The sequence below is a fragment of the Astatotilapia calliptera genome, chromosome 23 (assembly GCF_964374335.1).
Source record: "Astatotilapia calliptera chromosome 23, fAstCal68.1, whole genome shotgun sequence".
Lineage (NCBI taxonomy): Eukaryota > Metazoa > Chordata > Actinopteri > Cichliformes > Cichlidae > Astatotilapia > Astatotilapia calliptera.
Window position 1 is genome coordinate 12367274 of NC_137443.1, and position 288358 is coordinate 12655631.

General features: G+C 41.5%; 12 protein-coding genes, 1 long non-coding RNA gene and 1 other non-coding gene across 33 annotated transcripts; 7 read left to right on the top strand and 7 right to left on the bottom strand.

Annotated features, from left to right (window-relative positions):
• Positions 1–17911: 17911 nt before the first annotated feature.
• Positions 17912–20143, bottom strand: foxq2 (forkhead box Q2). Its single transcript, XM_026159636.2, has 2 exons — positions 19209–20143; positions 17912–18586 (listed from the first exon to the last, which is right to left on the bottom strand). The coding sequence occupies exons 1-2, from the start codon at positions 19716–19718 to the stop codon at positions 18212–18214; spliced, it is 885 nt and encodes a 294-aa protein (XP_026015421.1). The 5' UTR covers positions 19719–20143; the 3' UTR covers positions 17912–18211.
• A 3714-nt stretch (positions 20144–23857) lies between these two features.
• pias4a (protein inhibitor of activated STAT, 4a) lies at positions 23858–33871 on the top strand. The gene is made up of 11 exons (XM_026159107.2): positions 23858–23998; positions 25856–26237; positions 26357–26441; positions 26550–26591; positions 26782–26872; positions 28683–28811; positions 30102–30207; positions 30723–30796; positions 31892–32052; positions 32816–32967; positions 33108–33871. The coding sequence occupies exons 1-11, from the start codon at positions 23972–23974 to the stop codon at positions 33380–33382; spliced, it is 1524 nt and encodes a 507-aa protein (XP_026014892.1). The 5' UTR covers positions 23858–23971; the 3' UTR covers positions 33383–33871.
• Positions 33872–39825: 5954 nt separating this feature from the next.
• map2k2a (mitogen-activated protein kinase kinase 2a) lies at positions 39826–51636 on the top strand. The gene is made up of 11 exons (XM_026158892.2): positions 39826–40588; positions 40780–40990; positions 42705–42851; positions 43009–43086; positions 44079–44130; positions 46797–46921; positions 47504–47717; positions 48982–49046; positions 49140–49201; positions 49754–49799; positions 49915–51636. Exons 1-11 carry the CDS (start codon positions 40500–40502, stop codon positions 50023–50025), a joined length of 1200 nt encoding a protein of 399 aa, XP_026014677.1. The 5' UTR covers positions 39826–40499; the 3' UTR covers positions 50026–51636.
• Positions 51637–52820: 1184 nt separating this feature from the next.
• zbtb7a (zinc finger and BTB domain containing 7a) lies at positions 52821–78234 on the top strand. Of its 4 annotated transcripts, none has more exons than XM_026158321.2 (4): positions 52821–53071; positions 65840–66403; positions 67242–68125; positions 70167–78234. In XM_026158321.2, the coding sequence occupies exons 2-4, from the start codon at positions 65918–65920 to the stop codon at positions 70600–70602; spliced, it is 1806 nt and encodes a 601-aa protein (XP_026014106.1). In that variant the 5' UTR covers positions 52821–53071; positions 65840–65917; the 3' UTR covers positions 70603–78234. The 4 variants fall into 4 exon arrangements, with proteins under 4 accessions (XP_026014106.1, XP_026014103.1, XP_080153291.1 ...); XM_026158318.2 differs by lacking the exon at positions 52821–53071 and adding an exon at positions 54749–54870; XM_080297165.1 differs by lacking the exon at positions 52821–53071 and adding an exon at positions 56526–56647.
• Positions 78235–85734: 7500 nt separating this feature from the next.
• Positions 85735–110835, top strand: tcf3b (transcription factor 3b). 6 transcript variants are annotated; one of them, XM_026158822.2, is made up of 21 exons: positions 85735–86307; positions 89071–89167; positions 91029–91101; positions 95799–95872; positions 96495–96567; positions 97091–97131; positions 97331–97463; positions 97948–97994; positions 101801–101897; positions 101981–102081; positions 102341–102434; positions 102561–102619; positions 103196–103271; positions 103723–103784; positions 103945–104142; positions 104861–104972; positions 105118–105265; positions 105533–105589; positions 106660–106889; positions 106984–107135; positions 107267–110835. In XM_026158822.2, the coding sequence occupies exons 2-20, from the start codon at positions 89093–89095 to the stop codon at positions 107127–107129; spliced, it is 1896 nt and encodes a 631-aa protein (XP_026014607.1). In that variant the 5' UTR covers positions 85735–86307; positions 89071–89092; the 3' UTR covers positions 107130–107135; positions 107267–110835. The 6 variants fall into 6 exon arrangements, with proteins under 6 accessions (XP_026014607.1, XP_026014608.1, XP_026014609.1 ...); XM_026158823.2 differs by having other exon boundaries at positions 104864–104972; XM_026158824.2 differs by lacking the exon at positions 105533–105589.
• A 1181-nt stretch (positions 110836–112016) lies between these two features.
• On the top strand, positions 112017–113189 carry LOC113016910 (uncharacterized). The gene is made up of 2 exons (XR_013905125.1): positions 112017–112118; positions 113088–113189. It is a non-coding gene; the product is annotated as an uncharacterized LOC113016910 (long non-coding RNA).
• Positions 113190–114051: 862 nt separating this feature from the next.
• On the top strand, positions 114052–124060 carry mbd3b (methyl-CpG binding domain protein 3b). 10 transcript variants are annotated; one of them, XM_026160092.2, is made up of 8 exons: positions 114078–114236; positions 117865–117933; positions 118501–118660; positions 119675–119812; positions 120046–120136; positions 120315–120492; positions 121529–121681; positions 122936–124060. In XM_026160092.2, exons 1-7 carry the CDS (start codon positions 114223–114225, stop codon positions 121674–121676), a joined length of 798 nt encoding a protein of 265 aa, XP_026015877.1. In that variant the 5' UTR covers positions 114078–114222; the 3' UTR covers positions 121677–121681; positions 122936–124060. The 10 variants fall into 10 exon arrangements, with proteins under 10 accessions (XP_026015881.1, XP_026015877.1, XP_026015878.1 ...); XM_026160093.2 differs by having other exon boundaries at positions 114150–114236; positions 117868–117933; XM_026160095.2 differs by having other exon boundaries at positions 114170–114236; positions 117865–117894.
• A 279-nt stretch (positions 124061–124339) lies between these two features.
• Positions 124340–138416, top strand: LOC113015847 (unconventional myosin-Va). The gene is made up of 34 exons (XM_080297123.1): positions 124340–124366; positions 124983–125093; positions 125227–125395; positions 126864–127008; positions 127118–127274; positions 127515–127658; positions 127773–127854; positions 127953–128060; positions 128150–128262; positions 128341–128609; positions 128700–128781; positions 128999–129139; positions 129284–129415; positions 129539–129622; positions 129709–130031; positions 130119–130205; positions 130490–130810; positions 131647–131803; positions 132007–132246; positions 132373–132582; positions 132674–132767; positions 132858–133006; positions 133108–133314; positions 133432–133532; positions 133672–133786; positions 134652–134757; positions 135095–135217; positions 135543–135694; positions 135983–136072; positions 136174–136306; positions 136384–136681; positions 137170–137344; positions 137434–137514; positions 137602–138416. Exons 1-34 carry the CDS (start codon positions 124340–124342, stop codon positions 137761–137763), a joined length of 5088 nt encoding a protein of 1695 aa, XP_080153249.1. The 3' UTR covers positions 137764–138416.
• On the bottom strand, positions 138092–197317 carry unc13a (unc-13 homolog A (C. elegans)). Its single transcript, XM_026160077.2, has 44 exons — positions 196964–197317; positions 191066–191095; positions 190874–190973; positions 189031–189148; positions 188675–188798; positions 188254–188324; positions 188094–188148; positions 187327–187356; positions 185572–185767; positions 184273–184392; positions 182045–182860; positions 181438–181531; positions 180491–180537; positions 180244–180322; positions 176832–176837; positions 176579–176653; positions 176260–176479; positions 175001–175228; positions 174345–174486; positions 173699–173868; positions 173452–173567; positions 159134–159297; positions 158854–159007; positions 158594–158662; positions 158194–158283; positions 157664–157798; positions 155514–155647; positions 155235–155320; positions 154278–154404; positions 154066–154162; positions 153215–153358; positions 152929–153006; positions 152718–152795; positions 152459–152547; positions 152228–152374; positions 151378–151501; positions 148513–148542; positions 147381–147437; positions 147152–147232; positions 146518–146665; positions 145698–145754; positions 142232–142324; positions 141666–141825; positions 138092–141584 (listed from the first exon to the last, which is right to left on the bottom strand). Exons 1-44 carry the CDS (start codon positions 196983–196985, stop codon positions 141296–141298), a joined length of 5490 nt encoding a protein of 1829 aa, XP_026015862.1. The 5' UTR covers positions 196986–197317; the 3' UTR covers positions 138092–141295.
• A 2703-nt stretch (positions 197318–200020) lies between these two features.
• hmg20b (high mobility group 20B) lies at positions 200021–204980 on the bottom strand. Of its 2 annotated transcripts, none has more exons than XM_026159956.2 (9): positions 204874–204980; positions 204381–204536; positions 203451–203651; positions 203200–203320; positions 203065–203117; positions 202912–202978; positions 202561–202776; positions 202219–202351; positions 200021–200603 (listed from the first exon to the last, which is right to left on the bottom strand). In XM_026159956.2, the coding sequence occupies exons 2-9, from the start codon at positions 204459–204461 to the stop codon at positions 200591–200593; spliced, it is 885 nt and encodes a 294-aa protein (XP_026015741.1). In that variant the 5' UTR covers positions 204462–204536; positions 204874–204980; the 3' UTR covers positions 200021–200590. The 2 variants fall into 2 exon arrangements, with proteins under 2 accessions (XP_026015741.1, XP_026015742.1); XM_026159957.2 differs by lacking the exon at positions 204874–204980 and adding an exon at positions 204637–204754.
• Positions 204981–207425: 2445 nt separating this feature from the next.
• Positions 207426–215064, bottom strand: LOC113016085 (elongation factor 2b-like). The gene is made up of 13 exons (XM_026158616.2): positions 214928–215064; positions 213545–213759; positions 213133–213314; positions 212540–212751; positions 212264–212442; positions 211878–211983; positions 211358–211610; positions 211019–211214; positions 210560–210926; positions 210081–210434; positions 209791–209973; positions 209104–209236; positions 207426–207809 (listed from the first exon to the last, which is right to left on the bottom strand). Exons 1-13 carry the CDS (start codon positions 214928–214930, stop codon positions 207616–207618), a joined length of 2577 nt encoding a protein of 858 aa, XP_026014401.1. The 5' UTR covers positions 214931–215064; the 3' UTR covers positions 207426–207615.
• LOC113017066 (small nucleolar RNA SNORD37) lies at positions 211680–211747 on the bottom strand. Its single transcript, XR_003271395.1, has one exon. It is a non-coding gene; the product is annotated as a small nucleolar RNA SNORD37 (small nucleolar RNA).
• Positions 215065–246565: 31501 nt separating the features above from the next.
• On the bottom strand, positions 246566–249523 carry rxfp3.2b (relaxin family peptide receptor 3.2b). The gene has a single exon (XM_080297167.1). It carries the CDS (start codon positions 248232–248234, stop codon positions 247032–247034), a length of 1203 nt encoding a protein of 400 aa, XP_080153293.1. The 5' UTR covers positions 248235–249523; the 3' UTR covers positions 246566–247031.
• A 14155-nt stretch (positions 249524–263678) lies between these two features.
• creb3l3a (cAMP responsive element binding protein 3-like 3a) lies at positions 263679–269494 on the bottom strand. Of its 2 annotated transcripts, none has more exons than XM_026160129.2 (10): positions 269174–269494; positions 268773–268877; positions 268416–268659; positions 267636–267766; positions 266648–266758; positions 266444–266550; positions 265890–265958; positions 265603–265687; positions 265163–265256; positions 263679–264524 (listed from the first exon to the last, which is right to left on the bottom strand). In XM_026160129.2, the coding sequence occupies exons 1-10, from the start codon at positions 269192–269194 to the stop codon at positions 264208–264210; spliced, it is 1284 nt and encodes a 427-aa protein (XP_026015914.2). In that variant the 5' UTR covers positions 269195–269494; the 3' UTR covers positions 263679–264207. The 2 variants fall into 2 exon arrangements, with proteins under 2 accessions (XP_026015914.2, XP_026015913.2); XM_026160128.2 differs by having other exon boundaries at positions 268416–268662; positions 269174–269365.
• Between the last annotated feature and the right edge of the window lie 18864 nt (positions 269495–288358).

Sequence of the window (288358 nt, forward strand, 5' to 3'; positions counted from 1 at the left end):
ATTATTCAGCGTTTGTGTCGCTCAGCTGTGCACGCGGTGCTTTTTCAGTGCTGGATTTTCGTCCTAATTTTATAAACCTGATCTTTTTTCTACAGACCTTTAACTTTTACAGCCTCGCCTTCAAACATTTTCTGTAAAGTTTCAATAAGCTACAGGCCAAATCAATGTCACCCTGCATTTTGAATGTTCCATGTTTGTCCTGTTAAATCTTTAAACGGCAGCCCACTGTTTAACAGTTTGTTTCACAGTCAGAGCTCTGCAGCCAAGTTTAAAAGACCTAAATGCTGAAAAAAAGAATGGCTTGCACATTGAATAGCTGTGTTTGTAAAGCGTTTGCCTGCAGTTTGTTAAGGAATTAGTGTGTTGCCATAGATTATTATTTAGGTACATTTGCATTTGAAAGCGTCCAGCAATAGAGGACCATAGTGATCAATAGCCCTGGTGCCATATTGATCTATCCGCAGTCTGATCGATTGGCAGAAAGAATTGGACGCACGTTTCTTCTCTGCTCTCGGTTTCAATAGACATGAAAACAAACTTGTATAGAAACGGAGCGTACAGCAGGCCGCTTCGCCTCTAAAAATATTTAGGACAACAGATGCCAAAAACAGGCCTGATATGCCCCCCAAAGACTAATCAATAACCAGCACGGTAGCTGCGTCTTCATATGGTTTTATCATAAATTATACTGAGACATATAAAGCAGACTCTGAGATGAAATGCTTAAAAATGCATTTGATTTTTTAAGAAAAAAAAAGATTATTTGTATTAGAGCTGTTTTTAGTTTAGCTTTTGATAGTCCACGCTTTCCTGAAATTTCCTTGTGTGTCTCTTGTCATTCAGAAAGTTCGGTTACGTTACATGGCGTGCAACAAAACAGGAAAAGCGCGTTCAAAGGTTTCCGCCCGTCTTTGTCACGTGATTTAATTAAAACAAACGCAATTTGAAATAACGGCACCCGGAAAAAAAATTCCAGAATTTATACTAAAGTTTAAAAAAATCCTAAAGGTCATTTAACTCCTGCAGATATATTCTAATTCCAACTAGCCTGGCGAAATAACCATCACTCAGGTATGTTCACGTGATGTCACTGCAATCAATAGAGCTACTAATCACAAACACATTCAATACACTATCGATCTGATCGGGCTAAATGTTATACGGATTAACTCGCTTTTTCTCTCGGATTCATCCAACTTCTGCTGGCAACACCACGATGCTGCGTGTGATGACGGCACGACACGCAAACACGAAACAAGAGAGAATTCAACCTGTTAAACAGCTTCGTTTGTTTCATTTGCTGTGCATATAATATTAGTCTGTGCACTTCCGGTCTTATCAAAAATATCGAAACCGAGTAAAAGAGACAAGCTATTGAATTTCTTTCATGTTTCACCGTGAAATTATTTCCCAGCGTTTCTGAGAGGATGTCATTTATATAAAGTGGGGAAATATATATTTTGCAGTATTAAATGAAACTTACTGCACAACTCTACTGTTTTTCAAAAAACTTTTATTTATTTATATATATATATATATATATATATATATATATATATATATATATATATATATATATATATATATATATATATATATATATATATATACATATACATATAAAATACATTAAGGAAAAGGCACAACGCTTAAATTACACTTCTTACTCATTCACATTAATCTGCAAACTGAGAGAACATTTGGGGAACTTCACAGCGCCTGGGGGGGCTGCGTGGGTGTGCGCATCTGTAACTGACTGCTATGGGACTAAGATTGTAAGTGATACTACTATCTCTGTGTGTGTGTGTGTGTGTGTGTGTGTGTCCATTGCAACCCATAGTCCTTAATTTAAATTTAAACTTGCTGCCTTTATATTTGTGTTTATGAAGCAGTATAATTTTAGTATGTATTTCTATGATAGATAGATAGATAGATAGATAGATAGATAGATAGATAGATAGATAGATAGATAGATAGATAGATAGATAGATAGATAGATAGATAGATAGATAGATAGATAGATAGATAGATAGATAGACGGAACAACAAGTAAAGTGACTCGGTTTGAACCAAACTCAAGTGCCTTTGGATTTATTTATTTTATTTAGTGTTTGCAGTCCTTTGCTGTGTGTATCTGATTGACGATATAAGTGGTGGAATAATTGTTGTGAGCAATACACACGTCAGTGTGTGTCTGCAGAACTGTGTGTATAAATGTGCATATGTTAACTGTAGGCTACCTGTTTAATAGATGTAAGGTATATAGTACATAGTACGGTGTGTTTATAATTTTTCTATACATATAGGTTTGGATTTCCCTAATCTACAGACATTTTTATTTTTGTGGTTTAACTCCAGGATTAGAGGCAAAACAGACAACAATGCCGATGTGTATTATCCTACATCACCTATAGGCCTTAGCTAATACGTCCATACATTTATTCAGCTTTTTAGATTGTAGATTAAAATGATTATAGATTGTAATGTGTATGTATTATCTCACAAGCTAGTTAAGAGCATTATACATTGTTCTTCTCCCACTGCCCTTGTGGTTTTAAACTACACAGCTTTTCCCCCTCTTAAGTACTGCGCACGCTGGATTTATTAGGCTTAAAGAATAGTCTACACATCTTCCTCAAAGGGGATCAGACATTAAGTGTAGATCAAAAGGATAAGGTCTTAAAAACAGAACAATGCTTTTCGCACAACACTTTTTCTAATTCCCACATGCATGTTAATTCGGGGATTGTACATAGACCTTTTAGCCTTTTGTTTCAATTTATACTCACGCGCACATTAACTCTCATGGACAGAGGGGTTTTACACTCCCCGTGTTTTTATAAAAACTGTGCCCAAGATAGTGGAAATATTTTGATTTGCATGAAAATCTTGTCATAGGAATCCTGGTTATGATACAAAGTGAGGGAACTGGACACAGCACAACCATGTGACCTAAAAAGTAATATAAATGCTGTATTTAGAGCCTGAACACTGCAAGTGTTTTGTTTTTTTCTTCCGTTCTCATTTTGTGGAGACACGGAAGAGGAGGCGTTGATAAATTTAAAGTGCAGGCTCAGTCCGCTGTGCTTTTGTATTTTCTCAGAGACGGCTCACTGTATGAAACAGTGACACAGCTTCAGGGAAAGTGATGGACTGCTCGGTCGGATTTGTAACATTCACAAACACAAAACAGAGCCAGTGACCTACTAGTCATTCTGGCTCCGAGATCAAACATTTTTTGGTTTACTGCGAGTGCAGCTCATGTCTGCTTTTATGAGACGGTGTAAATGGTGAAATATTTCTCTGCCAGTATCATTTTGTTTTCTTGTAAACTGTAAGTTGTAAAACCTCAGAAGCAAAGTGTGAAAGGGAAATGTGAACCACTGGCTTTTGGTTTAACCCCCCCCCCAACTACCCATATACACAACTATACGTGCCCCCCCACACCTCTTTTCCACCTAACCACCCACCCCTCCCTCAGTGAAACTCCCACCCTACACACCCGATCGAGCAACCGTTGCTAAGCGACAGAGGGAGAGATGGATTGAGGAGACATAGTCAATCAATTCTACAGAGAGAGGGTGAGAGAGGAAGGGAGGCAAGGGGGAGAGAGAGAAGGGAGGGAGTGAGAAGGTAAAAGAAAGAGAGAGAAGAAGAAGAAGAAGAAGAAGAAGAAGAAGAAGAAGAAGAAGAAGAAAGCTAGAGGAGAGGAGGGGAGGACAGGATGCAGAGTGATTGCAGTCGTATTGAGGCTCCAGTTCGGTCTGAAGACACTCTTTTGAAACATCTATCTTTGTTAACTGTACCATGCCTCCGAAAATAAATCCATCTCTGCAGCTGTCCACCCTTCCATCTTTGTCCAAGTGCTTTACTTTAATACTTTTATCACTACAAATTACAGTCTGCACAAGCAGCCTGTGTTTAATATTCCCTCACTCAAAAGAGAGTTAATTGTATATTGCATGCACTCTTTCTCTCCGGGCTCCCTCTCTTTCTCCATTAGTCACTGCTGCACGCACACACATGGACACACAAACACGCAGACGCCCGGCAACACCACATGCCCCTCTGTGTGTCTGTGTGTGTGCAGAACTGGGTGTTGAGCGCATCGACTGAGTATCGATCCCACCACTCACCTCCCTGCAGTCAGCTCTTGTCCTACATAGCATGCCCTGTCTGATTTCTCCCTTAATGGCTTTTATCCAGCTCCAATCTTTATTTAAACTGAAAAGTAGGAATTAGCACCCACTTCTATCCTGGTCTCTCTTACCTTTTCTTTTCATTGTCATCGTGGAGTGAGTATCGGCAACTATCGGTCCATTGACCCTTCTCTCTTCCTCTTCTGGCTATGACTGCCTTCCCACTTAGAGGTGTGCAAAACAGTAGTTTGTTTCCTGGCTTCTTACTGTTCTTTACATGTGCTATATACAGATATGCCCCATGTAGTAGCGCAACTAATTTCTGCTATTGATTAAGCTGCCGAACCCTGTGTCGATTCATTGATCAAGAGTTTGGTCCACAAAATGTCAGAAAATCGTCAAACATGTCCATCACAAGCTGGGGCCAACATCTGCCTGTGACTTGTTTTAATTAAGGAATAGTTAATAATGCGATCATTACGAAAAATCAAGTAGAAAAGTTATTGATTGATCATCAAAACTGTATTTATTACATTTGTGCTAGCTGAACACTAAGTTAAGGGTAGGTCAGCTGCTTGCACGTGTATGCACAGATGTCAAGATTGACCCTCATAAAGATGCTACAGTATGAGCGAGCAGAGATAATGCACGGTCCTTCTGCTGTCAGTGAGGCTGAAGAAACTACAGAGACTGCTTTTGGAGACAACCTTTTTTATCTGATAAATGTGCCTTATAAGCACGTGGTCTTTAACTAACTAATAATTGCAGGACTAGCTGTATGCAACTTGTTACCGCTGTGTTATTTGAATTAAATGCCATTAATCAATCATAACTGGGGTCACGAGGCAAGTCAAGTTATTTAAAATGTTTTTATCCCCCCCTTGCATTGTCATAGCAACAGGGCAGACATCTCAGATGAGCAGCATTTATTCTGCACAGACTACTTTTCATATCGATAGCCCTTCCTTATTGTGATCAGCCAGCCACAGCCTAGGGAGGAACCCTCTCCGTGCCGTCATCCCTTTCGATTTGATTTGATTTGTTGCTCATAGAGGGAAGTGATGGGAGAGACTCTTATCTTGGCTGAGCAGAAACAAGCCATACCAAATAAGACACATCGGACTATCTGTGCTGGCACACACAATGGGGATTAATTGATCTCCTAATACCACAGATAAATCAATCCCTTCCTTCCCCCCTGAGCTCTTCGGCCAATTGGACAGCCCGCCATTTGATCAACAGAGCATCTCTAGCCAATGAGAGGAGAGCCAGATCTTGACTGACAGCGAGCCCGGAAAAAGGTTAGGGAGAGGGGAGTCCATCAGAAAGCTACTGGCAGCAGGAGTGAAAGTGGGGGCTGTGGTGTAGTCTGTGTTGAGTATAAAGCAATCCACAGAGAGCACAAACATGCTCAGAGGTGGAGTCAGGCTGCATAAGAAGATGTTCTAAGTAATAAAGGTTATCTTTGCTTCTAAATGTAATAAAGACGGAGAGGAACCATTTATTTTCAGAGGTGAGGAGCAGAGAAAGACAGAGAAAACAGCATATGACTATGAATGAAATGCAAGACAACAAAATAAAAGAATAAGAGAACAGATTGCTCTGATTTTACACATTAAAAATCCTTAAGAAAAATCTCGCCGTCACATCTTTTTGCAGCCGCTCGGCTGCCGACCACGCTGCTACATCGCCAGTCAAGACATCAGCCATTTTCTCACAGTTACCCCATCTTATCTCCACCTTCGTTTGATCCATCTCCATTAGACTCTCCCCTATAAGGCCCACCACCACCATCATTCTCACTCTTTCACTTCTTTTGTATCTCCCCCACCCAATCCTCTTCTTATCAGCACCTTGGCATTTCTGTCATTCCCACAAACACTATTTTCCTCATACAGCTCATATAATAACAAGCTAAAAATATGCCTTCTGTTTTTTCTTTCCAGTATTGATTTTGCCCGTAGCATTGTCTATGGAGAGAGAGAGCGAGAAAGGGAAAGAGAGAGAGGAGAAAGACAGAGGGCGGGGGAGAGAAATGAAGTAGAAACAACTGGGAAAAGAATTACTTTCTACGTATGTGGTAATGCTCTCACCTTTCCTATTTTACTTAAGTGGAAAACCATACTCTGCTTTACCACAGTGAAATATCTTTCAATTAAAAGGTAAACGCATTTACGGAGGTCCTTTCTCTGGCATTTTCACCACTCAACATCTCAGAGCACCAAAGCACTCATACGCTGTATGCATTTAATAATAAACCGCTGGAATTAGAGAAACCTTACCATTGCAAATGTGGCCCAGTTCAGCTTTTCAGGGAAAATGGTTGGCTCTTTTGGCACTGGTGTGTAATGGGAATGGAGAGAGTTGATCAATAGGCTATTGATCGTAGCTGGCCAGAGTCTGGGGAATTGAGAGTGAGAATAGAGGGGAGTTAGGGTGGGGGTTGGCTCCAGGTTGAATTTTTAAAATGCTCTATTTCAGAGATGACAAATAGTCTATTTGAAAAGGGAGAGACAAAGGCATAGAGAGAGAGATAGCGTCATAAAGAGCCGGAGAAAGAGTTTCTGCTTGTGTAGCTCTCTGTGCAGAGAACTGAGACCTCCCTGTTTCCCAGAAGTTACAGTATTTTGGACGGGAGATGCTGAACTACAAAGACAAAGGGAGCAAGGACTTCTCAGGCTACAGCAGCTTGTGTGTATTCTGGCGGCTAGAAGAAGAGGAGGAGGGGGCTTATTATAAAAAAAAATCCTTCAGATCTAGAGACGGCGCTTTAAAAAGAGCATGCAGACAAATATTTCACACCAGAATCCTGCATCTGAAATCACGCTTAATCTCATGTTTCATTTACACAACTATGTACTTTGATTGCAGGAATTTTATTTGCCAGTATCTCGTTTGTAGGTCATCGCATAAATTTAGCTTTTAAAGCAAGTCACTTACGTAAAGCTCAGAATGCAATTGTTCATGTTTGCCTCCGTAATGACACAGTATACTACACTTGGTTTGTGCTACATGATTTCAAACATTGAGCATCAGGTCACCAGGTCATCAGCCCCCCCCAAAAAAAAAGTTTAACATAGTCCAAAACTATACAACGATTCATCCTGAACCCCTCAACAGTCAGCCACCTGGATATATATATTTCCAAAACATTTTAAAAACATTTCACTTTCAGAAGCTCGATTAACACATTAATCTTAACTAAATGAGAAACTAAATCTACACTTTGATAGTAAACCCAAAGAATTATTATTCTAAAGGGGCTAGTTTTTGTTTAAATTTGCCTTTTGCTTGTTCGAGGCTTATTAATTTATATCTGGCACCAAAAAAAGTTGAGATTTTATCCCTCTCTTCCAAATTTTCTTCAGCTCGGGATCTACATTGGAATCACGTATGCATGTTACAAATACACACGCAGGCTTGTAAACACGGAGATACAAGCATTACTCGTAAACGTTACCCAACTCAACTGCAGGCAATGGAGAGCAGTTAGAGCACCGGTCAGTAAACACCCTTGAGAGGAACCTATACCTCCGTAAAAATTCAGCTGTAAATAATGTATTGAATGCAAACTTAAGGTCCATGGGGAGATATGGATAGGCTCATTACTCTTTTAGTTTGCTGGCCTTTTACATGGTCCGCACAGCTCTCAACAATCGACTCCAGATGCTCCCTCTCTCTGTTTTGATTTAAAGATGCTTTTACCTGCGGATATTGTTGTGGATATAGGTATTGTTTTTTATTTCCTACACATCGCCCTGAGGTTTGAAGGCTGTTAACTCGTGGACCCACCCACAAGCTCTGTGCCCTGTTAAGGTGTGTGTGTGTTATCTGTAGTAGTTGAGGTGAATATGCGTCCTATGTCTGTGTGCCCTGTCCGGGATGCATTGATCTCGAAGCAGGATGTCAAACATTTTAACGCCGATCTTGTCCTTGTTATTGCCTCGCACATCACGGTTGTTAATGCATTAAAAATCGTTTGTCCCTATCTTTCCAAACTTATCTCACCCTACTGCCCTGAGCAACACAAGAATACCCCTCCGGTGTAACATGCTCACCACTCTCACCCCCCTCCCTCCACCCTTTGTTTCCAACCATGTCCCTCCATCCTTTGTCTCAATCAATCTTTACGACACCCGGTTGCATCTCTCTAATGTTTCCGGACTTGACCGTATCCCCGTTCAAAAATTCTTAATTAAGCCCGTTCTGTATGTTTACCGTCGGGTAAATTACAATCTGACAGGGCTAATAAAACAACATTGGCGAGAGAAGGCCAAGAGGAGCATGTGCTATGACCCTTACCTCTTTCACCTGTCTCTATCTCCGCCTCAGCTTATCTCCCTCCATCCCCACCTCTTCATATCTCCATATTTTCTACCTCACAGGGTTTGAGGCAGGAAGGGAGGGGATGGGAAGAGACACAGGGTTTTGTCAGCAGTTGGTCCATCGCTGTCAGCGTGACTATTCGTTTTAAATACAACATGTCATTACGCTGACATATCTTGGTAATGCCATTCAAGCTGCTTGATTCTCGTCTTTGATTATTAAGATTCATGAACCTGCCTGCATGTCAACTCTTACAGATATGAGTCATATATCTGCATTCACATCAGCATCTTTCTTCATTTAGGTATTGACGCATGCAGTGTTCTCACATTCTGCGATCTATAGCATTCACAAGTGTGTGTGTTATATCTCTATTTCTGTGCAGTTTTCTCTGATCACTCGAGAACTGCCATTTGCTTTCATGTTTAAGAGTGATGGAGCGAGGGCACGTCACGAGAACTGCTTGAACACTAAGGAGGACAAAAACAGCAGGGCTGAGCCCAGCAGCACCGAATACGCTGACCTTGTAACGTACACACAAATAATATGTACGACAACTCGCCTGATGAATGAAAATCAAATGGGACTTTTTATAGATTTGTTTAAAGCGTCTATGTCCTAAATAACTGCTACGCTTTATTTGCATGCAGGTTTTCAGTATGTGGTGTGACTGAAACAAGTGCTGTATACTCAGTAAAATAGGTGTCATTGTTATTATTGCTATCTTTTAATAATTTTTTAGTCATCATTTTTGTAATAATCATTTAATAATATTTTTTATCACTACATTGTTATTCTGGTCATCATTCTGGGTGACACACAATGTCTTTTAAATGTGCTATGCAAATAAATTTGACTTGACTATTTTTCTGTTGGTAGAAAAAAGGTTACGAGTGAGACTGAGCCTGTTTCTCAGAATGCAAAAACAAAAAACTGACTTCATGAACAGCAGAGAACGCTAACAGTGAGTAATTAATCTGTAGTAAATGCAATGCATGTACTAAAATAAATATTCTTACTCATCTTCAGAAGCACCAGCTGTGCATCGTGACGCACATTGTTTCACTGTGCAACGTGCATGGGTTATTTTATTTGTGTTATCACATTATGTTAGGTCTTGTGTAAAATTATGAATCCAAATCCAACCAATGTAAGCTGCTCTTTATAGAGAAATCTAGATATCTGATGGCGGCCTGGACCGGCATTTTTTCAGAATACATGTCAATGCTCACAAAGATCTGGTGGAAGAATTTAAATCTGGTGACTTCAAAAGCCATTGCAATATGATTCATATAATTATCATACTCATCAGCCGTGCAGCGACCCCTTGTGCCCTTTGAAATGTTTAATCATAGAAAAAAGCAATGACTCTGTATAGATTATCAGTGACCTCTGCCTCTAACTCAGGCAAACAAAATGCCCATCAGATCCTTTTACTTTAGGAGAGTTTAATCTTTGTATAAAAAGGTCTAATTTCTTTCGACTCGTCTCCCTTCACTGAGGCACTACACACTTGGATTTGATCTGCTCGTCAGAGAGATGTTCAAATACCAAGCTGCAGCAGTAGCCTAATTGTTTATAATGCATGCCTAAAGTTTCCAGCATAGCATTGTTTAACAAGGGCGTCATGATTGTGGAAAACATCAGAAGAAAGTTTCAGTCCTGTTATTCTCTGCAGTGGCAGTCCTTTTCAGCTTCCAGTGGTGACTCTCAAACTCCTTCTAGCATTCCTCAAGAAAGTCACTCTCCAGTCATTAGCAATAATAAAGAAATCAAGCTAAAATTTATTGGATCAAAGATGAGTATAAGAGCATCAACAAACTGTTGTTTATTTATTATCCTTTAAAAAAAATCATATTAATTAGATCAGATTTCAGTTTAAAGTTGTCCACACCGAGCATGCTGAAAATCGCTGCCTCGGTACCATAAAATAAATATATCAAGCACCGTCCACGAAGAAATCAAAAATAACTTAATCAAATTTACAGAATTTGCTAAATAAACAGATTTTGTGGTGGTCACTGAATAACTTCTCAGGAGGAGAAACAAAGCCAAAAAGATCTGGGTTTGCTAAAATATGATATGAGATAAGCAGAAGTGAGAATGACTTAAACAAAGACTAAAAAATGGTGGTGGGAATATTCAAGTCGGGGAATTCTTTTTTACCACAGAGTTGGACATGTTTTATTGGAAAATTGACTGCACTCAGTTCTTCCGAGACATGCTCCATCTTCAAAATATATGCGTCTCAGTGGAAAAGGATTAATACTGTAAAAAATGTCTCTCCTTTTCTGGGATTCAACTTTTCACTCAAATTGTTAAGCAGATATTATCAATTGCAATAAGATGCCGCCCCTCTCCGAGCCTGTTTCTGCCGGAGGTTTCTTCCTGTTAAAAGGGAGTTTTGCCTTCCCACTGTCGCCAAAGCACTTTTCTCATAGGGGGTCATATGATTGTTGGGTATTTCTCTGTATGTATTATTGCAAGGTCTACCTTACAATATAAAGCGTCTTGAGGCAACTGTTGTTGTGATTTGAATTGATCTGAATAGAACTGAATTGAATTGAATTGAATTGAATAAAGCTTTTTTTCATACAATTTAAAACAAAAACTGACGTGTCTTCGTTAGCGCTCTCAGACTTTTGAACTCCACTGTGTGCATATTAAACAACTGGGTTATTCTGGAGAAGCAGCCCTGCAATGCTCCCAAACCAAACCCTCCTTTTAAACTCAGAACAACTAGCAGGACAGAGCTATAGTTTACTTTACTTCATCAAAATCTACATGAACACCAAACTGTATTCTTATAATATGGAGCCAAGTTCAGGAGATGAACCGATTTAAAATCTTCTAATAAAGTTCCCAAGAAACGGGTACTTAACAAAATGAAGATTATGTATTTTGTGCTTTCCGTTTTCTCGAGATGAGATGAGTGTAGCGCTTTTAAGGACAACACACTTGATCACGGGAGCTTTGTGACAATGTCACACAAACAGTCCGACTGAAGTGGGTGGTTCAGTGGACTCATATGTGATGGCAATGTATGCAGGAGAGTTCTTGCAGTTTGTATATCGCACTAGACCACCTGACAGCTACCAAGCCCTGTGGGATGGCACTGTTGTGTCTTACACTTGGCTGAACATATACAGCACATCAGAGGTGTAACAAATCCATTCCTGGCTGCCAGAACCTTTCAGAGTTTCTGTGCCTGTGAACAACACATCTTCAGGTTTCCACACCTCAGAGCTGATGTGTGTCTGACACAGAGACACGGATGAGATTTAGCCTCACAGAGAAGTGTGTGACTTTGAGGAAAGACATTGGGGCTTGGAAAGTGTGTTTTCAAGAACTAGCACGATGTGTGTGTGTGTGTGTGTGTGTGTGTGTGTGTGTGTGTGTGTGTGTGTGTGTGTGTGTGTGTGTGTGTGTGTGTGTGTGTGTGTGTGTGTCTAAATGCTGTCTTTAGAGTGGGTTAATCAGAGTGGAGGTTGAGGAGAGTGTCAGTGTCTCCGGTGAAGAGTCCTTGAGCCCTCTCTCTTTCTGTGTTGACACCTCTTAACCTCAGTCTATCATCTCTCGCATTCGCACACTTCACTTCTATTGACACTTGCTACTGCAGCTCTCCAAAGAGCCGAGGAGAATCCACTACAGTGACTGTCCGTGTGAGGGACGCCTCGGAGAGAAGGAAGGATTATACGCTACATACGGAACCAGAACCGATGGGATTTGCTGCTTGTTTGGTTTCTTTACAAAGGAAAAAAAAATGACTGGGTTAGCCGTAGATCAGGAATTAGAAGCTGTCTCTCAGCCTCGGTCTAAAAGTGCTGAATCCTCATATGCATCCATGCATCCATTTGTGGATTAATCGCCCCCTCTTTGTTTTCCTAATGTTGGGTAGTGTATGTGTTCTTTGGTGTCACTGGCTAGTGTAAGTGGGGTCAGGAGCTCGAGGTCAACTAAGAAGAGGTCAAATGTCATAGAGCAGAGGGTCTTGTTAAAATACCTTTTAGCCTCCTTCAGGGATATTATGTAGTGGCTCTGGGAATAGGTTAGGTTGCAGGTTTTGACGCTTTTGTTGTGGATGATATACAGTATGTGTTTACGCCAGATGTAAATTCAGGACCCTTTTTAAAAAATCAAAATGCAAAGGAAGTGCTGTGAGGTCAGCAGGCGTTATAAGAGGTCAAGTTTCTGTGTTTTTGTGCAGTATTTTGGCCTGGAGGTTGCATCTTAGGGGGAAACAATCACTCTGTGTAACACCTTCGAGGGTTGTCAGCTAGCTTACTGATGCAAAATGATTTTCTTCATGTTAAAAATTAAAATCTTCAAAAGCTCTTCTTGCAAAATCTTTTTTTTCTTCTATGACAGAAACACTGGCTCTTCCAAAGAGGTTAGAGTAAAACTGGGTTGTTCTGATCAATATATTGGAGGCATTTGAATATCAATACAATAAACTCGCTGTCTTCAATCTTAATTTTTAATATGGTGATAATAAGTGTATTAATTTTCATAACTTTAGCTCAATAACTTTGGAATATGAGTGATGGTGGCCCATTTTTGCACAGCAAATATGCACGGCTCCGCTCTGTGCTGCCATTGATCACTCCTGTGCCTTTTTCTCTGCCTCTTGCTTTGTCCTCCAGTCTCTCCCTCTTTCCTTCCCCTCACACCATTGCACTGTAAAATTCATCCTTATTCTCCGCTTCAGCAAGCTAACTGTGCGCACTACCTTTTATCAGTCCAGAACTGTTAAATTAATAAATTGATATTGACGAGCTATCAGCCGGAGGGATAAATTATTTGGGAGCAGAAGGCTAGGGTCACATGACTTTTAGTACACACGATTCTGTAATTATTCCCCACGAGAAGAACCGTGGTGTGGTGCATTGCCCTTCACCCCCCAGAAATGAAGCACCATGCACACACACACGTGAGGACCTATAAATATCCTGACACACAGCGGATTGTGGAGGCTGTGGGAATACTGATGATCATTACTGCTATCATAACCATCATGATACAGGATGCCAGCCTACTGCAGATTATATGTTATCATTAAAATTTACACAAAATTGAGGTGTAAAATTAGAATGTGGGGCTCACACATGAATGCAAGATATACTATACCGTACCTTACATTGCTGGCGGCTGAAGTGCAATGTAAAACAAGGAATGAAGCACCTGCAGCTGACCGTCTTCATTCGGTAAGAAATGCAAATGAGAGGTGCAAACTGCGAGGGAGGTGAGCGCTGCAGATGAAGCCAGCAGCGCACATGTCAAGGGTGCCAATCATGGTAGTGCTCTTGTTGCCCTCCGGCCATCGCTGACCTTTTGACCCTGGCCGTGGCCTAAATGTCAGGGGTCACGCATCAGGGTCAAAGGGGACCACTGCAAGACCCTGGCCAGGGATGGATCACTATGGCAACGGTACTCACTATAGGAGGAGAGATGGGGGTGGCATGCATTCTGTTTGCTATGATCATGCAAAGGGAAACACACACAAGGATAAGCATCACATCTGTGCTTTCTTTTCCTAAAAGTCAAGTTAACCCCAAAAAGTTTCCAGTGTGCACCCACCCACCTACCTACCCCCACACACACACACATTCACAGCTGGACAAAACTCATGAAATCCTATGTGAACAAGAGGAAATCATGCTACTTAGCCACACCTACATTATGGTTTTGGCCAGCACACCAGGGCCTGGTTTTACTTTGTTTTTGTGTTTTTATGACTCATTGGGGATGCATGGCTAAATAATCGCATTGGAAATTAATTTCCATAATAAAAAATGAAAAAATGGCAATAAAAAGCAAACCTTTAGCCCAGTTAAATGTGCCTAAATATTATCTGCTACAAACATATCATGTTCTTAACAGGAAAATCCGAAAAGGTTGGCGGGTTGAATAAATTCAAACTTTGCAACATCGACTTACATTAAATGGTCGAAAAGCTGCGGGAAATATTCGCTTGCACCTTGCGTCATCTAGTGGTCGGATCCGACCTCTCCCTCTGTCCTGCTGCTCGGCACCTCAGCACGGGGGAAAGAAGGGGGAAAACCCCACTAGTCTGCTTTTGTCTCCGGGGAGCTCCGGTCGATGCCTCGTCCCACCATATGTCTGATCGCAGCTGCCAATCAACAGGTCAACGCGACCCCGGGGAGACAGACACTGGTGGGGAGAGATCAAACAGTGGACCTCGGGGATGGCAGATGCAGATGAAAAAAAAAAGGCAATAAAACATTGCTTCAAAGATGGCAACGGTGCACTGGGAGGCAAATTATTGTTAACAGTAATCTGCAGAATAGCGCCTCGCATTTTGATCGATTGACTATTATGGAGTCTTTGAAGCCGAAGTAACGCCGGGCTATTGTTCATAGTGGGACACAACCAGAGAAAAGTAGCTGGTTTTGGTTCAACTATAGCGCTTCCCAAGACTTAAATACTACTTACTTCTATGCAATCATGCTTTCTAATAGAGCTGCAATTTAGGCTCTCCAGCCTTTAGAGCCTATTGAGAGCTATTCAGCTGCAGTCCCACAGCCACAACTTACAGAGACAAATAATTAAGTGAATGAAGACAAAAAGCGAATACTAAATAAGCTGTTCTTAATATTGCAAGTTTGACATTTAATTGCATTTACTTGCATTTTTTTTAAATATACATTCATTTTCAGCCTTCACTGGATGAAACAGTATCATTATTTCTTGATTTACAACCTGCTGAACACCAGCTTTTATATATATATATATATATATATATATATATATATATATATATATATATATATATATATATATATATATATGTGTGTGTGTGTGTGTGTGTGTGTGTGTGTGTGTGTGTGTGTGTGTGTGTGTGTGTGTGTGTGTCAGAGCTGTACGTGAGCCAAGGACCCCTGCTTAAATAAAAATACATAATCTTTAGGATTTAAAGTGTTAAGAAAGGGAACTTTTTATATCAACACATATTGAAATTTATAGATTTTTAATACACTGAATTAAGGCTGTTAAATCTATTTATGACTATTTATGATTATCAGTGTCCATCTGAATTTCTTTTGACATTTCGCTGAGCATTATCATTTCAAATAAGAGAAAGGCAGGGAGGACATGTCCTAGAGTGACACATTCCCTTAAATCAGTCACAATCGGTGGGTTGAATAACTGAGCTACAAATGTAGTCAGAGAAATGTGTTCACAGGACAGACAACAACAGCTATAAGGTGAAAACTATAAAATCCTGCACATGAAAAATCATTTTTTTCTAGCTGGCTGTATAGCTTCAGCCTCCCTCCTGTGTTGTGTGAACAATGATACACTCTGCCTATAGTCAAATCAGCGCGATACATACAAACTAAAGGGAAGCAGCTTTGGAATGCTGCTGTAAATGTAGTGTATTAAAACACGGCCATAATGTTTCATCGCCATCTCAGCAGGACTGATCTTCTTACCTCACTCTCTGCTAATCAGCAACAAATCTTTGGGCCTTAATCTACGGCCCCCTGCACCCTTCCGCCCATCTCATTAGATTAACAAACACGACATACGCATATGAACACACACACACACTCACACACACAGAGCTCATGACCTCAATCTGATTCTCCTTAAAACGTTAATTATAATCTGGTATGATTATGTTGAACTAAGGTGACGTTACGCACAATATTTTATCTGGAAGAAAATGCAAAAGACCGCTCTGGTTGGCTCTTACGTCTTTAATATGTCAAATAGCTACAAAAAAGAACAAAAACACTGTCAATGAACTTCTCTTCATGTGACGTTTGAATGATTTTAAAACTGATTGTGTCTGTTTATTTAAACAGTTTGGGAATTCTATGTGTGTGCATCGTACACTAATGCATGTTTGTATGCCTCTGTTTGTGCGCGCGAGTGTGTGTGTGTGCGCACGCGAGTGTGTGTGTGTACAGCAAACATATGCAACCAAATTAAAGCCTTAAAGCTGTTGAATTGAAGAGGATTTTAAGCAGAGACCAAATCATGGGAATTAAGCAAATTAGGTCTCTAATTAGCCGCTGACATTGAATAGGAAGATTTGGCGAACAAAAAATAATTAGATGGTTTTGTCATTGTTCTAATGAACATCATCAGAAAATAACTGCTCTGCATAGCTCCTGCTCCCTCTCTTGCTCTCTGAATTTATCCCTGTTTGTCCATTCAGATTCTAATCTAATGTCAAATACTGCTTTATTCAAATATTCAATAATTTGCAAATAAGAAGCCCCGTGAGCCGAGACAAACAAACTTCAGAAAAGTCAATGTATGATCTAATCCTCTTAGGCTGAGGCACTGTGGATGTAAATGCCAACCTTTGCAAGTCAGAGAGGAATTTCACTATTGATGTAAAGCCAGACAGGCAAAGACTGACTTGATTCTTAGTGTGGCAACATTTTGATGTCACAAAATAACAACACTGGATGAACTGTCCAGCTTTAAAGTTTCAATCATATGTGCCGTGTTGCACAAAAAGACACATCCACAGATGTTTACATCACCATTACGGCTTCTACACTCCCCTTATTTTGACAGGGACTCTGGCTTAGTGTGTTCAAAAAATGTTTGATACATAAGATAAATTTCAGTGTTTGAATAGCTTTAATATTCTACTTTATGACATTCATCCTCATGTAGGGTTCTTCTCCTGCAGCCTGAAGGTCAGTGGCAGCCCTTACACAGCCTGCCAGCTCAATAAAGAAAGCGCACTACTTTAAATTTATCAGTTATTTTTGTCATATAGCAGCACATAAAGAGAACCAGGGAGCTTTTATTGTTCAGTTTACTTGTCTGTTATAGATTTCACAAAAAGCGCTAATGTCAAGGAATGCTACGGCCACCACACTAGTAGTTTAAAAAGCTGTAACCAGCACCAAATGCCAAAAAACAGCATATAACACAATCCACTGAACAGATGCATTACAAACACTAACAGTGTTTGATGAGTGCAGTTTTCCTGTGCAGTCCTCAATCACACACTGCCTCTCTAAACTGGCATTCAGTTGTCAAACCCCTAAGACCCCCTGATCTGCATACACTCCCTTAAATACCCTCCCACTTCTCCCCAGTTAATCAGTGCCCCCTCCTCTCAATCTCTCACTGCCTCCTTCCCTTTCCTCCGCTTCCTTCATCCCTGACCTCCCGTGGTTCCCCTCTTTCTGCAGCCGAGGTTACGGATTACACTGTGTGATAAGCTTCCTATTTCTTGAAACTATTTAGGATTGCTGAGATTATCTGGCCTCATTTCCTTGGGAGTTGGCTTTGGAAAGCCTGATTTTAGTCTCTTAATGCAAAAGATTTTGCATCGCGACAGCTTTGACTAATTAGCATCTAACACCGGGTGGTATTTTAGCAAGGGCTCACTTTTAGCAACATCCACACACACACACCCTCTGCACACACACATGCACGCAGAGCTGACAACACACTTTTTAATGAGCTGATTCCAAACACTTTATTTTTGTTATTCTAAAACATTCTGAATATAAACTCAAGAAGGGCCACAGCTTTAAGACATTCATTTTATTGAATCATCAAATGCCCTAAAATCACTTTGTTCTTACTCATTAACAAGCATATAAACATAATGTAATATTGCCAGAGGGCATTTCAGTTTTAACATCACCTAATGATATAATCATTAGATTAAAAAATTTCTCTTTTAAGTAATAGTGTTTCAGGGCCAAACTGTTAGTATAGTATACCTCAACAGTACAAACAATTCAATCTCAGGGTACAGAGGCATTTAGGCCCAGGTGGAGCCCAATTTGTGGCTGCATGCTGGACCAAGGCCAGTAGAGTCTGGGTGCCAAGCATTGAAGAGGAAGTGCAGAGGCCTGAGGACAGCACCAGCAGGTTGTTCTGTGGGGACGGACAATGGCGGGGTGGTAGGGCGAGCTCAGGGAGGAAAGTGGGAGCTGTCCTGGCACCCTGCGTACCCTCCGTCTTGCCCTTCGGCAGTGGTAGTCTCCATTGGAAAAGTCCTGATAGTTCGATGGGTGGATCGCCCAGAAGTGGCCTTTACCGTTGTCGCTCCGGCCCGCTTTGATGAAACAGTCGTTTAGGGACAAATTGTGACGCACGCTGTTCCTCCAGTTTTTGTCCTGCGAACAAGAAAACAAATATGTCAGGTCAAAATTAAAGCAGGGGTCAAACAATGTGTCCCCATTGGAAAATTAACATAAGGGGCTGCTAAGTATCACTGATCCGCTTCAGGATGTCACCTTGTCCTGTTGTTGGCAGCATGAGCTGTGGCGTGTCAAGACCGTATATGATCTGAGTAAGTCACAACACCCTGAGTTACCTTTTTAGCACGTCAAACCAGTGATCAACTTTAATCCACTAGGCTTCACCCAATCTGTTGTAGCACCTGGTAAAGGCAGAGGCAGTTTGCAACCTAGCAACAGGATTACTTTATTTGTGATTTCGCCAACAACAAGATCATCTAGTGTCCCTGTGAGCACCTAATTGCCTAACCACTCAGACAGATTACCAGCGCCAAGTAGGTCGCTTTATTTGCGAAAATGGCAGCCACTTTAGTTTTCAGAGACTGAATTAAACACATTTGGGGAACGATGTTTTTCTGTTTTCCTGTTTTAACAACATCAGCAAACATCTGCTTGGAAATTCTGCTTCGAATTATCGCCCAGTTTCACTTTGAGTTCCTGTACGGTATATCTATCGCTATGTGCTACATACATAGAAAACCACTAGACATGAACATACCTTACTCTTGAAGTATGGGTAATGGTCCATGATCCACTGGTAGATGTCACACAGAAGCAGTTTCTTCTGCTCAGACGCCAGGATCGCTTTGGAGATGAGTGCAATGTATGACTGGTTGGGTTTGTCCGCAGACTTCTCTGTACCGCAGCTCGCAGACGTGGTGGTAGTGGTGGTGGTCACTTCCTCCTCCCCCTCCTCTTTTTGGTCTTCATCCCCCTCATCTTCTTTGGCTTTCCTTTTTTCAGCATCTACCTCTGACCTCTGTAGACCCTTGTCTTGGATCTCACAGCGAATCCCCACCTCTTCGAGTTTAGGATTCTGACGACCTGGCATGTCGTTCGTTATCTGCTCTGCAGCACGACTTGCTGTTGCATCGTCTTTAGAAGCTTTGGCTCCTTTATTAAAGAGCAGGTAGTCAATTGTGAAGCTCAGTCCCAGTCTGTCTCTGCTTCCGTTGCGGCTGCTTCTTTCCTCCATTGTCATTTCTGAATTAAAATATCTCAAGCTCATGGCAGAGGTTTTATTGATTTCAAGCTGACTATTGAACAGGTGTCAGGTCATGAATAAAAAATATCGCTCCCAAACGTCTTCTCAAAACTGTGTATCTAAGTTGCACAGCATGTCTATTGTTCTTTAAAATTAGGAGCCTTCATAAAGCCAGCGTCTCGCTGCCACTAAATTCTTTCACCGAAGACTTACTGTTGACAAGATCACAGATAAAGATGAGCCTCTCAACTGTTGTTAACCTTGATGCGCTCACGAGTGACCCAGTCTCAACCTGTGGAAATGACGTCAGTCGCCAAGACTAAATGCGGACGCTTCGTTTGCCAAGAAATATTCGGTAAATCTTTTCGATTCTTTGATAACCCTGTCAATCCAAACCTATCACTTGGTATCCGTCAGCCTTTTGCTCCCGAATCAAAGAGTTGTGCTTCAAAGATGTGAAGGTGACTCTATTTATATGACTGTGATTTTATCCCTCACAGAAAGGGGCAAAGGAGGCACAGGGGAGGTCCAAGTGGGGGGTCTCAATTGAGGCGGATTATTTTTATTAACCTAAGCAAATCTTTGTAATTACGGGAGATTAAACACTCAAGATTTAGTAAGACATGGTGTGCAAAGGATGGATGTTAGGTGGATGTAGAATCAAAGGCCTTTTAGATGCCAGAGTTATCCTGTTAAAGTCGTTTTGTCCAGGATACTGTCCAAAGAATTACTTCAATTACCATCGAGGAGTAATTAATGGGTCAACTTCAGCACGTTGGAGATAAGTCACGTCTTTATTTGCAAAGACCATTAATGTCTCTTGCAGCCATCGACGGCGACGAGGTTACAGAAAAGTGAGCGTATGAATGACAAATTAGAAAGGTTCACTTCCCGTTCTTGATATAAACTCTTTTAATATTGGATCGTTCAACATCTTTATTTAATTTGTTACCAAATACCTTTTATTACTTCAATTATTAGATAGTGGAAAAATTATTTTTTAACATGTAACAATAAATTACTGCATATATACATGATTATTTTTAGTTCAGCTAACATAATTATATATTTTGTTTAAAATCTGTCTTAAAGATAAAAACTGTCTGTGGTTACTATTAAACCGTATTATATTGTGTTCTGTAACTGTGCAGGATATTTTACTGGCTAATATAGTTTATTTTTTCTGTATGCAAATAATTATTTCCTTTGACTTGAAAATTTGTTATTTCATTAAGTCGTTCATTTCTACATTTGATTAAGATTTATCTTTTAATGAAGGTTTTGTTTCAGATCCTTATGGAATAAAAATCTCCTTTAAATCAATTTTGACATGTTGTTTGAACATTTCTAAACCTTTCTCTGTAAGTATGTTGTAATGTCAACAAAAAGGAGATTTGGCTGAATCAGATTCAGCCAAATAAATATCAGATTTATTTATGTTACAATGTACATCATGCTTCAAACTGCTGAAATTAACATTTTTGGCAATGTTAATTGATTTCATAGTTACAGAAAGGTATTGTTTGTGTGTTTTTGATCAGTGGAAAATTTCTTCAAGCAACACCACATTATGTGCATACTCTCTGCCTGCTTCTTCTAGTGCTTAACTGAAACTGTATCAGACTTACAGTCTATGGTAGGCTATACAGTCACCAGCCACTCTGTTAGGCACACCAGTAATGTGACATGATTGCATGACACAGTGCTACAGATTTGCCAGTAAAACTTTATGGGTGTATTTCCCCTCTAATAAACATATATTTCAACATAGTTTATTTTAAATTACAATATAATTATATTTACATACAAATACTTAAAGGTAGGTGCACTAGAATAAGGGGGTTTGGATGGAGAAACATTTTTCGTTTTTCCACAAAATTAACATGAAATTCCACCCTACTTAAAATGCAGTACCCCTAATTCTTTTACTTGTTGATAAATTTAAATAAAATGTTGTCATTTTAAATAAAACACATTGAAATTCCTTTTAATTACAGGGGAGTTACACCTTTAGTTGCAGATAGTATTATAAAGTGTTACCGATTTTCAGCTGCACATCCATTATGTGAATCTTCATTTTACCATATCCCAAAAATGCTCTGCTGGACTGAGATCTGGTGACTGTGGGCGCTGTTTGAATACTCCCGTGTTCAACAAAGTCATCTGAGATCATTTGAACTTTGTGATGTCATGCATTGTCCTGCTGGAAGACATTGCAGTACACTGTGGTCATAAAAAGGATGGACGTGGTCAGCAAGAAACACTCATAAAACCTGTGGTGTTTAAACAATACTCAGTTGCTACTAAGGACCCCAAAATGTGCCAAGTAAATAGCCCCCATACCATGACACCAATAACAGCAGTCTGAACCAATGATACAAAGCAGGGTGGATCCATGCTTTCATTGTTCACCCCAGTTCTGACACTTGCATCCAAACGTAGCAGAAATTGAGACTGTCATTTTGTCCAGTTTTTCTGAGATCACTCAAACTTTAGTCTCATTTTCTTAGCTGACAGAAGGGTCAACATGTGTGTTCAGAGATGCTCTTCTGCCTCGGTTGTAACGAGTGGTTAACTGAGTTTCTTTAGCTTGCTTGTAAGTTCCAAACAGTCTGGCCAGAACCCCTTCTCACTGGATATTTTCTCCTTTTCAAGGAAAATAACAGTAGATCAACAGTTTCTGAAATACTCAATCCAACACATCAGATACTGAAACCCATATCGTGGAGATAGTCATCTAAATTACCTTTCTACACCATTCTGGTGCTCAGAATTTCAACAGCTCATCTTTACCACGTCTATGTGATATTTGCATTAACAGGCATTTGAACAAGAGTACCTAAAAAAGTTTATTTGAATCAGTGTGTGACAGTTATTCAACCTAAATGTTTTTTTATTCTGAATATCTCTGGGATCTTACACAAATAAAAGTGTATTTTCAGCAGAGAATGGATAACGATGTAACTGTTTTAACATTAAGTATAATTAACCCACCCTGTTCTCGTAGCATTTACAGCTTTAGCCTGTAGGCATCAGCAGTATGGTGATCTGCTTTGTTCTTTCAGTTTAACAGAGGGGATGCACTTAATCACAGTCAGGTCAAATCATGGACCATATTGCCCTCTTCTGTTTAAGTAATGGAACAAGACACGCATGCACAACATTAAAACACCACTCTATGCAACCTTTCAAGCTATCATTGTAATTAGTTTTATTAAATTATTTTCAGCCTCATACTACGTTTTTGTAGTCACTGCAGTGACTACAAAAACGTGAAGAGTTAGAATTCTAAAAATAACAGCCTTTACTGTGTAAAACATGAAGCTGAGATTATGGGTTTTGTTTTGAGGGGGAGGTGCACTAAACAGAGAATGAATGCATGAATGACTGAAGTAAGGGAATCTCAGATTTCCCATTTAGGTTTTATTTGTAATTTAAATTAATATAATCTTTTTTTTGTAAGTCAGCACAGAAGCAGAGCAATCTGTTCTTTTTGAAATACAGCACTGCCTTATTGACGTTTCCCATCCAAAACGGAGCCACAACAAAACACGCCATGTTATTACATGATACTGCAATTCCCTCAATTGATTTTGGTTTTTCCATGAGGCTATTCTTTGCCCACATGTGAAGAGTTTTGGAAAAGCAGGGCTGGATCATCAATCGGAGCAGATATTTCCCTCAGCAAACATATTTCCATTTTGCTGATGTCTCAACACAACCTGGCATTTGTGATTCAGAGTAGGTATTGCAGGACTATACCTACAGTCTAAGTGTGTTTTTATTAATAAGTCGTTTTAATTTAATTATGAACATGCCTCAGACAAAGCATTAACGCCACATCTCACGGCTGGTCGACTAACCTGAAATGGAATTTTTTGCTCGGACGGGAATTGAAGGGACCATGCGACCCAATCCGTTTGACAGCCCATGCTTTCCCGTCACGCTGAATTTAAACTATCTTTAAGACACGAGTTCAGAATATCGCAAAACTATAAAATTGAAACAGCCTCAATATTAAAATACTTTGACACGTGGTGTTATTAATCGACACAGAGGCCTATTTTGGAAGGGAGACCTGCCTCTTAGTGTTTTTTAAAAGTTGTGCTGTAACTTTAAAACAACGTGGTCCCGCCTATTTTCAGTGAATCGCTTCGGATGCTGGCAAAAGTCGCGCTGTGATTGGCTGGAGATGACTGTCTATCGAAGCAGGGTCATTGTTCCATTGGTGCAAGACTGGCCGTCGTCTCTGACTCTCGCGGTACTGCTGCACGAAGATGGCGGCCGAACTGGTGGAAGCGATGGCAAGTAGAGCTTGGTTGGCTTTGATTTGATAGGAGACGTGCGCGGGATTGTGGGCTGAAAGTCACCCCAGTTGTGGGGAAACTGTGGGTTTTGTGCGAATATTATTAAAGGGTATTTACTCTTACAAATGTGGTGTATTTCAAGCACGACGAAACGAACTAGCCTATGGTGCTAAGGTAGCTAGCCTGCCTGGAAATGTTAACCAGGCAAGTGCGTTGGTTCACCTAGCATCACGCTGGCTCTGGAGGAAGACACCGAAAATGAATGATGAGACCATATAAGCGTGTGGTTGTTTTTGGTCTAGCCTGCTTTCTGGCATGTTACCGTTTGACGTTATTTGGCTTACAGGAATATCTGTTTGTAGTTCACCGGTTAGTTTATTGAACTGTGCACCTGTCAAAATATCTAGCAGTCGTGATCGAATGCCGAGTGTGAGAAGCTAGCCCGGCGATAGCGCAGGCTACACTAGCAACGTTCAAGTGAGGTTGAGCAGTCTGTAACGCAGCTGTATTTGAAGCTCAGCGGTTCAGTCGGATCCATCCATAAAGTCCTGTTTTGTTTTGTTTTTAAATATAGACATGAATTAGTTCTCCACTTATGTCTATTTCGGCCATGTCAGACAAAGCTGAGGCTTGTCTGGCGGCTAAACAACAACATCCCGTGTTTTGCCCCTAGAGCCCAGTTCGTGTGCTCTCTGCTTCATCATAAGTAAATAATAATTTTCTTTAAAAAAAAAAACGACCTCACATAGGATGATACGACCACATACGGTATTCATATAATCGATTCCATATGCTATGCAAGTATTGTATATAGGCTGCAGAAAATTGGCGCATATTATGTCGAGAATGAGAGATTTTGCGTTTACTTTGCAGTTCAATGTGCGTCTGCACCTCTTATGTTTTTACTAAATAAACATCCTCGCCTGCTACGGTGTGTCTTCAGCTTACATTTTTCGGATTGGTGTACAAATGAGGTTGTTAAGCCATAAACAACAAATTAAAATTATATTAAACAGTTAATGGAGCCATAAACATGCAGAATTTGCAAAGCTGTATTTGTCTTACATTTGTTGTGGACTGTAAACAGATTGTATGTATATGTTTCATGTAGGTACGAACTATTGCACTATTTTCACATTTCTAGGCCACTAACAAGAAATAGTGGTTTTTAGGCACCTATTTCATTGTAACTGAACCTGCCAGACTATTCCTTTAGCTTTCTGTGTGTTAAATGACAGATAGTGTGGATGGAATTAGTGCGTTTCCAAGTTCTATTCATACTTTTAAGCCACCTTTGGAAGTTTATGGTTCTAAAGCCTAATTAACACTACCACAATTAGTGTGATCACTTGAATCATGGCCAAGCCATTGTTCTTAGAGTTGGAAGTGAACTTCTTAATATAGCCAGCTAATTACAACACACTTTAAATCCTCTATAGGATTAAAGTGACCAAGGACAGATGCTAATTTTAGCAAGTACCAAGCAGTTTGGTGAACAACTCTGTTCTGCATATAAGTTACCTGTAATTAACTCTGTGCATCTTCCAAGTGTTAAAAAGAAGTGTGTAGGTGTGTTTACGCAGGACTTTGGACACGATATTAAATTATTTCATTCATTTACTTAATAGATTTACTTGAGTAAAATGAAAGAATATAAACAACATGTATCTTCCTCTCTTGGACAAATGTGAAAATGGTAATTGGCATTGTATAAACTCCTTCATTTGAGATGTGGCTCTTGAAAAAAAGTCTGAACTTGGAAATTAACTTTGTCACTTCAGCCTTTCCAGAAATCTAATTGTTTTTGTGATCCTGTTATATTTTTTTATTTTTTTGGTCTTGTTTTCTCACTAGAATATGGTCAAAAGTTTCCGGGTCTCAGACCTGCAGACGCTGCTGGCCTCAATGGGTCGCAGTAAAAGTGGGCTGAAGCAAGACCTGGTGGGGCGTGCGTTGAGGCTAGTGCAGACCGAATACAGCCCAGAGCTGCTGAAGAACGTCCGGCAGCTCTACGAGTCACGTTTCCCTAAAACATCTGGATGGCTGGCTGCACGACGTCCGGAAAGTGTCCCAGTTAACTATTCATCCCTCAGCTCTTCCCCTACTGCCACCTCTCAGGGCGCAGACTACCTCAACGGCATTTCCAAACCGATCTCCACACCTGCAGCAGAGGTGAAGCTAGTGCCACTGCCCTTCTACCAAACTTTAGAGACACTGCTACTACCAACAGAGCTAAGTGAGTGTGGACTATTTGTTAGGCTTTTTGTGTTTTTGGAAATTGTTGCATTTTTACTCGACGTTGAGAATTTGCACTGTTCTCTTTTTACAATGGATTTTGTCTCCATCTGCTTACAGTTGCCCAGAACAGTGAGAAACTCCAGGATAGTCAGTGCATCTTTGAGTTAACACCCAGCCAAGCAGACCAGATTCGAAATGCAAGGTAAAAAAGTCACACTGTCTGTTAAAACTGCACTTTAGGTTAACCCCAGGTTAATATAAAAATATCTCTGTGAAGCTCATTTTAATTCGTGACCTATTATTTTCTTAGTGAACTTCGTCCAGGAATCCGATCAATCCAAGTGGTTCTTAGGTAAGTTCCCAGTAAAAACATTCGGGGGGGGGGGGGGGGGTTGATTTTTTGGTAGTGACTGTGTCATAAAAATATCATAATTCAAACCAACGAGGACAAATTGCTTCTTTGTATATACAGTGTTTGTGTTTAGTCTCTTACAATAGAAGACCTCACTCATTTATTCCTCTGTTACTGCTCTCTGTTGCAGAATCTGTTACACAGACTCCATTGGTGTTCAGGAGGACCAGTATCCTCCCAACATAGCTGTCAAAGTTAATCAGTCCTACTGTCATGTGCCGGTGAGTTGATTAACTCTGAAATGTCCCACACCTTCATAATACAGACATGACTAAAGCTGGGCTTGTTTTCCTGTTTTGAAGTGTGTTCTCAATTATAGCTCATAGCATCGTTTTCAGATACACTCAGGGTGTCAGTCACAGATGTTTTACCAGGTCAGTGATAAAATGTCATAATATGACAATGATGGATAATATAACCTAATGTAAGTGTGTCTTGAACAACATAAAGGGGAAAAATAAGATTTGGGTAAAGATGATGTTGGCTTATCTGAAGACCTCAGGAAACAAAACTTTAGGAGGAAGCTCTCCAGCTGGCCGATACTATGTGGCTTAAGGTGTGCCACAAGAAATCAAACTGGCAGGGTAGCACCTAGATGACAGGTTAGGAGGGTGTGACTATGACCTCCCGAGGATTCAAATTTGGCCATAAATGTCTAAATTTGGGCTCCTGGCCTAATCCTGCCATTCTGTCTAGTACACAGATATTTTAATCTCTGACTGTTTGTACATACTGTGAATTGTTGAAAAGCTCCATTGTGCTTTAGATAACGTGAGTTCTAGATGTCTCAAGAAATTTTAAGACGTTTAAATTCCCTTGCCTCGTAATCACACTTTTAACCTTTAATTTGAACCTTCTTTTTTTTTTCTTTTTTTAAGCTGCTAGCCTGATAATTCTGATAATTAAGTCATTTTCAAGCGGAATTGACATCTGTTACAAATTTCAGTCTCTTAAATATCAGATTTCATTTTTGATATTGTAAATTAGCGTTGGGTTAAAGTCTGAAAAATTTAACACAGTATTTCATTGCCATTTCCAAGAATGATATTTATGATCGATGTAGAAAACTATAGTGAATGATGTTTTATGATCGTACCTTGCAAGCAGCAGCATTTATTTAAATGGGCTTTTCTACTCTACTGGAGCACTCAAAGTGCTTTATATAACATGCCTCTTTCAACCATCCACACACATGTCTATACGTACATGCATAATTTATAATATATATATTACCCTATTATAGGCCTGAATGAAAAGCACTTTGTATTCATACATGCTCACATTTGGGTGGATGCATTTGAGCACTTTGGGGTTCGGTATCTTGCCCAACAATACTTTGGCATTTGCAGAGATCAAACCACCAACCTTCCACTTAGTAGATGACCTGCTCTACCTCCTGAGCCACAGACACCCAGTGCAAACAAAATAAAGGGAAAATTCCATCCTTTTCCAAAGATCTGCGGTCATTCATGAAAGCACCTAATACATGATTGATTGCTACAAGATGCCAGCATCATTGTAGTGCAATAATAATGTTGGATGTACAGTAATAATAATATAATAATAATAATAATGAAAGTAAGTACAGAAGAGAAAAAGTATGCCTAAAGATTGTTTAAGTTACTCCCTTTTTATTGAATTGTAATCACAGGCTGTCATGTGGCTCTCACTCAAGGCATGTCGGGGCTTGTCTTGTTGTGCTAGCAGTAGAAGTGAACACGTGGCTTTGATATCATGATTTAACTTGTTTGTTTTGTTTTTTATTTGTACTGGTATTATCTCAAATGATATATGTCACAGCCCTATTGTAAACTGAATATTTTGATTGAAGGTAAATCAACAATTAAAAATATGACCTTCAGCTCATATTTGCAGGTTGGCTGTGCATGGTAAAGGAAACAATCCTCATTTGTGCTAAAAGTAGCGAGAACAAGGTGTCTGTTTTGAAATTATGAAAAGATATTTGAGATGAAGTATTACATAATTAACTGTTGCAGTCTTATTTATTTTCAAATTGTGTGTGTTTTACAGGGATATTATCCTTCCAATAAGCCTGGTGTTGAACCTCGTCGTCCTTGTCGTCCTATAAACATCACTCCGTGGTTGCACCTCTCCAATGTCACCAACAGAGTCACCATCACCTGGGGAAACTTTGGAAAGGTCAGTTGAATCCTGTCTTTTGCAGCCGTAGCTCTCAGGGTTGTCATTAGCACAGATATTTTTTATTTATGTTTTTTTTTATTCTGATAATCTGTCCAGCTCCTCTTGGAAGGTTCTGTAATTCATCGAGGCATGCTGATACTTGTAGATCTTTGAGTGTTTGGCCTCACTCGACTGCATGTGTAATACACCTTTGTAATCACGGTTGCCACCACACTGAGTATTTTGAGAGAGTATGTGTGTAGACAGAAGGACTTTTGGTTAGGTTTGTTATCACATTTTGTACAAACAAGAAGGTTTGTGCAAATCTTGAGCAACTTCATTTTAGTCACAGCTTGATCACACGTGATGAAACGGCTCAATTTAAAAGTGTCGTGTACTTGAGGTAATGCACATTCCACACATTTTGTCTGCAGTTGCCATGTATAAATAATAAATTCACTGCTCAGCATGTAGAGTCTGTAAAAGTCTAAAATTTGCTTGGCCTAACAAGTTTCAGAAGAGGTCTGTGTGATATAATCCATAACTGGTAGGCGATATAGCCTCAAAATATCACTGTATTTAAAGAAAACTAATAATGATATTAGTGGCATTACACACACACACACACACACACACACACACACACACACACACACACACAGTTTTATTGGCCGGAACATTTCTAAGTGTAAGTACAAAAATGGCATTTCCCATCCTGCTTTTGTAGTGAACTTTTGTCACTGATGACACTTCTTCTAATTAAAGTTTGATACAGTGATATAACATTAGTCAAATGTAAGCGCAAGAATAGCGTAGGGACTGTTTTCTCTAATCCCCTATTTAAAAATGTAAACACTATATTTGAAAAAAGCTTCACACTTTAATTTAACAATAACTGTAATAATTAACTATATAACTCGTCAGTGCTGCCCAGTATTGTCACATAATAAAACCGAAAATAATAATGGATTGTTATTATTTTCTCTCTCTAGCGAGTCTCATATATATATTTTTACGTGGATTAAATGGTGAATATTTCATCACTCGCCTGTGAATTGTAACCACAATCAAACATGGGGAACATTCTTTATACAAAATAATTTTATGTGCTGCTTGTCCAAGTTGCAGATTCACTGATGTCTCATAATCGTTAGAGGGGTTACCTTGTACTAGTTTGATGGTTCTGTTTCAAAATTTTGAGTGAATTCTTACAATAACATCGTGTTTAAATTCCACTGTCAGTTCCCGATTCTCTGTGGATAAATTCTTGTTACATTTTATTAAAAATCTGTTGATCTGTGTTTGCAGCGTTACTCTGTGGCGGTGTATTTAGTGAGGGTCTTCACCGCAGCAGACCTCTTCAGCCAGCTTAAACTCTGCTCAGTTGAGAGTGCAGAACGCTGCCGTGAGCGCAGTAAGTGATGCTTTTACACTCACCAAAATATTTTTGCTTGCAGCTTTCACATTCAGAGTAAGATGAAAGGTACACGAAGTCACTTCAGTGCAGAATGTAGGAGTCAATAACTGAACATTTTGTTTCTGGTATGACTGGATTTTGCACAGATGTGTGTCAAGGATCAGTTCGAGGTTGTTCTTCCAGTGTACACATTTTCTTTTTTAGTCCTGCCACATGTCTTTGATATTTGCACATTGTAAAGTAATGACATCAGACTAATAATAGCAAGCACTTGGAGTTTCAACACTAAATTTTGAGTTTTAACATAATAAAATAATTGTTGATGGCTAAAACCTGTGTAGGTCTAAGTTTTTGGAACATTGATTAGGATTCAGTAGAAACTGTAATCTTTAAGTGGAATCGTTATCAGTAAAAACGGTTTATATCCATTCTCGCTGTGTAGTTAATTTTAAATAATGTAGAATGATGTCTGGTACAGAATGTAATAACCGTGTACTTACATTTATCTACAGTACAAGACAAACTACGCTTCGACCCAGAGAGCGAGATTGCGACCACAGGACTCAGAGTGTCTCTCATCTGTCCAGTGAGTACATCCTGAACACAAATGGGGGGGCTTTAAAACACAAAGCAACTCAAATATGCATTATGATTTCTGCTCAGTCAGAGCAGAAAAGCAGGACAATCTACAGCGTGGAGGGAATATCTTCACTACATTAATCAAATATTCCGTTTAAACAGTTTACCTCCATTACATCCATTCAACCTTGGAGTGAAATCAAAGCTATGTTTATACTGCTGTTCTACAGTGAATATTTGTTTGTAGAAAGCTCATTGTGTCCATGCACATTTATTTAATACATTATTCAATAATAAGGTTTTGGGGTGTAAATGGCTTTGTGACAAATAATTGAGCAGTGTAATAGGCTGACTCTCTAGCGAGTCTCATCCTGTGGCCATACTCTGACTCCACCATCTTGGATTGCAGCTCTCAACGGCAGCCTTTGTGCTGCTCAGCAGCTTCTGTGAGCTTGACAGAGCAGCACATGAACCAGTTTTCCAGTTGTTATAGTGTCTGTTCGCAGTCCAGAAACTTGCAGCACACCTCCAGGATAGGATTGCCATTACCAGCTGCAGTCCAGCACAGTGTAGTGGGAATCCTGTCTGTGAGACAAGATCCTCTCTGAGGAAGCAGCTGACTCATAATAAGTAATGTCACACTGATGACCTGGCCAGCCTGAAAACACTACAGGAAGAACAAGGCCAAGCTGGATATCAGCGACAAACTTTGACTATAAGAGCAAGGTCTTTGTCAAATAGTAAAGTGATTTCAGATTGCTCCTTAAACTCATAAAACACTGCCAAAGTTATTCACCACATATATCTGTGGGAGTGTGTAATAGATGGGGCCAGCTCGCCCACTAATGTCTGTGGGTGGGGAAACTCTGCGACCATTTGGAAGGAAACTTGTTTCCAGGACATCGATTGGCAAATACAGAGAGAAATGTTGTTTTAGTGCAGTGCGTGCTGTCGGAAAATATTGTTTCACAGTCCCGTGGCTCTGTTGTCATGCTGTGTCTAAAAGCCCCTCAATTTATTTAGCTATTAGAAAACTCCCAAAATGTTTTAAAAAGCATGATATCAACCGATATCACATCTGTTCCTTTTTTCTCGCTTCCAGCTGGTGAAGATGCGGCTTGGGGTACCATGTCGAGTGTTAACTTGTGCCCACCTTCAGTGTTTCGATGCAGTCTTTTTCCTTCAGATGAATGAAAAGAAGCCCACATGGACTTGCCCAGTCTGTGACAAGCCCGCTCCATTTGAGCTCCTCACTATTGATGGGTAAGGAGATGAGAGCATGCTTTGACTTGTCCCGCCCCTGCAGCTTTGTCAGTAAATTCTTAAAGTTTGTATTGTGTAATTTTGAGTACCTGTATGTGATGCCAGTTTGAGGAACATCATTGAAGCTGCAGAGATGTTTTAGGGATTCTTGATACAAGCTCAACCATGCACCAACATGTACTGCTTTCTTTTTTTTCTTTTTATTTGGTCTGGTATGAAAACTCATTGTGTTTCAAAATTTGTCATTCTCCACCTGCTGTTCATTTATGTTACAGAAGCGACACTTGTGCGTTTCATTTACCAGCACAACAGATAATTCTTAATACGAAAAGTATGTTAAAAAAAAAAGCAATTTACAGTTTTGTTTTTGGAAGTTGTCAGCAGCTCTCACAAACACATCTTATTGTAGCAAAGACTGAAAGCTTTGTGCAACATATATTTACATTCCTTAAACTAAGTTTGCTTGAAAGACCCTTTTTTACCTGACCCAGGTTTGATATTTGAAAGTGTAATCATGAAGTATTGTTTTCCTAAATGGCCTTTCATTCATGAAAGAGATTAAAGTATATGTTGTGTTTTTCTTCATCGGAACTTCAGTATCTTGACATATATATGTTGTAATGGCATTAATGGTATAATATAATAATGGTATTATTATTTCATTTCTAATTGTGCGTTTGAGTGAGAACTGAGCTATTAGTTTGATTTTCCCGTGTATAAACTTATTTTGTGACGTCTCTCTAATGGCCGGTGTGCATTTCAGGCTGTTATCTGAGATTCTAAAAGAAACGAGTGAGGACATTGAGGAGATAGAGTACTTAACAGACGGCTCCTGGCGACCCATCAGAGATGAGAAGGAGAGGGAGCGGGAAAGAGAACGCAGTAACACACCTGACTACCCAGTTGTTGATATATGTAAGTTTTCAGCCCTGTCACATCCCCTTGTCTGTAGTTGTTTTGGGGGGGTTTTGCACTGTGTGTGTGTGTTTGTGTGTGCTGAAGGTAATGAGAGTAAAATCTTCTTCCTTACCTTAAAATTGTATTCCTCTCTGTAGGCATTCCCGAAGCAAATGGCCATTCACCAGCCCACAGCAGCACTAGTCTGACGGCCAAGTCTGGAAGCAGTTCTGTGGGGATGCCAGGAGTCACGGGAGCACCTGCTGTGGCACCGGGTGGAGGTGCGGTGGTAGATCTGACTCTTGACTCTTCCTCTGAGGAGGAGGGGGGTGGGGCTGGAGGAGACAGCGAGGACACTGAGGACAGCGCCGACAGTCCTGCCCCAAAGAGGGGCCGATACAACTATGACAAGGACCTGGTCACTGCCTACTGACCCCACCACTCTGTCCCCTCTTAGACTGACACACAGAGACAGAGAGGCAGGGGCCTTAAAACGTGAGGACAGGAACACAGTAATCCACTAGATGCAACAACCCGCCCTTTTGCCCCAGCGTCAGAGCCTTTTAGCAGCTCTGGTTTATATCCAGGCAGGCAGACAAACACGTACTCAAACATGCACTGTCCATGGTTCTTCAGTCTACAGTGATAAGGATTCCTCTTTGTACTGTACACCACTGGAAGCTACTCTTACACTTCTTGATCAATTGTCACCCTACAGTGAACATCTGTACTGTCCTGCCTCTGCTGAAGAGACTGAATGGATTGAGCACCCCACCACAGTCACAACCCTTGCTTCTCTCTTTCCAGACTATTCCCACTCCGACCTCGTCTCTCTTTGTATATGACTTGGAATTCCTGGCTCTTTTAGCCATGGGCGTTCAATGTTTGCGTCTCTGATTTTTGTCACAGTTGTGATGCACAGGCAAGTTGAAAATGGAAGCTCCTCAGTAGTTTTTGGTAGAAGGTGGAAAACAAGTGAAAACATTTGTGGGAGGACACAGCAGAGATATCTGAAGTGTGATGCAAATTTAAACCTTTCCTATTTTGTTCTTTGTTGACAGAATGAATTCAAAGCTTGAAAGGGTTTTTTCAGGAATTTATCATTTTTATTATGAAATGGCAGGACACAATACTGGCTTCAGTGTGTGATTTCCATTTTTATTTTGTCCTTAGATAAAAAGAACCTACCTCAGTCATAAAAACTTGGCAGACTGACCAGAGAGTAGCTTTGAAAGAAGACGGAAGAATTGACGAGTTTTTCTGAATCCAATTTTACACTGGATATAGTGTTTTCCTGCATTTTGTTGTTGTTTGTTTTGGGTTTTTTTTTTTTTTTATTCCATTGTTTCATTCAGCTCTGATCCCTCTGTAACAAAAAAAAAATCTTGGTTGAAGGAGAGTTCGAGTATGAATAACCAGGCTAACTGTAGGAGTGAGAGACATTCAAAAACTGGTCAGCAACTGTTTCACTCTGTAAAACATTTCTGCAGTTGTGTCTGTAACAGGATTTCTTAGGATTGGTATCTCAGAATTCCACATGGATCTAGCTCATCAAAATTACTGCGTGGCAGCTATGCCAAAGCAGACATCTTTTAAGAGTTCACTGAGGGGAAATGGTTATGAGGTGCCTTTTTTGTTGAAGTAGTAAAGAGTGAAGCCTATGGTTTTAAGCGCAGCTGAGCTAGCCATTAGATGAGAAGACCAGTCCACGACCGCTTGTTTAAATCAATATTTTCCAGTCAAGTGGACAGAACAGGATTTCAGAGTCATCATTTTATCCCACAGTTGTGACCTGCTTTGAAACTATCATATTTATTTAAGACCATGACATTCTCTTAATAGTTTGTGGTAAATCTACATAATACTTGGCATAGTTCTGTATAGACTGGAGCTCTTCATTGCTGGTATTTGGTGTGGAGATGTACATTGATCTGTGCTCACGACTCTGCTGTTGAACGCTGCTTTCTTTGCCACTGAATGAATCCGACCTGGGTCAAAGTGCCATTCGGAGTATTTTGCTGCAGTGGGTTCAACATGTCTGACACAACAAAACTTAATGAAGTGTCATCGAGTGCAACCCCAACAAGTTGAAAGTCATTGATTAGGTTACAGATGGTCGTGTCTGGAACAAGTAGCGCGCTTCGACCAGCAGCCCTTCTCTGCCTACTTTCAATGTAGATAAGGTCATATCTATTTGATGCAATAGAATTGGACTTTAATTGCTACATGCTGTAGGCTTACAACTTCCTCTGCACCTGCACTAATATTGTCTATATGTGATGGCTGCTCCTCACACAGGGATCAGTGTTTTCTCTGCATTTACTGCTTGGGATTGGTGGCAGTGTTAACCACAGCTACAACTTCGATTTTTTTTTTTCCCCCGTTTTCTTATTCTAGATTTTGATTGTAGATTTTTACCCAATTCTGTGTTGTTAAGCATTTTTATTGAAGCTTGTAGCTAATCTTGCAGATTACCCGTCTTGTAGGCCCAGAGGAACACTGGCTCGGATCCTATCCTCCTGTTCTTGGTCAGTGCTGTAACATTATCGGCAGAAGGAGTGGCTTCTTGGAGTAACATTAGAGTTGTTGTATTTACTTCACCTGTCTGCTCCGCTCTGTGCCACCCCCACTGGGGAAGCAGTAAGAGAGACTCTGGGCATGCATTTGGGTTTATCTGCAGGGGGATCATCAGTGTTGGTTTCAGAAGAAGAAGAAAAAAACTTGCTAGAGCTGTTTGCACTTTCATGTGATGCATTCATCGACTTAATAATGCTTTATTTATTTTAAAAGCTCCCATGTAGTGCGTATTAAGGGACCCCCGCCCATTGTGAACATTTGTCATCATTCGTCTTGTCCATACGAATCAGAAAATGTGAAAGTGGACGCGGTCCTATTCCACCGTGACAGGGTTGGAAAGGCGTTCTGCATGTTTTGCTTCCCTTTACTGTCAGCACAGGATTTCTTTTGACTTGCTCAAGTGCACAGAAATGACATATACACATCAATCTGAGGCCTCACTGTTCCAAGTGCATCCTCTGACGTCGTTGATGATTGAAAAAGTAGATGGAGTCAAATGTGGTCTTCCATTTTTCTTCTTTTGACGGCTCACAAAATCAATATACAGAGAAAAATATTTTGGGAATCCGCACAAGACTGATTGATGGCATTTGGCCTCTATCGCATCAGTGTGTCCCTGAAAAGATATTTAAGGTGCTTTGAAGCAAAATATTGTAAAGAACTCTAATAGCCGCCTTTAAGGCATTCTGCATTTGTAATTAACTGCTATACATATGAAAATCACGTTTTTCATTTGTTGCTATGTTAGAGAAGGTCATTATTTGTTTGGCTCTCCTAAACTTCTCATTGCCTTGTGGTTAAAGATGAGAGATGGTGCAGGTAGTTGCTGTGGAACTGAGCCAGGTAATTTTGCAGATTGGGAGCTAGAGAGCGAGCTGAGGGTCTGGTGTTTTTGTAGTGGCATCTCTTCTTGTAATAATGCATAAGGTAGCATGGGCAGAGGCTTACAATCCATGATGTAAATGTTTTGTTTTTGTTTTGTTTTTTGTTTTTTTTATATATGTTCATATTAAAGACAATAAAATTTAAATAATATTTTATTAAGCCTTGAATTGCCTCCAGTTCCTATAGGCAAGTGGAAAATAAGAAGTTGTAGAGGGCAGCAGCACTGGAAGCTGATGCCACTCACTACTGGGAGGACTGGTTAACATGTGGATTGTCATGTTCTGTACCAAAAGCTCAGATCTGGGGACTCATTTGATGCCTGTTGAGGATAAAACTGTAAAATTTAAAAAAGGAAAAAAAATGATCGTATTCTAACAGCTGTTATTGACGTGTGGAATTAATTAAAAATCAGTTCTTAAAAACAGCAGTCTGCATTTTTTTTTTTTATCTTAGATTTTCTGAATTTATTGAGCTGGGCAGCCTTGTGATGGATTGCAAACTTTGAACTGTTCGGCGTGCCTCATTTTCTTAAAAAAGGTACGCTTCAACTCCAGAAGAAGAAAATGTGTTTTGAATAAAATCCATCCCGCCTGAGTATCAGGGAGGATTGTGGGGGTTTTACTGTTTTAAAAATAAAAGATTACCACTGGTAACATCACTGGGATGTCATAGTTACATGAAATATTTTGTAAACTATTTTTGCCATTATTAGGCCGTTGAGTGCTGACAGGAAATGAGAACGATAGCGATCAGTAGCGTACTGGAACAATGTCACACTGCAGTCTAAGTGGGGATTCAGGTTTAGCACAACTGAAACCTTTATATTCATCACAGACAAAAGCAACACGTATTTATCTGTAGTTGTTTCCCATTCTGTCACAAAAACAGTTCCCGGAGTTGTCAGAGTTTTTTTTTTGTTTGTTTGTTTTTTTTAATGTAGAAAAAAACAACATTCATTTTTCACATCTGAAGAAAAGACTACACAAATACTTGGTCCTCTTTCTGTATGGCGTCCACAGATTAGAGACAGAAACTTCAACATGAAAACAGCCTCATTTAGTCATTTCTGCTACAAAGGCTTTGATATAATATATGGGGTTTTTTAAGTGAGCGCACCTTTATTCTTAGAAACTTGCACCCCCTTTAGCAGAAATTATGCCAGCATTGCATTTGTCCCCATTCTGACTAAAGCTTTGACGCCTCTTTCAGTTGCAGGATTATTGAAGGTTTTATTGCTTTTCCTTCCCATTTCAAATCCCTCCATTATATCACCGTGATCTTCAAAACTGCATAGCAGGCCATTCTTTTTTTTCCCCCCCCTTCCATTTGAGCCATTCCCTGGATTTGTCTGTACGCAGGGGATCATTACTCTGAAAGCTCCACTTCCAATCCAACTTCAGTTTTGGGTCTACTGGCCTCACATGTACTTGAACCATATTTTGAAATGTTGAGGAAATCACAGCTGAAAGAATTCATGAAAGGAATTCATTCCCTAAGGCAGCAACAATGCTCTAAACCAACCCAGCACTGTGCTTTATAACAGCTGCAAGCTTCTTCTCCTGAGGTCACGTGTCTGCCCTCATGTTTCCGTTGCCAACCAGTGCGCTGATTCCTCTGTGGGGAGAACATTACCCCAAAAGACCTGGGCTCGCCTCATGTTTTTAATGTCGAACACTAGTTTAATAATCTAAAAATCTCTTTATTATAGTGGGTTTTAAGGCAAACTGCTGGAAGAGTTATTTAAAGATGCTGTGATGAAATTCTGGTGCTCTGGGCCTCTACTCTGATGGACCAGCCAGTTCTGGACACATTATTGGTCAACTGAAAAAACTTTTAAAAACCTGAATCAAACACAGTCATCCACACCTTTAGACATCTTTAGAGTTTGGCAGGTTTGGTGATTCATGTGGAACTCTGAAATCTATTTGTTAATTGCTGGGCAGCACTTATTTAGTGTAATGGATGTGTCTGTTTTTTCAGGTTGCTTAACAAACCATCTGTTTTATGTTTTATTTATCTGATCAAGTGACCTTTAATAATACGAACATGTCTGCTTGTTCACACTGGAAGGAAGATCCATCCAACTACAACAATATTTTGTAAATATTTTAATATTACAAATTTCATTGATGAGTTTCTTTTTATCATAGTGATGTTGAACTTGACTAAGATATATTAAAGAGTCACAGCAGATCACAAGACTGTCAGGATTTTTTCCCCACAAAAGAAGCACAAGATAAGTGCGCCTCTTCTTTCTTCTGCTGTCTTTAGAGGTCACTACAGTAGATCATCTCTATTCCTACCCTAACCCAGCATCCTCCTCTGTCACCCCAGTCCTCTGTGTGTCCTCCTTCACTTCATCCATGAACCTCCTCCTCTTCTTCTACTGACTCCATATTTAGCACCTTTTGTCCAGTGTATCATTATCTCTGTACATGTCCAGATCATCTCTCTAACTTTATCTGCAAAGCGATCGACCTGAGCTGTACCTCTAATGTACTCATTTCCTGTCCATAACCAGATGATAGTGTGATACTTATTATATACAGTGTTCTGTCTCACAGTTCAGGATGTTACTGAAAACTGAGCCATCTAAAAATGGTATCTGCTTGGTTGTTATACCATATATTTTATTAATGAGTACGAGTACATGAATACATCTCACTGGCATCGAAAACCTTTTTTGCACAGGAAATCTGGGGAAACTTGTGGTATTTACTGTTTGTAAAAGACAATAACAGAGAATGATTCATTAATTTGATATATTAACATTAGGCCATAGATGACCGTGGTTTGTTTTTCCACACAGGTACATGTTATATGAAACATAATTATTTTAATAGAAAGCTCATGCCAAAACAGAAATCTTTTTGATTTTTTGACAAGATGACTCTAAAGCCACTCAATCGAATTTTACCGGTAGAGCATGGACAAAAAAGACCCCATAAAATATTAGTGTATATATGGACATTTTTCTAAAAAGAAATCATTTTTTTAAACTGTACAACACTCCGCCCCCCCTAAAAAATACAGTTTTTTACGATGTACAATTAAGAAGAAGAAAATCGCTCCCAGGTGGGGTCTTTTATATTTTTAGTTTCATATCACGATCGTTTCTGATTTAAGATTAAGTGAAACTATCTTCACTTGAGCCTGTTATTGCCAACCACCGCCAGCAGATGGCAGCAAACACTGCCCCCCTCTTCTGTTCTTGTGTGTTTACTTATTACTAATAAATACAAAAAGCTGCACAGGGCAGATGACATATGGTTAAAATGAGCTTGTTCCTCGTTAAAAACAATGTACTGGAGGTGTTACCACAAACTGCATATGTCATCCACCCACCCATGAGATTTTTTTTTTCTTTTTGCATATCTCGTATCAACTTGCCAAAGCCAATCTCGCGCTATTTATCACGGGCTCTCCCTGTTGGTGTCAGGTCTGATGCTGCAGGCAGCTGCTTGCTTCCTGTATTAGCCACAGTCCTTTTCGCTGCTTGATAACCCCACACCCCGGACTGTATCGCGGACGGATTTACTTTTCGTACCCCGCCCTCTCGCTTAGGGAAACAAGCCGAGTCGGTGTCCCGGTGTAGCTGCCGGTAAAAGCGTGGCAGGCGGCCCCGTGTGCTGTGAGAGGCGGCTGCAGGTTCGGACTGAGAGGCGCAAGGCACGAGTTTGCAGGAGGTAGCGCTAGTTAGCAGGAGCAGCTAGGTGGCTAATGGCTAGCAGCAGCAGGTAGAAAACCAAGAAGAAGCTGAGTGACAGAAATGTCTAAACCTCGAATTCTATAAGTCAGTTAAACCGAAGAAGCTGTCTGACTTTTAAAGAGCACATCGTGGTGATAGGTTTTACCAGATTAACTAAGTGACATGCTTCCGAAAGTGCACTAACTTAGCCTAACGTTAGCTAGCCAAGTTATACTAGAGCTGATCCTGTTGCTTTTTAATACTGACTTTCACACGAGGGAAAGGTTAGGCTAGCAGCAGCCCACTTCACTGCAGTTTTGTGCTTCTTTTTTAATTTTTTGCCTTTTTCGTTAATTTTATTTTTAAATTTTGGACAAAGTCGATTCGGGTTGTTATTGAAATGGGCCCCAAAAGAAAACCCGGTCCCCTTAATATTACGCCCATTGGAGAGGGACAGGCCACCTCCAACACCATTGATGCTGCATCTGAGTAAGTGCTGTGCCTTATGATTAATTGTGTTAAACCACTGAATCGTGAATTGCTTTGTCCTTATACCGAGGTAATTGGCTGTTACTGGAGTTGCACAAGATTTCGTTCTGCACCACCGTACAAGGAGGTGCATATGTTAATTCTCACTCCTTTTAAGGAACTCTGCTAAACCAAATGCCACCTCCTTACAGAGCCAACCTCGAGGCCTTACAGAAGAAGCTGGGGGAGCTGGACCTGGATGAACAGCAGAGGAAACGGCTGGAAGCCTTTCTCACCCAGAAAGCCCAGGTTGGGGAGCTGAAGGATGAAGATTTCGAACCCATATGTGAGCTGGGTGCAGGAAACGGAGGGGTGGTCAACAAAGTCCGCCACAAACCCTCGGGCTTGGTCATGGCTCGGAAGGTGAAGAATGATTGTTTAACAGCTGTTCTCCAAGTGAAAGTAAAAAAAACTGCATTCCACTTCAAGTCTAAGATGTTATCAGTGCACCATGTCTGGAAACGCCTCTTTCTGGAGAAAGACAAGGGAACTGAAAATAATAAAACGGTTACAACAAAACGGTTAGTTTTGAAGTTCAGAAACAAAAATGTTTCAGGTAAATGTCAAAGATATGCCTGAGGTATTTTATTGGCAGCGCCTGAGCTGCATAGCTCAGCTTATCAAAGAGCGCCAACACATTTTTTTCCATTGTGAAATGTTTTGTTTATATTACCTTCACTTTTTTTTTTTAACGACAAACCCTAATGGCATCCTTATCACAAGTATTATCTTATCTTGTGTGCTTTTACGAAAGATATTTGCCATTATGTTACACTTTTTTAAATTTCCTTTCACACTATCAAAGTGTAGTTTCATACACTAAATACTTATCTCTTAGTATCTATCTCTTTGTGGGTATATAAGAATGAATGTAGTAAGTTATCTAGACTTTATACAGATGTGGCAGCAGCAGTCTAAGCGAGCTCAGGCTTGAGGCCTGTGGATGTCAGTTGAACCTTTGTTGAAAGTTCTTCTAAACTGGAGACATTTCTCAGAGATTATGGTCCATGCGGACATAATGGTATTATGAAGCTGCTGCAGATCCATGATGTGAATCTCTGGTTTCACAACATTTCAAAGGTTCTTGACATCTGGTGGCTGTGGAGGCCATTTGACTGCAGTGAACTTACTGTTGTGTTCAAAAAAATAGTTTGATGTGATCGTTGTGACATTGCATTATCCTGCTAGAAGCAGCCATCAGAGGATGGTACACTGTGGCCATAGGATAGACAAGGTCAGCAGTTATAGTCATGTAGGCTGTGGTGTTTGAACAATGTTTATTTGGTACCAAGGGACTCAAAGTGTGTGAGGAAACTGTCCCCCACACCAGCAGCCTGGACCATTGATACAAGGCAGGATGGATCCGTGCTTTCATGTTGTTTACACCAAATGCAGAAATCAAGACTTATCAGATCAAGCCTTCTACTGTTCACATTTAGTGAGATGTGCAAGTTGTAGCCTCAGTTTCCTGTTCTTTGCTGACAGGAATGGTACCCGCTGTGGGTTTTTGTTGCTGTAGCCAATCTGCTTGAAGGTTCAAAGCAATGTGCAGTCAGAGATGTTCTTCTGCATACCTTGGTTGCAATGAGTGACTATTTGAGTTACTGTTGCCTTCCCATTGACTCAAAGCTCTACGGCCATTGCATCAGCAAGTATTTTTGCTCAGAACTGCTGCTGCTCACTGGATATTTTCTCTTTTTTTGGACCCTGGAGATGGTTGTGTGGGAGAATCCCATTAGATCAGCAGTTTCTAAAATACTCAGACCAGCCTGCCTGGCACCAACAACCATGTTCAGTCACTTTAATCACCTTTCATCCCCATTCTTATCGTCTGAACTTCAGCAGCTCGTTTTGACCACAAGTACATGCCTAAATGCACAGAGTTGCTGCCGTTTGTTGCTGATTAGCTATTTGTGTTTTAATGAGCAGTCGAGCAGGTGTGCCTAACAAAGTGCCACAAGTGTAAAAAGGGGACTTCAGGCGGTGTAACTGCATCGTCTGCATGCAACTTAAATTAAAACAGTATTTCGTTTCTGTGTTTTGTTTTTGTTTTGTTTTTTGTTTTTTTTCTCGTCAGTTGATCCACCTGGAAATCAAACCTGCCATCAGAAACCAGATTATCAGAGAACTGCAGGTCCTGCATGAATGCAACTCGCCCTATATTGTGGGCTTCTATGGCGCCTTCTACAGCGATGGAGAGATCAGCATCTGTATGGAGCACATGGTGAGAGACAAAGATTGTTAGCTGCAATTTCTTTGTGAGACTGGAATCGATTTTGCGAATCGCATCACCTGAGAATTCTTATGTTGTGCAACACACACGTTCCCACAGCTACAGGCAGTTTTGTCTGTCTTAACATGGGCTGTTTTGGTCTCTGCAGGATGGCGGATCCTTGGACCAGGTTCTTAAAGAAGCCAGAAGAATCCCAGAAGAAATCCTTGGAAAAGTTAGCATAGCTGTGCGTACACCGTTGATGTTTTACTTTGTTTGTTTGTTTTTGTTTTGTGGCTTTAGGTGTTTATTTACAGGCTGTAAAATATGATTCGCTTCACAAGTCTTCTCACATGAACTGTGGACGATGTCAGGAAAGTCGGGCCTGATAAGTTTCTGAAATTGATAACGTGACACAGCAGGTCAACATCAGACACATTTTCACTCTGGTTTAGACGAGTTCGCTTCCTGATGTTTTGAGGCAGGAGGCTCTGCAGAATAATTTCTGCTTTCTTTTCTTAATCTCCAAAAATCAGAGCAGTCAGACTCTTTGGCAGCTGGTGGTTAAAGTGTACTTAATGTCGACTTTGTCGGTCATTCACGTTCTCACATCCCATCAGGTAATGTTTAGAAAGGTTTACGGCTGGAGGTGATGTGTGAAAATAATTCTGGACTCGAGGATTTTAAGGCGTTTCTGACCACAAAGCAGATTTTCTGAGAAGGTCATATCCTATTTATTACACAATTTTAAACATGTCCACTAGGGTAAAATGAAGAAATTCAAATATTTTATATCCAGAAGATCAAAGGAAAACTTTTACAGTTAACACTGAACTGTGATGTGAGATGCTCTGCACAGCACTTAAGGTTAAGAGATATTGACCGTAGTCACATATTGAGCTAAATGAATCCTGTGTCCACCTGTAATTGTGGACAGCATATGGATGTATGCTGGATGCTTAAATTTTGACCACAGAGCGACTTAATCCAACACCTTTTTCTTTTGAAATATAGTTGCTGTTCGAATTTGGCAGCAATATAAACAAAAGGGTTGTGCCTATTTTTGCATGTGTGCTGTTCTTTGTGGTTTTGCTTGTGGTTGTGATGTTGCTCAACTAGCTGTGTGTTGTCCAATAATGCATAAGTTGCATGCACAGTACAGTCCCGTGTGTGTGGACTCCTAGATTGTATGTCTGTAAACTGAATGTTTTGGGGGGGGGGGGGGTTTCTCCTTTACAGGTGTTGAGGGGATTGGCATATCTGCGAGAGAAGCACCAGATCATGCACAGAGGTAATGCTGTTCTTGAGTCCCGATAAATTACAGTTGTGCTCAAAATCTCATTTGGAACACTTTCAAATCTCTGCAGTATATTAAAGCCCAAATATGGAGTTTGTTTGTAACACAGTGATTTCATAGAGTTATTTGGGTTTGGATAAAATATAAAATATGTGGCACGTCAGCCTCATTTGATAATAGGTTATCAGTGTTTTTGTAGACACTTCTTAGAGACATCCGGTTGAGATTCAGATCATGGATTATAGTTTCTTAAACTATAAGATAAAGCTTTTTGGACATTAGGTCTGATCAGTATTTCCAGACGTCTGAACTTCGGTTAGTGTAACCACTTGAAATGCACCACATCCAGTCAACGGGCGCCAGTAGTATCTGTACTTCTTCATTTGAATTTGTATTAATTGTCTTCATTGCTCTCCCTTCACATGCATCAGCATCTTAAGAGCTTTAGCACACGTATGCACATACGGGACCAGCTATTTTTTGGGGGGGGAAATAACAAGTTTCTCATCAAGGGAATTTGTAGAATAAACATTGTCCTCATGAAAACATTATTTGTATTCATTGAAATGACAGGTCACAGCATCTCAGGCAGGTTTTTCTCTGCACACAAGTGAGGACACATGGGTGTGCTGTTGTGAAAATTACTGAGAAAGGGAGCAGCAAGAAGTGCATCGTGCAGTGAAGTTTCAGTGCTACAGGGTCGGTGGTACTCCAGGACAGAGTTGTCTGTGAGCTCAGGCGGTAATTACAGCCTCTCAGATGTGATTATAGAGCAACCGCACCCTGTTGACCCCTCCCTCCACGTCTCCCTCCATCTTTCTCCCGCTCTTTCATGCCATTTCTTTCTCAGCTTCTCCTCACGTGTCCTTGGTCCGTGGGAGGGGGTCATACACCGCAGAGGACAGATTGCAGGGCTCAGTCCTACACCATTATTTTGCAGGATGTTTTTCAGCTATGAATTGGATATGTGGAGGACTGGGCTTGTTTACAACAGGGACTCAGCAAGAGCTGGGAGCTCTGTACATGCCACCCGTGGCCTGCACGGAAGACTGTAGTCCTGTTTTCAATATTTCTATGAAGCATGAACGATCTGTATTTGTGAGAAAGCGTTTTCTATCCATCGTGGAAAGCATAGGTTCATGGTATTGTCTCACATAAAAACTGGGATACAAACAATAGATGAACGTAAATGTTTTCCCTACATATATCACAGTATTCTTGTAGGAGGGACTCGCCAGAGAATCGCTTTAGTTGTTTTTATTGCTGCAAAGTGAAATTGTGAAGCGGACAGGCTGATCGGACAGCCTAGGTCAACTTGTATGGACGAGCATGTATGGACTACAGTGCTATTGCACACATTTTGAATGAGAGACCTGAGTCACCAGTCTTCTGTGAGATAACGAGCTGTTATAGACTCATATGAATCTGAAAATCAGAATCCAGGAAAGGTTGTGATGGGGTAAAATGTGATGCCGTCATGCTTCTGAGTTCCAGAAGCTCGAGCATGTAAGAGAAATCCACAAGATTGTGGTCGCAAGTAGGGGGATGGATTGTGTTGCTTTCTTGGCTCATTCTGAATTGGAAGATACCAGGATGCCAACCTAAGTATGTCAAGTGTTGGTTGGCTTCTTTGGTTGAACCGATTTAACTTTGCCGTGGTCAGCTAACGTTATCTCAGGATGGCCGAACGTGAGATGAGCATTTGTGTTTGTAGTTTTCTCAGATTATTTTTAACGTTCGTAGGAAACTTTTTTTTTTCTTCTTTGTCCCATTCTACCACTAAAAGATTAAATTTCTATTTAGAGGTTACATCATAAACTATTGATATTTGGTGTCCCTCTTTTAATTATCACGCAAAATATCGAAATGCTGTGCTCTCACTTCACACATGTATAAGCACATAATGCTAGTTTCAGCGACATTAAAAGTCATGTCATTTTGTCAGTCAAACTTGGGTCAGATTTATGTTCCTTACAGCTTCAATTCTCCCCATGATGGAGAGAAAGAAACAGGCAAAACAAAATAAAAGCAGACATGATAGATGTGCCTTTTTGGGCATGTGCAGTTTTCACGAGAGCAAAGCAGAGAAAGGTGACCTGGGGCCCATTCAGACATCAAGCAAGGGGGGTTTACAAACACGTTCGCAAAGCTCTATAGAGTTCAGTGCAAAAAGTTTTAGGAAATTAAGATGTTTAAATGTGCAGCAGCTGCTGTAGCCGCCACATCTTAGAGACACAGAAATGCACAGGAAAAACATGTTATCACCATGTCTGCAACAGCCTGCAACAAACACACTGAAAAACTGTGCGTGTGTGTCAAGGAGTAATTATTCTATTTTTAAAGGTACAAGGTGGTCACACCAAGTATTCATTTGTTTTCCTTGTTCTCTGTACTTTGTATTTGAAGAAAAAAATGTTAATGGTATTATTTCTGAAAATGACAATTCCTAAATGTTTCGCACAGAAGCGTGCAAATCAGAACACCAGTATAGCAGTGTCTGCTGTTTCTTTAGGTATAATTTAGTAATAAATCTGTGCTTTCTCTTGCATACAGAAACTTGTAAGCCAAAGGAATGACAGATGAAACACAGTATGAAGAAGAGCCTCTTCTTTTAAATGTAATGCGCATTTGTTTTTGTCCATGTCCCCTCTGCCATGTAGACGTCAAGCCCTCCAACATACTGGTCAACTCTCGTGGGGAGATCAAGCTGTGCGACTTCGGTGTTAGCGGCCAGCTCATAGATTCCATGGCCAACTCCTTTGTTGGAACGCGCTCCTACATGTCGGTGAGTCAGCTCTGCGCGCCTGCGCCCCCACCCCTTTTCCTCTGGCCCTATCCCCACTTTCCTTCTCCACTCTTCTCACATGGCTCTTGTTCTCTGGTTCCACCCTCTGCCTTCCTTTCCTCTGGCCCTCCCTCACTCCCCTGCCAAGAACCACGGGCTGTACCCAGGAAGGGCTCTTTGGCAATGAGGGAGGCAACTGTGCTTGAGCTTTCTCGTCCTTTCCCCTCACTCTTAGATACCTGGTGGGTGCAGTGCCAAAAGCTGCTTGTGTGTCTAATCCTACTCCCAAAAAAGCACCTCTGGTGCAGAGAAGCTTGCCCTTTGATTGCAATTCCTAAAACACGCACACACCTGTCCTTGCTCACCCCTAAAACAGTCCAAAGTTGCTGTCCACTTCCTGCCAAACCCTCTTCTCTGTCCTCTTGCCCTAACCACACCCCACCTCTGCTTGCCATAACACCCCCCTCCTCTTCTCTTCCCACTTCTCTCCTCCACTTCCTGTGCCTTCGCCGCCCAGCCCTCTCTCCTGCTTGGCGTCTTGGCTTCACCGGCTCTGTGACGTAGTTATGTGTTTCTCAACAGCCGGAGAGACTGCAGGGCACTCATTACTCGGTTCAGTCTGACGTGTGGAGCATGGGTCTGTCTCTGGTAGAGCTGGCGATTGGCCGCTACCCCATCCCCCCACCAGACGCCAGAGAACTGGAGGCCATCTTTGGACGGGCCGTTGTGGATGGGGCTGAGGGAGAGCCTCACGTCAACATGCAGAGGCCTAGACCACCCGGAAGGCCTATAAGTGGTATGAAGGGCAATAGCACACACACGTGCCTATAAACTTATGCAGATTACTTGACATTAGATTAGATTTGTGCTCATATTATGCTTTGTGGGTTTTCTCCTCCCTTTAGTGTCTTGTTTACGGTTTTGTGTATGCAAAAGATTTGTGAAGTCTGCAATGAAGGGAGTTATACTCTCCCAAAAGCAAACATTGCTCCTAACCTTACCGAGGCCAGTGTGTAACACTTTTCCATAATGCTTGACTAGCAGCTACTCTGGCGTGGCCTCGTGCAGTGTATGAGTGGATGCCTCACAGCGAACTCTGAAATATCTCAACCAAATTTTCTGTTGTTGGCTTTAAGAACAAACATTAGTCTTTATGCACTCCTAGCATCTGAGGAACTGGAAGCCTAGCGGGTAAGGGTTTGTTTGTTTTTTGTTGTTGTTGTTTGACAATCCTGTCCTCACAGCAGTGGAAAAGTTGGCATGTTAATTGGCAGTTTTGGCTGCCAATTAACATGCCAACTTTGACTCTACTTTGACTGTATGCTCAGAGCTGACTCACAGGTCACAGCTATGTCAAAATCATAATGCAATGGACAATCAGAAAATGTGGAAATTTGAAGATGGTGACTTTTGACAGGGTGAGGGTTAGCCTTTTGTGCAACTGGGCTGTCTATGTTCACACTTCCAATGGTATACATGTTTTTAACAAAACCCCCACGGTACATTCATAATTCAGCAACAGTAATGCATGAAATCGTTTTCATGCATTAACCTGTCTGGCATCCACAGGAGAATAGAGCAATCACATTCTGGTTGTGTGGTCCAACTTTGTAATTTTGAATAAAGCCAAAAAAATCTTTATTGATCCTCATGGGGAAACATAATCTCTGCACTTAACTAGTCTCTAGCCTTGCTGAAGAGCTTTACATGACAGTTGAGTCGTCCAGTAGAGATGACTGGGCTCACAGTACCTAAATTTAATTTTTAAAAAAATAAAAGAGAAATGGTTATGTGCAAACTTGAACTTTACATCACAATTCCCCAAATACACATGCAGACTTCAGGAATGATTACTCAGCCCTGGTGTCAGCTGTTGGTGTCTGCAACAGACTATAATGGCTGCCTTAAAGAGACAAGAGCTCATACAGAGCTTTTGGCAGCACGAGAGCTGCTGTGTTGTTGTACAGTTTGAGAAAATGCACAGTAAAATTAAAACTAAAGCATTTAAATGTATTCTAAAGAAGACTAACCAGAGATTGTGTCTGTTTCTTTTCCCACAGGATCTGGGATGGACAGCAGACCTGCCATGGCCATCTTTGAACTTTTGGACTACATTGTCAATGAGGTCTGAGCAATGTCTGTTTTTTCCACAGTATGAACAAACACTCACATCTTTCCTCAGTCAGTGTATAATCTTTAACTCTTGCTTCCTCCTCAGCCACCCCCCAAACTGCCGCTTGGTGTCTTCACCAGTGACTTCCAGGACTTTGTGACAAAATGGTGAGCACCGAATGTGACGTTTGTCTTTCTTTTCTCAGCTCATGAAGAATTATGAAAGGAAGCTATTCAGAAAACTTTGACATTTCCAAATTGCTTCACACACCTGTTGCAAGAGTTGTTTGTAATTAAATGCATGCATGTAGTTTTTGTGCTTGTGCAGGTTTGAGGTGGTTAGGAAACAAGTCAGCACCACACTCTGATAAAGATCCCGTCTGGACTAGTGATAAAAATAAAGTTTTTGCCATAATAGTTCAGAATAGTATCTACTGTTCTTTACCTTTTTAAAAAGTCTATGAATACAGAGATATTGTTTCAGATAATTGTTGCACATGTTTCTACATCAGTCTTGTCTAAAGTCTATACTGCACTGCGGCTGATGTCAAAACTACTAAAGAACATGCGTGCATACATGGTAAACTCGTGTTTTAAGGTGAACTCTGAAACAGAACAAGGCCTTCTAGCATCTAACCCTCTGCATATACATGGTGAACGACGTGCATGCAAAGGATATTTTACTTATGTTTAACATATTTATCTCATTTTTGTCTGCAGTTTGATTAAAAACCCAGCCGAGAGAGCGGATCTGAAGATGCTCATGGTGGGCACCCTAATATTTATTATAATTTTATTATTTTTAATTTGATACTTAACCCATCTGTTTTTTGTTTAGTTTTTCTGATAACAATAAAAACTGAAGTTTCATTTTTCCTTAGAGTCACACATTCATCAAGCGATCAGAAGTGGAGGAAGTGGACTTTGCCGGCTGGTTGTGCAAAACCATGGGCCTCAACCAGCCCAGCACTCCCACCCGCGGCGCCGAGTGACCGGGCTCCCACGCTGCCCTGCCACGTCTCGGGACCTCTGTGCGTACACGTGCATATCCTGTACGTGTACACACAGAAGCTCTCACAAATATTGGCACTTTTTTCTTGTTGCTATAGCTTCAAACAGTTTTTGTTCCCCCTCCCCAGTTATTTCTTCACCAGCAGCAGGGCCCATTGAGTCATTGTACTGTAAGACCACAGCTTCACCTTGACAGTGTCGAGAGCAGCCACAGCTCATTTTTCCACACTGCTACAGAGGATGTAAAGCACTGAAGGGCTGCCAGTGTGTCAGCTAAATTTGCTTTGACAAACTTATTTTGTATTGTCAGATATTCTGTATTAACCTTTTCTATGGCAATGGGTGATGGCACATGGGACTGTATTTTATTAAATAACCTGCTGTAGAGATTTGGTGGAAATCGTAGGGAAATCAAAGCATATTATCTACTTGCAAACTCGCGATTGCTTTTATTGAAGGTAAATGCAGCTACTTTAATTAGAATCATAAATGCTAAAAGGTTCTGTTGCAATTACCTGCAATATAATAATCGAGTTTGAGAGTAGAATCCAGGGCAAATGAGCGTGTAAGGAGTCATTTTCACTTTTTTGGCAAATGAACAATGTCACAAACCAAAGAGGGTACTCACAACTACTACTTTTTTTTTCCTGATGGCTGATCTTTTTCTTGTGTGCAGATTCATGAACAGTATGAAACTGTAATTTGAATGTTCTCATTTTCTTAGTCAGTGATCTAAGTGTTGATTGACATCATTTCTTCAGCATTTATTTCAATTTGCATCCCACACTCGGTCTCACATGGGAGGACACACATGCCGTTATATGCCAAAATGTGTTTGACATTGAGGAAACAAAAATGTATTCATGGGACAATATAGCATGGTTTATTATCTTCTAATACTGTTTGTGTATTTGGTTTCCCAACTCATGATGGGGATGATTAGGTGGTGTTTTTATCAGAATCCTGAATCTGCAATGTTTAAGAGATTTCAATCATGTTGGCTTTATTTGACATTTTCTTTCTATGTTGTCTGTCTGTACTTTCCCCCTGAGGTGTATATATTTTCACCGTACCGCTACATGTGGCGCTCTGAGCTTTCTCCTTGGATGCAGCCAACCCGGAGGCTCGCTCTTGAAAAGATTTCGGTTGAATTATTGCTAAAATGCTTTTCCTTGTGATTAAACCCAGTTAATTTTGTTAAAAGTACAACCTGACTTCAAGTGGGACATCAGACTTCTCAAGTCGTACAAAGGGTCTGACCGAGCATTGTAACCCAGGTCAGTATTGGTGGTGGTTTTACTTACTATCCTGCTGTCTTGCTAGAGCTCTTGTATCCTCTGCTTATGGCTGCCCTTTCTTATCCCCTCCCCCACCCCCCAAAAAATGTGCATTTGTAAAGAGCAAAATGGATGCATTGTCACCTGTATGTGTACAAAGCTATATACAAAAATTACAGTACTATTTTGCAGTCTTAATACACAAATCCTTGATTTATGTAAATGACAAGAGTCATTTTATTATAATATAAAATGTGTTGGGTATGGATATAATGTATTAAAAAAAGTTTAAAATAAAACCTATTTGTGAATGTACTGCAACATTTCCTTGTCATTTATAGCAGACATTAAAGTCCGCATTATGCATCCACACTAGCTGGCCACTTTTTTAGGTACACATTGCTAATCCTGAGTTGGACCTTTTTTAAATTTCACACATGCCTTAAATAAAGAAATGACAAATTCTCATCATGGGTTAGATTATGGGATATATTTACATGATGGTGTCATTCAGTTCCTGTAGTCGTGTTCTACTGATTCCCAAAAGTGCTTTAATGACTTGGTACCTTGTGACCCAACTGTGTTGGGATTTTTAACATGGTGTGTTATCCTGCTGGAAGCAGCCAAGATGAATTTACTGAACATGGATGGCAACAACAGTCAGTCAGGCTGTAGCGTTTCAGCGTGGCTCAAAGTGTGCCAGGTCATGACCCCCGCCTCCCCCACACACACATTTACACCAGCAGCAGCAGCCTAAACTGTAAACGGCAGGATTCTGACTTTACCATCCAAATGTTGCAGCAGAAATCCACACTTATCACAACAGGCAATATTTTCCACTCTTTTGTTGCCTAATTTTTGTCAGTTGTATCCTCAGTTTCCTGTTCTCAGCTGACAAGAGTGGCACCCCCTGTGTTCTTCTGCTGCTCTAGCACTGCTAAGTTTTGTGTTCACAGATTGCTCTTCTGCACACCTTGGAAATTAGTTACTTTTATTTTCTTATAAGCTTAAGTAGTCAGGCCTATCTCCTCTGACGTCAAAAAAGGTGTTTTCACCCAGATAACCACTGCTCACTGGATATTTTCTCTTTTTCAGACAGTTCTCTGCAAATGGTGGTTGTGTGGGAAAACGCAGTAAATCAACAATTTCTACAGAACTCAGACCAGGCTGTCTGGAAAAATCACCTTGCCACATTCAGTCAGTTAAATCGTCTTTCTTCTCCAACCTGGTGCTCGGTTTGAGCTTCAGCAGGTTGTCCTAACTATGACTTCTTTTCTAAATGCACTGAGCTGCTGCCATGTGATTGGCTGTTTAGATAAAGAGGAAATTAACAGGTGTGTCTAATAAAACTGCCTGAGAGTGTAGCCCCTTTAATTTGAATAGTTAAGATATGCAAACTGCAGCTAGCTTTTTCTTCAGCTTTTAATCATTAATTTTAAAGAAATTAGTAACTAAGGATTAAAAAAAGATGAAATAAAAATACAATTTGGCTACATGTTTACAAAATCTTACTTTTAGTGCATAGTCTGAATTTTGAGTGGCAGGTAGTAAGTGAGATTGGCTTGATGGCTTTAGTATTTCTTAATTATTGCCTGTGGAGCTGTTCTGATTGGCTGACAGAATTCCGTACATCAGTGCTGGTAACCCTAGCAACAGTGCCCTGAGTAGGGATAGCCTAGTTAGCTAACTTTGATGGTTAACACCTAAATGGCGACTGGAATCCAGGCTGCTGAATGCTGACTTCAGCGCGGTAAGTTTTATTCTTTATATTTTTTAATGTAATTTTTAAAAACTTTTGGGGCAGTGTTACTTTAGCATTGAGAGGCAGATCGAAGCTACGCTAAAAAAATAAATAAAACAAACGGAGGCAGAAGTAACTTAGAGGCCGAGCACCGCCGCTTGGCTGCTCTAGTTCTGTTCAGTTCAGTTTCTATTTATATAACCATTATATAACCATTAGACGACCCCCTGTGAGCAAGCACTTGGCGTCAGTGGGAAGGAAAAACACTCTTTTAACAGGAAGAATCTCCGGCAGATCCAGGCTCCAGACTCTATTACTTCTGTTCCACTGTATTTGGTATGCAAATAATGTGCATTTTATTCTATATTATTGAATTTAAAGCTTTATTTACTTATTTTAGAGATTTTAATGTATTATGCGTTTTTTATTAGATAAACATACTCAGTATTACATGAGTAATAAAATTTTTTTAAAAAGGTGTCCACATTGTTAATGAACATGCATAATTTTGAAAAGGCCCATTCCCCGTAATGAGTAAATTTACTTTAGATATTTTACTATAGATATTTACTACATGTGTATGATTAAACAGTTATTTTATATGAAGCACTTTTCTGGCTCTGCCAATTTTCACGTTATAGGCACATAGCCGCACATGAGCCTAAAAAAACACAAACAATGATTTCTGTCCTGGTTTTCTGTACTGTGTTTGTTTCTGATCTAATATTCTGATTTCCTCTGGGTCACCCACATTGGAAAAAATTTTGGTAACACCCGCTGCGTGTTTCTAATGCAGTGTGGCCGTACTGGGCTGGAACAGAATAAACGAGTTAGAGACCTTATTAAATTTTACCAAAGATCATGAACACATGCCCGGTGAATGTTGGTAGAGAAGTGTTTGGTCCGTAACTAAGTAACCATTCTTTTAAAGACAGAAGTGAATGCTATTAACTGGACAGATCCCCTGACATTAATCCAGTTGTATATTCTTTGCTATATTTGCGATGGAGCACTCTCTGCTTTACCTCTCTTGTGTTGGCTGACCCCAGGTATTTAAACTCATCTGCTCCTTGCAGCTTGACTGTTACATCTGTCTCCCTGTCATTCAGGTATTCTGTCTTCCTTTTCCTGACTGTCATTCCTCTTCTCTAAGAGCATACCTCCACCTCTGAAGGCTCTCGTCCACATGCTACCTACTCTCACTACAGATCACAGTCTCATTTGAAGAGTCCTGTCTGACCTCATCTCTCAACCTGTCCACACTGCAAACAAGAAGAGGCTCAGAGCAGATCCCAATGTAATCCCACCCCCACCTTAACGCCATCTGTCACTCTTACCTCACGCCTCACCGCTGCCTCTGTCCTCATACATGTCCTGCACTACCCTCACATACTGCTCTGCCATTCCTGACTTCCTCGTGCAGTGCCACAGTTCCTCTCTCAGCAGCCAATTATCTGCTTTTTCTGATCCGCAAAGACACAGTGTAGCTCCATCTGACTTTCTCTGTACTTCTCCATTGACACTCTCAAAATAAAGATCACATCTGTAGGGCTCTTTCTCAGCATGAAGCCATACTGCTGATCACTGATCGTCACCTCTCATCTTAACCTAGATTCAACAAATCTTTCCTACAGCTTTACGGTGTGTCTCATCAGCTTTATCCCTGTGTATTTACTACAGCTCTGCACATCAGTCTTGTTCTTGAAAATCAGTCCAGTGCACTTCTTCTCCAGTCCTCAGGCTCAAACTCTCTAAGATTGAGTTAAACAGTGTCAAAAGGTCCACTGCCCTCTTCTAGACATCCACAGGTATGTCATCTGAACCAAGTGCCTTTCCACTCTTCATGCCTTAGCTGCCCTCACTTCCTTACTAATCCTCTGCACTTCCTGATTCACTAACTTTCCTCCATCTGTTGTCCACCCTCTCTCATTTTCTTTATTCATGCACTCCTCAAAGTGCTCCTTCCATCCTCTCAACACACTCTCTCCACTCATTAGTACATTAGAAATCCTTTTGAAGGATAGCTATAATAACATGCAACTCACAGTTACAAGTTACACTGATAGTGTACTTTGGGGCCTGCATATACAGGAAGAAAAAATGTTTACAGACACAATAGCCTGTGCCAGTTTCATTAAACTAAGCATTATTACCTGCATGTGAAATGTGCTAAAGACTAAACTGGAGATTATACAAAAAAGTCTATGCCTGTGGTCACAGAAATCTTTTACCAAATATATATCGACCTTTTGTAAGAAGGTCATGGCAGTCTGTGGACAGGAATTCTTGTTAACTGCCTTCTTTTTTTGCTGAGATATAATCAAAACCATCATTCAGACAGTAATGACAAATCCAGATCTGATGTGGGGTGTCTGGCACTGGGGAGGACCAGTTTATATTGGACCGAAAAGCGACATTGCTATAAAAATGTCTGACATCATCTCAGACTGCTGGACTGAGAACAACTCATTTTCATTGTGGGTAATTAGGGCAAAACTGAATAGAAGGCATCTTGTGAAAATTTTATGTATTTATGTGAATGTGTATATCCTGGTTTGGTTTTTGTTTGTTTGTTTGTTTGTTTGTTTGTTTTTTCATTTCGCTTTGGCCACAGCCGGTCAACCTGCATTCTCTTGTCTTAGCTTTGGAAATTATAGCAAGTGGTAACATCAAAGGTTCACATACTGCAATTCACATGTTTTTCTGAACTTTGTGAGCTATAACTCCCACGTGCTAATGTGGAGATTGGCTGAACAGTGCCCTCTAGACAGACAGTGTGTCACTGCCTCACCCTGCCAAATAGCCCTTAATTCCCCTGCATGTGTGCAGTGCCAAGTCAGTGTCAGGCTCTGCTACACTGTGGGACTCCTGTGTGGCTCAAAGACTGTTCACAAACAGCAACATTGTGTAAAGTGTGTCTTGTATGTGCGTGCTTAAAACATCTTGCTTAAAAGTGCATTCAGAGGTGTGCTGGGTTGGTTCATGGTGCAACACGATTATCAAATACATCTTATGCTCCATCCCACTCAGTGGTACAATGGCTGGCTTGCTCTCACTGAGGGGGTGTGCCAGTGGGTGGTTGGAAGTGGCGCAACATCAGATACACGGACTGTAAATTTACACACGGGAACTCGCTGTTCTCCACAGTGGGTAAGACACGTTTTCACTTAGAAATGTCTTCTCTAATACCTCACCTGTTGGAGCCTGGCAGGTATTATGCACAAACACTGTGCAGAGCCAGAGTGTATGTGTATAGAGGGGGGTTGCTGGCAGCCCCCAGTGTATGTGCTGGAATGTGCCAAGACTTGCTTTTGGGGTGGGACACCATGACCTCAGGCAATAGGATGGGTGGGTGCGACTCAACTGACAGAGAAAAGGAAAGGAGCAGCAAGAGATGAGGCGGGTGAGAACAGACACGGACTACAACCCTGTTTAGCATTCCCCCCCCCCCCCCCCCCCCCCCAAAAAAAAAAGAAAGAAAGAAAGAAAGAAAGAAAACACGATTGTCTGTGGAGGGGAACACTGGAAGACATTCACTGTGAAACTGCTGAGTGGGAAGCTGTGGGTTAATGATTGGTGTTACATGTGAGTGACTTTATTACTTTGATAACTGTCAACTGTTTTAGTGCAAAATGATTTTCACTTTACTTTTATTCCACGGAGGGAGGAGGGAGAAGAGAGCGAGGGGGGGGATGCTGTTTCTTTAAGAGAGAGAGAGAGGGAGAGAGAGAAAGGGAGGGACCTCTTTGCCCTCCAGAAACCAGGAAGGGAATTGAGTTGATCTGCTGCTGCTTGGTTAGCGCATACGGGGCTTTAAGCTGCACAACAGTGAGAGGGAGAGAGAGCTCCGGAGAGGAGGAGAGGAGAGGGCTGAGCTAACCCACAACAAGCACCACCACGGCCATCGCAGGTGAGCTAAAGACACCCTGTCATCCCCCCCTTCTGTCTGCCCTGGGCCTGTCGAACAGAGGAGAGCAGGGCAGAAGAGGAGAGGAATGAGGGAGGGGGCCAGAGAGGAGAGCAGGGTGGGGGGGTTGGCCAGAGAGGAGAGGAGAGGTGGGTCGCAGCAGTAGTCTCCAGTTAAGGTTCCTCTTTTTGTTTTAATCCTTCTAAAGTACTTCCTCTGTGCTGCTCTTTACCTCTGGGGAATCTTGAGATAAAGTTTATAGGATGTGTTCAAGGCATTAACTTTTCAGGCAGGTGGAAGCACTTAGAGGAGGTGGAGGTGGTGGAGGAGGGAGAGTAGGGGAGGGGGGGTTCTCGAGATAGAGAGCGAGAGAAAGAGATGGGGGGGGGGGGGGGCAGGAGGAGGAACCAAAAATAATTCAATCGGACATGATAAAAGCAATGGCAACAACTTTTGGGGATGGCAGCGATTGAAAGGCTCCGTGTGGTGTGAGTTGTGTGTGGAGGGCATGTTGGAGTGGCACTGGTACACTGCTCACCATATGAATAAGTCACAAATTAGGGCAGGAGTTTCAGGGGTCTGCCATGTCACTGTAGCGTGAGCTGATGAAAGACTTCAGTACTGCTCTGACAGTTGAGGCTGAAATGTTGTTGCTTTTTTTTTCCCCCTGCGAAGCTCTGCCCTGCTACATGGCTGCTCTGTACTTTAATACCTGGCAGCCTGCTAGCAACATACTGTAGTGTATAATTCAGCTCCGAGTGCTTACGTTAGAGGAGGCTTGGAGATAGTGGGGGTGGTGAGGGCAGAGGGAGCTGGGACTCGTAGTGTACAGCAGGGACCGTAAACCAGGTCAGATGGAGTTGCAGAACTCTATATCCCAGAGTGCCTTGCCCTCGGCCATCCAGGAAAGGGAACAGCCGCCAGCCTATCCCAACAAGGAGGTGTGGTGAGTGAGCTGCTGTCAAGCCAATGAGGGTGGGGGATGCAAAGCTGAGTTGTGGGCTGAAAATAGAGGGGGGGTGGTGTTGGTGGTTGGGGGGTGGGGGGTAGGTGTCTGTTTGTGTGGGATCAGGCAAGGGCTTGCCTGTATGACTAGGGCCACTCGTAAGTTTCCTGTCTGGTGGAGTTCTAGCCCTGCCCAGAGACGGAGGCAGCAGTGCTGGCCGGCAGGCAGGGGAGGCAGATAGGGCTCGGGAAACATTTTCAGCCTATTTGGTAAGCACCACAAAGGCATCCACACACACACACACACACACACACACCCGCGCGCGTACACAAACTGGGTCTTTAGGCTGTCACTGAAAGGAGACGAGAGGCAAGCAGAGGAAATAAATGCCATAGCATGTTGTGGGTGAGAGCAAAGGGGCTTGACAGAGTTCAGAGTTCTTGACCCACTTGCAGATAAAGGAGAGAATGGCAAATAGGTCACTGTTGAGTGCAAGTTTGTGCACAGAGAAATAGCTGCTTGTTTAAACAAAGTTTTTCCTTTCCACCACGCTAACTTTTTAAACTCTGGCCATTTAAGCTCATTGTGCACGGGGGTTATTTTTATGCTGTTAAGATGCACTTTTCTTTGAATGTTTTTTTACCTACTGCTGTGATTAAATTGCTCTGCTGCTATTATTAGTAGAGTGAAAAGATGAAGACAGTCGCACATCCTGTACTGCTGCTTCTTTAGGGCTGTTAAACCAACTCCACAAAAACCACCATATCAGATGTTTTCTAGACTGTAGCAGCGCGACCACGCTGATCGCTGACAGGGTACAGGTGAGCAGTTGAGCAACAGCTTATTTGAGAATCATCAGTAAGTGGCATCTCTTCTTGCTGACAAAGAGAATATGTGACACATCTCGTGACAGCTGATTTTCGCTTGTAGGGGAAGCTGTCACAGCGAAGTCCATGCAATATTAAAATAGCACATAATCTCTGGAAACCTTCTCCTGGAGAACTTATGTTCTTGTGGCTTGATTTCAGGTTTTCTCAGCCAGCTGCACCATGGTCAATCTCATGACATGTTTTCTGCGCAGTCCATTCACCCACTTCATCACCAGTATCTTGTTAAAAGCAGATTCTAATCTTGTCTGCCGTGTAATGCTTTCTTGCGGCTCGTGGTTTAAAGACTTCATAGCAACCCTCGGCTGCTTTGCCCGATAACCAGATGCATATTTTTTGGCTTTGCATACTTGCTGAACTCGTTTTTTAAGTGTGTGGGCACGGAGAGGGTACAAGCAGAGCGCAGTACACGAAGACGCCCAAGTGCTGGGAAAGTGTTTGGAATGTTTCTCCGAAGGTGACAGGCGATATTTTCTATTTAGCCCAGTGTTACAAACAAATGCATGTATGTATTAGTTACAGTAAATGTTGTGTTGATGTTGTGCTGTGTTATTTCTTAGGTACTACTGTGTCAGAAAAGTATAGTTATTTCAAGAGAATTCCAGCAAGAGGTTAAACTAGGACGCCATATGTGTTTGTATGGGTGTGTGCACGCATGCGTGTGCGTCTGTGTTACCAACAATAGACTCCAGGGGAATTGCAGGGGACTTCAGTGGCTGTGGGCAGGTCCAAGACACCACCCATCAATTTGGCGGTGAGGCTGAATACAGTTTGATATTCCTGTATGTTTGTGCCTACACCACTATGGCCCAAAACTAGCAGGTTCAGACAGACTGAGAAGACAGGTTGCGTGATGTCGCCGTGGCAGTTTGAGGGTTCGTTTCGGAGTGAAATGTTGGCTGTGTACTGTACATCGCATGTAACAGTCATTGTGTTTGTTGAGTTTTACTTTTTTTTTCTTCATGTGGGCACATAATCTCTAGTATCTAGTGTCACTCGTGTTGATATTTTCTTGTCGTGCTGTGTGCTAAACTGTTTCTCTGCCCCGTCTCTATACATGCTCTTTTATATGCGTTTGCACATTTATCTCCAGTTCATATTGTTTGGTTAGCCTCCTCCATGGTGAATGCAGCTTCACTTCCCCCTAATGTTTGGTTCCCCTGGTCAGCTGCTTAGTATACCACAGCTTCCAGCCTGGCTAGACAGACAGACCCCTCTCTGTTGTTTTTCTGTTGTTGTGCTGAAGTCTAGGGGGAGTAAAGGGGCTTCTTCTGTTCTCTTCTGGGACATTTATTATGGAGAGGCCAACACAACCTGATCAAATTAGAGTGGGAGAGTAAAAGGCTGAGATGTTTTTCAGAGTGGGGGGGGGGGTGAAGCTAGACTTGAATTTCCACACTTGGGGAGTTAAATGTTTTGTTAAGCGAGGGTTTTTCAATATCAAGTAAAAACCATGGAATAGTCGAAGGCGGCAGGCTTCTGTCAACACTTTAATTTATTGTGAAGTTGATATTAAGAACTGTAGGACAGAGTCCAAAGGCTCATTTTTAATTAAGCAGAAAGGCCAAGTGATCAGGAAGGAGGATATGAGACCAAACTGACGCTGTCCGCACGTTGATTTAGAGAATCGGTTTGCAATGAAACAAGAGAGACGATGGGTGGGATGCATTAGGGGATGGTGAGACTCGGGAGGGTGGGTTGGTCTGCGCTGCTTTGCCTCCTCAGCAGTGGAAAGGGGAAGTGGGTGATGTGGTGGATACATGCAGTGCAGACTCTGAGACAGAGATGGAGCAATGATGAGATGAGAGCGACAGATGAGAGGAAGGGGGAGGGGGTGGTGTGTGCGTGGAGGGGGGGTCAGACAGTAGGGACAGAGAGATCGAGCAAGCAGAGAGCTGGTCATCTGATAACAGAGCGGGTTCTGTTACACGCCTGCAACAGACTCACAGGAAGTCCTCTTTCCCCGTTGGACTGCGCATGCACAGAGCGATGCAGCCGGGGCATGTTGGGCCTGCGGACCGACCGATTGGCCAGCTCAAGTTGTGCCGGACAACGCAGTGTAGGGGTGTAGTGCGGTTTCTGAAGGCACGTCTTAGATTTTCATACACTTCCTGGTTGGCAGCATGGCAGTGTCAAACTATGTTACTCACACTAAAAGGAACTCAGACTGTGGATGTGGTTTTATTATGCTGCAGCCTGAGAGAAGTTAGTCTCCCTACCATGTTTTATAATTCTGATCAGCGGCACAAAATTGTCATCAAAACCACAAAACTGTAACTGGCTTTAAAGAATTGTTGAAGTTAAAGCTTTACTTGTAAAAAACAAAATCTGAAAGATTTGATTATCTACCAGGGTGGTATTTTCTTTTCTACATTTAGTGACCACAAAACAAGATTTGTAGTGCTTGCAACAGTGTTTTATTTAAGAAGGTCCCTTTTTATTTAGACTGCTACTTCAGGAGTTTAAACTACATCAGAACATCATTTACATATGCTTTAAGTAAAATGCTGTCTAATAAGAGAAGATGTCCAGGTGCAAAAAGAAAGATACTTCTGTTATTGTGTGCATTGCGAGAGCAGTCATTTCGATGTGTCATGCTAAAGTGAATCACAGTTTTGTTTTTATTTGTTTGTGTGTTTAGTAGGCTGTGGGTCTGAGTACTACAGTGCAAACGGTCAGGAAAATAAAACCATGCAAATTCAGAACAGTTTGAGGGCTTCTGCACTTCATTGACAGCAGCTACATGTCTCTCTTCTGGAGCTGTACGGCAGCACGAACACTCTTTAAGGAAATCATAAATCCCCCTGCTGGCTTCCTCAAATTAAACTTTGCCCCACTTGTGGGTGGTTACCTTTCCACTTATTGTAACAGGTTATACCAGGTAACCGAATGAGATCTCTTGAGTTTATCATTGACATCTGAGCCGGATTCCTGGGCCTCCATGTGCTCATGAGTTATGAGCGAGCTTGTAAGTTTAACGCCCTGCCTCACCCACCACCTTTTCACTGGCTTTGTGTCTATGTTTTGGCAGTGCTTCCATGGTTAGTTTCTAGTGAAAGCTGCCAGGCCTAGGCCAGCCCTCGCAGCTTCAGTTTTATCAGTTGCTTACTCTCTTCCTGCTTCGCTCCCAATATGACCAATCAGGTTTCCTTCCACTGCTGGCAGCAATGAGTCACTTAGCTGTGGCACTTGATCAAAATCCACTTTTCCTAGGAACTGCCACCCCCCTCCTCATTCCAGTTATCTTGCGATGTCCTCTTTGTCCCACCTTGAACTTTATTGACCTGAGTAAAGTGATTCCCTTGGTTGTTGCCATAGAGGCAAAAACAGTTGAGTTAGTTTGTGAAATAAGGGCAAGGGAGAAAGAGATATGATTTTTTTTTTTTTTTAAAGTGTTATGGAAGAATAGACGGGGCCATAGGGCCAACCAGATGCAAAGATTTTTCACGTTTTCATTTCTGGAGCCGCAGTTTCCTCGAGTCTTTATACAAACACTTGAGGTCCTAATAAATGAGTTACTTGGATAGCGAATGAGATGGTGAATGCATAAAGTCTTCACCCGAGTAAAATTGAGAAATAATTGTTCTCTTGTAAAAAGTCTAGGACTACAAACAGATAAAATTAATAATTTTCCTGCATTTCACTTTTAAAACATGGCTGCTACATGCTCCATTAGCATTTATAGTTTAAGGGCTCTTTAATTCACTCATGTTTGTTCTGCTTGTTCTCTTTTAAAGGCAGATTTCTCAGCACTTTTGAGTTGTGTAATATTTTTATGAGCCAATTACAAATTTTCATGTTTTTCAAGTTTAAGAAAGAGGTAACTGAAAGTTTTGAATAACAGACAGATACTGATGTGGTATTCGCTGTGAAATTTGGTTGACGGTTGTTTTTCGGTTGCTTTTTTGTTGTTGTGTGCATTAGGCAATATATTTTCTCATCTAAAAACCACCTGAGGTTGCGCAGACTGTTTCTTTGTATTTTGGAATGAGTGGTATGTTTCACAGATGATGTGTTTCGGCCAAAATACTACTGCTTTTACTAAATACCCGCGCTTCCCGTCATAACGTGTTTGTCTGCGAGTGAGACTAAAATCGGGTACAACTGTCTTGGCAAAGATATTTAATGCATAGGTCACTGCACAGTCAATCGAAACAACAGCAAAACAGAAAGTCAAAAACGACCGTTGTGTGCAGATATATGGGAAGGGGCAGATTACAGATGAAATGAAGGTGATGAGGGCGGGGAAGGGATGGGTAGGTCCTATTTTAAAGGACTTGTTTGACTTGCAAAGCAGGCCTGGGTGCTCATGGACTGAGCTTTGAGAGGAGGCCCTACCCTGGACGGGGAGCACCAGGGACACAGACAGCTGCTGCGCTGCTTTGTGCCGGGCTGTGGGCCTTGTCACCCACAGGCATGAATTAGTGATAAGGAATGTTTCAAGCCATGAGGAGGTGTCAGGATCAGGTTTGTTGCACTGTGTTTCCTCTTTCGTAGTGCTCTTTGTAGGTTTATTTGAGGACAGGTGGCTTTTGCATGCGGAGTTGTGCCTCCGCGCTTCATTGGCGCTGGATCAAGTTTGCGCATGTATGCGTGTGTGTTTTGTTTTTTTTCTTTATCTCCTCTCAGCTCAACGTCTTTACCCCAAAAAGCCGTGACCTAGGGTCAGCTTTGTATGTGCGGGGGATAGCGTGCTATACAAGCTTGTCTGGTCTAGTGCAGGTGCTGTAGATCTGTATTAGAGAAAAGCAGGTTGGCTCGGGTCTGGATGGGCTCACAGAGATCTATTTCCACCTGCGAAGGACGTGACCGGTAGCCATGTGGTTGCCCTTTCTCTTGCTCTTTCTTCCATCTCATACCGCTCGTGCTCGCTCTCTCCCTCCCGTGTCATCTCTCTTTGTCTTTGCTCTCATCTCCCTCCCCTCCCTCAACATATTCAGATGAGGGGTTGGATAATAAAATTTGCTCTTGCCATGTCTGACAGTCCGCTTCTATCAGAGCTTTGCGAAAGACGTTGGCAGTGTTTGCAGAGGCTTTCTGGTCAGCTGCCTATCAAAACTGAATTGAGTTAAGAGAGAATTACAGCAAATAATAAAAAAAATGGTGGAGCCATTACATATTTAACACTAATCAAACACAGCACAACGATGTAAACACGTAAATCAGTCTTGTGTGTGATCTCTGGATGTAGAAGCTTTTAGATTTTTGGGTAATTAATGCAAAAAAAAAAAAAAAAAATCATTGACCTATTTAGTTGCTCATAATAAGCTTAAACATGCATCTGCTTATTTGTACAAAGGTGACATGTTGCCAAATCTCAGGTGTGTCATCAGATTTTTCCAGAGGAGAGAGAAGGAGAGGTTAGCATGGGTGAACTGGGACAAAAGAGGAGAGGCAGCCAGGTTTGGCAGGTTTGTTAGTGGGGTGTAGTGTACAAACACACCAGAAGGTCTGATCTGAAGGAATGTCATTTCAATGCCTTGCTCTCGTAGAGAGCAGCACATGCAACACATCCCTGCTTCCCACCACCACCCGCTGCCCCCTGCTGGGTCTCCCTGGCAGATGGAGAAGGGGGGAAAGGGTTGGAGTCTGTATGTGTGTGTTTGATATGTTATTGATGTTACAGTATTTTGTGTGCCCGTGCGTTCATAGAGAAATCAAGGATGGCTTGTTCTGCCGAAACCCCCCTCCCACTGCGCAGGCTTCAGTCGATCATTTTAATCTCCCCCCACATGTGAGCGAGGGGACAGGCCTTTTCTGAAACTTGGCACACAGTACAGGGTGGGGTAACCAGCTCAGACCGGATTGACAACCTCCCTTTTTAATACCGTTCCCTCGCAGCTTGTTGCGTGTCCTCTTCCTCCTCCTGTGGAGTTTTTTCCACAGGGTCTGCTCTGGCAGCCCCCCTCCCCCCCCCCCTCCCCTCCACCTCTTTTCCTCCACCTCTCTCACTTCCCTCTCTGGCTCTCCACCGACACAGAAAGCATAGCCTGCACAGCCCAGCTCCCAGCATGCACTCTGATCCCCACAGCCCTCTGCCTATCTGTCCTCCACGACCTCTTACTTGATTCCTTGCACAAGTGCATGCACACTCCCATAGATGTGGGCGTATATACAAGGAAATGGGCTCCTAGCCACCTGCATGGATGCAGTCCAAACATCTTCACCCAATTGTTGACCCAAATGTAAATTGTTGCAGGCTACTGTTTATTCAGCACCATTAGAATCTAATTCTTTGCACCAAATATATGTAACAGACCTGTTTTGCACAGAGTTTGTAACCAATCTGCTTGAACAAAGTAAATTGTTTACAGCGTTCAGCAAATTTGGCAAGTGTGAAATGCTCATGGTGAAGTTTGGTTTCAGTCAGGTTTATAGCAGGCTCTTTTTATTTTGAGCAGCATGTCATGAAGATTTTGATGTATGTGGTTCTGGGAAGGTTTGATGTATTTTCACAGAAACTGTCGACATGTTGGTGTGAAAAAGCAGCAGAGAAGTTTTTGAACTGCCAAGAAATTAATGAATAAAGATGAGTGAGTCATTAGAAATTTTTATTGACCGGCTGGAAAAGTCAGTACAGTTTATTTGGTTGAAGATCATAGCCTAGAAAAAAGTCTGTATTCAAATGGTATCATATTAGGCTACAGACTGGCTATGACAATTTTTAAGAAATGAAATTCTTTTGACTGTATTCACATGTTGCTTCAAAGCTCAAATGGAGGCACCCTAATTGTACATTCAGTTTTATATTTGACAATATTGTCAATTTTTGGGCTACCAGATATGGCCCAAGTTCGTAGATGTTTTTGCAGTTTTTCCAAAGATATTTAAAAATCTTTATGCGTGTATTTTTACCAGCTGCGCACTGTGAACTGAGAGCTCTCCGTTCTTGTGCTTGATATTTAAATAATTTTCAAATAAGGCCTCCGCAAACTTTTGATTCAGATAATACATGTTTGTTTCTCTTTCTGCGTCCATGTAATACCTGTCTGCTAATTTCCTCTTTTTCTTTTCCACCTGTTTCTACTCTCCTTCAGATAGGCAGACGGACAGACGGCAGGACGGATACACGGGTGGGGGCTGTGCTAGGCGGCTCGGCGGCAGGCTGGTGGAAGATGTCGTTAGGAGCCGGCGGGAGGGGCGGAAGGCGGCTCAGGGGGATAGCAAGCAGTGGGGGTGGAGGAGGGAGAGGTGGAGCGGGAGAGGCGGAGGAAGGTCCTGTGGGGATCCCTTTCCCTGAACACAGCGCAGACATACTGGGCAGCCTGAACAAGCAGCGGCTCAGCGGGCTGCTGTGTGACGTGCTCCTGGTTTCCCAAGATCGGGAGTTCCCAGCTCACCGCTCCGTCCTGGCGTCCTGCAGCACCTACTTCCATAAGCTCTTCACGTCAGGGGTAGCCGCCGACCAACAGAACATCTACAACATCGACTTTGTGACAGCGGAGGCTCTGGGAGCTTTGCTGGACTTTGCCTACACGGCCACGCTGACAGTCAGTCACAGCAGTGTGGCTGAGATCCTTGCTGCTGCACGTCTCCTGGAAATCCCACCTGTCCAGGATGTCTGTACACACCTGCTGGACACCAAAGTGCTCTCCCCGCCGGTATGAGACTTTTAATGCTAAAGTAACTTGTGTCACAATTCAAATTTAGGCATGAACTGTACTTTATCCAAGTAACTGATTCATTCACATGGTCAAAGGGCCACCCTGTCATTAAGCCATCAACTTCAATTAATGCTCAGCATAGTGAAGCTTATATCACGGCCTTTATCAGTTTCTCTCACTATGCCAAACACACTCCCACAGCCGTGGGGTTAGTTCAGCGCTTACTCATTCTGAGCCAACAGCATTCATGGAGCGACAGCATGCTCTTTAACAGAGTACAGACACAGCACATTGCAACTACATTTCAATGTGATCAAGTGTAGCTGTGACATGCTGCACTGCATGGATAATGCTTTACATCATGAGATAAGATGATGTGATGTCAAATCATTATCGGAAGCTTTCTAGCATCTGTTGTTACATTTTATCAAAAGTTGAAGCCTCTTGACAACCTTTTTCAAGACTGGTGTTTTTAAGAGTTACAGAGTACGGCAGCGAAGACATACACAGGATCGTGTGCTGCGTTATTGTTCGTTTTATACATACACCGGGCATGAATGTTCTTTGCCAATTAGTTTTCATTTTCTCATTGCGCATACTAATACCCATGAGCGTACTGAGCGCCTCGGTTTGCATCCAGGATACTGAGTCAGTGCTGAAAAGCATCAGACCCTACAGGTCTGCACGCATCATCCTTTTGTATCTGATAAACATTTTAAAACATTTTATTTTAAACATGCATTTCCTCCTCTACCTTTAGTCCGTCTTCTCTTTATGTTTTTATTTGAGTTTTTTTTTCACAGGCTTGTAACACTTCGTTTGTTCTTATTTTTAGGCGGGCAGTGAGCAAAAAGGTGAGGGTGAAGATGAGGATGGGAAAGGCAAAGGAGGAAGGGAGCAGGGGAACCGGGTGCGGGCCCGGGAGTATCTGGAGTACTTCCAGAGAGGGGCGCATTGGAGCAGCAGCTGCAGCACGCCGGAGCTCAGGGACCTGCCCACCGCACACCTGCACTTTAATCACGGTAATGGGGGCACCCCCAGCAACGGGGCCCCTGTTGGCCCCAGCGAGTACTACTCCCCCTTGGCCCTCGCCTTGTCCCAGGTCCCTAAACAGGAACCAGAGGAAGAAGACGACGATGAGGATGAAGATGAGGATGGGGACGCGGTGCAGGGTAATGGAGGAACCCTGGGGTCCTCATACTACCCTCCGTCCCAAAACGGACACTTCTACCTCCCTCACAATTCTAGGCTGGGGCAGGAGCCCGAAACGGAGGACACTTGTAGGGAGGCGATGATAACGGAGAGGGGTTCAGCAAGTGCCCTCCTGCAGCAGATGATGGACTCCATCGAGAGGCAGAAGGAGCGTGCTACGACCGGTGAGGACCAGGGAGATGGCGATGACCCTGACATGGAATTTTACTTGAATTATTTTAGCAGTACACAGCACGAAGATACAGCGTCATCCGCTGTAACGCAGGGAGTGCCATCACTCTGGTTATCAAGAGGCAGTACAGCCCAAGACAGAGTAGGAGCAGAGAGGGGGGTCGGAGAGAGAGCCAGCGGGGGTGGAGGAGAACGGAAGATGCGCTCCAAGGCCTTCCAGAAGTGCCCCATATGCTCCAAGGTCATTCAAGGGGCAGGCAAGCTCCCGCGTCACATCAGAACGCACACGGGAGAGAAACCCTACGAATGCGCCATCTGCAAAGTGCGCTTTACCAGGTAAGCCCAATTAATGAAGAGACTTCCTCAAGTCACATGTGCTAATAGTCTTGGACACTGTTGACAAAATGGCCAGCAGCGGGGAAACACAAAGCCAAGAGCAGGAGTATTAGCGCTAACCAACTTAGCTTTGTATTAAGTAGACAGTGCAGCTTGTGAAGCTGTGTGTGTGCGTGTGTATTTACGTGAAGATGGAGTGATTAGGCCCTAACCAGGATTTTTCCCGACATAACATTGAAGCTGAATGTTAATAACAATGCCACGTAGAATCTTTCAGGTCAGAGAGAGGGGGCTGGAGGGTTGTAAAGGTCTGTTTTATTGTGACAGCCTTCATAGCAAAGTCCTGGAATTTTAACGTAGGGGTCCTATAAAAGAAGGCAGTGCCATGGTAGTGTTATCTAGTGGAAGGCTGCTATAAAGTGCTGTGCTCTGATACAGAGGGGATTACAGGCGCTGGATGGTGCTCTATGTGCTCCAATGCAGTAATGTGAACTTTTGATCTCTGGTTATGTTGATTATTGCCCACAGCAGAGTAGTTACACCACCCCCTCCTCTCTCTTTCTGTCACTCCCTTACCTCTCTAATGAAATCTGCCATGTCCTGCTCAAATAAATGTGACTAGGCTACAGAAGGGTACTCGAGTGCACATGTTTTCCTCTTATTTAAGTCTTAACTTTTCCATGAAATCGTTCCTTTAATTAATTAATCAGTGGACTTGTGCTGGAAATAGATACAGTTGGCTAGAAATAGCCAAAACCTCTGCTGGCAGGTAGGGAAGACCAATCTAAATTTACGTAAATTCAGATTGGCAGTGGGAAGGGGGCACTGTAATCTTAATCCTGTTTGAACAAGGTTAAGAGTGTGCATCGCACAGCAATAAATCACCCCTGTCCTTTAAATAATTCACCTCTGTCAGTGTGCCACTTTGTTCCAATGCTTCACCCTAACTATGCGTCTGCATCGTGTGTTTGTGTATGTGTTTCGTGGTTAACATTTCTATTTAGGGCACAGGTATACAGACCTCTGAGCGTTGCAGTGGGTTTATTTGTTTCCTTGTATGACAGCTAATCCACTTACCTGGCACTTGCATACACACACCTGTGGGTGGGTGTGTATGTGTTCAGATGCAGTTGTCTTAACTACGCTTGTTTGTTTAGAAGCCCTCTGCCCTCGGTACAGAAGGGTTAGGCGATTTAAGAGCTCGGAGCTGGAGAGATAGTAAGGGCTAAAGGGGGGAGGGAAGGACAAGAGTCAGATGAAGGCCAAAGAAGTCTGATAAAGTTTAGTAGGTGGTGTCATTGGAAAGTCAAATAGTTTTGTGTTATGAGATGCGTTTTGATATAGAGTCATGCTGTATGCTGTTTTGACTGCAGTGTTGTAGACCTCACAATTTGGAAAGCAAGTTTTCCACATGAGCTGTTTTATTCGCTCATGTGCGACACCTACAGAAGTCGGTCCCAGTACGACTCTTGTGGATAAATATAAGCTGCAAACTTGAGCTGCACTCAGTACTACAGTACTACTTCACAATAAATGTCAGCTCTTTCCAAATTATCCTGCAACCGTTGCGCTGCAGAGGAAATTCAGGTGTCCATTAAACATTTTTGCAATCTGTCAATTGTTGTTGTATTGTCGTCAAATACATGTTAACAAAAGGCGTAAAACGCTGATATAAAACTGATATTGTTATCATTTAGCAATAGTGCTCTTGCGTGCATTTACACAAATTAAAAGGTTAAGTTTATGGCTTCTCGTCAGTTAGACAGGGTACCTTCACAGAACTGGAGGAGATCCAGGAGATGGTTCTTAAATGGGAAATAAATCCATCCAAAGCATATTAGGCTGGCCACTGTATGTGTGAGAATTAATAATATAGTTTGAGTTAATTATGTATTTGTACGTGATATTGCACGAGTGATTAGAACCTGAAGTTGGCTGTGTGCACTAAGTGCATTCAAATGGGTGTGAACCGATCTTCTAGTGCAGCAGAGTTTTTGCCTTTGTATTCTTACTCGACCGTGTTTATTTTTCTCCCTCTCAGGCAGGACAAGCTCAAGGTTCATATGCGGAAGCATACAGGAGAGAAGCCTTACCTGTGTACACAATGTGGAGCTGCCTTTGCTCACAACTACGACCTGAAGAACCACATGCGTGTACACACCGGCCTGCGCCCCTATCAGTGCTCGAGCTGCTTTAAGACTTTTGTGCGCTCGGATCACCTGCACCGCCACCTCAAGAAGGACGGCTGCAACGGCATCCCCTCCCGTCGAGGCCGGAAACCTCGCGTGAGAGAGCCAGGGCTCCTCGAGGCCCCCGTGGGCCTGCTTAGCCCCGGATCCGACACCGGCCCCGGGTCTCATACCATCAGGGGAAGGCGGCGATCGGAGTCGACCTCGGCAGCGGAGGTGGAGGTTGCTGCTGGAGCACATGCACACAGTCCTCAGCTGCAGGAGCTAGCAGGGGAGGCAGGGCCCTGAGACTGCAGGGAAGACAAGGACACTGCTGGACACCATAGTCACTCTGCACCGCCTGTGAGACAGGCCAATGAACAGAGAGGAGTAAAAGATGCAAAGGCAATTTAAAAAAAATACAAAAAAAAACCTACAACAAACAACTAACTATTCCTCTATAAACCAAATCAGGGTGTCACAAAAATCTAATCTTTATATTTCTTTCTCCTATTACTTAGGACACGGCGTAGAATTGCAAGCACTTAAGTTGGTTTATTTGTTAAAGAGCAAAGAACGCTTCAAATCATGCACCCATTACGTCCACTTTCTGGGTCATTTCTTTCTTTGTAATAATAGGGTTTTTATACATATGTGGCATATGTGCTTAGGCAAATGTATGATAGATACAAAGGAACTCTGAGCAACTATGCAGTTGATTTAGATTTTTATTGGTTTTGTCCTCACAGCCTTCAAGCTCTAAGAAAGGTGTCTGTCAAGCACCTTCTGGCTGCTGTACGGGTGAAGCGAGGACAAATCCTCCCAATGAAAACAACTCTTTTTCTATTCTTTGCAGGTCTGAAATGTACAGTTACCATAGAAACACCATTGCCACAATATGGCATATGCAAGGAAAACTCGCCACAGTTTTGATGCAACAGTTTTTCTTCTCTAAATGTTCCAGAAAGAATGAGGCAGGGGTTTGATTGAAGTGTTACTTACTCTCTAAAATGCATTTTAAGAATCTATGGCTTGTCTTACTGAAAAGCAAATTCACTTTGAGTCAAATCCACTTTAATGGGGGCTCGCCAATTGCAGGACTCGGGAATACGAGGGGTGGAGGGTTTGTGTTTCTGAAGCACTACCATTGTCAATGTACATGTTGGCTTTACTACGTGGCCTCTTATCCCTCACAGCCCTGCAGTGTCAATATGTTTGTTCGCCCTTTTGATTTTGTCTTAATTTTTGTTTCTCAACATTTTATTTTTTTGACTGCTTTGGGTACTTGACACTTTATTATTGTATACATGTATATACAGCAGGTGGTGATATGACATTGGCCCCTCTTAATGCTGAGTTGTAGTTACCAATCACATTTTTTTTTCCTCGTAGGCTTGATGTCATATTTCTCAGAGAGTGAAGCTTGTGGGTGAACAAAACAAACTGTATGAATGTTCGATGAGAGAGGAAAAAAAAAAAAAAGCATTGATTCACCCATTTGTCCTAAACTTAACACTTGATATGTAAAGTTCCTGCCCAAAGGACGAGGGGGTCGATTGAATGAATGTGCTTAACTTTTTGCAGTTTTTCGGATTCTGTCCTTGTGTGACAAGGCGCGGGTAGCACTTAACCAACCGCAGGTTAAAGGAGCCTGAGTGAGAGAGTGACAAAGAGTACGAAGAGATAGACGAGCACCTTTTTTTTTTCTATGTTTGCACAGCTTTACTAAAGATATCCAACTGAGGGAGAGGTAATATTTAAAGGAAGCGGGCTGATGTGCGAGGAGGTTTATGCTTATTCCAATCTTTTTGCCCTGGGGACCACACAACCGTAAGGCAACCTGTATGATGAAGAGAGCAATAAATACCTGTCCAAGTTGGGAGGCCAAATAGGAGCGCAGCTGCAGCTGGTTGATGGGGGAGGGGATCGAGGGAAGGGGAGGGGGATCTCGCAATGTCTGTTGCATTCCAAAAAATAATCTCCCCCAGCTCAGCCACGTTTCCAGGCAGGAGGGGATCAAATCAGGCCTTTTCTCTCGCTCCCTCTCCCTCTGTAGTCCTCTAATGCCCCCGAACCAGCCTGGAGGGGATATTATTATATTAGAGCCTGGTGTTACTGTGGGGAGGACGCCTGGTGCTGGCAGTTTAGTGTGCGACTGTGTTTGCGTGCGTGTGTGTGTGCGTGGCAGCCAGGGTCCCTCTGGCCACATCATCAGCGTGTGTGAGTCAGCCACAGCCTGTTCAAACATGCACCCTGAGCTGCCAGCCCCAATACACTTTGTCTCGCTAACACACACACATGCTCACTGGGTCCAGGTATCCTGTAGAGAAGGGGAAAACACCAGAGCTGACATATGTGTTTGAATATTGTCAGCGACTCCATACGTTTGGATTTGTTCGTCTTGAACAATAATAAACTCCAGAATCCAACTTTAGTTTCCATACGAGCACATTGAGCCTTTTGCGTTAAGAGAACATGCATGTGATGTAGAGTGCCCCCCCTCCCCCAGCCCACCCTGTAATTTCTGCAGTAGTGCTTTTTTTTCAACTATCAGTCCTTTTGCACGTTGGATGGGAAGAGGCAGGTCATGATTGCACTTTGTTACTGAGGAGGGCACTTTGGTCAACGAAACGGGTACTTTGAAACAAACCAGTTGCAAATGAGATCAGCCTTTTCCTTCAGTGTGTGATGGTGAAGTCGAGCTCCTTCGCTGGTTTCGTTCAGGTTTTGACAACAAGCTGCCAAAAAAGAAAAGAGGAGACGAGTGTCGATCTCTACAAGAGAAGCCAGGCAGGTCCACACACACAAAAAAGAGTAAATCAATCCATGTAACTGAATGCACTTGAATTTAGTTGTAAAAAATCTAGTGATTGGTTTTTTTGTTTGTTTTTCTTTTGTTTTTTTTTCGTCTTAATGTAAAGTAAGGGGATAGAAGGAGGAGGTAGACAAGTGGAAAGAGCGCTGTGTGCGTGCATACATGCATTTTTATTGTTTTATTTTTTTTGCATGCATGTGCACAAGCATGCATTGCTGGCTGGCAGGCTGAAGGGTCTCAGGACAACGCTGGATAAACAAACTTGGTGTCTACCCCATCTGTTCACCAGCTACTCTAAAATCTACATGTGTTCTCGGAGGAACTGCAGTGATAATAGGTCCGCGGTACCACAGGAGCGAAAATACCATATTGTAGAACAACACATTGGACAGTTGCTTGTTTACTTCACGGCTCTCTTGTTGCAGATTTGCATAACTCTTTGTTTACCCTTGTTGGCCATTGTCAGGGTTTGGCCAGGTCTTGAGAGTTAGTTTCTATTTTTGTTGTTTCGTTATGATAAAGATGGGGTTAATTATTGCACAGTTTGACTCCTGCAGGCAAACCGATGTAAGCGGGGCAGTCTAATGTCTTGTGATCTTCATGTATCGTGGTACTTGGCTTGGACTGCCTAAACCCACTTATCTTGACGTGGCAGAAGTTTTACCTGTCAAGACCCGTGGGTCATCTTAAACACAATGTTTCATTGGACCTTAATGTTTCCCCAAATGTCTTATGTTGTTTGTTGATTAACCAAAGTTTTTTGCCCTCCATCTTAGTCTACTGTAAACAAGAGATATTGAAAGTATGTCTATAATTTTTCCAGGCTGGGCCTCCCTGACTAAGCCACACACAGATGCCCTTCTCTGGAATACATATGCAGAAATGTGTGTCTACTTACTTGAGTTTGCTTTCTCTCACTCTTTGTATCCTTGTGGAAAATAGAATTTGAGGTGTAAGGATGTATAGCCTTTTGTTTCTGTCTACACTCGTTTTTCTTAAAATAACGTGTTGTGCTACAGCTATTTTTTTTTTCTAATAATTATACGTGGGTGTGAGTGTGAGTGTGAGTGTGAGTGTGAGTGTGCGCGTGCGTGTGTTGTGTGTGTGGTCATGGTTTTGGGATGTTGTGCCAGGAAGGTGGGGCTAATGGGTGCTTGGGTGGGGTTATGGATAAAAGCCTGATAGCACTGGAAGTGGTGCTTTAGCTGAAAGAGCAAAAGTTTGCACTAATGTTAAATGTCCTTGTCCTGCTTATGGGAAAAGGACAGGGGACCTCAGAAAGGCCTGCGAGTTTCCATGAGCACAGAGCAGTGTGGTTAATACTCAGTGGTCTCATTAAGAGTCCATCCAACCCCTCCGTAGAAATAATCATGTATAGTATATTCAAAATATACAGACGTCCAGCAACAATAAACACCAAAGGAGAAAAAAACTGCTTTCATTTAAGTCACTGGGCATTTTAAGCTACCAATGTAATGTTTGATTATTACTTTTACTGTTTAATCTGAAGGCTCTTAAAAAGAGATTTGGGATTTTTTTTTTTTTTTTTGTCTTTTTGATAGAAGTCAATCATACATGCTCTTTATACATGAAAATCTAAATATAGAAAATTTAGGCAAGCAGCAAATCTTCTCTGAAAAAACAAAAAAAACTACTCGTTCCTGATGATGGCTCAGATGCAATGTTTGACGATGCCACAGATACTCATTCCAGTTCTTTGTCATTCTGAGATTTTTGTCTTATGTTGAGTCCACTGACGGATTATCGATCCTAAAATCTGATGTGTTTTTTAAATACTTTTGTTACTGCTGAATTGGATGATTTCCATTTACCTTCTGCTGTTTGAGCTGAGTTTAAATGTTCTCTGGTTGAGACAGACGGTGACTTTGTGGCCTTGACTGGGCAGTGCTGAGCTCATGGTGGTGTGTGTGTGTTTTCAGACGGTAATGTCATGCGGCGTGGGGCTGAGGCTCACTCCCACCAGGTGGATTGTGCAGACACAAGGGCCACAGTGTGCCTTATGTGGACAGGAATAAAAAATTTTAAAAAACTCTATTTTTTTTATTTTTATTTTTTTTACCATTTAAACACTTTTCTTGTAACATTGAAACCAAATTGTTAAAGCTGATTGGCTCGTACTAAAACGATAGTTAGTACTGAATGAACTGATATATTAGTGTCTCTCTCTGCCTCCGTGGCTCCACAGCTGGTGTGTCCCCAGCCTCAGCCCCAGGCCAAGGTTACTCTGACACAGGCTGCACCAAGACAGTCTCAGAACTTCATTGCAACTGTGTTTTGTTTTGTTTTTTCCTTTTCTTTCAAATGGACCTTGAAATGTTATTTTTTTTCTGTGCTATTATCAAAGACTTTTTGTAAATCTATCTGAGAAGGCCATAAAACAAAGACAATAACAAGCACGATAACTGCAAAAATCAAACAAAGCAGAATGGGGTGACTGTTAATATGGTGATATGGCGACTCGTGGCAGCAGAAAGGGGGCTGTTTGCTTTGCTTCGTCATTTTGCTGCACACCTGATTTATTTTTTTGCACGTTTTCCATCAGGCTGTCGAAGCAGGGCAAGCTGAGCGCAGCATATGCAGTACGGCAGTATGCACAGCGTGGCTCTGGCACTTACACAGACAGCCCTGGGTCCTTCAGAGAGGCAGGCTGCTGTCTGTTGGCTGCTCTCAGCCAAGCGGGGACAGTTTGCACTTGGAGTCTTTCTCTGTCTCTGGAGATACAAAGGTTGGCATACAGGGAGGAGCAAATCCAGGTGGTAGGAGAGGGCTGAATGTTGTTTTCAGGGATGAGAGCAGGAAGCCCAGGTAACTGTTCAGTGTTGGTCCTCTACGCTGATGGGAAATACGTGGCCTAAGAAACGTAACACAAAAGAGGTCACCGCAGAGTTCACATTGGGGAACTGCAACCATCAGAATGTTGCATATCTCTTTTGTCTCTATGTAAGTACTACTCAGGTGGAAAATTCACTGCTATGCATTGGGTTTCAGTGTCTGCTCAGTTGATCGTATGTCTAATCAAATTCTGTGTTCTTGTTCTGTCTTTTCTTTCTTCGTCATACAAATATTTACCGTAATAATTCCCAGAAAGGTACTGGCATGAACAGTTCCCTCTTTGTAAAGTGGATGCGACCAACCTGTTTCTCCATCTAATATTGATCCAGTGAATTGTTAGTTGGAGGGAAGGAAGCCACTTGGGATTCAGTCTTATTAGTCGGACTGTAGCGTGCTTGAAAAGACATGGGGTTGGAAAAGCACAGGGGAGGGGGGTTTGCGTGTTCTCTCACTTTCTTCTCCCATCGCTCTCCCTCTCTGTGGACTCGTAGTCAACATCTTTGCTGCCGACTGGCTTTTGATCAAAGATCACACACCCTCAGCAGGGGGATTGGCAAGGGAGGGAGGTGTGGATGAGGTATGGAAGAGGAGACATTTTCACTTGTTGGTAACGTAAACCAGTTTGGGATACATTCCATAACTTCATACTGTGATTCCCACTTTTTAGCAAGGTCGTGCGTCTGAGGAGGGACAAGGAAGTGTTAGACATTCTGCGGATGGCTGTTTCTGTCCGTCTGTCTAGCCTCTTTATCCCACTACTATGTGACAGACAGACATGTAGACAGATAGTTTAAAAGGCCCCGGTGTAGCACTATCAAGCTGCCTTTTATCAGCTTCTGCGATTGTAACAAAAGCACTTTGCGAAAGGCCATCCTGAAATTGTGTGCTTTTATTTCATCCTTATCAATATTGTTTTGGTTATTTTGTCCCTGTCTTTTTGTTTTCTCAATGCAACTGATTATTTAAATGCAAAAACTATATAAGAAAAAAAACAAACAAGAAAAACTTGAATATTTGGTATCTACAATGAAGATGGCTGTCGCCTCATCACAAACAAACACATCTCTGTTATATGTACCTGTTTTGCAGCTTGTTGCATAGTCACGCATTGGTGATGGTGGCGGGGGTACGGGACAAACCTCCCCCCCACCTGCTCTCTGTTCGCTGTCTGGGATCTTTTGGGGAGAAAGGTGATTTGATTTAATTTCTGGAGACTCTTTATTGAAACAGAAACCTGTATAACAGTTGCAAAGCTTTCTGAGAAGGCTCGCTGTGCTGAATGTTAAACATGCATTGTCGTATCTACTGCAGAATCTCTTTGTCTGTTGGTAAAGGTTGGATCTGGTATCCATATTAAGCGTAAATGATTATGAAAAACAGGACGAAATGGTCAAATAACCGTCATTTCCATTCTCAGATCCGTACAGACGTACGTTTTGGCCTTAACATCTACGACGAATCAAGATTACTGCAGTAGAGCGGAAAGAATGCTATCGATCATAATAAGCATTCATTAAATTTATAGTTCAGTAAATGGTTTAACGTGGGAGAGAAGACAAATAGGCTACTATTTATAGATTGAGTTTAACTGTGATTACTATAATTCTTTATAGAGTTGGGGTTTTTTTTGGTTTTTTTCTGATGTACATTTTAAAGTGACCCAGTTCTCAAATCTGGACATTTCAGTGAAAATCTACACAGAATCACACGAAGCAGAAAACAGCTGCTCCACATGTGTCTGTGTGTGTGTGTGTGTGTGTGCGCTGTTTTTTTTTTTTTTCTTTCATTCCTGTTGCTGGGCACATGCATCGCTCTGTGTATCACAAATTTATCCCAGAGGTGGAATACCTGCTCACTTCTACCATTAACTCCAGTGACAGCGACGAGAAAATATAAATAGACATATTCAGAGTGCAGCAGATGTTTTTCTCTACATGATTCAGTGTGGATTTTTATTCCATAACCTCTTTTGTTTTTCTGCTCATTGCTAAGAAATCTGTCAGTGTGTATCTGTTGGAAGCTGCAGGGTGAACTATAGGTGATTTTTTTTTTTCTTCTTCAGAGAATTTGCACTTTTTGGCAACACAAAGAAATTGTACATGAGACCACTAAATCCACAGTCTAAACCATATAATTCCATTTTGTGTCTTTTATTTGTTCTGTTCTTCTTCCTTTTTTTTTTTTTTTTTTTTTAATATATCCAAAAATGTCTGGCATCTGGTTGTCTGGTTTAAAGAATATAAAATCTTTCTATTAAAAATGATGGTTGCAAAGCTTTGTGTGGATAATTGTGTGTGTGTGTGTGTGTGTGTGTGTGTGTGTGTGTGTGTGTGTGTGTGTGTGTGTGTGTGTGTGTTTTGATACAAGTTTGTGTAAACGGTGCTCTTAAGTGGAAGTGTTATAAAACAAAGGCCTGTTAATTATACAGCGTGTACAGTGTTATAGTACTCGCTATCAAATAACTTTTTAAATTCTACAGTTGTAACAGGAAGGTGTTAGAGCAACACCTGCCTGTCAACACAAAGCTAACACAATTACCTTTAGAAAGATGTGTAATCATAGCATTCTTATTCTATGTGATCTTCTTAAATTATGTGTTTATGTTTTACGGCCTTCCTCATAAACGGCTGCCACCTATGAAATCAGTTCTCTAAACTGACCAGAAGGTGGCAGTATTGTCGCTGCTATTGTCTTTTTAAGGCTGAGTGAGCCTCATTTTGCTGCCATACATCTCTTAGGCTCATTCATCCTCTTCACCAGACATGACAACACAGTGTGTACATTATGACTGAAGAATAAAGACCTCCCCAGTTATTAAATAAATAACAGATTACTGTGCACACCATAATGCTTCTTATATTTCAGTTATAAATGTAGTATAAGAGAACTGTAATTAGCTAGTTTGGTTCCAAAGGAAAAGGCTAAGATGCTATTTAAGCATATGAATTAAGGTGAGGCCATCTCTACTATTTTTAAGACTAATTCTAACAAGAAGTCCTGAGGCAGACTGCAACCACAGGCTTGTTGTCACCCTGTCTTCCTGTTTGTCTCAGCCTGTCTCCCCAAGGCAATCCCGCGGGGTGACAGGGGTCACAGAATAGCTCATTAACCCCACCCCAATAGCCCACACATTGCTGCAGTCCTCAGGCCCTGACTGCACGTGCACACACACATTTTATAATGCCCCACTAATAGCAGTTAAGTCGACTTAAGCCCACTCTGTGAGCAGTATGCATTCAGGGATGCGCCATGCAAACTACATGTGTCATGCATGTTGCATGTACTAACACTACACTGAAGCATGGTCTTTTTGCTGACATTTTTATTTTAAGTGCCAAAAATGCTCACTTTCCATATTTCCAACAACGGGATCCAGCTTCAGCATGAACAGTAAGACAAATGCACGCTGGGTAACGTGTGAGAGTATGAGATGTTTCATTCAGTCATGCTGAATCTCCTGGCCAGATGTCTCAGGGCTCCAAGTCATTAATTGTTATGTTTGTAAGGTATCTAAAATCACAGCGGGGTGTGATGTTATTTTCCATGTTCAGGCATTATTGTTGCAGTCAAAACATATTGGATAAGAGGAAAAGCAACACTTCGGGGGCCAGGAGATGCCTGGGAGCTGTTGTCTACTAGCGGTGTTATTCCCTCAGTCTGCGCATGTGAACGTGCACACAAGTGTCTGCAACTCTTTCTGTTTACATGTTTGTCTGCAACGCTGGAGCGCTAAGGTGGGGTTTCTAAATCTTGCTCGCGCCATCGTCATTAGGGCTCGCTGAGTAAGCCGCCGACTGTCCTTCCAGTGAGCATTTAGAGAGGGGCTGCATTGTAAAAGGAAACGGCAACATACACACACGCGCACACACACACACTCTAGCCTCATTTTCACCACTACACACCTTTCTCCTGGGATATAAAATGCCCCTGCCTCTGCACACTGTGGGACATGAGTTTCATCCCAACTAGCTGCCGTCCTCAATAAAAGCCACGTGAGGGATCTCTGCAGTATAGATTTCCAGTTTCTCTCAGGGTATATTTTGTTCAGATCAGGTGTTTAAACTGCTCAATATGACAACAATTAGGCGGTGCAGAAGACATGTGTTCTTTCTTATGCTGATAAGGGACATTGACCTTTAACCTGTGCACCCCAGTAGTTTCTTCCCCCCCAAATCACCACACCCCACCCGTCCCATATGCCTCCGGCCATCCACCCGCCCCCCCGTTTTCTCATCTACTTGCTCCGTCCAGCTCCCATCAGGGAGGATAGAGGGGGGACTGGACAGGCTTGGAGCCTTGCCTCTGGACATCTCTGCTCTTCCCCAGAGAACAGAGGACTGAGGTGCCTTTAAACCACTGCGGCAAAAACCGTACCAAAACCCTGCAGTCATTAATATGCAAAAATGCAAATGAGTAGGTAATTAAGAGCTGAGGCTCTCTGGAGGCTCTTTGATTGCTAATGAATTCTAATCTGCAAAGAAAGGGGGAGGGGAGGAGAAAAAGAGATGAAAGAAATCGAGAAAACAACGAAAAAGAGAAGGCTCAACCTAAATATTTTTTATACCCACAAGTTTTCATATCAGATTTTTTTTTTTACCTAAGAGCTTAATCTAAAGTATTTACTCTATTATTTTAACCACTTACTCAGTAATACATCTAATGATCAAGAGTATTTAGGGAATATAAATGTGCAACAAACAGCCTTCGAAACACATCTGCAGCACGCTGGATTTTCAGCTTTTTTTCCCCCCCTCAGTGAACACCCCTGAAAATAAGATTACACTGATTATGTGAGTATCTATAGGCAGGAATCTGGCTGCAATGGACACAGTGCGGTCATTGTGCAGCTATAGCTAATTAGAGGTGAGCATGACAGGCAGGCAGACACTTCTGACCAGCGGCTACCCGAGAAAATAGAAGGTCAGATATCTCGACAGTGTGTTCTTTGCTGCAATAGCAGCTGTGTGCTGAAGTAAAGGAGATGTCATTTCATCACTTTTGTGAGCCATAACACATCCTCACTTCCACTCTAACTCATTCACTCTGTCGCTCACACACACACACATGCACACACTGCTGTTATTGTTGTTGCAGTGCTCCCACGACACCAACAATCTCTGCTTCCCTCCCCCACACGGGCTCACATCTATCTCCCTTTCACTCCCTCTCTTCCCCCTTGTGTCCCGGGCAGCCCTGACATGCCTACTTCAATTGATTTAGAGTCAATTCAGCTTTTGATCTGATTGTTATCATGTGACTTTTCGCACACCTCCCTCTCGATATGTGACTACTGTATTATTTTCAGAGTGGGGCTTGAGGTTTTTTTCTTGGACCGAGGTAGGAATACTCCTGCCTAGTTTGCACTTGCTCAGTTTGCTCGGTCTGCCTCTCTTTCTTTATTTTTCTCACCTTCCTATTCATCCCTCGCCCCCCGCCCACCCTCCACTCCCCACAATATCAACCACCACTGCAGAGTCCTATCTGCTTTTTCTTTTTTTTTCCACTCCCCTCAGCTGCACAGTCTGGTGGTGGGTCTCTCAATTGCCCGGCTTTGTAAACAGGAAGCCTGTGCTCTGTTCGCTGTACCTGAAGCGTGGGTAGCAGAACAGGGGCACCCATACAACTGCACAATAATGGGAATCCAAGATGGCAGGGAGGGGTCCCATAAAATCAGCAGAGACAACAGAGGAAAGCGGCATCCAGGAAAGCCATTGTCAAATGAGAGTAGACAGAAGCCAAAAAGATTGTTGATTTAGTTTTTCCTTTGGTAAATAGATTGTTGATTTGATTTTGTGTTTGTCTGTCTGTATTGGATCCTGCCTAGCACTGTAGTGTTTGTGAGGATTAATGTCATGGACAATCCCTCAAACTCATTTTCTTTCTAACTGTGGAGCTCTGTGGGAATTACAGTTTGCGGATAAGGAAGGAAGACATTGTATTTGCTGCTGACAATGGTCCCAATTGTGAAGCACAGAAATCTGGGTTCACTGTGTTCCCTTAAATTTGGCTGTTTTGAATACTTGTTCGAATTCGGGCTGGCGTGTGGTTCTCACTTTTTCCAAAACAACTGCTCTGTTTTACATATGCCGTCCAGCTACTGGCTGACAACTGATAGCATAACCTTGTGGATTATTGCCCTTTTTAACCCCCCCCCCCCCAACACTTTATTGTTGCTTAACGTGTTGGAAGTCAGGGTGAGTTTGGGTGTTTTTCTGCCAGGCGAGCTGTAATAGGGGGGAAGAAGCTTGACGGGAGTCAGTTTATCATGAGCACAGAGAGCACAACAGATAGATTCCCCCCCGTCTCCTCCCCTTCAGCACAGATAGACTCGGAGCACGGGCACTCAGCCAACGCTATCAATCTATCCGTTCCTACCCCCAGCCTCTAACTCTTATTGGAGGACAGCTTCCAAAGGGGCAAGAAAGCATGAATCATAGGCCGGCTATGAGAAGTGGTTATGCCTCTAAATACACATGCTGTGGCTAAAAATCACTCTGTTGCTTTTCCATTAATGACAGCCTTGTAAGTGATTGCCCGAGCAGTGTAACAAAGTTGTATCTTTCAGGAGGGGCCGCGGCTGTTCGGGGAGAGAGAGGGATTGTTGGTCTTGGCCTAGTTTTCTTGTCTGATCAGAAACCTGTGCACCTCTGCCCTTCCCCCCATCCAAACCTAAGCTTCTACTATTACAGGCTGCGAGGGGCTCAGTATGGAGTGAGGTGAGCAGCTTGCCTCACCACGGAGCTCTGTTTGCGTTATGCACGCTGCCTATACTGTATGTTTACGAGCTTATCCTCGCGTGTGATATAACCTAGTGATGTGTTTCGGCCTGCGCGCCTGGCTCCTATGCGAGCTATATCAGAGGTGACATATGCAGGACGGCCCTGTAAGTTAGCGTTCTGCAAAGCATTGTTGATTCAGTCCAAGAGGATTAAGTGCACATTATTGTACGCCGTAATTTCCTGTGTGAATTTACGCAATTCAAAATACATGTACACAGATAGAGTGTTTCATTAATATGCACAAATATATGACCGATTAGCACCAATGTGGCAAACATATGCTAATTTTCCACGTGCATCTGTCGTTAATTACAGATATGAAGCTGGGAATGGCTCGAAGGAATCAAAGAGGGCATGTGTGACAGCATCCATCCCATTGTGCCGTTAACCGTCCATTGTCCTGTGAATGTATTTTCAGATTATAGATGACATATTTTTGTTTTTGTTTAGTCCTTCCTGTATAATGACGCCGTGGGCTTTTAGGTTACCATGTGGTAGATTACCCACAGTTAGTGTGGATAACCAAACATCGTTTCAGCGTGAAAAGTGGGCTTTAAGAAGTCACTATGTGTTCTTTTATATCTGCGTGAGTGGTATAACATTCGCATATTCCAACCTGGACTAATTATTCTGTTACAGCTGAATATAAAATTAGATTTCTCAGTATCAGGAAAAACATATTAAGTAAGCTTTTTTTGTCCTTAGCTCTATGATGTTAATTTGGTCCATGAGAAGACAATTCTTGAAAGAGCGTTTCCAGTCATCAGCTGCCCGTTATACAACACATTTCCACTGGACGCTCTGTGTGTTCATTAAGATGAAGATCCTCAGCATATATATGTTTTTTTAAAGTCTTTTTTACCACCCCCCTCCCCTCCTTCTCTTCAGCCTGGCTGCCCTTGTACATGCTCTCCATGTCAGACCCAGCTGTTACTACAAACTACTTGGAGGGCTTACAAGCCTCATTGCTAATACTGACAACAGCACTATTCTTACTCAAGGCCTAACGTCTCCTGGAAAAAGCAAGAATACGAGAGATTTTTCTCTGACTCCACTAGAAATTCATTTCCCCAAACAGATGTTTCCATCTGCTCGTGTCTAATCTTTTGATTAATACGTTCCTCAATGAAGGGATTCGAAATTGGTGTTAGACAAATAACTCGGCGTGCCCTTTCGCTGATAGCTGCGCGATTATTCTGTGATGCTAAAGCTGCCTTTATATTTTGCTGTCTGTATGTGTGTGAGTACCTGTATGTGCCAACGAATGTGAATGGGTGCACGGTATGTTTGTGAAGGTATTTATGGCCCATATGTGCGCTTCTTCCGAGCTGTAACCCCATTACATTCCTAAGATGGTCCACGAGACTAATTAATGTTCTGTGCAAGGCTTTTCTTATACCCAGGGGACACCCACCCGATGGATTATTTACCTATATGTCCTATTGACAGCGAATTCCCACTCCCTGCTGGTAACCTCTGTGTAAACAGACAGTTTGGGGCCTCAGGGTGGATAATAACACTATGCTGAATTTGTATTTTCAATGTCTTTTTGTTGTTATAGCTCACACCCAAAGAATGGGCATCCTGCCCACACAGTAACTCAAATGATAGCCTTCTTGTAGTAGCTGATAGTGATAACTCTGATAGCAAAGAGATGCTTCTGTGGATTTCACTCTTTTATCGGTCCCAAATGTATATAAAATAATAACTAGTTTATAGGCAGAAGACAAAGGACAGCCCTCTTAACTTCCCTCTTCTTTGACATGGTATGCCCTCAGGTTAAAAACAACAGCTGTCTAACACCTACATACACCTTTGAAAAGAGAGGTTATTGTGTGTTTTCATCTGAGCACAATCACACTGGCAGGTTGCGTGCATATTGAATAAAGGCAGTGGCATTAGAGTCGGTAACGGCATTATCTAAACTTATTGCATTTCATTATGAACATGACAATTTTGCTGATCTAGCGTCTACGTCTACATTTTGGTGTGGTTACCTTATAAAAGCGACATTTTAGCGTCACTGTTTAATTTCAGTTGATCATTCCGTGTGCCCTCCTTGTTTGAACTGTTTTTTTTTTCCTGAAGTATTTCTCCCTCTCACCCCCACTTCTCTGTGATCCTATACTCTGCTCTCCCTCCTCTCCGCTCTGCTCTGGAGCAGGCAGTTACTAGGGCCGTGTTGATCTTATGGTTGTCAGCTCATTCACAAGAAGCGGACCGGATCTAAAAACTAGTAGCCTGCAGAAACACTTGGCTGAGTGTGTGGAGACAGAAGATTTATTTTTGATAACATGTGTGTAAGTTTTTAATTTAAGTTTTTGAATATAGTATTGTTTTGGTGTTTTAGACTTTTGGTTAGAAAACCCCCCAGCTATTAGAAAGGGTCTTGAAAGTACACCACACATTATATAAGCATCAGATTTATTAATGCCATGAGTGCAACTGAGCTGATGTTTTAATATTTAAACACTCTAGAGAAAGTGGACATTGTCTGGAAATGTCCACATTAAATACTGCTTACATGTGCTGGGTTAATACAAATGAAGGTAAGCAACCACCACATAAATAATCTATACACATGTACCCTATATGTAAAAGATAACATGCATATGTCAGTGTAACAACTAGCTAGAGAAATTAAGCTAGTTTTATATACAGTATTGTATAACTATTGCGAAATCTTAAAGTAGCAGTAGTAGTACACAATTACAGAAATAATCGACATATGTAAAGCCGCCGTTTAGAAATGTTGATTTTTAAATAAATGGAAAAGCGTGCACACCAACCGCATAAATAAAATGATGTCAGCGGGCACGGAGCCCCCTCAGCCAGCCTCCCTGAGCACACAGGGAAAGTGAGCGTCAAGAAGAAGGCGGCCCCTAACGGCCTTTCCGGCCGCGCACTCGATTCCCTTGCTGTCAATCATGAACACACGCGCTCCCATTGGCTGAGCTCTTTCGCATTTATCGTGCCATCTCGTCGAGCTGCTGCTGTGTAATCGCAGGTAACTTTCTTACGATAGCCTTCCGCTGGGTACGCTAGTGCTCGTAGCGCTCCCGTATTTTGAGGCTTACAGATACCGGAGCCCAAACCAAGCGTCGCGGGTACAGGTTTCCCGTGTTTCGAGTACCGGAAAACGTTGAGTGTGTATTTTCCCCCTCTGAAAAACAGCCCATCTCCGAAAGGCGTTTGAAATCGGACACCGCTGGCGTTGAGGCCGTCACGTTTGTGCGGAGGGATACGTTGTTGCGTCTGACAATGTGGACGGAGGTGGTGAAGATGTCTACGAGAAGAATGAAATCATCTCAGTTGTAACAACAAAAAAGGAAGACGTGAGATTAGTTACTATAATAGATTTGTTTGCACACAGACTTGTTACAGAGAGGCAAACACGTGGGCGCTGTGTGGAAAAAACAGGCTTCCCGGGACAAAAGGAAGACATCTACTGTGCTCCAATGCGTTTCATGCACTGAGGTCGAAATACTCTTGAAGTTTTATGTTTTTCTCCTTGCGAGTCTCCGCTTTTCTTTTTACTCTTGGATACCAGACACACGGGGAGGAGAGGTAAAAAAAAAACACACTCTGTACACTTCGTGTTTCGGGGGAAGTTGCACGAATTCGACGGCTTTCATTGACGCGTATTTTGACGCCTGCAAATTGTCGAAAAGTTTTCGGGAATGTGTGGTTAAAGCGGGGGGATGTAAGTTTTTGTCTGGTTTGAGGTGGCGAGCCAAGTGTGTGATGGTCTCCGCATCGACCACAGAGAGAAGGAAATTACTCCTTTGTTCTGCAAAAAGAGCCCGTTAACGTTAAATGTTCGAGCTGCCCGACGAGCCTCGGTTTGTTTTTTTTGTTTTTTTCCACCGTGTGCCTTAGCCACTTTAGCTCCGAGCCACCGAGGGAAAATATAAAATCTTTACGTTGTCCAGCATTTTGGCTGAACTTTGTGATGCGTACCGACGTGTGTTTTCCAAACAGGCCGGGAAAAACTTTCCATAAAATCCCTTTGGTAGCCCTTTAAACATTCCTTTATGGAAGTGTCTGGCCACCAGCTAGACTTATTTTATTGCACATTTGGCAGGAAATTCCTCATGCTCCCACCCCCACCGTCTCTTCCACTCTGCTCCCTCATAATGCACGATTGGACCCTAATAACATGCGAAAGAAAGAGCTTTAGTATCTGTTGCATGAAGTTTGGAGCCTCGCTCCTGTTCTGGGCGGTCAGGGCCGTGGTACTTGTTTTACACACTGATTAGACGTGTAGTTTGTTGGTCTTGTGGACGATGTCACCGCGGATCAGAATAAGCCGTGAGTGGGTTTAGCTGACAGTAAAAAAAAAAAAAAAAAAAGAAAGAAAGGAAAAAAAGAGAGGGGGGGGGAGGTTGGTCCCTGGATATGGCCTAGCGGATCTGATCAAATAATGTGCAGCCTGCATCCTGTGGTGCACATGTTCTCTGGCATTGTTGTAAAACTATTCCTATTAACGTGTTTATGGCGTGAGGCCCCAACATCCGTTACTTTCATGCAGTGTTTGAATCAACAGTAGAACATGCTCATTGTGTTCTTGTAGTAATAGCATTGTTATAAACATGTTATAGCCTTCCCCCCTTTATTTTTGTTTTTTTGTTTTTTAACAGCAGGCTGGATTGGACACAACCTCAAATGCTTGTTTCTTGGCTAAGTAACAGGGACCTAATTTGGCCTATCATTGTGTTTGAAAGCCAAAAACTCGGGAAGCTATCTAAACCCAACTCGTTAGGGTTTATTATAAAGTTTAAGTGGTGATTTGTTTTCGGTTTGGCTCAGTGTTTTGTGATAACTGGAAGTGCAGTGTCCTTTTGTGGAGAGTGACCTGCCTTCTCTGCCTTGTGTGGGTGACAAAGACCCCCAATGTGCTTTCTTCAAATATTGATCCAGCACTAGCTGAAGATGCCATTTTGTTAACATTAAGCCCCTCCATGTGCTCTGCTCCATTTAACTCTGTGCTAAAGTCATTTTTTTTTAGCAGCGTGTGTGTGTGTGTGTGCATGGCAGATTTTCCTTTTGTAGGGCGTCTTATTCTAAAAGTTTGGGATGGCAATGACAGCCATATTTCTAGCCTATTTACACTTGGGGCAGTGTTTTGTGTATGCTCACTTCCTTTCCTCGTCCCAAGGTTAAATTAGTCTCACTTGTTCTGCCTTCTCTGTACTGGGACAGCAGTGTTTGGCTACCTTTGAAATAACTTTTCTCGTGTATGCAGACAAAGGATTTAGTTAGACTTTTTATTTCTTAAGAAAACTCCAAATTTGCCCCGTGTTTACATCACACACTTGCATTTCTCCAGGATGTGCATCTTTCTTGTTTTTGTTTTGTTTGGGGTTTTTTGTTATTATTTATAACATCTGTTTATGCTAGTGCTGAATTGGAAAAGAGGCTGTAAAAGTACACCACCTGTTGGTTTCCGAGTGCTTCTGTTCTTCCAGTTGCTTCCCTTACCCCCAGTTTCCCTGTGAGGCGTAGAGAAACACCGCTCGGCATCAGAGAGCGGCCCTCAGGCTTGCGTTGGAATGCAAAACACTGGGTAAATCCAGTCTTCGTGCTCACTGTGTCATTTGACAAGGTCCTTTCTGAGTTGACATATGGTAATTTGGTAATGACGTGTTTGCATACAGTCATTAGCTCTGCTTTTCACCCCTATTTCCTTGGGCTAACAATAGTCCCAATTATGTCTGTAATTGTAAATTCTTTTATGTAGCAATGATCGACATATGGCTGTGTTATTTGCCAGGGTTGCGTAAAATGAAAGACTTTTTTTTTTTTTTTTTTTTTTAAGTCATTACTTAGAAGTGATTTGACTGAAGGCAGAGTATTCATCACTTCATGGCGGTGTCTCCTCCACTGCCTGGATGGGAAGGCAATGTCTGAGGGGAAATTTGCATTTTTAAGTAGACCTGCCTATGGTGTGTAGTGGTCAGTAGGTTTGTGTTGTCCTTTTTGCTGTAGCTAGCCCATGTTTCATTGAGTTATTTCCCAAATATGCAACATTTAAATAAGACCTGCATATAATTTTCATATTTGGGGAACTTTTTGAATTAAAAAAAAAAAAAAAGGTCATGAGAAAATTACTTTTAGCCAAATTGCTGACATACTGCACCCCTGCACTGGTGTCTAATGAGACAGAAAAAACCCGCCAATAAAAAAGCGTAAGCGAAGGGGGTGTGAGCTAGACAAAGTAGGATAGTTTAACTCATCCTTTGCCATCATCTCTGTTTAAGAGGAACATGTAACTTCTTTTTGTGTTTGCTAGCGCCATTAAAATCCTGTATCTGCAAATTTCTCTCGTAGGGTTTATTAGAAACTGAAGGGTATGAACGAACAGCAGCAAAGAATGGCTGCAGTGGAAACTGACAAGGAACTCAGCGACCTCCTGGATTTCAGCGCGGTAAGAGAGCGGGCTCTGGGTGGCAGTGGTAGGTGGGTGGCTATGGGAGGAGGAGAGTGCGATACAGGTCTGGGCATAGGCGGAGGTCAGAGGGATGTGTGATAAAGACCAAGGGGGGGGGAAAATAAAGCTTAACGTTACAAATAGAAATGTTAAAATCTCTGTATAACGGCCTCTCTGTCAGATCAAGATATTTCATTCTTGGCATCAGAGTAGTGCAGGTAAAAGTCATGCTGTACTCCAGGTGATGGGTGAGAATAAAGTCACACTTTAGGCTACCCAATTACTGAGGTGATGAGATATAGGTTACGAGGAAGTTGATCGTCCTGCCGTCAAACAGAATCCACTTTAAAATGTAAATATTGAGTCAGGAGCAGCTACAGGAAACGGTACAAATAATCTCACTGCTGTTTGTGTTGTGAGGAGGTTCTTAGGGGGAAATATTGTGATAGAAGACCGTGGCTGAGCAGACAGCTTCCACCTTTCTTATTGTCACATTTTTAGTCTTTAAGATGACATTTTCACAAAGATGCTGTGAGAGCTATGCTCCAGACATTATCTACAAAGTGGATAGAGGAATTCTGTTGAGCTTTATTTACCCGCGTTTCAGTTTATTGTGAAGCTTTTTTTCAGCTGACATAAACATCATGGAGCCCCGGTGGAGCTGTGTTAGATTTTTCTTTTCTCCTCAATAACCCAAATAGCTGGCGAGGCTAAGTTGCAAGCCCTGGATAATTATTATATGCAAAGAATAATCGGTAATTCCAAACTCCGACTCTCAGTGAGCTGTCGTTAGCAGACGTAATGTCCTATGAGATTTTTTTCTTTTTTCTTTTTTTTCCCCCAAAGTTGAATTGATGTTGTTTTGCTACGGCAGAGAACAACAGAAATGTATTTTGTGTGCATATGTTATTAGTAAAGCACCATTATAATGCTGTTTGTTGCAGTTAGCTGCTTTGTTTGTGCTAGAGTTCAAAGAAACTTAGCCTATGTTCTGAGCAGGGCTTTGTCGCAGGTTTCATTGTTAGTCACTTGGGTTTGTTAGGAAAGCCCAGATTGATCAGCTGCCAATTTGTATCAGCAGATGTTTTGTTTAAATATGACATTGATAATTGGGTGAGAAACTGTTGAACGTTACACAAACGAATTTCCTCCTCTTTGTTTATTTGTTGTCTGCTCATAGGAAAGCAAGTGAGATTGGCCGTGTCATAAAGAAAACTAAATGTGTATTAGGCAGTTAAACGTAATGGAAGAAAAGATGGTCTTTTAATCAGAATCTTTGGCTATGTCATACATTTAAAAAGGAAAAAAAATCACGTGCGGCAATGGAAGATTGTGTTATTCTGTCCTAGTTACAGGCATGTTTGGTTTGTACAGCAGACTTTGGCCGTGTCACTGAAAGATGGTCCTGTGGTAAAACCCAGAGTGGCTTGCTGACATTATTAACACACGTCAGTTACGTCATTATAGTTTCATTTCAAAGGGCAGTATTTTGTATTGTTTGGGGTCTAACTTAATTAGACTGTTTTATGCGTTGTTTGCCATAGAATAAAACTTCACTTATGTTTAAAATCAATATTTATAACTTGATAGATTTTTAGGTTTTTCTGTTGATGCTGAAAGTTATAGATGGTTAAATCGAGTTTTTTGTTTTGTTTTTTAAAATCCCCTTTATATCTCACTTTAGACTCATCCAAATCTGAAATGCCTGTAAGGTGGAGGGGGGTGGGGAGGGGTACTCACAACTGAACGATGTGTTTGTGTGTGTGATGTGATGTTAGCCATTAGTGAAAATAGGATGTGTGAAGTGTGCCATCATTTTCCTTGTTACTTATGGTATCTCACTGCTTTTGTCTTGTAGATGTTCGCGCCTCCAGTAGCCAATGGGAAAAACAGAACGATGACACTCGCCAGCTCTCAGTTTGGTGGATCAGGTAAGCTTTTCGGCTTGATCTCACTGCATTTTTCTTAAACTGTATTAGTTTTGATTCGTGCACCGTTCTTAATCTTACCACTCGTTTTTTTAAAATTGACATTACGGTGGCTGAATGTGGGATTTGACACGGCAACATTAAGCAAATTTGCTGTTAAATCGGTGCTCTTTAACGGTATTATAAATGTAAAACTGGAGTAACGGGAAAAAGAGTTTTTCTTTGTAATTTACAGATGACATAATGGAGCACACACATTAAAGGTCAACCCTCTGAGGTGACGAAAATTTCTAACCTAACCTTTGTGGTATTTATCGTGCAGACAGTTTCAGTTTTATTTACCGATGTTTTGAGATCTTTTCCACTTCCTTCGTATAGGTAAATTTTATTTGTGGTGCATGCTGCTCTACAGAATTTCATTTGAGACTGTAGCTATATTTTCAGAACTGACGTCCCCCCCCCCTCTCTCTAATCCACAGACTGAATAGTTTTCATTGGATCAGCCTTCTGCCAAAGAAAAATGTATAGCAAAGTGTTTGTGGTTATATCTGTTTACATGTATTACACTGAGTAATGTAATGGAAGCAGTCCCAGGAAAAAAAAAAGATGTTCACTGAAACCCTGCAGCCTGTTCTATGTCTGTTTATCCATTTTCGTATTTGTTTCAGTTTTAAAGGTGAAACTATCCGCAATTAAACCACTCAAGCACCTGAAGGCTTTGAGTAAGCTTTTTTCTCTTCCTGAAGGTTATTAGTAAGTCATGTTACTTTCATTCCTCTGTCACCCTGCCAACCTGGTGTGTGAAATCGAGTCACACTCCCCAGTGTTCCCCAGAGTGAGAACTTGGCCACTGAGGAACAAAGGCAAAGAAGGGGGCTTATGGACTTGAAACGACTCCCCCACCCTGAAGTGTAAAACACTCCTCCCCCAACACAGCACAGGGCTCTTACCCCCACTGATCTGCAGGAAATGGCTTGAATCTGAGACAATGTCCCTCACCCCCAGCTTGCAGCCTCTTAAACTGGCCCAGCATGCAGAGAGTGGCCAGAGTGGGAGAGAGAGCTTGTTGAATAGAGGGATCAGCCTGTGGAAGGCAGGATTCTGTTTGTTTCTATTACAGCAGGCAATTACTAAGCAGTGAGGAGTTAATTCCTCACCCCTCCCCACGTCCCAAAGTGTGACCCTCGGTCATTGAAACCCATTTTAATGTGATACTTAAAGCTGCCACCTTTAACATTTTGGAGATCGGCAGGTACCCTCTAATGGCACTAGAAAGCCAAAAAGCTAATGTGCAAATTCCAGCCTAAGAGGTTCTCGTAGATCTGTGTCGTGTTATAACACGCACAGTGCACCGACTACAACGCGACTATACGAGGAAACATGTTATTAAAACTACAGCATTAAATGAATGTGCGTTATTTGTAGGTGGAATGGGTACATGTGGCGTTTAGTTGTCTCTTTTTGTTTTGTTTTTGAAGCTTAGCCACTGTAAGGGAAACAGTACTGCATGGCTGTGGGCCAGGAAACCGACTTATTTTCGAAATGATGTCCATTAAACCACAACGCCTATCTATGACGTCACCTCGGCGGCTTGTCTATTCAGGGATCCAGCAGCGCGGGAACGGCCGCAAGTAGCCCAGTGGCCCACCAGACCACCTCTATTCATCAGCACAAAAGTGCTCAGAGGGGTGCTAATTGCATTAGGCGTCCTCCCTTCCTCAGTGGCCTGTGTGTGTGTGTGGGTGGCTGGGTGTGGGTGTGTCGAGGAGAGTAGAGTGGATGTTAGAGGAAAGAGGAGAGGATTGGCAAGAAGTGTGGGATGTTTAAGAAGTAGGGGAGGCAGAGTGTGACGGTGTGGTGGGAGCTGGCCAAGCCCACAAGCCTTCAGGCAGGCGTCCCCTCTGTCACCTCTGCAGCTGCTGGCAACGTCTCCAACCCCCTTCACACACACACACAAACACAAATACAGGGGACGTGACAAGCTCGCTTTCCTCAGATCACAACAAACAATTGTCACATGTAGCCTCTCTAGGCGGCTAACTGGCTAGCTTTGCATTTACCTTTTGCACCTCAACTTGTCCGCCTGCACACAGCTGCAGGACTGTCGCGTACTGTAGTTTTCTGTACTTTACTTTGTCGCAGCAGGAAAATCGAAGCCCTCAGAAAGGGGAAATCTCAAAGGCGAGTGGCTTCCTCCTTCAGCTAAATTAAATGTTTTCAGAGCTCGCAGCTCTTAGAAAGTTTGTGGCTCAGTGAATAAATATTTTTCTGGGCTCTGCTTGTGAGTCAGTATTTGCCTTGCTATGTTGAGTACATTTGCACTGGTCATGCCAAAATCTAGATGGACGTGATAGAAATCCAGAGAACCTGTCGTTTTCATGCTAAACCTTCGACTTATTAATGATAATCCAGACTAATTGTGTGTTTAGTGGTAGTATTATTTGCTTACTGAAAGAAATTGAAGTAAGTAAGTGCAAGTTTAAATAATTTTGATGGCTTATTTTTTCAAAAGTAAAGTAGTAATGGTCACATTGCCTTTCTAGACTGAAAATGGTTGAAGTTTGATTAGAGATTAGATGCATTAATTGGCATGAGCTTCATTTCTTAAGTACTCTGTTGCTGTCCTTGTGTAACATTGGAAGGCCTTGTCAGTGTAAACGCTGAGAGGAGACGCCAATGTAAGGGTTTAGTCAGAACTGTTTTCATCGTCATTTTCTTTCAATTAGAAATTTTATTTGTTTTTAAAAAGGTGAATAATTAAATAATATATTACTGATGTACTTCAGTGGGACTTTTTGTCATTATTAGTGATTACAAATACCACTATAGAAACACTGAAAAGTATTCTTCTGGCAAAATGATCAAATGCAGCACAAACAAACGGCGTGCTGTCAAAGAACGTAAGGAAATGTGTGAGCACTGCTACCCAGTAGCATTATCATGACTACGTGATGTCATGATGATCAATTACAGCAACAGCTGATAACAGTTGATAGCTACTATGTTCACTGTTTGTTTTTGTGCTGGACGTAAAAATATTTATGGCAGCATGTGGAGCAGCACAATAGCACCTATAATGTAATACACGGTTTATTCTAATTCTAATTTAGTACCACTGAAATTTTGTTTGACATGAAACGTGACAGGAGATTAACAACAATAGGAAGATCTCTCTTCTGGCGTTGCTGGGCTCTCCTAGGCGTCAGTGTCACCTCGGCAGCTCTCCACCTTTGTTTAATTGCCTCTGAGTTAATTACTCCACTAAGTGTGAAACAACGTTGTCAGACTTCTCCTGCACAGCCGTGCTTTCGCTTCATCCTCTGCACCCCCGTTGTCCAAATGGAGGCTTCACAGGCGGATGAGTGGGGTATTGAAAATAGCTGCGAAGGTGAAGTTACTCTCTCAACTCTGTGCAGAGTGCAGGTTATTGTCGACAGCGGCGATGCGTAAATGTGTGTCACCAGTTACTTTTCTGTTTTTGTGAAAATACTCATGGTCTAACAGCAGTTTTGGATGACGCTAGAGTGTCTTGAAGTGGAAAAGAGAAGTTGTTTGAATGAAAATTTGCAAGGCTAAAAGCAGACATTGTTGAGTCCTCTCATCTAGACTAGATTTTTGTCTCACTAATTTGGTACTACTTCTGCTGGCATGGAGCTTTGGCTTAAGTGTCTCCATTCAAAGTCTGTCATCTTTATTTAGCGGTGAGCTCATTGCTGACGTCCTGTGCCATCGGACATGGTTGACGGTGGAGCTGCGCTTTAGTAGTGCCATGGCCTTTCGGCACAGCCGATCTTTTCGGATGCCCTCTCCTAGCGGCTCGCCTGATTCTCCATGCCACTGGCATCAGCTCCATAGATCACGGCTGTCGCAGCGTGTGTAGGTGCTTGCACCGCTCTGTTAGTCTCATCACTCATTCTCGCTCGTCAGCCGGGCTGCTGATCTCACCCAGACCCCTCTCACTCTTGTCTCTTCCCCCCCCCCCCCCCCCCCCCCACGTCCCCTTGCTTTCTCCTTCCACTCGCTCGCTCTCTTTTGCTTTCTCACACACATTTTTTTAATTAGGCAAAAAAAAAAATCAAAGACGAAATATGAATATTCATAAGGAAACCGCATTAATATGCACAATTATGCAAATCAGCATGCAATTAAGCCTTGTGTCTCCAGAGAGCCTGGATAGCATTAGTGCATAAGACAGGGAGAAGGGGATGATGGGGGTATTTTGGAGTTTTCTGCTCCACCAGTCTTTTGGCTGTGTTTTCTTTGTGCTCCGCATCGGCTTTTTCTTTACCTAAAAAATAGCATTTCAATTTTTGGCACCACACATTGTTTGTCAAATTGACTGGGTGGAATTTAAATGTGGTTTAGATGACATGTTACTCTCTCAACAATTGGATTACATTAGAATGCTAATGGTAAACGTCCTGTTATTTAGTGAGCATAAAAAACAGCATGTATCCTACGTGTATCTTTGGAAAACGTTTAACATAACAGAGAATTTGCTTTGATCAGTGTGAATTCTTTGGCTTCCTTATGAAATGCCGATTGTGGCCACTTATAGTCATAGTCAAAACCGTTCATGTCTGTAATAATGCACATTAAAGTGGTTTAAGGTTCTTCCCTTGGACTGCTCACTTCTTCTAGTATCTAGTTTGTTTGGACTAATGCCGTTCCTCCCTACCTTTCATTGTGTGTCTCTGCAGCAATAGACGAGCGTAGCGGCTCTGGGTCTTGGGGCTCCGCGGAACAGAACAGCCCCTCGTTCAGCCAAGGACGGGTAAGCTCCAAATGCATACACTCGGCCTCTTCAGTCGCTCATGACTTTAAGTTTGCAAAGCTTTAACACCAGATGCCACGACACTGTCACTCACTCACATTCAGTTAACCGCTGCGCCATAGATGAAAACACAAACGTCCTATCCCCCAACCACAACTACAGCTTAGTACTTTCTCATCTGTGTGCCATATGCAATTTGAAGCTGTAGTTTTACGTTCTACCTAATAACTTTGGCCCAGGATCCTGCATTGGCAAGCTCTCTGGTAGCCCAAACCTCTGTCGAAGCCCACCGGTAATTGCAAGCTTCACATCTACCATAACTGTCTTGGCACAACTCTGTGTAAATACAAGGAACAGGGGGGTGAAATGGATGCAGCAAGCTTTGATTACCACAAGTTGATAATTAAGAAAGTTGGTTTGATTCCCTCGAGCTGATGCAGATTTGTTTGGCATGGATCCTGTTAGACAGAAAAGCAGAGGGAGGGTAAGCGCTAAGCCACGCAGGGGTGCTAAAAAGATGTAGCTGGCCATGTAAGCGTGTTAGTCTATATGCCTGAGGTTAGTGTCTGCCATCCTTGGCCTTTTATGGTTAGTCGTCTTATGTGTGCCATTGTTCCTACAGGGTTATGGAGAAGGATCCCACTACAGTGAGCACGAAGCCTTGTCCTCTCCATTCATCAGTTCAGGGATTGCTGGTATGTTCTGCTTCCTTTAAGTAAACTTTGATACATGTGACTTTTATCTGTTTAAGTTTTAGCACTTGAGTCGTATCAGTTTACAAAATATAAAAACGTCATCCTTGGTACCAGATGAATGTTGCCTTGTCAAACGCCAGCTTTAAGAAACTGATGGAGACCGATTGGACAGTCGTGCATATATTTATGACCATAGAGCTGTCTTCTGGATGGCAGAATGTGTATGTATATGCATATGTTTATATCTGTGTGTGAGTGCGTGTGTGTGTGTGCTCATTCGTTGAGTGTTGGGGATGTTGGGGTATTGAAGCAGAAACCTTCCCTAGGGTTTTGTCTGGCGGGCGGCTTTATGCAGCTGAGCGTACTGAGGGGAAAAAAAGGGAGGGCATCTCTGGACTTTTTGTACTTTAGAAAAACCTACTTTTCATTTGTATTAGCACAGTCCATTGCGTCTTAATCTGCGTATACAGCTCAGGGTTTCACTTGAATTAATGTTTAAATGTCCATCATGTTCACCTCACAGGTAAAAATGAGAGACCACCGTATTCTTCGTTTGGAAACCAGGTATGTTTAACTGCGAGGATACATGTGTGACCTAATTTCATGTAGTTTGCCTGTGTGTAAGACGCCCCGTATTTTCAGTTCTCTTTTCATGTCGGGCACTTTGAATTGACAACGGTCTTGGTTTCTTAGAAAAGAAACCATGCTTTCCCACGCTTCTGTGTGGCTTATTAGTAAATCTTATCTCTCTGTCCTCCCCTAGCCTGGTTTTCTTCCTAGCGACATTGCGATGCCCAGCCCAGATGCCATGTCACCCTCTGGTCTGAAGTCTGGCTCTCAGTTTTATCCTTCATATCCTAACAACCCCAGGAGAAGGCCGCCTGAAGGAGCCATAGGTACGTCATGGGGCATGCAGTGTGGCTACTAAGTACTTATTTTTTGTATGTGTGTCGTTCAGGATTAATTCATTTGCTGATTATTTATTGACCATTTAACTGCGTTATGTTCGGTAGCTCCAAAAATGGTGAAAACTGTCCGTTACAATGACCCGTAGCCCAAAGTGACGTTTAAAATGTGTCGTCAGATCATTGGGACCAAAACGGTTTTCTCTTTGTCGTTCTGTTGAACATAAATCTAAATACAAAGCTACAGTGTATGCACACGAATGCACTTTGGCATTTCATTCAAACTGATGCGCGTACAGAGCGGCAAGCACTTGCTGCATCTTGTTTGTTTTTTTTTTGTTTTTTTAATTATTTTTATTTTCTGGTCTAGCTTTAAAAATACAAACATGCTAACATGACATGTACCCTCACTTAGTCCGTATTTGTGTTCCTGCCTCTTAAACATTTTCTGTATGTCTCTGCTGCCTGTATGTAGAAACCCAGCCAAAGAAGATTCGGAAACCCCCTGGCCTGCCGTCCTCGGTAAGAGCTTATTTCTGCTCGTCTACACCGCTCGCAGCCAGTCCCTTCTCTCGCCGTCTCTCTCTCTCTCTCTCTCTCTCTCTCTCTGCACACACACACTGCTGTCCTCGCTCTGCTTGAACAGTTCTGTGACAGACAGGGGTAAAGACCCTCTGCTCAGTCAGACTCTTAGCGAGCTGACAGTTAGGCAACTCAGGCCCCAGTAAACATCATCACTGTGGTTGTCTGTATAGTCAAGTGGTTTCAAGTGGTTTTCTGGGTTGATTGTCATGTAGTCAAGTAATTTTGCAGGCTTTTAGGTGCTTTGTTGATGTCTACATACCTTTTTCTGTAGCCTAGATTGAATGATACACTTTGATAGAACACGTGGTTCGCGGTTTGCTGACGCACAAATTGCACAAGGTTTGGGTCTCAAGTCTTGTTTTCTGATGTAGTTCAAGGTTTCATTGGTTTTATCGAGCTCAAAGTCAAACAAATATCAGTAAAATATTGTGAATTTGTCTTTTTCTTTTTTTTTTTGCACCTTTATAGTGTGCAAACAGGTAGATGTATAGCTAATTATGTAATTATAATAATTCTGTCCAAAGTTTGAATTCTTTACATGACAGTGTCTATGTTTTAGTTCCTCAATGCTGGGCTACTTGTAACGTTTGAGCCTGGGAAAACAAAACAAAAAGGATGAAGTTGTGTTTACATTTCTTGTTTGAACATATTTAAAACTGAGAAATTGTTGCTCGAAGGTAAAGAAGTGTCTCGCAGGGCCCAGACTGTACTGTCACATTATAAGAGTTGGCAGCTGCTGATGCAGCTGATGTGAGGATGATGGCAGCCAACCATAGCTGGAGATACTAGTCATTGTTACATGTTTGAATATACAGTCAGTGAATGCTGACAAAGAATTTTCTCAGCATGTGCTGCTGTTACTCAGACTAGGAATCTTTTTCATTATGTGTCTTGTGCAGTGATTGCAGGTTATTTAAACTCAGAAACCTGGTCGTGTGTGGCTTGCCTGTGTTGCTGTTGACTCTGTCTTGATGTCTAAGCTGCTGGTGGATCATCAATATAAAATGTTGCCACTGCACAAGCGTCTTCTGACTTCGAAGATGAACATATCCTATGCTATGAACACAAGCAGAAGAAAAGATTAAAATCAATTTCTCAAACATTTTTAGCCATCTTTGCCCTATTTTGTTTGTTTTTAAAATAATCTTATTGTATGTTGCGTAGATTTTTATTCAGGCGTTCACTCAGACCAAGGCTGATAGCGTTACACGCATAAAGAAGGCACATTCAAAGGCTTGCATGTCTGACAGGGTCCATACAAGACGTCTTGAAGTGTAGTCTGACAGGAAATTCAGGGAGACTTGAACAGAGCTGCGTTTTGACTCTTAAGTTGACTTACAGTCTGTGCATTGATTAGATTGGTGTTTATCAGATTGACTCTGAGTGTAACTATGGGAACAGATCAAAGTTGAACTCGGCGAACTCTGTGCTTAGCCAGATTTTTTTTGATTTCTTGTTTGTTTATGAAATTTGCTTCTGCTGCCATCTCCCACCTGTGGGTGTTGTCGCGTTGAAGTGGCTGCCGAAACCTCTACGTGCAGACAGGCTTCGCCAAAGCGACTACATCACAGAGATGGAGTGTCAACGCTCTGTCTGGTCGAGGCCCTCTCTCTCTCTCTCTCTTCCCACTCTCTCACTGTCTGAACCTCAGTCAGTCCCCGCAGCGTGAACGATGGCTGCGTGGTTTTAGTGCGAATGATGAGACTTCTGTGTGTGAACCCCCCTCCCCCACCTCACCCAGCCCTCTGCCTACGCCTCACCACATGATGGCCTGGGTGGGCCTCCCCCTGTGAGTGACCCAGTTGTGAGGCGCAGTGCTTGTGAGGCCTCTTAGCCCCGTGTCTGAGCCCAGATTAATGATAGCTGGTGATGATCCTGTGGTCTTTCCTTCTTCCCACACTCCTCTCTTGCCGCTGTTTTATTTATTTATTTGTTTGTTTTTAAACCACCTCATCAGCATATTCTACTTTTCTTTATCCACTTGAGTTTCAGAAATCGTTTTGCTTTGTAAACGCCATATCTCAATTGCCCTCGAGCTAGCTGACTTCAGTTTCCCAGCGTTACCTGCGCACAAGATCCTCTAACCGTGCAAATCGTACGCCTCTTTTCATGTGCAACAAACAAAAAACATGGAGGAGCCTCTCTTCTGCCCCCTAGTTGTCCAGTATACTAACCACAAACCCCTGTGGTTGAATAAAGCGCTCTGAGGTTAGTTTGATGTTAATCTTCATCTACTCCCCACCCCTTGCCACAAGCCGCTTTTTTTTTTTTTTTTATATATATCTGTGTGTGTGTGTTTTTTGTTTTTGCTTTTTTTTTCTCTCTCTCCTCCTGGTGTAGAGACCTTTACACGGTCATAACCTGAATTACATTAAACCCCTATTAGTTGAGGATTTTACCCTAGCAATCCCTTTCTTCCTGAGAATACAATTATCCAGCAGCACTAGTCATTGTGTAGTCCTGTGTTCCCATCTAGAGCGGCAGGATTCACTCGACATTGTTCCCCGTGAAAGAACAACTCAAAGCCTATTGTTAAATGAAGCCATCTCCATCATGTTTTCCCCTGAATTAACCGTGATCATTTTAAATCCCCTGTTTCCTTCACACTCCCCTGGCCATATCAAGCTTTGTTTAAGTCATTTAGATTACCTTCTCCTGTCCCCCTCAACACCCCTTATCTCTCTACCCATTTCATAAATCATCAGGGCCTTCATTTTTTCCCCCCTCAGTCCTCCCCCTTGCCCCTTAACCACCCCCTACCCACTGCAATCTCTCCCTCTTTCTCTCTCCCTCTCTCTCTGTCTTGCTGACTGGATCCCAGCCCCCATCTCTCTCCCTCTCTTCTCTCCCTCTCCTCAGCCCAGCTGCCTGTGGAGTTGGATGTGGTCCAGGAACAGGCAGATGGCTCTGTAATTAGAAGTGCATCTCTCCATTCCCTTTCCACTTCTCCCTGTTAAATCAAATTACAGAAAAAATCCCTTCTCTGGATTAGCATTCTTTGCAGCATAGCCTCCATTCTCTTTCTCTCTCCCTCTGTCTGCATGTAGTACAGAGGAGGAGAGGAAAAGGAGGACTCAGTGGTGGCTGATAGTCTGGAAACTGAAGGCGTCTCATGTCCGTCTTCTGTTGCTGTGTTCGGAGGCCTAGCATCAGTGGTCGTTTGCAATATTTAGGAACAATGTGCAGTTGAATTCTTTAAGGTGCAAGTATTTAAAATGTCTACAATATTAACCAGAGCTGTTCTTTGTCATTTTCAATCCTCTGACGCTCTAGTGCGAGTTTGAGGACATAGCTTTTGGATTGTGCATGGATGGGTGTGTTGGCTCACTGAATGCATGGTATGTGTGCGAGCTGATACCGAGTGTGTTATAGGGAGGGGCTGCAGGCCAGGCAGTGCGATGTCACTGGGGTCCTAGGAGCTAGAGAGGAAGTGCTCACTGTGCACTGGGATCTAAGCCGTCGCTGTGCCCAGCATGCCATGGCCACTGTGTTCTCCTCCACGGGCGAGGAGCCGGCCTTCCTCCTCCACCGTTGGCAGACTCCCTCTTGCCATCTTGTGGTCACTTGGCGCTAGTGTAATTAAATGGTTATCCATAGCAAAGACGAGATGGATCAATGCCACAGTACTTCATCTTTCGTGATGGCTCAGGATTCATAGTAAACCGCTAACACACATGAACGCTGGTGTGTATTGTAGTGTTGTATAACCGTAGTCCAACTGTTTGTCACGTCTCTTTGTTTAGGTGTATGCTTCCACATCTGGTGACGAGTATACCAGAGAAAATGGGGGATATCCTGGTGCTAAGCCTGGAGTCTACCCTACCTCTTTTTACTTGCAAGGTAACCTTTCATAAAATATTACTATTGCCCTGTAATCTTCTTTGAACTGTTTTCATATTAATTCCAAACATTTTTTTTCTTAGATGACCCCTGGTCATCTTCTGGCTACTCTGCCATGCTGGGTAATTCCCCTCACATTGGACAACCAGGCTCCTTTTCTGCAATCAATCCACAGGACAGGATGGTGAGTAGAAATGGCCTCAATCCCATGCTGATGGTTGATGTTGTGGTAACATCCACATAACAACATGTAACAACAGTAGAAGTCATCGTGGTTTATTTTAAACGTGCTGTTAATTGTTTGGGTACGGCATGTTGAACATCCATTCTCAAGGCGCCAAGTACACGATGCAGATTGGGTTATTTTTTTTCTGTGAACGGCTTTTGTGCTTTATGACACTACCTGTATCCCAGAAACATCACCCCTGCCTCTGTCCCCACAGAACTATCCTCTGCACAGCAGCGAGGTCAACGGCTTCCACTCGGCCCCGACCACCTACAACCACACGCCCACCATCAACGGAGAAGGCATAATGGGTAAAGAACCTTTGAAAAGAGCGCGTCGCAAACTTCTCCGTCACTGGTTCGACGGCTACGTGGTCAGACTGAGTTGTTTTTTCAGATTAACAAGTCATCTGACTTGCATTTATTTTATCTCTGCAGCCAACCGAGGCACCACAGCTGGCAGTTCAGGAGATGAAATTGGAAAGGCTCTTGCCTCAGTGAGTTCTTTTCTCTCTGTTTGTTGCTTTAAATTAGTGCTGGGCAATAAAACACTTTAAATAATTTTCCCGAGAGTTTTATATCCTCTAACGAAGTGAAAATCAGCAGTGATGGTAAATTCTGTTGGAGACATGAGTGGAAATTCAGCTCGGGGAGTGTCTGAAAATGGCAAAAATGTTAGTTAGATGGTGTAGGATTATTTTGGATATAAAGAGTTTTATCCTAAACAGATTGATTGTTTTAAAAAAAAAAAAAAATATCCTGAAGGGGGAGTGAAAAACCAAAACAGCTGTTTTTTGGCTTCAAGTGGCATAGTTAAATTTTTATAAACCCTTCTTGAATCAGTTGTTTTGCTGTTCTGCTTACAATAACCTGGGTCCTTAAGCATTTCCAAGGTCATGACAATAAGAAATATCTAACCATTAGATATTTAATGTTATTTATTTTTGTTTACTTTTATTTTTTAGAAGAAGGTTTAGACATTAAAAGATGTATGGACATGTTTACCTATGAGTATTTTTACCTTTTGAACCCAGGAGATTGAATTTGAAGTTTTTATCTGCTCATACTTTCAGATTTACCCATCGGACCACAACAGTAATAATTTCTCCTCAGCTCCATCTACTCCTGGATCTCCTCAGGCCATCGCAGGTACATTCTCTCATACGGTGTTAGTACTTCAAAAAACTCACAATAAAAGATAATCTAATTAAAATGACAGATGTTTAAGTTTATCCTTTTTTGAAATATGTGGAAAATTTGTATCAGTTCCGCATTGTGCTGATGAACCTCAAGGCTGTGTAGATTTAGCAAATCAAAAGGTTGGTAAACTGAGTTAAGGTGGTTTTATCTCTGCCGTGCAACCACAGATTTGGTTAATGAATCGGCGTGAACTGGACAGTACCTTAATGAGTACAGTTCATTTCACTTGTTCAGTCTGACCCGATTGCATTTTTGTCATCGAAGAATGAGTGTGTTGAACTTGAGTGAATGTTTTCTTGTGCGTTTTTAATGTTATTCAGCAGAAAAACGTGTCTGCAGTGCCACCTGGTGAAAAGTTGAGAAATGCTACTTAACCGACACCCAATATTTCTCCCTGCAGGACCTCAGTCTCAGTGGCAAAGACCAACCACACCCAACTATGAAGGGCCACCACATGCACTGGTATGCCAAAATATTTCTCTGCTTCATCAATCGTAATTAAAAACCTAACGTTGCCGGTATGGGTGTGTTCTTCTAGCCTTTGTATGCCGTTACTTGTTTTAATAGTTGATGTCCCACCTTCATCTTGACAGCTTAGCACATCTTTCATGTATTTATACAGCAGAGTAAAATGGAGGATCGCTTGGAAGAGGCCATCCACGTGCTCCGTAGCCACGCTGTGGGCCAGGGCCCCGGCTTAGAGGGCGCCCACTCTGACATGCACAGCCTGCTGTCTTCAGTACACAACGGGGGCCTCGGAGGCCTCTCTCCGGCTTTCCCCAATGCAAGTCTTGCCCTCAGCAACAGACATCCCGCAATGGTGAGTCACCTGCTCTGTTCAACATGTTTTCTTTTGTTTTTAAGAGAGGTGTGGGCTCGTGATGCTGCTTTTAAACACAAAGCAGACAAAAGTCCTCGTCTAAGCATTGGCGCGGTCTACGTTTTCATTCATAGAGATTCAAATTGGGTACGCTCCTGAAGAGGCTGTGTCAGTGTCGAGGTTTAAACGAACATGCTCCGGTTTTTAAAACATGTTAGAAAACTGAGACGTGGGAAATGATTTACAATTAGGGGAAAGTTTGTTGTGTGTTTAATTTTATGATGCACAACAAATTGTCCTTTTGAACAGATAAATATTTTCTATTTTCCAAGAAAGGATTTGGATTAAATGGGGGGGGGAAAATCAGTCAGAAAAATTAGTCTGGGTTTTATCTCCACCAGAAACAAAAAACCATCACAGTGGTGATGCTTTGTGCCATCTGCTGGCCAAACGGTGTACAGCAAGAGTTCATTTTATATACTTTGTCTCAGAGTTATGTCAAACCAGTTCCAAAAAATATTAGCAAATAAGTTTGTTTTTTATTATTAATGTCAAAAAGTATTCAGTTATTTTCAATATATGTCATGTCAGTTTTGGGTTGTTTTTTTTTTTTTTTTTTTCCTGGATTTCGGTTGGGGGGGGGGCTTTGTAGTCTGTGTATCAGCTTTGCTCGATCTGTCCTCGTGAGTCTATCGTGACCGTTCTCCACCTTTACCAGCAGGGTGGGAAACATGAGGAGCCCACAGGTCTTCCTCCCAGCAGCACTCTCCTGCACGGTCATCACGCATCTGGACCCACACCAGCAGTAAGCCAGCCAGAAGGCTTTACCAGTAAGTTTGATTAATGATTATTAATTATAAAAATGTCTATTTTACATGTACACAGATTTCTTTTGGACTTCATCAGCTTCCCCGGTGCTGTATGCACTCCTGAAACTGAAAATATTAAAGCTTCGCGCACTGTGTTTGTCCGTAGGTCTCCCGGGTGGTTTGGCTCGTTCCTCACACTCCTCCAGCAGCTCAGATATCAAAAGAGAAGACAAGGAGGACGATGAAAATTCATCTGTTGCAGACAAGTCAGAGGAGGAAAAGAAAGACACCAAAGCGGCACGCAGTCGAACAAGGTAAGGTCCTTGCACGTTTAGTCTTTTCACCTCAAACTTTAAAAACTTTGAGCCTGATTTTTACAGAATTAAACTATTACTTTGTCAAACAAAGGTGAGGATCGTTTTGTCACTAAGAGAATATAAAGGGAGTCAGCTGTCACTTTTATACAAGTTTAATTCATCTCAGGCATTTCTTCTTTCCTGTGTTTCCCAGTGATTGCCTAGGCTCTGTTAGGTTTTTAACGATGTCAAACTCCCCCCTCGCCCTTCATGTCACATTTTCAGAAAGGAGGCGTTGACCCTCCAGATGCTCTCTGGCCTTTCAGACCAGAAAGATGATGAGTAAGTTTCTCCAATAGAGAATTAATTTCTAATGCTTTGTGGGCTCTTGCCAGGCACCACTGAGCAAACAAATGCCGCTGGAGCTGATGTCTAAACGATCTCTGCTCGACAGAGTCGTCACAGTATTTCTCATTCTGAACTTTGCTACTCATTAGTCACCATTTCTGCACAGTTACCACCTGGAAGTTTTGAAATTTGAACACAAAATGCTTTTTAGACTACAAACAAATGCAAGGATGAAACAATAGACATTTATCCCAAGTCCAGCATCACAGTAATGAACAACGCTGCACAAAATCCTAAGAAGTTCGGGGTTGTAAAGGTGAAGGCTAAAGCTGCTTACCATGCTTAGATTCTTACAAGACATAGATTTTAAATCTGCTAACACTTCACACACAGCAGAGAATGTTTTTCTAATTGAACTTGTGTGGGATAAGCATTTTAATTAAATGATCATATGAACTGCTTCTTCAGCAGTGTTGGGAATTGTTTCTTTTAAAATGAACTTTTGTATTATGAGGTTAGAGCCCTTTACTAAGGTGCATTTGCAGGATCAAAAAGAAAAAAGGCCTTGTGATTCTTTGCGCCTGTTGGTTATGTTGTCCAGAGGCCGTTAGTCTGTACACAGTTTGCATTTTGCATTTGTTTGTTTTTTTGCCCCTTTTTTTCCCTCCACAAATTCAAAGTGATGCAAATAATTCCACAATGTAAATAGTGTTCTTCCTCATTCACATATAAACTGCTGGCTTATAATGCAACTCAAGTGTTGCATTACAAGACACATGTTGCCCCCAGCACTTTTCTTCAGTAATGTTTTCCCAGCACTTTAACAAGTCTGCTTAACCCTCTGGAGGCAGGCGTTGCCGATTTGCAACAGTTAAAAACTAACAACCCGATTACCCCACATACATATTTTATGAGTTTTTTTTACTCAGAAGTACCACTGCAGGACTTGGATGTGCATTAGCAACAGAAAGTTTAATTTGAGCCTGAGAGGGTTAAAACTGTGAACTGGTAGAATGAGCACTTTTGTTTTGTAGTTTCATCCTTTCATTTTTGCTTGAAACCAGTCAGGAAGACGATGAGGACCTTCCCCCTGAGGTGAAGATGGAGCGCGAGAGGGAACGACGAGTGGCTAACAATGCCCGTGAGCGCCTTAGGGTACGGGACATCAACGAGGCATTTAAGGAGCTTGGGAGGATGTGCCAGCTGCACCTCAGCCACGACAAACCTCAGACCAAACTTCTCATCCTTCACCAAGCTGTTAATGTCATCCTCAATTTAGAACAACAAGTCAGAGGTCAGTTTGCATGTACTCTTATGGATGAAAATCCCAGCTTTGTGGACCTCTGTCGAGGACTAAGAAGGCTCATTTCTGTGTTCATCTTTCTCAGAGCGTAACCTAAACCCAAAGGCAGCGTGTTTAAAACGCCGCGAGGAAGAGAAGGTGTCTGGGGTGGTGGGTGAAGCACCCATGCAGCTCTCAGGAGGCCATCCTAGCATGGGTGGAGATGGCCACAATCCAGTTGGCCACATGTAACACCAGGTAGGCCCAAAAGACTCGTGTTAGAATTTAACCTACTTGCAAGTATACAATACCCGCAGTCATATTCTATCATTTGTGTGTTTTGCAGGAATGTCGTTGCATTATGTCATTGTGCTCCTTCCTTTTTCCAGATCTGGTGGTGTTTTTCTGGCTGTCAGAGGATGTGGCCTTAACAGATTTCTTCCACCCGTTATTCTCAAGTGTGTGTGTGTGTGTGTGTGTGTGTGAGTGAGAGCGTGTGTATGTGGACATGTCTGTGTATTGTCCGTTCAAATTTCAAGATGCACACTCGTACACACATGCATACTGCCAAAACTGACACAGCCTGTTTGTCGCACTCCCAACCATGACTACAAGCTCAAATGTGAAGAACTGCCTTTTTTTTTTCCTTTTCTTTTTTTTTTTTTAATTACATGTAAACTTTTTTTCTTTTCTTTTTTTCCTGGTTTCCACATGATGATGATGATGATGGAACACAGGAGTACTATTTTTATTTTTTTGTCCTGCCACACATTGGGGCTTCACACACTGCCGAGAGGTGCTCTGGTGGGAGTGGGGGGGGAGAAGAGAGAGAGAGAGACCTAAACAAATGATTTGAATCAAGGATTTGTGCCTAATTGTTACATGTTTTCTATTTGACATTTAAGCAAATTGCTTTACATGTGAGGAACATTTATTGTGAGGGATTGCTTATGTGTATGAGCAATTATTTTTAATGTATGTCATTCCCAGCGTGATGGTACAGTCTTACATATGTTATGTAACCAAGCCCATAGTTGAAGTTGAACTGTCAAAATTATTTTCTTCGTGCGTGCGTGTGTGTGTGTGTGTGTGTGTGTGTGTGTGTGTGTGTGGAGGTTGGGGAAAAGGTCACAAGGCAAAGGTCACAGTTTTGACAGTTGAAACGCAGCTTGAAGCATGAAAGACGGAACTCTGACTTAGAGACAGTCTCTGGCCGGAGCCCGGTCACATCACACGAGGCATCTGGAGACTTGGAATTGAAGACTTCTCCCTTGAAGACGATAATCTATCCAAGTGGGAGAATCTGTCAACAAAACAAAACTGTTCTTCCTGTTTGTTGACCACAAATTCAAGTGTTACTCCAGTAGTTGCTTGTTATCGATCCAGGTTTTTGTACCGCTTTATGTACTAAAGCATCCACAGACGAAAGCACAGTCATGTAGTTTTAGGCTGGACTTTGAGTGTTGACCTGTTTCACGTTTCAGTCCCTGTGAAAGTCTGTATGAAAGCCATTTGAATTACTCGCTGAGTGAACAGCGCCCTTTAGTGCTGTATCTTTGAAGTGGTTTTGATGGTGCCAACAGACTTAACGGCTCGAATATTTCCCCTTAATTGAAGTTCAGCAAAAGGAGAAAAACAAAAATTACAAAAAAAAAAATTTAAAAAGAAAATCTGGGTTTCTACAACGGAGGGATCTCATCAGTCCACGGGCGTTAAAGCAGACGAGCTTCTGTGTAACCGAAGCTTTGTTTCCTAAATGAGCATTCCCACTGAACTGCAGCCCTTCACCTTTCTCCTGAGTAAGTGTGTTTTCACGTTTCTTACCGAGAGAAGTGTGATGTGTAAATTCACTTCATACATTATTCTGTTTCATTTTTCAAAATTAAATATATATAAAAATATATATTTTTTGTTAGTCTATACATTGTAGATTTTTTACATAAATGGCAATATTAGTTTGAAGTTTAGAGTGTATTGTAGATGAGCTGTATAAGGGGATATTTGACATTTAATTCAAAATTGAACTGGGATGGCGGTGGAAAAGGGTTGACGGGATGACAAATGGAAAATGTTAAAAGCGTTTGGTGTGTCCTTTTATTCCAGTTTTAGTTGTGAAGCGTCTCATCAGCTACCCAAGAGAATTCTTTCTGTCCATTTGGGAGCGCGTGGGCAGAATCGGTGCCACGGACCTGCTGAGGCATTCTGACCCCAGCAGGGGGCGCTGGAGAAAAATGGGGGAGGGGATTTTTGTCTCTAACAGTAATTATGCAACTGGTTTTTGAATGTAGCTACCATACAAATGTGGATCGCCTTCATTTTCAAAGTTGTGTTCCTGGGTTTTGTCAGTACCGTGTAATAGTTTTCACTTCACTCTTCTTTGTTTCTGATGTCTGTCCTCAATCGAGCGGCGCTTGGCGTGCAGCTCGCTGTTCAACTTCCTGCTCGTTTATTTTGGAGGCAGATGCCCGTGTTTGGGTGTAAGGTTAAGGGCAATATGGAGAACAAAAACAGTGTTATTGTGATGTTATTCCCATGTCATGTCATGTTGTGAATGGCTTCTTTTTACCAACATGTAATCACAAATGGGAGGTGGAGCATTTTGTGTGTTTAATTTCTACAAAAAGAGATGAAGAAAAAGACCTATACAAATCAATAGTGTGGCCTTTTCATTCTCAAGACTTAAGATGTCATGATGGGAGAGTGATGCCTTATCAGTGCCTGAACTTGTATTTTATTTTATTTTTTTCATTTAAGACAGTTTTTATTTTGTGAACCATATCATTTCATTTATCATGGAGATTAAAGAGGTACTTGTTCATTCCCCCACCCTCCCTTCTCCTAATGCTTTTTTCAGTTTTCAGGAAGAAGTTTAAATGGTATAAAGAGATTTTTCTTTCAGTGTATCTAGTTAAAATAAATAAATGTTACATAGATCTTGTTTAGTTTTTATTCCTCTTTTTTTCCCCTGAAATATTCAACTGGATTGTCCAATCTGCTGTGTTAGTGAAGGTCACGGGTCCAGGTCCTGAGTTTTCTGTCTGTCCTGTATTGCTAAAGCGTGGCAGGGTTCAAGAGGTGCTGCTTCTGACTCTGCTTGTCTGCCTTTGATGCACAGAAACCTGTTTCGGTATGTGCTGCATGGTGTCGGCGTGGACAGTTTATTTTCAGGTGTAAAGACTTTCTGCATTGTGGCGTCCAAGCCCTTCGCTGCAGTGACTTTCAGTATGTGTCGTCACTAGTGACAATTTTAAACCCCAACCTTTCACTCTTCCAGCTCTTTGATGGTGTTGATGGTGACTCTTGGGACATCCTTGATCACTTAAGTCAAAAAGTTGTGTTTTGAAGTTTTGTCTATTGTCACATGATCAATCTGTGTACTGGATACTGCGATGGCAATTCCAAGAGAAGAATCGGATTAGATGTAAATTAGTATTCCCTGGGCTGGACTTCTGTGGCGGGGGGAGCTTTTTCTTTCTTGTTTGAAGTCTTGATATAGACACAGTTTGAAATCTGACAAACAAACAGCCACCCCAGTCACTGCAGGAGCTTGTAAATGTTTCAGCTGATGGGCTTGGACTTGTTTTGTTCACACGAGAGCATAATTAAAAACTTTCTTTCGACAGTTTTGTCACATCTTTGTTGAAATAAAAGGGGGTTGGACCATTGAGTGTTAACGACAGGCACAGAGCTTGACATCTTGGAGCGAGGACACTGTTGACTGCTGGTCCTCAGAGCGCCTGACTCAGCCTGTCTCTCTCTTACATATATATATATATATATATTTACATATATAAATATATATAGTTGAGAACTGTCCTGTAAATAACAGTAATGTAGCAATAAATGTGCCATTTTAATAACAGATTATACCTTTTCCAATGTCTGGCTTTTGAATATTGTATACATTTAAAAAAAAAAAAAAAAAAAAAAGGAAAATAAAGGAAACCATTGTAATAAAGGGTTAAATTAATTTGTCCATATTTTCTATTGCCAATATTCGGACAGGGTAAAAACTCACTCGAGCGCCATCAGAATGCAACAAAGGCGCCACGTTAAAGAGCAGATGTGAGCCGTTACTGGAGCTCTGAAGCCAACATGTTTAAACAGCCCTCTTTTGTAAACGCAGGTCTTTAAAATGGTGGCCTGAAACGACCCTGCACTGCTGCACGCAACCGCGGATGTGGTAGTTATTTTTAAACAGGCAGAAGAAGAGACAGCCCGGGGTCCTTCGCGACAAGAGCAACTACGAGAAGGTCACAATGGTTCAGAAAATATTAAATAAAATCATCGGAGCCAAGTACATAGGTATTGCGAGGACGTGGTAAGTTAAGAGGTGGAGCGGGTTTACGGGGGGTTGGTCCTGCTTTTTTTTTCTTTTTCCTTAGCCTAGCTGGCTAGCTGTTTGTTACCATAGAGATGCTTTTTTTTTTTTTTTTTTTTTTTTTAATGGCGAACTAAATGGCTGAGTGTTACAGCTGGGTTGGTTTACAGCTCAGTTAGTGATATGGGAGTCAAGGTTTATGTCTGTTATGCTATGATACATCCAGATCCTCCCAGTAAGAACAGAACCGCTCATACTGGCCTGATGGAAAATAGTGTACATGAGAATTATTATTATTATTATATTTTGTTATTTTTGCATCAAATGTAAGGATTTCCCAGTTTTTCATACTCTTAATTAAACCGGAATGTTTACAGTTACTGCTCGTTAACCATTTACAACATTAATATTATCCAGTTTGGATAACTAATAACAGGAAATCCTCACTCATTGTTTAGTAAAACTAGAGTCAAACTGATGTTTGTGTACCTGTATTAGAGGTAAAAGACTGATTATAGGCCATTAAGAGATTGTGTTTTCCAAAATATTGTTAGAAATGGTGTAACACAAGGTTTGGCCAGCAGGGCGGCGCCGCCTCCGTTGTTTCCAGCGTGCTTAGAGCTGCCTGCAGCACCTGCAGCAGAATGGCATTAGTAAGCTGCCAGCCCCCATCATTTTGCCTATTTGATATAATCTTAGTATATTGTATTTTTATTCATATATAAAACTTGGGAATGTTTTACTCCCTAACAAACTGTATCGCTCCAAATCATTAACACCTCTTTTTTTCTGTTAGTAAATCATTCCCTTTTATTCAGACAGGAGTTCCTCTTTCTTTGTCAGTGTGTGAGGTAGTCAGACTCGAACATCATGGAAGGTGGTAGAGAAGCAGACTCAGCAGACATTTCGAGTTTCCAGAGGTGAGCAATTTATTTATAGTGAACTCCATCCTACGTGAAACTTAACAAAACTTCCCCCCAAAGTAACCCAATTAACAAAACTCAAAAGTACATGGATTTCGTAACACAGCTCACCTCTCCTTCATCATCTGAGTCTGGCAGAGACTGACTATATATAGGGCCATCAATTTCCCTTCATTTAGTCCAGCCAGTACCACTCACTTGAGCTGAGTGATCTAAAACTCTACATAGTTGACTAAAAATGACAAAAAAAACTCCTCACACTTCTAATTAGCACCTTTACACAACTAAACGGCTCTATTTAGGGAAAAAAAAGATTCAGCAAATCCCTTCAGACCTTGAAACAAACAAAAGGAAGCATTTCTATGGTAAAAGAAACCCCTCCTTTTGGTTCAACCTGCTGATGTCATGAGTGGCATCATCAGCACTTTAAAATAAGGAAATGCTAGGTGGGCCTTTCCCCACACCTGACCTACATGAAGACTGAAAAGAAAGGACAAAGTAAGTATGAACAAATGACTTAACCTGTAACATAATAAAACATAAAGAAACATGTAACTGAGTATTTGCCTTAATTTGCAGAATGTGTGTTTTGCCAGCAACAGAATGCTTACACAAACAAACCCGGGATAGTTAGTGCAGCAATGTTACTTTGACAAATAGCAAATAAATACAGAGACAGAATAATGTGCAAAAAAAGTCAGCACATCTGGGACAATTGCTCATCCACTTTGTCACACTGTGCATATCTTTTTGCAAGCAAATTTATTTTTATGGTCATCCAAATAAAAAATAAATAAATAATGATATATATATATAATAGTATCTATAAAAACGGCATCCAGTACAAAATAAATAACAGACTATTACTACCATGTCGTATGGTGACTGAGGGGTGTAATCTAAGCTGGCATTGAGGGTGTGGTTACATTTCTGTCTTATTCAGGAGTCCTGTTTTCTTCCTTCCAGGGTCCCAAACATGGTTGCCTGGGGAACAGTGGGCGGCGTGGCACTCATTCACTTCACAGATTGGCGATTAATCCTAGACTATGTGCCGTACGTTAGAGGGAAGTTCAAGACAGACGAGTAAACTCTTAACATGTGAGTGTGTTACAGGTGTATAAAGGCTGTGCAGATCATTCTGCTCTTCTTTTCCTGTTCACTGAAGTAATATGCAAGAATAAAGGCTCCATGCTTCTGTATGATTAATTTTTGAAAATGATTTAGTTTTTCTTTTTTTATTATTATGACTTATGTGGCAATGTTTGGGTGTACTACAGATATTGTAGATAATATCTTTGATATCCATTCTGTCATTTTTGTACATGTGTTACTGGTTAAAACAGACCCTATTTAATAGTTGCAGACCTTTGGAACCCTCGCCCTATCCCAACCTCTTTATCATGTCAGAAATCCTTCACTTGTTGCATCAGGCAGAAGGTTTCCTAAGAGAAAAACAGGAGTTAGCCATTCAGCCTGACGTGTTCATGTACACTTTTCTAATAAACGGGCCGTGTGTCTGCCTGCAGGACCACAACGTTGGGATGGGCACTTGGGTGGATTGCTTTCACACCTTGAGCTTTTGTGGGATGCCCTGTCTCAACAGTCAGTCACTGAGGGCTTGTTAGGAGTTTGGACTTCAAGATGCACTCTCTTTATAAACTGCTGTTTTTGATTCAGTGTTATTAAATGTGAATAAATGTCATTTACTCCCAGTATGTCTCCTTGTTCTCTAAATGTACAACTATTAAAATGCTTTGTTCAAACTTGTATGGTGAGAAATTTTCGTTTATTTACTTGCATTAAAATCAACTGGATGTTTTTATTTATTTATTTTATTTCATTTAGTAGCTGTCACAGCATGCTTTTCTCGTGCTGTAAAAATAATTTAAAATTGCATATTAATTCAGCCTAACGAGCCCAGCAGCTCAACCAGAAGAGGCCAGTTTGAGCCAGACATTATGCTCTTTTTATCAGGCAGACTGCGAAATTTGCGTGGATAATGTCTTTCATTTCTAACATCGAAGGGGGAGGGGACTGAAAGAAGAGAGGGGAGAAGGGATTTAACATAGCGAGAGGGAGAAAACCAGATAGTGTCTTCAAGATGGATAAAAACGAGTAAGTACACGTAAAGGACAATAAAACCGCGAGCTGTGGGTGTAATTATGACTAGCGTTTGATGCGTTATTCGGAATATGTTCGGAAACTATGTTTGCCATCGATCAGGCAAATCCCACCGTCTAGTCTCCTCGCATTCTGCAAACATCCATGCACCGGCTTGAAGCCAGGCTGTCCGCGTCCCTGGAGCCTCGCAGCATGCTTTAATATCTCTGAGATTCACAGATAATACGGTTTAAGCACGGAGACAGGACTGCGTCGACACGGTGCTGTTTCGGCGCAGATTTTTAGCCGTGCAAAGTAGAAATAATGTTTCTTTTTCCTGCATTGTTCTTATAGAAACTAAGCGTGACGTGTAGTTGAAATGCTGTGCGGTACATCGGTGACATCTACTTTGTTCATTGATAAAAGCCGGCTCCGAGCCTGAATGACAACGGTCGGCATTGTCGTGGTGAAACGGCTCTCCACTTTCACGCAGTTCACACAGAAACCTGCGCATTTTGGTGAAGAAACCACAAATAAATGTGTTTATTTTGCGTATTTTGCTGGATTTAATTATTTAGCACCGGTCGTGGTTGTTGTCAGCGCCGCTTCGTGCTTATTGTTTACGGTCTATTTGTAGCTGCAGCCTAATTTATGTTTCCCATAGATTAACGTTGCTCTGGTGTTATGACACTGACGTCAAGCTACGGGGACGTAGAACGCACAACTTCCTGTAAGATCTGTCAAAATAAGAGCGTATACAGGGTCGCTTCAGTTCAAGAATTTGTAGGATTTAGCTGCATAACCCAAACTCTGGTATAACTAAGCACAGCAAGGGGGAGGCAGTCATACTATACTCAATCATAATATTATAATTATATATTTAATCGCATAACTGCATTCACATATTTGATAAAACATTGTTTTAATTCAACATGAACAATCACTCAAAAACTGAAAAACGCTAAGTAGATCTCAATTTATTTATTTATTATTAAACCTTACATTTCAAAGTCAAGAATTTAACTACTCAAATGCATTCAAATAACAATTTTCAGTATTAGCTGTTTTTAATAGAATCAATAGAATATCTTTATTTGTCATTGTCCGGGTGTACGAGAATGTTTGGATCATCTCCCTGAGTAATGCATGCAATTAAGACACATCAATTTCTATAAAGTCTTGATTTATAAAACTAAAAAAAATGAATGTGAATATTTAAATTAGAGGAAAAAGAACAAGAATAAATGAAAACACATGAACGTATCCGTTTTACGGTCTTTGGTGATATCACACACAAGTTTTGGGTTTAAACGTGTGTAAGTTTGTTCTGTTTATATTCAAATATGAATATGAAAATATTCATGTAATAAATAGTTTGAAAAGACTCATTATTCAACTGTTACTCAAATATTTAAGGAAATCTTTAAGATTAAGTGGTTTGTCACCCAAGTTTCAGATTTTAACATTAAAATTTTGAGAGACAACCGAGTATAAAACATTAGGAAAATTAATGTGAATGTGAGAGCCCAAACTTAATACCAGTTCAGATAATTGAACTTCATATGTTCAGCTAAGATATTACAGACAGGCAAAATACAACCTGAAGGCAACTCACTTTGCTATTTAAATGAAATCAATGGTGCCAGCTTTATAGCCTGCACAACAAATCCAAGCATAAACAGCTTATCTGAAACCATATCATGAACCATTATGAATAATAACCATAAACACACAGAACACTCATTTGTAAATAAGCCTGTGAGTTAAAGACAGCCTGGTGAGCTGATGATGACTTCCATTGAAACAAGTATGGTGGTAATCCAGTGTCCTCCTCAGTCATGCCGCCACATTTGATGCAGATGCTCTAAGTTATTATTGAACAAGTATTTAACACAGGCTGGTTGTTACTACAATAAATTGAAATTGTTTAATATTTTCATTACCAAATCATAAGACTTAATTTACTTACAGCAGTAAAAATTTTACCTTTTTGGATGGAAGGTTACTATAAGGCTATTATAGTTAATGAAATCTAACTAAAATAACAAAAAATCCCTCTGGCAGCTAACTTTACTAGAAATAAATGTGTAAAACTAAATACAAATATAAAAATGAGTATAATAACTCTTGCGTGTACTGCCATGTAACTACGTTACAATGCATGTTTTAACACTGACCTCTTCAGGGGTCAGTATAGAGCACGGTTACTTAACATTGTGGACCACATGGATCTCACTTTGATCTTAAGTGGGCCGGACCGGTGAAACTGCCCTTTTCGTCAGTGTAAATAAATGTAACCACTTATTGGAGAAATATGATAATGTAAGAAAAAGAAACGTCTCAGTTTATCCACGTGTTACTTTGTTAAACGTGTTAATCTTTTAGCGTGACTGTGTAAAATTACAGGCAGCTCATTAGCCAGAATGTCCTGCAATAACAAAACAGAAAGTTACTATAATTCACAGAAAATGTCCTTTTTTGGACTGATTGTTAAAAAAAGGAAATTTTATGTTTTGAATTATTTATCTATCACTTAATTGCTTGTAGTATGTATGGCCTCAAGGAGTGCTTCATCAGCAAAAAAAACCCAAACTGCAAATCTTGCATAAAAAAACTTTCAAAAGTCCAAAGATTTATGTCTTCCTGCACATTTTCCAAAGCCGTCAAGTGGGCCGGATTGGAGTCTTTGCTGGGCTGAATCTGGCCCCCGGGCCTTACATTTGACCCTCCAGGTTTAGGAGGATTATTTTCCCCTTTTTAAACATCAGTAATATCTTCCTTTCCCCCGGTCGCTTGCTCTACTTTACCCAAGAATCAGCTCACGCTTCGATAAGGACGTGCTTTTCTACCGAAATCCGAACGCACTAGCTTCCTGTTTGTGTCGCGACGCTTTGACGTATCTGTCCTGTTTTCCTTGCGGATGTAGCCCTCGTGCCCCGGAGAGACAGTCAGGTAGTGATGTGGCTGAGGTCCGCGGCGGAGCGATCTGCGCTACGACAAAGAGCCGAGATGTTCGCGCAGAGATCTACTCCAGAGGACGCGCGTAGTAACATGGTCGAAACAAAAGCGTGAGACGCCATAGGCCTGCCGTCCCAACAACATTATATACAAATATACATCGGCACATTTCCTAAAAGCCACTGTGGTCATCTGGAGTAAGTTTGAGTGGATTTAGAGATTACTCGCGTGGGAAATGGAGAAGAAAAGGTGGGATTGCACTGCTCTCCCCAAAGGCTGGAAAATGGAAGAAGTGACCAGAAAGTCCGGTTTGTCAGCTGGAAAGAGCGATGTCTATTATTTTAGGTACTGCACGAGCTAAGGGCTTGTAACAAAAACAAAACTTAGAAGTTGCACGAGACACCGAGTGTGCGGACGGAAGCGGGGCAGGAGTGTGTTCGGTGTCGATGTAAAGTTTGGGAATGGGAGGGAAGGAGGGGGGCTCTGTTTGCTGCACGACAACAACAAGGCCAGCCGGGCCAAGTCCTCAACAACTGTTGGGACTGCAAGGAGTGTGTGCAGGCTAGCAGCAGCTCCTCATACCTGACAAGGTGTTGAGATAAATAAAGCTCCGTGTAATCTCCGCTAATGACCTTTTATTTTCCAGTGAAGTGAATCAACAAACCTCAGATTTGTTCTCATTTAGCAGAGGAGAAGAGCAAGATGAGGAACAGAGGCAAGAGAGGGGGGAGGCGGGTCGGTTGTATAGTTTGTGGTAGGCTAAATGTACAATCCTACTGGTGTTCACTGTGGTGTGTGATGTTAGATGCATTTGCATGAGTTACTCTAGCACGTATCCACCCACAGTTGTTCCTTTGTTTGGTCATCTCTCAGGCTCAAGATGATGCTGTTGCTGCTCCCAGCAGCAGAGCTCTAATGTTTCCACCCTGAAACATTTGACTAGTTTTAGTTTTGCCATGTTCACATTGTGATCACTGATGGAGGAGGGTGGGGTGTAGTTACACATGTTCAGTATATATTTTCATATGTGCCCATTTTTCCTGAGACGTGTGCAGCTTGTTGGTAGGTGACAGAGCCAAGGTGGAGTCTGCATCCATTTCACAAAGTGCTCATCCGCTCATTTGGATGTCTCCTGCTTCTCTTTGTTGCTGTTGACTTGTTGCATGTTGTCGTCTGTGTGTTACACTTTTCTGTGTCGTCTCTGTTTGTTTTTTGTCTTTCGTGTTTTCAGTCTCGGTGTGACCTTTGTTTTTGCTGAGAGGCAGTGCTAACCTTTTTTTTTTTTTCTTCCCCCGCCTCATCTCTGCGTCTTCCTCGTTAGTCCATCTGGGAAGAAGTTTCGGAGCAAGCCTCAGCTGGCCCGTTACCTTGGTAACCAGATGGACCTCAGCTCTTTTGATTTCCGCACGGGGAAGATGCTGATGAGCAAGCTGAACAAGAATCGCCAGAGACTGCGATACGATAACAACAGCCAGAACAAGGTGACACAGTTGGCCTCGTGAAAATCAGCCGCTTGACCTCAGTGCTAAAGCGGGCTCCAGATTTGTGTTCTATTTACTGTCTGCCCTTTTATCTGCATGCCAGAATCCCGAGTGTGAAGTCTGTGATCTAAGTGGAGGAAGGACGCATGCAGCCACTGCTTTGTAAAGTTAATCTCTTTTGCGGATTATATGTTGCTCGTCTCGATAAACAGATTGGATCAGTAGCTCTAAGGAGTGTACAAGCAAGATTAACAGTGTAGCTGTGTAGACTGAGCTTAAAGCAAGACTCAGAGATGTTTCTGTTAACCTGCATCGATCACTGTGGTAACAGGTTAGCTGTGCGGCCCACACTTTCTGTGGGTCGCACAGCTAACCGCTCCAGATAAGGTGATGGCGAGGAGTTTCTCGAAATATTCTCCTGACAGTTCGGTCTGGAGTGATGCAGAACGAATGCATTATGATCAAACCTGCGGAAAAGTCACATTTTAGTAATGTACCCAACAAAACTGTGCAGTTAGAGTGGACAAACTGTTCAATGATGGTGAGATTACATGATTACATTTTTATGATCTGAGCTAGAGTCTGACGTCCACTGCTCGCAACACAGCTCAGGAAACTGATTAGTGCTTCTTTGGTGGATACAACATGTAAGATTAAATCAGAAATGAGGGATGTGCTGAGTGCAGATACAGATCGGAGAGAATGAGATGAAACATAGTTTGTGGTACAAGTTCAAATTTAATTACAGCTCAGAGAGTAAAATGGTGTTTGCAGGCAAGTCATTCAAGCTATGGGCGACCGTGACGAGCTACATGCGATCACAACCATCAGTTGGAGGTTTTTGGTTCAGCACGCTCTTCTTCATGACTGATTTCCCCCAGCGACCGTTTGCCATCACCAAGCAGCGGCTGACCGGTCTCTGAGCCTATGAAGCAGAGGCTTTAGCTCTCTAGTTGAATGAGACGGATCCTGTTTCTCTTGTCCTTCTCATCCTCTCTTGATATTTTTGTTAAGGGTAAACCTGACCTGAACACATCACTCCCAGTCAGACAGACGGCCTCCATCTTTAAGCAGCCCGTTACCAAGGTTACCAACCATCCCAACAACAAAGTGAAGACGGACCCTCAGAAAGCCGTTGACCAGCCCAGACAGGTGAATAAACTGTTACTGTGACAATAAGCCAGAGAAATCAGGAGGCCTGTAATCTGATACTGTAATTTAAAGGATCAGATAATGAAGAGTGTGTGTAGCTAGGAAACTGGACAGACCAGTATTGCTTGAATACTGGTGGATTGGGGGGGGGGGGGTTACTGCATTCGTAGGAACAATGTATTTCTGTTGAGAACTGCCTGCAGCTGAAACATTCTTCCTTATTTTGTTCACAGTTATTCTGGGAGAAGAAACTCAGTGGTCTGAATGCTTATGACATTGCAGAGGAGCTGGTGAAAACAATGGAACTGCCTAAAGGCCTGCAAGGTAAAACTTCATCAGCCTCACCAAGCACTTTATGTCCTAAAATGACATTTTGGTATTTCCTCTAAGAGCAGTTTTCGACTGAGCTCAGTAACTGCTAAACTTTGATAAAATATAAATAAACATGGGTGTAGTTAACAGTTTCTGGAAAGTGTTTGGTAACCACATGCTGGTCCCACAGGTGTCGGTCCAGGTTGCACAGATAAAACTCTCCTGTCGGCGATTGCCAGCGCTCTGCACACGAGCGCTGCTCCAATCACCGGGCAGCTGTCCGCCGCTGTGGAGAAGAACCCGGGAGTCTGGCTCAACACTGCGCAGCCACTATGCAAGGCCTTCATAGTCACTGATGAAGACATCCGGTGGGTTTCTTAAAACAGTCTACACGTGTTTTGGGTTTTCAGAAAAAAAATCTACTCATGTTTACCTGAGCCTGTGATTTTCAGTTCCAGGAAGTAAGACCTCCAGTAGTGGAGTAAAATTGAACTGAATTCAATTTTATTTATACAGCACCAAATGGCAACAACTGTCGCCTCAAAGCACTTTGTATTGTAAGGTAGACCCTACAATAATATATACAGAGAAAACCCAATAATCATATGACCCCCTATGAGCAAGCACTTTGGTAACAGTGGGAAGGAAAAACTCCCTTTTAACAGGAAGAAACCTTCGGCAGAAAAAGGCTCAGGGAGGGGCAGAGCCATCTGCTGCGACCAGTTGGGGTGAGAGAAGGAAGACGGGATTAAAAAACATGCTGTGGAAGAGAGACAGAGATTAATAAAAAGTATGATTCAGTGCAGAGAGGTCTATTAACACATAGTGAGTGAAGAAGAAACACTCAATGCATCATGGGAATCCCCCAGCAGCCTATGCCTACAGCAACATAACTAAGGGAGGATTCAGCGTCACCTGATCCAGCCCTAACTATATGCTTTAGCAAAAAGGAAAGTTTGAAGCCTGTCTGTTTCCTGAATCCAAACTGGAAGCTGGTTCCATAGAAGAGGGAACTGAAAACTGAAGGCTGTTTCCCATTGTACTTTTAAATACTCTAGGAACAACAAGTAAGCCTGCAGTGCGAGAGCGAAGTGCTCTAATGCTGTGATATGGTACTATAAGGTCATTAAGCTAAAGAGAGATTCAACAGGTATCGATTCTTTTTATCCCAAATTTAAATGCATTAGAAAAATGGGGCTATTTGCCAAATGCAAAGTAAGCTTGCCTTTTTTCTGTTCTCTCTGATTAGCCCAATTCCAGTATTCTTCTGGTCAGTGTTCCTCAACCCATAGCAAGTGACCAGTGATCTCTGTAAAGACACCATCTGCTCTTTGTTGGTTTAATGGCTGTTATGGCCAGATGTAACTGCCAACTGTAACAGCTTCCTGTTGTGTTTACGTGTAGGAAGCAGGAGGAGCTGGTGTACAGCGTGAGGAAGCGGCTGGAAGAGGCACTCATGGCCGATATGTTGGCCCACGTCGAGGAGGCTGCCAATGAAGGAGAGGCTTTAAAGGAAGAGGGCAATGGCAGTGAAGACATGGAGAGTGTATAGCACAGGTTGGTGGAAACACTGAAATGACAGTTTACTCAAAGATTAGATTTATGTGTTTAAACTCTGTATCACTGTTTATCTGTCCAGGCTTATTTTGTCCAATTGTGTGAATATTGGTTGTAGATAGATACATCACACTTCTCTTTTATAATAAAGGTAGATAACACTAATCTGCAGAATGAAAATAGTTCCTGGATGAATCCGGTCACAACAACTTTTTTGAGTCGTGACATATGCGGTGTACTTTGTGCACCAGACATTTAGTACTAAGTAGACACAACGCTGTTCAAGATGGGGAAGAGAGACGGATCCCCGGGAGGGTCACATCAGGGCAGGTATCCGGTGTAAAAAATCAATCAAATATATCAAATATACGCATTAATGGGGGTGACCCCTGGATGAATAAGTGAGCGCCTGGAAAAAAGCTTGAATTCAGTTACCAGTCTTAGTTGATTTAGTGGATAATGTGAGGAATTTGTATTCATTATTGGATTAGTTCCTACAGTTTGTGTACTCTGCATGTCTGTGTCTGTCATGGCTGACCACAGTAAAGTGTTGAGCTCAAATCTGCTGCACACACCTGGTAGTTAAGCAGATAACGGTCAGATCATGCTGTCACCATAAACAAACCATTCTGGAATTCATTTGGATCAGAGACCCTCCAAAGGGTCCATGCCTGGTTGCTTCGGTTCTCACCGGAGTGTTTGCATCTTTACAAAAAAATAAAAGAGGTTTGATTTAAACGGACACAAGTGTGGAAATGTGTTAGCGCCAGCATCTCCAGAACAGGGCAGCTTGCAACAGGACATTCTAGCTCACGGTGTGTCAGCAATAAGTTGAAATCACGTCTGCTTAATATTAATTTTATGTCTTTTTAAGGTTATCGGGGGGGCTCGCCGCAACAGTCCCAGTTTCTATTTTAGCCCATTGGGAAAATTAATTACTCACCGCTGTTCTAGGTGGATGAGCAGCATTAAAGCCAGAGGTGGGAAAAACGTGTATAAATGTAATATACTGGGGTTACCTGTCTCTTTTATAGGCCTGTAAGATAAATGTGGGGGAGAAAATCCACAAAAAACGACTGGAACAGAAGCTTTGACGCGTTCTGCAGTTTGTTTTTTTTGTTGCAAACCCAGAACCGTTTCTCAGTGATGATCCAAATCATTCCTGTTCTGTAACTTAGTGCAGTCATTACACTACACTGTATAAAATATCACCTGTGCAGTAAATCGATTTGCTAATATTTTTTTCTTTTGTAGGTTTTTGCAAAGTCCAGATTGAGTCGCTCTACGCCTACATCTACGACCATGAACAGTAGGATTCCCCATTCCAGTCCAGCTCTGAAGAACCTAAACCTAAGCCCGACTTATTCCAGTACGACCTAAAGAGCCCTTTTCCCTTCGCCTGACCCCAGAAACAAGTCTCAAATGCATCCGTTCATCAATAACTCCACTGGATGGACTCCTCGGCCGTATTTTAGAGCCCACGTGATTGTTATTGAGGAAATGAAAATAAATAAATAAATAAATGAAATCAAATGAACTTTCGAATACTAAAATAATAACTTATCTAAATCGTGGCAAATTCAGTGTTCGGTGATAAGTGTGTTTTCTACTAAAAAGCTTTGAATGAGTATGTATTTTTTGTGACAATCACGTCAAATCTGAACAAAACTCGATTTGTTCCGGGCAGATTGGAAGTGAATGTTTTTGTACGTTTGCCATCTCTCTTTCTTGAATTTGTACGATACACTCCTGACGCAGCACACGCACAGCTCGTCCTTACGGTTTAGTTTGTGTCCGTTGGAACGGGCAGAGTCCAGTTTTTGTTGTCATTTTGAGAAAACATCTGCGCCAGCTGCATTGTGCTGAGTCCCGTTCAGTATTGACCAAAGAGGAGGCAGTCGTTCTGAAAGGCGTTTTAGGTTTTTGGCTTTGAGGTGAAAAGAGCGCACGACGGGACTGTGGGCGAGAAATGACGCGAGACCTCTTTCCGTTGTACACTTATTACTGTTTTAACTCTCATCATCGTTATAGGTGCTTACTGATGTTGTGAGACGCTGCTTATTCAAAGCTTTGTTACGATCACGGCTTCAGTTCGTGTATTTTCTTTTTAAAAATAATTCTAATGTGTCAGTGTTACCACACAATACGCTGCCTCCTCTGAAACACACGCACAGAATTGGGTAGAAAGCAAATTAGCTGAATTTTAGACTCACTGTCTTTTCATTGTATCACGCGAGCGGTAATATTTTGTATTTTTTAATCCCCAGTGAATAATGCGTCCCGCTGAAATCATGAAATTCCCTATAAAACATCAGCAGGCTGTTTGCTGAGATGAATTTGATTGTATTGCTTATTAAAATGAGTCAGTATGTCACAAAATGTGCTGAGTGTTTTGTTTTTTTTTATGCCTTCAATGATCACCTCTGGACAAATGTTTCACACTCGGCACATCCAATCACTGCATCTCCTCGCAGATTAACAGTTAACTTGCCAGTCCTCGTGTCTTTATGTGGACAAAGTGCAAGCTACTGTCAGCTGGATGTGACGCGGCTTTGCAAGGAGAGGGAGGATACCGGCTGTTTGCTCAGAGGGACCTGCAGATGTTACCTTGTCTCTTGTGTTAAGTGATGTTTGTCCTCGTGCTTTGAATCATTAAAGATGGCAACACTGGAATTGTACAGCAAGGTAAGATTAGGATTAACTTGAGGGCTTTGCAATGATTTATTATTATTTATGGAATCTGCAATTTCGAGGTGCTTGGAATAAGAAACATCCTTTAGTGTATAAAAACAGCTTTGCTACTTATGTTTGAGCACTAAGTAGATGCATCCTATGAGTTTGTCAGGTAAGCAAGTCTGTTTCATTGTCCTAGTTAGGACTATTCCTGATCTTTGATCTGGTAGCAGTGTGTTAGTCTGAGGTATTAAAGTGTTTACTGAATATATGAAAAATGTGTGAGACTGGAAGCTTATTTTTAAAATCTGTGCATTAATAAGTGAATTAGCGAATTAGATTTCTCAGCTTTAAACAATGCCTAATCCTCGCGGGTAGTTTGGAGGGAGGATGACTGCGGTTAATTTTTAACACAGTTTAGGAGCTTTTTATGCTGATGGGTACCAAATAGCTTCACTGGGTGAGTCCAGGAAGTGTGACATCTACCTTAACAGTGTTCAACAAAAGTAAAATGGCAAATAAAATCAGCTTTCAGATTTTTCAGCACATCCAGATTAATCCTGCACTTTTCTTCTTTTTTCACTCAGTCTGTGTTTTGCACACCAGTGACAGTCTGTTCCTTTTTTAGGGGGCAAATGTGTGGGTTCCTGATCCAGATGCTGTCTGGGTTTCAGCCCAGCTTCTCCAGGACTACAGGTCTGGAGAGAAGCACCTGCTGCTACAGCTCTCAAATGGAAATGTGAGATGCAGTACTGTTTTACGCTCTATAGATTAAACCAAATGCTCAATTTTGATATAATTGCATCTGTCTAAAACCCCTTTCTCAGCGATGTCTTACATCCGAGACTTCTAACTTCCGCTTTCAATGACAGGAGGTCCATTACCCAGTGGGCTCTCCCTCTGATCTCCCACCTTTGGGGAATCCCGACATACTGGAGGGCGAGAATGATCTAACAGCTCTCAGCTTTCTCCACGAGCCCGCTGTGCTGCATAACCTCCGGGTTCGATTCCTGGACTATAGCAGCATCTACACATACTGTGGTGAGCACTGCACTGGAGAGATGGCAGGGAACTTTAGAAAAACAGGGATGATTACTCAGCCAACAATAGACTGGCGAGAGTGAGAGAGGATCTTTAAATTCCTGCTGGAAAAAAGCCAGAAACAGCTCCTGTGTGCTTCTGTCTGCATGATTATACTGCAGCTCATAATGCTGTCTATAATATAGGAGGTCAAAGGCTCAAACTACACCCTCACTGCTACACTGTAAAAGGAAAGAAAAAAACTCTTATGTATGTAGTTGCACATTATCTTTGAATTAGATGACTCATCTTACTAAATCTTCATTTTTATATATAAATGTTTGACCTTTTTCATGACCAGACATCTCAATATATATTACACTGAGATGGCAAAGATCCTATATCCAATAATCCAATGATCCCACATGAGCAGCATTTGGCCATGGTGTGAAAGAAGAACTCACTTTGAAGGGCAAAGACCTCTGACAGATCCAGGCTCAGGGAGGGGCAGCTACAGCCATGTGAAAAAGAAAGCTTGCAGGACTCTGTTCAGCCCCGTGAAAATTAAGCCCACCTTTACTGCTTCCAATTAAAAGGAGAAGTACGAGCGAGGTGCTGCTAATCGAATGCACTTGATTAACTTTAGTTTATACGGTTTAAGGTTTTGGTAATTTGCTGGTCTCTGGCAATCTGGTGCTTAACAAAATCTTCCAGCAAATTCCCTCCAAAGTCCCCTGAGAGTCTACAGGCCTCAGTTAGCACATTAAATGTAAAGGTTTATGATGGTAAAGTTAGAAAAAGTCTGAAAGGTTCCAGGAAAAAGCCTCTGCTCTCTGAATAGACCATGGCAGCACAGCTTAGATTTGCAATGTTGCGTCCGAACAAACAGATGAGACCAAAATGGAGATGTGTGATCATAAAGCACAGCCTCAGTGTTTGGGAGGAAACCAAAAACGGCATATCAGGACAAACACCTCACACCAGCTGTCCAGCATTGTTTCGGGCTTGTTCTGCAGCCACAGGGCCAGCGCACCTTGCAAACCTCAGTGAACTGAAGCAATACTTTCAAGCAAAATTCCTCCACAGCGATGTGAGAGCCTGATAAAGTCATGCAGAAAACAATTACTTCAAGTTATTGCCCACTAAAAGTGGTTCTACAACCTACTGAATCATGGTGTTTACTTAGTTTTTTGCAGGATTATATAAAGTCCTTCTTCTTCACATGATTGTATCTGCTATGATTGAGAGAAGCAACCAACAACAAGCAGGAAATGACCTGCTCCAGAAAGAGTGAACAAAAGTTAATGAAACGTAGCAGTGTCACATTATTATATAGTAAATAAAAGCATTTATTCATGTCCTCATTATATTAGAATTTCAAGTTTTATTCTAAAATCTGTTTTTAAATAACAGCCATGTTTATATATTCAGGTATATATTAATATTCAGGTTCTCGTGGTGAGATTGCGTTTCCTTCCCGTGTCTCCAGGTATTGTGTTAGTGGCCATAAATCCATATGACCAACTTCCAATATACGGAGAGGAGGTGATAGACGCTTACAGCGGTCAGGACATGGCTGACATGGAACCACACATCTTTTCTGTGGCTGAGGAGGCCTACCGCACTATGATCAGGTCAGGGGTCCTGGGTGTTTGGTGGTCTTATGCTTAATTAACTTTTTGAATATTCTGAGCATTAACTACACTGTGTGGGATGTCATGGTCACTGTGTCTTTGTGCAAAGGGAGGAGAAGAACCAGTCTATCATCATCAGTGGGGAATCTGGCTCAGGGAAAACTGTCTCTGCAAAGTTCACCATGAGATATTTCGCTGTGGTTGGAGGAGCAGCACAGCAGACCAGTGTGGAGGAGAGAGTTTTGGCTTCCAACCCAATCATGGAGGTAAAGGACCCAAATATTTCCCTCTTTTTGTATGTTCGTTATGGTTAAAAGTTTTAATATCAAATTTAGGAAGCGCTGCACACCTGAATCAGTGACAAAAAATCTTAGTAAAGAGACAAAGAATAACCTCTGCTCACCATTATTTTTATTAGTATGCAACATTTCGGTCTGTGCAACTTTGTAAGGTACAGAGTATAAAAAATTCTACTAATATAAAAACTTCTATATTTTGGTCTTCAGTCCATTGGTAATGCTAAAACTACCCGAAATGACAACAGCAGTCGTTTTGGGAAGTACATCGAGATTGGCTTTGGCAGAAAGGGGGACATCATTGGGGCCAATATGAGGACCTATCTGCTGGAGAAGTCACGGGTGGTCTTCCAGGTAAACTAACTTGCTACAATATAGTTAGGCCAGAGCAAAAAGCCACACAAAACCACAAATGTCTTGTAGAAATGATGCATCATCCGTGCTTTCTTCCTATTTGTTTGTTTTAAGGCATCAACAGAGAGGAATTACCATATCTTCTATCAGCTGTGTGCATCCAGAGAGCTGCCTGAAATGAGGTCCCTCAAACTGGGTGAGAGGCAACCCCCTCAGTTTGTTCTCAGAAGAATACCGTGTCCACGTTAATAGGTTCACAGTGCACTGAGTGTGAGTGTGTTTTATTGAGTCCAGATGCTCCTGAGAATTTCCGCTACACTAACCAGGGAGGAGAGATGCAGATACCTGGTACTGATGATTTGTCAGACCTGGAGCGCACTCGCAATGCTTTCACCATTCTGGGTAGAATGTTTACATCAAATCATGCACGTACGATATATCTTTGACGATAAAACAGGAAATCCTTCACGTTATATATGTTGAAATTGCAGGTGTGCAGCCTGACCAACAGATGGAACTCTTCAGGATCCTGTCAGCTGTGCTCCACCTGGGAAATGTCAACATTCAAGCCAGTGGGCGAAGCTCTGACCGGGGTTACATTGATGTAATGATCTACATGAATACTTTTGCATTCACTCGTCTTTTGTTCATATTCCTTCATAATAGTTGCTTTGCTTCTCAGGCAGAGGACCGCTCTCTGGCTGTCTTCTCCAAGCTGCTTGGAGTTGAGGGATCTCAGATGGCTCACTGGCTGTGCCATCGCAGATTTGCTGTAGGAGGAGAGATGCTGGTTAAACCTATGACTGGCCAGCAGGCCGTAGAAGCCAGAGACGCACTTGCTAAACACATCTATGGTCAGCTGTTCGCGTGGACTGTCCAGAGGCTCAACTCAGCTCTGCGGGCCCAGCAAGGACGGACCAAATCCTTTGTAGGGGTTTTAGATATCTATGGGTGAGTGAATGAACTCTGTGACTGTGCAGTGTGTGATTAAAGTTTTTGTATGCCTTTGACGTGGACTGACAGGTGTCTCCCTTGGAGCAGGTTTGAGACCTTTGAAAGGAACAGTTTTGAGCAGTTCTGCATAAATTATGCAAATGAAAAACTGCAGCAACAGTTCAACAGAGTAAGCTGTCGTCCTTTCCCTCTGTGATTTGTGCCCTTCCTGTTTGTGTCGTGTTTGTCAGAGTTAGTTTATGCTGCTTTTGAACTGTTATATCAAAGAAATCAGTCCTTTCACCTGCGCTCACATCACTGTCTTTTCAGTCTTTTGTTGGTTTCCATCATGGGTATGGTCTTTCTCTAATTCTGTCTCATTATTACTTGTTTGGTGGTGTTTGCAGCATGTGTTCCACTTGGAGCAGGAGGAGTACGTCCGTGAGGAGCTGGCATGGAGCCGGATTGAGTTCAGTGACAATCAGCAGTGCATCGATCTAATAGAGGGACAGCTGGGCATGTTTGATCTCTTGGATGAGGAGTGCAGGGTCGGTCATCCAATCCTCTAGTTCTGTTCGTTCTCGTATCTTTTTTTTCCTGTGTGGATAAAAGCATTTGCATGTTAACTAATTTAGACATTTGTGACAACTGTGTTAGTATGTGTAATAACTGTCCATCTGTGCATTATCCAGATGCCTAAAGGTTCTGATGAAAGCTGGGTGCGCAAGCTGTACGACCAGCACCTGAACAGCAAGCCTCACCCTCACTTCAGGAAGCCTCGCATGTCAAACAGCGCCTTCATCGTCCTGCACTTTGCTGACACAGTAAGTGACATAATGCTGGATTCGTCAGGTCTCAGGTGAATATCTGAGCTCTCTCTGAGGGCCTTTTGTAATTCTCTTCAGTGTGTCTGTGTTTGCAGTGATGGTTTCTTTTCTTTTCGTCAGGTCCAATATGAATGCGATGGCTTTTTAGATAAAAATCGAGACACGGTCTTTGAAGAGCTCATTAACATTTTGAAAGCAAGTCAGGTAGATATGTTCTAAATATATATGAATTTATAATTTCTAAGCAACATTAGTTTCACCAGCGCTGTATGTGTGTGTGCGCGCTTCAGTCTGAGCTGGTCGCTGAGTTGTTCCAGCAGCAGAGAAATGCGTCTCCTGTGGCCAATGGAAGCATTCGCTCAGGTAAACGAGCCACCAGAGAACACAAGCTGACAGTAGGCTTTCAGGTTAGATGTTTTTCTTTTTTTTTTCATTTATCTTTTCATTTTTTTTGCACATCCATTCATCCTAAACATAATTTTCCTGCTCATTGTTCTTTTTTTTGGGCCTCTCAGTTCCGTCAGTCCTTACAGATGTTAATGGAAACTCTCAACAGCACCACCCCTCACTACGTCCGCTGTATTAAACCCAATGACCTCAAAGAGCCTTTTCTGTGAGTCCTTATTTTGCTTACTTCCACAGCTAAGGTTTTTGGTGTGATTTAATGGGTACTGCTTTTATAACATTATATACATGTTAGGTTTGACCCTAAGAGGACAGTCCAGCAGCTAAGAGCTTGTGGGGTGCTGGAGACCATCCGCATCAGTGCAGCAGGTTATCCGTCCAGGTACTGAGTAATTCTAAGACTTTAGTCTTTATAATACGAGCACAGTGTCGTGACAGTGTGGCTCTGAGACATGTGCGAAGATTGTCACATAAATCAGAAAACTTAATCAAAACAGTGACTTAAATGCTATCACGAAGTAGCAAAAGAATCAATTTGTATAACTGTTCATTGAGATTAAATAATTATCTTATTGTAAATGGTTGATTGATCGATTTTTATGTTATAAAAACAGAAATATCAACTGTTTTTCTCTGAGATTTACTCTATTTGATCTGTGAATCCAGATGGACGTATGAGGAGTTCTTCAGCAGGTATCGAATTCTTCTTCGGGGACCTCAGAGCCAGGACCAGGCCCAGGCCTCGTGCAGACAGGCCCTGCCTCAGCTCATCCCAGATCCGGACCAGTACTGCTTTGGAAAGACAAAAGTATTTTTCCGGGCTGGTCAGGTGGCTCTTTTGGAGAGGTTGAGAGCTGAGAGACTGAGAGTGGCTGCTGTGATCATCCAGAGTCAGGTTAGAGGATGGCTGGCACGGATCAGATACACCAGGATCCTCTGGGCTACTCTCACCATACAGAGATACAGCAGAGGGGCGCTGGCCAGACGGTGAGGACAGCAAGAGTGTTTGTGTCTCTTTACTATGATGTATGGCTATGTCAGGCTAAGCCACTTCATTTCTTTTAAAAGAACAATTGGAATGTTCTAGAATTCTTGTTAATGTTTGAAACACTAGATATGATGACCCAGATTTAGAAGATGATTGTAGTGAGAGTAGGTAGCAGGTGAAGGAAAGCTTTTGGAGGTATGCTCTGAGAAAAGAATGAAAGTAAAAGCAAGAGAGGGAGATGGGTGTAACAATGAAGCTGCAGGGAGCAGAGGAAATGAAGGTGGATGAGTGAAAATACCTGGAGTCAGCTATCAAAAGCAGAGAGAGAGGTGAAGCAGTGGGTGGAGTGGGTGGAGATGAGTGTCAGCGGTGATTTGTGACAGAAATATAGCAGCAAGAATGGGAGTAAAGGTTTAAAAAGTGGCAGCGTGACCTGTTATGATGTCTGGCTTGGAGACGGTGGCACTGACGAAAAGACAGAGAGCTGAGATTGAGGCGTAAAGCTCCTCACTGGACATGATTAAGAATGAGTCCATCGCAGGGACAACTCAGAGTCAGACAGCTGAGATGGTTTGCACATGTGCAGAGGAGGGCGAGAGGATGTTGAAGATGGAGCCGCCGTGAAGGAGGAAAAGAGAAGGTGCAGGGATGTAGTGAAGGAGGACATGCAGAGAGTTGGTGTGACAGAGGAGGATGCTGGGATAGGTTGAGATGGAGGCAGATGAACCACGGTGGAGATTCTTAAAGGGAGCAGCTGAAAGAAGACAAAATGACAAAAGTCTAAACTTAATAAAATATTCCATATATGAAACTCTTCTTTGTTGCATGGCTGCAGACTGGCTTTGATCCTGCGCTACACCAGGGCTGCCTTGGTGATCCAGAAGACTTATCGTATGATGGTGGTCAGGCAGCTATTTTTCATGATCCGACACGCCACTGTCACAATCCAGGCATTCACCAGGGGGATGCTGGAGCGCCGCAGATACAGACTGGTCAGCATTTAGTGTCTCCCTCATTACAGGGCACAGCAGATGTTTAAAAAATGGCATCAACCTTTATACTCGGGTTTGATTTATTTTCCTGTGTAAATATGTTTTATCCATGTTTGCTCTAATCTTAAAAGAGGCTATTTACACGCAATTACAAGTTATAAACACTTGACCTGAATGCATTTAAAAACCTGTTGGTTCCTCAGCTGGTGGCAGAGAGGGCGGCCGTGCTGCTCCAGGCCACGGTGCGTGGGTGGTTGGCGAGGCAGGCGTACAGGCGCGTACGTGCGGCGGTCGTGTTCATGCAGTGCTGCATTCGCCGCAAGGCTGCCAGGAGACAGCTGCTGAAACTGAAGTCTGAGGCCCGCTCTGTGGAGAGATACAGAGAGCTCAACAAAGGCATGGAGGTCAAACTGATGCAGCTGCAGTTGAAAGCAGACCAGGAGGTGGGTGAGAGTTGTGCAGGGATTTGACCATCTCATGTGATTTTGATAAGCATTAATTAATTGTATGAGTCAAGAGGTCGTTTCACTTTACATTCACATGGCAAAGTTGCTTTTGTGTGCATCCAGGCCAGGGAGAGCGCTGCTTTGAGAGAAACCCTAATGGCAGAGCGAGAGGCTTCCAGCACCGAGCTGGCGGCTCTGAGGGCAACGATACAAAAACTAGAGAGCCAGTTACAGGAGAAGCCTCCGCCTGGGCCTGTTATCAGCGAAAAGGAGGCAGAGGAGAGAAGAAGAGCTGAAGAGAAAGCTGCCCAGGAGATCCTCCAGCTTAAAGAAGTAGGTCTCCAAACAATAAACACACTTTCCTCCTTTTATCTAGTAGGGAATGCTTCTGATTTGGTCTGTTTATTGACTTTGATTCTTTAAGGAGCTGCAAGCACTACAGAAAGAAAGGGATAGTTTTTGCAAAGAGAGAGACGATCTCTCGGCTTCCCTGCTGGAACAAGAAGAAAAACAAGAAGGTGGGCCTTCCCTTTACTAGCATTGTACAGTCACAGCTGTTTTTCTTCTGTCTGTGTCTGTCAAACATTTCCTTCTCTCTCTATGTGCAGAGTGTGTGCATCAGGCTGTGTCTCAGGTGACCTCGGCTCTTCGGGCAGAGGTGGACGAGGAGAGGAGAAAGTATCAGGGTCTTCTGAGAGAGTTCACCAGACTGGAGCAGAGATATGACAACCTCAGGGAGATGAGTCTGCTCACAGAGGTCATTAGCTAGCTGCAAAGGGAGACAGCCTTAAATGCAATTTGTTCGTTTGAAAATTAATCTTGAGTGCTTCCTGTAATTTCTTCCTCCTCATGTCGCAGCGCACCAAAGGCCACAGAAGAACCGACTCCACCCAGAGTCTGGAACCTCTCTCTCCCTCGACGCCGCTGTCCCCCCAGTCTCTCACCCCACTCTCCATATCACCATTCCCATCTGCTGTTCCATCCCCAGAGGAGGTCCGAAGGTTCAGCGTGACGTCCCCCTCTGCAGAGAAGAGAGTCTCAATGTGGAGCTCTGAAGCCTCAATGGTAATGAAATAAAGAGGACCACACGACTGAAGTCCTAACTTTCACATCGTCACTGCAGCATCACCAGCACAGGCAGTGTCCTTTACTATCTCACTGTGTTCATGTTTGTAATGACAGGAGCAGCTGATGGAGAAGATGGACGTGGCCAAAGACCCATCGGTGAAGATGAAGGGAGAAGATCTGGCTCATGCTTATGATGCTGTACGAGTGGCAAACAAGTCAGTCTCTCAACACCAACTCATTCCTTCATTTTGGCAGAGCACTAGCTTTCAGTTTTGTGCAGTGATTTATATTTGGTGGATGAGCTCATTATTAGTTATTCTGTCCTTAATCTACATGTCTGTGTGTGTGTTTCAGGTTTCTGGAGAGCCAGCTACGTAACCAGTGCAGTCAGTGGGAGAAGGAACTGGAAACTCTGAGGAGTCAGCTTGCCCAAGCGGTGTCTGTTTCTTCCTCTGCTGCACAGAGACAGGTATAAATTTATTAAAGCCCCACATGAGAGGGTTTTTAAAAAAAAAGTACTTTAATGATCTTTAATGAAAGCCTAACACTAGGAGAAGGGCTGGAAAAGTCAATAAAAGGAGAGGTTAAAAAAAGAGAAGAAGTTAAAACAGAAAACATTGCCTAAAGCAGGGGTGGGGGAACTCCAGGTCTCAAGGGTTTTACATGAGTCCTTAATCCAACACAGCTGATTGAAATGCCTAAATGACCTCCTTAACATGTCTTGAAGTTCTCCAGAGGCCTGGTAATGAACTAATCATTTGATTCAGGTGTGTTGACCCAGGGTGAGATCTAAAACCTGCAGGACACCGGGCCTTCAGGCCTGGAGTTTCCCAGCCCCGGTCCCCTTCGTATATTTTATTTATATTGTCTCTGTATTTATATATATGTGTGTGTGTGTGTGTGTGTGTGTGTGTGTGGGTGTGTGTGTGTGTGTGTGTGTGTGTGTGTGTGTATATATATATATATATATATATATATATATATAATATTCTGTAACTCTGTAACTTCTGTCGGTGCTGTGCTTTTTTGGAAATCGAATTTCCCAGAGGAACCCACCCGAGGGATTAATAAAGTTCTATCTAATCTAATCTAATCTAAATAGTCACGGCAGGACATTTCACTGGTATCATTACTCAGGTCATAATAAAACTGTAAGAGTTCTCTGGATCTGATGGTTGTCACTTATTAAAGCTGTCCATCTGTAACGTTTATCATTTATTCATTCGTCTATTCATTTATTCTGTTTGCGTGTCACTTTGTTTCAGATCATCGTTTATAATTTTTATATATTCACATTGAGGCTGAAGTCACAAATTTAAATGTGTTTTTTAAAGGATGTTCAGGAGCTGCTGGAAGCCCGAGAGCGTGAATGTGTGAGGCTGAGGAGAGAGCTGAAGGAACTGAGAAACACAGTCTCACTGAGGCGACTCCTGACACAAGGTGAGACTTTACCTGAATGAGCCCGGAAGCTGAAAGTCACTGCAGGCTGGAAAAAAATCTGCAGCCGCTGAGTCTCCTGTGGAATTTTAAAACAAAAAACATCAATGCAACAATAGCCTAACATAGGCTCCCTCACTGGGCCTATGACTGGCGGCTCTATCACTGATTTGATTTGTGTACATTTTGATCATGAGACTTTATTACCAATGGTAAATGAACACTTATTATTAGAGTAATATAATTACAATAATCTGCCTCTCAGTTTAACAATCTTCTACATTTATAGTTTTCAATGTGCTGTTCTCTGTTTCACTGCCACGGCGTGTTTCCTCTTCAGTTTTCCCATCAGCTTTGGCCACAGAGACTTCCTCTCCTGCCCAGTCGAAGCCAGCAGCAGTTACTGGTTTACTGGAATGTAGAAAAAGAGACGAAACCAAACTGATCAAGAATCTCGTCACAGGTGAGATCAACCCCCCGTCTGCCTCAATCATCTTCACCCACCTCTTTTTCTCTTCTTTCTTGAAGGTTTTGAGGAGCTGTGAAGCAGGCGTTTCAGATGAGGGATGAGATTGAAAACATGTTTTGAAAGGCAATAATCAAGCACTTTTACAATGATGGTAAAATGTGTCAAAATGTAATTTGGAGGGCAGGGTTTGAATGTGTAATAATTCAGCGGTAAGTATGATGTCACTGTAGAAATAAGTGTAGCCAGCTCTTGAAGCTGACAGCATTGGCCTGGCCTTGTCCTCTCTCTGCCACTGCTTCCCTTTCTGTTTGTGCTTCAGACATCCGTGTTGACAGCGCCCTGTCTTTGGCTCCCGGTCTGCCTGCCAGCGTGCTCTTCCTGTGTGTCCGCCAGGCCGACTGCAGCGGGGACCAAGCTCGCGCTCGCTCTCTTTGTAGCGCTGCTGTCACCGCTATGAAGGCAGCTCTGAAGGTGACCTGATCTCTGAGCCTTCTCGGTGTGCCGTATGGTTGAAGTTTAATGTTTGAGGACGGTTCACGTCGAGTCAGGCAGGCAGCCATTTACAAAATGACACTGACAGCTGACTTTGAAACTTGTCCTTGTGATTAATTTGGCCCACATGAGCATCTCATGCCAACATAACCATAGCAAAGTCTGTTTTAAACACATCTGTTCAAACAATCACAGTTTCATTTTTCATTGTTAGCAATGATTTCTAATTAAAATGTAACCATTTTCCCTTTCATCGTTTTTCTGCAGAAACATGTCAGTGACATAGACATGGCTGCTCTGTGGTTGAAGAACATCTGTCTGTTCCACGACTTGTTGACCCAGCACTCTCCAAAGCAGGCAGGCTCAGCTTTCATTTACTTTCTACGTCACTGACTAGATTATAAAAGTTTAGGATTCACTGATTACTTTCACACGTGACTGGACTGATTGCTTTTCAGACCCTCGACTCAGACACACTGGTTCCCCTGTCTGCTGATATGAATGACTTGATCCGCACCCTGAGCGACCTCTCTATCCAGGCCTATCAGCAGCTCCTTTCCATCACCGAGACCCGTCTACAAAACATCATAGGTACTGCAAAAAGTGATGATTGACGCTCTCCCCTTCTCTGCTCCTCTTATCTATTTTCTAACCCTCCCCTCCCTCAGTCCCTGCCCTGTTGGAGAGCGAAACCATCCAAGGTCTATCAGGCTCAGCGGTGAAGCTGGCAGTGAGCAGGAAGCGGGCCGGCTCAGACCCCAGGACTGTAGGAGGCGAGGCTCCCACGATGGCGTCTGTGCTGAGGGAGCTCGGAGCCCTTCACACCGCTCTGACTCAACAAGCTCTGCCCAAGACCCTGATGGAGCAAGCCTTTCACCAGCTCACCTACCTCATCTGTGCCTCTGCTTTTAACAGCCTGCTGCTGAGGAAGGACATGTGCAGCTGGAGTCGTGGCCTGCAAATACGGTAGAAACACACTTTAACCCTGCACTTAGATTTACAGTCTGACATGAGATGCAAATAAAGACGCAGACCATAAACATATTCCACATTAACTAGTATATCTTGATTTTGAAGTCCATAAATTTTAAAAATTAAATGACCTCAATTTGTTTGTATCTCAGTTGTGTGATCTAAAATGAGGTTTAGTTGTTTTCAGATTAGCATTTAGCATGTAAAGGCCAAATAAAGGAAATTTGAAAGGAGATTAGCCCACAGCAGCCTAGACCTACTGCAGAGATGAATGTCATATGTATAATACAGCATCCCCACAAACACAGCTTCAACTTTAATAATCAGCACCCTGAAAGAGTGTCAACATTAATTTCGCCTTTGTTGTATTCCAGAGCTAGATCACGTGCTGCACAACAGTCTGCATGTTGTTCTTTCCACCTGCTTTGTGTGGTCTTATAGAAATAAACACGGATTTATCTCAAATCCTTTTCTTGTCACAGCTACAATGTGAGCGTCCTGGAGGAGTGGCTGCGGGGCCGCGGTTTACAGGCAGGGGGCGCTGTGGCCACACTAGAGCCCCTCATCCAGGCAGTGCAGCTGCTGCAGGTGGGGAAAAAGACCGAGGCGGATGCTCAGGGGATCGTCCGGACTTGCAGTGCCTTGTCCAGCCAGCAGGTGGGTCTGTTTGTCTACTTGGATTCTGCTGGGAGACGAACGTGTGTGCATGATTTCATTGGCTGCTGGTCTCTTATTTTGTTTGACAGATCGTGAAGATTCTGACTCTCTACACCCCCCACAGCGATCTGGATGAAAGAGTCACTCTGAATTTCATACGTTCTGTTCAGGTACAGTCTGCAGATGTAAGGTTAAACATGTTCCTCATGTGGAAAATACACTGCATCCCATGTTCCTCTCTGTCTTTGCTGTCCTAGGGGCTTCTCAAAGGCCGCTCTAACAGTCAGCCTTCACAGCTCCTAATGGATGTGAGGAGAGTGTTTCCTGTCATATTCCTCTACTCGCCTCCCCCCGTCCTCAGCGCGGAGCAGTTAGTCATCCCAGACTCCCTCAAGATCTCCTTTCTGCGCAAAGCATAAGAAGCAGGATGCAAATTTATTAATGCTCCAGTGAATTTAACTCCTAACTTGCTGAAGTTATTCCTTGGAAATTGAAATGACTTACTGAGAATTTCTCCTTTCAGACTTTTAAAATGTGCATTAACTTGTTTAATTAGGCTGTCATCGGTGTAGTCTGTATCTTATAGAAGGTTGCGAGTTATTTCAGAAAGGTACATCTCGGAAAAATAGCTAAAATGGCATGAAAGAGAGCACGTGTTAAAGACCTGGATAAAATTAAATCAATATAACTAAATAAAACTAAATGTGGCTATTCCTTTGAACAGTTTGACAAAGAATGACCACGAGCTTTTATTTCATATTTTATTGGAAGCAGAAACACAATGAGACTGCAGTCCCAGCAACCTCAACCCCCAATAAGAACAACCATAATAATAATAATAATAATAATAAAAAACAAGCCCAAAAGAAAGAATCTTTAGAAACATCTCGTGTATAAAAAAATTCTCATGCGAGTACTTTGTACCACTACACAGCATCAGTAATACATATTTATATATTCACAAACATTTGAAAAATAGAAAACGATAATTAAATATCAAAATAAAGAAGACAACAATTGGCAGTTAAACATCAAATAATTATGCGTGCTGGCACAATACACGTTTTTTTACTTTTTGTTTATTGTTCCTATCATGCACCATATCTGGAAGTACCGGACCAGCAGCGCTGTGCAGGTATCTGTCTGTGTGGCCTGCTCAGCGAGACACTTCAGGACGGATCATGCATGTGTGTCCACTTGTGTCTGTGTGCTTTTCGTTGTGCTTCATCCACCTCTGTGTGTGCGTTCCTGTTCAACGTGCCAACCTGATAATCCAACACGCAGTCCGGGCCTCTGAAGGTGGAGGAAGGGGAAGAATTTCCTCTCCTAAAGTATCATTGTCAACAGCAATAAAGTTTTTGTTTTTTTTTCGTGGCATTTCCAGCTGCGTACCTGTTATTGATTTTGCTATTAAAAGTAGATGTGCCCTCTTAATAAAAGACCTTGTACACACACAAGATCATATTAAGGGATTGCTTAACTTTTAGCTGTGAGTAGTTTTCACTAGCAGGCAGCATGTTATATATAATGATATACGATGCATTACTTTGAATGGCTCCTGATCAGGCCCCATTAAAGTAATACAGACGCTCTGTTATTGATCTCTAGAGTGCACGCGGTCTTTCTATACCCTTCAATAGTAGCTACATTTCCAGATTGGGCACCCAGTCGCACATAAACACCAGCTGTGCAGTCACTCGCAGCAAAATTCAAGTCTACAAAAGAGCAGCGAAACTTCACTTCACATAGTATGACGTGTGTTTGTTACATCCGAGCTATTTACAACTACCCGACCGCAGCGATCGATCTCCCTCCCGATCGGTTTCCTCTGAGCTGACCAAACTTCCCGTCTCTGGTCAGCTCTACCGCAGCTGTGATGTTTGGCCCATCGAAACAGAGACGGCATTTACAACATATCAGACAAACGCTTGTGCTGATATAATTAGAATAATAATCCACAATGTAAACATTATAAGACTGATTCCAAATCACTCATCTACAGAGACTTTATAGATCAGATGCATAGAGTTCAGTTTGTAGGCCTTGTTCTAATAATGGGGACTTTGATATTATTCAGGTTTGGGAGGGGGCATCTTAGTAATGAGGCAGAAAAACATCCAACCAACCGATCATCCTGTTATTATCATCACCCCCATGATTTTTTTGTTCACGAGAAAACAACAAATATATTATTTTTTTTAAAGGGTATTTTCTTAAAAATAGATGTCGCATTGAGAGACATGTTAGACAGCGAGCAGTCGTTTTAAAACATTTAGTTTCACATGAAAGTGACCGTAGCTTCAGGTGAACTGCTGTAAAACAAGCTCAGAGTATAAATGTGTTTTTATGTGTAGCAAAGCCCCTGTGCTTCTTCTATTTTCACACTACATCTCTGTACTGTGGACAGTAGGCCCTCTTTTAAATGTCACATCCAGACCTGGCTCGGTCTGGATCTGCAGCCCTTTAGCAGAGGTCTCGTTTCTCACTCACGATTAAGGGTTACGGCATCTGCAGGTGGATCATTAGACGCGATAAGCGCTGGATCATTAGCGGTATGTGCTCTCCCCGTGTTGGGGAATGTGCTGTTGTGTAACCCACGTGGTTATTTTAGCTTCTCAGGGACTGTGTTTTTAATCATCTAATTATACATGTAGGACTTTAATTAGCACGCACTTTTTAAAGGCAGTTGACTGTCCTTACAGAGCTGCCTGGCTGAGGAATGTTTGCAGTAAACCAGATGGAAATATCCACCGCACAATATAACCTTGGTCTGTGATAAATTAAACAAACTGAACGAAACAATAAAAATCCCCCGAATCTTATCGCACTCCCGCTACACCCGTTGTGACGTCCTTCACTTGTGATGGCTTTCAGTGATTACATCTGCAGGTGACAGACAACACGGGCGGTCACACGAGGTTGACATTAGAACGTATTACAAACACTGGATCGCACATTCACACTCATTTTCACACACATACAGTCCGATGATTTACAGCGCTTGATCATCAGGCTCCGCTCTCTATCATATAGGAAACAGGACATACATAATGTGCAAGGGTTAACAAGACGGAAGGCATTAAGGGTGTCAGGCAGTGTGCTCTGTTACAGGGTAGACGGACAGAGAGACGGACGAGGACAATCTTTAGCCGACCACAGTTCCATCGAACAATCCTGTATTTATCTTTACATATGTCCTTAATAGTTTATATATATATATGTGATGATATATAGAATTATTAAAATATAGATATAATCTGGAAGAAAAAAGTAAATAAATATTAAACTCATCATAACTAAATAGTGCTTTGTTCCCTGTATGTCTTCCCCACCCAATATCTGGAATGTTTGAGGCTGCAGCCATTGTAGTTGTTTACGGGTCAGGTGGACAGTTGGTCCGGTTGTGCTTAGGGCTGGTCTTGGCATATTTGAGCAATTCCTTGTTGGCACTTGCGGTCCCTTCTCTAAGTGGTTGCAAACTAGGGAAGGGACGAGAGGAGCTGGGGGTCGGTAAAGTTGAGGGTAAGGTTAAAAAGGCAGAGAAAGAGTGAGAAAGAACGCCAAAATATTAAAGGCTACAAGATATTTCTCACTCTGACCAGTCAAGTGAGGTGTGCGTGTGTGTGTGGGATGACATGGCTCTCCTCTGGGATTAGAGGAAAGTAGTTATATGCTCTAAGATTAAACTCTATGTATAACTGAATCAAAAACATGTTTGATGAAGTCAGTAACAATAAAGACACTGGTGCGTTTTCAGAAAACGAGTGATGCTTTGCTTCGCACTCTGTCATTTCCACTGAAATAAATGTATTTACAGTATGTGTGGCGACTCTTGTCTTATGTGTGCTTTTACAACACTGGATAATCGGGGCAGTGGCTTGCAGTGGCTCAGGAGAGCTCCTGGGCAGATTCGAGTTCCTGACGTGGCATTTTAAACTGCGATTTGGCCCCCTAGCTACGGCCCTCCTCAGCAGAGCGCTGGTCGGACTTGAGCTTGACGAACTCCTTGGCCACGTCGTCGTTGTTGCGCTGGGAGAGGATGCGCAGGACGGTCAGTCCCGTCTCATCCATGTGGATGCGTTTACCCAGCGGCAGCCAGCAGGCGGCGCTGCCCTTAGGGGCCACGTCCTTCAGCTGAAGGACAGCCATGCCCACGGTGCGGTCCTCTCGAGCAAAGCAGTAGTCCTTCACGCACACCTGCAGCTCGTAGCACTCAGGACCCACCTCATTACTCAGGGTGCTGCAGAGTGGGGCGATGGAGAATATTACAAAAATCTCTCGAAACAATCCCTCAAATCATCGATGCACATCAACCACTTACAAAGTGAAGGTCTCGTTGTATTTGGGAGCCCAGCTGTTGTTCTTTGACTTCGTGGCGTACTTCCTCTTTTTGTCACTGAGGTGAGGGCCGATGATATAGACCTCCACAAAAGGCCGGAATATTCCCTGCGTCTGCCACCTCAGGTCATTTGCAGCGACCACTGAAACAGACAGAAAGACAGAGCTAAAGGAAGGAAAGAGAGCGGGAAGGTGTGGGTGACTGTGAGATTCGTGTGGAGAAAATGTGTGAAAAAGTGGAGCGGTAAGCGAGGGCGAGTGAACAGGAAACTCAGACAATACTGGCTCTCCCTCAGGCCTCACATTCAGTTTATGGTCAAGATAATGAAAATAGAATTGGAAGAGTATTCATTACAAAATCATATTTTTCTATGGCAGATGAAAGCTAGAGCTATATTCTGGTGCCCTGTTATGGCCATACAGTCCTGCCCGCGGGGTCTAGCAATGTTTAAATGTTAAACTATGACTTGAATGTTATTTCCAGAAATACCCTCAGATTCAGTCCCAATAAATGTGAAAACAACAAAGATACAAAATATTTTTGCTCACCTTTCACTGTGACTTTGTGCTCTCCGGTGTTCGGGTGAGTGAAAATCTCCACATGGATGGACACTTCTCCTACAGCATCGTCCACCCCAGAGCCTGACGGGACAGGACAAAGAGTAAAAGTGCCATTAATACCCTCGAGTCTCCCCATCTCCACTGTGCTAATGTCGCAGCCGCTGTGCCCTCTATTTCGAATTCTCCTCCATAATTAAATTTTAAAAAAGTTACACTTCCATTTCAGTTTCACAAAAGAAACAACGAAATGGACTCAGTTATAACCTGGTGAATATAAAGCAGAGTACTGACTATTCAAATGTTTCTTTATAAAATAATAGCGTTTAAAATAAAGCACAGAGTTCTGCTTGTGCATATGTTGTGGTCTGGAAGTGGACATTCAGACAAAGCAGCTATGAGTGGGCATATGTGTTTAATACCGGTAGTGTATAATAATAACAATAAGCCTGCAATAGCTGTATTATCTCCTTTGGTAATGCATTCTACGTTATGATTAAACCTGAGCGACTGAGAGGCAATCACTGTGGTAACTGTTGCCCACTCATAGATGCAAAGTGTCTGTTAGGATGCGGGATGGTTAGTAAGAGGCAGAGAAGAAGACAGGAGAGAAGCTGGAGAAGGTCAGCTAACGGTGTGGATCCCCCCCCCCACCGACACAGATCATGTCTGGGCATGCTCAGATGGATACACCCATTCCTTGGTAAAGTCTTTTACCCAAGCATGGTCAAGAGGAGGGCCAAGAGAGGGAGGGACCACGTGGAGGGAGAAGCAGCTCGGCCTCCCCGGCCCGTCGGTATAGGATGACAGTACTGATGCCTGACTGCTTTAATAAAGCTTTCTGCAAGAAGAGCGAATAGAAGATTTTTCATATTTTCTGCTCTTTTGTCCTTTTAATGTCTATATTTCCATTCTTGAAGAGAGATTGCTCTTATTCCTCCTTGTTTAGTTTTTTCATCATTTAATGTAAGTTTATGGATCGAGAGCGACACACACCCTCATAACTGACCGCTCAGATGTTTCCTGGTTAAAATCAGTCATTTCATTGCATTTCAATCAAACATCAAAGTCATTTAACTGTTTCATCTCTACGCTACGCCAGACCTGGGCTTGTTTGGGGTCCTTGGAGTTCTACTTTTTGCCTGAGGAAGAAGATGACAAGTCTAGATGGCTTTCACCAGGCTCTAACACCTTTGTCTGGGAGGGAGGATGATGATCTTTCCTTGTGCCGCATGTGAACAAGCGGTTTATATCCACGTACAACTCCAGAAGGATACAGTGACAGATGGACATTAATTTTCAGTGTTTTAATTAGCGTCTTCGCTCTGTCAACGGTATCTTTGTGGCGACGACCAGCAGCCTGTGTGTTTGTGTTTTTAACCAGCCGCCCACTAAACAAGGTGTCTGTGGGAGTTAGACGGCAGAGTGTTCCTGGCACGCGGCTCTCTGCATCTCTCAGGGGAGCATTATGGGATTGCTGGTTTCACTGCCAACAGGACCAAAGAGAGCAGCAGTCATCCATCTGGCCTTGTCTACTCAGTAGAGGACATCCATGAGAGATGAGAAAGAAACTTTTCTGGCTGGGAGGCAGGAAGATGTTGCCAGGAAAAAGCAGCCCCTTTCTTCGTTAACAAACACGGCAATCAGAGGCACATTTTGCACCATATTGCAAAACGTCACCAAAATAGATATTAAATCTCAGAATTGTACTTTAAATGTGCCAAAGCATCGCCTGAGTTTGCCACTTATTCACAAATGAGTTGATTATTTTAACCGCAAATATCGGCGCTCACAGCCAGCAGCACGCGAGACCGACCGTCAGCGCTGATCAAAGACTCTTTCAGCTGCGAGTAAATTCCACTGAGCTTTGGTCATTCATCCTGCTCTAATCATCCACTCTAATATGGTTGGAGAAACTACTCAGTGAAATCTGTTTGACAGGGAGTTAATTTGCTTCCTTGTTACAGTCAGGGACATCCACCAGCTGGCAGGAAGGCGAAAGATACGCTTCTTTGCTGCTTGTTTATTCAATCTCAAATAGATGATTTTCCATAAAACTTGCAAAAAGGAGCATTTGAATTATTTCCAGTCATACTTCATCAGAACTAAAAAGCTGGTGTCACCATTTTGAACAGGTAAAGGATGAGAAAGTGGGATTCAGCTCAGTCAGACAATCAAACTTGAGAACACACCAGTTCAGAGCAACACTTCAAAATCTCAACTATTCCAACAAAATTCATTTGCTAGTGTTTGTTGGTAGTGGATACCTTTCACAGTTAGGCATTAATCTGCATAAAAATCTACTTTGAATGCTTTTCTTTCCTTACACATTTCCATCTTTGGTCTCTTTCCAGAGGAAAGTGACACAACTTGACGTGTAACAGACTGCAGTGTTAACAATGTCATATTGAGCCGCTCATCTGAGATGACTGTCGGGGTGCTAGGGCTTGCGCAGCACCAGATCATCATCGTAGCATCAAATTAAACGGCGAAGCCAAGTGCACACACAAACAGCAGAATGCATATGTCTCTGTGTGAGCGTGTATGAACATACCGCATCTGAGAGCAAGTCAGACTCTTTTATTCTGATCTAAAGAGACGGAAATCAGACCACCTGACCCGATGGACTGTTTGTGATTGGCTAGATCTGTTAAGGGGAGACGAGCTGAGAACCCTTTCCCATCACCGCTTTGGGGAGGGTGGCGCTGCGTGTGGAAGCTGACTGGGTGTTTCCATCTCTGCCTGCTTTTGGATGCGATCGCAGGGTAGGGAAGGACAGAGAGCCCTCCCAGACAAACTAAGCCAACAGCCATCATCATCTTCATAATAATCCTACTCTTCCTCTTCAAGCATCTGCCATTTCAAACACAGTGGGAGGGACAGTGACACTGTAAAAAAAAGATTTCCTCCCAGTGTTTCTGGAAATAAATAATTGCTTCTACAACCTGAGGACAGACTCATCAGATTGCACACACACACACACACACACACACACACACACACACACACACACACACACACACACACACACAGCCCCCTGGCTTCTCTGGGTGACATCATGCTGCATCAGAATTCCTCCACGCTTTAATGCATTTCTATTATATTTGTCTGATGTCCGCGCATCATGCGTCGTGTCTGCTCATACATACTGTCCACGGCGTATGTATTCAGCGCAGTTCTGTACATACAGACATCAGTGTGTACGTTTCATGCATGAATGCATAAAGTTACCATTCTTGCTGTGGTGGTGGGCATGTATGTGTGTTCAAAAAGGCAGAGAGTGTGTTCAGTCTGTGCATTGCATTTGTCTGTTGGGATGAATCTGAGCAGGCAGGACAGTTTCAGGATGCACATGGGGGGGTGGGGGTGGGTGAAAAGGTGGAGGTTGCTGGGCTTTGTTCTGGAGGCTCTCTGGTGGTCCTTGGTGTCTCAGAGCCTCAGCCTGAGTGCCACATACCCTTTTCTGGGTAAACATCCTCACTAGTGGTGAATCTCACCCCCTTCCCGCCGAACACTGTCCCACAGACGGGGCAGGAGGTGGGAGTAGACAGAGAAAGGAGACACACGAAGAAATATGAGGTTTGCAGAGAGTTTCACAATTACAGAGTAGAAAACAGACCAACATGTAAAAAGCATTTTCCCTGATTTGTTGGGGAAATTGAGCTACTTCTACCAAATAAGCAGTGAAAAAACTGTGTCTTGCAACATCAAAAGCCACATGGCATTAGTTAAAAAATTCAATTTTAAATGATTATCCACTCAAAAGGCATTTCTACCAGTGCTCGGGGACTATGTGTGAGCGTCTGATGGCAGAAACGGGATGGCTGTTACACAGCTATGTGACAGGAGGACGGAGGCTGAGCAGCAGCATCAAAGAGAAGGAAAACAGAGTGGGTAGGTATTTATTTTTTCATTGCAAATAGCTGTCAGATCATCTACAGAATAGTGGCTGCAGTTCCAGAAGCTCGCTATCAGGAGACTCAGCATTTCAGGACAGTGAGAAATATTGTGCTGTTGCAGTTTCAATTTTACGCTCTACGAGGCACGTGAGATACTTTGAGCGTATAGAAACTTGGCATTTGGGAAAACCCTAACATCAACAGAGGGGGCAGCGAGAGGGGCTCCTCTGAGAGTGTGAGCGAAGAAGGAATACATTTCCCTTCCTCAGAGAATTATGTAAGATGCTGTAGGTAGTTAAGCTCATACTTAACAACTGAAGATACTGGAAGGTAAAGCAAATTCAAAGCCCCTCAGACACAGACAGATTTGTACGTTACCTTGAGCGTTCTGCGATTGGACAAAGGTCTTTATGAGTTTGTCTGTGGCCTGCGTGTAAAGGGACAGGGCGTAGTGGAGAGACTGAAGGTCAGGACTCTTCTCCAGGAATGTCTTCTTCAGACCCACACCACCAGCATGGAAATATTGCTGTCACATAAAAGGGCGGGGAAAAAAACATTTTACCAACATCTTCCGACCAGCAGCTGACTGAAGAAATAAAAGGGCACAAATAATTATAAACACAGCAGAGTGATCATCAGCGAATCCTGACATTCCCACAGTCACACATGAATCCAACACTAAACCAGTCAATACTGACAACTGCAGATAACAATTCAAAACGCTTCTATGATGTGCAAATTAGAGCCCCCGTAGAGCTTTAAACAATCGTTTTAACATTTGGTGCTATGTGGGTGCCTGTGTTATCTTGGGAAAATGCTTTGGGAGTGAAATTATGTGTTATTTTTCTTTTATTAATTCATCCTAAAGGGATAAAAAAAACCCTCATTTCCTGGTCCCAAACTCTGGGTTTTAAGACTGTACATTTATGACTTCTTGTTTCCTGAAACGCTTGCACTGATAATAAAGAGAATATTCAATGTTTAATCACAGAAAATGAAAGTGAATCTCTACCTTGATGGTGTCGAGAGCCAACTCTATCACAGCACATTGCTTGGGTGTTAGCGCTTTGGCCTCCTCACGAACCATGTGCTCCTAAAGATGCCAGCGGGAGAGGCATAAAGCAAAATGACCAATATGTCCCCCTCATATGCTCTTCCGCATATTTTCTAAGCAATTAGAGACTCAGTCCGAAGCACTGGTGCCGGGCCCAGAGCGTAAGTGTAGCAGAAACATATTGTACCTTCAGCTTGGACAGCTGTCCGAGCTCCTTGGCAGCGTTAAAGATGAGCTGAGTGCCCTGGAAGAGACAGAAAGGCAGAAGGAGGAACAAGAAAGGTAGACAAGCAGAGAGAAAGAGAGAGAGAGAGGAGCGCTGTTATTATCGTGACAAAACAACGGCGGCGGTAAATGGCTTAGTGTCACACAGAGGACAGCGACGTTTCTGACACACACATTCATAAACAGTCACTCTGAACCGCTTTACAGGTGTCACGGTACATTTTCCTTCAAGTGCTGTTATCACACTTATCTGTCTTTTAATCATTCCAAAACATTACACACAAACACTACAAGGAGAAGGGAAAGTGGTTCAGCTCGTAGTAAGGGCAGGAAAATAGACATATTTGTGCACTCAAATGCACACAGATACACTCACTCTCCCTCTCTCACACACACACACATATCTAGCAGCTATAAAGCTTCACCGTGGTGTGTGCTGGTATTTATTGGTCCAGCCTAATGCAGTACTCTTGTAAGAAGATGTATCCTAAGTACTGCTGACTGTGGTTACAAATACGGTTTTGAAAGTTTACCAAAACCAACTGTAGTTTTGTATTCTTTCAAATAATGCAATAAAAAAAGAATAGCAGAAAAGTTTCAGGAAGAGCTTTATTAGCAAATAACAGAGTGCATTTCTGAAACTGTGGGGAAGCAACAGGGAAGAATAATCCAGCATCCCTCCACTGCTACTCTAAGCTAAACTGTCAGTCGTGCAGATAGATGTGCCTTTGGTTGCAGGGGCTGCTGTGATGAATATACTTTTTTACCCTGCAAGCTTGGCTTCCCTTTGATTTGGCTGTGAAGCTAAACCACACTCTGTTGTCTTTTTGTTTTTTTGCACATAGCCAGCCAGGTCTGAGTCAAATTAAGTGACTGCTGAACACACTGACTTTCTGTGTTTAAGTCACAAATGTCTACATCCAATAGAGGTATGTTTACAGCACACTATAAAAAGCACTATGTAGATAGTGAAAAAAAAACAATATTTCCACTGCTTTGTTTGACTGGGAGCTGAGGGAGAGAGACATAGACATGGAGAGAAGACGTGGAGGAGAGAGACAAGACACATTGATCTAAAGGGGTTTAGTCCTTACATCGCTGTGAGAAGCACTCTTCAGCCTCCCCTGGAAAGAGAGCATGTGGTTAATACTTCAAGCAGTGGCCAGTCCCTGCTGTCTGACTTCACGCTCACTGGCTGCATAAGAGCGTGCAATCAAAAGCTCAGACGTTGCTTTAAAAATGTTAACGAATGTTGGAAAAACCCTCGTCAGTTTTTTCAGTTTATTTCTTTTTTTGATCGATTGCCAATCCAACATTATGAGAGTAAATGCTTTGACTGCACTCTGTTCACTTATGATCATTGCAGAGATATTGTTTGCATGTGGTCTGATATTTCAGCCAGGCCACTCGTAACCTGTTTGCATGCAATCCAAAGCAAAAACAGTGCCAGGAAGCATGAAAAAAGGAAAAATCTAAATGTATCTTAGCACGTAATAGTTTCCATTAAAGAAATGTAATATAACATCTTGGTCAAAGTTAAAATAAAAATTTTACCTAGGGGAAACATATGCATACTCTCTTTACTGCTCAATAAGAAATTCATTTTCTGGCTATCAATCACAGCACACGAACATTTTACCTGCATGAAAAATACAGGGCGCTCAGTCACGTGAACAAGACTAAAATTGGGCTTATCATGAAAGAAATCGTTTTACAATATTTAGATTTATGCACAAATTAAACAGGATGGTGCTAGTGAGTTTTAGGTGTGATGGCAGGCCGATAGTTTTACCAGTTTCTTAGTGGAATCACTGAAAGATAATATTTTCAATAATTATGCAGCATTAAAGCTCTGTGCAGTAACTTCCATCCAAAGAACAATTTTAGAGTCTGCATCTTTATGATGTTAAACCAGCTTCTCTTAAATAATTTATTGGAAGTTACCAGAGATCAGAATGAATAACTTGACATTAAAATAAATGTTTTCATACATCTTTAGGTTGTCAGCATCAGAAAGTGAAATATTTGGTCCTAAGACATTAAGAAAACAAACCGTGTACCTCGTTTGCACAACCTAAACCCAAGAAATAGCATCGAGACTATTTATAAAAACACAATGACAGTAATTATAGCAACAACAGAACACGAAACCAAACCAGAAGAGACCAACAGGACAGGTCCGCAGAGACATACAGTGCACTACAGTGTCGTACAGGATACTGAGAGAAGACTGCAGTGTTGAAATAGATCAGATGCAAGCAACAAACCCACAGTAGGGGGTAGGAAGGCAGGACACAGTTCAAACAGGTAGGAAAGGTGGGGACAGTGGGGTGAGAGGATTGGAAAGGGCGGAAAAGGGGTGCTGGAGTTTGGTCGGGACAGTAGATACCAAGCTACCGAGAGATCAGTCACCTCACCGGGGTCCCCATAAAAGGGCGCAATGCATGAGAAGAAACAAGCCAAACCCAGGCACAACAGAGGAGAGGAGTACCATTTCCTGTTTGAGGAGAGCGTTCATGAAGAAGAGACAGCAGAAAAGGGAGAGGGGGCTAATCGGTGAAGATTGCTGAGGGGTGGGGTGGGACCTATTAGAACTAGTTAGGAATGCACCATGCTCCTGTCTTCTCAAACGAGAGACAGACTTGGAGGAGAGAAGAGAAAAGAGGAGACATGAGACAGATCAAAGAGGTGAGGTCGTGAGAAGGCAGACGGTGTGATGTGGGGTAAAAACAGGGGAAGATCGCAGCCACATATAGCAGAGAAATTGACCACCGTGGACTGACAGACAGACAAACACACAGGAGTGCTGTACTTACAATCATCTGTGGAGGGAGAGCGGTGGGAGCAGGATGTAATAGTAATCACAACAACAACAACCAGAGAGAAGGGTCAGTCAAGCTGCAAAGAGCCCCACATCAATCAAAATCACAAGTTTGGGCCCCAGGCCTGGAGGGACGTGGAGCAACTGACACCTGTTTAGAGCCTGGACTAAGCACAGGTAGAGAACTGAGCAGGTAGCCATAACACCTAAGCTAACTCGTTACAGCATCAACTCTTTGCTCATAAAGCAAATACGAGGTTTAACTTTCAGCAGCTTCACATGAAGAGTGTCGCTGTGGGTGTGATCGTGCAGCTTTGGCGCACATTAAACTCTGCGTCCTGTGACTGAAGGTCACAGTAGCCACAGATTATCACTTTATTATCAGTGATATGAGGCTCTTTAGTTAATAACCAAACAGAAATAACACATATACCAAAAACAAACAAAAGAAGAGCGGCTGCTTTCCAAAATGTATCATTCTTTTCAGAAGTGGGTCGGATCCTTTAGGCTAACATTTTTATGCAACTCTGATGTGAGTTACTCATAAATCAGGAATCTCTCCAAACAACTGACATACTGGAGAGCAGCCATGAGCTGGTGCAGGAATGATATGGTGCAGTCCTTTTTTTTCTTTTGCTTTTTAAGGGTTTCGTCTGGATTGTTTGGATGAACGAAGGCACCTGCAGGGCAATGCTGCATATACTGCGTGTAGGGGGGGTGAGCAGAGGGTAGGATGTAGATGTGATGCAAAAACTGTTTGATCTTTTGCTTAGGCATGGGCCACACAAAATGTCTGCATTTGTTTTCCCTTCTCTCGTTCTCCACCTCCTTCTTCTTTCTTTCTGTCCTTTGATGTTGCCTTGGCAGTAACAGGTGTAAGTAGAACATACTTGTGCACGTGTAGGCCTTATATACTGCGGGGGTCACCATATGAACATGTAATATCTTCATTTATGTTGCTATAAACATCCGCAAGGACTTCAAATAATCATTAAACATTTTGTAAAGAGATGATAGCGATGGATATGTGTACATGTCTCTTTCGTCTACACAAATTAGCCAAGAAAACATCTCTAAATATGTCTATTTTGTGTGTTTGTATGTTCTTTTGTGCATTTATACTTCTATGCGCTCTTACCGTTTGGTCTGTGAGCGGTGGCAGAACGATGGTCTTCTCCATGGTGTTCATCACCAGCTTCCACAGCTCCTTCAACACACGTTTCAGCACAGTCTTTTCACAGATCTTAGCAAACAAAGTCAGGCTGGCAGGAGGAGGGAGAGACACAAGTAAGAAAGAGAAGTAAGTATTAAGCAGCAGAGGGGAAAAGACACAGTCTACCTGAAGAAAAATCGGATCATCAAAAGAAAAAGAGGTAATATGAAAAAGAGAAATACCTTCATGAGGGAAAAAACGCTCAGAAAAGCAGAAAATTTGGGGAAATTTCAATATTTTTCATTCATTCACAGGCAAATAACGTTTCCAAGTCATTCCTACAAAAACAAGGGTGGTTGTGGCATCCTATTATTGCACCACAGTTAAATTCAGTGAACTCTTAAGAAACCGTTAATTCATAAATGTTTGTAAAGACAGCGTGCACGGCTAGGTGATGGATTGTACACTGTACACCTGTGGGAATGGGACTGAAAACACCCAAATTCAAAGATTAAAAGATACGGACTAATACTTTTATCCATATATCGTATAACCACAACCAACAAAGCCAAAGATTCAAACCATCACATCAGTGTATTCACTGGTAATCCCTGAAAGATGAAAGCTCAGTCTCCAGAGTGTTTTAAAGGTCAGTTTTTTTCTACTCTTTCATCTTGATTATGTTATTGTGCAGGAATTTCTCCAGCTCTAGCCACGAGCATCGTTGCCCTACCCACCTACTGTTCAAATCTTCTATCTACAAGTCAATCAGGCAGTCAGTCAGAAGAAACTTGCTTCCAAATAGGGAATCATTTTAAGCTAAAGATTGGCTCACTTGCTGTCCAGGAACTCCATGATTGGCTGCAGGACATTGTCAGCATCCTGGGCCACGCTGCTGGCATTTCCCACATTTGAGGTTCCCTTAACCTGAGCCAAGATGTCTCCCATCTGCTTAACATTTTCCTCAATATGAGGCTGGAAACTACAGAGGATGAAAGGGAGAAGGTTTAAGAGACTGCATCTGTAGCGTTCATTTGGATATGAATATGTGTGAGCGTGTTCCCACCTGACAGCAAAGACCCTGCTGAGATCATCCATGACATTGTTGAGTTTGACTTGCAGGTCTTTCAGGATATCACTAGCTTCAACACACAGCTAAAATGCCACAATAAAAACACACAAACTCACTCAGCTGTTTGGGTTGACTGGCGGCTGTGTGATAGGATAATAATAACACATGGCTGATATACTAGCATTAGGAACTATGTCTGAATAATTAAACAGTCTAAGTTTTGGCTGTTTGCGAGTGGAGAAGAGTCGCTCACATCTTTTCCACCCATGGCTTCAAACATCTTCTCCAGCTGCACCCTCAGCTGCTGGATGTTGTTGATCAGGATGCAGGGCTAGAAAGAAGCGGACACATGCGCATGTTTTTATGTTTATTCCAAAAGTTGGCTTTCGGTTTTTGGCAAACAGAATAAAATGAGACCATCTGTGGAAAAACCACATTGGGTCATTATGTCTTTGGCCACTCACCACTTTCTCCATGGTGACATAGTTGGCAAACAGCTTTGATATGATGTCAGCATAGGACAGAAGCACATTGCTGATGGTCTGGAGAAGAAAACAACAAAGGAAATATTTTTTTCTGCTCTTGTGTAAAGTGTCCTTGGGTTTCTTAAAGGGCGCTATACAAATCAAAGTTCTTATTATTATTACTGTTATTATAAAAAATGTTTTAACATGTACAGAAAAAAAATTGAAGACCTCGGTCTTGCATTTTTATTTTGTAACCTGCAAATGACATTTTCACTGCACCTACCTTGGCGAAGCGCTTCATGTAGTGTCCTACAATCTGCGGATCTGGGCACTCTAACTTCCTGATGATCTCAAAGCTCTGGTTGAGCTGGGAAAAGACATCCACAACTGAACAGGAGAACAGAGCATGCTCCGATGTGACCTGGAACTGCAGGGCAGAAAAGATACGCGGGAAGATTAAAAACTGGGGAAAATTAAAGGAGAAAAAGTCACAAGAAGGGGATGAGTAAGGTTGCAGGTGAGATTGTGTGCCCGTCTAAGACCATACAGACAGACCATTAGATGCGTTATTAAACTGGACCTTTGATATATTTCACTGCCTGTACAGAGACTCTGACCTCTCAGAGCCAGCCGTACAGACAGTTAGACAGCCATCCAGTGACAGGTGGGAGCTCCTGTCTGTCTCCTTGTAATTGGCTGCTGGTTACCGCCTGGTCCTTAATTGGCTAGAGGTGAGTAGGTGCTACTCCAGGGAGTCAGGGTAATGAGTTGAGGACAGCTTTTCTGCAGTCAAACCTTTGGAATAAGGCCATTAATTTACAATGTCCTGCTGTAACAGAATCATCTTTGGCTTTAAGCATATGCAAGTCACGGGCACTCTTTTTGAAAACTTCCCAAGAATCTGCACTGCTGAGTCCATGCTTTCTATTTCAGTCTTTGAAGAATGCTGGGGAGACAGGAGAACGTGTGGGAGGCGGGGCGGGAGTGGGGAAGAAACTTTGGATGATAACTCTGAGTGTGGCAGAGGAAGTACAAAGGATGGATTACAATAATTCTGCTTGAATAACAACAGCGACTCAGCGCTTCAAGAGGGCTGAAGGAGAGATAAGGAGGAAGGGAGCTGGAAACGTTTACCCCATCTTTTTTGTCTCTTTCCAAAGCACCGTGCAGAAAGTCACGAGACACTTCTTCGTTTTCATCCAGCCACTGGATGACAAATGGCTCAAACCACCTACGGGGAGCAACAATTTAGATATTTGCAAACTAAATTCGAGCATTTCAAAAATATATTCTATAATTCTTTTTCACCGGATGCGTCTGTTTCTACAAAACAAGATGCTACTCACGCAGGATATTCAGGCACTCTGCTCTTGAAGAAGGGCAGGTCCTTGCAGTACTCGTTGTACAGCCACTTGACCTTGAAGTGCAGGTTCATGTAATCTGCACTCTTGCACAGGCGGTTTTTTTCATGCTCTGTGAAAAGGAGAAAACACGTATTTCCAGGACTGTTTAGGCGGCCAGCATTTCCTGCAGGTCTGTTATGCACAGAGAAACTGAAAAACTGACACTTTACAGATCATTTTATAGAATAAATAGTTTTAAAATACACAAACATGATTCCAGTCATGCTTGGATAGAGCCAAATCCTCTTTTTGTCTTATCAGAAACTTTATTTTTATGCATAAATACTTTTTTAAAATATCAGATAAAAAATATGCATGCTAGAAATCAGAATATGCATATCACAAGATCTACCAAAATTAATATATTTTGCTTCATTGTTTGAAAAAAAATGAGATCTTTGCTCTCAGCAGCGGTACTGGAAGATTTGAATCAGGCAGGCAGTTAGTCAGCAAGAACAGCTGCTTGTCATGGAGCACACATTCAGTGTGTGTGTGTGTGTGTGTGTGTGTGTGTGTGTGTGTGTGCGCGTATGTGTTTTAATGATTAAAATGGTTTTTTGTTTTTGGAGGATGTAGATAGCCACGAGTAGAATAACTGGATCATTTTATTGCTAATACAAAAACAAAACTTGCGTATAATGTTTGTATGACTGTAACATTCAAGAGAGTTTAATATAATAGGTGGCTTTTTAATATCCATTTGTATATACTGAGTGGGAGTCCAGCTATGGCCAATAACCAGTGTGCTGAACTACCAGCAGCCGATAGTTAAACAAAAGCACAGACGTTTAATTAAATTCTCTGAATATTAACTGAATTCTTTTCTTTTCTGTGTTTTTGTATGCTCGCTACTTTTAAGACTACAGCACAATACTAACTGTATTATCGGTTTTTACTCACCTTCCATTGCATACTTCATATCCTGAGCAAATAAGTTCCACATAACTTCCGCGCTGATTTTACCCACATTGAGCTCCTGAGGGAATCTGGATGCAGAAGGAGAACATGTAACCGGGAAAGCTGACGAGAGCCTCAGAGTGCAGTTTTAATGGCACTATGAGAAACTGTGGATAACTACATAACATTAAAATGTCATTAAACCCATTCTGTTTAAATTTGTACAAGGAAACAAAGCAAACACAAAGGTAGAACGGCCGTGTAGAAAACTTAGAGACATACTGATTTAGGCAAGGAGTGTAAGAGTTCTTGTCTTCCTCAATGATTGAGACGATAAGTGTGATAAACTTGGACCAGAAGTCGAGGTTTTTGATGCTGGGTCCTTGCTCCTCTGGGGGCACAGCACCCTGCTTGGCCTGGGAAAGCAACAACATGAGTGGCGTTATAATGACTCATGACAATGGCTTTCTGAGGTTTACCTGCTATTATTGCCCCTTTTGGCTGAAAAATCTGCACATAAGTGAATTTTGATCAGTGAAACGGTTTTTAAAGCCGTACAACAGGATGTCCAGAGTCGTGTAATTGTGTAATCTTAATGTGAATTTTACCAATAATATTTCTGTCGTCTGCAACGGGGAGACGTTTTTGGAGGGAAATCTCGACTGCGTTGTTAACTCAACAACTCATACATATTAAACACTTGCTGCTCAAACAGCTTTAAACAGACTGCGAATGTCAACTGTCTGGTCGACTTCTTTGAAACAGCTGAAGATGTGCTGAGAAAAAACAAAACAAAACACTGAGCTGGCTGCTGCAGGGTTTGAAGAGTGAAGAATGATCTTGCAGAGATTTCAACAAAATATAGCAAAGTCCCTCAGGACGAAATGTTTTATTCAAAGAGAAAAAAATGCTTATTTGAAATTCACGGGGAAGTCAGAATTGGGCTTGGTGCTTTAATGAGGGCTCAAAGCAAGTTCTAGAAATCGCTGTTGGAATCGGCTACAGGAGTGACGGATGGAAGAGCCTGGCTTCACCAGACTAAGACACGGACTTACCGCGCACACACACACACACACACACACACACACACACACACACACATACAAACCAACAACACACAAGTGTCTACATATGGAATGAGGACAAAACTGAAATCCTTTCTGTATTAGAAATGTAAAAATGTAAATATTATTCTCTTTGTAGTGATGACTTCTGGGTAAAACCGCTGATTTTGATCACTAAAGTTGTACTTCCACCTGTAATTCAATCAGCTGATGAGTTTCTAAAACTTTAAGCTTTTTCCCCTGGTTTGACTTTACTTTGTTTTCACATAAAGAAAACTCCAAACGAAGCAAAACGTGTCTTTTTTATACAAACCGCATGAGAAAGTTCAGTCTGCTTGTTGGCCAGATGTGCAAGAGGAACAATAGCAAAAGCAGGTAGAAGACACAGTATTCTGAGCTACAGGATAACTTTGCAATGTCACTTCTTCCAATTCTTTAAAGTTTGTGTACTCTGCAGGCTTATGGTACTCTGCTACATCCCAGGAAGCAAAGCATGCCTGGCTATCAGAAGGCAAACGCCCAGCATATATTCAGTGGTTGGGTCAGATCATATTCCCACCATAAACGAATCAGTCTGAAGTTCATTTGGAACTGGATCGAGACCGCCTCCTCGAATGCGTCTGTGGTAGATTCACTGCAAGTGCAATTACCCTGCTCGTGTCTGCAGAAGCGAACCGCACCAAGACGGAAAATGAACCAGAATTCAATTTAAGCAGACTTAATGGTGCAGGTGTGAAGGCGCTGAGATTGTGGTTGGGCTGTCATTATTCCCGGCATTTTGCTTAAGGGAAACTGAACCGGACAGAAGTTAAATGTAAGCAAAACGATCATCAGTCACTGGAAATCTACAGCAAAAATTCCAAAGGAAACCTCAATGCCTTTTGCCACTGAATGAAATATACCAAGTTTATGTGTTTTGCTTGGTAACGACCAGAAGCTCAGAACGATATCAACTAAAAACAGATCTAGTTTGTCCAAAACCAAACATGAACCAAGGAAAAAATGGACTAAACAAATAAACTAAATAAACAAATCATAATTCAGCACTTTTTTTTCTATAATTTGCCGTAAGCAAATTATAGAAGACTGTTGATGTACCTTTAAGTAAATAAAAAATGAACAAATGCAGATACCATCACCATCACACCTGAACATCTGCACTTTTCTAACTGTTTGATTCTGTATGTTCTGAAGTCCAGTACATGTACGCATGCATGGTGTGCTAACAAGGCTTTACTTTTTTGTACTTTATTATGTTTATGCCAAAAAATATCAATTCAAAGTTGATTTTTTTGACAAAGATGGAAAAAGAAAAACATTCACTAACACACACACGCAGACATTCAGCCCATCACTGCTGCTTCTTACCGGGTCTGCCTGATACTCGCGACTGTAGAGCTCATGGCAGTTATTAAAGATGTATTCATAGGTGGAGTTGAGACAGGCTTTGACACAGTCCTTCACTACCTGACTGGCTCTGGGTGGCGACTGGAGCTCTTGGACCTAAACGCAGGCACAAAAATCAGACATGCAGTGACTGGATCATTCATTTGAGCTCACATTTGAAATGATGAATTTATTACAGCTGCAGAATATAGTTAAAGTTTGGCAACAGTGCTCTCCCAAATATGCAACATAGAAGACTGGAGTAGTGAAAATAAAAATCTCCCTGGAGCCTTCATGTGGGAGGTGGGAGAGTTGAAAGATCAGGCAGTGATGCAGGGCAGCAGCACTGACACGTCAGGGGGAAAAATGGGATATTCTGCAGCTTAAATAGACAATGTGAAGAAAGCAGAGTTGGTTTGCAGAATTCTCTCCATTTCTGCTTCTGAAGAAAACCCTTAAATCCAACTCAGCACCAAGCTTTAGGATAAAAATGGAAGAGAAAGAGACTATACCTTCATTCTGAAGAAGGTTATACTGGTGAGCAGATCCACTGTGGACTTGAGGTCCTGCAGTCTCTCAGGACTGCTGGCCGGGAAGTTGTTCTGCAATCGGGCCAAAAAAAGGAAAGAAATCAGAAACGGCGAGCCACAGTACATGAATTCACATCTGTGCTTGTCCAGTTTTTTGCATCTGTGGGCACGATCCAGCATGGTCAATCTTCACTGGCAGCAAGCCCTGTTCTGACTGTGTGGGCGTACATGCTTTCCCCAACGTGTCTGTGCACGTTTCCGATGAACTGTCAATCTAATTAACACATTTGCCTCCTCAAATTGCTTCTGATAAAGAGAGACGTGCAAGGACGCAGAGAATCATTAGTTATAAGCCAGAAGAAATTATAAAAGAGTAACTTACCCGGTACATGGACAGGTCGATCCTCAGAGAGTTATGAAGCTGATCGAGGAGCTTGACAAATCGCTCTTTCTGTGGGTAATAAAAGAAATGTGCTAATAGATTCTGTGATTAAACATAATGAAGATAAAGAGGACACGACAAAGGGAAATAACAGAGAAACTATGCCATTGCGATAGTTAGGGGAAAATTAGTATATAAAACTATTTAATTAATAAAAGTATGACATCTAACTTTATCGATCCAGCTAAATGTTGACTCACCCCAAAATTAGAAGCAGCAAAGCGGTCAGAGGCAGAGACATTGTTGGTTGCCTGGGTGGTGTGGGCGTAGTAGGCATTGATGTTTGCCAGCAGGGTACTCATCACTGCAGGCACACCTGGGCACATGTACTTAGATGACAAGCAGGCAAAATGGCTGGAAATGAGAGGAGGACAGGCAAATGTTAGATTTTTATCTAAACAATCTACGATGCGCCTGAACACATGGGTCTTTCTTATTAACGGTGACGTTCTGGAGTCGGGCAGTCAGCCGGGAACCTACGTCATAGCCTGGTAGATGGACTCGACTCCATAACGCATGGCAAACTCATCTACGATTTCCTGGGGAGTTTCCTCAAAGTACACTTTCCATGCATCATCCCCTTTGGCGTCAGGAATCTTCACCACACCATTATTCTGGATGTCCGTCACATAATGGAAGAGATTCTAAGGAAAAGAAAGCAGAAGGTGGCGTGAGTGAAATAAAAGAGAAAAAAGGCTTGAAAAAATTCAAACAGTTATCACTCGTTTGTAAACAGTTCAGCCATTAAGACAGAGCGCGCTATAACCTCACAAGCTGTTGTGTCTGTTGGCTCTGCTGCATAAAGAGCCATAAACCCACATTATGAGGCCAACACAAGGTGCTGTCTCATCCATAAAACCTTACACCACTGTAAAATATTCTGAGTGGGTTTATAGGCACTTGAGAGGCAATAACAGTGCCCATTTGTCAGTTAAGGTCAGCTAATGTGTTGTGAGTAATGGACTGAGTAATGACTCCATACAAAGTTGGGACTGGTCTACAATCAATCAGCAGAATTTTCTGCACGAACCCAGAGCAGAAACGTGTGTGTGTGATGCCTCTATCTTTGCCTTTATCCAGAGTACTAACTCAAGTTTAATGGGTCAGTTATGAAAGTGAACATCAGTCAAGCAAATTAACTAGTTTAGCTTGGCTCATTTAAGACAGCTTCACACACACATATTCATAAACGCAGGCCGCGAAAACAACATTACACACTTATAACTAGGGCTGCCACAAACGATTATTTTGATAGTCGACTAGTCACCGATTATTTATGCAATTAGTCGACTAATCAGATCATCATCCACTGGACGTAAAACTACAGCTTATTGCACCAGCAGCATCTGCTCTTATATAACTATCATTAGCTTACAGCTTTAAGCTTTTAAGGTGCTAACTAAAAATAAAGACAAGATGATAGTTTATTCAATTTTAATGAAATATGCAGATTGTTTTGGTAAAGTTTAATAAACTCCTTGCTATCTGAAATATAACAGGACACCGGAGTATATTCTCCAGCATCTCACACTTCTGATAATCAGCTGTCTGCTTGACGTTTATTCAGCTGTGTAAAAACTATAACTTTAATCACTTGTGTCAAGCCAGCCTCCAATTCGAGACTTGCAGTCAAGCCAGCCTCCAGTTGATTTTACGTTCCCTGTGTATTCAAAGTATTACGGGAATGGATGTGGAAACCGGATTTCAAAATAAAAGCCAACTTCGAGTGAATTAACAGATATGTTAAGAACATAATAACATATAATTTAGGCTTTTTTTTTTTTTTAGAAACTCTAATATTACATCTACATGACACAGCCTTGTACCCTAATTGTGCCCTGTCACTATCAAGGCCATCTTATTTTGGATTTCAAAGTAAAAGCCCTGTGAATCTTCATTTTTGAACTACTCTTTCAATGAATTCATAATGCTCTTAAAAGCAAAAGTCGTATTTCCAAATACTATTTGAACTTTGTATCAACACTTTCCAACCGCAGTCTTTTTCACAGTAATACCATATCAAATAAATTCTTTCTGATTTTGCTTTTCATAGTAATGGCCCTTTGAAATTGCCGATATTTGACTTAATCTCCTAACGATTCAAAATGCTCTAAAATGAAAAATTCTTGTTTCCACAGGGTAATTCCACTTTAGATCAACAGTATACAACCCCGCAGTGATACCATATCAATATCAAGTCATTCTGATTTTGCTTTCAAAAATAAAAGCCTTTTCAAATTGTCCATAATTGACCTACCTTTCAGTGATTTCAAAATGCTCTAAAATGGAAAATTCCTGTTTCCACAGGGTAATTCCACTTTAGATCAACAGTATACAACCTCACGATGTTACCATATCAATATCAAGACATTCTGATTTTGCTTTCAAAAATAAAAGCCCTTTCAAATTGTCCATAATTGACCTAACTTTCAGTGATTTCAAAATGCTCTAAAATGAAAAATTCCTGTTTCCACAGGGTAATTCCACCTTAGATCAACAGTATACAGCCCCACAGTGACACCATATCAATATCAAGTCATTCTGATTATGCCTTCCAAAATAAAAGACTTTTCAAATTGTCCATAGTTGACCTACCTTTCAGTGATTTCAAAATGCTGTAAAATGGAAAATTCCTGTTTCCACAGGGTAATTCCACTTTAGATCAACAGTATACAACCCCACGGTGATACCATATCAATATCAAGTCATTCTGATTTTGCTTTCAAAAATAAAAGCCTTTTCAAATTGTCCATAATTGACCTAACTTTCAGTGATTTCAAAATGCTCTTAAATAGAATTTTGCTGTTTCCACAGGGTAATTCCACTTTAGATCAACAGTATACAACCTCACAGTGATACCATATCAATATCAAGTCATTCTGATTTTGCTTTTCATAGTAATGGCCCTTTGAAATTGCCGATATTTGACTTAATCTTCTAACGATTCAAAATGCTCTAAAATGAAAAATTCTTGTTTCCACAGGGTAATTCCACCTTAGATCAACAGTATACAACCCCACAGTGATACCATATCAATATCAAGTCATTCTGATTTTGTTTTCAAAAATAAAAGCCCTTTCAAATTGTCCACAATTGACCTAACTTTCAGTGATTTCAAAATGCTCTAAAATGGAAAATTCCTGTTTCCACAGGATAATTCCACTCTGTATTTACAGTATACAGCCCCACAGTGATACCATATCAATATCAAGTCATTCTGATTTTGCTTTCAAAAATAAAAGACTTTTCAAATTGTCCATAATTGACCTAACTTTCAGTGATTTCAAAATGCTCTAAAATGGAAAATTCCTGTTTCCACAGGATAATTCCACTCTGTATTTACAGTATACAGCCCCACAGTGATACCATATCAATATCAAGTCATTCTGATTTTGCTTTCAAAAATAAAAGCCTTTTCAAATTGTCCATTATTGACCTACCTTTCAGTGATTTCAAAATGCTCTAAAATGGAAAATTCCTGTTTCCACAGGGTAATTCCACTTTAGATCAACAGTATACAACCCCACAGTGACACCATATCAATATCAAGTCATTCTGATTATGCCTTCCAAAATAAATGCCCTTTCAAATTGAGCATATATACGACCTACTTTTTTAACGATTTCAAAATGTTCTTAAAAAGAATTTTGTTGTTTCCACAGGATAATTTCACTTTAGGTCAACAGTATACAACCTCACGATGTTACCATATCAATTTCAAGTAATTCTGATTATGCCTTCCAAAATAATGGCCTGTTGAAAATGCCCATAATTGACCTAACTTTCAGTGATTTCGGAATGCTCTAAAAAGGAAATTTTCTGTTTCCACAGAATAATTTCACTTTAAATCAACAGTATACAACCCCACAGAGATACGATGTTAAGATCAAGTCACTCTGATTTTGCCTTCCAAAATAAAAGTATTTTCAAATTGCCCGTAGACAACCTACTCGTTTAACGATTTCAAAATGCTCTTAAATTGAAAGATGCTGTTTCCACAGGATAATTCCACTTTAGATCAACAGTATCCAACCCGACAGTAAAACCATGTAAATTTCATGTTGGTCTGATTTCGCCTTTCAAATTAATGGCCCGTCGAATTTGTCCATATGTGATATACTCTTTCAATTATTTCAGAATGTTTTAAAAATGAAAATTGCTGTTTCAACACATATTGGGTTTTCATTTTGAAAAGCAAAATCAGACTCAATTGATTATGACAGAATTGAATCATAAAGATGATGTAAAAGGAAGCTGAAATTGCCACTAGGTTGTAATTGATAGTAAGTTTATATTTTAAGTCTGTGGAAAGATGTCATGGTTGGTTTGCAAGCTGTTTTGTAATTTCTTTATTTAGAATGACATCTTTCCACAGACTTAAAATATAAACGTACTATCAATTACAACCTAGTGGCAATTTCAGCTTCCTTTTACATCATCTTTATGATTCAATTCTGTCATAATCAATTGAGTCTGATTTTGCTTTTCAAAATGAAAACCCAATATGTGTTGAAACAGCAATTTTCATTTTTAAAACATTCTGAAATAATTGAAAGAGTATATCACATATGGACAAATTCGACGGGCCATTAATTTGAAAGGCGAAATCAGACCAACATGAAATTTACATGGTTTTACTGTCGGGTTGGATACTGTTGATCTAAAGTGGAATTATCCTGTGGAAACAGCATCTTTCAATTTAAGAGCATTTTGAAATCGTTAAACGAGTAGGTCGTCTATGGGCAATTTGAAAATACTTTTATTTTGGAAGGCAAAATCAGAGTGACTTGATCTTAACATCGTATCTCTGTGGGGTTGTATACTGTTGATTTAAAGTGAAATTATTCTGTGGAAATAGAAAATTTCCTTTTTAGAGCATTCCGAAATCACTGAAAGTTAGGTAAGTTATTGGCATTTTCAACAGGCCATTATTTTGGAAGGCAAAATCAGAATGACTTGAAATTGAAGTAGTACCATGGTGTGGATGTACACTTTTGATCTAACATGGATTCATCCTGTGGAAAGAGCAAGTTTCATTTTTAGAGCGTTCTGAATTCTTTAAAAGAGTAGGTCGTATATCGGCAATTTGAAAAGTCTTTTATTTTGGAAGGCAACATCAGACTGATTTGATATTGATATGGTATCACTGTGGGGTTGGATACTATTGATCTAAAGTGGAATTATGCTGTGGAAACAGCAATTTTCCATCTTAGAGCATTTTGAATTCGCTCCAAGAGTAAGTCATATATGGGCAAATTGAAAAAGCTTTTATTTTGAAAAGCAAAATCAGAATGACTTGAAATTGACATGGTAACATCGTGAGGTTGTATACTGTTGACCTAAAGTGAAATTATCCTGTGGAAACAGCAATTTTCACTTTTAGAGCATTTTGAAATCTTTAAAAGAGTAGGTCGTATCTTGGCAATTTGAAAAGTCTTTTATTTTGGAAGGCATAATCAGAATGACTTGATATTGATATGGTATCACTGTGGGGCTGTATACTGTTGATCTAAGGTGGAATTACCCTGTGGAAACAGGAATTTTCCATTTTAGAGCATTTTGAAATTGTTCCAGGATCAAGTCAGATATGGGCATTTTGAAAATGCTTTTATTTTTGAAAGCAAAATCAGAATGACTTGATATTGATGTGGTAACATTGTCAGGTTGTATACTGTTGATCTAAAGTGAAATTATCCTGTGGAAACAGCAATTTTCACTTTTAGAGCATTTTGAAATCTTTAAAAGAGTAGGTCGTATCTTGGCAATTTGAAAAGTCTTTTATTTTGGAAGGCATAATCAGAATGACTTGATATTGATATGGTAACATCGTGAGGTTGTATACTGTTGACCTAAAGTGAAATTTTCCTATGGAAACAGCAAAATTCTTTTTTAAGAACATTTTGAAATCGTTAAAAAAGTAGGTCGTGGGAGTTCCGGTGAATATGGTAGGCTAGAAGACGTGCTTTCACTGTGCTCCCGCTCCCACCTGTACTTATCACAGTGTAATGCGCACTACTGTCTATATTTTTACCTAAACTAGTGACTGAGAGCTTTGGGAATACTCAGCAGTCCTAAATACGCTTTTTGGAAGTTAAATAATGTCGAAGCAGACGAAGATACAATCTCGAAAGACCACGGCCGTCGTGATGAACAATGCTAGCCAAACTGACATGCTAGTAGCAATGGGCGACCAGCCCTCGCCCCCGGTGGACACCGCAACTCTCGTCCGTGAGGTGACCGATAGCATCAGTGAGGTAATTGACCAAAAACTGTCTGCACTGTCGGGGACACTGGAGAAAATTTCGTCCTCGCTGGAAAACGTCTCCAAACGCGTCACGGAGGCAGAGCAGAGAATCTCAGATATGGAAGATGGGGTGACTGACCTCGCGGGGAGGCTGGCTGAAGCGGAGGGGAGGATTAAGGTTATGGCAAAAGGTTTGGACGACTTAGAGAACCGCAGCAGGCGCGACAATATTCGCATCATTAACCTGAAAGAAGGTGCGGAGGGTGAGAGCCCTACTCAGTTTTTTGAGGCTTGGCTGCCTGCCACACTCGGGCTGAGACACAGCTCCGCGGGTAAAGCCCGCATTAAAGTTGACCGCGCACACCGGGGCCTCGGCCCGCGGGGTGCTCACCCCAGGCCGGTGATCATCAAGCTCCACAACTCCGGAGATAAACAGCGGATTATGGCTGCAGTGAAAGCGGCCCCCGAACTCCACCACGACGGGCAGCGGATCTTCATACATCAGGATTTCTCCTACGCGATCCGTGAGAAACGACGGGGATTTAATGCTTCTTGCCGTGCCTTAATCGACAAGGGCATCCGCTTTAGGATGCGCTATCCAGCGACGCTTGTGCTGACTTACAATGGCAATGAGCACAAGTTTGAATCGCCTAAAGATGCACAAAGTTTCATCAATGCGCTGGATTAATAGATGCTTGCCCCGTACAAACTGTGGCACTGCCGGACTTAACTGGGACCGTGTCATTAGACGCCTGAGTCCGCAGCGTTTAACGCAGTTTGAGGAGGCAGAGACGGTTTAACGGGGAAAATAGCCTAATTGTTTACTCAGTCTCTAATTTTGATTCACAACTGACAGTAACCCGATTCCATTCAGGTTTGGGGAGCGGGGGCGGGGTTTTGCTTTGTTTTTTTTTTTCTCTTTTTCTTGTCTTCTCTCTCCTTCTCTCCCGTGGAGTGAAACTTCTTTTGGCTGCACTGGGCTTGTGACACCACCCGGTGGGTGGCATTTTCATTTTTGTTTGTTTCTTGTTTGTCTGTTTTTAGTCCGTGATACCTTGACGTTTATCTTAATTCTGTTATTGTATGCAATTTGTTGTGTGGGTGAAGGTTCCTTTGCCATCTTTTTGTGATGGTTTTCTTCATGTCAGCACGGCCGGTTCAGGCCATGGGTTAAGTCTTTCACATGTCTTTTATTATGATGGCTCTTTCTGTTTGCCTTGGGTTGACGATTCTTGTCCAATGACAGATTACTTTTGCAATGAGTAACACTAAAATTATTACTCTTAATGTCAAGGGAATTAACCACGTCATTAAGAGGCGCAAGATAATTTCCTTACTCAAAAAAGATAGAGTGCAGATTGCATTACTGCAAGAGACTCACCTCACAGATTCCGAACACCTAAAACTCAAACGTGATTGGGTGGGACAAATTTATTATTCTTCCTTTAACTCTAAAAGTAGAGGCGTCGCAATATTGGTCCATAAAAATCTACCATTCACGCTACATACTATTGTAAGGGATACGGACGGACGATTTATTTTGATTACTGGGCTTCTATATGGGGAATTAATTCTATTGGGAAGTGTTTATGCACCAAATACTTTTGATAGGTCGTTCTATTCAAATTTTCTGGCAAAAACCTCCCCTGTGTGTCCGAACCACGTAATAATTGGTGGGGATTTTAACTGTGGCTTGAATCCTGAAACTGATTATAATCCACCAAAATCTCAACCATCTTCAAAAATGGCAAAGGCTACAACGGACCTCTGTTCAGATCTTGGTCTCTTTGATGCTTGGAGAGTTTGTAATCCACATGTGAAGGACTTCACATTTTTCTCACGCCCCCATTTTTCCTTTTCCAGAATTGACTACATGTTTGTTTCTGGATCTGTCCTTGACAGAACTCGGGGCTGTTTGATCCGCACATGTGCGCTTTCGGACCACTCATCAGTTTCAATGGAGCTATCACAACCTTACTATGACCCTTCGTCTAGACATTGGCGGCTAAACCCAGCTCTCCTTAGTGACCCTAAATTTGTAAAGTATTTAGAAGATCAGTGGGAACTCTATCTTTCTACAAATGACTTACCGGGGGTTAGTGCTTCTACTCTATGGGAGGCGGGTAAGGCATTTCTCAGGGGCTCCGTTATCTCTTTTACCTCGGCAAAAAAGAAGAGCAACTTAGCCAAACAATTAGTGCTTGAACGCGATATCACTGACTTGGAGAGGGAGTTTAAGAAATCCTCGTCTATTTCTGTGCTTCGGAAGTTGGATGCAGCTAGATCGGCCCTGGACCAACTGTTAACTCAGAAAGCGGAAACTGCAATATTCTATGCGAAGCATAGATTATTTGAATCAGGCAACAAACCTGGACGCTTGCTCGCCCGACTTGCCCAAGGGAAACGGGGCTCTTATGCAATACCCTCTCTAAAAGATAAGGCAGGTGTCTTACAGTTTGAGGCTAAACTTATCAGCAAAATAATGAAAGAGTTCTATCAAGACTTATATTCCCCTGAGTGTCAAAATACTGTAGACGCCAGGAAACTGTTTCTTGACACTGTTAACCTCCCTATACTGTCAGAGGAAAGTCGATTGGATCTTTGCAGCCCTATCAGGGTGCAGGAGGTCTTGGATGCAATTAAATCCTTACAGAGCGGGAAGGCTCCGGGCCCTGATGGGTTTGGGCCAGAGTTTTATAAAAAAATGGCCAAACATGTGGCGGGTCCTTTGTTGGGAATGTATACAGAATCTCTTGAGAGGGGCGTGCTTCCACCCACCCTAAACCTTGCCCATATATCCCTGATCTTAAAGAAGGATAAACCCGCGGATCTGTGTACATCCTACAGACCTATAAGTCTACTTAGTGTGGATTGTAAGATTCTGTCCAAAATTTTATCCAGACGTTTGGAGGAGGTTCTGCCGGTTCTGATAAAGCCTGACCAGACGGGATTCGTCAAGAATAGATACTCCCGCTCCAATGTCCACCGACTCATAAATGTTGCGCAGTTCTCTCAGAACACCAATTATAGGGCTCTTGCGATCTCTCTGGATGCTGAGAAAGCATTTGATCGGGTGGAGTGGGAATATCTATTTGATGTTTTGGACAGGTTTGGTTTGGGATCTGAATTTGTCAAGTGGGTCAAACTGCTGTATGGGGCCCCAGCTGCAAGGGTCTTGGTTAATGGCTCGGTCTCGGATGTCTTCCCACTGGGTAGGGGAACGCGGCAAGGATGCCCCCTCTCTCCCCTGTTGTTTGCACTTGCTTTGGAGCCACTGGCAGAGGCTATAAGAACTGATCCTGAGATCTGTGGGGTGACCTTGTCGAATACTGAATACAGGATTTCCCTTTATGCAGATGACGTGTTGCTCTTTCTCACTAAGCCAGAAACTTCTATTCCTGCACTGACACATATCATCAACCAATTTGGCCTCTTCTCAGGGTATAAGATAAATTATGATAAATCTGAAGCTTTGCCACTGGGTGACGGGGGGAGGTGGGACGCTCCTCCTAATTTCCCTTTCAGGTGGTCGACCACGGGTTTCACATATTTAGGTATCAGGGTGTCCGCAGACACAGCGGAGTTGTACAAGTTGAACTTCAAGCCGATTGTGGCCTCAATCAAGAATGACCTCAATAGGTGGTTTGACCTCCCCCTGTCTTGGACGGGTAGAATAAGTTTAATCAAGATGAATGTGCTACCCAGAATATTATACCCCATTCAAATGTTGCCTCTCAGGATCAACAGAAAAACATTCATAGAGATTGAGGGATGTCTTTCTAAATTCATATGGCGTGGGAAGAAATCTAGACTAAAGATACAGATTTTACAACTGCCCACGGATGAGGGGGGTCAGGCACTGCCTAACTTTTTATATTACTACTGGGCTTGCCATGCACAAATAATCTCAGGGTGGTTACATTCCTTCCTTCACCGGGGCGAACCATCGGTAGATGCCTGGTGCTGTGACCCTCTCTCACCTCTTAGTCTCTTATCCACTGACCTGGCGGACCTCCCTCTTGGTGTCAGAACTAATTCCGTCTTGATGCCCACTTTAAAGGTTTGGCGTGATATTACTGCCCACGTCGGAAGAAGAGGTTTCTCTAGTGCACTGCAGCCTCTAACTAGGAATAAAGCTTTCCCCCCGGGTATTGGCGTTAATATATTTGATGATTGGTATTCCAAAGGTATAAGATTTATTTGTGATCTGTTCGAAAGGGGTAGTTTTATGGCCTTTAATCAAGTTCAAGTTAAGTATAATTTACCACAGAAACACTTCTTTGGATTCCTGCAAGTAAGGCATTATGTGAACTCCCTTAAATTTCCAGCCAATCAACCAGTTTTGAACCCTGTTGAAAGCTTTCTTCTCAAAGTTAACGAGGAAATGACTACAAAAAAGAAATTTATTTCTCTTTGTTATGGGAAATTGTTGTCTTTGAACTTTATAACCACTGATAAGGCCAGGGTTCGGTGGGAAACCGACCTCGAAGCTCAGGTTGGTGCGGAAGCATGGTCCAAAACTTTCAGATCTGCCATGAAATTGTTTCCCTGTAACAGACTAAAGGAAAGCCAGTACAGAATCTTACATAGACTACAGCGTACGCCGGAGTTCCTAAATAAAATTCACCCTCAGATTTCTGCTCTTTGTGTGAAGTGCAATACGGCTGTAGGGACCTATTACCACTGCATATGGCAATGTCCTTTAATTACTGGATTTTGGAAGAATATTGCTATAGAGCTTTGCTCTATTTTCCACCGAACGATCCCACTGAACCCTATGCTGTTCGTTCTGGGTCTATCTATAGAAGGGCTCTCTCTGTCTTCTGTACAGATGCTTTTGTTAAGTAAACTTTTACATTTGGCGAGGCGATGTGTACTGTTTCAATGGATTCAGAGACGGCCTCCTACTGTTACACAGTGGTACAGAGAACTGCTCAGGGTGCTGCCGATGGAGCGCCTCAGTGCCATCATAAAGGGCAATTGTAATGCATTCTGTAGCATATGGCAGCCTCTGCTTGATCACCTACCTCATGACCTTACTGTGCTATTACATAAAGGGGACTCGCAGTTTGTTTTTAAACACACTGATTAATGTCTGTGTTTTCCCCCCCTTTTTTTTTTTTTAAATTTATTGTTTCCCTTGACTTCGAATGTGAAACGCTTTACATATTTTGTCCCAGGCGTGTGTACTGGTAACTCATATACCTGCATTTGCTTTGTTTTTTTTTGTTTTTTTTTTTTTTTGTTTTTTTTTTGTGCTTGGCTGTGCTGACTTGTTGCTGTTCGTGTTGTTCTGACAAAATCAATAAATCATCGTTTCAAAAAAAAAAAGAAAAAAAAAGTAGGTCGTATATATGCTCAATTTGAAAGGGCATTTATTTTGGAAGGCATAATCAGAATGACTTGATATTGATATGGTATCACTGTGGGGCTGTATACTGTTGATCTAAGGTGGAATTACCCTGTGGAAACAGGAATTTTCCATTTTAGAGCATTTTGAAATTGTTCCAGGATCAAGTCAGATATGGGCAGTTTGAAAATGCTTTTATTTTTGAAAGCAAAATCAGAATGACTTGAAATTGATATGGTATCACTGTGAGGTTGTATACTGTTGATCTAAAGTGGAATTACCCTGTGGAAACAGGAATTTTCCATTTTATAGCATTTTGAAATCACAGAAAGGTAGGTCAATTATGGACAATTTGAAAGGGCTTTTATTTTTGAAAACAAAATCAGAATGACTTGATATTGATATGGTATCACTGTGGGGTTGTATACTGTTGATCTAAAGTGGAATTACCCTGTGGAAACAGGAATTTTCCATTTTAGAGCATTTTGAAATCACTGAAAGGTAGGTCAATTATGGACAATTTGAAAAGGCTTTTATTTTTGAAAGCAAAATCAGAATGACTTGATATTGATATGGTATCACTGTGAGGTTGTATACTATTGATCTAAAGTGGAATTACCCTGTGGAAACAAGAATTTTTCATTTTAGAGCATTTTGAAATCACAGAAAGTTAGGTCAATTGTGGACAATTTGAAAGGGCTTTTATTTTTGAAAGCAAAATCAGAATGACTTGATATTGATATGGTATCACTGTGGGGTTGTATACTGTTGATCTAAGGTGGAATTACCCTGTGGAAACAAGAATTTTTCATTTTAGAGCATTTTGAATCGTTAGAAGATTAAGTCAAATATCGGCAATTTCAAAGGGCCATTACTATGAAAAGCAAAATCAGAATGACTTGATATTGATATGGTATCACCGTGGGGTTGTATACTGTTGATCTAAAGTCGAATTACCCTGTGGAAACAGCAAAATTCTATTTAAGAGCATTTTGAAATCACTGAAAGTTAGGTCAATTGTGGACAATTTGAAAGGGCTTTTATTTTTGAAAGCAAAATCAGAATGACTTGATATTGATATGGTATCACCGTGGGGTTGTATACTGTTGATCTGGAGTGGAATTACCCTGTGGAAACAGGAATTTTCCATTTTACAGCATTTTGAAATCACTGAAAGTTAGGTCAATTATGGACAATTTGAAAAGGCTTTTATTTTGGAAGGCATAATCAGAATGACTTGATATTGATATGGTGTCACTGTGGGGTTGTATACTGTTGATCTAAGGTGGAATTACCCTGTGGAAACAAGAATTTTTCATTTTAGAGCATTTTGAATCGTTAGAAGATTAAGTCAAATATCGGCAATTTCAAAGGGCCATTACTATGAAAAGCAAAATCAGAATGACTTGATATTGATATGGTATCACTGTGGGGCTGTATACTGTTGATCTAAAGTGGAATTACCCTGTGGAAACAGCAAAATTCTATTTAAGAGCATTTTGAAATCACTGAAAGTTAGGTCAATTATGGACAATTTGAAAGGGCTTTTACTTTTGAAAGCAAAATCAGAATGACTTGATATTGATATGGTATCACTGTGGGGTTGTATACTGTTGATCTAAGGTGGAATTACCCTGTGGAAACAGGAATTTTCCATTTTAGAGCATTTTGAATCGTTAGAAGATTAAGTCAAATATCGGCAATTTCAAAGGGCCATTACTATGAAAAGCAAAATCAGAAAGAATTTATTTGATATGGTATTACTGTGAAAAAGACTGCGGTTGGAAAGTGTTGATACAAAGTTCAAATAGTATTTGGAAATACGACTTTTGCTTTTAAGAGCATTATGAATTCATTGAAAGAGTAGTTCAAAAATGAAGATTCACAGGGCTTTTACTTTGAAATCCAAAATAAGATGGCCTTGACAGGGCACAATTAGGGTACAAGGCTGTGTCATGTAGATGTAACATTAGAGTTTCTAAAAAAAAAAAAAAAGCCTAAATTATATGTTATTATGTTCTTAACATATCTGTTAATTCACTCGAAGTTGGCTTTTATTTTGAAATCTGGTTTCCACATCCATTCCCGTAATACTTTGAAAACACAGGGAACGTAAAATCAACTGGAGGCTGGCTTGACTGCAAGTCTCGAATTGGAGGCTGGCTTGACACCAGTCTTTAATCTCAGCCAAACCGATTTACTCAGCAACAAATAAAATACTAAAAAAAAAAAAAAAGCCAAACAACAACATTTTTAATTTATCTAAGTGACTCATATATATTTAACCTGAGTCGCGAAAGACGGCGGTGGGTTTGAAAACAATTTGCCGGGAGTCCGGTGTTCTCACGGCGCTAGTGACCTAGCCCCTGGCTAGCTATCGAGCTAGTGGGTAACAGACGTCTCCGAAAACGTCGGAGCGCTTTTGAAAATATGTGGTGTCCTGATAAACTGAGCCGATATTTGAGGTTTACACAGCTACATTCTCGCCTGAAAATATGTTAAACGTTTATTTTGTGACCCAGAAAGAATAATAAGAGTAATATTAAAACTAACTAGCTGCCGCCATTGTTGGAAACTAAGCTGGGCCGCGCTATGAATTCTGGGACACAGCTGCTTCTTCTTCTTCGGGGTTTAACGGCAGCTGGCATCCTTGTACATGCAGTGCTGCCATCTTCTGTTTCAGTCCGTTATTACACTCTTAAATCCTGCTATTATTCCTGCGTCTTTTGCGATCTTACAAAGCTTCAAACGACACGTCGACTATTAAATCAGTCGTCGACGATTTTGATAGTCGACGTAATCGTGACTAGTCGACTAATCGTGGCAGCCCTACTTATAACAAAAGCTAATTTTGTTTGTCAAAGATTCCTGTAAACCTAGCGTAACGGTTTCAGTCAGCACATAGCAAATAAAGAGAAGCGGTTCATTTTGACTCGCATTTAAACGACTGCTGTCTCTTTACACCGCAGACACGACTATGTGCAGAAAACAGTCTTTTTCAGTGTGAACGTCATGCCTTACCTGCTAAAATTAGTTGACATTTTTAGGCAGCCCGTTATTTGAAAAAAAACGATATTTGTCTATGATGCACAAACGGCGGACGAAGGATAATCTGACAAAATGCGCCCTTCTAAAAACAAAGCGGTTGAGAAGCATTCACCCTCTTTAAATGCATGTTCACTCACAGATAAAAAGCGAGTTTACCTCGTGCAGACAGGTGTACTGAACATGATACGGAGCAACCGTTTCCTCGCCTTTGATCTCTACACTTATGTGCATGCGGATGGCCCCAGACACAGCGGATTTGTCAGTACGTTTGTCTGTGAAGAGCGCAAAACACACAGAAACACAGTCACCAGGTCTGCGTTGGAAAGAAATGATGGGTGATGAGATCCAGTATATTAAACGGGGCAGTGTACAGAGAAAAAGGAGTCGTGCCAATTCAACTGACCCAGATTATACCAGACGTCCATCTCTCCGCTCAGCGTGCGGACCTCGATGATGGTTTGACCGAGGAAGTCGTCGGACTCTCGTTTGAACTTCTGCTTCACACGAGACTTAATGTCATCATCTTCATCCCACACTCGCACCTTGATGCGGTCTGAAGAGTTGTGACATTCACTGCAAAGACCAAACCGGAGAGTGAGCCAAATATACTAAGTAAACTGGCAGTTAGACAAGAAGGGCAGATTACTAGGGTGACTCGTACGTATCATATTCTTCAAGCGTAAACAGAAATCACCAGCCTTAAAAATAGACCTTGTTTATTTAACCTCCTAGGATCTGGCATCCACATATGTGGACATCACATTTTGGGTTGTCCAGACCAAAATACTAAATTTTGCTCTACAAGAGCCTGATATTCACTTACGAGGACATTATACTGCCACTGCTCTATCGAAATTTAAAACTAATGTCTTCATATGTGGATCTCATTTTTCTCAGAACCAAAAATCAAGTAAAAAAAAAAAATCACAGAATTCTTTGTTTTTGCAGTTATCAGGTCCCAATCAGCCCAAACAGCAAAGAGAAATTAAAAGAGTTTGGGTCTTAGGAGGTTAATTAACAGTAACCATACAAAAAAGCCAATGACTCACAAATTAAATGTCTCCTCCCAGACGGGGTTGAGGTTGCCATAGATGGTCTTGGTCCTCTTTTTCGTCTTTCCAACCTGGACGGTTACATACGGATCACTGGAACCAGTTTTATCCTTGGCTTGTAGACCCTGGGCACACAACACTAGGAAGAAGGAAAAAAAAGCCAAGCTGGTAAGGCCAGTGGGTTTATGCAGCGGTCCCCAACCCCCGGGCCTCGGACCGGTACCGGTCCGTGAGTCGTTTGGTACCGGGCCGCGAGAGTTGAGGCTCAGGTGTGAAATGTATTGTTTTTTAATCGGTTTTCAGCGTTATTTTGTTATCATTTTTATCGTTAACTCTGTTTTCCTGGGTCTTTTCACGTGTGTTATGAATAAATCTTCTTTTTTCCGGTACCGGTACTAGTTTTATTTTGTTGTATTTATCCGTGACACCTTAAAGGTCCGTGAAAATATTGTCGGGCATAAACCGGTCCGTGGTGCAAAAAAGGTTGGGGACCGCTGGGTTTATGTATACGTGTGCGTGTGTGCGTGCGTGTGTGTGTTTGGATGGAAACAGATGCCTCTTAATTCAACTGACCTTCTGAGCTACTGCCCCACAGACGCCACCTGTGTTCACTGCATATAAACAGCAGCTTGTCTCTTTTTATAGACACAAACCTGTGATGCTGATCTTGGCCGACCATTTAGAGGTGCCATCGAGCACGCTCTGTTTGATCTGCTTCATCTGGGTGACATGTGTGGACTTGAGGACGGTGAACACTTCCTGAATGAGTTCAAAGATCTCTGGTTTGTTCCTCTCACGGATCTTCATGCGATCCTTAAGAACCATGATGATATTTTGAGTTCGGTCCTCGGCGCCGTGCTTGGAGCTCTTCTCTGCCGCTCCTGGTTGGCAAGAAAATTGAGAAGTAAAAGAATCAGATTTGTAAACAAAAACGGAAAAAGGTGCCATGTGAGATGAGAAGTGAGCTCACGCTTACTGATCCTGAAATCATGGTGGATAAATTTCTACAATTTTTCAGATGATTTCAAACGAATATCATAACACTATAATAACAACTTTGGTGTATTTCATGAAATATAAGAGGATGCTTTTGCAGGGCTATAAAATGCTGAGTGAAAAAGATGGAAAGAGAGCGAGGCGGATCACAAGAAAAGACAAATGGTTTGTAATATCCTCTCATGAAAACAACGAAAATAGGAATGTAGGAGTAAGAAGAGAAGGAGGAGGGAGGAAGGCTCTGTGCTTGGAACTGACAAACAGACAGGAGAGGAAATAAATGGACTACATTGTTTTCTATTATTAATAAATATAAATAAAAAGAACTGACACCGCAAAAAGTCTAAAACGGAAACTCAGCAAAAGGGTATTTTCTGCGATCCTTTCTCACTCTCATGTCTGTAATCATTAAAACCACATTCACACACTTCATATATCACTGACAGATGCATTTATGACAATATGGGCAATTAGTTAAGATGCTTCAGAGCCAAGGAATCAAACAGTGGCCCTCCCAGACAGTGGATTACCCACTCTACCTCTTCTAAATTTAGCTGAATATCTAACTGATCTGAGCCTTTCTGTTCACTGATAGCTGAAGTTGGCATCGGGTCTCTGATGGAAGGCCAGTGAAAAAAAAGATAACCTGCCAGTATTAAAAAACTTAAAAATATAATGTTTTTAAAAAAAGTGAAACGATTAAAAATGATAATTTATAAAAGCCAGCCGGAGATACTGGTTGTATTTATCTGAATTTACACCGTCTTTTTGCGCCAGCAGTGACTGGGAGTGTTTACCCGCTGCACATATGAGCTGCTAAATTTAGATTTCATTGTCACGTTTGTAAACTAGTCACTTCACTTCATTAATGCTTTGGGGGCTGAAATGGAGTGATGCCTCCCGGCGTTCATCTTACTTTGCAGACAGTCGGCGTTGAGTAGATCCTGGCACTTCTCGTGGCATTTCACCCCACACTCAGTACAGCGCATGCCCTGGCGAGCAATACCCCAGAGGAGTCCCTCACATTCATAGCAGTACGTGGGTGTGGTGGCTGTCCACACCTCAAAGTTGTGTGGGGTGGTGCAGGAAATAGGATATATGAGGGCCTGGAGGGTCTTCTTATAGACATGACTCTTCTACAAGGTTGTAAGAAAGATAAGCCCAAGGTCAGCAGAGTTAAAGCTTATGAGCAGTATTTGAAATAATTTAATTAAAGAATATAAATGTGGACTGACCAGTTCTTCATTATGTAGGGTACTTGATGTCAGGGCTGAGGTGATGCCCGCCTTCCTGGAGTTCTGGACCAAGGACTGTGTGATGGAAGAAGGGTGGTCAGTATAATATCTTCTTTAATCGTGATAAATCTCAGAGTAGGAGATTACAGCTGCATATTTTTGTTTGGAGTGACCACTTTGGTCGGTACCAGAAAACGAGTATATCTTCATAACCAACTGCAGATATTTCATAAACAAAAGGTGCGTTACTCACCATAGCCTGTAGCAGTGAAGTGAAGTTGGGAGAAAAAAGGTAGAAATGTATTAGAAAAAGGCAACAGAGGAGAAAGAGGTTTACACAGAGAATTAAAATTGCAAGAATGGCTGAGAAATGGATGCACTTTTTATGCATATGTGGTAGTTTTGTGAAAAAGCAACAATGAAGCGATTAGGGAATCAAGGGAGACTGGGATTTTTCAGAAAATCTCTGCTGCATTTCCACCTGAATATTAGATTTCTGAATGAAATACTAGTTGCTGCTCATTCAGGCAGTGTTCCACTCTGATAAATCAATAGCAGACAGTCTGACAAGTTGTTTGTGTGTGTGCATGTGTGTGTGCGTGTGTGTGTGTAAATGAGAGTGATGAAAGAGGTGCACCTGCCTGTCAGTGCATGGTGGGTGTTTATGAGCGTGGCACTCAGCTTTGACTGGCAGCTGATTTAAGAGTCGGCATTATTTCAGCTCCCAGTGCACAATGTGATTTGGCATCAAAGCAACAATTTGACATATCATATGCTAAATATGCTTATTGGCTTTCCTGCTGTGAGTTAGATGAGAAGACGTAACCACTCTTGTGCTGTGAAAACAAAAGCTATAGACAGCAGCTAGCATGGATCTGTCAAGAGGTGACAAACCAGCATATCTACAGCTATCAATAGCATGCTATGCTTAGGATGTCAAACCAAAGTGTGAAACCACCAGTTGAAACTCCTAACAGGGTTAGTCAGGCCTTAACTTTTAGTCTTTATGACAAGCAAAGTTAAGCTGGTTTATTTAAGAACAGCAGGATCAGTTTTTCAGACACATTTCAACGTTGCTTTATGATGCTTTTATTTGGTAATATGGTATTAAGTTGTAACTATAGCGGTGCATGTATCATGTGCATTATGTAACTTATTTTGTTTATCGATGCTGAATCGCTTAAACTGATCCCAATGTCTCTGTCAGGGTCCCTGTGCCTACCCGGTCGGCTCAGTACGGCTACATATGTTTTGTATTCCTTTTTTTATTTTTTTCCTGCTCTCTCCTTTCCCCTCTTTCCCTCCTCCCTCTGCCTGGGCGGAGCTCACCTGCGGGCTCCTGCCCATGGCCCACGCACCTGTGGCTCATCACGAGTGATCCAGCCCCTTTATAAGACGGCAGCCCTGTGTTTCTCGTCGCTGGACCGTTGCCGACCCTGATCAGTGTAACCCCAGCTCAATGACTTCAGAAGTGTTTCATAGCGATTTACCTAACTACCCCTTCGTGTCTCTGTGTACAGATTCCCTGGACCTACCCCTGTGTTACCCGAGTGAGTGGAGTGTGAGGAGGAGTGGACGGAGAGTGTGCGAGTGTGAAGAGGAGTGGACGGAGAGTATGCGTGTCTTCCCCGTTCGTGTGTGGACCCCCGGAGCCCGGCTTTCCCCTCACTTTTGTAAATAATCACCTGGTGCATCATAATAAAGACTCTTGTGCTTTCAAGACCTAGAGCCTGCGCGTGAGTCCGTTCAGTCCCGTTGTGACAGTCTCTGACCATGCTTATGATTGCTAACAGATTACTGCGGTCACCCGCTTACTTTTAACGTGAAAGTTGTGCCTTTTGAAATGTGACTGCAGCACTGAGGCAGAAATTTTAACCATTTTCCTCCAGTGCCAGGAAGCAACCTCCAGCAAACACTTGGTTACACGTGGTTACCAGATAGCAGTGTTGGGGAGTGTACCGGCGTTACGTATTTAAAATACAAAATACGAGTAACTGTATTCTGTTACTGTTACCGTTTAAAAAGATGGTATTCAGAATACAGTTACTTTGTTGAAATAAAGGGATTACATGGCGGTCTTTTCCTGTTTCATATGTTAGGCCGGTGTCCTGCAGGTTTTAGATCTCACCCTGGATCACCACACCTGAATCAAATGATTAGTTCGTTACCAGGCCTCTGGAGAAAATCAAGACATGTTGAGGAGCTAATTTAGCCATTTAAATCAGCTGTGTTGGATCAAGGACACATCTAAAACCTGCAGGACACTGGCTCTCGAGGACTAACGTTCCCTACCCCTGTGTTAGGCTGTCCCCTCTCTATTTTTGGTAATTCCACGCCGGCGAAAACTCCAACAAAACACGCATTAAGAGGCTCTAATTCCTGGGTCTCAATCTCGCGGCCCATTTCACCTCTACTTGCGGCCCACATAATGACGTGACGAAATATTTTTAAAAATTATTGTTCAAAAAATGATTTAATATGAAGGCAACAGGTAGAGTGTTACAGGCATAGCCCTAACGAATGTAGCCTCATGGGCAGCGTAGCCCAGTTGTAAGTAAGCTATTAAGACTCGACTCTACACTGTGTTCGTGTTTTTAGCAAAGTTGACCCAGACAACAAAGTAAAGCTTGTTTTCGGCTATGAGCCCGACACGAACCCGGCGTATTAGCCAGAGGAACCTTTACTACGGTTCGGAGCTGCGGACCTGTTTTATATACGCGCGGAATAGTTTTCTATATGAGATCGCTGCAAAAAGTGCAGCTTTACCTAATATCCACCTTACTGTTACTCATTTTATATTAAGATTTAAAAATCTAGTTGGCATTGCTATGGCGAGTAACCTTCAGTAAAAGTAATAAATCACAGAGCAATAGTCATTCATGTAGTTGTAAAAAGCATGATAATATATCAAGTAATCCAAAGTATTCCATTACATTATTCTCATTGAGTAACGTAATGGAATATGTTACAAAATACATTTTGGGGAATGTATTCTGTAACCTGTAGTGGATTTAAAAGTAACCTTCCCAACACTGCCAGATAGTCACCGATTGGTCTTTACCTCTGTGTGAATTAGGATTAAGCGAGTGATAATAATTAAATGATAAAAAACCCCAAACTGTGACAACCAATGTGCTCCCAAAACCTGAATACGCTTGTGGTTTTCTTTTATTCGCACATTCCTTAGAATGACACGGAGATACAGAGTGCGTCTGTCTACATTCTAAGAAAAGTGACAATAGAAGTCTGCAAAAGATGTGTTGGTAATGAGATAGTGTCAAAAAGGCATAGGGATCATGGCATGGTGGGGTAATAAAGGTCTGTTATATGACAGCATGTAGCAGACATCAGCGTCAGTCAGAGAAAACCTCTGGCCTCTGCCGCTGGCCTCTCTGCCTTGCTTCATGCCCTGTCAGACTTTAACAGCAGGGCAATGCATTTTCTTTAACAGCATGGATGCAGTGGAGTAAAGGACAGAGAACAACAGGAGTAAAAATAGTAGAATATTAGAAAAGATCGTGAAAATAAACATAGTAGAGAATCAGACAGAAAACAGGAGTAACATTTAAGGATGAGAGCACGGACTGCTGAGCCAAGTGAGATGGATCTGGGAAATGTGAGACACTTAGTCACGGGAACATAAAGAGATTAGTGCAGAAACTCACCAGATCGCTGACCAGAGGCATTGCTTTTCTCTTCCTGAGGTCTGGCATGCTGTCAATACTATACAGAGCACCACCCATCCTGGAGAGAAAACATACTTTAAACATCGGCTATATTTTCAGCTAACAGCTAGAACCTTCACTGTGAATAAGTTACAAAATAAATGCACTGAGACACTGGTCTTTCTTTTTGGTCGATAAGTTATAGATTTTCAATAGCTGCAGCGGTGTCAGCCTCATGGTTACTTACCCTGCTGACAAAAGCAGAGAGGCAATGCCAACACTTTCTCCTCGGGCCTGTGGAGAAAGAGAAGGAAAAGATGAGATGGAAAAACCGGGAAAAGGCAGCCTTCCAGAAAACTACAACGCTGTAGTTCCAATTGTAGTTTGTAGTTCGCTCAATGACTGCAGGTGTTCTCAAAGTCATGATTTACAACAGAGTGAAAAAAACTACACTGTGTGTATTTCTTAGTGAGTGTGGGGATTATTGACATCAGCAGTGAGTTCTGTGTTTGTGGAAGAAGATTACAGCGGGATGGCTATCCGTGTAATCATTTCTCTAATTCTATCTGCTCCATTATTGAAAGACATGTTCTTTGTCCGCTTGGCTCTTCAAACAATGACATGCGGCACTGATACTAACGTCACACTATACACAGAAATAGCCCTGATTGATACAAACACCAGGCTTTGGAAAGGACGCTTAACAGACTTGCAACAGCTTCCTATGTGCGTCTTGCGCTCATCATAAATATCTGTGAGCCATACAGATACATACGATACAAATTAGATTTATTAACACACTACAGGGCACACCCACCTGAGAGCCAGCTCCTGCCATGGGTAATCAGAATGGACTACATGCATTCGCTACGAGGATGGCAAACAACTGAAAAGAAAATAATGAAATGGCAAAAACAATACAGGGGGTAAACAGAAACTATCAAACACAAGACAATATAATCCACAGCTGCGACCAAAAACTGGGAAAAATGACAGACTAGTCAACGAAAGCTGGAAAAATACAGAGTAAGAACAGGACATGCAGGGATTGATGCAACAAGGCAATCAGCAGAGCAGCAACAGAACCGCACTCTAAGATCCGTTCCTGCCAATGAAGGGATTCACCTGACAGTGACTGCAAGCAAGAGGACCATACAAATAAACTGAACACACACAGACACATCCTGGCAGTACCTCTTGTAGTTGTAGTCGTACTCTGCTGAAAAGTCGAAGCCAGTTGGCTTTAGCTCTGGCAGGACCGGGCTCCATGATTTCCCTTTTTGGGAAGCTGAAATATGGTTTGAGAAAGAAGTCAGCTCACAATTGCCGCACGCTAAGTCAGTGAAATGAAGAGGTGAGCAACATCTGTTAACCACAAGCATGTTGATTGGTATATAGGCTTTAATACAAAATTATTATTATTATTATTTTGTCTGAAATAATAAAAAAGTGTGTCTGTCTAAAAATACGCTTTTCCTGGTATGTGAATACATTATTTTAAGTGATTTTATCTCCATACAGTAAGTGGTTGGTTAGTGTTAACTTTAAAATTAATTATTTTGTGCAGGTGTTGTTTAGGCTAATACTTGCTGGTAGGTAATTTTAGTGAAATTGGATGTAAAGGGAAGTGTCTTTGGAGCTGAGACCACACATACTGAGTTGGTGTCAGTAAAGAGTAGTGACCCGTCCTTGTCCCTTTACTGGTGTTTTCATGTGTAGGTCATAGGAACTTGAAGTACATCTATACATAACTACATAAGTAATTTTGAAATTTTCCCTTTATAACAATATGCAACTTCACCTTGCAACAGGAGGCTCCTCTTTCTTCTGTTCAAGAGCCAGAGGGACACTCTCTGTTGCTGGAGGAAGCTCGGGGGGCTGAGGTTCCTCCTTTGGCACTTCAGATTTGGGCTCAGGCTCCAGAGGCTTGCTGTCTGGAGCTGGAACCTGTGATGTAGTTGTGGGGGTGGGTGTAGTTGTAGTTGTGCCAAAGAGATCCTGCTGTGTGGGTGCAAAGGGAGGCTTGGTGGAATCTGCAAGAGAAGGGGCCATTGTGCTGTCCTGTGAGACCGGAGGTAGGCCAGCAGCCGTGCTGGGAGACTGAGGCCGATCCTGGGCAAGTCGCTGCTGATGCAGCGACGTCTGCTTCTCCAACGGCGGCCTGGTGGAGGAGAGACCATCAGAAGGGGGCATCAAGGTGGGGGCAGTGCTTGTGGGTGTGGGGGTATAGGGAGGCTCCTGGTCTTCACTCAGTGTGCCATCCAGTGGATACATTTCTTCATCTTCCTTATATGACATCTCCTCCTCCTCATAGTTGTAATCTCCCTCCTCCCCATACATGTCTCCCTCTTCTTCGTCATACAGAGCCCCCTCCTCCCCTCCATCTTTGAGGTAGCCTCCCTCATCGCTGTAGATGCCTTGGTGATCCTCACCATCCCAACCTGGGGAATCTTCCTTGCCGTAGCTGACCGAAGAGTGGCAGGAATGATAGGAGTCGTTCTCATCGTAGAATTCCGAACCTCTCAAGCTTTCACCGTCCTCGGGAACGAACTCCTCGCTGAGCTGCGAGCTGCCTCGACTCAGCTCTCCCGACGAAGCGTAACGACTGTCTGTGGGACTGAAGGCAGGGGAAACGAAAACACGTGTTAGATAAGCCTTTGGTTATTAAGTAAACTATATCTATTTCCACGTTTGGGTGTCACAGAGATACTAAAGGAGCTTGTGTTGGGACCGGAAAGGGAGAGCGCTAACCACCAGGAGAAGAGGAGTGACTTTAAATCACACCCAGAATGGGCTTTGGACTAGTGATGCAACTGCAAGGGGACTCATCTGTTTAGTAACAGGAATGCTTACTATGATTGTTAGTTCAAACACAAATTTGTACAGAATCACACGCATACAAAAGCACACTAGATTGCAGAAACACAACGATGCATTTTTCATAAAGTAAACGTTTAAATTGTTTAATTTAAAACAAAAGAAGTTAACCTGACGAGGTTCAGGATAATTTAGCAGACTGGTGGAAAAAAGCAGATAAATTCACAATGATAAATGAAGCCATTAGACTGAATCAGCGAGAGATATGAGACACATAGAAAGATTATTTCCTTAAACACACTCTGACAGACGCACACAAACACCGGCTTTGTTGTTTTCGGCTCTATTGATTACAGTCCTGCTGGTTTAATAATGCATAGTGCACGAACAGTAAAGGACACAAAAGTATGGCTGAATGGACAAATAAATACTCAATCACACCAACCCCCAGTTTTCCTATTCATAACCTATCCTGCAATCTCTCTCTCTCTTCCGTCTCAAAGACTAACACAGACAGTGACAAATGCTTGCATAATTTGTGAGTCTAAACACATGTCTGCCCTCTTTCTTCACAAAGAATGTAAAACAAAACATGATGAAATGAAGATGAAAAAGAACGCAATCTGTCTCGGCCTCTCTGCTCGGCCACATTATTGGGCTGACGGGCTCCTGCTGTCTCACAAGTGGAAATTAAATGTGTATAATTACCAAGTATGGGACACCCACAATAAGACAGGGCCCTTCTTAAAGTCTCACATACAGAGTGAAGCTGTAATAACAAGCTGTCATGAAAACAGATGGGCACGCTCACACAGACTCACACGGGCAGTTCTACAAACTCCAACCGACAATTAACCTCTCTGTCTCCGACTGTTACGAAACACCACACACACGCATCCCACCGATCGCTCACCCACACATGTAAAGACGACACAGCACAGAACTTCTAAAGATTGAGGGGACAAGCGTGATCGTTTGTGATTCTTCACAGGAACACAGTAAGGATAGATGCAGGTTCGGTAGTTTCCTCTAAAATATACAGAATATACATATACAAAGATAGGGTAAGAGCGCATGCATGCAAGCACAGCGAGCGAGGAGGACGGGACAAGTCCACCACTGACGTCACAGCGAGACGGAGTCACAGGCTGGAGCAGAAGGAAGAAGAAGAGGAAGAGGAGGAGAAGTTAGAGACGAGGTACAGAGACCCACCTATCGGACAGCGAGTGCCTACTGTCTAGAGAATACTGACGACTGGTGCGCCGGCTCGACCCTGAGCCTGAGTCGATATCACTGCGCCCGTTGGTGGCCGAGTCTAAACTATCATAGCGTCTGGTAAGAGGAGCAGGGGAGGAGGTGGGGAGGAGGGGAGAGGTGGGAGAGGAGCATCAGTAGAGCTCAGTGCAAATATTGGAAAGACAGCTATAACTCAAACTGAGCCTCTGTGCCGCCTGCTTAACGACAACTTCACAAAGTTGTCTTAAAACATCAGTCAGGCGTCCACATGAACATGAAAATATCACTTGCTGTTATTCTTCCCGCCAGCGTTTAATGATCCACAGCAGTCCTGGCTCAATCTTAATTTGGAGTTAATATGAGGCTGAGGTTATTTCAACCAAATGCAGATATTCCCGTCATTTCAGTGGGAAATTTCATCTTCTAGGGAATTTTGCACTAATAAGCGAATATCTTTTGAACACGGCCTCTTTGCTCGTCTAAATCAGATTACTGAAAACTCATATTAACTTCAGATGAATACATTTGCACGGGACAAGGAATATGGATTTCACTCATCATTTACACTGGAAGTGGATGGGGAAGGGCTCTCTTTACAGAGAGTATAAAAAGGAGAAACAATAACAGCAAGTACAACCTGCTGAAAATATGAACCTGTCCATTAAGCTTCTGCACAAAGATGTCTCACTGACGCTGAGATTTATTATATCCATCTCAGCCTTGACAAAGCAAATGGTCAAACTTTCAATTTAAGCTTTTCTGAGAAATGCATGAGTTTAGAGCCTCTCCTCCTTTCATATATACATGTCTAAAGTGACGACCATTATGTTCAGAAATCACAAGGGGTTTCTGATGCTCACACACTCGACGTGCACACACAGATGCAAGCACGCGCACACGCATTCGCACGTGAAAGATAACCACAAAGGCCCGCTTCATACAAAACCTGTATACAAGAACTCTGCACCCCAGCATGCTTGTATACACTGAGGCCAGGGTTATTCTCTAGAGAAGGAGAGCACAGTGGGACATGTTACTATGTACAACACAGTGCAACAAAACAAGGCCGCAGGGGCTCACTTGTCTCATGGCTATGAGCTAGACGGGGAGGAGTGCTCCGTTTACGAGCAGCGTGATGTTAAATTCACAACGTTAAAACATTTAGATCTTCTGTGTGACCAAAAACTCCTCTCTCTATGTTGCATTTAAACTTTATGGTGCACATAGGCAAAATAAAACCCTGTTTTTCAGTCTCAGTAGTAGTACGCCTGTTACCTCATAGCTCTGTGATCATAGTCCAGCTCATTGATGTCGTCAGTGTAGGAGTGTCTGTGGTGCTGGTGCCTCATGGGATACTGGTGCATGGAAGCATTGGGCTGGGAGGTGGTGTAGTAAGGAGGTGGGATGCTGTTACTGGTCTCACTGCGGTAGTCGCTGTCCCTGTCATCCACTGCGCTGTCTGGGTCCTCGTCTGTTCACCAAAACAGCGGGAGACAGAACGAAGTGAGGTTGGCGAGACAAAAAGATGACGACCATTGAGTACATTGAGTGTGTAATGAAAGAGCTGGGGCGTAGAGAAGGGGGGTGGTCTTGTTTCTTTTCAGATAGTTGAAGTCTCTGCTCAGAATCCAGTTTTTTTCCTTCTCATTCAATCCTAAATGAGAGCCTAAAAATCAGGGGGGAAACATCTGTAGGCCTGTGACTATGTAATTCCCCTATAATTAAATGGAATTTTAATCTATTTTTAATTTAAATTACAATGTAACTGTATTGACCTACAAATACTTAAAGATTGTTAGGCTAGAATAAAAGAATAACAAGACACGTTTTTACAGGAAACAGAGAAAACTGTTTTTTACGGTGGCCCTGAGAGGTCAAACGGACTGCAACTTAAGAAAACACCAGCAATAAGAAAAACGCTGCAAAAGCACACAAAACACAATGGAAATAGGAAAATCGACAACAGAAATAGGAAAAAACAAAACAGAAATAGGAAAAAACAGATTTTTAAAAGCACAAGAGAAGTGTGTCTGGGGAGACAATAAACGGACGGACCAGTTGCAGGAACCCAAAACATGGTAGTTTTATCATGATTCATATAATACTGATGACGGATTTTTAGGCTAATAGTTAGGCTAGCACACTTACCTCTCATCTTTTCGTTCCTCACAAAACCAATAGATCCTCCACTTCTTTTAATTGTCTCCCAGCGCAATTCTTAGCATGTTTTGGTTCCTACAACTGGTCCGTCGGGTTATTGTCTCCCCAGAAACACTTCCCTTGTGCTTTTGGAAATCTGTTTTTTCCTATTTTTGTTTTTGTTTTTCCTATTTATGTTTTCTTTTTTCCTATTTACATTGTCGTTTTTCTATTTCCATTGTGTTTGGGCGCTTTTGCTGCGTCTTTCTTATTGCTGGTGTTTTCTTAAGTTGCCGTCCGTTTGGCCTCTCAGGGCCACCGTAGTTTTGGATCTTGATTTGTAGATTCTGTATAATTATTTTTAAATTGTGAAACTTTCCCCCCACGCAGTCTTTTATTAAATGATTCATCCTATCCACAGTATGTCTTCATGAAAGACTGACCTGCTGCTAATAAACCCATACACTGTGAGATGTTTGATCAGGTCGACCAGCGGGTTGAAACGATTTGCAAAAGATTCCGATTTTGTGGAAACAGATTTTTAGACAGTTCAGTGCCTGAGATGCAAGTGGGAGTTATTCGGTTATGTGCTTCCTGTCTCATAATGAATCACTCGAAAATAACTCATCTTTATCTCATCAAATATGTATGCATCCTGAGTTTGGCTAGAGCTGCATTCAATTTCATTTTAACAGTTTGAGGTATTATTGCAAAAGCAAGGGTATGAGGTGAGAGGAAGTTCAGGGAGGATGTGTGGAGAAGAAATACTTTTTTGGCAGTTAATGGTCTCTGAGGAATACTATGCAAGGAGATCATTACATTAAGTGAGACATGGACAATAAATACAGAATTACTCCAAGTTGTTAGCAGAACTGCATGAAAGAAACTTACTTTGTTGATCTCCCCACAGACTCCAATTACCTGCGAAGAGATAAAGGAGTCGGAAAAACCAAATTAGGTTTGGGCCACAAATTAAACACACAAGCAGTCAACAAAACCAGGGTAAACAAACGAGGAGGATCGTTAGCCCTCAGAAATAATTGTTTTATGATGTAAATATGTGTGGAGAGAGTTTATAAGTGGCTGTCTATGTGTGTGTGTGTGTGTGTGTGTGTGTGTGTGTGTGTGTGTGTGTGTGTGTGTGTGTGTGTGTGTGTGTGTGTGTGTTTGAGCAGAGAAAAACACAAGGTCTTTAGAAAAAGCTGTTTTTAAGGCAGGTAACACACACATCTTCTTTGCACAAACACAAGCACCGTGATGCAAACCAAACCCCTCTCTCCACAGGTCCATAGTATCCACACAGTTATGCACCTGCTCCCAGTGTCACCACTGCCAGACAGGCGGACAGGCGTGGGAGTGTGTCTGACACCCCCCGTATGTCATCTCACATTCATCACGGATCTATCACCTGTAAGTCATTCTAGTGTTCAGGCAGGCATGCATTTGTGATTAATCTCATCGGCTCTCCTTCCTCTCGCCAGCTAACCTTTCCTTCATCTATTAGCTTCATTTCAACCTCCTGTCTACGCCTCTTCTCAGTAAGCTGAGGAGCCAGAGGAGAGGGAGTGGGGAGAGGAAACACAGGAGGCATAAAAAGGGCACAGCAGGATCGGGCGCAGGAGGAGGTAAATGCAGAAGAGGAGGCTGGCGGCACTCACAGCACTGTGTGGATGGTGCATGTAGTGGTCGCTCCTGCTCTTCCTGATAGGCGTACTGAGGCAAAGAAAAGCGGCAACAACAGACGAATAAGGAAACAATACAATGCAGAAAAAGTTGTGGTAATACAGTAAAGAGTATTCAGCAGAATAAAATTCTTACATCTTGATCTCTCATGGCATTAAGTTGTTCAAGTTTCTTCGCCCAGTATCTGGCCTCTTCCTCTGGGATGTCTGCAGAAACAGAAACACTTGAGATTCTCCACTTGGCACGTGAAATATTGGGCGCTACGCTGTAAGATTTTGTGCTGATACTGTTTTGCCAAAGTTTAAAGTGAATTTTCTCAAGTTATATCAAAGAGTAGGGCTGGCATTAGAGCGCTAGTTGTATTAGTAGTAGAAGTAGTAATAAAACTGTATCAGGCAACTACTAGAAAAAGTACTAATAGGAATCATGAGACAGTCTTTAGAGTTCTAAAGTAGCAGCAGTACTAATACTAGTAACATTTTTTAAAAAAAGGAATTCAAATTAATACAAAATAAATTAAGCGTTATTATTGACACAACACTGATAAATGTCAAACCTAGTGGCAGCTCAAAGCGTGTGTCGAGCAGCAGCCTATGAAAGGTCGGGTCTTTGGTTCCACAGATCTCGTTCTCAGCCATGATCGCATTGGAGTCGAGGGTCAGCCACTGACCTGGTCCCTCCTGGAAAAGACAGAAGAACAAACATGACTGCAGCAACACTTACTGTGTGATCAATACGTATTTTGGCATCTCTGCCCTGGATCTAATTTGCTGTCTTCGTACAAATGACCAGTGCCATCAATCTTCTCATCTACGGCTTAATATGTGAGTTTGAGTATGCTAAATTCAGAAATGCTAGTAAGCATTGCCAATAAAACCAAAGGTCTGAGTCAGAAAGATGAATGTGGTGAACCTCATTGGACTGCCGTATGCTGCGCAGGGGGATCCATAAGGTGCCCACCATGGTGTCCCAGATCAGCCCCTTGTTCCACACCTCCACTGTGAGGCCCAGATCAAGGCGGTTTATTTCACTGCTCAGTAGAGATGGCGGAATAAGAAAAGGACAAGCAAACAGAAAAATGAGGAGGAATAAAAAAAAGAAGTTAAATACAGAATACTGTCATGAGCTGAGTGGAGGCTTGAGCTGTTTACACAAGACTTTTAGCAAAAATACAGTTTATTCCTCGAGGAGCTGAATTTAATCTGGTGATGGATATGCACCATGATTCAATCTGCTCAGGGAAATGAGTCATTCAGCATGAAGATGGAAAAGCACAGGTGACAGTCAGCCAGGCTCCCGACAACATATAAGTGACTGCACAGACAGAAACTATCTATATTTATGTGTGATAAACAACAGTGAACTCAAAAGCTCATATACAGCTAACATTTGTAATGCAGCACGGTGGCACGGTGGTTAGCACTGTTGCCGCACAGCAAGAAGGTCCTGAGTTCAATTCCACCATCAGGCCGGGGTCTTTCTGTGTGGAGTTTGCATGTTCTCCCCGTGTTTGCGTGGGTTCTCTCCGGGTACTCCGGCTTCCTCCCACCGTCCAAAGACATGCAGCTTGTGGGGATAGGTTAATTGATTAATCCAAATTGTCACTAGGTGTGAATGTGCGAGTGAATATGAGTGTGAATGGTTGTCTGTCCCTGTGTGTTGGCCCTGCGACAGACTGGCGACCTGTCCAGGGTGTACCCCGCCTTTCGCCCTATGACAGCTGGGATAGGCTCCAGCGCCCCCCGCGACCCTGAAAAGGATAAGCGGAAGCGAATGGATGGATGGATTTGTAATGCAACTACGTATCTGGCTTGCAGGTTATCAGCTCACTATGCATCTCCCGTTACTGAACAGTGATGCTCCTCAGGTTTAAATGAAGAAAAAACCCTAATAATGAGCGTAAAGTGCTTCCTTAGGAGATGAACACATCTTCAGGTGACTTTGCTGGATGGTGTGCTGACCCCGAAAGCTGAAAAGTAGAGGAAAGCCCTTCTTTAAAGATATTCCTTACATTTAATTTAGCACCATGACTGTAGCAGAGTTTTTCTGTTGGATTGATATTCTGGAGTTTTAAGGTGTTAATAAAGCTTGAATGGGGAGAAACTTTCACGACTAGATGTGTGAAATCTGCCGGAGCAGAGCAAACAGCAGCAGAGGTGTTATTTCATCCCATCACTCATGAGTGGAAGGGAAGCAGAATTGCAGCAAAAAACAGAAACAAAAAAAACTGCGACACAAATGTTACAGCTGACTCCCACAGCACCCTGATAACATCAATTTCACTCCTCACGTGGGTGAAACTGGACATCACACAGGTTAAAGACAGCTTCATATTAGATGTCTGAATTCTCACATGCACGTGCACCAGGTAATGTCTAGGACAGTTCAGGGCTGCAGAGAAAACAGGTTTAGTTTCACTAATTAAGAATATGTTCACATTATAAATGTCTTATGGAAATAAAACAATAGAGCTGATAGTTTAATAAGGTAATGCAGCTTTGACTCTTAAAAGGTTGTCTCAATTCCAACCGGCAGTTAAAAACATCAACGCCACAATACTGTCCTCGTTTCATGCATTCTTCTCTTTTCTTAAAGCTGAAACTCGTTTTATGACAATCTTGGTTGGAGACTTGGCTGTGCTATATTGGTAGCTGCTAAAGTAACCACATGCCGGAGAGGTGTGGAAAGTTTGCCTTATTCCAACTTCATTCCCTGGATTTTTTTTTTTTTCATTGTCAGGACGAGAAGCACTCACAACATGAAGTCCTGCTCCCAACATGGCTGACTGCCACGGACAGCGATGGTTGTGCTCTTAACATTCTGCACCTTCAGGGTCACGTATGTGTTGAATTTCTCTGCGAAAATGAACAGATTCAAACATCGGTCTCGATGACCCCAGTGTTTTACAATCAACAGCTTCATGCAGTACATCCGTGACACAACTCACCTTGTGGTCCATCAAGCTTGCCTTTTTTCACTGTGAACAAATTGAGAAAAGAAAAAGGAAATTAGCCTGTCAGGGTTTTTTTTTTGTGTATTTTTTAAGAGATCATATTCCATCATCGGATCTCAAAGGCTTCATCCTGTGCTTGCAGTGCGAGCCTCTGCCTGTAGCTCATGTGCATCAAAGTATGGTTGCTTGGTGACTGACAGTAGTCTGGCATTTTACAGAGAAAGTGTGAGGTCTACAACTAAACTTTGCTCTTTGAGCAGATGCCAGGCTCTCAATATGAAAGACTACATCCGTTCAGCAGGAGACGTCAGGGTCTCTGAGTGACTTGTTGGATGGACAGATGGCCTGAACGATACCCGTGTGTTTTCCATCATGCCTGTCAACACAGGCTGATGGATAAAACACTGAACAGTTCTGCGGTTTATTGTACACAACAGACGAATCTCTGCTGAGGTGCCACAGCCATTTTCTCCACGCAGGGTCTACTGGAGGTACCCAAATGACTTTTAAAACCACAGTGACGTCAAAAACTTATTCATTATTCATTTAGTCTTGCACCCTGCCGATTCCCATCATCCCCATGTTCAAGAGTGAAGTATTAATATTCAGCGGACTGGTATTTAATCCCTGATGATTGCTTCATTTCACTGACGTTAGGTTTAAAGAAAAAAAATACAGGCTACTTAAAATCTATCTAATGGAAATTCAGCAACATGCACGCATGAACGGATGTAAAGAAGAATTTCTTTATATTGCACAGCCTACAGCCCGACTCACTAATATAGAGGAGGAAAGTAAATAGAAAAAAAAGGCAAAAAATACAGTTTCAAATATGATGATGACAAAGAAAGACACTGAGTCATTTACTTAGTCAGTGACAGAGAGCAGGCGCGATAATCATTGTGGAAAAATTGGCTTCTAAAAATAGCATCACCCCAGGAAACCCCTGGGATCACTCTTATCACTTAAATATTATTCAGATTCAAGAAACCAGTGCCAGAGTAGGAAGTGTCGTGAAGCATGTGTGTTCTTAGCCAACATCAAAGTAAAGTCTCCTTCCTGATATTTTAGCTGCTGACAAGGCAGTCGTGCCAAAGGGGTGAGGAAGGTTCACTGCACTGAACATGCATTCGACAAAGACGAGCTCAAATGGGTACTTTGCTTTTAAGTAGGCAGTAATTGACAGATGCACCTTCGGCTGCACCCTTGCCAGCACTCTCTCTCTCTCTCTCTCTCACATATACAGTCCTCTCCTCACCAGCCATCGGTCCTCTCTCCCTCTCTCTCAGTCAATCACTCGCCCCTACAAGCTTCCCCTGCCATGTGGTGAGTGTGCACGTGTGTTCCCTTTCTATCTCTTTCTCTTGTGCTCCATTAATCTCTCTGTGGAGCCGGATGCAGGCAGAGTGAGCTGCATCCCCAACACTAAAAATAACCACTTCAGTGTGACAGGGGTGGGGGGGTGCTGGAAAGTGGAGAGGTGTGTGTGTGTGTGTGTGTGTGTAAGAGCTGGGGGAAGAGGGGTGGGGTGGTGGAGGGGTTACTTGCTCACAGGCATGAGACTAAACCAACACTGCTGTAGCTAGTTACTGCTGCGGTGTGGGTGAAAAATAAAGAGAGTTACATATTTTGTGCAAAACCTCCACAGAAAATGTTGAGTCGGTGCCACGGTGATTACAGGATTTCATTTTCTCTTTCTTCACTTGGGGAAATTGGACAAATACTTTTACTCGTGCCCTGGTTCAGAGGAGCTAAAGGGGCTTTTTATTTCTTTTTATTTCATCAGAGCCATTATACTGAGACCAGCAACAGCAATATCAACCTGTAGTACTGAAGAGGGAGCGCACAGAAGGAAATTACAAATATTATAATTAAAAAAGAAAAGAACACTGATTGAATGGTCATTCATTAAAAAAAACAAACAGCTTGCAAGTCTAAAATAATTGGTGATTAAAGCTCATCCCTGTTTTCTAAATAATATTCAGTCACAGTGACCTCAGTGCAACTAGAAGTTGATGGTCTATTAATAATGTTAACTAGTAAATAAGGTCTAAGTAGTCACTAATGTCTACCACAGGCTTTCAAGGTGGCTATAATTGAACCAGTACTTAAAAGCTTTTACTTGAGCCAGACGTCTTAGCCTTTAGACCTACAAAAGAGTGGCTGTAAAACAGCGGGGCGATCATGTGCAGTATAATAGGATAACTGAAGAGTTTCAATCAGTTTGCAGAATTGATCTTAGCACTGAAGAAGCACTGGTGACGGTTACGAATGACCTTCTTAGGGCCGATGGCTGATAGTGGACTAATTTTTGTGTTTCTGCTGTTAGCCCTCATTTGATACAGTTGAGTGTAAGATTTTAAGAAATGTATATGTAAATGGGGAGTCTTGGAGTTCCACAGGGTTCTGTGCTGGGACCAATTCTATTTACATTATACCTGCCTCCCTTAAGCAATGCTAACAGAAAACACAGAATACATATTCATTGCTATGCAGATGATCTTCAGCTTTATTTATCTATGAAGCCAGATGACATTAAACTACATAAAGGGGTGGTTGCTCTGCAATTTTCTTCTCCCAAACCCAAAAAACTGAGGCTGCTACATTTGGTCCTGATAGCCTTAGAAACCACAAACCAGTATCTGTCAGTATCTGGTCAGACACAATGTTTTAGGCGAAGGTATTAGTAAGTAACAATGTGATCATCAAAAATGCTGCAGTGAGACTGATGAGTGAGGGAGAGAGTGAGAGAGGGCTTATTTCTATTTTCTTTTAGAATTGAATTTAGCAGTTTTTATAGTATCTTGAAGACTTCATAGCACAATATTATCCTTTTAGAGTGATTCACTCTCAGACTGCAGAACTTGTGGTTCCTAAAGTTTCTAAAAGTAGAATGGGAGGCTGAACCTTCAGCTTTTTTCTGTCTTCTGTGGAACCAGCTCCCAGTTTGGATTCAGCAGAGACACCCTCTCTGCTTTAAAGGTTAGAATAAAACCTTGCCTTAATGTTTAAGCTGGATCAGGTGAATTAACCAACCTGTAGTTATGCTGTTATAAGTTTAGACAGCTGCAGCACTTCATGTGATACACCGAGCACTTCTTCTCCACTGACCTCTCTTTTACTCCCCGCGCGTTTATATATGCCTGCAGCATGTCATTAAATTTGTGTCTTCTCTCCTTTAGCCCATGGTTTTTCACCTGTCTCCCTCTGCTCTCTTTTTCTTTTCTCTTCCTCCTCACACCCCCCCACCCAGTCATGCTTTTGTCTTCCCACCGCTGCAAAGTGCTAGCGCATAGGTTGTTTGATTGCTGGGGTTTTCTCCAGAATACTATAGGGTCTTTATCTTACAGTAAACCTTACAGTTTAATACCTGCAACAATAATTAGACTTCCATTATGCTAAATGCGTTGAGAGAGCACAACTGCCAGTCAGCCGTTTAAAGATTATATATAGCATATACAGGAAAGAGTATCTACAGCCTAAGCATTGTTATCAACAGAATGTGAATGCTTCATTGTAACTGTTGCACATACTTCAATTAATAAAAAATTTGCCCTTTGCTGTCATCTTTTTTTGCTATGATTGCTCCTGATCTTTATTTACAGTACAGTAACATAGCAGTGTTTTCGAGACATTAAAAGACAAATGTAGTCAAGGTTTGTATGGTGCTAAATTATACAATAATGCTAATGAGCGCATGTGCCATGGCTCACTCATTTATAAAGCTATAATGCCTGAATTTGCATCTTGCTACATAGCGTGACAGTAAGGATGGCTGCCATCTACTTACTCAGCTTTTGTAGCACAATCCATCATTTCACAGACCAGATCTAACATCATGAGACACACACACACATCTCAGCAGGCAAACTGTGTGACTGCTGCAGTCCAGCATGACAGCCCATACTGTTCATCCCATAATTCCCTATTCTTCTCCCATCCACCATGAAAGGAAGAACATAGTATCAATATTAACCTAGCTGCAGGCCTATTACAGTGTGTTTAGAAGCTAATGAGAAAATGCCAGCAGAGACCTAAAATACCAATGGGGTTGCTATGCCAACAAAGCTTCAGGACATAAAGGGACCACCAACGAGCCTGAATCTCAATCCTGACATCTGTGCAATCAGCTCCAGCACTGGTGTCAGCAGCAAAGCAGCCTCTTTGCAAACACTAAGAGCCTGTTCTAACCTCTTGTTAAATCTCAGGAAGACGCTCGAGGAATTCCCGTTTTTCATCTTTTCTTCACCAAGCCTTAAAACACAAAACTTATCAAGCCTTTCAGAATTGGAAATGCACCAAAACTCTGGAGAGATTCTCTGCATAGCACATATTTGATCCTAAGCATTAGAAGTATTAAATAGTTATAAAAAAATATTTGTAATAACAGGAAAACTCATTACAATTCAGCGAGAAGTAAAAGGAGCAGCAGTATCCAGGAAGTGGCTCACGACAGGCAGAGATGTGCACAGTTTCAGCATGCATTCAAATAGATAGATATTAGATTACATAAACTTGTGGTTCTCCCACAGCTGTAGCTGCAATTATAATGCCATCTCTAAAGAAGCCAGTTCTTTGGATATGTTGTAAAGACGTTGTTGTAAAAAACATGAGAAAGTTTTTGTTGTTGGGAGGGAGAGCAGAAAACTTTTAAAAACTCTTAGGAAAAATGTCATTTTAAGCACAAATCTCCTCACACAAGACAAACTTTGAGTTCCTTATGTAGGGGGAAAAGGAAGTGCTCACCCCCAAATTCACTCTCCAAATTTTAGCACAAGCAGACTTGGAAAAATAATTTCCCCCAGGGATCAATAAAGTATTCTGATTCTGATTCTGAAAACTGGAAAGCTACGTGGGTAAATTTGTATTTACGAACAAGGGATTCACATTTCATCAGTTAAAAAATAAATAATGTATTAATAAATGAAGATCTGAAGTCCTTTCCTCATACAAAATGCCTGAAATGAAGCCCCAAACCAGCCACATGTGACTTCCTGTAAATGCTGCAAAGGTTTTACAGCAAAAGCGTGACAGCTGAGGTTTTATCGACACCTCACTGACAGCCTTTACAGCTAGACACCAGATTTCTATTTTTACAAACATCATAGACAATATTTAATAACCCTTTGGGTCTTTAAATAACAGGAAACAATTAGAAAATCTCGCAATGTTTAAGGACGGATTGGGAGAAATGGAAATTTCATAGCATTGCAATGAGTCACGTGGTTAGGGGAAATCGTAATGTAAAGAAACCCAGCAGCCTAAAGGAACACGCCTTTTTGCAGAGCTTATGTGTGGAAACTGAGAGAGGGATCCATTCGACATATTTAATCAAAATGCTATCACCTTTTATAAAATAAAGAATAAAACACTCCTCACAGGGACGAGCAGAGTGGATATCATCTTGCTTTACTATGTCTGACAGTAGCTGCCAGAAGCATACGCCTACTACATAAATCGATCGGGTTGTAGCAATGCCAGCTTTTGTAAAAAATAAATAAATAAATAAATAAAAGAAAGGAAAGAAAGAAAGAAAGAAAGAAAAAAGAAAGAAAAAGAAAATCAAAGGAAAAAAAGAGGCTGGACCGTTAGCATGGACAGCAAGAGGAGTGCAAGATTTCTGTATATATTTTAGCGAAAAAATTCAAACTAACATGCAGGTGATGGGAAATATTGCCTCATAGATTGCTATTTGCATCGAATGATCATTTAACAGCCCCAGATTTTTTCCGTAATGTTATCTGCAGGAGGTGGCTATTGTAAAAGTATCACCAGCAACCCTCCAAAAGCTGTAAAGATACTACTGGAGCTATGGAAACTGCTCACATCAGCAGGTCAAGGAAACGGACAGCAAGTCAAGCCAGCGCACAGACTGTTAGTTTTTCCTCTTACCTCCAACACACAGCAATGACATCTCTTATTTGCGCCTTTAGTACAGGATCCAGCTTCCTAACTGGCAGAGCTAATCTTTGCAGTATACAGTCCGGGGATGAATGGCTGGGCGGGAGATGGAGAAGCCTGCCGTCGCCAGCGAGCAGGACCAGAGCCCGACGGGATTCGCTACAGCTGATCAAAATGAAAGTTTTCACAGTTGCAGGGTGAACGCCAGCTCCGCCGTCCTGTCGCTCTGGTTTGAATGAGCTGACTGCTTATATCTGAGACTCTTTCACCCCTTCGCTCTCAGCTCTCCGGTCCCCAACACACAGCCATCTTGTTCAGCTTCAGCACCACCGCTGCGTGGACAGCTCCTGGCAGTGACGTAAGAGCGCGTGGTGGTGGTGTGTAAAGGTGGGGGAGGGGGAGTGAAATCCCCGATTATTAACTTCTAACTTTACACTTTGGACATTTTTGGAAAAATACAGTAATGTGCAGACTACTCGAGTCTCCCTTCATTTCTTTATATTGGGCTTGGGGGGGGAGGGAAGTCAATATTTGGATGTTGGCTGCTTTTGGTTCCCACACTACTTCAATAATGCTGAGGCTCTGGGGGGGAATCCATGACTGATAGTGTTCCACTGTGGATTTTAATCTAGGCGTGGATTAAAATTGCACTGGGAGTGTGTTTGGGATCCCTGTCATGCTGAAAAATGAAGCCAATCACATGTTTTCCAGATGGTATTGCATGGTGAATCAAACTATGACAATTTGGATTCATCACTCCATCACACCTGTTGGCACAAATTTATTTTCAGTCCAGTTCTTGTATATTGTGGCGCACCTCAGCCTTCCCTCCCTGTTTCCTTTCCTTAAGAATGACTTCTTCCTTCCACTGAGACCGTTTCAGATGAGGCTTCAATGAACAGTAGCTGGATCGGCTAAAGGTCCAGATGCACATCTCAGATCTTGTGTCAGGTTTTTGCTGGAAGTTTTCTTAAGGACTTTTAGATTCTGTTGATCCGATGTAGATTTAAACCTGGCACTTTTTCCATGTATATACTACAACGATTTTTAAGGAGACACTGCACATCATGCTGAGATGTGCCAAGTTTTTGGCTAATAGGAGTTTGTGAATCACCTAGTTGATGAAAAAACACTTTTAAAAATATTTTTCATAGATTCAGCTGAAGAAATGAAGACTTGTTGCGTTTGCAGCAGGCAGACGGACTAAGAAAGACAAGGACTGGACTGAGAGTGAGTGAAAAAGCAGCCAATGCCCCAAAACTTTAAAACTTTCCCTCCAGAAAGGCTGGCGTTGCATTGCTCAAAGCACTTTTAAAAATGTCAAAAACATTTGTTGCCTATGAAGCAAAACATAAAGAAATGAAGGGTGACTCAAAACATTCCCAAATATATTGGTTTATATTAATTAGCATCACCTATACTATTACTAATGGCAAATAGTGAAGAAAAGGTGTAAACAGTAACACATTCATCTGACCAGATTTTTCATAAAGTTGAATTTCTTTGACAAAGTCAAGGCTCACAGCAGAAAATGGAAATCGGTGCCCTTTCCACAATCGCCTGCATTATACAATCAGCTGCAGATGCTTATAGGTTTTCTAAAACCTTCCCCTTTATGTGCACACAAATGGATTCAGTAATCCTTTGATTTGTCTGGGCACATGAAAAGCCTTGCATTGTTAAAGTCGGCTTGTAGAAGAATGTAAACACAGGTTGGCTTTGGCCTTCCTGTATTTAGGTATCATTACTGTGCTCTCCCTTTCTGGTAATGGGACTCCCCTGCTGCCGACCGGTCTGCCGTCTCTGCACTCTGGTTAAAAATCAAATCCACGTCACTTTCAAAGACCTCTCTGAGTGCTGTTCTTTTCCAGAGTACAGCCTTCCTACAAATTACGTGGTTATAACTCCATTCTCAGAAACTCCCTGCAGATTTCAAATCAAATAAAACTTTTATGGACTGCCAAATGTCTTGCTACACAGCCCGAGAGCATACAATCACTTGTTCAAACCAGCACAGACGGATTGTGTATTTCTGGACTGGAAGCAGAAGAGACTTTGTTGTGCTGGTGAGCTTAACATAGAAAAGATAAATATGCTTTATACTTCCAGCTCCACAGTAAATATACCCATCCTCATCTTTTTTTAAATCCATGTTCAATTTTGTGATTTGTACAGATGAATGTATCTAAGAGTTCACAATCGAAGCAGCGTTTTTATGAATTACTCAAATGAAAAACTGACAGATATGTGACACACACACTCACCCCTTTGTCATGACATCTATGACGTTAGTAAATATTGATCGTTTCAGGAAGAACTGGGCATTTCAGTGTCAGATGAAATGCGGGAGGAAGGCCTGGTCTTCCTAACATCACAAATTTAACGTTCAGCCAAAGTGTAGTTAGGCAGCATTTGGCCACGATGACAGCACAGGTGTCTCTCCTGTCCATCAAAACTGTCTCCAGTGCCTCCGTGTTTCTTTACTGTTCCTATCTTAAGATGGGAACAGTAAAGAAAATTCATCAAATACTTCAAGATGGGCTGGAAGATGGTTTTGACGGTGCTTGATTTTCCCCGTTCCTCTACCATTAATAGTTTGAGATTTAAAAATTTCAGAGGTGCAAAAAAAAAAAAAACCATCCAGTTTAAGAAGGTAGTAATTAGGTAAGTTGATTTAGTGTGCCCGACTGGAAGCACATCAGCTGTTTGTGACCAACTTAAAAATCTAAATACCAGAAATGATGACGTTTTTAAACCTTGGCATGACACTCGCAAAATATGAAGCACGCCTCAGTGAAGCTAGTCCAGGATTCAGCTGCTGTTGCTGTAACCGTGTGTGGGCCCACATCTCCCTCTGCTGGGACGGAGCTTCCCCTGCATCATTACAGTTCCTCGTTTTACAGTCAGTGAATGTAACAAAACCACGTCTAATTAGTTACCTGCTGTGGGGTCTACCTCTGCAGGTGTGACGTGCTGTTTTGTTATTTGTTTTAAACACGAGGCTGTGCACTTTAAACAATTATGTCAGCAATAAATGTGCATAAATTCTCCATTTTCAGAATGGTTTAATGAACATCTGGAAAAATACAAATATTCAGTTTTCTGACAACATGGCAAACAAACTGTCCATTTCAGAACCTGACATTATCAATAGAAATTCCACCATGCATACTCACCCCTTTCCAGTTTTTAAAAATAACTACTTATGCATCCCTCCACCAAACACACGCCACAAATCATTTACAGTAAACTGATCATTCGGCTTGCTGTACATGCCATGTACCTGTAGACGACTACACGATAAGGGAAAGGTGACTCCCAAAAGACTTAATTAAGGCAGCAGAAAGTAAAATGACATTTTATTTGATGACATTTATGAATTGTAAAGCCCCCTCAACCCCGCCGCACAGACTTACATTCACAAAATGTATGTGTGGGAATACACACGTCCACACATATTCATAAACTATAGGCATGCAGACATGGATTATGTGTGTTGTTCTGAAGTACCTGTTCCTATCTACATGCTCTGCTGATTGGCAATGATTTGACCTAAAAGCACCAAGCCTCTCGCGTGTCCGTGATCCAAGACTGGGTGTGTCTCTGTCTGCAGCCTCCTCATAACTTCTCACTGGCAAGGAATGAAAACATGTCGTTAGAGACAAGATATAAAGCAAAACAATAAAATGGAGACCCTGGACACGTGCAATTTTTGCACCAATATTACAGTGTGTTGCATTTGTTAACAAATAGTAATGCACATATAAAGCGTGCTTCATTTTGAAGGAAAATAATATAGTAATCAGTAAATGTGGAGCCCTACACAGTAGTTCTGGAGGCATTTCAAACACAACCACCTCTGAAGGTAAAAGTTATATTTATAATGTAGACAAATATGTTTAATAACAGCGCATGAGTGTCTAAGTAATGGTTTGAAATTTTAATAACTGGTTTGTTCACTTTCTTGATGAGAAAACTGACACCATTCATGCCTGTGCAGTAAATGCAGCCTTTAAAGAAGCATCCATGCAAGAAGCGACTATAGAAGCGGCAATTTAGTGAAGCAGGGAAAGTCAACTTCACTTGAAGAGATAAAGGGTGTGACCCGAAATGAATAAACTAAAGGTAAACATACGACAGGCAACCAGAGCCTAAAATGTTTGCTAACAAAGTGTAAAAGCGAATGCTACAGTTACACCAGGAAAACAGTGGTTGGAGACAGCCGAATGACTACAATTAGTGCAACCGTGTCCAATGAACTTGTAATCTTGTTGGTTCGAAGTCAGGGATCAGGTCTGCATCACTTGCAATCAGTTTTTCCCTTCAAAGCAACTTTGGAGCACCTAGAAAAGTTGCTTTGAAGATGGCAACAGACTGCAAACGTTTGCAGACACGGTCAGGGATAAAACTTTTGAGACCGGGTTAGCAATTCGAGCCGATCTGTGATAATAATACACTACTAAATCAAAAATCGCGAATCTGTTGCTGTTGCAGACTGGCTGAGTAGCACCGACTCAGATGATTTGAAGACAGGTTGCCTCCCACCAGGTGACCTGTTCTGCCACCTCGAGATCGAAAGTGGTCACCCAGATGTTTTATGGTGGGGAATGCTCAACATCTGGGTCAACAGTTGGTCAAATGTGAAAAAGTTCAACGCAATCACCAGGCAACCACCAGCTTTTCCTAGTTGCAAAGGAGGCTGTCTTATGTTTGCTCTTCTATAACTGAGCAATAAGGCTGACCAAGTAACAAACAACATTTTGTTTGTTTATATGTATAAAACCCAAAGCAGCTAACCAGCTTTTGGACGTAGCTTCATATTTTTGACACGAACACCTGTGTCGCCACAGGAGGGAGTGTGAGAAAAAGCTCTGGTGTGACATCTGTGACAAAAACAGGATGTGATAAGCCAAAGTGTTGAGCTGTTGTCAAATGTGTTTGGCAGCATTAAACACTAAACGCTGCATCTGAGCTGACATTAACACAGACCAGACCGCTAACTGGGAAAAAAAACTGATGGTGTTTACACCCAGTCTGAGTCCATCACATTGAATTTCAAGTGTAAAGACTTATTCAAACTCAGGTATAACCTTTTGCTTTCGCAGAGAGCCAGTGTTTGGCAAGCAAATCGATATATCTCTTGGAAGACGACACAGAGTATCCGTTCGCTCCATTACAGCTCCCAGTATTCTATTTTAAATTATCCACCCTATCAGTCTGAGTACTGTATATAATAATTAGATTACCTGTCCAGGTGAGATAGGACCTCACAAAGCTGGGTAAGCAGGGCACGGTGTTTATGAGGGTTGCCCTCGAGCACTCCGCTGAGACGACTCAGGTATGAATCCAGATTTCCAAGAGATGCTGTCTCCCCAGTACCTGTTCAGGATAAATACAGAACTGACTGCAAATTTTTAATTTTGATCATTTCAGACGAGACTCTAATATGTATAAACTAAACCTTGCTGTTGCTATAGCCACATGTTTAAAAGTCAGGAAAAAAGAGAGATTCAATAACAGCAGCATTATCTAATGTTTTGCCCTCCTACTGCATTTCCCTTCATGAGTCTGACCCAAGCAATGCTGACCTGGCAAGGGCACCGATGAGAGACTGTTGACCAGTGTGTGCTTAATGGCCATCAAGTGTTGCTGGAGAGCCTGGGTACGTTTCTCATCTTGCCCCAATTCAGCCTCCAGGCGCTCTTTAGCATTGTACATGTCCTTAATGTGCCGCTGCAGCACTGCATTCTGCTCCTCAAACTCAATGTTGGCCTTACGGAGGCGTCGCAACTCTGCCTCTCGAGCTGAACGCAGAGAATAAAAATAAAAAGAGTTTGACGGGCTTGGAAGTTTAATCGAGAATGTCCGATTACCTAACAGAGCAACGGCACAGTTCTGTCTTAACACTACTAGTCAGGCGCTGTCAGTTCCTCTGTTACCTTTGTTCTGATCGAGGAACTCTTCGGTGAAAATAGGAATGTCAAATCTGTTTGAGAGGTCAGAAGCCTAAAACAGAAAGAGTCAGCAAATGGACAACTGACGGGAAAGTGACACCGAAGAAAACAGTAATAACTGATTAGAGCGTCACCTACCTTTGTTAAGGAGGATCCTGAACTAGTGCCGATAACTGCAGATGGTGTGTCTTCTAAAAAAAATTGTATGTGCATTACATACAGCTCACATAAGACAGAGCAACTCTAAAGCAGTAAGCAGAGGGTAGTTGTTACCTTTTTTGATCCTCTTGTCTTGTATTTTAGCACTGGTGATCTGATAGGCCTCAGTCTGCTGATATTCCTTCAGTTCCTGGGCATACTGCATCTTCTCTCGTTCCGCTTCATCCAGATAACGCTATTGGTATACGAAATATGTTCAAATACAACAACACCCTGTGCAAAACATCACTAAATATCCAGCTGATGACGTTATTTTGTGTTATATTGAACAATCTGCATGTGCATGGGACACTTTTAAAAGCTACCTGTTTGTCCATCGGAGCTAATCGTGTCCACTCTGCTCCGAGTCTCTTGGTGATTTCTGGGAAAGGTAAATCAGGGTATCTGGCCCGCATATGTTCTCGCCGTTCATTCAGAAAGCGCACATATCCTGTAACAGGTGCCTTGGGACCATTTGGCAGCACCTTCTTCCTTTTCTTTCCCTTCGGCCAGCCTCTTTTCTTGGGCTGCAGATGGATGAAACAACAGTCTCAGAAAGGCAAGGACAGTCTAATCTAACTCCTCCTGATGCAGCTAGTGACTGCCTTAATAATCAGCTAAGATCCACTGGCTCTAAAAAAAAGAACATGGCAGCAGGGCTCAGGATTGCAAATATAGATCTGAACAAACCACGAGGCTTTTGGAACTATGCCATTTGGACCGATGAGACCCAGGCAGAGATGTTTGTCCATAAAACACAACAACACATTTGGTGCATATCAGCACAAACACCTCAAAACATCTGTAAAGCATGGCAGAAGAAGGGTAATGATTTGGGTTTGTTTTGCAGTCAATGAGTCAACTATTGACTCCTCTGTATATTAAACTGGGTCATGCAAAAGGTCAATGATCCCAAGCACAGCAGCAAACCTTCAACAGAATGGCTGAAAAAAAAAAGCATGGTGCTGCAATGGCCCAGTTAAAGCCCACATCTAAAGAGCATGCAAAAACAGTGATGGAAGAGACACAGAAAAGCACTCCATCAAGACCCTGCTGGCAGACTAATGAGTCACAGTGTGTCCTTAGTTTCAGGACCCTCCATGGAGTCCAAAAACTTTTTTTTAAAAACCTGAGTGTACCTGCTGAAGCAAAGTATTTAACCAAATATGAACACCCTTATTTTCCCAATTAAAAGATTTAAATGAAATTGACTGCATCAAATCCAGTCCACTTTAGTCAGCTGCAGCGGTGCTCACCTCTTCTGGGGGTTGATCCGCTGTCTGTGAAGCTTTGGGCTGATGTGATGCATCACTCTGCTCTTGTTTGATCCCTCCCATGATCTGTGTCCGTGCAGCTGACTCTCAGAATAAAAACGTGTTTATCCGTTAGAGAGTAATTCCGTGGGGAGAAATCTGTGCAGAATTAGAAGGTTTAAGTAGTGTACAAAATATATTTACTAGCATCGATTATAATTAGCTATTTCCCCACAATAACGCCGATTTTCAAGCTAACCTGACTGCTAGCAGTTCAGTGTGGCTAACGTTAACTAGTCGCAGCTCTCACACACGCACATACACAAACAACGGGCAGAAATCTACACAATAAAAGATAATCCACACCGCCACACCGCCCACCCTTCTGGTGGTAAAAATTAAAATCAGACACTCCTAAAAGTAGAAGTGTTTCTTCACCACGGAAAATTATAGATTTTTACAAATATATTTCTACTTTTTGGATTTTATTACTCACCCGATAATGAATCCCTCAGCCAAACAGGAAGAACAGCCTGCCTGTCTCCTGATTGGTCGATAGGGAGACTCGTGATTGGTTGGCTGGTCGAAGACCCCCGCTCACCCCCCCCCCCGTTTCCACCCAGAACCAGTATGCGCCGCACTCAGATCAGATGGAATAAATACAAAGGCAGGGTTTTAAACATGTTATGAATTTTTAAAGAGCTGTAAGGGCAGGACGAAAATAGAAGTAGTGACGTAAGACGCTTTGTCGTCGTGTAGATATGGTTGGAGTTGTGTAAGTTACGTACTTTTTTTTACAAAACAGCTTAACACAAGCAGTGTTTATCTTTATTTTCTACTCTACAGATCTCCTACATGATTACTTCTCTATTGCTGTAAGGCTGACAGTAAAAATGTTTTCCACTGTGGCTCTTAGTTCAGGGTCGCCTAAACCGAAGCATTCACCACTATGTGACACATATCAGTGAAACATGCGCACAACGTGGCCATAGGACCTTTTCGTACTTTTTTATTTTAAGTCTTCACCGGAAGTTCGTTTGCTATTCGCTTGGGCTTCTTGTCAGCTGTTGGTCGTGCTTTCCACGTCTGCTGTAAAATCCATTACGTACTTTGGTGTCCTCTGGTGGTCATATTATGTAACTGCTGGTGTGTGCACATACAGGAAAGGTGGTTTTCAACCTCTGTTATAAAATCCTGCTTGAAGCAAGTCTGGCAACTCGACAGCCATCTTGACAAGCATCCGGGGACCTGTTTAGGCAGTTATTTTAAAGTTTTACGTTTTTTAAGCATTCTCGTGGATACCACTGCTTGAAAACTACTTACAGAAAATCCGCTGCAGCATCTGATGAAGAAAACCTAACTCGAACTTTGATGCTTTAAAGATCTTTTTTTTTGCTTGGCATCTTTGCTGTTGTGCAATTCTCTCCCAAATCTCTTTTCTAAAAAATTTCTCTCGCTTGTTGAAATATTAAGTTTACTTCTTAATAGAAATAATACTTTGGCATATAATCATAACAACCTGCCCCATATCCCTTAAGAAAAAGCAGGGAAATGTACTCGAATTGGATTAATCAACGTGAAAAGCACTCTTTCTACTTTTTGTGGTGTTGGTCAAGGAAATAGGTCAGATTTTTTATTTATTAAAATGCTGTGAAGCCGTGCATGTGAAGTGCAGGACCCTCTTCAGTCATTCGTGATTTATCTTTGTTGAGGATCATCACTAATTCAAAGATGATGTGGGACACAAATTTATTTAATAGCAACTATGTTCCAAGCAGAACTCGCAAACGGTCACCAGCTGGCATTAGAGGAGTGCTTACGTCAGATATTCCTTACTTCGGTTCAAAACATATCAAACTACTTTTTTGACAGTTTATAAAAAACATAACAGATTTTTAACATTGTTTTTCCTTTCTCTCTTTTTTACTCACTGACTGAACAGAGATTCAATGGAAGATTACTAAAACTGTGTACCATTAAATTCACCAAAATCAGTCAATGATGCAATTTTTGTTTTTTTTACACTTGTGCTCTTTAAATATCAAACATCCTGACACTTAACTGGCAAAGCTCCTTTTTGTGCATCCGTATTAGATTTTATTTTAATTTCTAAAGTCTTAACCAGGAGATTTGCAGCCAAATAAGGCTTTAGGTCAGTCAGCCTGCGGTATTTGAATGACAGACCCATTCATACTTTTCTAATACTCCTTCAAAAACACAAGTCACAGGACTTAGAAAACAGATAATGTCCAGTGTTGCATCAAGCCTCACAGAGTAGTTTAAGGCAGGAAGTCTTACTAACGACAAGTTTTCGTTGTGACAACTAAGCCCCGCCCCACCGAACGCTCTGGGTGTGGCTGTTATGCAGCGCTGGAAATGCAGGAAAGCCACTTTGCTCATGCTGCAACAGATGAATACACCCATGTGACATCTAAGTTGGAGAACCCATGTCCACCAGACAATAAGCAGAGCAGGCAAATCTCTGTACAAAACCATATCGGTTATATACTATTAACTGTATGCCAATAAATATGTGTATTTTCCCCATAGGCTTGAAGAGACATTAACTAGATTTCAAAGTTCTAAACTGCAGTACAATAAAATCAAACAGTTAACAAAATGCTCATGGATGTACACACCCACCCACCAGTCTTTTTAATCTTCAGAGTATAAACTGCCATCACTTTATCCTATTAGACATGTGGAGTGCTGCACATTAAAGAATGTTGTCTCTGGCCAATAAGTTTGTTTCAGCTCCCCAGTTTGATTTTTAGATGGTAGTCAAAAGTAAATATTTGTGCCAAATGAAATTGCTTTGAGGCACTGAGTAATCACATTTATGGGAATGGGATGGACCAACAACCAGAACACTGTCTTTAGCCACAGGTGTTGCTGGCAGCAGGGGTATATAGAAAAGAAAGAAGTACAGGCCAGGCTAAAAGCAAATAAAGAATAATCATTCCAAATTCAACATTTTCACCAGATTTACGAGTGGGCAAAACAAAAAAGAAAACTACCCACACAATCATCCCCAATAAAGAAAGCAGCTTGATACATAAAAGTTTTTATTTTCTTTTATTTATCGTTTACAATTTTTGTAGTCATTTCTTAATTATTGTCAATCCTTTTGGCAAACATTAGTGCTCACTTTGTTCTGTACAGTCCGGTCCCACAACGTAGACTTAAATGTGTTGAGCATGGAGGAATGAGACAAGTGCCAAGAGGGGTGTCCAAGCTTTTACAATTTGTCCAGGTAGTTGTCCAAGGCTGGGACACCTTCTTTGAGACCTTTACGTTTACGTGTCTCAAGGACAACTACACCAGGCTTGGATGTGGCATCCAGTGGGTTTCCAGGGAGGATCTGCCAATGGTCAAACACGCACTGTGGGAAGGCCTGGCCACCAGTGTTGGAACGCAGGTCAGCTGTGAAACCTGGTGACAGAAAGTATTATTTAATACCTCGTATACTCAGAGTATCACATGACTTGAAAAACACATTTTTCCCCCCTGTTGGTCACATCTAAATATTAGGGGTGCAACGATACACAAAATTCACGGTCCGGTTCGATACTTTGATGTCACGGTTCAATATTTTTTCGATACAAAAAAAAAAAAGAAAAAAAAGAAAAAGAAAAAAAGTTCATGCTTTTTTAATTTGTCATTTATTAAAATTATAAATGTATATTTTAACTCAAAAGTACAGTTTTTAAATTTAATGTTGCTGAAACAACAAAGTAATAAAAAAAATAAATCTCTGATCGAGAAATCACTCATCTTTGGAAAAGAGAGTTTATTACAGAGAAATGGCTCTTTCCAAAATAAAAGCTATACTATACGCTTCCTCTGGGCTATAGTCTCAGCAGCATATTAAACATATCAGGTCCCCATAAGGAGAATCATGTGCTAACGGCTGTCTAAATTACTCTGGTAAAGTTTGTAGCATGCGTGCTTGTTGTTTTTGTCTGCTTCCACTTGTCTTTGCACTAGGATGATGTCGGCGTAAATGTGCTGTCATATTCGTTGTGTTCCCACTAGTGCTGTCAGCGTTAATCTAGTTGAAATGATGTTAACGCCACAACACGGCAAGTCTCTGTTAACGAGCTACCGCAGATCGCCCCGTGTGTGGGGCTGGACGGCGTCAACACATTAAGGAGCTAACTGCGCTAACGCACTAGTTCCCACCAATGTAATTGAACATTGGCACATCCAACATACTGTTTTACTTTTGTCCATGACGCGCTTACCTTCAGGGTCATATGTCACATGAAAACCAAAATAGTTCCAAACGCCAGATCTGAATGAGGGTGGGGGAGGTTCAATTTGCCATGTTGCAAGGAGAGCTTAACTTCTGTCTCGCTAGCTTGCCCTGCGCTCAGTGAATCTGCGTTCGACTATTCCGCCTAGGCTGCACTGTCGAGCGCAGATCCACTAAGCGCTCAACACAGACAGCATTGTCAGAAGGAAAGTTGATAAAATAAATTAAAAATTTTGTGTTGTTCGATACATGTGCGTACCGAACCGAAAGTACTGTATCGAACGGTTCAATATCGATACGAGTATTGTTGCACCCCTACTAAATATAACACAGCTTCAGATTCATTTTAAAATACAGAAAACAAGCAAATTTTCACCTGTTGGTAATTTTTGAACTTGGGATTGAAACCTGAACATAAATTAAGCTTAGATGATGATGCCGTTTGACTCTTCAGAACAAAAGAGGACTTACCAAATGACTCGTTGACAGGCAGGTAGGCCTTGATGACATACATAGGTGTTCCCATGACCCTGGACTCCTCGAACACATGACCACGCCTCCTGGTCAGCACACCGTAAATCCCACCCATTGCACCTTCAGGGCACTGTGGAGCAAACAGATGGTGAGTGGTACCGACTTCAGTTTGTTTAATGCTATTAAAGTGAGCTGTGATAAAAAGACTAAAATCAGCATTACTAAACTCTGTAGTGCATTGAAAGGTGTGGTAAACTCGTTCAACAAGATTTAGAATTAAAGAGATTTACAAGGTTTAGCTGGCAGCAACCGTCAGCCCTGCAACTCAACCATTTAAACTGTATTATTAGAGACTCTGCTTTAGTCAAAGTTGGGTACTTATTAAGCAATGAAATACTTCATCTCAGCTAATTTGATTCACTGAACCAGAATACCGAACTTTTTTTTTTAAACCTTCTGGCTCCCTTTTAAACGTAGCAGTCTATCAAAGTGTTAACTGCACCAACACCGAAATCCAAGTATTCCGTACTTCACTTTTAATGACTTTAATAACTGTAGTATTTTTTTATTTTTCTGTCCCGTACAATCCACCTATTGACACAAGCTTTGGATATAACTTTCCCTGTGCCATTTTCCACGAGCTACGAATTGGAAACTAAAACATCACAGGGGAAAAACACTGACCTGGATCTCGACAAGGTAGACGGGCTCCATAATTCTGGGCTCAGCTGTGAGCTCACAAGCATACAGAGCTCTGCGGGCTGTGGGGATAATCTGGCCACCACCACGGTGAATAGCATCTGTATGCAGGGTCACATCATGGATGTCGAAGCGAATGGCACGCATGTTCTCTTCACAGAGGACACCCTGAAAACATTCAAACACCACTTTTAAACAAATATCCATGAATCACTGGATAGAACGTTTTTAAAATGCTTATATTACACTCACGAGTATACTCTCAAGGCTCTTACCTCCTTGGCGGCCCACTGGAAACCAGCGACAACACTGTCCTTGATCTCATTGAGGTACTGCACTCCCTTGGTAACATCCACCAGCAGGTTGGGGCCAGTTCCATCAGGACCGAAGCACCAGATTTTTCTGGCCTCGCCGACGTCCCATTCGTACTTGTCAGCAAGGTAACGGGCACGGCCCTTGAGCTCCTGACGAGAGGTAACGTCACCCTTCTCAATGTCTTCTGCCAGGCCTTCCTCGAAGGGACGGGCTTTCATGAACAGACGGTTGTGCTTGTTGGGTGACTTTGACAGACACATGATATCTGACTCTGCACTGACTGTCTCTCTGTAGGACACCACAGGATCAGATTTCTGGAAAAAAGTGTTAATGCACAAATGTTTAGAGGGACATATCAAAATAACGCCTAAATATCTCATCTGTCGTATAAACCTTAAGATTAAGTGCAGTGCTCTTTTACTTAAATTCAATATATTACCTTGATTGGAATGCAGGCATGATCCTCCTCCAGATCCTTCAGACAGATCTCCAGGTGCAGCTCTCCAGCTCCAGCAACAATGTGCTCTCCAGACTCCTCAATGATGCACTGCACCATAGGATCAGACTTGGACAGACGCTTCAAACCCTCCACCAGCTTAGGCAGGTCAGCGGGATTTTTGGCCTCCACAGCAACTCTGACAACGGGGCTGACGCTGAACTTCATCACTCTCATGTTGTGTGCCTGGTCGTAGGTGGTGATGGTGCCTGTCTTGACGAGGAACTGGTCCACTCCAACCAGACCCACAATGTTACCACAAGGCACATCTTCAATGGGCTCAACGTAACGGCCCATCATCAGAATGGTCCTGGTAGAGATCAGAGCAGGACAAATCAGTTCTGGCCTACCTACCTCACAAATTTATTGCCAATAATTAATTAAGAAGATGCTGAAACCAACCTCTGAATTGGCTTCAAGTAGAGGTCGTCCTTCTTGCCAGGGACGAAGTTTGGTCCCATGATGCGTACCTTCAGGCCAGTGGACACAGACCCAGAGAACACACGACCAAATGCATAGAAGCGACCCTTGTCACTGGTGGGGACCATCTTTGAGATGTACATCATCAGGGGAGCCTTGGGGTCGCAGTTCTTGATACCTAATGACCATTAACACGCAAAGCAATGTCAAGCTTAAAAATAATAATCCAACGACTAAAATTCTGGGTTATTTTAAGCAGGTGTTTCAAACAATGTCAACTGCTTGGTGCATGAGCAAATTTGAAATACATCAGCTGCATACCCATGGCAGCCTCGTCATCTCCAGGTCCTTCATAGAGGAGCTCACAACGGTACTTCTGGGCAGTGACAGGTGAAGGCAGGTGAATGGTGATCATTTGCAGAAGGGCTTCTCCAGCGGGCAGCCAGCGGCGCATGACAGCCTTCAGGAGAGGCTTGCCCTCCTTATCCTTGTCCTCATTATCCAACTTGATGTCCATCTTCTGGATCAGTTTGGCAGCTTCATCCTTTCTGAAGTTCATGATGGCATCAAACACCTAGAGGGAAACCATTTATATTAGTTCAGTGCAATTTATTATGAACATGCTAATAAAGCATCTGCGCCTGCTCAGGCTTAAGGTTGTCATCACTGATTAGTCAGGTCAAAGTGAAGAATGTTTGAGTCATCACATGCAGGCATACAAGGCAACTTTTATTCTGACTAAGGCAGACTAACAAGTACATAAGGTCGGACCGCCAGTGTTGCCATTTCTTCTTCCAGTTAACCCTTTTTAAATATTTAAACATTATCAAAGGTTTCATACCTTAAAGATGGGATCCAGAACAAGAGCACAGAAGGTGCGGGGGTACTTTTTGCCATCGGCTCCAATTGCAGACTTGACGAACTTTCCATTTGCTGTGTCATAGTACCTAGAAAAGAAAAAGTGTAATTAATCATTACAGATACACTAAAAACATTTATATAACAGAAGCCACTGTTCATTTACTTTATTAAATTAGAATGTATAAAAGCAAAAAAAAAAACCCCACCCTGTGCAATTTCCCATCATAACCTTATGCTCAGAATCACACTTTAAACTCTGCACAATTCCCTCTGAAATGGTCTCTTTAAGAGAGCCCCCATGCACTCAATCTGACATCTCGACAGCCCTCAACACTACAGCTGAGGTTCTATGTATTAGAAACGCACCTATCACCCCACAGCTTCTTCATCATGTCTTCCACCTTCTTGCAGCGCTCAACGGGTGTCATCTGGGCGTTGCCCTTGGCAGCAAACTTGGCTGCATACATCTCAGCAAACTGCTTGAGGGTGAAAGCCCAGCCATGGAGGCCGGAGCCAAAGCCAACGGTGCCGAGGACTGGATCAACCTTGAAAGTGAGACAACAGTATATCAGCAACTGTGCTGAGTACTCAGACAAACGGACAAATCTTTGTTCCAATTAAAACGTTCAGACTGCTACGCACCATGATGTTACCCATAGGTCCATTTTCATCCTCGCCATAGGTGGAAATGATTACGTTGACAGACTCAACAATACGCTGGAAGGTCTGGTAAAGGTCTTCAGGTTCAAGCTGCAGCTCCAGCAAGGCACGGTCCATCTTGTTCATCATCAGGACTGGCTTAATACGCTCGCCAATAGCCTGACGGAGCACAGTCTCAGTCTGCACACAGACGCCTAGTAGGGACACATAATACGACAACTAATTGAAGAGCATGTAAAGTTATAAATCTTATTTCAGATAAGCAAAAAAAGTATCAAGGACTGTGCTGGCACAAGTCTTCCTTTGGTGTGTGAGCATATTCTTAATGCATGGAAACAATTTACTCTCAGTTCTTTAGTCATGTTGACTGTAAACTTGTCCTGAAACCCAATGCCAATACTCATCTCTCCTAACCAATCTAAACACAAACACTAAAGCAGGTCACTATTAAATAGCTGGGCTACAGCTAAAAAAATATCTTGCAGTTCTACTACACCTAGTATCTTATTTTTTGTGGTCTTGGAACTGGCAGGTGAAAATGTTAAAAGCCCACAAATATTTGGTTTGGCTCTTACCAGACACGCAGTCCACCACAACCAGGGCTCCATCAGTGACACGGAGAGCAGCAGTCACTTCAGAGGAGAAGTCAACGTGCCCTGGGGAATCGATCAAGTTGATCAAGAAACCAGAGCCATCCTTGGACTGCTTAATGAAGGCGGTGTCATTTTCACTCAGCTCGTAGTACAGGGAGATAGCTCTGCAAGTTAAGACAAAACATTTAATTTTACCACAAATTCTGTGCTCAACATAGCCCAACATACCACATAATGACCAAATACTACAATACACTGTACAGGTATTAAGAAAATTGAGCTCTATATGAAACTGATATGAGATTCTTTAATCCCAGCACATTTGTTGTCTTAAATTTAAAAATCTCACATCAATTAAAATGCAAAAAAAAAAAAAAAAAAAAAAAATCCTTACGTTGACTTGATGGTAATGCAGCGCTCCTGCTCATCTTTGCGGGTGTCTGTGAAACGGGTCTCTCCAGCACGAGCTGAGGCAATGATGCCAGCCTTTGACACCAGGGAATCTGTCAAAGTTGACTTTCCATGGTCCACGTGCGCAATCACGGACATGTTACGGATGTTGGCCTTCTTGTCCATGATGGCACGGATCTGGTCTACGGTGAAGTTCACCTGAAGGGACAGAGTCAAGATTAGACCATTTAACACATGTCTGATTTTCTTGGCCCTAAGCTTTAAAATAAAAATAATTTAAGAAAGTGAGTTGAAAATACAATGTTGTGATTATTTTATTTTGATTCTCCTGTTAAGTGCAGATGAGGTTAAAGGCATCATTTGTGACACCAACTAATGTGGGACAAGATACTAAAGACGGGATAACGGTAAAAGTGCACCCCCTTTATGTCCGTTATTTTAAACAACAGGCTCTGTGGCTCACGCTTTGTGTAATTCTGCTTAGTATACATGGATCGTTCATTTGCTACATCTAACAATAACTGCGCCCTCAGCCCTGTAAAAATGTTGCTTACATAAGGTAAACTCAGCTGTGCTGCACTTCCACCCTGGGCGTTGGGTGTCCGCCATCATCAAAGATGACGTTACTGTTGTCTACGTTTGGCTTAAAAAAGTATCCAAGTCGTCTGCCCCGGGTTTTATCCAAATATCGATTTGAAACCATCATATTTAAAAAAGTATCACCTTACTTAAAAATACGTTGGCAAAAGGCTGTTAAAACACAAACACCCGGCATAACGTCGGCGTGAGCAGGCCACGTGTACAGACTTTGAATCCATGCTAAATGCTAACGCTGACAGCGCCGACGTACCGGCAAATTATTCCTACAGATCAGAACGAGGTCAAGCTCACTTTTTAACCATTTGGCTTGACCCATTACGTTTTCAATTTTCAAAAGCCTACTCATATCTTGGTTCTGTGACATTTGTATGGCCATAAGTGACAATTTACTGGAACGACGGCTAACGATGCCGCAAAACGCAGTCGTTGTAAAGTTAGCTACATTAGCGGTTACAATTTATCATTTTAACCTTTAAAAGAGTCGGGAGAAACGTTAATCCTTCCACGGAGGCACTAACGTAGGCAAATAGATATGCATGATTTAGCAACATTTTCAAACTGCCTTTAGTCAGCCTTCGCGGGCCTTGCAGGCCACCGGCAGATAACAAAATGGTTGCCATTTTGATCAGAGCACAGACCACACACACTATTATGCAAGTAACAATACATCCTTACAATATTCACATACTCAACTTAATATTGACAGCGAGGAAAGCTTATGTGCCCAACAATTCATTACTCAGTTTAAAAAATAACATCAACTCACCATTTTGACAGATGGTTTTGGATTCTCTTGGTGGAGAAAAGAGACAAGGAATTTTACACTGCCCACCTCACGAGGGCATAGGCAGGGAAGAGGGCGCTGACGTCAGAAAATAGCGCTTTATACTGCTTGCGTCAGCCACATGCGTCATCACGTAATGGTGCATTCGATAAGTTGAAATCGGGCACTCGAACTTTCGTTCCATGCACAAAATAAAGGAAAACGTGGCTCAATTTCCAGCTGCTTCCGGGTGCTTTCATGCGATTTATATGTTATCACGATAGTTTACACTTGGCGACAAAGGAAACACAGGACTGTCCAGTGTAACCATGCTCTAAACACAAACAAAAACACATCCAGAGATTTCGTCTTGTAGTGTAGCTCGATAACGGTAAAATATTTGCCTCTTTCACTAACAAGGTCAGCAGGAAAATAAAGTGAGTACCAGTCATACAAATACTAAATTTAGATATGTTAACAGGTAAAAATAAACAAATTAGGATAATCAACAATAAAAACAACACTGTTAAAAGTAAAAGTCCACAGGTCTCCAGTGTAGTCCTTACAATATGAAATACAACAGTGATAAAAATAAAGAAATAAAACATGAAGTTAGATTAAAGAAATAAAAAAAGGGCAGCTATTGTGCAAAACAGCATCCCAAATGGCACTGGTAAAGAGTATACACTAAAGACAGAGTTTTTAGAAATTATAGCTGAAGATAATCCTCTTAAAGGCAGAACAACATTTCCCAGAAAGGAGACAGTTAATACGATGTCCTGTCTTTATCATTTTAATATAGAACATACTCTCGGTAAACTAATTTAAATGATGATTTATAATCTTTTGTCAATTATGGTTGATTGCCTTTGTGAATGGCTGGATGGTTAATTATTTCTTTTCCTCTAAAAAAAGATGGTCCATTAGATCAGCATTATTTTCTTGGCTGCCACCGAGATCCCCCCAGTTTCCCGAGTTAAAACTTAAGAACCTTCTTAAGAACTTCATTCGAAATTATGAAATCCGACTTTCCAGCTGTCTTCGAATGCAGCAAAATGTTACCCAATGTCAGTTAGAGACTGAGTAGTTTGTTTTGGGGATTCATTAAACCAGTTTTTGTTTTAAACATTTTTTTGATGCAAACATATAAAAATGATAAATGTGAAGTGGGTCACTGAGGTGTCTCAGTCTGTCAAATATTACGGTTGTTCTTAAAATGGTACATTTTCTCACTTGTTATGTTGTTTTAATATTTCTGTTATGAATACAATATAAATCATTGCATTTACTCAGAGTCACAGCTGTTTTGGGAAGGTGTTAAACAACTACCTGCTACCTTTATGCTACCTTTATGTGTTTTATCGAAGCCAGTGTCAGGTTTCAGTGTAAGCACAGTGGAGCAGCTGTATGTCTAAGGATACACATACAGTATTACTATTGTCATAAGTTTGTTTTCATTGAATATAAGAATCTTGATTACATTTGAATGGTATTTTCACACAGAATGTGTACAAACCTTGGGCTTAGAAAAGTGGCAGTGGACAGGTTATGGGGCGGCTCACCCTAAAGTACCAGCTGGATGCCCCCTGTGACCACTGCAAACTAGCCCTGAACCTAAAACTATCCCTGAGCAAAGTGTTAGAGTTTTAGTGAGAAAAAATAGGAAAGTAGGGGAAAAAAATAGTAATTAATAACAGAATTAAGACAAACCCCTAAATATAGAGAGGACAATCTCAAACAAGAGGAAATAGAAAGAGTATTATTGGTAACTAACCTGTTGTCTTTCTCTACAGTTTTTGAGTGTTCAAGTTCTAAAACAACATGAAAATTACGAATAGGTGTGACTGTGAACAGCTGAACAGTTTCCAAGCACATCCGGTGCTGAGTTTGAACATGTAAATAGGTCTATGTTGTACCAAGCATTTTATACATTTCTGAGTTATGAAATTATGTTACCTGTATCATGTAACATAATTTAATTGTTACTTTGACTGTTATTTTGACCTTGTTACTGTAAAAGAGTGGACTTGTGTAAGGACAAGAAAGACATTGTGGACAAAACAGGACACCCCCCAATAATCTTTAGTTACAATATTATAGTTAGTTAAATGGTATGATTGTTCAAATATGTATTTTCTTTGATTGTTGTAAAATAATGTGTGCCCCAGTCTCCAAAAATAACATAGTGCAGGAAGGGTAGTTATTCCTCCGTTACACCACAAGAGGGAGTATCGTTAATGTGATGTTGTTGGTTTTTTTTTTTTATCCAGTAGATGGCACATCAGTTCCAGGTTTTAACACAGAAGCCTACTCAGATTTACTCATATCCATTATCATGATTGTCATTTCTATTGTTTTTGTATGTGCCACTCACCTGTTATACAGGCAACCCGAAGATAGAGCAACAATAGCTTTGTTCTAATTAATAAATAAATGATGGAATTGTGAATCCTTAACCCCTAATGATGATCTTCATCACTAGTTGTACCACACATTTCTCACTGGCATACATTCTGCCTATATTGTTATTATTGAATCTGTTTTTTAAACAGGTAGTCTCACTGAGATCATTGTGACACCTCGATTCTTTTGTTTTTTTCAGTCCTTGTTTTGTATTGTAAATTGTAAATTTGGTGCGTTGCATGAGATAATTGTCCTCTTGTATGACAATTACATCTTAGCAGTTTATATGAGGTGCTTGTCCTGATATGCTGTGTTTAGTTTTCACCAAATCTGTTGCTATGCAATATGACCAAACATCTCCACTTGGTGTTGTATTTTTTTTGCCAGAGCCAGAGGCCAGAAACTTCTTCTGGGCAACCCTTTCAAATGAAGCCTGCTTGTTTAGTCTTATTCTAATGAATTTTAACATTTAGCGTGTTAACTGATGGTTGTAGAATGTGGGATACAGCTCTTGGGATTTTGCATTGCATGGTCTGATTATGGGGTGATCTTGGGTGATTTTGTTCAGTAGCACCTGACTACTAACCAACCACTTTGTATGGATGCAGTAAGGATATACTCAAGGTTTAGTTAATGTAAATGCATAAAATAATAAATACATTGAAGCAGCGTTGACAGAATTATCCTCTAAAAATCAAAACAAGCATTAAAAAAGGTATGAAACTACTCTTCGAAAGGGTATTTTTTAAAATATAAAATAAGTGGAACAGTGGTTGCCTGACAGCAAGAAGGTCCAACTTCGCCATCTACCCGGGGCCTTTGTATGTGGAGTTTGCATGCTCTCCCCGTGTTTGACTGTGGGATGAAGCAGGGTACCTGGAGATGAACCACTCAAAGACATGCAATTAGTACAGTTAGGATAACTGTGACTCTAAATTGGCCATAGGTACGAATGTGAGTGTGAATGGTTACCTCTCTCTGTTTCAGCTCAGTTTTTACTTATAATCATGGGCAAATAAAGACCCTGGTGTTGTGTTGGATTATACTTGACTGATTGCTCCAACCAGTCCCCAGAAAACAAAGTATTATTCTTATTTTGTTCGTCATAATTGCAGAGCTCTTTTCAATCTTTGTGGCTTTCATGTGCGTACAGAGAGCTGCAAATAACTTTGAGGGGAAAACAGCCAGAGAAGCTGTGGCTGCTATCCTGTTTATATTCAAAGGATATGTTTGTTTAATCTCCCATGGCAATAAACTTGAATGATGAATGTTATCTTTGTCGAAATCCACAATCCACAAATCTTATTTATAATTCATCCATTTTCCAGGTTATGCCTGCAGTTCTGCCTGAACTCAGAAGCTTATGTAAATGCATTTATTGCATTCACGTCATAGTGTGCACGTTTAAAATTGACACCTTTTTACAATGATAATGTGTGAGGAAATAATTCATGAAGAATTACATGATACCCATCGATAGATTGAGCTCTGCATGAATTGTACAGACATGCTATAGCCCTAAAAAGCATTGTTTAAAGGGCTTAAAAATTCCACTATAGTGGAAGGAGATGAGCGCTGGGGGGATGACTGTTTTAATAACGGAATTAGAAAACAGTTAACATGGACATGGACACACAGGGACAAACAAAAGCACACAGAGACACGTGCATACACATATAAAAACACACACACTCATTCACACACACACACGCTGTACCAGTCTGACAGCATTAATTACCTCTGAGGACAACAAGTAGGCTGTGTAAAATTTTCTAATTTAACATACCTGTGCTGCTTCTCAAGCCTCGTGCTGCTGCTCCCATTGGGCTGTCATATCTGTAAACAACACTCAGCTGAATGACTGGCAGGGAGAGACGACAGGCAGTTGAGCTTGAGTAACTGGACATGCATTGAAATGACCCCAGATTTTTACAGGTGTATGGTTTCCTATCACATCAGACATACCTGGCAATGGTTTTTGTTAAAATTCTAATTTTTTTTAAGGAATATTATTCCGCTAATACTTTCTGTGACACTAGTCTGAGATGCCAAATCCAGATATTTCCTTTAGTTTGACCTCAGAATAATCAGCCTCACTTTGCTCTCTTAAGCCTTAACCTTTTCTTTCATTTTCATTTCAGGGTGATTAAATCTTATTTATGATTACAGATAAGCAATCTTATAAAAAAACAAAATGCACTTGAAGTTGATGTTGAAGCTTGTTTCAAGGTAGATGGTCTTGATGGGAAGCACTGAACTTTACATGCAAGGTGAAATCCATTAGTCAGACTTCTCGTCAGCTATAGCTGAATAATACATCCATTATAAGGCAATCCAAGAACAATGTCTTTGAAACTGATTGAGTTACCGAGGGCGACTACTGCTTTTTTTTTTTTAAAGAGAAAATTAACATTTAATCACTCCAAAATAAGAAAATTACACAATTATTTGAAATCTATTTGTTGCAGTGGACACATTTTCAAGATATCTAAACATCTAAACAAGATATCTAAAAATGCCTGTTTTTGTCTGATATGATGAATTCATAGAATGGGGGAAATGTGGATGTCATAAAATCTTGCATGCCAGTTTCCGTCCAAAACGATGAAATCAGGTGATCTTAACATGTATGTGGACACTTCAATGCTAGAGTAACTAAAGTACTGACAAGAAAGACATGAAACATAAAGTGGCTTGAGCCACAAGGTGAACAAACCCAAAGCAAAATTCAAAAAGCCAGAAATGTTCACTGACCAGAACATTTTCATTTCTGCCATCACACCTGAAAAATAAAAGTTCATAGGCCGCTTAAGGTCATCTTTGGTAATCCCAGTGTCCTTTGGGTGCTGCTTCCTCGAGCATGTAATCTACATTATTTTAGTGGGTAAGCAAAACCATCCAAGTGATCTCACTGTAAGTCTCCAGCCTCTAGTGTCAGCTGAGGTAGCCTGAAGGCTCTCTGTAATGCTGTAAAAGATGTATGTGTAGATAATGTTAGAGAAATATATCGATAGATTTTTAAGAAATATTAAATATACCAATGGATGAATAGCAATACAATAACAATAATTAATTCAGTTCAGTTTTACCAATTTCAAATGTCGTTAGCCCATGTGACTTATAGTCTGCTGGTGGCTCTGTAAAGGTAGGAAAAACAAGGTACTTTGAGCTTGTCGTAGTATTGTGAAGCAAAGATGCTAACAGCTGTAATGCTTCACTTTGCTACATGTGCTATTTTATGCTAATGTTTAGCAGGTATGATGCTCATCATTTTGACAATTTTAGTAAAGTGTGTTATTTGGAATAATGTTCTTTACTTAACAAGAAGAGAGAATAAGCAGAGGGAAAGTCTTTGGGCCTCATCTGTACTGGATTACATCTCCAAAACTACAGACAGTGTCACCACCCAGAAATGGGTCACCATGTACCCCAACCAGAAGCCTTGGATGAAGCGGGATGTTCGTCGCCTCCTGAAGGCCCGCAACACCGCCTTCAGGTCAGGAGATGCACACGCCTACAGCCAGGGCTAAGCTAAAGAGGGGTATCAAAAAAGCCAAACACCATTACAAAAAGAAGGTAGAAGAACACTTCTCCAACTCCAACCCCCGACACATGTGGCAAGGACTCCAGACCATTACAGACTACAGGACCACCAAACCCTCCCCTGCATCCTCTGATGTCTCCTTTCTCAATGAGCTCAACAACTTTTTGCTCGTTTTTGCTCCTGTCCTGTTTAGTGGCTGCACCATACCAGACTGTGATGGAGGAGCACAGGACAGACTCAATGACCGCAGTGTAGAACTGGATCAGCAGCTCCTGTGGAAGCCTGTACTTCCCCAGTTGTCTCAGGAAGTACATCCTCTGCTGGGTCTTTTTGAGGATGGAGTTGATGTTGGTCTCCCACTTCAGGTCATGGGAGATGGTGGTACCCAGGAACTTGAAGATCTTCACAGTCGACACAGGGCTGTCTGATATGGCGAGGGGGAGGCAGAGTTGAGAGATGTCTCCTGAAGTCCACTGTCATCTCTACAGTTTTAAGAGTGTTCAGCTCCAGATTGTGCTAACTGCACCAGAGTACCAGCCGCTCAACTTCCTGCCGGTATGCAGGTCACCTTCCTGAATGAGGCCAATGACGGTGGTGTCATCTGCAAACTTTAGGTGTTTAACAGCCGAGTTCTTGGAGGTACAGTGATTAGTGTAGAGGGAGAACAGTAGTGGTGAGAGGACACATCCATCCATATTTATAGTTATAGCATATTCATAACATACCTATACCATGTACATTGTAACATATCCATAATAGACCCACATTTTGTACCCTCATACCTATAACAGACCCATTTCTGTAATATATCTATATATCTATATTATTGCTAATATATATTTTGTAATTCTTAGTGTATTGTCTGTCTCTGTTAATGTTTGTTTATAATGGAGCACTGTAATGAAAAATATTTTCCCTTAGGGATCAATAAAGTATTCTGATTCTGATTAATATATCTATATTATGGCAAAAGCACTTCTGGATGGATGCAAACTGCATTTCGTTGCCTTGTACTTGTGACATGTGCAAAGACAATAAAGTTGAATTCTATTCTAATTCCATTCTATTCTATTCTACATATTGACCCCCCCTTCCCTCCCCCCAAAAAACAAACAACAAAAAAAACCCATGCTGATATCAATACCCGCATGTCCTCCTTCAACATGTCTTTGACTCTTCTCTGTGGTTTTTCCTCTTCCTCCTGCTTGGCAGCTCCATCTTCAATATATCCACTGTCCCTCCTTTGCACATGCCCAAACCATGTCAGCCTTCTCTACCCAACAAAACAAACAACCAAATTGACAGATTTATTTGTGTCTCTTTAAGTTGCTTGAATAAAGAACCGATGTTGTCCTTTCTCTCTGGGCAGAAAAAAAATCATTACGTGCACGGCACCCAAGAGGATCCTGGTCAGTAAAATGTAAACAGAGGCTGTTTTGAGCTGTTTGAACAACACTGCTGTGATAATCGCTCTACTACAATGCCCGCTCCGCTGTGAAGTTTGTATTTAACGCTCTGTGTATGTGTCCCCTTCAAAAAGCACTTCAGTCATTTCATGTCACTGTTTAAGTTGCATTTTTGTCCCCGATGCCAACTCGTTCTGCAGTTTGAGTCAACAGGATGTTCAGGTTGTGCTTGTAGGACTGAAACAGCTGTTAGAGCACTGCAGTTTAGTGTTACCAGATTTCCAAGCAGATACTTTGCACAACTCACTTACATGGATTGAAATCACTCTCTGTCGGTGAAACCTTTCTCCAGGTAGCATAAAGAATGTAACATGTGTTGAGCAATGCACTCTGTTGACATTTTAAACAGATGTTCATATTTATTAATGTGTTTAAGTTGGTAAGACAACAATGTCTTTTGTCCTGTCTTCCTCCCCTGAACCCCGATCAGTCACAGCAGATTGCCACCCCTCCCTGAGCCTGGCTCTTCTGAGGTTTCTTCCTACTAAAAAGGAGTTTTTACTCTCCACCGTCACCAAGTGCTTGCTCACAGGTGGTCATCTGATTGTTGGGGTTTTCTCTGAATTAATGTTGGGTCTTTACCTTGTAGTGTAAAGCCCCTTGAGGTGACAATTTTTTAAAAACTCTAACCAGTCTGCATTAGAAGGCAGGTAGAGTCTCAGCAACAACAGCACGCCATACTTTTGATTAGGAAACTGGAGTCTGACTCTTGTCTGGGACAATTTAACATTTCTAATTACGATGCATATGTGCTGGTATTTAATCACAGAGCTTATAGACTGATGTTTAATCACAGTGGTAATATGCTGATATTTAATCACAATGCTTACATGCTGATGTTTAATTATTTTGCTTACGTGCTGATGTTTAAAGGGTGTCCAGAGACCAGAGAAATCAATAGAAAGGTGTGTGTTAGAGTCTGATATAATATCTCTATAGTTTTCCCTTATGTATATAAATGGCTGTATTTGCTTTCCGGTGGCAAATGTTTTAATGACAAACTTTTTTGTTTTGGGACTAGAAGAAAATCCACTAGTTCACAGTTAGGTTTGTCAAAACCTACACTTGGCAGGGAAATGGGGAATGAGAAATGAGATTGGGACAAAAGCAGAGGACAGGATCAGTGAAGACAGAATGGGCGGGAAGCAGAGGGAAAAGATGACAGAGAAACAATAGAGAAGAGTAGGCAGCGGAGAGTGATGGGAGGATATACCAACATTATATCATGCAGCAGGCACTGATTACAAAAGTAATGGCAGTAGTTAACAATAGCTGACAGTTTGCATTTTAACTCATCTCACATTTTGCATTTGTGGGCATTAAGTGACTGAATGCAAACAGCCTTAAAAAGGCACTTACATGAAAAAAAGCACTGTGATTTAAAAGTGACTCATGATCTAATTCTGGCAGGACACTTTTTCTCTCTTTCAGAGCGATGCCAGCAAAGAGGCTTTACTGAAACGCGGCATTAGACACATATACTGTGCATGCAAACTCCCTTTAGCAAAATGTCAGTTACACCTCTTGAGCAAGCACTGCCACAAATGGGTTTCTTGGTAATGCTTTCAGTCTACCTATTAGCATTTCTTAGCAGAATAGAAATCTTTAATTTATGCTCTAACATTCAATAATGTACTTAAGAAACTCCAGATTATATAACTACACGTCACACTCACTCTTTTCCTTATGTCCAATTAGCAAATGATGTCTTTGAATTGCCAAAGAAACTGCTGTTTAGTCAAGGTGCAAGTTTAATCTGGCACCCTTTTTTATCACTGCTGTTTATAAAGGGTGGAGAATTTTGTTGTTTTCTTCCTTGAATGAAAAGTCTAGTTGTGACAACGCTAAACTTTGAGAGCTATCCAGTGCTACTACTCTGTAGACTCAACTACAGAGAAGTTTCAGACTATTTGAAACTGCAGGGTTTAAAACATCGAGACATGGTCTCCGAGATTGAAAGACTCAGCATTTTGCTCGAGCATACACATTCATCAAAGCAGAAATCCATTTATGTAAGTAGCTGGGATCCCAGCGTCTTTACTGACACTAGTCTCAATAGACCAAGGCAAGCTGAAGGAAATCAAAAACAACAAGAGTTATTTTGAGATCAAGTGCAGTGAACGCGGCAACAGACTGAATGCTATAACCATATGATTTATAACTGAGTACATAAAAATGTGCAGCAGCTTTCTACACGGCTAATGTATCGTCTAACCCTAAAATATCATGATTATGTAATAAACTGTATTTTAAAGCCTACATGTTGAATGCAGTCTGCTGTCTTTGGCAGCTGAGCTTTTACAGCAAAGGCTTTGATGTAAAAGACCTATTCAGTATAATTCCATTGTACTTGACTTTATTCAAATGATTGAGGCATTCTGATTGAAATGCTAAATCACTGGGATGACTTCATGCCAGTGATTTTACTTTTCAAATTTCAGCAGATGCTAACACAATTGTGTGACATAATGGTTTTTTCTCATAATGTTGAATTTCCAATTTTTCATAACGTGGGCTGGTTATCTAGCACGGAAAAGCCTAAGCCATCTACAGGAGCAGTGCTGTGCAAACAGAGAATGATGTTTGTTTCCAGAGGGATAAACGTATTACTGTTCCTGGCATGTAATCAGAAGTGCACAGTTGCAACGATTTTGGCGTGTCGTGGTCCTCCAGCCCTTCTTCTGTCTGTCTCTGCTCTGTGCTCTCTCACTCTCCTGTGTGTTTTGGTTGTGCTTGAATTAACCACGCCTCCGTGTCGTGCCAGTACACCCGACATTGACCATCACACCTGTGGCTCATCTGCTGATTTCCTCTGTCTCTTCTTAAGCTAAGGGAAAAACGTCATTCACCTCCTGATTGCTGAACTAGCAGTGTTAGTGCAGTTCGGCTTCAGAACTCTGTCGATTGGTTTATGATTTGTGGACCCGAATCTGCATCTAAACAAAGATTCTTGCTGCAAGAAATTGTTGCACAATTGTTTCCTGTGAATAAATTTTCTCAGGGAGTCCTGTGCTCGAGTTAGCCTGCTTTCCATCACAAGGTGTAGTCAAGGATATGAAATCTGTCCTGCGTAAACAAATGAAGGGAAAAATAAAAATACTAGGATAATGCTGCATATAACGATCCAGGATGTGCCTGAAAATCAGATTCTTGATCTCAAATATTTAATATAATTTTTGCTAAACACAAATTTAGGCAAAGTTGGACATTTTTGTCTTCTTTAGGTGTCACCACAGTGAATCATCTGCCTCCATCCAACCCTATACTTCACAACCTAAAATCTAAAACTGTAGTTGGCTGTGCTTCCTTTGTCTCGTTAAGTCATATTAGCCTCAGATGTTTCCCCATGTTTCCACTTCCTCTGATCACCTCCTGCAAGTATTTAGTCTGTGTGTTTTCATTCATTCATCATCAGGTCATCTGTTGTTCCTCGTCATGTTTCCATGCCTCTGGGTCGCTAGGATTTCGCTTGTTCGTTTAAAAAAAAAAAAAAATCACATTCAAGGTTTTGTTCTTTGTCTTTTGTGTTTAGCATTTAGTTTTCCCAGTTTAGTTCTAGTTACTTTCTCCCCAGTGTGTATCTGTGGTCTCTGGCCGGCTGCAGAGGAGGGGTGGCGCAGCAAGCTCCCGGGGTGGCGCAGAGGCAGGGTGAACAGGTGTGCTGGGATGTGACTGTGATTGTGACTCTTTATATGTTCACAGTAACAGTAAGAGGAGGGAGGGAGCGGACGTGACAGCGGAGCGGGAGTGTCTGTGTCCCATTACAAACCACAGTTAAAGAGTGTTTAATGAAGGAGTGCTGTCACCACGTCAGTGTCTTGTACATGTGTAAAGGGTCCAACTTCACTTACTATTTTCATCAGGCTTATCAAATAAGCCTTTTGTTAATATCAAGTTTTGTTCCATGTTCCTTCGTGTTTGCATTTTGGGTCCACTCTTCACAATTCATACAGTCTGCTTTGGCACACTGTGACAAGCAGGAGTTTATTCTTTTGTACTTTGAGCTTTAGTTCTCATCTGTAAAGCTGTTTAAGTTCATGTTTTGTCTCTGGAGTCCTGCATTTGGGTCCAACCTCTGCTTGCCACAAAGCCAGATCCTGACACTCTGTGTACTTTTTACTGTTGCACATGTCTCTCCTGGCTTTCATTCTTCTCGTCCCCAGTGCATACCTCCACGTCAGCAGGCGCTCTTCCACCTGCTACCTACTCTGTATACCAGAAGACTCCTCCCTGACCTCATCTCTCAACCTGTCAACAATGCAAATGAAAAAAGGCTCAGAAAAGATCCTGATGTAATCCCACTCCCACATTACACCCATCTGTCACTCGTACCACACCACTGTCACCGCCCTCATACATTTCCTGGACCACCCTCCAATACTTCTCCGCCGTTCCTGACTTCCTCATAGTACAACAGTCCCTGTCTCAGCAGCCAATCATTTGCTTTCTCTGATCCACAAAGACACAGTGAAGCTTGTCCTGACTTTCTCTGTGCTTCCCCATTAACTCTCAAGGCAAACGTCACATTCGTAGTGCTCTGTCTCAGAAAGAAGCCATAGTGCTGCTCACTGATCATCACCTCTCGTTTTAACCTAGCTTCAAAAACCTGTTCCCGTAGCTTCATGATAGCTCATTAATGTTAGCTCTCTGTAATTACAGCTCTGCACATCAGCCTTGCTTTTGTAAATTGGTATCACTACACTCCTCCATTCACCAATCAGTGACATAAAAATCTGATCATTTCCTTTCTCTTCATAATGAGTCACCCACTCGTGGATGTCTATATTTCTGTCATGTCTCTCCTTGTCGTCACTTTACGATGAGCTGCATGGTTGAATGGATCTAGAAAATAATTTTTTATTTTCCTTATGAGTTCAGGTATTTTTTTTCTTTCAGCACTGCTGTTTTACACGTGCATACCATATTTTAAGGTCAAACATCTCTTGCATTGATGAGACAGCGAAAGGTCTCAAGCATCATTACAGCCAGAGGGTCCAATTTTCACCAGCCAGCATCAGTACAAGCATGACAAGCTGGAGAAAAAAAGAGAATAAGACTCACAAGGATTTCTTTGACTAGCAAATAACATCCACTATATCCAGTGTTTGCACTGAAATTTTGATTTTCTTATTCCAGGTGCTAAAGGGGGAAAATAAAATACTAAGCGACAACACGACACGTGTTCTGTTCAGGATGGACAGCAATCCTACCGTGAAAGGGAAGTTCATCCATGGACACTCTCACAGTCATTCACTATGTATCTACACTAAAAGGAAATTGCTCAAACATGACAGTGATAAAGCTTTTATCTATAATTGCAACTGAGTAAATTTGTCTGCTAATTAGCACTCATCTAGGAAAAGTTAGATGCTGCTTCTGCTCGTCACAGATGCGTTCATTTGGAAAAGGATCATAGCGTACGGTATGTGCCATCAAAGATGTAACTGCTGTGCAAGGTTGTCCTCAGGTTTTTGAGTCATATCTTTTTCAAAATCTTACTGATAAAATCAGGTGCTGACCACAGTCAAAGGCTCAAACAATACATCTGTTTTTTCTTTGGATTTTTAATCGATTTCTATTCTCAAAACATGTCACAGCAAAACCAACAAAAATCCTCAACAAATACAGAAGACGTTTAAATGTGACCACTATGTTACACCCCGCAAAGTCAGTCTGTTTGCCTTGATTCACTGTTATTATCTGCCCTGTTTTAGGTAATTCACACCGAAACATTCTGCTGCTGGCACATAGTTACAGCTTACCGCCTGCAATATGTTCACAGACAATGTTATGAACCAGCTCACATTCAGTTTTTGGTCATTCAGTCATCGCAGATCTCTAGATTCCATAGACTGGCTTCATACCCCCTGTGGACTCGATGGTTTAACCTAATAAAGGAATTTCTTTCAGAATAAATGATGGTTTAGCATATAATCATAATGGCTACACATTCATCCGTTTTCCTCAACTGCATATCAAATTCAGAGGCACAGCGGGGCTCGAATCTATCCAAGGTGACCTAGAGGAAGTGGCAGAATACTCCCTGAACGGGTTGGCAAACAATCAGAAGGATCCTTATAATCCAACGTCTCAGTATGCAGCATCTTTGTATACACGTAACAGCATGATCTTTCCCTAACCTACTCCAAATTCCTCCACACAGTAAACTTTATCGTTGCAGTGACAATGAGAAAATATAAAATGTGTTATTTTGGCAGAAAAATAAATCAGCTGTGCTGTCGGTGTCAGCGGGATATGTTCCACCTCCCACACAAGTCAGCTGGGACAAACTCGTTAGCCTAATTGGAAAAGAGGCTGAAGAAACTGATGGGTGGATTTTTGTCAATGAAAATCTTAGTAATACAGTCTATATCTATCTTTTTGCAACTTTCCATGAGTTATTTTTTTTAAAAATTCCTCTCTCTGTGGAAATTCTTTTGGTGGGTTGAGGAAAGCAATCTTCAACCAAAGCTGGTTGAAGCTTATTTTAATGTTGTATGATTTGTTAAAGTTTTTCAACAAATGAAACATTTCACTCCTTCACAAAATCTCTGATTCTTCTGGGAAAGTTACACAATCACATCAAAAGAGTTTGATCTCTATATAAAACAAAACACTACTTCTTAGTTTCATATATCACCGGTGAAAATAATACTACTAAAAGAAATCAGACGAGAAAAATATTTGAGCTTTTCACCTTTTATTGGTCTTCAAAAAGGTAGAACTTTTAACCTTAGTGGCGGTTGTGATGTGCACTCACTGAACACACCAAACGAATCTGCAAGCTCACAAGCCAGCTAATCCAGAATGGCACAACAAAGGAAGGTTGACGCTGAAGGCAGAGAGTCTCAAGAGAGGTGGGGAAACTTCTTTACAGAGTGCAAAGAAAGCCCTTTGTACCCATTCGTCATGAGAATATCCCTGTTTTTAAAGAATACATTATGTGTTTTGATTTTGAATTCAGACACCAGGAGAAATATGGAGTCATGGATGGGGAATAAATGCATAAAGAAGCTGAGCTGAAAGCTGCATGCAGCCCCAGCAAAATGTTCAAAAAACGTCTTTGAGCCAAATCTCAAAACGATTGTGTGATAAAAGCAAGGGTGGGAAACAGCAGAGGTAGGGATTTCTGGAGAAACTGTAAAGTTTATTTGCAAATTTAGGTTTTTCATTTGCAGCAAGTTTCATGCAAAAAGGTTATAAGGTGCAGAAAAGCTGATATTTAAAAAAATACAGTAAGAGGCACCAAGCTGTCATATTGTCGTGCACTGTGAAACAGTCTACATGGATTCTATGGCATTACCAAACTGTACACTAGATTACATAAGACGTGCATTTTAAAATTAAATCTGTGGACTATATGGGACTATGTGTTCCTCTTGTGTTTGTATGATCCATGTAAATTATCACAGTGCATTATATTGCATCCTTCAAGCTAAATTTATTATCCCGGACTATGCATCAGTATAGGTCTGCATTGCAACCTTATTGTGATGCCAGAAGAGTCTTCTTTACACCTTAGCATGAACAGGAGATCTGCAACGTGGTCAATGAAAATAATGCCAATAGACTCTGTCAGCCTCTCTATGACAGCATGGTATAAAGACATCAGGTAACCAGGATGCAATTTTGCAAAGTATCATTTAGTGGATCAGTCAAAGTGAAGCAATATTTCTATAAGTGTTGACACGCTCTGCAAACATTACCCACCGTGATAGCAATGGATCATGGATTTTCCTTGAAGAAACATAAAGAGCATAAAAACACAGGTGTTTTGTTTGTATTATAAAGTCCTATATTGTGGTCAATAGTCATTTTGTTGGTAGTGTTATTTCTGTTTATTGTAAAGAATAAGAAATGAAAAGGAAATGAATCATGTCACACGCATGAATGTGGCAATAAGGTTTCAAAAGGGCAAAAAAACAAAAGAGAAAGATGAAACATCATAGGCCAACGAGCTACAGCAGCGTACTGGGTACATAATGATGCGTGCTGCACTTTTTCAAAATGGTGTCAGAATATATATATATACTCCCAACATCTGGCCATACAACACCTGCTGACTTTTCTGTGCACATTCTACATGGATCTCGCACTCACCGAATGACAATATGTTTGGTGAGAAGCTGCAAGCTATTTTTTTGTCCTTGTCTCAGATGTCACCTTGGGGCTCGTTCAGAAATTATGATTGTGGTACTTTCACCTCACCACGCTCTCCATCCTTGAATCCTATTTGGAAATAATTTTCTGTCTTTTCAGTGAATGCTGCTCATGCAATAAAAGAGATTAAGTCCAATTTCTCAAGTCAATGTTAACATTTACAAAACAATAAGTGAGAAGAATCTGTGATCCATTGCACCACACAGCATTATGTTAGAAGGCTTGTAAATCTGTATGTGAATAAACACAGAGTGATATATCCTTGTTAGGGCAAAGGTTAGGCAGCTAAGTCCTGCTTCTTTACCAACATAACAGTCGACTGTACTCTAAAAATATCTACTTTTTACAGTGACTGAAAACGGACAAGGCTGTACTTTCTGTGTACGGCATGTATTCATTTAAATGTTTCACATTTGTCCTTGATTGGGTGCAAGGATTTACACCTCTATTAGTTTTGATGTTGACAGATCGTGTTATTTTACTACCGCAGGCAGCAGAGGCTGAATAAAACATTTCAAAAGATTATTGTCCTGCACCATTGCACGGAAGATATGGTGATATGGATGAGGGTCTGTGGCCCTGTGACATAGAATGCAGGAAAATATTGTCTATCCATAGATAATGTTTTAGATAGATAGCACTCAATCCCATGAGAATAGCAAGAAATGAAATTTGATTCACTGCAGCAATATGGTTGGTCTATTTCACAGCTTTCAGTCTCTGGAGGAATTTCACTTATAATTTTTATTTGAGAAGACCGAGGTAGAAACTCAAAGACTCTCAAAGCTCATCTGAGTGGCTGAAAAAAATAGTTAGGCCAAAGGTTATGCAGCTCAGTACCTTTCTTCAGCCTTCATTTCTTTTTAAGGCTAATCAACAACTTAAGTCCTCATCTGGTAATGGCTAATTTCTAATGATTATTAGAAAATTGTGGCCTGTAAAACATTTTTGAAAGGAACATAAAATCTAATTTGGCAGAAAATCTGTCATCATGATATCCATGTGTTCTCTGTTGACCAAGGAAACCAACGGTCCCAGATGTTAAGCCAGACCTTCCCAAAGTGTGGGGCCCGCCCCCTAGGGGGGGGGGGGGGGGGGGCGCAGAGCCATGGCAGGGGGGGCGGGGGATGAAAAGGGGGGAAAACAAAGAAAACGCTTGGACACTGCTAGCACGGGGCGTTAGAAACGCAAAGCAGGAGATGAAGCATTGCTGAATATGTTTCCAAACCAATTTCACTGTAAGCCAAAGACTAGAAAATATGGTGAAGCATATCTGCCCTTTGGTTTCACCTGCACAAGTGCCAAGGTAGGTCTCCCCTGCAGAATTGCTTTTCCCTTTGTCGGGAGCAGCGCTGGGCTGTTTAAATCACGGACAAACAGTATCCCACATTTATGGAAGCCCGTTTCCGCCACTAAAAAAAAAAAAAAAAGCTAGTATCCATAACTCGAAATTTCGAGTTACTTTTCTCAAAATTTCGAGTTAGCTCTGCCAATCAAAAATATACGTGAATGAGGTCGCTTTCTTGTTACCCGGAAGCATATGGCGCAGGACCGCGCACTCAAAAACGGATCCCAACAAATTAAAGTATGTTTGCTGATAGTAACACCATGTGATTCAGCTAATAACACAGGGATTTCATCATTTGTGAAGCCAGGCTGAAAACACTCAGCAATCTGTGCATTCACGACTGGATGTAATACCGGTAGCTTAGCTGTAGCATTTGTAGCTGAGGGCTTCAGCTTCCGGGTAACATGGAAATGACGTCATTCACGTAGATTACTGATTGGCAGCGCTAACTCGAAATTTCGAGTTGCTTTTCTCAAAATTTTGAGTTAATATGTCGAAATTTCGAGAAAATAACTCGAAATTTTGAGTTATGGATCCTTTTTTTTTTTTAGTGGCGGAAACGGGCTTCCATACACATTCTACTCACTAACTACTCCTTTATACAGTAAAGTTACAGCGGGATACAAATAATATCAGGCTCATCCTGCCACAATTTGTTCCCCGATTCAAATCACGGACAAACAGTATCCCACAGTTGTTCATGTTTTTAAACCCATTTTGCACAGAGAGGCATTTTTTGAAAAATGTATTGATAGCAATGTTGAATATTATTACACAGGAAAAAACAACTACACGTAAAATAATCACATCGTGATGCCTCTGTCTTTGTAAATAGAGGGGCAGTAACTGCGTGTGTATATGTAAGCGTGTAAAACCTGCAGATAGTCAGATTAACAGTATTTTGCCTCTATCTGCTATTCTAATTCATCTCATGTAAACAATAACGTGACGCACAGCATGACGTGAAAAGAGGCACATACCTTTGACGTTGCACGACGAACTCTCTATTCCTCATCCACACGTAAACGCAAAAAAGGAGTTTAAAAAAATCTCAGTTTTCGGTGATTCGAAACGCCGTTTACGTGTGGACGAAACAGCTCCTTTTTCAAATATACCCGTGTAGGTGTGGACGTAGCGTAAAAGAGTTAGTAGTTTATTTTCTTACTACCTGTAATTTATTGCAGTTTACTTGTATTTGCTTAATTGTTTACTAAATGTTTGAGGTGTGAAATAAACCGCAATGGAGCAAAATATGTGTGTGTGTGGTTGGAGGATGTGTGCGTGCGTGTGCGTGCGCACGCGGGGCGCGCGAACATTTTTCTTGAAAAACAAAGGGGGGCCCAGCAAAAAAAGTTTGGGAACCACTGCATTAAGCAATGAGGGTTCAAATCAGAATAAAAGCTGCTAAATACTAATTGCAGTCAGATCTCACCAACTCCTTGATGTATTGTTGCTAAACTAGTCTTATTTTGACCTCCTATCTTCTATAAATGAAATAAAATAAAATATGCCACTGTGGGTGGCACTTTAGTGAAGTATTTTGCACATTAGTGAAGCGTTTAGCACTGTCGCCTCAAGGCAAAAAAGGTTCTGGGTTTGAATCCACTGGCTGGCTGTTCTCCCTGTACCTCTTTCTCTGGGCTTCCTCTCACAGACATGCGTCTTAAGTTAATTGGTGATAGTAGGAGTGAATGTGAGTGTGAATGATGATCTGTCACTCTGTGTTAAACCGCGATATGCTGTCGACCTGTCGCCCACTGACAGATGATGGGTTCCAGCCCCCATGACCAGGAATTGTACAAGCAGCTAAGAGAAGTGGTGGATAATCTTAGCGTCTGTGGGATCTTGTGCAAATGTAGATGTTACTATTCAGAGCATGCGGTACACCTTTGAATATTGCATGCTTGTGAACAAATGAGACAAGCAACTTTAGGACAGCTTCATGCAGCTTTTAATGATGTCATTAGATTATTAATGGTGACCTAGATGGTTCAGTGCGAGTAAAAATACTTGCAGCTGCAGAATCAATACCTTTTAAAGCTCTGTAAAGTAATATTACATATACACTTATTTGCATGCGTGGTACTTCAGAAAAGGAAAACATTGTGAAAATTCAGGTATAAGTTTGCAATCCCGGCTGTGAAAACAGGTAATGATCTTTATCTCTACTGTATTTTTATTTGTCATGAAAAGTTATTTTTTTTATCCATTCATTCATCATTCTATTCTGCTTATCCAATTCAGGGTCAAATATTTTGTTTATTTTCCTGCCTTGTGTCCTGCGTGTCAAGTCAGCGTTTCTGTGTTTGATGCCATGTGTTTACTTATTTCCTGTTTTATTTTAGTAGGTCTTTGGCTCTTATGTTTCAGTTTATTTCCCTTGCTTTATTATCCCGAGTTTAGGTTAGTTTAGGTGCATTTGTTCTGCAGCTGTGTCTCATTCTCCATTTGCCCTCAGAGTGATTGTATGTACCTGATCTCTCAGTTTGTCTTGTACATTGTACTAACTGTACCATGACTCCTTTCATATTTTGGATAGACTTTGTTTTCAGCTGCCTTTTGGACTTTTGCTCATCATAATAAAGGTTTGACTTTGGTTAAGTAACTGACGTTTTATCCACATTTCTTTTATAAATCGTGACATGCAAAGAGATGGACCGAATCACTCGTGTACAGAAAACCTTCAAAGATTAAAATAATAAAACTACTCTATGAAGATCCTGGTTATAGTGGTGATGCATTCTTTGTCCTTTTTCATGTATTATTATTCTGTGGAGATGGATCAAGTATTTAAAAAACAACAACTACTCAGATTTAATCTAAAATTATGGAGCATGGCTTGGCTTCTCCTTGGTAACCATCTCTTTGCATCAGCTCAGCTCTCCCTGTTACCTGTGCTCTCTGAAATGTTTTATCACATCGAGTAAGTGCAAGTGTAAAAATTGATATGACAAAACTGTTTTATTCATTTAAAAAAGTAACATGACCAAATTAAGTTTCCATGGCGACTCTGCCCTGCTGAATTGCTTCTCTGCTCATCGCTGCTTCCCTCAATATTAAGTAATTAATATGCTGTGGGCTAAAAACAGTAAAAACATGTTGCTCTTTTTTTTCCTTTACCTTTACTGTCTCAGTCACTGCCTGTTTCTGAGCATTTTTAATTTATTGAACATTAAAATTCACAAATCCCAGTACAAAATATGTCAACATGACTGAAACATAATGACGGCAAACAGGAAGGACTGAAAATAACCTTCACATTTTTAGTGTTTCATCCTTTGCTAACCATGTTGTAAAGGCAAACCTAAAGCACTGTGCGATAGCCTTAAGCCATCGCTCGTTGCTTTATGTTTTGGTGGGAAAGTGGAAAATAAGTCAGGAGACTTGGACACTTCCACCAGGTTTGGTGTGAACACCTTTACCTTCAGCACAGTCTGAACTCTGAGCAGCTCTCTGTCATCTCTGTGAGGATCTACAGGAATAGTTCTCCGGGCTTCAAAGGAACTTCAAAACTCTTCTTTGGGTGTTTCTGCCGTTTGTCCTGTTCTCTGTCAGGATGATCCCACACTGCTTCAGTAATGTTGAGGTCCGAGCTCTGAGGAGGCCGATCCATGACTGTATTTTCTTTGCAAAGGACAGTGTGTTTGGGATCATTGCCATGCAGAAAAATGAAACAGTTACCAGTCAGATGCTTTTGTCTAGATTATTGCATAGAGGGCAGTGCTTTTATGTGCTCATAATTTCATCAGTTTTGATAAGATCCCCAAGTGCACTGGCTGTTATGCATCCCCAAACCATGACAGAGCCTTTACCTTGTGTGACAGATGGCTGTAGACAATTACTGCTGTACCTCTCTCCCGACCTCTTCTGTGCATATTCATGACAATTTGAACAAAAATGTTCACATTTGGATTCATCACTGCATCAGGTTTGTTGTCACTGATTTTCAGTCCACTTCTTACATAATTTGCTATACCTCAGGCTTTTTGCATCATTAACCTTCCTTAAAAATAATTTCCTTCCAGACACTCCTGCAGTGAAACCACTTGTGATAAGGCTTTGGTGAATAATAGATGGAAGTTCATGCATCTCTAAGGTCCTGTGTCAGGTCTTTGCTGGATTTTCTTTTTCCTGTTTCACGAGATGACTTTGAGATGCTGTTCATCATTAATTTTTCCTCCACTTGTCCTGTTTCCTCAAAAGACACACTGTGGCCATGCAGAGATAAGCCAACATGTGTTTATAGACCTTTAGAAGTCATCTTGTTGGTGTATAAATACAACATATGCCTGTCAAACTGTGTTATGTTTGACATTTTCATAGATCCAACAGAAAAAATGGGGACAAATTGTGTTTTCGTGACAGGCTGCTGAGATGCAATTTAAAATTGGTTCTTGTTGTCTGTAGACACAACACAGGTTCATCTCCTGAGTTAGTGGCCGTTTTTATGCTTGAATGAGGTCAATGTTAAGTGGTTCAACAAACAGTTAAACAAAAACCCAGATGTCAGATGCACATGCTAGTTTAGCTCACTGGCGAGTGAGTGAGATGACTATGTCTACCACACACTGCAAGGCTCAAAAGCAGCAACCTGGGTTTGAGTCTGACCCAAGGACCTTTGTTGCATGTCTCTCCTGTCAACTACACTCAACAAAAATATAAACGCAACACCTTTGTTACTGCTCCCATTCCCCATGGGATGGACGTAGAGACCTAAAATTCATTCCAGATACACAATATAACCATCCCTCCCAAACAGTGGTCACAAATCAGTCCAAATGTGTGGTAGTGGGCACATCTGCTATATTGAGATAATCCATCCCACCTCACAGGTGTGCCACATCAGGATGCTGATCTGACATCATGAGTAGTGCACAGGTGTACCTCAGACTGCCCACAACAAAAGGCCACCCTGGAATGTGCAGTTTTTTGCGCTATTGGGGGTCTGGGGACCCAGAACCGGTCAGTATCTGGTGTGACCACCATTTGCCTCATGCAGTGCAACACATCGTCGCATGGAGTCTATCAGATTGTCAATTGTGGCCTGTGGAATGTTGGTCCACTCCACTTCAATGGCTGTGCGAGGTTGTTGGATATTCGTGGGAACTGGTACACGCTGTCGTATACGCCGGTCAAGCACATCCCGAACATGCTCAATGGGTGACATGTCCGGTGAGTATGCTGGCCATGCAAGAACTGGGACATTCTCAGCTGCCATCTGCCCTGAACAATGTGAACCATGATTCATCCGTGAAGCGCACACCTCTCCAACGTGCCAGACGCCATCGAATGTGAGCATTTGCCCACACAAGTCTGTTACGGCGACGAGCTGGAGTCAGGTCAAGACCCCGATGAGGACGACGGGCATGCAGTTGAGCGTCCCTGAGACGGTTTCTGACAGTTTGTGCAGAAATTGTTTGGTTGTGCAAACCAATTGTTCCAGCAGCTGTCTGGGTGGCTGGTCTCAGACGATCTTGGAGGTGAACCTGCTGGATGTGGAGGTCCTGGGCTGGTGTGGTTACACGAGGTCTGCGGTTGTGAGGCCGGTTGGATGTGCTGCCATATTCTCTGAAACGCCTGTGGAGACGGCTTATGGTTGAGAAATGAACATTCAATGCACGGGCGACAGATCTGGTTGACATTCCTGCTGTCAGCATGCCAATTGCACGCTCCCTCATTGCTTGTGGCATCTGTGGCATTTTGCTGTGAGACAAAACTGCACATTCCAGGGTGGCCTTTTGTTGTGGGCAGTCTGAGGTACACCTGTGCACTACTCATGATGTCAGATCAGCATCCTGATGTGGCACACCTGTGAGGTGGGATGGATTATCTCAATATAGCAGATGTGCCCACTACCACACATTTGGACTGATTTGTGACCACTGTTTGGGAGGGATGGTTATATTGTGTATCTGGAATGAATTTTAGGTCTCTACGTCCATCCCATGGGGAATGGGAGCAGTAACAAAGGTGTTGCGTTTATATTTTTGTTGAGTGTATCTAATGAAGGGAACAGGCCCAAAAAGAATGATATCAACAAAGAAAATGTCAGGTACACAGGCTGGACTGAAAATGAGTGAAAAGCAGTCAGTGTCTAAAGAAATATGTTAAATCTCTCCAGCCCGGAAGAACTATTGCTGAAGTCTGGCTCCTTGTAAACAAAATATGAATAAATGGAGGTTTCCTGATTGTGTTTGTGTCTGTACTTGCCACAGGTTCTTGTTGAGACTTGCTTTATGTGTATCTGTTGGTAAATTTGCTCTGCAGTGGATCAGTCATTCATTGACATGCACATGCATATTTCCAAGGCAAACACATGCAACAAACTACAGATAAACATAATACAGCATAGTCAAGCAGCGTTTAGTACATGTAACAGTTTCACTCAGTTAGTTTTTGTTCTTTACAGAGAAGCATCCAAACCGTGATATTAAGGAAAAGGATGAAAAAGACGCAATAAAAACATAATATAATAAAATTATTACAACTTTGTTAGCGTGGAAGTCAAGTTTCCTCAACCAGGACAGATGCTGGTGTCCCTTTGCACAGCTTCACACTTCACTTCAAAGTTCAGTTTTAAATCAGTAATTGTTTCAAGATATAGAAAACTGAACACATTCCACCATCGGACCCTTAATGGATGTGATGTCTAGTATGTTTTCAAAAATCTGATTGTATGTTTTGACTTAGACAAGTTTAACTGCCTCCTGACACCATTTAACAAAATCCTCCAGCACTGGACCTGGTCTCACTCTCTGGGAGCTGGGAGCCACACAGGTCCGTGTATAAATGTTCCACAAAAAGACCCTTTGCAAATGTCAGCATGCTGACTCTTTAAACAAAGGTGGTAGTCATGGTAAAGTTTACATCTGTCAAACAGCAGCCCTGTTCATAAGTACCGCTACACACGGCCATTTGCATTGCTGTAGATTCTCACGGTTCTAATATTTACTCTGTTTTCCCTGAAATTACTCTCCAGTTGAACTTAAGACTTCCCGGTGAACATAACCCCCAAATTACCTTGGGAATTTTCTGATCTATTTTTGGGATGTTCCCTGAACAACAACACAACTCAGCCTCCATCCTTAATCTGCAGGGATTTCAGGTTCAACGAGGAGCTGCTGACACTGACTTGTTTCCCCTGGGGGGCAACAAAAGAAATCGGGATTCTTGAATCTTGTTCTCCACGGTCTCTGCAGTATATGGTATCATGAAGGATGCAAAGCTGACAAGACAGTTGACTGACTTAAACAAACAGAGAGTGAGACAAGTTAAGAGAGAGGAGAAAGTTTTACTAAGATTAAAGCATATGTGTATATATCATTAGATCTATGTGGAATTTGATGTTCGCACTCTGATAGACACACGTAGCAATGCGTGCATTCTTTAGAGGGATAGACTGTGGCCTAGCAATTCCACAACATTTCAAAGGAATCTATCCAATGTGAAAATGGAGTCTAATAGTTAGAGAGGTAGGGGCATGGTTTTGGTTTTGTTCAGTGATGGACTTTTAGTTGATATGAGTCACTGCTGTAACAATTCAGTGTCCGTGAGTCACCCACTCACCCACTGACCACTTCGCCCCAGTGCAAAATCATCAAAGCAGGTGCAGCCCATTTACGGAGCATCATAATGTTCTGCTTTCTGTTCAGTCTGCCACCTGCCTTTGGTGTCTCACTCCTCGCTAGAGCATGTAGCCACTCTTATTATTACACAAGCTCATTTAACTGTAAATTAGCCATCATCTTCTCTCCTTGCCAGCATCTCAACTAATCCCACAGTTGAAGAAAAAAAAACGAAAAATCAAAATCACTATGCATTTTGTTAATAGGCAGATGAAGGAAATAAAAGCAGGGGACTTTAGAACAACCTGAAAATTAAAATGCACTGAGGAGGAGATACTGGTTTCAGCTGCTTCTCAGGCTTCTTTCACATTTGACCTTCATCCTGTCTTCTGTTTTCTTCTAAGATCATATTGCACGAGCACCATAAACCTGCATTAACGCAGGCACATTTTAAAATTTTGAGTTGTCTGTTAATCCCTATTCAAAAGTGCAGTGTAGAGGAGCTTGTTAATAAAACTGTCATTGGTTTAGTAACTGAATGACATCACATACTTAAGATAAGATAAGATAAGATAGAACTTTATTAATCCCTCGGGTGGGTTCCTCTGGGAAATTCGATTTCCAAAAAAAGCACAGCAACGACCGAAGTTACAGTTACAGAATTGTTATATATATATAACACACACACACACACACACACACACACACACACACACACACACACACACACACACACACACACACACACACACACACACACACACACATATATAAATACAGAAACAAATATAAATAAAATATACAAAGGGGATAAATAGAATAAATAGGAATAAAAAATAAAAATACAAGTGAATTGCACATTTCAAGTATTGAGTCTATTGCACTGTTGACTATTTACAAAAAGTATTGCACAAGGTATTGTACAGTGAGGTGAAGAGGCACTACAGCTTAGTTGTTCCCCCCTCCTTTGTCCTCCTGTTTCCCCTCCCTCTCCCCTCCAGAGAGGAGTTAAACAGTCTGATGGCGTGTGGGACAAAGGAGTTTTTAAGTCTGTTAGTTCTTGTCTTGGGGAGAAGCAACCTGTCACTGAACAGACTCTTCTGGTTGTTTATGGCCGTGTGCAGAGGATGCCTGGCATTGTTCATAATGTCCATCAGTTTCTTTAATGTCCTTTTCTCTGCCACTGTCACCAAAGTGTCCAGCTTCATGCCGACCACAGAGCTAGCCCTCCTGATCAGTTTCTCCAGCCTGGATGAGTCCTTCTTTGCTGTGCTGCTCCCCCAGCACACCACAGCATAGAAAAGTACTCCAGCAACCACCGACTGGTAAAACATCCTCAGGAGCTTCCTGCAGATGTTAAAAGACCTCAGCCTCCTGAGGAAGTACAGTCGGCTTTGGGCTTTTTTATACAGGTGCTCTGTGTTGCATGACCAGTCCAGTTTATTGTCCACCCACAGCCCGAGGTACTTGTACTTGTTGACCACCTCCACCTCCTCCCCCTCTATCTGAACCGGCAGTGGACCTTCTCTGGACCTCCCGAAGTCCACAACCAGTTCCTTAGTCTTTGAGGTGTTGAGTTGCAGGTGGTTTGTGTGACTCCATGCGACAAAGTTTCTCACCAGACTTGACACCGTGTATCTGATGACTGGGATTACATGGTACTATGACTAATTGCTAGGTTGTAGTTTTGTTGTGGACTTAGTTCTCGAGATAACAGAGATCTGTTGATATGATAATCGTATGATAAATGAATCTCAAAAAGATAAGCCTTCTTGTGTGTGACCTAATGTAGCTTTATGTCTATCACTGGTGAAAGAGGGAAAAATGACAAGTAATTAAATTATAGTCCAAGCAGTAGGACACACACACACACACACACACACACACACACACACACACACACACACACACACACACACACACACACACACACACACACACACACATATGCAAAATGCTTGCACAAAGTATAATTTGTTGCTTTGAATGATAATAAATTATAGCCTGGCAGGTTTGTGAGAGTAAATTGAATATTATTTTTGTTAAGCGAATTTATGAGTACCCTTTCAGATAAATGGAAAATAATTTTTAATGAATAGATAAAGGATGCTGAATATGGGGCTGCTAGGCTGGAGAAAAAGCAAGAAGACCACAGAGGAGGATTATGGAGGCAGTGAAGAAGTGCTGAAGTTATAGAGGAAGATGCTAGGGACAGTATGAGATGGAAACAGATGCTCGGCTATGACGACCGGGAGCAGCCAGAAGAAGATAAGCAGAGTGCATGACAATAGAAGACAAAGAGGCACAGAGAAAAAGGAAATGACAAAAGAAATTAGTGCCAGTACACACAGTGACTGCGATAAAGACCTGGCGTGTGTGTTTGGGGGGATTTTCACCAGGAATCTTCTTATGCTCCATTCTCTTACACTGATCAAATTAGGAACTAACATTTCCTGCATATATGATAACCCCAGCACATTTCATGATCAGCTCAGTTTATTGCCCGGCATGCACAGATAGGGTGCATGGGATCTCTTTCAACACTATGCGGGATAAACACCACTCCTAAAATATCCCATCCACAGCTGAAAAAGTCAATGCTGTGTTTGATGAGTCTGCTAATGAGGGAAAATTAAATATTCTAGTGATACAAGCATTGTCAGGCTATCATTAAGCATCAGAGAAAGGTCAGCACCAAGGGTGTTGTGCAACCTTCAACTATCACATTATGTCCCAGGGAGAATTTAGATGAGTATTGATCAAATGGCCTTTCATTAATGGCAGTTAAGTGCATTTTGTTAAGTCTATTAGCTTACTGTTAAAACTCAATAACCTCCTGGTTGTGCAGTGCCCTTCCACGTGTTAGAGGTCATAAGAGAGAGAGAAAGATGGAAAGGTGGACAAAAGATGCTTTGGGACTTTGGGTGAGTCTTTTATCTATGTTAAGAGCTCAGACAATCGCATTCTTGGAAACTGAAGAACAAAAAAGAAAAAAGCACGCACACACACACACACACACACACACACACACACACACACACACACAGTCGGATCTTTTGCAATCAATGCATAATGAAGTATAAGGATAAAAGCAGCAGAACTAAGAGCTGAGAGTGTTTCAGATGCCTTAGCTTTTCTGCTAATGAACCTGTCCTTCATGTCCTGAGTCTCTTCATTTTCATTTCCTAAAAATGAGAAGTTACTTCTTACTTTGCACTGACTGGCTTTGCAATATATCAATATATTCATAATCTAAATCTGTCCTCTCAGGTCAGTGTGAGTACAAGAAAACAATTATTAGAATACAATGTGTTAAATTTGCTTAGATAAAAGGGTCCAGCAGTAGATGAGAGGAATAGGGAAGGATTTGTCTGTGTTTCCGTTTGGCTTAGCTGTAGGCTTGAGAGTGTGTGTAATTGTGTAGAGGGAAATGTCACGGCGGGGTGCGCCGATGTGTGTGGAAACAGGACCCAAAAGCAGATGACGACGAGGGGTAGTAAGGTTTTAACAGAAAGGTGAGGCTTTATTAGAAGACGGCAGAAGTAAACCAGGAAACCAAAGTAAACTGACAAGACACTAAGAAACAAAATACTAAAACGGTACTGAGACCAAAACCTAAACTATGACTGTGGTGGAAAATAACAAGCAAAGACCATGACTAAGACTAATAATACATAACAGACGAAAACCGAAACTAAGACTGAGGTCAAATAAACAGAACCAGGCTAGAACTAGGGCAGAATAAACAGACGACCCGACAATGGCATGAAGAAAACAAAAGGCTTAAATACAGACATGAGGTGATCAGGGGAAGTGGAAACATACGGGGAAACAGCTGACAGCCATAAACCTAATGACAGGACCAGGAGAGAAAAACTAAATACAATTAACAGAGAACACATGACATTGTCAGAATAAAACAGGAAATACTAAAACTAAACATGACAACACAACTTAACAGACCTAATACGTGATGAATAAATACCAAACCCCAAAACATAGAAAACCCAGGAACAATAACCAATAACTGCCTAAACTAAAGGCAAAATAGGAAATAACACAAAAATAACATATCAAAAAATACAAAGAAAACTCAGAGTGCTGGGTCGGAGACCCAGCCTGTGACAGGAAAGGAATTTATGTACACTGGGGGTCTGCCTGTCATAAAAGGAGACAGGAAGCTACAGTTGGGGATTGCTGATGCTTGTACCTTTAATAAAAACTCATAATTGTTATAACTTAGAAGCAGGTTTGCAGGAGACTCTCCACATGCTTATCTGTCAATGTAAGACAACAAGGGGCCAATGGCCCAGTGGATGCAGAGTGGGGGTCTCAGTGTTTGTAATATGTTAATAATAATAATAATAATAATAATAATAATAATAATAATAATGATGGATTGGATTTCTATAGCGCTTTTCAAGGCACCCAAAGCGCTTTACAATTCCATTATTCATTCACTCTCACATTCACACACTGGTGGAGGCAAGCTACAGTTGTAGCCACAGTTGCCCTGGGGTAGACTGACAGAAGCGAGGCTGCCATACCGCGCCATCGGCCCCTGTGGCCAACACCAGTAGGCGGTAGGGTAAAGTGTCTTGCCCAAGGACACAACAACCAGGACAGAGAGCCCCGGCGCCGTCTCTGGATGCCTCAAGGAATAAAAAAGAACCGGAGTGAAACTGATTTCGTAACATCAGCCTGTCCATATTCAGTGCATGCTGGCATGTTTTTCAAGGGAATTATATATCAAGGGAATCTTTATTCTGTTGCCAAATGGAGCTGCTGAGGGCAGTGGGCTGTGTGATCATTATTATAGTATATAGTATTATTATTTATGTGGATATGGGTACCCATAGATAGATAGATAGATAGATAGATAGATAGATAGATAGATAGATAGATAGATAGATAGATAGATAGATCTACATGGAACTTGTTTATCAGCACCATCATAGTTTTAACTTCACGTGAAACAAGTCATTTTTTTCTGAACCGAGTCTAACTCTGAACCTTTCTATGGATAGCCCAGCAGGCCTTACTCACATCCTGATGGTACAAATCTGTATCATGCAGGCTTTCTGTGATGAATCCAAGGTGTGAGAGCCATAGAGATTTTGAAATGCGCTCATGCTAAGTGAGCTATCACGCTTTCCTAATACAGTTATGTCTTTGCACAATCAAGATGTAACAATGTTGCATACAAAGCTCTGTGAAAAGTTAGTTTATCTGGTGCGTTGGTTCTTCTCTGCTATATAAATAAAGGCCCATGATATGCAGTTAATCTGCTTTAGGGTATTCTGAAGGCAAAATTGGCCCAGAGATCTTTCCTCAGTGAATTTATAACCAGGCAAGATTACAAAAGTCACTGATTCTGTTATTTGCTGCAGATTCTGCTCCCAGCTTGTTCAGGCTGACCCACTGAAGGCACGGGGCAAAACTGGGGTATGCCTCTATTGACCCAATTGTTCCTGCTGCTTGTGCGTACAGTTTTCCTTCAAGTGCAGCACATAGCAGGTTACTCATAGCAAACAAGCATATTTTTACAAAAGCCCCAAAAATCGAAGGTTCTATTTACCTGAATTTTACTCGAGTCAAAGTATTCTGTGTATGACTTTGTTTATGATAATTTGAACACATATCTGTTTATGGCATAGGCACCCTGCAAAATCAATCATGTAGAACAGAATCGCTAAAGCCTTTATCAAACTATAATGCAATGCAGCAAACTCTGGTTGTCTGGGGCCATTGTTTACCTAAAGCTTTTGTTTGGCATTTTTCATATACTTCTATCTAAGAATGACACTAAGCATCAGCTTAGGTCCACAAAGCAATTTGAAAAGACATTTCAAACCACACAAGTGTTTTATTTAGTATTTATGTTTAGACTACGGCTTTGCTACACTTCATTTCACACAAAAGTTGCGCTGAAGAGCGAGAATCCCATTCTCAACAGAAGAGACGAAGAAAATCTGCCCCCTCTATCTGACATGCAGTCTAGTTAGCAACACCTTTGTTCATTATTTGTGCAGCGCAGTGCTGCTGTTGTTAGTGATTGAAGGAGAGCTGCACAAGCACAGAATGAGAAAGTTAAAGCTCATCAATAAAAGAACAGAGAAGGGAGTCTCTGTTGTCTGATGCCCTCTTGCCGGTGTGGGATTGTTTACATAACATTAGCACCACTTTATTTTGCACGCTCTCAGCACCTCTGACTATTTTCCTTTTTTATCTCTCCTCTTACGGGCTCTGAATTCTAATGTGATCTGGCCCAATTATTCAAAATAGTTCAAGCTGAGTTTTTTATTTAGTCTTTATTTTATTTACAGGATTATCAGTCATTATGATTTAAATGAAAAAACATCAAATTAGCAGCTGTCTTGTATGAAAGCTGATGCTATGACCACAGAAGCTCCAGTCAACATATGTATCTGTTCAATTTACCAGAGATAAAAAGGCTGTTTGTGGCACTGGTGGTCTGTCCAACCATGAGATGCCTTTTTTTTTTAAATGAAAAAATGCTTTGGTTTAAAGTAAATGTCTGACATATAATGCAGATGTTTAGAGGAAATTCGACATAATTCATCATAATTTTCAGACTGACACATATAAAGTAAGAAAAAGAACGCATCTGAGTATATTTGCATGGCTGTCTAAGGTCAGCGAGAGTGAGACAGAGAGAAATAATGATCGTAAATTTTTCATCTTGTGTGCATACAACACAGTATACGTGCTCAGTTCAAATATGAATCATATACTATTTGCTGCACAGGGGTATAAAATCTTACATGGATCACTTCAAGTCCTAATCCTCAAAGCTTTCCACAAGGGAGACGTTTACTAACTATGCACTCATTACGCTGAAGTCTTTGATGCCATGCTGCCTTACCCCGAAAAGCTCAGGAAATTGATTTTAGCTCTTGTACATTTTATTTGCCTTTTATTTTTTCACAAGAGATGAGTCATTTCTCCAGGACAATGCAACAAGCACTACTATTTTACTCCATACATCTACAAAAATAAAATGTACAAATTCTACCCCCCCCCCCCCCCCCCCCCGCTCATTTCTTTAGTTTTTCCACAGATACAACAACAGGCGATTAAATTGCTCTTTTCTTTTATGATATTTTAAATAAAGCAAACACTTCTAAGCATCACTGTCCTGTTTTTTTAAAATTAATTATTTTGATTCCATTTGTTCCATTGATTATACTGATGAAAGAATTACACACTTGTACCAGTAAACAAACACAAACACAGTAATTTACCAGTATGCATAAAAAAAAAATTACGCCTGAGTGCTGCAACTATTTGAATCTCACTTTGGATTAACAGCTATACATGTCCATGACACGAGAGCAGTATTGCTCGACAGAAGCGGGGAGACTGAAACAGTGAACAACTGTAACAACAGAAATATGTGATGCAGAGAAAATCTTGAGAAACACAGTAGAAGTGAGGCACATCCTACCGTGCAGTACATTATAATTCTGCATTTTTTTTGTTTGTTTTTTTAAAGAAATGCGATTTTCAGCATCGACAGAGTAGGTGAGACATATGCCCTCTTGGTAAACAGATCAATAGTACCGCAGGTGGAATGTTTCGAGTTCCCCAGTCATCCCAGTCAGACATCCATTTGGACCAGCACCAAAACAGGTGGTGCCTCAGCCACTTTGGCCTTGCGACGCAGCAGATGAGTCAGGCTCCTGAAAGATGGCGTGGCGTGCAGGAGAAGTTCCTTGAGGCCTGCCCGAAACTCCCGGCGGATCAGGCAGTAGAGCACAGGGTTGAGGCAGCTGTTGGTGTGCGCCAAGCAAACAGTCAGAGGGAAAGCATAGGCCTGTGCATTGTAGAAAGCTTTGCTGAAGGGCACAAGGTCAAACTTTATGAGCACACCCCACAGTGTCAGTGCCTGATTAGGAAGCCAGCAGAGAAAGAAGGAGAGAACTACGATGACAATGGATTTAGTCACTTTGGAATGACGCTTTTGCCGGCTTTGGTTTGCCTCTGGGCCCGCTGCACCTGCAATGCGCCGGCTTAGGATGAAGCGAAGCAGCAGCAGATAGCAGACGGTGATTATAACTAGAGGAATAAGGAAACCTACTAGGACCTTTTGAAGCTGATATAGACCCAGAAGGAGCTGTGGATCCCAACTGCCAGAGTCTGGGAAGCGCACCAGGCAAAGCTCCTCATCAGATACTTGGGCACTGGTGGAGTAGATGGCATGAGGCAAAGTGGCCAGCAAAGAAACAGCCCAGATGCACAGGCTGGTCCACCTGGCTCTGGCAGCTGCTGTCCGTCGGCTGTGTATCTTCAGTGCGGAGGAGATGGAGTAATAACGTGCCACGCTCATAGCTGTGAGGAAGAATACACTGGCATACATGTTCATGGTGGTGACAGAGCTGATGAGTTTGCACATCACACGACCAAACGGCCAGCGGAAGTCCAGGGCTGTGTCCACTGCCCAGAAAGGCAAGGTCAAAACAAACTGTAGATCTGTGATAGCCAGCCCCATCACAAAGCAGTTGATGGACGACTGCTTCTGCCTGTAACGGGAGTGCAACAGATACAGAGCCAGTGAATTCCCCACCAGCCCCAGAGCGCAGACGATAGAGTAGACACACGCTATCATCACACGTACCACTACGCTGGAGCTGTCTCCTTGAATTTCCATGATAGATTCCTTGGTGAGGAGCTGCAGCCAGCAGTGCAGTGACATGTTAGTGGTGGAACCTTCGCTGCAGTTCCCATTGTAGTCGTCCTGTAGTATTTGTTGCTGACATGGCTCGGGTGCCACCGTTTGAACCCCAGACTCATTCAGCTGCATGGTTGGCCTCTCCTTCTCACATATCACCTCGTAGGGCAAAGTTGAAGAGCTGCCGTGTCTTCAGAACACAGAGAAAAAAGTTTGTGCAGATGGCATTTGCAGCATTTCTGTTGCATGTGTCATCAGATTATCTCCCATGGCGCTGTAGATGCCATCCTCTGCCGCCGTTATTCTCTCCTCATTTCTCCACACACTACTCACAGCTCTCCGCGCGCCACGTCCGTTTATAGGTTTCGCGTGAACGCGCAAAGCTCTGCCCCGCCGTTGACGCTCTTCACCTCACCAAGAGGATGATAGGACCAGAGCGAATCCGCGCTCTTACAGCCGCAGCCACATCAAAGTCTCCCAGAATGTCCGTCAGCGCTGAGTCTTAATGTATTTTGACAGGACAGTGGCACATCCATAATCTTGTTTGTACAGTGTCACCTGTGAACAGGAGCTTTTGGAGACGTGGAGACAGTGTACGCATAAAATATGCACAGAGCGGACTGACTGTACACGGCGCTGTGTTTGACGTGATCGTTCGGGACGTTTGTTGAGGAGCTGAAGGACAAGGATCAAGGACACAGCATCACTTTTATGTTTCTGATTAGCATCAAAGGCGAATTTAAAGGCGGTGAAACCACGTGTACCCGTGTAACGTTTATTATTATGCCAGCAGCTAAGAAATATTAGCCAGAAACAATACTACCTAGAAGTTCCGAAGTCGTATAAGCGCGTTAATCACAGACTTACGATTCCACTTTGTTAGGGACACTTCGTCACCTCCTCTTCGAAGCGGATATCTAATCAGCCAATCACACAGTAGCATCTCACCTGTCGTTTAGACATATACAGTTCTGTGCAAAAGTCTCAAACCACCCCTCAATTCTTTATATTTTGCTTCCCATAAAGTAATTTCAAAAAGTCGTCTTGAGCAACCCCCCCCCCCCCCCCCCGAAAAAGCAAACAACAACAACAACAACAAAAAAAAAAGATTTTCTTTCAACACTGACTGTTTCATTTATTTGTAGTGCTGACCATTTGAGAGGATTTTTAATATTTGTTTGTTATGAAACTTGACACTGACTTATGAATCACTAACGCATAGAAAATACACCGCGGGGCGATGAAGGGAGGAACAGTTCTCCTTGAAAACAAAAATAATTAAATAAAAAGGTCTAAACTACACAGGTTAAGTGGCAGACCTCAAATGAAGAACAAAACAGATAAACAGTATCTGATTGGCCAGTCCTCCACAAACAAGAAAAAATCCAATCCTGACACACGATTTGAGAGTACTGGTTTCATTGAGAGTTGAATTCAGATGTGAACTTTTTGCTTCAAATTGTCATTGAAATTTACAATGGAGGTCAAAAGAGGTACAACGGTGAGTGTTTACAGCCATCCGTACATCAGTGCCAGTTTTTAAGTCCTGATTAAAAACCTATTTTTACTCCCTGGCTTTTAACTCTGTGGGTAACTGACATTTTTATTGCTATGTCTGGTTTTTGTTATTTTATTCCTATATTTACATTTGTATTGTACAGCACTTTGGTGTACCAGGTGTGTTTTTAAAGTGCTATATAAATAAACGATGATGATCCGTAAAACATGGAGGCTCTGCCATGGTTTCGGACTGCAGTTTACCCAGTGGTTTTGGGGATCTTATCAAAACTGATGGAATTATGATATCAGAAAAGTACCATCAGATTTTGATCCACCATACAATGTCACTTGGAAACATGTGATTGGTAGACACTTTATGTCTTTATGGTCCCAAACACACAGCTTATGTAGAATAATATACATGGACAGAAAAACATGCAACACTGCTGTTCATAGATTAAACCAGTGTGGAATCACAAGAATAGAAGAAAAAGCAGCCAACATACAAACAATGGTCAAGATGGCCGGCTATAGTTCAAACCGAGCACCAGAAGAGGGAAGAAAGATGATGTAAGTGACTCTGAACATGACATGGTTGCTGGTAGTTTGAGTTTCTCAGAAACTGCTGATCCACATTGATCTTCCCACATAACCATCCCTAAGGTTTCCCCCTCAAAAAAAAAAGAATATTCAGTGAGCAGCAGTTGTCTGGGTGAAAATGCCTTATTGATTGCCACAGGCAAGACTCTACATTTGTCACTCTTATCACAATCAAGGTAAGCAGAAGAGCATGTCTAAATGCACAGTATATTAAACCTTGGGGCTCATGGGGTATAGCAGCAGGGAACCATACCAGGTACCAGTCCTGTCAGCTAGGAACAGGAAACTAGGGCTACAGGAAACTTGCATGGTGTCCAGTCAGTGTAAAACAACCTCGAGCATAGAAGTAGTTTAATTTGCATGATATTGTGAGGGTTCTGAATCTGTGGTTTTGTGTCACATTATTAACTCCAATAATACGCTGCAGAGCTACTTTGATCAAATGTAACTTTTTTTCTTTTCTCATTAACTGAGGGGACTCTAACACAAACTATATTACCAGTGTTTTACTCAGTTTCCTTGAGTTTTTGAGGAGCATTTCCTGTGTCTGGAAGTAATCCCTCCCTGTAACTTTCTGAAGAAATTAAAAAGACAAGACAAGATGAAAAAAATAATAATAATCTGCACACTTTTAATCCGTTGGAACTCACTTCTTGTCATCTTAACAATCCTTAAACCTCCAAATGCGTAGGCGCTGACAGTGTGACTGGTTTAATGTTTAAAGCATTTAAATCTGTGATGAAGAACACTGGGCTTCTCAGTGAGCCACAGATATTTCACAGGTTGCACACCAAAACACTTTTCTTGCAACCTGTTCTTGCTTTTGTCACATACTGATCTGTGGTCAGGACTCCTGCACTGGGTACGCTTTTAGTGTCATGCGTGTCAGGATGCAGCGTAGTCTAATATTCTCATAGATACAACTGCCTCAACATCTTCAACAGACCATGAGACAGAAGTACGTGTGCTCTGCTACTGCTATAGTCAGGAAAGGGCAGAGACATTTCTGTAGAGAACCTTGGTTTAACATCATGAAAGGAGACTGAAACGCCCGTGTTCTTGATAAAAGGGATTTCATGCTCAACACTCCACCTGCACAGATATTTTGGGTGTTGACCATGTTTCACAGTGTGCCATGTTATGACTGATGGTGTGTTGTTTCATCATATTGCTGTGAAACACCTTTCATTACGGCTGTAATAGAAACGCGGAAAGGCCAAGAATAATTATATGGTGTTAAAGCAAAGAAAACTGCTTTGGATATCAGAGAATAAATTAAGTCTCTAATTTATGCTTCTTGCCATAAAACCTAAATGTCCAAAGGGCGAGAAGCGACCCAACATCTGCATCCAGAAAAGCAGTTTACAGTGACATACAGATACATGTGTGAAAGTTTAGTTACCCACTGAAACGGACAAGCTTTGTTTGAGTAGACATGGTTCACGTAGACACTGTCGTGATAAATGAAAAGAGATCTAAAGACGTGACGGAAACCTCAGGTAATCCTAGCTGATATGCCTTCCCTTTATTCACTGAAAAGAAGTGACATGATGCTGGAGTTTGACTATATATATATATGTATATATATATATATATATATATATATATATATATATATATATATACCCTAGCTTGATGGCTGATGGAGTTGTTCTGATTGTTCATGCAAATCTGAACTTGCATTAAGCGAGCGAACATAAAAACGCTGTGGCTGAATGACAACATTTTTCATTTTGCTGTTGCTGTGACCTCTGTTTAATTCACCTATGAGAATACCTTTGACTGTTCATTCATCCTGCAGATCATTAAAAAAGACAGAATGATTACATGGATCTGTTTTTGAACTGACTGCACCTTGAGTTCTGATTGCCTCCTTGAATTAATTAACAGTTATGTTGCCTCTGCAGGACAGCGGCTGTTACTTACTGAATACTGATGGCGTTAAAATCCCACGTTAGAGCATATGGCTACCAGTTAACAGAGCTGGCCCCAGGCTAAATGTCCGGATCACCTTGAGAATGATTGCCATTCCAGGGATGGAAAACCAACAATTTCAGATTGTCATCTGTTAGGCTAATATTTGGTGTAGGCTGTACTCTGGAGATTCAATTCCGCTGTCAAACATTTGCCTAGAACACTTTAACACCATTGGTCCCAAATTCTGCTAAACTTTCTCTCAGAAGCTCTAAGGGTAAGTTCATCATAATCGTCTCTTTAAAATCACAAAAAATGTAACCAGACCTGAGCATTGAGTGTTTTAGTAGATATTGCATGCATTTGTAAGGACGACACCAGTCTATACCTGTGTGACATTTTCTTAGCTTTAGTGTCGAGTTGAGCTTCCAATTCTGGTGGCGCTCAGTGCTTCATTGGTTTGCTCTGCTTTTTGGATGTAGGTCTGTGTTGATCCATGTTCACCACCACCCTCCACACTCATCCAAAAGCACTCTGCTGAATTATAGCCCTGTTCTCTTTTTAATCTGTCCACTAAAACGTCATTTATACCAATATTGTTTCTTACTCTTACTGCATTCAGAGCAAGGGCAGAAAATATTGCTAGAGATTTAAGTGCCGCAGAAATAGAGAGTGTTCAAAAAAGCTCCTGACCCAGTTTTAGTTTGAAAACTCCAGGACTGCAGTTTGTTCTGCGCAGGCAGAAATCGAGACTTTTAGAAGGGATTACACAGACACTAATGTTTGCTTCCAGACTGATTTTTGTTGTAATCCGTACTCCTTGTTTTGCTGAGTGTTTCTTTTCTCATTTCCCGTCCTCTGTCTACCTCTCTGTTGTGTGGTGTGAGTTTATTGTTGCTACCTCCCCTAGTTTATTTCTTAGAAGCTTAGATCCATGTGGCTTTCAGTGTTTTTACCTCCCTGCTTTGTTCTCTTTTTCAACCTTGTCAATGTCTGAGTTCACCTGAGGCCTGTAGTGAAGCAGGATTTGGGTCAGAGTAACAACAGTTTTAACCCTTGGTTTTCAGTTTTCTTTCTGGGATACATCATAAAATCATCTTTGCGGCCTGCTTTTGGAATTTCCTGTTGCACTGTGTGCTTAGTTAAGCTTAAAAATATCTTAGATTTCCTTCTTTTGCCACATCAGCCTCCAGTTAGTTGTCAGTAAAGGAATTACTATGAATTGCTACATCTCACAGCTCTAAATAGTTCATCGATAGTAGTCAGTACACATTTTATTTAGTCATACAAATCCTGTAAAACAAATTATTCTTAAAAATCAAAAACCTAAAATGAATGATAAATGTCAGAAAGACTTCATATATTCAGGGGACTTTAATGCTCACATGCACGACTGGAGTGAGACTTTCATGCAGGAATATTTTCCAGCTTTTCACCAACGATTCAAATTAATTGGTACTCTTCTGAGCAGAGAAGACGCTATTAATATTGTTTATGATAGATAACCTCTTTAAGTCAAAGAGCGCTCCAGTTATTCACTATGTCTAAATTGCCAAGCATCTTAATAAGGTGGTTGGATCCAAAGCTGATTTCAAATGCTTCCTACTCACAGTGAGATGTCTGCCCCACTAACAGTTCACGGCATGCACTCTGCCTGCAGTTCTGACATACTGATCACAAGCAAGAGTCACTGCACTACACTCTGTGTCTGAGCCTTCACTTTTTAACTATCTTTCTTCATCTAGCCCAATATGAGCATTGTTGTCCATTGTTTTGTTTTTTGTGTGTCTTAAATCCCCACAATTCATGCTTTGGTACACATGTAGACTGAAACAAAAGTCAGCCATGCCAACTGCTTGTGGAGAAATATTTCTTTAATATCAGTGGTGGCTGTTGTGATTCCTTTTTATCTTTGAATTGTGTCCATGCTGAAAGTTAAATTGTCAGGCTGTCAAAATGAAATTGAAAGCCTGTCCAGTCAAAGCCAGCTGTTCACATAGTTTGAAAAATTGCATCACTGTTATTTGCCAAGTGCAACAAAATGGAAAGAACTGCATGGACTGTTTGTCTGCAGTATCTGCCACACACTGTGAAATATACATGAATAATTAAGATGGATACAGATACTGTACGACTAATCTGCAGGGATTTTACATGCAAACACAGCAGCAATCAGGTATCTATAAACTGGATTCTCAGGATTTTGGACAGTACACTCAACAATTAATATAATTTAATGCACTGTAAATACTTTATGTCTCTGTTAGTTGATCTGCCTTTCAACTAATTATGTTACATTTGAGTGCATCATTCAGTCCATTTTACCATATTAACATGAAAATAATATGCACACTTACCTTCATTCATTCACTTAATTCTTTTGCAAAACTCCACCAATATCTAAGGTTTGCATAGTGGATTAAAAAGTCACTCATATTAGAGAAAATGCTCTTACTGTGGACATTATATAATAGGTCAAATAGCATTTATTTAGGATTTACACTGATAATTTCCTCTGTTAATGTGTGCTTTGGGTCAAGAGTCTGTTTGCACACAGATGATATTTGAACAGAGTATAGCGTCCAGTAAAGATGGAAATAACTGACTTTAGCAGTGTGAAGAAGGATGGGTAGCAAGTATAGCACGAGTAAAGGTAGTATAAAATTAATCCAGTTAATTAAAAAAAGTGAGTACTGCTGAAAGCAAGGATTAGATAAATGTTAAAGCAGCATGTCATCCTGCCATTATAATGATATTTCACACATTACATATATTGTTTGATTGTTTGGAACTTCAAAGGTACAGCATGTCTCAAAAGACACACACACACACACACACACACACACACACACACACACACACACACACACACACACACACACACACACACACACACACACACACAGAAGACGAAAGAGCTAATCTGTGAAGTCTCAAGTTTGAGAATATGTTGAGTTTAGTTTTATTTCCTTCTTCTCTCTCTGGAAAAATAATTGTGTTAATCAGAAAGTTTGGAAGTACTCCCCTGGATGATCTGGATCAACATCTCACACTGAAAGAAAAAAAAGTCAAATTGTACATCCATTAATTTGATTAAAAAAATAACAATGAGGGGTCTAGACACTCTGTCGTTCCCAGATTCCCTCATGGCCACACACTCCTGCACTCAGTGGGAGCAGATGTATAAGGGCCCTCCCGGGTCCATAGGGATCTGATTTATTAAAGTGATCAGGTGCTGATTAGAGACACTGGTGGTCAAGAGACTTTCAGTATGATTAAAAACGAAGCTACGCAGAGTCAAATAAAAGAGCGAAGGGTCAGGTGAACATCAGCGATGGTGAGACATTGTGTCAGCCAGCTCACCAGTTTGCTTATATGCATGTAAAATGTGGTTATCTCGACTCATCTCAGTGCTTTGAATTAAAGCATTGTTTACGTCAAACACACATTCAACCCTTCTGCAAACAAGTTGATACTAACTGCGCACAACAAACATTTTGTACAAGCCCAAAATCCTGAAAGGTGACAATCAGTGTTTTCCAAGCTTGGATCCATGAGTCACACAGATTAATTATTAATCACAAGTAATTCCTAAGCCATAAAAAGTAATACGAGGAAACCATTTCCAGTGGAGTGGAACAGGAAATGAACAGTTGGATGTGATTCTATCTTTCTAATATTTCAGTATTAAATCTATCAGCAAACATGATGGTAATCAATGCGAAACACTGGCTCTAGAGTCACTGGAGGCTAGTTCTGTTGTTATTAAGGAAGCTGACAAAGGCTGTCTAAAATGTATTCAGGATAAGGATTATTCTGTGTGGGGAAACTCAAACACAAGAACAAGTGTTACATTCCCCTGCATTGCTCCCTCCAGCCAGTAACTCAGCTCACGGTAAGAGCCAAAGTAGCACAGTTATATAACAACAAAATCTTTCAGTTAAAAAGGAAACACATTATAGGGTTATGACTTCCTTCTTGTGTTACTTTATTTCAACTGTACGATTCATAAATCTCCTGAATCGTGACAGGTTACTGTTAGAGGTCCCAGTCTTTTATATTTGGCAGCTGTGGGTGCAAGTCTGATCAAATCACAGAACGTATTTATTCCATTTTAAAATCCTATTTCACATAAACATGAACCAAAAGTTTTCGACATTGGCTGCTGACACACTGTGTCTTTGTGCCCAGAGTATTTGGATGACATTTTTGACCTTTGGATGCATTCACTGGCTGCATGTAAAATTCTGAGCACTGAATAATTGCTATCCAAAGACACGACAAAAATCTGTTTTTTCACTCTGTTGTGTAGAGGCATGCCTTATTAACCAAGTTAGCACACTTGACACTTTTAGGTTAAGTCCCATCTTATCGGTTTCCATGGAAAAGGCACTTTAAGTGACTAAATAGTAACCACTTGACCTTTTTGTTGTCTGAAATCCAGGGACTGTGCAGCTTTGAAAAGCTTAAAGAGATAAAATGGGAAATGTAGCTGGTGTTCAGCCTTTGACAAAGACAGATAGTGGCAGATGGAAGAGAATATCTGTAGTTCCATTAATGGGAACATTTTCCCAATAACTCTTCTAAAACAAACTTTTAGGAGACTCATATAGATCTAAAATAATTTACTTTATTTATCATAGATGGATATAATTTTATTTCAAACATGTAAATCTAACTGAAAAAAAAAAACCAACAGAAAAGAAAAACTTAAAAACATCAAGTTTTCATGAATATCTCTTTGTCTACACAATGTTTATGCTCGAAAAAGAAGTAGGATGAAGTTTACACTTTTGCATCATCATCATCTAAGAAAGGAATAAAAATCCGGAAGACACTGTATGATCTCATAAAAAGTTGGTGCCTATCTGGCAATAATATTGCATACTGTGCTGTTCAGTTGTTAAGAACATATTGTGGATGGTCACATTTCTAAGTAACTAAAGGGTAGCATGACGTGTCATAGGACTGAGGATAATAAAGAGTCAGGCTGTGTTTGCTGCTCTTTTAAAAGGTCAGAAATTTAGGCTTTACACTTATATGTACATATGTGCACATGCCACTGGATTCTTTGAATAACTTGCTGTTTTTTGGAACTCACTACTATAGTGCTGAAACCCAAGTTCTCATATCAGAGTGGGAGGAACATGCAGGAGATTTCAAGGTTATAGGACTTTAATTATTAATAATTTCCTGTCAAGTCGAACTGTGGGTTATTTGTGGAAATATGTAAATATGTTTCATTTGATATGCTAATATTATTACCCTGGCTCTCGAGCAAAGGGACCCAGTTCAGCTTTAAAATTAAAGTGGTGTGATTAGCTTGCCTGGCTACTCGACCGTGAAAGATCCTAATCAGCCGAGAAAGAGTGAGGCAAAGGTGATGAATCCCACAGCTAAATGTCCTCGACTCAGAACCTTCCCTGCTTCCTTTTCATAAGCATGTATAACATTCTGGCCAGCCCCAAGGACTCCCATGAAACCACGATGGTTAACAAACAAATAAACAAACAATATATGTATATATATATATATATATATATATATATATACTAGGGGTGCAACGGTACACAAAATTCACGGTTCGGTTCGGTTCGATACTTTGGTGTCACGGTTCGATATTTTTTCGATACAAAAAAATGTTCATGCATTTTTAATTTGTCATTTATTAAAATTATAAATATATATTTTAACTCAAAAGTACAGTTTTTAAATTTAACCCTAACCCTTGTGCGTGTTTTTTATTTTGACAGCGAATGCACACCTGCGGACCACTTATGTGCAGCCCTGGTTATTTAGCTCGTCATATTGCAGCCACAGAAATTCTTTTGTCCATGAAACCATAAAGCTGCACTTTCTTTTTGCCTTATAGTCTGATTTGTCATAACTTCTCCGTTTTGTGGTAAGCTTTTCTTTGGCTGTCACTTCTTCACCCTGACCTGTCTTATTTGGCTCAGCAGAACTGAAATGCTTTTACACACGCACTCACATAAGCTCAGCGATTCTCTGCGCGATCAACCTCTCACATGTTTAAGCTGCGGGAGATTTCACTTGTCATGTTTGCATAGTAAGCTAACGATTAATAAGACGATGTCAGAGGAATTGGTGCAAAAATTATCATCACTCACAGATCAGTGCTGTCGCTCTCTATACACAGTTAGCACGATTGCAAAGTGAAAGCAAAAAAACAAGCGCAAATTCAAACGCGACTTCAATATGTCACATATTGACAGTGGCTCACCGATGCCAATGACATAATTACCCAGCTACATTTCTGAAAGAATGCAAAAGCATTGACATATATTTTTCCTACAATAGCCCGACGGGCAGGGAAGAGATAGATTTTGGTAGCCCTACTGAAAAAATCGCTAGCTCCGGGACGTCGGGCTAGCGATATTGCAAGCCCTGTATCTGATTGAGGAACCACTCATCTTTGGAAAAGAGAGTTTATTACAGAGAAATGGCTCTTTCCAAAATAAAAGCTATACTATCCGCTTCTTCTGGGCTATATTCTCAGCAGCATAAGGAGAATCATGTGCTAACAGCTGTCTAAATGACTCGGCTAAAGTTAGTAGCATGCTTGCTTTTTTTTGTCTGCTTCCACTTGTCTTTGCACTAGGATGATGTCGGCGTCAATGTGCAGTCATATTCGTTGTGTTCCCACTAGTGCTTTCAGGTTAATCTCGTTGAAATGACCTTAACGCCACAACACGGCAAATCTCCGTTAACGAGCTACCGCTGATCGCTCCGTGCATGGGGCTAGACGGCCAACACGTTAACGAGCTAACTGCGCTAACACACTAGTTCACACCAATGTAATTGAGCATTGCATGGCACATCCAACATACTGTTTTACTTTAGTGCATGACTCGCTTACCTTCAGGGTCATACGTCACATGAAAACCAAAATAATTCCAAACGCCAGATCTGAATGAGGTTCAATTTGCCTGTTGCAAGGCGAGCTTAACTTCTGTCTCGCTAGCTTGCCCTGCGCTCTTCCTTCTGACTATGCTGTCTGTGTTGAGCACTCAGTGGATCTGCGCTGGACAGTGCAGCCTAGGCGGAGTAGTCGAACACAGATTCACTGAGCACTCAACACAGACAGCATCGTCAGAAGGAAAGTTGATAAAATAAATTACAAATGTTGTATTGTTCGATACATATGCGTACCGAACCGAAAGCACTGTATCGAATGGTTCAATATCGATACGAATATCGTTGCACCCCTAATATATACATATATATTCTTCGATACCCAACATTCACAATGACGGCGAAACAACTAGTAGCTCAGTGTTCAAACATTCGAAAGAAGGGACTGCTCTCACAGCTAGAGATTGACGAGGTACAACACAAATGCTACGGCAAGGAGGAGTCAGGACGCCAGGTCAGGGGGGAGATATCATCACCCCCACCCGAGATTGGGTACATAGCCCCAAGTGCGATAGGAGAAGGATCGTTGAGTGCGAGAGGAACTGACCTGAAAAATAGGATCATGGCCAAGCTTGAAACCTGGATCCCCCGTAGCCGGTTACCAAGATTACGTGAAGTACCCTCAGAAGGTCTGCTAGATGATGTTAATGCAGCACTACGGACAATACCTACAACCACGATTACCGACACTAACAAGCTGATCTACAATACGGCAGCAGTGATCAGTGAGATGCTTGGCTACAAGTTGAACAGCCACAAGGGGCAGTACCCTCCATGGAGAAGGAGGCTAGAGGGCAAGATCAAAGTAGCACGGAGGGAGGTTAGCCAACTAACGGAGTTGCAGAAAGGTGCGACAAAGAAGGTGCATAAGAAATAAAGCAAGCTGTCCATACCTGAGGCCTTGGAAACTGCCAAGCAAAGACTCACAGCCTTGGCCAGCCGCTTGAGGAGGTACACCAGAGAGATAGAAGGCAGGAGAATAAACCAGCTGTTCTCCACAGAACCAGCAAAGGTGTACTCTCAGTGGCAAGGGAACAATAAGAGAACAGCACCACCAAGGATGGAGACGGAGCAATACTGGAAGAGCATATGGGAGAAGGACGCAACCAATAACGGCAATGCTCAGTGGCTAGTGGATCTGAGGGCAGATCACAGTGACCTCCCTGAACAGGGTCCAGTAACCATCACAGTGGCAGATATCTAAGAAAGGGTCTCCAGTATGAAGAGTTGGACAGCACCAGGGCCCGACATGGTTCACGCCTACTGGCTAAAGAAGCTGACTGCACTCCACGAGCGTCTGGCAGCACAAATGAACCAGCTGCTAGTTAACGAGAGACACCCAGAATGGCTAACCGAAGGTCGGACGGTCCTGATCCCCAAGGACCCCAAGAAGGGACCGGTCCCCTCCAACTACCGACCAATAACCTGCCTCAGTACTACATGGAAGCTCCTGTCAGGCATCATATCGGCTAAGATGAACAGGCACATGGGTCAATACATGAGTGGGACACAGAAAGGAATTGGCAAGAATACCAGAGGCGCAAAACACCAGCTACTGGTAGACAGAACAGTCAGCCGAGACTGCAAGACCAGACTGACCAACCTGTGCACTGCCTGGATTGATTACAAGAAGGCCTATGACTCAATGCCCCACAGCTGGATACTGGAATGCCTAGAATTGTACAAGATCAATGGGACCCTAAGAGCCTTCATCAGGAACTCAATGGGGATGTGGCGTACAATACTAGAGGCCAACTCCAAGCCCATAGCACAAGTCACCATCAAGTGCGGGATCTACCAAGGAGATGCTCTGTCCCCACTGCTGTTCTGCATAGGCCTGAACCCCCTCAGTGAGATCATTAACAAGACTGGCTACGGATACCGACTACGGAATGGAGCAGTTGTCAGCCACCTCCTGTACATGGATGACATCAAGCTGTATGCCAAGAGTGAACGAGACATCGATTCACTGATCCACACTACCAGGCTATACAGCAATGACATTGGAATGTCGTTCGGACTGGAGAAGTGTAGTCGGATGGTAACAAAGAGAGGGAAGGTAGTCAGAACTGAGGGGATTGAACTACCAGAAGGCAACATTGCAGACATAGAGGACAGTTACAAGTACCTGGGGATCCCGCAGGCGAATGGGAACCATGAAGAGGCCGCTAGAAAAGCTGCAACCACCAAGTACCTGCAGAGGGTCAGGCAAGTCCTGAGGAGTCAGCTGAATGGTAAGAACAAGATCCGGGCCATCAACACGTACGCCCTGCCCGTGATCAGGTACCCTGCTGGGGTAATAGGCTGGCCAAAGGAGGAGATAGAAGCCACTGACATAAAGACAAGAAAGCTCCTTACCATGCATGGAGGGTTTCACCCCAAGTCCAGCACCCTGAAGCTGTACGCTAAGTGGAAGGAATAGGGCCGGGGACTGGTGAGTGTCAGCACCACAGTCCAGGATGAGACAACGAACATCCAAGAATACATTGGGAAGATGGCCCCAACTGACCGAGTGCTCAGTGAATACCTCAGGCAGCAGAAACCCAAGAAAGAGGAGGGAGACGAGGAACCATCATGGAAGGACAGGCCCCTGCACGGTATGTACCACCGGCAGATAGAGGAGGTGGCTGATATCCAGAAATCCTACCAGTGGCTGGACAAAGCTGGACTGAAAGACAGCACAGAGGCACTAATCATGGCAGCACAAGAACAAGCTCTGAGTACAAGATCCATAGAGGCTGGGGTCTATCACACCAGGCAAGACCCCAGGTGCAGGCTGTGTAAAGATGCCCCAGAGACAATCCAGCACATAACAGCAGGGTGCAAGATGCTAGCAGGCAAGGCATACGTGGAACGCCATAACCAAGTGGCCGGCATAGTGTACAGGAACATCTGTGCCGAGTATAACCTGGAAGTCCCGAGGTCAAAATGGGAGATGCCCCCAAGGGTGGTGGAGAATGACCGAGCTAAGATCCTGTGGGACTTCCAGATACAGACGGACAAAATGGTGGTGGCTAACCAACCGGACATAGTGGTGGTAGACAAACAGAAGAAGACGGCCGTAGTGATCGATGTAGCGGTTCCGAATGACAGCAATATCAGGAAGAAGGAACACGAGAAGCTGGAGAAATACCAAGGGCTCAGAAAAGAGCTCAAGAGGATGTGGAGGGTGAAGGTAACGGTGGTCCCTGTGGTAATCGGAGCACTAGGTGCGGTGACTCCCAAGCTAGGCGAGTGGCTCCAGCAGATCCCGGGAATAACATCGGAGATCTCTGTCCAGAAGAGCGCAGTCCTGGGAACAGCTAAGATACTGCGCAGGACCCTCAAGCTCTATATATATATATATATATATATATATATATATATATATATATATATATATATATATATATATATATATATATATAATTTTTTTTTTATCACCCAGCACGATAGATAGATAGATAGATAGATAGATAGATAGGTATAACCACACCCACAAATTCATAAGAATTATGAGAAATTATGAGAAAAATAATGAGAAAACTATGAGAATTATGAGAAAACAATACACATCACAATCAAATGTTGGTGGAGAGTTGGATCAGGAGTCTGTTCTCTGATTTATTGCTGCCTGTAAAAATGAAAAGCAGTAAGTGGCTGAAAGCTAGCATATACAAGGAGCACAGCTAGGCCAGATACTGTGCCATCTGACCATGTTTGAAGGCAAAGTGTTTATTGCTGCTCTGAAAAGCCACACTTAAAGTCAGGCTGAAAAAGACAGCTGCCATAGCAACAGGAAAGGTCCTATAATCATTCAAATATGTGATTAAAAGTGTGCAATTTCACACAATCTTTGGTAAAAAAAACAAAAACAAAAAAACATTCAGGTTGTCACAACCAGTTGACAAATTTTAGTTTAAGCTTAGTTTAGAATGGATTTCAAAACCGTTTTGATGGATTGCCACAAAGTTGCCATTCCCCTCATGCTGAATCCAGTCTGCAGACATGCACACAGAAAGCTATGCCTTCATCTTTCATGTAATATGTTCAGTGTCAGGTGAACAAGCTGGAGTAATTCCAGATAGTTGTCAGCTGACTGAAGATTTAGTCAGGTGATGACATTCTCTCAAGAGCTTCAAGTAATCTCATGAATGTTGTAAATTAATCTCAAAAGAGGGATTTCTGTTATCAAATGTCCGTGTGTGTGTGTGTGTGTATTAATGGAAATCACATTTTTTTCTTTTACGAATCCATTCAGATGGTAACCAGAGTGTTGGATGGAGAGGATCATTTAATCCCAGAATTCAATCTCCGGCCGCTCCTTCAAATAAAGTCTAGCCGACCTCAGAAAATGTCATCTTGAACAGGTCAGACCTAAATGCTAGGTGAAATGGCAGCAAGCTTAAGAACACCTTTCAATTTTTGTTAGGTTGACAATGACAAAACAGAAGGTGGGCGAGTGCCACAGACACCAACTGGAACCTGGCTTCAACAAGTAAATAAGTCAACATGTCAAGTCTGACTAATGAGATAACAGGTCATCTGCCTCACCTTTGTCCCAGTTTTCCGTCTCCCTCTGTGTGAACCATGTCACTACTGACATCCACCCCACAGCGCTCTTTTTTCAACCAGAAGTGTCAACAGAGATGTTGTACCACATGTTTTCACTTTTTAATAATTAAAGCTTGGAAATACAGAAAAATGAGTACACAGTATATTCAAACCACTGATTTTGTTGTGTTATTTTAATACTTTTCTTTACTTTACGATGTTTAATCCGTGAATAAATCCAAACTACTGCAATCAACTCTTCGGAGAAAACATGCTTTGAAAATCCTTTAACATTTCAAAAATCGTTCATTATGATCAAAACTATACACGCAATCACGGCTCTATTCACCACATTTTTTGACATTCTCAAACAGCAATTTACATTGGCATTTCATCAAAGTCAAGGCATACACAGAAAAAGAAATTTCAGTAGGGATTCAAATCCAAACACTGATATAAAACAGTATCACAAGTAGAAAAAAAAAGCATACAGGCTACATAAGTATTAAAGACAAAATGGGAATGATTAAAACCCAATTTCCATTTGTGTAAACAACAGCCCCTGATAATCCCCTGCTCTACCATTAGGAGTAGGATAATTTGAAAATTTTGCTTCCCTTCTTTCTTACATACCATCAGCGTGTGGCTGTAACCTGGCAGAGCGATGGGGATTCAAGGTCACCGTAGCGATGTGACCAGTAATTGGATCTACATGGAAATGACCAATTTTGTCTTCCTGGCTGTTGTTGAGAGACATGGACTCCAAAGTGGATTGTTCTTGGTCTACTGCCATCTTCTCCATCAGTGCGGTCAAATCTTCCAATCCCGGGTCTTCTGGGTAATGCCGGTGAAGAGGCTCTGATTCATCCTCGCTGAAGATTGGGGATTCAGTGACATGGAGTACACGGGAAGCCTGAAGGTTCTGCAGGGACCGTGACTGGACTGTAGGAGAATAAGACGTAGAGTAAAACAAGTATTATAGTCAGGTCTTATTGTGTTGTTCTAGACATGCACTGAGGCAGGCAAGTGTACATTTTCACATCTGCGTGCTCTCATAAGTTTGTGACGATTCAAAATTCAAACCTAAACACGTTAAAGACTCCTGTAACAGAGCCCCGAGCAGTCGGGGAAGGCACAAGATGATTGCTTTTTTTCAGTTCTGTCAAACCACTCAGGTTAAGAAATTATACCTCACTGCTTTGCAAACACTAATCTCGTCTCCTATTAAACTGAAAGAAATACATCATAGTCGGTATCAGCAAACACATTCAACATTAAACTGACATTCAATACTAAACTAATAATTAATGGTAAGCAATCAGATCAAGCGCCGCTTCACAGAGCAGAGCTTAATAACTGCAGTGACAATAAATGGCCTTGGTCCTCTCTGCCTTCCGACTAACTTTAAGTAGATGGCAAATCCTCAGAACAGTAGAGGCGACTGTGGAGCTCAGCAGGTGAGAACCGTTCCAGCAGCGTGTGAGAATGTAGTTCTAGCAAACTCCGCAGCTGTGACATATAGCTGCTGGATTAGTTGGCAGGCAGCCACACAAAGCTGTTTGGTGCTGAAGGTTACTCACTTCTGACTGGAGTGAAGTCTCCTTGGCTGACTTTGGAGTCAGATAAGGGCTTGAGGCTTGGGAACAGTATTAGGGAGAAGGACAGCACGAGCACCTGAGAATATGATAAAAAAGGAGTGTTAGATAAAGTACGAGGGGGGTTGCTACATCTTTTTTTTTGAAGGCATTTAGTTATATTTATAGATTAAAAGTTACACTTTAAAAGTGCCTCTAGTGTTGAGCTTTATTCCAGTGTCGTGATTAGATGCAGTAGCTTCTCTTTAAGCCACTGTATCTCTCCCTTGCTGTATTACCCAGTGTGCACCAGTCTAAATTGGCTTTTCTTAATGGCTCATCCAGCAGCAGTAATTTTTGGTGTTTGGGCATTAGGAAACTGAATTCTTTCATGAAGAGCCACGTGTGTCAGTGACAATTTATCTTATCACAGAGGATGTCTGTACCAGTACACATGTCCCAGTCTGGGCTGGCTTATTAGTTGTATTCATGACCAGGGCCTGCAGCCTGCGCAGCTGTTCCATTAGTGACCTGTAGGGAGGAATGGGGAAAAGAAAATACAAAGAGAAGACGTGATAAGAGGATTAAAAAAGGTTTGAGGGGAACAGGAAAGCAGGGAAAAATGCCAAAGGTAGTTATTTTGCTAAGATGAAATGTCATAACAAACATTAACCTGAGATCACAGAATGATTAATTAAAAACAGAGATCGATTTTTTGTCTCCGATCACTCACATGTTACATTTCTCCAGCTGGGACACTTTTCTCTGTAGCTCTTGGTTGTGTGTACTGCAAGCAACCATCCTAAAGGGGGATACACGAGGGGAAGAAAGGAGAAAAAAAAACCAAGTTGAAAGAATATAATTTTTTCTCTCTTTTAGGTTTTCATCTCCAGTGAAAGCTTGCTATCAAAAATCGGTTTAAGGCTCCGTCTGTTATTCATGAATTAATCTGAAGGAGTACGGGGAATGTTGAATGCTCCGATTTACAAATTGGCTCTATAATGCGTTACTCCAAAATATTTTGCAGTGCACACTCTTAAACGGTTTTCTGCTCAGAAGCTGACATTAAAAACCCAAAAGTGTGGATTTTTTTCCATTAAGTTTCTTTCTCTGAAATACATTAACCTGTAACAAGAGTACAGGGCTGCCCGGAGGGTACAATGGCAAAATAATCAAAACTTATTTATGCTTTGAAAAATGATTATCAGTTTCTAAGACTGTTATTATCGGTAAGAATTGCAGTTAAAATGCTAAAACATTCCAACCCACTCTAAATTTGAATATTACCTGCTTTCCAGCCCATCGATGTACTCCTTTTTCTTCTTTCTGCTCTCCTGGGCCGACTGCTTGTTGCGAATTTTTCGGCGTATTTTCTTCAGAATCCTTTCTTCATACTGACAAAGGAAGGAACATTACTGTTTTGAGCCTCTGTATGATAAATTCTAGGTGCTGGAAACTGTTCTCATTGTTTGGGTATTGATAGCCGTTTACCTTTGTGAGAGGTAGCTGGGTGGGCAGAGTGACTCCCTCCTTTGCTAAAAGCTTCTTCTCATCTTCATTGAGAACCAGCTCTTGAATGGACTTTTGGGATGGCTGTGGGGTCTGGTGGGAAAATACAAATTCTAATTTTTAAAACACCACCACTAATTAATTTTCTCTCTGGCCACCTCTTTCACTGTGCGCTCAATGAACCTCACAGGAAACAGTTAAATTGGTGCAGACTATCAAGGCAACTTCATCAGTCTCATTTCATGGCTTCTGAAAAGTAATTATGGTGTGAAAACCCAAGTTGCATTCTGCTACTCTCTCCTTCATCTTACTAAACTAGGCTGAGAAGATTGATCAATACCTGGAGTGAACTGAAATCCACTTAAGTTTCAGAAGCTCTAACGTATTATTCTGGTCATGGTGATCTTTATTTGATAATCTAATTTCTTTTTGTGTGAGTGTGTGAAATGAGAATATCTGATATGTTGACCTAATAAACTTTCTCTTCACAAAATGCTATTTAGTAATGCCACATAATATAAAATTCTTCACATATTAAGAAGGTATTTTATCTCCAAAATTTTGGATGAATGAATGAAAGTTATGGGAAGGTTTAAAAAAAATCATCTTCGGTAGAATACTAATAAAAATCTTTTGTGTCTTCCTTCTCTCCGGCTCAGAAAACAACCATCAGTTGCTGCACATTCAGCAAAGCGTCCCACAAACAAGAGTAAAAATAGAAATTTCATTTGCAATTCCAAAGGCCTTACCCCTTGCTGAATTCATGAGATCAGGGACTGTAGTAATCCACTTGTTTGTTTTCTTTTTTTTTTTTTACCAAAGTACACATGCACACTCACACACAAAAGGTAAACAACAGGTCTCTTAAGTCAAGAAAGCAATGAAAGATCCACAAACATGCATTAGACACGCTCTCCCCCAACCCTCAACCATCCCCTCCTTCTCTATCAGGGAGCAACAGGATACTTACTGGCTCAGATGTGCCCGACAATAGCAGATCTTTGACAGTTAGGGGGAAGCTAGAGGAAAGCTGTGATGTATCCACATCAGAAGGATGTGTAATCCTCGCCTTGCCCATTGGAAAGCCAAGCTTCCAGCCACCTGCACACACAGGAGCAACGATAGTGCACATGCAAATAAAGACCAAGGAGACGTGCTCGTCTCGCTGGATTCTGACCAGCAATTCTGGAGCCCGATTGTGTAAATACTGATAACTCTGCAAGGCGCTGAGCATGTTGACTTTCTTTTGTCTGCATCGATAATGTCTGTGTCTTAGCATTTGACTGTTTCTGTATACAGTCACAAATAATCCATGATATCCTACTCTATTCTTTAAACTGGGATTCATATTCAGGAACAAAAACTTTCAAACACTGAGTGCCATTATCATTCCTTTCCCAGAAGGGCTGGATTTAGTATAATGTCATTAGAATGAAATGCTAATATTATCAGAGCTTGATTATCTAAAAATGTGCAAAATGTAGATAACCGATGGCAATTTTTCAAGCAAATGAGAATATTTTCTCCTTTCATCTCTGCTATAATAAAGCTAATTGCTTAGTATTAGGGATATCATAAGAATTTGTCATTTGAAGATATAACTTGGGACTTAATTTCCACAGTTTGATTAAACACACCAGAGAACATAATGTTTCGTTTAATCAATAATCATGAAAAGATATTAGGAATTAGAACCCAATGTAATGTGTCCCAATGTGAATGTTTTACTTTTTGGATATGTGCGACTTACTGAAGTCAGCGGGGACATTGGCTTCCAGGGCCGCCTTGGTTAGTGGTCTTGTACCAAAGAAATGGGAGTCCCCGGGTGGGCTTTCAGGGCGCTGAGGACTGTCCATCTGGTCTGATGGAGGGTCCTCACTGATCCCACTGTCACTGGGAGATGGTGACCAGAGCGGAGAGGCTGACACAGAATCACCGCCACGCAGGAGCGCATTGAGAAAGTCATCGTTTGGCTGTTCGGGTGGCTGCAACATCTGCTGGGTGAAAACATCAAGTTGAACGATTATTCTCTATGTGTGAGGTAACAACATACAGAGAACACCGACAAGGAAGTGGGAGAAAGAAGTCATATAACAGTCTCACACACATTTGGGTCCTGGATTGGCCAAGTGTGTTGTTCTGGTTCTTCGTGACGGAGAATACCATTATTTTGATCAAATAGCCAGTCAAGCAGCTCAAGGCCATCACAACCCTGAAGAGAGGTCATGCGTTAAATAGCAACATATAAGAGAAAACAACACAGCAGTAAAGATTTCAGATACTATGAACATCTGTTTCACTGCCAACAATTCACCAACCCACACAAGTCAGTGTGATTTTTTTAAAAACATTAACATTTTTAAATCGTTGGTTTAAGAATATACACTAAATACAGGTTTTCAGTTTTCTCTCAAGCGTGAACTTTGCTCTCCAGCTCTTGAAGGCTTCCTCTGCAGCTTTGTCTTAAATCTGTAAACTATGATATAATGGAAATACTAAAATGTTTACCTGATCCGGGTAATGCTCCATAATTTTCCTGCTTGAGTGGCACACCAAAGAAGCTGTCAAAACAACTGCAACCCAAACAAAATATCTATTTTACTCTGAGGTCTCCGTTTCTGAAGAGTCTGCTCTTAATCTCTCAGCTCTTCTGGGGTCCAAAGTGTAAACTCCAACTCAACACACCCAGCTGACTAGATTGCTTTGTCCTTACTGGCTCTTAGAGCATATATTAGTAATCTTATTGGTAGTTAAGAGTACACAGCTACCTAGATAGAAGACCGGGACAGAAGAAATGAAGTCACCAGTTAGATGTGAACATCAGAAAGGGCAAAGTCTCCTGTTTTCTTTTCTCTTATTTTTTTTGATAGTTTGTTGACATAGGGATAGTTGTGACCTTTAGCACATATTCAAAACACAATGATCAAACAAAAGCTCGATTCTTTGTCAAATTCAGCCAAAAACTCTGGTTTTGAGGAACTTTATGTTAATTTATCTGATCATTTCACAGATGTGCATCCTACAGTTGTGTCTCAAATCATGTGATTAATCAAGAAAAGTTACAGTTTTATTGACTGACAGAATAAAAAAAACATGTTCTTTGTATTTGTGGTTTAAGGCATTTCTGGGAAAATTTAATTTGAAAGTTGAACAAAACATTTATATACTTTAAATCAGTAGCACTTTCTATTACAACTCGGTAAAAAAGGGGTAATAGTAGGGTGACAAGGTTAATAATGTGGTAATCTCTACGTTATTACTATGCAATTACCAAAGTAATAACTATGTAATATATAAGTAATATCACAGTAGCAACAGTGGTTAAAGTTGAGTAATATTACCCTGAAATTTATATACTAGGATAATAAAAGCCTAAAAACTTTGTTTAACAATGTGGAAATACAACTCGGTAATAAAGTGGTAATAGTTCAATTTGTTTCAATTCAATTTTATTTATATAGTGCCAATAACAGTTGTCTCAAGGCACTTTATATTGTACAATAGATCCTACAATAATAGATACAGAAAAAAACCCAGCAATCATATGACCCCTTATGAGCAAGCACTTTGGCGACAGTTTTAAGCCTAATCTTAAAAGCAGAGATATTGTCTGTCTCCTGAATCCAAACGGGAAGCTGAAAACTGAATGCTCTCCCTCCCATTCTACTAGGAACAACAAGTAAGCCTGCAGTTAGAGAGCAAAGTGCTCTAATAGGGTGATATGGTACTACAAGGTCATTAAGATAAGATGGGGCCTGATTATTTAAGACCTGAGGAGCAGGATTTTGAATTCAATTCTGGATTTAACAGGGAAGAAACAAGGTTATTAATATGCTATTAAATAGAAACAGACAGTTTTGCATTTTGCAGCTCTGTTTCGAGCTTATGACACAGAAACTACCACAGTTACTGAAATTACCACATTATTACCCTATTATTTCCCCCTTGTTATCCAACTATTAGCTATTTATTACCAAGCTGTAATAGAAAGTTCTACCTTTAAATCTTCTAAATAAAATTTTCTGTGGCCACAGATGTGTCCCAGCACACACACTCCTTGTTCTGAGTTATGTATTTCTTTTATTACTTCACACTGTACAATGTAATGTTTCGGGCGTTGCCCGGTGTAGCTTTAGCAGCATCGCCTGCTGTTCACCATACTGCTCCTCTTTGGTCACAGCACCGTACTGCATAAATAAGAGAGACAGAATTACAAAATATGCACCAGCTGTGCCATCTGGACGTTCCTAGCACTGCCACCTGAACTCTTCACTCTTCACATCCTTCTGCAGCTGAGCTACAGCCACACCCCATACAGTTTCTGTAAAATTATTTCTGTACACCTCTGCACATACAGCACTCTATGTTTTTTATGTACTGGCATCTACCAAACCAGAATTAGTCGGTGCAGCTATCAATGTTCAAAGTCACAAGGTTGTACTTTGACACAGAGCTTGCACTTGAAGTTGCATTTGTTTGCAGGTAATAGATGTCGCATTTTTAGTGGATTTTCATATAGTTGGATACGGTTAGACTTTCAGGTTTGGAATTGATAGCATCCTCTCCTTTTTTTCCCACTAATTACCACAATAGCTGAATGACTGGTACACTTGTTAGAGCTGAGCGCTTGCAGACATTTCCCTCTGATATGTCTGACTGTGGCTCCGAAGGTTGTTTGATCTCTGGCTGCTCAAGTATGAGTCACTTGCCCGACACTAAATCCTGAGTTTCTCCCAATGCATCCATCAGAGTGTGAATGTGTGCTTGAATGTTATATATGTTATATATATTTGTATATAAAAGTGTTTGTATGAATGTGTGAATGAGATATGTTGTATAAAGTGCTTTGAGTGCTCAAATTGAGTAGAGAAGAGTTATCTAAGAACCAGCCCATTTAACATCCAATATGCGTCTTGGGTTCTCAAACAAACAATAGAGTCCCAAGTATTTTAAGCCCCCAGTGGGGCTATCCTGTCGAAGGACAACCTCCAACAGGCCAATCTCAATAGTCTTCGTAAACTGAGAAGTTCAATTGTCTTTTTTCTTTACCCATGCATTCACAACGACCATGACCTGCATGATTAAGAACATAAATAAGCATACTTTAGATTGTTTCGCTTACCAGTTTCAAATTTGGAAGATTTCTACCATTCAGAGTTTACTTTTCAATTCAGTTTTATTTATACAGTTTATACCGTTATTTATACAGTGCCAAATCACAAAAACAGTCTCCTCAAGGTGCTTTATATTGTAAGGTAGACCCTACAATAATACATACAGAGAAAAACCCAACAATCATATGACCCCCTATGAGAAAGCATTTTGGCGACAGTTGGTAGGAAAAACTCCCTTTTAACAGGAAGAAACCTCTGGCAGAACCAGGCTCAGAGAGGGGCGGCCATCTGCCGTGACCGGCTGGGGTGAGAGAAGGAAGACAGGATAGAAATCATGCAGTGGAAGAGAGACAGAGATTAAAGACGTGTCATGTCATGTGTACTTGTGTTCTTTTTTTAATTAGACTCATAAATAAAAAACCAATTCCTTCAGTAGTCTTATTTTAATTTTTAAAGGTATTATTCCATAAAAGCTTCCAGTCTTAAAGCAAAGTTTTGGCATAATTTTTTTCTGCCTTTATTCATTACAGCATTGAAGTAGCTTGCATACAGCATCCCAGGAAACAAAAGTTCCACTGCAAGACACTTTAGAAGAGAAATAAACAACAGGGTTTTAAAAAACAAAGAAAGTGCTCTAAGCTAGAACATAAATTTGACTGGTTAATGAAATGAAATTACTAGACAGGGTGGAAAGGATGTTTAAACCATGATTGCATTTGAAAATTGTGAATGAAAATGTAATTGCGGGGAAACCGTTTGCACTGTGGCTTTATTTTCTGCCTGATGTGTTTAAGGCTGTAATTTAGTTTTCACCAAAAAACCAGACCAAAATTTTTTTATAAAATCTGAATTTTACAGTTAGAACGAGGCCACGATACATTTTCAAAACTGGCAGAATAAGAAAAATACAAAACTGGTTAGTTCTGTGTTTTCCAACATATTTTAAAGAAAAAGTACAAGTACAAAAAAAGACACTGACTGAAAATTATTGTGCTGTTATTCTTGGATACAGTAGGTGACTTTAGGGGGTACAGCTGTCATGTTAAATGGACTGATATTGATAAGAGTTTGATATGGACTTAGATACTGTTTTTTTCTTCTACCAGCACAACAAAGCTCTTTATACAATATGCCTCATTCACCCACACTCACACTTTTTTATACATCAAAGTGCTTTATATTAAAACATCCACACATATTCTGATCAATGCACTGGAGAGCGTCTTAGTGTTCAGTATCTTGCCCAGGGATACTCTGGCATGTAGACTGGAGCAGCTGGGGATCGAACTATCAACCTTCCAATTATCATACTTTATAACCTTCCAATAACTCCATGGCTGCTCTGCCTGTGCAACCACTCTTATTATGTATGAGTTCTGGACCTTTAGGTGCTAAACTCAGCCCAGAAAGTAAGAAAGTTTATTTGGCTGATTATTTCTCTGTTGTAGCAATGCTTCTTGGAAATCTTAAACCACTGGGAAGCTTGTGAGTTCCCAATAAATGACACCACATTTGTAAGGAAAATGCATTTGTGGGCTGAGTGCACAGTTGAGGATGCGGGTTGTGCCCGTTGACCTGGGCCTATCCCAAAAAGCATGCTCAACAAACTCTGAAATTAAAAATAAACTCTGAGTTGATTAACTCTGAAATCCACAACTCTGAGGCTTCACAGTTGCAAACAGCTGGTCAGAGTTCAATCAACTCTGAGCATGTTCACCCTGAAGTACGTGCATGAGTATAGAGACCAAGGCTCCATTAGTGGAGCTCCAGCAGCATGTGTAACCATAGCAGTGTGTAAATAAAGAGCAGACTCTCCATTTAAATCCAGTGGACCCAGGAACATGAACACGTGTCAGTGTGGAGCATGATGTTCATCTTAAAAATGTGAGGACAGAAAAGAGTCCTTTGAATCAGATTGGGCCACTCTCTCATATCATTTGCCCAGCTTCAATATTCATCAGTCAAAGCTGGGACCGTCATTTTACATTTGATTTCTAAATGTAATTATTTCGCTCTAACCTGACAAATGTAGGAAATAGAAAGTGGAGATACAAATTCCGGAGAAACAGATCAGACATTTTACTGACAGACCTGTGGCAGTAGTTACTATTACAACAGACAGCAGGCAGATCCTGTCAAGTTAGTTTTTATCAAATAAATACTTTCTTCCCAAAAGCCTTAACCACCCTGTGATGTGAATGAGACACGACAGGTCCAAGGATCATAGTTTTGAGCCATTTTATTGACTTGCATCACATCACAACACACCAACTCCTGAATCCCCGTGTTTTTATCTCGGCGGGAGTGATTAAGGATGCCGTGCAGGTGCATCCTCCCTGCGCTGCAGACCACGCTCCACCACACACCCTGAACTCACACATGCACTGACAACACAGTTTCACCCCCCAATCCAAGGACTTCCCTCAACAGATATTTGTATATTTTATATTTTTTGAATTGAGACTATTCATGTGTATATATTGCTGCAGAACTGTGCATCCCCACTCCCCTCCCCTCCCGTTTTCTTTTCCCACATGTCTGCACTGAGTAGGAGATGCTCTGACAGTAAAAGTAGATCTATTCTATTCTATTCTATTCTATTCTATTCTATTCTATAGTTTATAACTATTTTCAGCTATTTAAATTTTCGTTTCCAGTAATTATTCAGTAAGAATATTGATGTGCTGATTGGATTCAACAACCTCACGTTTTTAGAAAGACTTCATTATTCTGAAGTATAATCTGATCTAATGTCTACCAGCACTAACGGATGATGTCACTCTTAAAACCATAGCAGAAATGTTTTACTGAGTTACTGTCATGTAACTGTTACTAACATCTAACTGGGAATTCAGTGCTTATAAAAATATAAATTTCTGCAAATGAATCCGCTCTGTTATGAGATTTCCCAGCTACTTTATGAATGAACTGTGGTGTAACACTGCTGGTTCTGGTGCAGCAGGAGGGGAGGACTCATATACAGAGCCATTACCAATACCAATTTCACCTTAGAAAGGCAACTTTCAAGCGACAATCCATGTGTCAAGATTTATGAAAATTTGTAACACATTTGAAAAGATCACTAAATCACTGTGATTTTTACTTTCCAAAATAATAATGAATTTGTAAATGGGTAAATCATAATCCACAGTAAAACACGCTTTTCAGCTTTTCGTGTAATCTGAAACTGTTTTTGTTATTTATAGGAGAACTTGAATGTAAATGTACCTGACATTTTTCATAGTGCATGTTTGAGGTATTTACTTTTATTTCCAAAATACAATATCATTAAAATATATTTAACACATTTAAGTAGCCTACATGCTGAACTTTGAGGATATAAACAAAATATTGATCCTATCACTCTGTTCCTCGCCACAGTCTTTGTAATCTAGCTCATGTTCTTTATTACTCATGAAAGTTTCTGGATTTTAGTTTGTGGACATTTTGAATATTAGCTCCTTACCTTTGAGGGTTTTTAAAAATATATATTTCATTGTCTTTGAGTCCTACTTTTAAATCCTTTTCTCCTGCAAATATTGACAACTGCTAAGCAGACTTTGTTAAATTCTCAAGCTAGTTTCTACCCATTTACAATCATTGTGCTAAACGAATGTTAGCTACATTCCACAAACATGAAAATCAAACTATCAAACTATTTGATATATTTCACCAAACTCTCACTGTCATGTTTTCTCTAAAACACCACTATGAAAAAGTTCAAATGAAGTCAATCCCAGTAATTATCATTTTATCAGTTACTGATGTCAGCTATTGCATTTACAGATGGCAATAAAGTTGTTTGCTTCTGATATGTTGTTGGGAACAAAAGCTTTCAGCAGTAGGAAACATAAGAGCTGGCACATGAGAACATAAAGGGAGCATGCCAAATAACTAAAGAAGCAACTAATAATTAGAAAAACAAAGCAACCACAGACATCAGAGCCTGAGTAGGTAGAAGAACAGGCTTTTATGAAGCTATAGCAACAGTGCACAAGCCTTTAAAACACAGCCAAGTCAGTGTGCTGCCTTTGATGAGTAAGATAAACTAGCTGTCTGACACAGCACAAAGTCAGAGACTTTCAGGGAGCAGTCTATTGGGATTTCACAAAAGACATATTACATAATCATCATTGCTTTGTTATCTGAATAAGGATGGTTCCAAAGGGCAAAAACACTAATTAACCTACAAGTTGATACAGAAAAAAATCCAACGCAGAATAAGTAGTGTACAGTAGAAAACAATTAAAGTAGGGCCTCCCTGCGTCTGCAGTTTCATATCGGCATCAGCATCCTCAGAGAGTAACAGATGAATCAAATCCTCTGACTAAACCTTCATGTATGTCTTTCATTCCTGCTGTCTGAAATAACCCAAGCAAGCATTTGAGTATCGTTTTCAGTTTAACTGTAGTTACCCAGTCTGTGTCATCAGAGGGCTTTTGGTCGGCCCCAAAGCTCGATTTTCAGCCAGCAGATTAGAGTACGAGTTTCCCGCAGTTTACTTTTGTTTTCACTTATGCTTGTAATGTGTTAGGAAAAGATCATGATTTGACAACGTAAACCCTGTGTCTAACCTTGCATGATGAATGAACTGCCAAATACTTATGAGTTTATGACATTTCACAGAGCACTGTTAATTCCCCATTTGAATTCTCCACTCTTCTTTTGTTTCCCATTCCAGGAAATCTGAAAAAAAGGGGGTCAGGAGACAACATATTCCTAATTGAGAGCCACAGGGAAAAATATGGTAATGAGTCTGTGAATAACACAGTTACTGAGATATATAGACCAAGAAGACCAAATGCCAATCATTACTGTAAATGCCAGGCTGACAGGAACTGTCACACTGACCTCCCAAGTGAGAAGCATAATTAGAGATAAACATCCAGGAAAAAAAATTTCAGTTTCCCTGAAAAAAGATCACATACTGGAAGAATATGCATGATTGAGCTGTTATACAGTACCCTGGCTCGCAGATGTGAAATGTGAGGCAGGAGCTGTTTGATTCATTCCCTGATTCCTCATGTCTGGAATTCAAAGCATCCTTTGGCAAAATTCCTTACCCCAGAATGACTCTGATGCACCAACCTACCTATGTGTATGACCAATGGTAGATGAGGTTCTGTTTAAATGTGTGTTAACAGATGTATTCGGCACTTTGAATGTCAGAAACTGAAACTAGAGTACTTCTAAGAAGTTGAGCTACAGCAAATCTTCTGCAGCAGAGCTTCTCCAGCAAGAAGTCGTTAAGGTACAGAAAACTACATAGAAAACAAATTCAATTCATTTTTAACCTGCTGCTTAACATTTCTTAAAAAACAATATTTGATATGAATGTGATTACCATACTATGGCATATTTAAGTTTAATTTCAGGTGGTGGTTAGCAGTGTCACCTGACAGTAAGAAGGTCCTGGGTTTGAATGTTTGCATGTTCTTCCCATGTCTCTTTCAGTTCTCTCCGGGTACACCTCCCACAGTCCAAAGACATCCAGTTAGTGGGATTAGAATAATTGCTCATTCTAAATTGACCACGGGTGTGAATGTGAACATGAACAGTTGCCCTATCACAGCTGGAATAGGTTCCACCTCCCCCACTCCCCGGCCCTGAATTGGATGAGCAGAAGCACTATCACCTCCGAGTGTGGCCCTCATGCCCAAAACCGAGTGGTGCACAATGAACTTAAATTTACATGTTGAGCTGAAAGACAAATGTCTGTACTCATTCTGCACACCTCACCCACCTGTGTGATATCGTGGATACACATCCAGAGTCATGTAATAACTCAAAATCCCACACATTCCCACACTGAATATTTCTGACATAAAATGTGGAATTACTGAATGACCTTGCTTTGTCACTCATAAGCCTCCTCATACAGGCTCAAAATGAAGGAGTTATATTCATAGTAAATGGAAAAACCTCTGTAAACAGCAGTACTTTCCACATAATTCTTTTCCATGTGTGCATGAGTGACTGCGATTTCCAGTTTGGAGAATTTTATGCATTTTCTTACTGGCATTGGGTTGTGTTGGTAAAACCATCAAATGAAGAGGAAGCAAGAGTAAAAATCACTAAAAAAGTATAGAAAAAAATAAGCCATTTAAACATTAAAAAAAGATATTTTTCATCATTTTCAAGCATTGAGGAGGAATTCATTCAAGCTGATAAAAGAAACAGCTGAACTTGGTGACAGGGAGCTCCTACAGCTGTATGGCTTTCCAGATAACAGCCAGGTAAACATGTTTTGGCTGGGGTATTATTTTTCAGTATTCTTTGGATCGACACAAACACGCTGTCAAATAAAAATCTGTTATTTCTGGTAGACGTGTGCCAGTGTTGTTGTTGGTGCTTTTAATTTGCCCCTGCAGGGTCTGTCTCATGTTTTTATTGACTGTGAAGCACTATGGTCAACACTGTTGTTTGAATATGTGCTATATAAATAAATTTTGATTTGATTTGATTTGAAATGTGTCTCTGTTAATATACCTCAGTCATATATCAGCAAAGTTAGAAAAAGTTTACTTAAGCACAGAGAGCTCCAGCACAACACCAGATAAAAACAGATCATTGCTAAATGCTACCTCACTGTAGCTGTTTTACAAAGCGTGCTTTGACTTTTGTTAAATTTCCTTTCATGTCAGTGCTGCTCTGAAAACACTCACATCATAGGAGGATTTGTCTGGATTGCAATATTCTTTCACTATAAAGAAGACATTTTTATAAAGAGAAAAATTGTTAATGATGGTTAACTTTCAACACAGCAGCAGCACTTTAGGGCATGTTCCAACTTGTCTGCATTTTTTCTGGCTGCTCCCATTTCCTCCTACAAGCTTAAGAGATGCAGGTCTGAAATGTAAAACACAAAATTACTCATGGATATGAAAAATGGGAGTAAATGGAATTGCCTGTGAGGACAGTTTGTCCCAATGCCTGCTAATATACACTCAGATAAGCTCCATGACCCTGAGCTGGATAAATCTGAATAAAAGATGGCTGGACAGAAAAAACTCTTTGATGTTCCTATAATATTCCTAAAGACCTTAAACATCAAGATTAACTAAACCGGAGGATATTTTTGTATAAAAACACAAAAGTGGTCAACAGTCCAACAGCGGTCAACCACAATTTTAATCTTTATAGCCATATTTACTCACTGCAAATCAGTGCAGCTCAACCTGTTCCGATTGAGATTTTTTGAAAATAAAAATGTAGGAAATGTAAGACTCAGTTATTTGGAGTTAAGTTTAGGAGCCAAACAACCTGAGCTTCCCAGAAATGTTATATTTTTTATTATTATTATTTTTTTACCTTATGTGGTTCAGTGGTCTGTGTGGCTGATTTATTTATGCTCAGGCAGTCTGATCAGACTTGTGAATTGGGAAGAGACTGGAAACATGGTCAGCGGGTCCAGCAGAGAGGTCTGAGTGCGGGTCACCATCAGGGGGCCCCACAGTGGTTCAGCAAAAATAAGGTCTTGATGTTAAGAGTTATTGCATTTCTTTTGTCCTTCTTGATCTCATTTGCACTTAAAAGAAATTAATGTTTTTCCCTATTTCTTAAGTTCTGCATAACATTCTTAAGAGTTGCCAGCCATCATGAGAAATCTATATTTTCCTCTGTTCCCAGTATTTTTTTTCCCCTATTACAATATGAAAAGCCTTCACGGGGTTAAAGGAACCACACCCACTCACAGTGACACAACAACACCCTCCACGTCACTTATTTCCCTTCATTGGGGAAGTTCTTGATAAGTGTTCCTCATATTTTGCCTTCTCAATGTGAAAAACAGTTTACTTAATGGAAAAAACACTGGAAACATATTTTAATGTTGTATAGCTTAATACAAGATGATCCATCAACGTTCTAAAAATAAAAAGACTTCTCAAATACACAACATATCATGTGTCTGCAGCAATAAAGTCCATATTTCTGTTTGGTGATGATGTGTATTGCTTTCTTGGTAAATGAGGAAATCACAAGCTCAATAAAACACAGTGTATCCTGAAATAATTAACTTGCAGTAAAAGTAGCTTCATCTTGTGTCATAGCAAACAACGGACGCGTGTGCGTGAGCAGAGAGGGCTGCCGAACAAAGAGAAAATAAGAGACAATGCTCCAATGCGATCCTTTTCAGCTCTTGTTGTTTTCTCCCTGTTAGTAAGGTCAAAGGCACTCGACACGTCTAACACAAAATCTACCCCACTGTTCACCACAGAGTGAGGTCACACAGGCTGAACACTTCAGCTGCTAAATTTCCAGGGACTCTGTCTGTAAATGCAGATTCATTTTAACATTTTGATAATCTTCTGCTTCCATTATCAATAACAACAATGCTGTTCTTTATTGGCATCAATGTATATTTCAGCCAAGTTGTGTTAACATCTTTTTAATTAAAGGTAGCGTTAAACACCTGACCTTATGTTCACTAAACTAAATCTATATCTTTGTACAAATGAATACACTTTTCCCATTTTACTATTTTTCAAGATATATTACTAGTTGTTTTATTAAACTAATGAAACACATAATGCAGCTTTATTAAGTAATTCAAAGTATCACATATTTATACTTGAAGAGGACTTCAGTATCATTCCTCCAAAGCTCTGGAAATTTCTGTTTTCCAACTCAAAGCAGAGCTGCTTTAATTCTACTTTAATTATGTGTCAATCATCAAGGAATATAGTGTCGAGCATTGTTGAACAATGTGACTGAACAAAGACACTAAAAGCTGAAAAGCCATACAGTCAGTTAATGAGTTTTTGGGTCACTTTTTTTTAAAACCTGTCTCTCTGAAACCTAAACGGCTTTCAGTTGCTCTGAAGCAGCCTTTTATCAGTTTGGACAAACCTAACAGCACAAAAACAGCTGTAAAAGTTATAAAAATGAAACAACATTAACTTCTATTATCCATCCACGTAGTAGCACATTTTTAGTAGTCCGAAGAAACCTTTGTAGTAGCTTAGTTCACTTTGAGAGTGTTGCAGAATCTTTTCAAACATGTCTTATTATTTTTAATGTTGTTAGCTAGGCCTACCAAGAAATTGAAACTGACTGACTCGAAGCCCTCAACATTGGCTCGGCAGTTACAGTATATTCCTCAAAATATGTTGCGTAGTAGGGGAGACCAGAGATAGTTGTAATGTGGGTCAGTTGTAACACAATTTCTCCAATCAGGGTCAAATGATGTGATTCATCCTGTACATGCCCAATTCAGTTCTTCTATCACATGTGAAAAATCAGCACATTTTGTCAAACACAGACAATTTAAGAAGAAAAAAAGTAATTTGTATGCTAAAAAGTAAGTTTTTTTTAAAAACTTTATTTCAATTTTTAATAGCATTTTCTGCTCTGCAGTTAAACTCATCAAACTTAAATTATGTTATTTGTATGTCTATGGGGATAAATTCTGTGTATGTCTTTAATGCTAATATTTTAGCCGTTGGCTGTAATCTTAGCTAGTCTGGGTCAGTTGTAACAGCAACAGTCTGGGTTAGGTGTAACAATAATGCAAATGTTACAACTTAGGGCTGTACGATATGACCAAAATCTCATATCCCGATATAAGAATTCTATCGTCCGATAACGATATAAATCACAAAAATGTAACATTTTCTGTAAATTCTGTGAATCTCGTGCAGCTCGTCTTGCGGGAAGTGTTTCCTGCTGCATGTCATGTAGCTGGAGTCGAGTGAAACTATACATTTTTAGACATAAGTTGTAACAGCCACCGTTTTCTTTGTGAGTGTTTATTACACGGTGTGCTGCGGGGAAAAGCCTGTTCTTACGGAGCCCAGCAGGGGACATGGGAGAAAAAAAAATTAAGACGGACTTTTGCGAGATCTCGCAAAACTATCTCGGGATCTCGCAAAACTTTTGCGAGATCTCACAAAACTATCTCGGGATCTCGCAAAACTTTTGCGAGATCTCACAAAACAAACACGGGATCTCACAAAAGTTTTGCGAGATCTCGCAAAAGTTTTAGCCGCATTAGCTCGAAGCTAACGGGAGGTCAAGACCTACTACAGCCGGGAGGAACACTGCTTTCCCGGCACATCGTGCCTCGACCTCCCGGTCGGCTTCGAGCCGGCGTCCGAAGAATGCGGCTAAAAGTTTTGCGAGATCCCGAGTTTGTTTTGCGAGATCTCGCAAAACTTTTGCGAGATCCCGAGATAGTTTTGCGAGATCTCGCAAAAGTCTGTCTTAATTTTTTTTTCTCCCATGTCCCCTGCGGGGCTCCGTACTAACGTTTGAGTCTAAGGTTAATTTTTTAGCACCTGGCAGCTCTTTTTTTACTTCTCATCCGTAAATAATCTGCTCTTTCACGTGATTCAGTTTATTTTGAAAAGTCTAAACAGGATCTTGAGCTTTATTGTGAAAGGTTTATGTGGAACATAAACAAGCGGACATGCGATGGTGTGACCGTCATTGTTGCTAACCACAAGCATAAAAACAGGCGCTTGTCCGTCTGTAGTGTGGTTATATTAAATATAAGAGAAAGAGAGAACTTTAAGAAATTTATATAGCCACTACAGTGACCATCAAAACGATGAAAAAATATTGCCGTAAACCGTTTATTTTGCGACACCACGAAACAAACGGTAGCGTAAAATGAAACGATAGACGCTTTTATATCGTCATCCGATATATATCGTTATATCGAACAGCCCTATTACAACTTACCGCACTATTACTTTAACTTATATTAAACAAGTTGGGGCAATGACATCAGAGAAAGGTTCACTGGTCTTAGTACATGTGGTTAATGCCATTGGCAACACAATTTCTCCACTGTTTGTGTTCCCACGCATACATAATACAGGCCACTTTGTCAGAGATGGACCAGTAGGAAGTAGTGGTAGTGGAAATAAATCAGGATGGGTGCAAGAAACAGATTTCCTCATCTTTCTGAAGCACTTTGCAAACCACACCAAGGTAAGCCATGAAAAAAGTAATGGAATTGTGATGCTGGTGCACAACTACATTTTTTCAGCTTCATTGTTATGTTCAAAAGTTGGTGCAAGAGTTGTAGGTTACAATGCCCACTGAGCCAATGAGGCCAAAATCAAGGAAGACCAACCTAAATTAATGAAATATTCAGTTGCAGAAAATTCCATAATTTGTCTTTTTTGGGGGGTTGGAATATGGTTCAAAAGCTAGATTTCTGCATTCTGTCACACACACACAGCTACATAAATGGCTCTAAGTGCATTCATGTGTTGAATAAAAAAGATTACATGTTAATGTTTTGTCAGTACCCTTATTTCATTGTGTTACATTTCATAGTGTGGGATATGTTACAACTAACCCAGACTATGGGGTTAATTGTAACATTTCACCATACCATGCAATGAGTAATTGCGCTGCAGAGAAAATAGCTGCACTATTTGATAGCAGAGACATGTAAATACTTTGCATTCCATTTTGAATCCACTACCTTAAAAGAGCTCCACTTTACAGACAGAAATGTCAAAAATGTTACAACTATCCCCGGTCTCCCCTACTGTTACCAAATAGAAGCTCCCTGACATAAAAGTTGTGCAAAAGCCTCCGCACGGACTGTGCCAAAGCAGAGAAGTAATCAGCTAACGAAGGACGCCAAAATACAGAGCCAGCTACTAAGATTTGCTTTTTTGGCTTTCCTAACACAGCTTTAGGGGAAGTATCAATAATTTATCATAGGTTAGTCATTATTTAGACATGGGTGTCCTCAAATGACTGGGATCAGAGGGGAGCACGAAGTGGACCACGACTGCCACCTTGTGGTTATAATGTGCAAGTATAAACTGGGACTAGAGTCGGTGATCATTTGTTACATGTCATTTTATTTTGGTGGAAATTCCCTTGAAATAATGCCCTATAAATGAGTATAAAGAAAATTTGTCAACTTCTTTTAAATCACAATGACCAACTTTTATAAGGATTTATAAAATGTTGTTTATAGTGTCTGTAATTTCTACTGTTCTGGTACAGATTTGTATTTTCTTTTTTTAAAAAGGGTGTTTGGAAACACTTTCATACATAAACCTTGGTGCACCATTTTACCTGTTTCAATATTGCAATGATTTACTTGTAACATTGCAGGGATTTTCTCTTTCCAGGCAAATATACTTATCATATACACACACATAGGAAGGGCAGATCTGCTTGCAAAATGGGCAGTTCTGCATACAAATAAAATGGTCACCGCTGACCCGAGGTTGTGGAAAAGCAGCTTGAACACCATGTAATCTGCTGATCTAATGATGTTTTTCTAGCGATAATTGTATCAATACTAAAACAGCAGCAGTCCAGGCAATCTTGAAATTGAGGTAGCTGTTGAGGCTACTCAGATCACAGCAGTGACTCAGATTAGGAGACATGATTGCTCTGCAGGCTGACTATTTCTCTCCTCTGCAACAAAACTGCAGTCACAGTGGGTGACAGGATTCTCCGGGAAGCAATTTTGGGTGATAAAATTAATCTACAATATGTCAAAATTATTTTCAATGATTGTCCCTTCTCTTATCCGTCAACACATATAATGCACAGCAAGAGACTGGTGCAGGAGAAAACAGTCTGCTTCACTTCCTCCATGGACAAAGTACAAGCAGTTCCTCCAATTCAGCTGGAGGAAACCACAAACTGGATCTGTTTAGTGCCAAAATGAACTGCTACCAACCAACCAGAGTAAAAACACGGAAAGTAAGCAGGGACAATTAGAATGAAATATAAATAAAAACACCCCCTGGGTGCAGTTTAAATCTGAGGTCCCCTTAAAAATTATATTGCTCATTCTACAGAGAGTTAAGGGAGGTTGATGTAATTATTATTTAGACAGCTAGTTACTGTAAGCACGGCTCCAAGAGGCATCTCATTTCCTTCTTTTTCCTAATGATTACACTCCTGGCCTTTCTTAACTGGAAATGAAAAAAGGAAATTGGTGTGTACTCTTCGGCTGCTTTTTAAATTGGCTCTGTTGGATAATTATGTATGCTCACCGAGATTGTAGAATTCATGTGCAAGTCTTTACTATTTTGTCATTTCGGGTTGTGGAGTTTTATTAGAGCAAACAGATGTAGTGAAGTAGCACTTATCTCTACTTTAGATCTTAAAAAATATATCACTGTTTCAATTATTTACACATTTAAGCTTATTTTCCTGATCTCGTTTGACACACAGTCAGAACGGTGCCGCAGTAGTTAGGCCTGTCCCCTCGCAGTGAGGAAATACTTGCTGGCTTCGACCTTGTGGCTGGCTAAAGCCTTTTTGGTGGAAAGTTTACATGTTCTCCCTGTGGGTGCGTGGCTGTTCTCCAGTTCCCTCCTGACGTCCATTAACATGCATGTTAGGTTGCATTTCTAAATTTGTGTGGTATTTCTCTCTGTGTTAGTTGGATGTGAGAACTCCACCTTCGCCCAGTGTCTGCAAAAATATCCCAGTGTAAACCTGGTAAGATGAACAGTAAAGTAAGTGAATGGATGGCTATTTGACACAGATAAGATAAGATAAGATAAGATAACCTTTATTAGTCCCACACGTGGGAAATTTGTTTTGTCACAGCAGGAAGTGGACAGTGCAAAAGTTATGAGGCAAAAATTAGAATACAATAAGAATAAATACAGTACACAACTGTACAGAATAGAATAAAATAAAATACTATATACAGTAGAATAAAATAAAATAAATATACAATAAGATAAAAATAGAATACAAATACAAATACTATATACAACTGAGTAAAAATACAACGATGACAGAAAGGATTATTGCACTTAGTATTATTGCATATGTATGGATGTGTGTGCTTGATCAGTTAAAGTCTTTATTATGGAGTCTGACAGCAGTGGGGAGGAAATATGACCCTTTTAATGATTGCAACAGAACCAAAACCACAAAAAAAAAAAAAAAATTCTAAAATGTCCTTCTTTGTTGGAATAACTGGTTAATATCAAACAGCTCTAAGCTACTTTCATTCCAGGGATCTAAGGCTTGTAAAGAAAGGTGCATCACCCCAGCTCCGCAGTTCAACCAGCTCTTATCACATCTCATCAGCCTGTTAAGTCACTGGTCCATAAAACTGTCTCAAGTGTGATACACCATCATCACATCACACCCTAATTTTCTCGAAAAACATCTTACAGCTGAACAAGCGTGCTTTGCAATGCATAACCAGAATGCAACGATGAATTAGGCACCGGGGGACACATCTTACTCTTGCCGCTTACCCACAACTGCAATCACCAAGCCAGCCCGAGCAGAGAGGAGCTGTCTCTTGACAGCAAAGTGTTGCGCACTTTGTGATGTCAAGTTCCTAATTCGCTCACCAACATCAACTCATAACAAGACAGCATGCAGCGTTTTAAAGTGCGCTTTCACATGGACGGTGTTTGCTTATTATGCAAGCGAGTTAGTCAATCTGGAGAACAATGCTGAATTTGGATAATTGGGTGGCGTGTGTGTTTATGAGTGTAGGAGTATGTCTGTCTTGACTGTACGTGTACAAGAGCTCGCAGAATGCAAAATGACTCCCAGAGCTGCCTTTGTCTCCCTCGGGCCTCAAAGACTTCCCAAGCTGAACAGCTCAAGCTAGGCTGCCTCCCTCTCAAGGTCCAGACTGGTTAACAAGCAGCAAAATAAAAGCCAGCAAGTTAAATTGTATGTAACTTTTTAGTTTGCACAAATAGTGTGACCTTTATTGATTTCTTGTCTCTGCCGTCAGCCTGGTAAAACACTAATGGCATTGGTCAATAAAAAACCATGAAGTGGAAGTTCTCAATACCCCTCCCCCTGCGCTGACCATATCCCTAAAAATAGCCACTCAGCCTCCCTCAGAGGCCACTGAGCCCGAGCCATGACAGCTCACTACCCTTATTCAATATGAGCTGTACTGTGTCCCTGTTTGTTTCCCCACTGCAGATGTAAGCGGGCTGACACGCTGAGCCATATGCCAAACACATCTACTTCGATTCCTGTCCCTGCCAACTCCCATTCAGATGGCCAGAGAACCCTGCCTCTTTTAATCAATAAATTAATAACACTATGAGTGGAGCATAAAATAAGACTTTGACTGTGGTGCGCAAATTGAAAACAAACAGCAGCTTCAGCAACTCTAACTTACATGGTGTTCTGGGACCTACTGCTTCAAAGAGTAACATTCATTTTTCAAAATGCCTTGTGTCTATGTAGTCACCACCCGCCGTTTTATTGACTGGTGTGTGTCAATGTGTACCCCTGCCAGCTTACGTCTTTCTCTCTATACTTGCGCTTATTGAACTTTGCAAAAATAAATTATACGAGCAGAATTCAATAAAGTTGAAATGACCTCCACTTCTCTCCCAGAGAAAACAGCCGTCTTCTCTTTGTAGCCCATGTTTTTTCTCCAAACTTCTCAACGCTGAACTTTGTTGACCAGTCTGTTTCTGCTGCACGTTAGGCCCTTCGGAAGTGAGACTCGCCTAGCTTTTCAGGTGCGCCGCGGAATTCAAAACAACAGGGGCTGCTGAAGGCGGTTCACTTACACAGTGATGCAGATATTCAGAAGTTAAAGTTCTGGGAGAGCACCCCTGTGGTGCCGTTCCTCCACGGTGAGAGAAGCAGCAGCAGCAACAGCCAGCAGTATCGATTCACCTCGCAGCCTTGAGCCTGCTGTCACAGACAGTATAGCACTTCATTTAACCCACTGTTAAATAGGCTGTAATTAGAAATCTGTCCTGCAGATGTGTTTTATTTAAAGGATGGTTTGTGGCTAAGTTGCAAAACTACCTACTCTGTTTTGCATTAGTTTTGTTGCTGGCGTTCTTTTGTTCAGCGTTTCATTTTCACGAAGGATTTGAGTGCTATTGACAGAGTCTGCAAAGAGAAAGCAAATGATGCAAATAAATCCCCTCTTGGGGGATTAGTCTGCATGCTATTTGAAAAAAATATGGTAAGTCTCTTAATTGTAGTTAATGCTTGTTGGTCTCTCGACTCAATCTGATGACAATAAACTGTTTTTACAGCCAGCATTTTAACTTTGAAAAGCACAGGTGAAGTAAAATCCTTTAAGTTTCCATGTAAGCCGTGACAACAAGCCCGGCTGCACACAGATCACAGATTTTGTATCAACAGTTTTGTTGTATATGTGCAATGACAATAAAGAGCTATTCTATTCTATATCAACAAGCTGATATTATTGCTCTGTATGTTGATCCAACAAAAAGCTCTTTGCCTAGTTTCCTTGTGGTTACTATTCTTTCAAAGATTAATCATAAAATTCTGTCTTTTGGATGTTGTATTATGAATTCGTTGTGGTGAGGAAGAACAAGAAGTTCAATGCTCACTTATTTGTCTACAGTAGTTGATATTTTGTCATTTTATTTGCTGAAAATTGGCTATTGAAGAAGAGGGTCTGTATCTTTCCACGCTCTCTCTACAATACTCGCATGCTCATTAAAACTGTACATACAACTTACAATGAAAGCGTTGAAAGTGTTATTGATCCCTGCATTCATTCCTCCTCTCAGCACCGGCTGTAAAGTGATCTCTTTCAGAGCAAGTAAATGAAGGGGGGGAAATCCACAGTCTTTGCTCAGTGCAGAAATCCTTTTTCAGCTCAGAG

Excerpts from the sequence above, each read along its gene's own strand:
- LOC113016085 (XM_026158616.2), bottom strand. Across the intron at positions 211,611-211,877 it reads TTCTGGATCCCATCTTTAAG|GTGTTTGATGCCATCATGAA; the intron begins GTATGAAACCTT and ends GTTTCCCTCTAG. Across the intron at positions 210,927-211,018 it reads TACTTGAAGCCAATTCAGAG|GACCATTCTGATGATGGGCC; the intron begins GTTGGTTTCAGC and ends GATCTCTACCAG.
- map2k2a (XM_026158892.2), top strand. The coding sequence starts at position 40,500 with ATGGGCCCCAAAAGAAAACCCGGTCCCCTTAATATTACGCCCATTGGA. Across the intron at positions 40,589-40,779 it reads ACCATTGATGCTGCATCTGA|AGCCAACCTCGAGGCCTTAC; the intron begins GTAAGTGCTGTG and ends ACCTCCTTACAG. Across the intron at positions 44,131-46,796 it reads GCACCAGATCATGCACAGAG|ACGTCAAGCCCTCCAACATA; the intron begins GTAATGCTGTTC and ends TCTGCCATGTAG.
- unc13a (XM_026160077.2), bottom strand. The coding sequence starts at position 196,985 with ATGTCATTGCTGTGTGTTGGAG. Across the intron at positions 174,487-175,000 it reads GGCCAAGATCAGCATCACAG|TGTTGTGTGCCCAGGGTCTA; the intron begins GTTTGTGTCTAT and ends CCTTCTTCCTAG. Across the intron at positions 153,359-154,065 it reads AAAGAGACAAAAAAGATGGG|TTCCAGGTCACATCGGAGCA; the intron begins GTAAACGTTTCC and ends TCTGCCCTGCAG.
- mbd3b (XM_026160087.2), top strand. The coding sequence starts at position 117,415 with ATGGAGAAGAAAAGGTGGGATTGCACTGCTCTCCCCAAAGGCTGGAAA. Across the intron at positions 117,934-118,500 it reads GGTCGGTTGTATAGTTTGTG|TCCATCTGGGAAGAAGTTTC; the intron begins GTAGGCTAAATG and ends CTTCCTCGTTAG. Across the intron at positions 120,137-120,314 it reads ACTGCCTAAAGGCCTGCAAG|GTGTCGGTCCAGGTTGCACA; the intron begins GTAAAACTTCAT and ends CTGGTCCCACAG.
- rxfp3.2b (XM_080297167.1), bottom strand. The coding sequence starts at position 248,234 with ATGCAGCTGAATGAGTCTGGGGTTCAAACGGTGGCACCCGAGCCATGT.
- zbtb7a (XM_026158321.2), top strand. The coding sequence starts at position 65,918 with ATGTCGTTAGGAGCCGGCGGGAGGGGCGGAAGGCGGCTCAGGGGGATA. Across the intron at positions 66,404-67,241 it reads CCAAAGTGCTCTCCCCGCCG|GCGGGCAGTGAGCAAAAAGG; the intron begins GTATGAGACTTT and ends TCTTATTTTTAG. Across the intron at positions 68,126-70,166 it reads TGCAAAGTGCGCTTTACCAG|GCAGGACAAGCTCAAGGTTC; the intron begins GTAAGCCCAATT and ends TCTCCCTCTCAG.
- foxq2 (XM_026159636.2), bottom strand. The coding sequence starts at position 19,718 with ATGAGCTTGAGATATTTTAATTCAGAAATGACAATGGAGGAAAGAAGC. Across the intron at positions 18,587-19,208 it reads ACCCATACTTCAAGAGTAAG|GACAAAAACTGGAGGAACAG; the intron begins GTATGTTCATGT and ends TCTTGTTCGCAG.
- hmg20b (XM_026159956.2), bottom strand. The coding sequence starts at position 204,461 with ATGGGAGGGATCAAACAAGAGCAGAGTGATGCATCACATCAGCCCAAA. Across the intron at positions 202,979-203,064 it reads CAGGATCCTCCTTAACAAAG|GCTTCTGACCTCTCAAACAG; the intron begins GTAGGTGACGCT and ends TTTCTGTTTTAG. Across the intron at positions 202,352-202,560 it reads CTCATCGGTGCCCTTGCCAG|GTACTGGGGAGACAGCATCT; the intron begins GTCAGCATTGCT and ends TATCCTGAACAG.
- tcf3b (XM_026158822.2), top strand. The coding sequence starts at position 89,093 with ATGAACGAACAGCAGCAAAGAATGGCTGCAGTGGAAACTGACAAGGAA. Across the intron at positions 96,568-97,090 it reads CATCAGTTCAGGGATTGCTG|GTAAAAATGAGAGACCACCG; the intron begins GTATGTTCTGCT and ends TTCACCTCACAG. Across the intron at positions 104,143-104,860 it reads GCAACAGACATCCCGCAATG|CAGGGTGGGAAACATGAGGA; the intron begins GTGAGTCACCTG and ends CACCTTTACCAG.
- LOC113015847 (XM_080297123.1), top strand. The coding sequence starts at position 124,340 with ATGGCAACACTGGAATTGTACAGCAAG. Across the intron at positions 128,610-128,699 it reads GGGGTTTTAGATATCTATGG|GTTTGAGACCTTTGAAAGGA; the intron begins GTGAGTGAATGA and ends CCCTTGGAGCAG. Across the intron at positions 129,623-129,708 it reads ACATTTTGAAAGCAAGTCAG|TCTGAGCTGGTCGCTGAGTT; the intron begins GTAGATATGTTC and ends TGCGCGCTTCAG.
- pias4a (XM_026159107.2), top strand. The coding sequence starts at position 23,972 with ATGGCGGCCGAACTGGTGGAAGCGATG. Across the intron at positions 26,442-26,549 it reads GACCAGATTCGAAATGCAAG|TGAACTTCGTCCAGGAATCC; the intron begins GTAAAAAAGTCA and ends TTATTTTCTTAG. Across the intron at positions 30,797-31,891 it reads GAGTGTCTCTCATCTGTCCA|CTGGTGAAGATGCGGCTTGG; the intron begins GTGAGTACATCC and ends TCTCGCTTCCAG.
- creb3l3a (XM_026160128.2), bottom strand. The coding sequence starts at position 269,194 with ATGGAGCATTACCCGGATCAG. Across the intron at positions 265,688-265,889 it reads CAGCTGGAGAAATGTAACAT|GTCACTAATGGAACAGCTGC; the intron begins GTGAGTGATCGG and ends TCCTCCCTACAG. Across the intron at positions 265,257-265,602 it reads AGACTGGGACATGTGTACTG|GTGCTCGTGCTGTCCTTCTC; the intron begins GTACAGACATCC and ends TCATATTCTCAG.